Source organism: Xyrauchen texanus, chromosome 47 (assembly GCF_025860055.1).
Source record: "Xyrauchen texanus isolate HMW12.3.18 chromosome 47, RBS_HiC_50CHRs, whole genome shotgun sequence".
Classification (NCBI taxonomy): Eukaryota; Metazoa; Chordata; class Actinopteri; order Cypriniformes; family Catostomidae; genus Xyrauchen; species Xyrauchen texanus.
The window spans coordinates 15,945,374-16,233,731 of record NC_068322.1 but is presented as its reverse complement, the minus strand read 5'-3'; the positions used below and the strand labels follow the sequence as shown (position 1 = coordinate 16,233,731).

Sequence of the window (288,358 nt, the reverse complement as noted above, 5' to 3'; positions counted from 1 at the left end):
TCATTTGTTTGCTGTCAGATGCTACTTGACTTGATAGTTTGTTATTTGCTAATACAATTCAGTTAAGACATTATTAAGTATGATTTAAGTGTATAAAGATTTTTGGGGGCATTGTATGTTAGTGGTATTGGTGGAGTAATGTTTTACTTCTGTTTTGTTTCAGTTTTTTGGGTGCTGATATTTGTTTGTGCATGTGTGTGTTATGTATGTGTGTGTGCAATGACACAGCCACCAGTAATCAGTCTCTATCACATGGTATCCATACCACATTTAATACCATGGATCAATCTGCCCTGCTTGGAGCTGGCAACGAGAGAGGAAAGAAGTGAAATGGAAGATAGTGGTAATGGAGTGTGTGCTGTGTATGTGTGAGAGATGGAGAAAAATAGAGGGACAAATTTGCAAAACAAGTTTAGTATTAGTGGGGTATTTTTATAAAATATATATAAAAATCCTGCAATCCAGATTAACCAGGCACTATCTGGGAAATACCTAGTAATGTAAATACTAGCCACATTTAAATTAAGTCATTGTCATGCTTCCTTTATTTTAATTGATACTAACAGCATTATAAATTGCACCACAAAGTAGATGCTATTTGCCTGGCAATTGACGCAGCACTATTAAAAAATACATTTAATTTTAAATAGATGTTTATGTATATTTTCTAGTGATCATGGCAGTAGTAATTCAGCCCATGATGATCAAATGATGGAGAAGATTGTTATAGATGTATTTAATTTGATTATAATGTCGATTCAGGTGCCTGGATCACAGTGGAGTGATGTGTAATGTATTCAGGTTAATGTAATCATATTAAATAATAATCCAAATAATTTACATATAACCACATAAAGAAAATATTTTAGGTTACCTGCATTAGGATTTTGGATGTATTTGCAACGTTATTTGATTTACGTAATTCTTTTGTGAATTCTGTGCTGAAACCAGGCTGATCTTACTGTGAATTCGGCAACAGGAGGTCAAAGTTCTTCTCCTGAGATCAGTCTGTGCTTACTGAAATTTGAACCACTGCCCCAGTGGTTGACACTAGAAGTTTTGTTGAAATTATGGGCACTTGTAAGCTCCAGTTTACAGGGGAAATGTCCACAGAATGGCACCAAAAGAAAGTTGTATTTTTAGTTGTTTATGTATTACAGTCAACAGGAATGCATATTTGATTAACCCTACTCCTAAACCTAAACCCTTACTCTAAACATAACACTAGTGAAGTAAAAATGTAATTTTAGAGTGAAAATGCAACCTCTGAATCACGCTTACCATTGTTTATGTGAATGCAATTACTTCCTGGCATCCATGGGTGTGTGTAAGGAAGGGTCATGTGTGTTTCGAATCATAAATTCACTGTGGGAGACTGAAATAGATGCCACTATGTGCCCCCTGCTGCACCACCATCATCCGACCCCCATCTGAATGCCCTCATCATACTCACAAGAAAGTCTGAAGGTCAAAGTCAACCCTCACTGTGCATGACTGTGAGTGACAAGCCACCTTTTACACATACACACACTCCTGTCTCCTCTTGCTGATCTCATATCATGTGCTGGATTACAAGATGGAAACTGCTATATTTTGAGTGACATGGGAAATGAAACTGTGTCATTTCCACATGGCTTGATGAAGGATGGAGGCCATGTCAGCACTGCACAAGCTTGCTTCGAAAGAGTCGTGTGCTTTTCAAGAGGACCGTTGATTGAAACACAATAGGCAGAGGGAGGTAAAACACACATGCACAGAACAGGGACAATAGAGATGCAGTTTTATCCACGGCGTCCTTCAGACAGGGCTGGACTGGGAAGAGAAATCGGCTCGGGATTTTACATGGCAGCTGGCCCAACTGTTGAGTGGGGGGTGGGGGTGTTCGCTGTCCTTTTCAACATATCGCGGCACCGTTTTGTGGTCTGTTCTGCATAACGCGGCGGCTCATTGTTCATGGCGGGGGGTGGGGGGGTGGACTGTTTGGGTGGTTTACGAGGACATTTGTTTAGGTTACAATTAAAAAGATATTATGCTATAAATGTGGTTTATGAGGACAGAATGTTTTTTGTGAGGGTTAGCTTTAGGAGTAGGGTAAAGAGCAACTGAACATTGTTGTTCTTCACAATTTAAATACGTTTTTTTTTCTTCTTTATTATTATGTATGTTAATCTGTGATTTTTACTAAGGCACTATTTCTATTGGTCATACTTAGGATTAAAACCACCCCTAATCTTAAGTATTACACTTTGGTGCGTAACAATCCTTGTTGTAAAAAAAACTACTTATAAAGACATTTATTTGAATTCAGACTGACAATGCTAAAACCCTAGTGAGTAACGCTGGGATAACGAAATAAAGTGCAGCAGTTTTTATTGTTATTAGCATTTTGTGAGGTAGCTAAAATCAAAGTAGATATGTGCCTCTATCTCTTTATCCCCCTCTTATTGTCTCTGTTTGTCTCGCAACACAGATTCCATCTCTCTATCTCAGTCATCAACAGGGAGTATGTGGGAGTTGTAATTCTAGATTTGATCCATAAAGTGAGAGAAATCATTAAGGGGAGCAAAGGACAAGCTTCCTGTAATAACACAAATAGAAGCTTGTAAAGAAAGCACACGCCACAAGACTGAAGTTTGTCACGCTTTTCATATTTTAAACCTACAAGTATGGAATTAAAGCCCCAGATTGTAGCCAACTTGTAGAGCATGTCTATCGTCGATGCTATTCTAGTCGCAAAATTACTTTCATTGGTGTAACCTAATTTGTGTAATCAGTGCAAAAATGATCACACGCCCTCCTTCCATGTTGTTTTTCAAGAATCAACTCTTATCCAGTTATGTGCGTAAGTTTGAGTGTGAAAAATGTCTAAACTGTACGTATCTACAGTCTGGCAGGAGAATGATCTTATGAAAATTATGACCTTCTGTCTTGTATTGTATGCTTGGCATTTTTATGTATTTTTTGTCTTGTTTTCCATTAAAAATATGTAAACATTCTTGAAGCAAGGTACTGTGAATTTAACATTATATTTTGCCCTTTTTTCTGTGAAATAGAAAAAAATTTAGTAACATTTATGCTTATGACAATTACAAATTATATGCCAAATGGGTAAGAAGAAAAACTTGATTCAAAAGGGCACATAAACCATCAGATTTTTTTTTTCTCTGAAAACAAGGCTTAAAAGGATAGTTTACCCCAAAAAGATAATTCTCTCGTTATTTACTCAACCTAATGCCATCCCAGATTTGTATGACTTTCTTTGTTCTGCTGAACACAAATGAAGATTTTTAGAAGAATATTTCAGTTCTGTAGGTCCATACAATGCAAGTAAATTCAGAGTAAATAAAAAGCGAATAAATGTAGCCGGTGGGTTGCAACAAATCACACAGGATACAAAATTGTTTTGGGGGGTTTAATCTGATGGCTGTGAACAAAGAAAGAAAGAAAAAAAAAAAACAGCGATCGATAGGGCAGAATATATCTATATCTATATATATATATATATATATATATATATATATATATATATATATATATATATATATATATATATAAAGAATAAAGAAAATACATAGACTGGAATACGAAAAATTTTATATGGTACCACGAAATACGGAACTGAAATATGGCAGAGGCTAATGTCAAAAGGAAATACAAACAGGGTATAAGCCTACCCATATGCTTCAGCATATATCACCTTAATACATGCTTATATCATTCACAGCATTTAATGCATTTAACACATGCTTAAATCACTCAAAGCATTTCATGCATTTTTAACGAGGTCTGTATAACAGTTTAAAACAATAGAATTCTAATTACACATATTTTCACATATAACACATATAACACTTATTTATTAAACTTGAAAACACTCTGGGCTATAAATCATTAAATAAGATATGATTAATACAACATTTACATACGCCTTCCTTACTTGTGCACCAAAACGTGGTCAAACTCCACACATGCAACCATATGCATCCTTCTAAAATGATCCATAACAAACACTCTCTGAACATGCCACACAACTTCTTATTCAGTCACTTATCATAACTAGACTGGACTACTGTAACACTCTCATTGCAGGCCTTCCTGCATGTGCAATTAGACCCCTGCAAATGATCCAGAATGCAGCAGCACATCTGGTCTTTAATCAACCAAAGAGAGCACATGTTACACCACTCCTTGTCTCTCTTCACGTGCTGCCTGTTGATGCATGTATCAAGTTCAAGGCTCTGATGCTCTGATGCTGGCATACAGAACAGTCACTAGGTCTGCTCCAGCATACCTAAAATCATTTCTGCAGAGCTACATGCGTAAAATGGCTAGAAATAGCATTTAAAATCTGACAATTTACACAAGGTTTATTTCTATTTCATGTGATCCAAACTTACTTCAAACTTACTGCTCGTATGAATGTAACACATCATCAGAAAGTGTTTCTCTGCTGTTCAAATGCACTTTAGATCGCATCATTTATATGTATAATTGTTTTCATCTGAAAAGACTAAATATTAAATTAAACAAATGACAATAAAATGCAAAGTAATCTCTTCAGTAATCAAAATATTTTTGAATGTAACTGTATTCTAATTACCAATTATTTAATTGTAACCATAGTAGAATACAGTTACTTATATTTAGTTTTTTAAATATGTACTCCCATATATGTATACTGGAGTATTTATAGTAAAAAAAAAGCAATTAAATATAGCTCTAGTTCTCACCCACACCTATCATATCGCTTCAGAAGACACTAATTTAACAACTGGAGTCTTATGGATTACTTTTATGTGGCCTTTATGTGCTTTTTGAGTTTAAACATTTTTTTCACTCATTTAAAAAAGTCATAGTTTGTGTTCAGCAGAAGAAATCTTTCTTCTGCAGAAAATTTAAATTTTTGGGTGAACTATTCTTTAAATGTCTTATGGCATTCTGTTTCTCAGTTGTTTTTTTGCTTTAAGGATGTTTAGCAGATTTTTAAGGATTAAGGATTTTAAGGAGTTTGTTTGTTTTTTGCAGTGTTTGTTGACACAAGAAGAATAAAACTCGATTAAAAGATCATAAATGTTTTACCTGTACACAATACAACGCACACACTTTAGCCTATCTTGACATACCAACAGTGCACTTGTTTTTTTACTTCATTTTTCTCAAACATCAGTCAAAGCCATTCACAACAATATTCCCCTCTCAAAATCCAACCGAATGACTCTCTCACACACATCTGACTGCAATTGTCTTTCCAGAAAAAACGAGAGGAGTGAGAGGGGGATCTAAGCGAGTAAAATGTACCATCACTCTCCCCCAGGGCGCACAGACTGCAAAGCTTTCAACGCACTAAGTCATCCAATTAAGGCCTGGTCAGTGTGTGTGTTATTTGTGTTAGATGCTGAGAGTGTGTGTCTTAGAGCGAGAAATTAATTCACTGGTCTTTTTGGGCCACTGCCATTTTCAGTGTTAGGGTCATATTTCTTTTATGGACTATCTAAAAAAGTCAACCTCATAGAGCATCACGTTACTATACCAGCATTTTTGCAAAATTATTTTAAAAGGCTTGTTTTACGTATTGCTGCATTTTCCTGGTTAAACATACACTAGAACAAAGGAGCTAAAACTATGACTTGATTGATGAACAAATGACTGATTATCAGTCCATAAACACACATTTTTTCCTGTTCTTTACACAGTGCTATCGTATGAAATCTTAACACTGTAGCACATAACTTGTAAGGCGATACATTAACATTTGCAATAAATTAAAAGCTACATTTACAAGCTTGTTCAAGTGCAATCAAATTGTGCAGTATCTTAACTGATGAAGCATCGCACTTGTAATGCAAAGGACTGGGGTACAAATCTTATAGAATCTTTCAGAGTTGAAAGTGTCATAAAAGCTCTGCAAAATGATGTGGTTACTTCAGCAATTGCATTTTTCATCTCACATCTGCTTTTATAACAATATTCGTTAGGTTTAGGTTTAAGGTTTAGGGAGGTTGGTTTTGCTTATGCAAAATTTGTTTATTACATTTTCTGATCTGTTTTCCTCTCAGTATGCATAATGTAGCTTGTCAATAGCAACTCTACTCCACATGTCCTTGCCGAGATTATGACAGCAGAGCATGAAATATAACAAACAAGGCAAATAACTATCAGTGTGGATATAGCATTTGCAATATCTGACTGAATGATCTTTTTCTCGTCTTTAACACTGCTACAAAACCTCCCTCTAGGTCTGTCTCTTGCTATCTCTGCACCACTACATCTGTGTGGGTGAGGGAGAGCCAGGCGGACAAACACACACACACACATACACACACACACATATGTTGGTGCTAGGGTTGCAATGGTATGAGATTTTCACGGTATGATAACCATCTCAGAAAACATCACGGTTTCACGGTATCACGGTATACGGTATTGCACAATTACTATTATTAGTGAAAACAGAAGGGTTATTTATTTATTTATTTTTGAGCAAACACTTTATTATAATTGAAACTTTAAACCATTTTATTTATTGAAGTATGTGTAAAAAAAAAAGTCTCACTTTTGAAAATATAATAAATAGAAAAAATAAGAAAGCTAACAGAATTGTAATAATAAACCGAATTATAAACATGATAAAAAAATAGCATGTAACTATAACATGTTACATAACTAAAGCATGTTAGTTTACATGTTAGCATAGCCTGTTAAAATAACTACTAAATGAAAAATAACATCAGCTGCGTGAGCTTTTGGAGTAATGTATTATACTATTAACAGTTAACATATGCTGTAGGTGCACAACAGCACAGCCAGACTGATCCTGTCTGTACCTTTAACTCAATGCTTCTCAACTGGTTTTGCTTTAGGACAGATTTTACATTGGAAATCAAGTGTTGACCTGCCATAGATTAAACATAACCTGTATTTAATGTACCTGGGTTGCATTTCCTTTTATGTTGCATAGTTTTGTTCATGGTTTTCCATTACAAGGACATGCATCAAGTGACATTATTTTTGTTGTTGATGTCAAAATCTACAGGAAGTTTTCTCTCACCCCTTTAAAATTGAAGAGCATATTTACTTATATGGGCCCATTATTATCCCATTTGTTAACTAATATTACATATTTATACACATATTACACAGAAGGAAATGCTCCTCATTACCATAGTTAGGTCAGTGTGCTAGTCTTAAATAATAGTAATAATAATAATAAATTAATGCATTTATGAAAAATGTATTCCAGCTGAAACACATCTTGAAACTTTCAATACAACTGCCCCTGTTGATATAAAATGAGGTCTAATAGATTCTACCTTTAGATTATTTCATATGAAACTATAACATTTTGTCAAAATATAACAGTTATTTTTACTCATGTAAAATCCTGAAACAAATTTGTAAAGGTGATGTGTGTGAACTTATTAATATTTTTAACTATTTTGGTAAAGGGGCCACATCGGGCTTAAAGTAGTGCATAGGTGCCACATTGTATTACTTTTACTTTTGTATCTTTTAAGCCCAGAAATAGTTGTGTACTCAATTTTCTGAAGTGTATCTGTGACTAATGGGACTGTTCTGCAATTGTTTTAAGTATTGTATTGCTCTACAAAGATAGATCATTTATCAGGCATTAAAAAACTGAATAAAGGCGGAGATTATAAATTTATTTTGCCATCTCTACTTCCCTGTTTATTTATTATTCAATTTAACACTTTCTACATCAGGGGTCTGTTTTAATAAAAATAAAGAATGAAATTTATTGAACTTTTAATGTTTGTCGCAAAGCGGGCGAGTTTACTTTTTTTCTAAAACATTACACGTTTACATGCTAAAAGGGTCATGATGTGGGTCTCCTCGATGGTTTTTCAACACTCAACAGAATAACACAGGCTGCATGACTATGATAAATGATTACTGCAAGAGTTAGATTAACATACAGGTATGTATATGTATTTTTTACAAATAAAAAATACATATACATATAGATATTCATCTCTCTGGCTTGCTTTTGCTCACATGTCAATGATAACCCCTCCGTGTGTCAATGATGCCGAGATCTACTTTTATATTTATTTAATCACTGAGAAGGTTTACCTGCAAAGTAGCACCAAACATCACAAGCTGCCTCAAGAATGGACACAGAGTAGCCGTATAACACTTTTCCTTGAGCAGAATATTTCACTACAGAGACAAGTGAGACATGCATGGTTGCCAGATTGCACAAAATAAGTATAACATTAGACAGAATATTTCCAATTTGCGCAAGTGTAAAACTCAAACTGGGGGTGTTGCGTCTCTTATCTGGCAAACCTGAGCATGTTAAACGCTTGTGGAGATGCGTTAGGTCCCAATGCAAGTTAACTGAAATATCCAATGAAAAATTCCACATTAAACCATGTGGAGGGCCTGATCCAGCCCGCGGACCGTAAATTGAAATGTCTGCTTTAGCTGTTTGCCAGATTATCATTAAATCTGCCTCCGCAGTCCTAAATAGGTGATCACTTGGGCGGCCGCCAAAATATCTTCAATGGGAGAACCATGGCATTGTTCTTTCCCTGCTGTCCGTGACCCAGTCCGAATAGACCAGTTGAGAAACACTGCTTTAACTCACACACACACTTTTCTCCGCTGCATGTGTGTGTGTGTGTGTGTGTATGTGTCACAAGTTGAGGAGTCTGACAGGCAAACTAGGAGGAAAGGAGATGCGCACGCGCATATGAGATTCTCTATCCAGTTGCATTTTTTTCTCAATCCCGTAGATAAGCAATCCCAATGTAAATGGTATGATAACAGTCAATTTTCTAAACGTGGTATACCGTGAAACCGGTATACCGCTGCAACCCTAGTTGGTGCAGCTATCATTATTTGATTTGAATTATGGGGACACTAGAAATGTCCCCATAAACCACATTTATAGCATAATACCCTTGTAATTACCAGTTTGTAACAAAAGTCCTCGTAAACCACATAAATCTGTCCACACACACACACACACTCACACAACACGACATACTGGAAATAACCAACAAATAAACTCTGACCCTGAAAATTACATTATAATATCACCGTTATTTTTTTATAGTTTAGTTTTAACCTATACGTGATTAACAGGAAAGGATACTTTGGGTACCAGCAGCTTCACACACAGACTCACACTCGCTCTTCACACATACTGAAATGGCAACAGCGTAACCTCAGCTATGTTTTGTTACTGGGAGAAACTCAATTAATTTTTCATGAAAGAAAAGAGCTGAGAGAGGGTGAGAGAGCGAGGTTAGAGAAAAGTAGCAAAAATAAAAGCTATAATTAGACAGGTAGAACATTAGCAGGAGAGAAAGCAAGAAAAAAAATAAAATAAAAAAGAATTAAAGCCCAAATAAACAAAAGACCAAATGGAAAAAAAGCAAGATAGTCAGAAAGAAAGAAAGAAAGAAAGTGATGATATCTTTAGAACACTCACCAATGACAATTTTTGGCATAACTTTAGAATTTCTTTGAATAAGCTGTGCATGTTATGACAAAGAACAGACATCACACATCAGACACCTCCATGCTTCGTGAAATCGAGTAACACAAATGAGAATATGTTTTGAAATTGCTTTTCCCAGATTCTGACTAGTTTTCCCACTCCACACTATATGCTGAGCATGGCTTCTCCCTCCCTAACATTTGTTAACCATGTTTCAAATGTTATTTAGTATAATTAGTGGGTAATTAAAGTTGCAATATTTGTGCTTTAAGATGTTTATTGAAACGGCTTAACTGAACATGGGAAGTTATCTAAAGAAAAAACACAAGCACAAGGACAAAACAGTTTACTTTTGGGATTTAACACTGTATTTTAAACAGGTTTGACTCTCAAGTTATCCTGTCACAGCAGACAAGAGCAGATTTAATACTGTGTCTGTATGATCACATAACCAAAGTCAATTTCCTTCTCTAATTCCAGAATAATGCCTGTAACCATAGTGACAGATAAAGACTTTGTACTGGGTCTTTAAGCATTTATTTTTATTGTAAACTGTCTTTGGCTCTGGATAAAACAGCAAGACTCGTTTTTGTCCAATTTTCTTTTTTTTTTTAATGTTTTATATATATAATCCAAGCTATTGTATCTTTAAGATTTCTTATTATTTTTCCCATCATATTCCCTTTTTATTCAAACCATAAACAAGATTTCTGTCTCGCTGTCTGAATAAGGGCTAGCAACCATATTCTTTTGCTGTGTTAACATAACCAGGGTTGCACCTAAGCCGAGTCATCCCCAAATGTGACCTTAGACCTATGGGCCAGTTCAAATTAACTTTTTGGGTATCCTCTGTTTGATAGACTTTATGTGCCTTATCAGCAAGCTATGTTTTTTCTTATCTGTACTTGCTGGCCAGACGTTTAGAGCATATGTTCTGCTCCTTATATCCAATGTGGACACAAACATTAGAAATACACCCTCTCATGAAGCTACACTGACATATAAAACACACATTGAACATGTTTCCATGCGAATCTAACACTGATTATGTTTAATAACCCCAACAACATGTAAGACCACGTAATTGGAGAAATGTCACCCTTACAAAAAAATCTGAACTTGCTGTAAATTTGCCACTGATAATTTTCACATGCAAATGAGCTTGCGATTTGCTGTAAAATGTGTACCAGAAGTTTGCAGCCCTTTAGCGTTAGTGATGAACCTGCAGGAAACCTTTGGCGACAATAAAGAGTTTGCCGCAAAGGTCATTTCAAAGTGAAAATAATGACTGGCAAATTTGCAGCAAGTTGCAGAAAGTTTGCAAGAATGCTACATTTTTGTAAGGGCATGAACAGTAATAAATGACAAATAAAATGATCAGCACACCTTTTTGCATAAATTATCTGCAAACCTAAATTTCTTCCCATTGCCGTGATTTTGCGTTACATATAGCAGCATTCTGGCAGCTTCTTTAATGTGTGCATGTCTTGTGTGCATTCCTATTAGTTTTGACGTCAAAACTGTAGAAAAAACAGATAATTTTACACTTCATGTAAACATAGTCTTCATGCATTGTCAGTTTTTAGAATGAGCTGTTTTTTGATAGTTGTCAGCGTTTTGCTGTGAATAACAATGCACTCACTGACGGCAATTCACATTGACAAATCGAACAGAAAGTTGGCGATTTGAGGAGAAATAAGCGATGGAGACCTTTGTCGAACTACTGATACAGCAGTTGAGTAGGAATGCCTGCTAGCAATCACTTGTACAGCAACATGCTGACCTCTAGCCATTTGATTGCTTTCAATGTGAACACACTTTAAGTGATTGGAACCAGTGGGTGGAGTCAGATCAGACACATCACCTCCCTCCAAGGTTGTGGGCTGAGTCTGGGCAGGTATTACCTTGACAAATGAATTAGCTGGGAGGCACTGAGTTTCACCCACTCATTTGGTTTTCCAGAACACACACACACACACACACACACACACACACACACACACACACACACACACACACACACACACACACACACACACACACACACACACATGTTGTGTTTCCATGTTTTATGGGGACTTTCCATAGACATAATGGTTTTTATACTGTACAAACTTTATATTCTATCCCCTAAACCTAACCCTACCCCTAAACCTAACCCTCACAGAAAACTTTCTGCATTTTTACATTTTCAAAAAACATAATTTAGTATGATTTATAAGCTGTTTTCCTCATGGGGACCGACAAAATGTCCCCACAAGGTCAAACATTTCGGGTTTTACTATCCTTATGGGGACATTTGGTCCCCACAAAGTGATAAATACACGCTCACACACACACACACACACACACACACACACACACACACACACACACACACACACACACACACACACACACACACACACACTTTCATCCTTTAAAAGCCATTCAATGATAAATAAGCCCACATTTGTTTGCATTACTGGTTATGCTGCAAGTTCAGGAACATTTACTGTTCTAAAAGCTCTAGCCAGACATAAATAAAAGAGACAAAAAAGGGTCATCACAAGGTCAGCTGCTACAATCCAAGCAAACAAAACCTAATTGGTTGATATCAGATAAGTAATTCAACTGAATGTTGGAGTCAAAGGAGCACTGTCTGTCTCTTCCCTTTGAATGAAACTAAGAATGATTACCAGTGAGACTTGAGGACCTCAAAGCTTGGGCTAAAATTGAGACCCACAGTTTCGTGTGTTGGAACTAGAGGCCTGTTCTAGGTCAATTATTGGTCAACAGCTGTTCTGAGACACTTCACCAAGTGGGACTCACTCATCTAGCAACCAATCACAGCAGCCACAGGTGTACCATGGCCAATTAAACATGGGAGAGAGAGGGAGGGGGAGGAAAGGAGAGGGAGAGAAGATGAAAGGAGATGAAAAAGAAAGTGACATAGACATACAGGTGTAAAGATGGGCTGTGTGACATTCAAGAGAAGAAGCACTTAAATAGAAGACAGGAGTCACAAGGTAAGAAGGGGGGTAGGGGTGGGGAGAAAAAGCAACAGAAAGAAGGAGGAGAGCATGTGGCACACAGACAGAAGAGGAGAGAGAATGGGAACGCTCTTGAACCCAAGCTCCTTAGAGAGCAGCTAATGAACTCTGAGAGAGAGTGAGAGAGAGAGAGAGAGAGAGAGAGAGAGAGAGAGAGAGAGAGAGAGAGAGAGAGAGAGAGAGAGAGATGGCAAAACCTGAGATCTGCTTTCAGAGGAAACTTTCTGACACATACAACAGCATCAGAGAATATTTTTAGGTGGAAAAAGAGCCCAGTTGGAAGGCAAGCCTGAAGCTTCTCTCATGGAAAACAACGTTAAAGCTCAGACAATGAGCTATTTGACAGGGACTCTGTTTTGACCACTGTACTGACACCTTCGTGGGTGGAAGGACTCGTCTAATGGATTTCTGATGTTTTCCCTGTGACAGTTCTCTGCCAGTTTTGACTTAACGATAAATGCGTTTAAGGCTTCAGGTAAGCACTTTTGACTTTTGGCAAGTATAAAAATGTGCATATTGTTGGGTAATATTAGTTATCTAATCTGAGACAAATTAACAAAATAAGGTAAACATGAAAAGATTAGAAGGTTTTCAGTTAATATCAGATTTTACATCTACAGGTTTGCGCGAACCAGACAAATTAGCCTTTTAAATGATGTGAATGACAAACAAAATACCATGAATATGGATGAGCACATAATTATCTGCAGTTCACAGAATTGAGACAGAGCTCATGATGTATCAGTACAAAGCTTTTCTGCTTGAGTGAATTCTCCCTCTTTTATACCTGTTATGATACATTTGATTGCAATTAAACACACTAACAGTCATTAGCTGAAACCAAAACGCTCGGAAAAATGACAAGCAAATGATCTTGACATCCACTAGACTGAGTAAAGCTGCAATTTTGTTATAAAAAATAAAAATAAATAAAATAAAACTATTTATATGCCACCTTTAGAACAAAAGTGTATACAAAGTAATTAACAAAGGGCATACATGTAGCGATGTCCAAATGTCTGAGACCACATTGAAAATCAGTGATTGAAAATCTAATTTAAACTTTAAAATAAAAAATGAAAGTTTTAAGATTTTGACAAATTTAATACAAAGAAATGTTATGGTGTAAATTGAATAAGAAATAAGATAAGAATACAAATTTTCACCCAAATTTATTCACTCAAATGGACGATAATATAACTTGTCATCCAAATACAACAAAATTTGAGTCCAAAGGTTGTCTCTTCAGATGCATACATATGTACGGAGCTAGAAAGACAGTAAATTGGGCAAAGAAAAATTAAGGAAACAGAAAATCTAAACCAAGTAAAGATAGAATGAAACGATTGAGGAAAAGCATTCTGTGCCCTTTCCTAAAATTAAACCTCATCAGATATTATTCACATCCTTGAAACAATCATACAAACACCATCGTATGCTCCTACAGTATTATAAAATGACCATGAGTTTTGAAAACCATAGCAACTACTGTAATTCAATACACACACGGAGACATGCACATACTGTGTCCGACCATGGGTCCAGTGCCAGCTCAATCTTTCCTCTCTGCCCTCCTCTGCTGTCACACTGTTGCTGCTGTGCTTACAGCTGGTCAGAAAGCCACATCCAAACTGTTTTTCATTTATTGATGGACGTTCAGTGGAGCAAGTCCAACAGAACCAAGCAGATGCTGGCGAGACCAGACAGGTGGCAGTAATGGAGCCAGGGCTATTTAGCACCTGTTGTTCAGTATGCACGAGCAACTCCTAAAAAGCACTCTGACAACATGTCACCATACACAAAAAAAAACTGTGAATTGTACGCCTCTGCTCAGCATCTGCAGAACTGTAATTAAGTCTATTAATATCTCTCTGGTTAGGAGAGACTCCTGCACAGAATTTCATATCAGAGAAATCTACATAGATATTACGATTACCAGAAGTGTAAGAACTGAAATTAAAAGGTTTAAATAAAGTTAGATTGTACGCGAGATATCGCAAGCGTAGGAAAACAGAGACGGGGAAGAGAGTGGGAGGAAGAGGTGAGAAGGCACGAGGTAATCGGGTGGAACGAGGTGGAGTGAAGTTCGCAGAAATGGTGAAATAAACCCTGAGTTTTGAGCACAGAAGTCTTGGTCTGACTCCTCTATTCAGTGGCCATAACAACCAAGGAAAATAGCCAAGAACCCACGCATAATACTCAGTAAGCACGGATTCATCCAGACCTACAAACTCGAGTATTACAGAAGCATCATGCCCATTCATTTGTGCCCCCTCACTTAAAACTTAAAAGTATCTTTGATAATTAAAAAGTAGTTCACCCCAAATTTTGGCAGAGAGAGCACATTTAGTGCAAACATTTTTTTTTCAAAGTTCAATTTCATTTGTTCACTTTCAAAGTTCTCTCTTGAATACGTGAGCCACTGTGAACAAATTGTTCTTTCAACATTTACTCACAGTGAACTCAACATGTACTCATGAACGCACAATGGACGTCTAGATTTTCACTGTAAAATGATGTATATATTTTTTTTGGTCATGGCCAATCAAGGCTTATAATACGACATAATAAATCACATGAGATGATGAAAAAGTAAGAAACAGATAATAAAAGTAAATAAACCAATGATCGAAGTAACTAGATTTTTCCAGCATGATCTCATGAAATTTATGTGAAAGTGGCAACAATTTTGCAATTCAAAATGTATGTCCTGTATAACACGTTTGGCTGCAGTTTTCACGTGAAATGTCCAGCTTGGGGCGCCAAAGGTGAGTAAAGGTTTTAAGGTGAATTTTAGATGGATGTTTTTAAAAAATATCTCCCTAATCTAAAACCTTTGCCTGAACCTAACCAACAGTGTTTTAAAAATATAAATGAGATGTTAAAAAAGACATCCTTACCCAAACAACAAATAAACCTAACCATTAGTGTTTTAAAATGCATAAGCAAAATTAAATATCACATTTTCTGAAGCAACCACAACATTCCGTGCCGCTATGACTCTTTTGGATCACGTACCATGCAGTCCTCTGACTTTAAGTCCAATGTTCTATCAGGTGAGCTACTGTAACAATTGGAAAGAAGTCAAGAGAGCTGGATCTAGTTGCAGCTAAGGATTTTAATGAAATGATAAACAAAATCAAATAATGGGTAGACACAGGAACAAATGAAACATCCAAGATGGGAAACAATAACGTAAACAGGAGAAAACATCCACGAAGGGCACAGGCAAAACATGGTAGGTCTAAACACATTCAACAACTGACAACAAAAGAGCAAACAACAGGGCTTTAAATACACAAATGATAATGACTAAATGAAACACAGGTGAGGACAATGAAGGACAGCTGGCAGTGATGAGAACAGAGAATTATGGGAAGTGTAGTCTGGGAACAGATGACAGGGGAGAAACACAGGGCAGACAACAGTGAATCGTGTCATAGCCCCCCAAAAAAAGAAAAAACAAAAATTGTCCATGGGGTGTGGGGAAAAAAGGGAAAACAGGCAGTGCAAGGGGGCACAAGAGGCAAGGGGATGAGGGGAACAGGGCAAAGACAGGGAGGCAGGGCCAAGATGGAGCCGGAGACCAGGGAGACCAGAGCAGGTCAGGCGGACGGCTAGGAGACCAAGGTGATCAGAGCAGGTCAGGCGGATGGCCAGAAGACCAAGGTGACCAGAGCAGATCAGGCCACAGGGCCGAGACAGGATCAGGAGGCCCGGAAGGTGGCCGTAAGTTCGAGACAGTGTCAGGAGGCCAGGGAGGCAGCCACAGGACAGGGACAGGGTTAGACGGCAAAACCACTGGAGGCGGAGTTTCTGGGGGAGTGGCAGGTTGGTTGCTATTAGTGTTCATTTCACCTGTAAACTGCAGGGAATTGTACCTGGAGACACGTATAACAAGTTAGTCACGTTTTTTCTTTTTGCAGCTTTCCTTAGTGTAACCTCAAACCTAAACATAACTATGATTTTAATTGGAAAATCACTGTTGTGCAACACAGAAGAAAACATTGGGATGTGGAATGAGATGAGGGAAGCGTATTACAGGTTATTGACATACTTCAGTCATTTGTATTGGATAAATAACTAGATAGGTAAGGTTTGTGAAGACAAATGTTGAAGTTGGCTTGAAAAAGCCAGTCCTGAAAGTTAAAAAAAGTCTTAAGATAGATAGATAGATAGATAGATAGATAGATAGATAGATAGATAGATAGATAGATAGATAGATAGATAGATAGATAGATAGATCAGCCGTTTCAACATTCAATCAATGCAAGTTATGATTTTGCCATCTTGTATAAATTAGCTGTCATGAGACAATGTCATGTCTTATTCCAGCTAAGGCACCAAGTGCGCAAGGACTGCCACTGGTACCCCCTAAAAAACATAGTTGCGTTACTCCCCTGATGATTACATATGAAGTAAGCATTAAATGCTGTGACCCCCCTGAATATTGTTTGAGGAGACCTGTAGATTTTAATTACATCCTGATGCCTTTTCATGGCACCACTCTGAGCAACTACGGCTCTCCTCACACGATGGGTAAGAAACATGGACGATTAAATGCTTTATGACCATCTGGCGCTAAAATCCACAGGTTGGTTGCTATGGTATTGTGGACAGCAAGTGGGCAGTCTTTTTATTTATTGCCCACCCTACCTCCACGCTACCCCCACCTTCCATTGTTCAATGCAATACCCACAATTATGTTACATGTCTGAAGAATCCCTAGAGAAATGCAGGAAATAGATCATAATGCTGTTTCAGGCCTTCTGTGACGATTGTCAAATGCCTCTGCAGAATAGAATAGATTGCATCATTACCATATGCCTGACTTTGAGTGTGTGAAACAATGGTCACCAATTTCAGAAAGTAGCATTTAAACTAAAAGTAAAATTCAGCCATTGTGGAGAGACTATGGCTGAGGTCAAGAGCAAACAACCACAACCAACAAAGAACATGGACAGTGGCTGTGATTTTGCCAAGTAGGACTTGTTCCAAGATCAACATCTGTTGATCCTGAAACAACATGACTGTCAAACAAACATAGTTCAACACTGCTGAAAAGGCCAGCTGAGACCATAACGAAACCTTATTTGAGCTGCAGGTAAGCAAGAATACCTGCTGTTATTGTGACTTCATTTTCACATTGTTGCGTACCAGCACACTTCAAGCACTGATTGTTCCATTTCAGCTTAACTACCTCTGGGTGGAGAGTGAATAAATTCATCAGTTGGCAAATTAGCACAAACATGAGTGAGTAAATTTAATCCACATCTGGGTTTATCATCTGAATTTGATTAGAGTTAAAATTAATCTGAATCCAGATCTTGGTTAAAAGGGCATCTCCCGTTGTTGGATGCCAGGTCCTTAAATCCACTGAGCAGCTGAGATCGAGCAGGAAAAGGTCAATCACATCTTGTTCTTATAAGCCAATTCGCTCCGTCTGGCACAAAGATGGTAGGGACGTAAATACCTGGTGCTTGGATATGTTGAAGCCGGGGTTTTCGATAGCAAAGAGGGTCGTATGTGTGTGGCTGAGTGTGATAGGGCAACTCAATCATTCAAGATCCATTCAGGCAGATGGTACAAAGTTCGCAGCAGGCACACTCTCATAGCGTAAAATGGAAAGCTGGGGCCAAGATGAAGAGGAGGAAGGGAGAGGAAAAAAAGAAAAGATGGGTAAAATGAAAAAGAAAGATTTCAGGTAACCACTCCTCCTATGGACCTTAGGCCATGTCCACACTTATCCATTTATATTAGCATTAAAAAAACAATTACGCTTATGCTATGTTTATGCCTCTCATCCACACTTCAACTGCGTTTTCCCACACCAAAAATTTTGTGTTTTATAATTGCTTCCCATACTGCATACTTTGGGATACGATAACATTAGAAAGCTGAAAATAGAGTTTTAAAATGAAAACGGATTACTTTATTAGTGTGTATGTGGTAGAGTCAATATTTAATTTAATGCGAATGAAAACAATGCTGTGATTGATAGATATACAGTCCATTCAGTAGGATGAATTAGGGACTTTTTACAGAAAAAAAACCTGATGTCAATCTACACTGTTTTTTAATTGCTTTGCAATGTAAAAATGCACTAGACAGATGTCTTTGATCATTATGTCTCAGTGTTTTTCAGCTTGTCGTGCAATAGCATCATGTTTTTGATGCCGTGTCAAGTTAAAAGAACTTGAACTTAAATATGCATTTTGTGACAACTGCGTTCTGTTCCATGTTACACTGTGTCTAGATTTCTTTAGAGCTGAAACGCTTTCTGTCTGAGCAGCCTGTTAAGGTTGTAGGTTATGTCTAATTTCCCATAAAAACGAATGTTCCCTGTCTGTCGCTCACTTCGACGTTGTGTCGAAGTGAGTGACAGCGATGGCCCCCTGCAATCCACCACGCCAAGGCACTTGAAGATCTGCACTTGGGTAGTCCTGTTCCTGATGTGCTCCAGGAACTGCGCTCAACGACCGATCGCGCCCCCCAAGGCCACGAAGTTCACAGCGCCGGCACTCGGATGGGCGATGGCCACCCTCGTGGTCCAGGAGCGTCATCTATGGCTGGACCTGGTCAAGATACGGGAGGAAGATAAAGCACGCTTTCTGAAACGCCCCCGTCTCCCAGCTCGGTCTATTCGGCAACACCGTTGACAACTTCACCCAGCAGCTCTCAGCGGTGAAAATCAGCGTGGGCCTTGCTCCGTCTGCTCACTGAGGGCGTCCCCCTGTGGCTTCCAAATGTCAGGCTGCTCCACTTCAACCTGGGCCCAGCTCTCAGCCCCAGCGTCGAGCGCCCCGCAGGAAGCGCATGCCCCTCGTCTCCTGAATGTCCTCGAGGACCCGGTAGGTTCCCAAGCGTTCCTGAGATGGACGACCCAGGAAATGAGACGTTTGCTCTGGAGCTGGTAAGCAGACCCCTCCATCCTCCGGTGGAGGGCCAGGAGGAGAACCTTCAGTTAAAGGTATTTTCTTTGCCGCACCCCCTTCGGGCTGCGGTTCTCATATTCTCAATAATAGAGCAATTTCCTCTCTCCCTGGGTCACCTGGCCCACAAATGCTGTCCTCACAGCAACCCGGCGCCACACTTCAGCAGTCCCAGTACCCCGGATGCTGTTCCCGATCTTGGACTTCTGAGTTTTCAACCGGGCCTTGCACAAACTCCAGTTCAAAATGCTCACGCAAAGACACATCTTAACTTGCGTCCGGCATCAAGATTGGTTTGCAGCGGTAGACCAATCTACTCTCCCTACTTCCACATCTCTATCTTGCCTCGACACCGACCCTTTCTACGGTTCACGTTCGATGGCCAGGCATATCAGTACAAGGTCCTCCCCTTCAGCATGTCCCTGGTAGACCTGTTCGCCTCCCAAGAGACCTTACACTGCCCGCTCTGGTACTCCCGAACGGAGGCTCCCCTCGGGACAGACGCGCTGGCACACAACTGGCCCAGGGGGCTGCGCAAGTACGCATTTCCCCCAGCGAGCCTTCTTGCACAGGTGCTATGCAAGATCAGGGAGGACGAGGAACAAGTAATTCTGGTGGCCCCCTACTGCCCTCTCGGACTTGGTTCTCGGATTTCGTGCTCCTCGCGACAGCCCCTCCCTGGCGAATTCCCCAAAGGAAGGGCCTTCTTTCTCAGGGACGAGGCATCCTCTGGAATCCACGCCCAGACCTCTGGAAACTCCATGTCTGGCCCCTGACGTGATGCGGAAGATCTAATTGTCCTACCACCTGCTGTCATAGACACGATCAACCAAGCCAGAGATCCCTCTCCCAAAGCGCCGTTGTTTGCAAATTGGTGTTGAATCGGCCAATCCTGTTTCCCTCTTGGGTTCTCTCAGTGGTCCTCCCGGGCCTTCAGAGACCCCCACTCGAGCCGCTTGACTCAGTTGAGTTTGAGACCCTCTTATTGAAGATGGCCCGCCTGATCGCGCTCGCCTCCATCAAGAGGGTTGGGGACCTGCAAGCATTCTCTGTCAGCGACACTTGCCTGGAGTTCAGTCCAGCAGACACCCATGTCATCCTAAGACCGTGACCGGGCTACATGCCAGAGGTTCCTACGACCACTTCAGGGACCAAGTAGTGAACCTGCAAGCGAAGCTGCCCTGGGAGGAGGCACTATCAGCCTTTTTCGTCGCTGTGTCCGGTGTGCGCTTTGTGTAATTATGTAGACCACATGCAGAGCTTTAAATATTCTGAGCAGTTCTTGTCTGCTTTGGAGGACAGCGGAAAGGGAACGCTATCTCCAAACAGAGGCTTTCCCACTGGGTCGTTGAAGCCATCACACCCAGGCCGTGTCCACCCCTTTACGGGTTCGAGCACACTCGACAAGAAGTGTGGCATCCTCGTGGGCACTGGCCAACGGCACTTCCATAGCAGACAAATGCAGAGCAGCGGGCTGGGCAACACCCAATACCTCTACGAGATTTTACAATCTCAGGGCTGAGTCGGTCTCATCCCATGTTTTCACAGGTCCGAGCTGGTAGAACTTGGTAACGCAGAACAACTGACCGGGTGTACCGCTTGCACCTAACTCCCTTCCCCTCCACTGAGGTGATCACATGCGTTCTTATCCCAGGAGATCCCACTATCTCGGCTCCCTGGATGACTCCTCCCTAGCCCTCTGGTTCTCGATTTCAGTGGAGGAATTCCCCAACCAGACCCACTTTGAGTAGTCAAACTACTCTGTACTCGAATAGGTGCTCCACTGGTCGGGCCCCCATGTGGACTTATCCTTCTGTGTGTATTTTCCGCGGTCTCCTGTGTCTCCCTTGGGCACTCCCCGCTGCCCCCGGTCGCCGTGTTTGTAGCAACTCCTCCCTCTCAATAGGTAGGATCTACCACCGCGCGATTCTCCACATGTGGCCTGAAAACACATTTGATGTATTTTACCACTCTATACCTCCCCCAGCCGGAGCAGATGTGGTCTCCGTGGGGTCTTTTCCCCCTGAAAGAATAGGAATTGGAAAAGAATGCATTCCCCGATGCATGTGATAGCGTTAAGATGGCCCCAGCCACTTTGACTCTATGCGAGAAACATAGAGAGAGAAAATGTACGGCTGACGTGGCTTGCTCCCATGTTTGGCATGCCGCCTTGTTCCACCCATATCGAGGAACCAGCAGGTTATGATTTTATGGGGCATTGGGGAAGGGCACGTGCAGTCTGACATGGCCTGTCGCTTTGGCACACAACTCCCTGCCCGCACCTGCGTCAGCAGCGCACATCCACGGTTCAGTGCATGGCATGATTAAAAATTTACCCTAGTGTTGCTTCTTCAACACAACGTCTAAGTGAGCGACAGATGGGGAATGTCTAGGTTACTATTGTAACCTACGTTCCTTGATGGAGGGAACGAGATGTTGTGTCCTCCCGGCCACGTCGTTGAACCGAGCCACTGTTTCGGTCAAACCTCATTCTCGGCTCCTCAGGGCAAAATCCTGAATGGACAGATGCATTTCCCTCCCTTTATACCTGTATGTCCGGGGGGCAGGACATGAAAATTCTGTCTGCCAATTTTTCATTGGCCTTTTCTCAAGTTCAGAGATGCACGAGGCTCTCAAGAGAGACCCCTAGTGTCGCTTCTTCGACACAACGTCTCGTTCCTTCCATCAGGGAACGGAGGTCACAATAGTAACCTAGACGTTTTTTTTATATATTGGAACATTTAGTAAATTCGTATTCTTAATGTTTTGTCAGCTGATCAATCAATGTCAAGGTTCACAACAGAACAACCTACTGGACTGTAGTGTTACAGCTACTTATACGGCATTTAAATGATCAATTCTAATTATATTTTCTATCCACAAAATTCTACCCTTAAGTATAACGGAAACCTTTTTGCATTATTATAGTTGTATTTATTTATTTTTTAATATTGAATGGAATATTCCAGGTTTAATACAAGTTAAGCTAAATCGTCAGCATTTGTGACAAAATGTTTATCACCACAAACATTTTTTTTGACATTCCTCCTTTCCTTCAAAAAAGCGAAAATCAGTAAGTCAGTAAGGCATTTACGATGGAAGTGAATGTGGACAATTTTAATGTTATAAAAGTACTTATATTAATTGTTCTGTAAAACTTGTGTATTATTTGAGCTATTTTTATTTTATATTTTTACATTTAATTCAGGTTTGTTGACATTCCATCATCATGGTAATGAAGTTGTAAAATTTACTATAACTTTACACCGAAAAGGTTAGAAAGCGATTTTACAAAATCAAGTTTACATGCATATTGAAAAAGTGTACTGTAACCAACATTTTTGCTTTTTTTTTTTTTTTTTTACAAAAATGGGGCAGGTCAAAATAAATTTTTGTGGTAATCAATAATATGCTTCAAATGCTGTCAATTTAGATTAACTTGTATTGAACCCAGAATATTCCTTTAAGCCAATTTACTCTCCGCTGGCTAAAAAAAGAAAATCTAGAGTTGCACAAACTTGCCGCAGTCTCTTCACTGTCACCAAAGGTTTGTTGCAGGTTTACCATTACCAGTGAAAAGCTGCAAAATTCTGGCAAACATTTGTGGCAAATAACAAGATCATTTTCAAGTGAAAAAATATTTTTCTATATTTTTTGTAGGGATTTGGCATGGACTGTGCACCATCAAATTATTTCAAAACTGAAAGCACACACTCTCCCTCCCCTAATCAGTTTCTCTTACCTCACTCTATGTCTGATGCTATTTTTCGGACAAATTCCTGCCCATATCATATCTAATCTCATACTGCAATCAGTATAATGATCTAATTTAAAATTGGTTTGTCCCATCATTTCTTCTTTTTTTCTTTTTCTCCATCTCAGGGCCTCTAATTGGCAGTCTTAGGGTGCTACGTCTCATAGAGTGTGACCTCGCATTTATATCAGCTGTGCTGAGTCCACTGAACCGTTGAGTTTATTCAGAACACTTATGATATTTCACCACATCACTGTCAACTTCACTAAAATGTTCCTAATTGGTAGGGGGCTCCTGGTTTGCTTGTGCAAAACATAATATACCAATTATCTCCATAACATCACCCCCGTCACATAGGCTGCATAGAAAAACACTTTAGTACTTTATCTGAATTGGCCCTGTTCTTTTACAAATCTTGATGGTGTGTTGAATGCTAAAAGGCCACATGAGAGAGAAGGAGATTGTGTGAGCCTCTCTAGATAAGCCGCTGACTTAAAACATGAAATGGCCAAGATCTCACAGCAAGGAAATTTTCTTGAAGTCCTAATGGCAGATGTGAACAGTTTGACAGCCAGAATTCATATATCTGTTGCTCATCGCCGGAGCACCAGCCTGAAATTAATCAAAGCTGAAATCTTATCATGGTTTATGTATGGATGTTACAGAATTTTATTTAACAAAGCGAATGGCATTGACAGCTAAGCTTTTGTCAAGTACATCAGAAACATGTTTGGTTAACCCCTGACGCTGCACTGTGATCAGCTCATCACAGGGTTAACTCAGTTACTGCTAAAATCCCAGAAGTACACAGCATGTACATGCCATTATTTAAATTAGTGATAAACCATGTACTGTACAGGCACACATAATGCAATCCCACAGTGTTACAGACTTGCAGCTGGTTAGCACATAATAAAAAGCTATGGGAGCACTATCCCATTAAGGACAAAACTTTCCATTAAAACTTTATTTTAGTATGGAACTTTGTTCATTATGACATTGATCATTCTTCCACTAGAATGCATACTGCCTGACATACACAATAGCTAGGTTAAAAGGTGTTTTGCCTCATGGGTGTTGCTAAATTGTGTATTTCAGCTTGGCTGGAACTCTATAATAACCAATCAGCATTCAGGACCGAAATTATCAGTTTTATAAATCTCATTAAGGTCTGCCACCTAGTGACATGATCCTCTGTTTTTACCTTCCCTCATGTACGCACACACATAAACACACACTAATACACGATTGCCTCCCTTAACACAGATCAACTCTGGAGCTTTTATTGTCACTGTAAATGTCTCTCCATTCATCTCTGCTTGCCCCCTTAAATGTTTTTCTGTTGAGCCCCATGGCTATAAATCTTCAAAAAGACATTCAGCCACACAAAGGAAATGTCACAGTCCATCATCTGATCGACCATCTCTTAACACCTCTAATGAATCAAACCATTTAAGTGCAAAAAATACTTTCTGTCATGGTTTATCCAGAACCTTGACATAGAAAGATGAACAGCTCGAATAGTGAGCCGCTGACAGGCAAGATGCCTCAGTGTGGCTTATTGGCTGTGTCGTCTTTGTGCCTGGCATTCACTTTAGACTGTTCTGCAATTTTAAAGATGCTAGCAAAAGTCACCTTCATAATCTTCACTAATAAGGAAACTCTTAAGATACTACACAAAAATTTTACTCCATTATTGTTCTTAGATAAAATGATCACAAAGACAGTGCAGATGTTTTTGAACACCTCTGAAAAGACTGGCGAGCTTTGATTAGCTGAGTGGAAATAACTATTATAAATAGAGAGGAAAGGCAGTAATTATCTTGATCACTCTTCATTGTTCTCATAATGATAAAATGTAGCCGCTCTGAAATTCTTTGCCCATAATTAAAGTTGACTGCTAAAGTTGGTCAAGGGAACCTGGTTGAGCCAGTATCTCAACCCTGCAGAATAATACAGCTTAACACAGCCTCAGATGTTTTACAGATCTTAGCTGGTTTAAGATGGTCTAGCTGGTTTCCCAGCCAGGCCAAGCTGATCTTCCACTAGTTTATCTGGTCTGCCAGCTTGGCTTTTTTGGGGGGGATTTCCTTGTAGGTGAGACCAGTATAATCATGGTTTAAACACCAGCAATGCTTAAATAACAAGCTTTAATCAGCCTAACTTGGTTTACTAATCATAGCTGGTTTAAGTTGGTTTAGCTGGTCTCCCAGCCTGGCCAGAACTAGTCTTCAGCTGGTGTATCTGGTCTTCATCTTGTTGGTCTGCTAGCCTCACCAAGCTGGTGCTAAACTGGTTTAGATGTTCTAATTTAGCATATTCTTGGAGATTAAACTAGTATAAACCAGTATCAACCCTGCTTGCATGCTTAAATCTTCCAAAGGTCATTTGATGGTCTTAGCTGGTTTAAGATGGTCTACCAGCCTGGCTAGTGCCAGACTTCAGCTGGTTTACATGGTCTCCAGCTGGTTTAGCTGGTCTAAGAACCCTGCCAGGCTGATCTTTAGCCAATTTACCTGGCCTTCAGCTGGTTTAGCTGGTCTACCAGCCTGGCAAAGCTGTTGTTCAGCTGGTTTAGATGTTCCTCTTTTGGAGTTTCAGGTGAGAATAGTATAAACCAGTATCAACCTAGTTAAATAACAAGCTTAAACCAGCCTAAAATGGTTGGCTATACTTAGCTGGTTTAAGATGGTTTCCCAGCCTAGATATCTCTAGTCTTTAGTTGGATTGGCTGGTCTTTAGCTGGTCCAACTGGTCTGCTAGCCTGGCAAAGTTGGTACTAAACTGGTTAAGACATTCTTCTTTTGAATGTTCTTGAGGTGAGACCAGCATAAACCAGTATCAACCCTGCACTAATAACAAGATCAATCCAGTGTAAGATGGTTTGCTAGTCTTAGCTGGTTTAAGATGGTCTCACATCCTGACTGAGGTGGTTCTCGGCTGGTTTATCTGGTCGACCAGCTCATCAGGCTGGGTAAGTGTCAAAACCCCTCCAAAACCAGCTAAAACCAGTAATCCATTTTAGGCTTGTTTAAAATGCTTTTTTGAGCATTTCAGTAAATACAAAGGGTTATTTCTTAACTGCAAAACCGAGATCAGGAACTCCACAATGGCTCGACAACCAAGGAAAGAGAAATAAATGCAGCAGAGGTCTTTAGATGACAATATTAAAGCAGATACATATACACATGCTAACAGAGTAAATACACACACACAAACACACTTTGAGCAGGTTAAAGGACATGAGTCCCCAAAGGGGCACTTCTGCTAAAAGGATAAATTCTTAAATCATTCCACCTGTAATGAAATGACCTTTCTGCACGAAACTAAGCTCAATAAGGCATCTTGTTTTGGCCCCGGTAGGCTCATATCTGCTAAATTAAACACAGTTCATGCTTGAAGGTGCAGCATAATGAGATGCAACCTTCCAAGTCCTTCTGCTCTAGGGAAGAGGTCTATGTGACAATGGCATTTCAAACTTTCTAATGAGATTATTCCCTATGTCCTCTGACGTCAACAAGACGCGGAAGCTATTTGTGGTTTAACGAGTCTCGAAGAGGGACATTCAGAGTCAGGAGGGAGACGATTGTTGATGGCTGTTATCTGTGTGCCTCGTATAAACTTTGTGGTCTGATAAACTTACACCAGGGTGTGTTAGTGGGTTTTTTACTGGTCTTTTCCCTGAATTTACCATTATCCAGTAACGTTCTCCCTCAGGATGACATTTACAAGCAGAACACGTGGTACGAGTGCCATGGGGTTAGATTACCAAACTGAAAACTGCCAGAGACATGATGTGATTTTGTCTGTTTACCTTTGTACTTTGGGAGATTAAAAAGACATAGTGCACAGCTTTTTAGAGTTCTGTTAATACCCACACATTGACAGAGGAAATGATTCATGAAGCAAAGGAACTGTGATGAGAGAGTGTCAAAAACTGCTTTAAATTTGAAAATTTAAAGTACAATTGTTATATGTACAATTTGTACATATATACAGTGGGGTTCAAAAACCTGAATCAACTTAAAAAATCTGGAATTCAAAATATAATTTAAACCTGGAATTAAAAAATTATTTAAAAAAATAGGTTATGGCATAAAATGAGTAAGAAATATTTAAGATTCTGCATTTTTTCTCTATCACTAATCAAATAAGCAAATTGACATTGACCTTTGAACTCCTTTGAACAAAAGGTCACATTTTCCTGCATCCACTGAAGCACACAAGATGCTCTTTAGCACATTCTCAAATCATGCTTTGATAACATGGATCATTAGTTTCATCACAAATTTGTTGCGACCATGTCAACTCGAGTGCATGTGGTCAGAAAACTTTGTATCGTATCACACATTGTTTTTATACTGATAATATATAACGCATAATGAAAATAAAAACAGTTATTAAATTATAAATATTAAAAATAAACTAATTTCATAAGTGCACTTTTGGACCGCACAGTATATCATTTGTCAACTAAAATATCTTGTTTTTTTATTCTTACTATTGAAGCTCTAAGAGAACAAACTCTAGGGAAGAATAAATGCTAGCATCGACCAGACAGGAGATTTCTCTTATTGTGCGTTTTCTTTAGTTGTCAAAGGTTGATGTGAACTGGAACAGGTTTGATTGGGTTTTTTTATGTACATGCTTACAAGTGCCTCCATTCTTTATTGTGGTACACACACACACACACACACACACACACACACACACACACACACACACACACACACACTGGAGGTTGCCATGGCAAACTTCACCTGTTGTTGCGAGCGGGGAGAATTTCAAACAGTCCTTTTTCACAGAAGCTGAATGTCCTCTGATCCCATACTCCAATCCAGTGTCTCGCAGGGAATATAATGACACAGGGACTTGGGATAAGAGTGATGACAACCAATTTTGTGAATCCGGTCAAAAAGTCGATATCTCCAAATTGGACAACTCGATTTCAATTGACACAAAATGACTGATTTCTTAAGGAAATATTCTGTGATTTATTATAAGTGCTATCAATGCTATTACTATCAATGTTGCCAGGAGAAAAACTATATGACTTTACTCCACATCAATTACTAATTCCAGAATTACATAATGATAGCATTAATAGTAGGCTATTTAACTTACAGCTTACAGAACTAGAATTATGAGTTGAAGAAAAGGGGGATAAAAAAGGTTAATTTCCCTTCTTATTCTCAATTTATTGGTGATTTTCTGCACTACTAACCCCACCAACACAGAATTGCAAAAATTATGACTTTTCAAACAGGTTACCCGAACACTTCCCCCATCCGTCTCGGCCAGACAAACAGATAGCCCCGTTTCTAACTCATGCCACTTGTTGAGCCAATGATGCTATTCTGCTATTCTGGGCTAGTCTGGATGCTAAAACAAACAGTGTAACCTTTTTTAGTGAATCAACTAATGAGTTGCTTACTTACAGTGGCTCTGCATGTTCAGTTCAAATAGGATTTCTGAACAAGAATAAATAACCTTGTAACTTTTGAATGTTTGATTAATTGTTTCTCGCAATTGTGATTTCTAAATTTAATTTATGCGACCTCTGTGGAGCATCAAAATATGTGTAAACTCTTCTTTTTTATGGTACGTATTTCAGTTCTGATTCAGCTTTTGTGCCACCTTTGAGGTGGAAAGACAGCTTTACTGTGATGCACAACGACAAATGCTATTCAGTCCTAGCCACATTTGCTCATTGCTTAAGTGTGAAAACCAAGTGCACTCAACCTTAAGGCTAAAACATAAGGAGAATTTGAAGACTTTTTAAATCAAACTCACTTGAGAATGCATCTGCTCTTTTTTTAAAATGTGATTATCACATGTAAGTCATGTATTGCTAAAAAGCCTATTTAAAGCATACTGTAGAGAAAATTCAATTATCACCTCTCTTCTCTTTCTACAGCTATTTCAGATCATATAAATGAAGTGTTAAGTCTTCGAACATGGCCACCGTGTACCTTGACGGAGAGAATCAACTTTATCCCACACACTTTCAGAATGTGACTACAGCACAAACTGATGTCAGACAACACATACTCTACAAAATTCTACAAAACTCTCTGTTCTCGACATTTTCAAGGTAAGAACTTTCAGTTCATTATACCGGACATATGAACACATCTCCATCCAAAATGAGAACACTTTGTTCGCACAACAAACAAATAGGAGAAAGAAATGAAAGAGAGAGAGAGAGAGAGAGAGAGAGAGGAGAGAGAGAGAGAGAGAGAGAGAGAGACAACAAATGGAGAGACCGTCTGTTACTGTCAAACAAATGGGAAGAGATATGACAGCATTTCCAAATACTATGCATACAAATGACTTTCAAATGAGGTCTCTTGCTTATTTTCTGTCTCATCTTGTCAAAATTTTCTAGAAACATATGGGCAGTAACACAAATCCATATATTAGCATACATCACACATTGAAAGACCCATTGATCTCTACAAACAACCCACATTTTGTCAATCTTTGTCTCTATGTCCTCTACAGATGTTGAACCCGTGTTGGCAGCAGAACTTTGGGGCACAATGGTCAATGTGACGCCCAGTATAGACCCAGCGACGGCCCAAGAGGGGTACAACTACTTTGCCTTAATATGTGGTGTGCCTCTCATCCTCATCATCATCCTGGGCAACGTGCTGGTGTGCCTCAGCGTGCTGACAGAACGCTCCCTCAAAACTGCAACCAACTACTTCATCGTCAGTCTGGCTGTGGCCGACCTTTTGCTGGCTGTGCTAGTTCTCCCACTCTACGTCTACTCTGAGGTGAGCACTGGATTCTGAAAATGACATACACAAAAGTGAGGTCTTCATTAGCTACATGTACAAATTGATTAGATCCACTTGTATGATGCTTAAATTTTTGTGATATTTCAAGTGGAAAGCTCTAACTTGATATAAAGACAATCTTGTTCTCTCAGATTACAAATGTATTATTAAGCTCATGGTTTTATCTAAAGAGTCTTACAGACAGTACTTACATTTAGTGAATAGACATTCCCCTACGAGCAACCTGACGTTAAGTGCCTTCCTTAAGGGCACGATGGCAATAATTCATGAATCATATGTTGTAAGGTTGGAACCTACTTTTATAAATATTACATTAACAGACAATATTTTTTGTTGTCCAAATTAGGGGAAAGAATTTTGAATTATCCATCAATGATCTTATCGGGTGCAGCCCATCTATATCGGCAGGTAGGGCAGAGCCAAACCTAAATATTCTTCCATTTGAAAACAAAGATCCATATAAATTGCCAAAATGTAATTTGTTAATCCATAATGCATTCAAAATGCTGAAATATTCTAGCAGGCCATTTTTAAGTCGTAATTTAGCTGAAAGCTACATAACTATTTATTTGATATAGATCTAAGGCATTTGGGGCAAAGAATCGGCTGCCCTCTCGAACTCCACAGCGCCCCTAATTGTTCCAAAGGAAATCTATGGTCAAATATGGTACTGCAAAGAGCCCTCATTGAGATACATTGGAGAAATTATTTAAACTGCCCATAAACATAGAGCCAAAGCAAAAGTAACTTTAGTATTAGTGCGATATCAGTGTGACAGATTGCGAACATGGCGAGTGCTATTGTTGAATGTTTGTGTAACAGCGTGTCGTTTCAATTGCAAATTCAAGACAAATTGGTCATGAAACAACTTGTCTTGACAAGCCAGCCATATTGTACTAATAGTTTAGCAATCAAAAGACAAGGGTAGGTGGTAAGACATTGTATGTATTGTATGACGAAAAATTGTATGTCAAAAAGCCATGGCACTCTGTTGTGCTGAACTAAATACAATTTTATGTTTCCTATATGACATTTTTCGTTCTTATTTAGAAAGGGGACGGGGGGTGTATCATACAGTAGTGGAGGCCTATGCATTTTGAAACATTTATACTTATTTATAGCTTGAAACATACTGTGATTTAAAGCATTATTATTATTTTTATTATTATTGTTAAGCATGTATTTTATTAATTTTTTAGTTCTGTGAAAATGTGTAAATGGCATATCATTCTGATCATGTATGTTGATAGTAATATTCCATAGCTTTCACTTCGTCTCATCCCTGGGGTTCTTCATCAAAACTTACCATTATAAAACAACATTTCATTTATATTTTTAAACATGAACAAGTCAATATTCCAAGGTAAAGTGTTCTTAATTAAAGGGGTCATGACATAAGGAATCAAACTTTCCTTGATCTTTTGACATATAAGAGGTCATTATACTATAAATACAAACTGTAAGTTTCACAACTGAAAACATCCTCCTTAATCGAAAAATTGCACTTATATAAATCAGGCTCTAGTTTAGAATTTCTGGAACTTGTGACGTCATAAGGACCAAATATATCTGCATACGACTGCGTCTTCAGCAAGACATCATCGCCTAATGTTTTTCATTGCACCACTCGCCACTGTCCATTGGTGCTCAGTCAGTCACACAGGTGAAGTGGAGAGACATGAGCCTGTCAAAGGCGACTTATACAGATCACCAGGGTGTGGTTACTCCATAAGGGGGTTGGACCAACTCCAAAAGGGGGCCACACTTCCTCACACAGATAGGGTTAGGGAAAGGGTAAGGTTAGGGGCTCTGTATGTCTTTGCTGCCAGTTTGGAGCTCTCAGCCCTTTTTGGAGCTCGGCCTGCAGCTATATACTTCTCCCTTTTGCCACCAAATAGTGTAGTTACAGTAACTACCAGCAGGGGCTCATTTGGCAGTGCTAACAAGCCAACCATGAGCCCTTGCTGTGTATCCTGTTCTCTAATGCAATCTCTCTCTCTCTCTCTTCATTGTGTGTTAGTTCCTGGGAGGCATATGGACACTGAGTATGTACATCTGTGATGCCCTTATGACTATGGATGTGATGCTCTGCACAGCCTCCATCTTGAATCTATGTGCAATTAGTGTGGACAGGTGAGACGCATGCACCCACAGTCACACCTGCACACCCACGTCAACTACCATCTATTAAAACTAGCTCAAACATTCACTCAAAGTTTTGAGTTGAAAATATGATCCTGCATGTAAGCTTTATCAAATTCCAAAGATTTTATCAATAGAATAAACAGGGTCAGAAATCTCTTGCAGTGCCATCTCAGTTCAAACACAATCAAGTAAACATGGAAATTTGAGAGCTTTTGAAAAGTGCATGAGGATCATATTTAAGGCCCTAACTTGGAAGTATTAAATGTGTTTTGCCAAACAAAAAAAGAAAAGAAAAAGAATTCACCACAAGCAGGTTTTCTGGTCTTAGATGGTCTCCCAGTCTGGCCTGTTGGTTTGGTTTTATAGTGGTTTGTAAACCAGATGAGCCCCAGCTTGACCAGGGTGGGAGAATAGCTTAGACCAGCAAATCATCTTAGGCTGGTTTAAGCTTTTTTATGCAGGAATATACCATTTTTTAGCATAAAAATATGTGCATCCTGATAATATTCAGTTTTTTGTTGATAATTCAAGCATATGACCCCAAAAAGATTTTGAACAGTGATCCCTGAACATTCAGGTGAATTTTTAACACTCACTAGGTCTGTTCTGCACCCCATGGAGTGCTCACACAGTGAATCTTAATTCTGTGATTATGTTTGATTGGTTGTCCTGTGGGATGCTAATGAAACATAGCTCCCGTTTACGCTTCAGCACAACATGGAACTGAATTTTATTAATTGCATGGTGCTGCAAGCATCAAGTAAACAATACAAAACAACTTCAAGAGGTCCCAGACAGAGGGATAGCAGGGTCACTCCATCTTTTATGCATTCTAAAACAAAGAGAGCTCGTCTCTGAAGATGAAAACAAAGGTTTGTGTTTCAAAAGATGTAGCTGATTGAAAGGATGAATCAGACTAAATGCAGTCTCCTGCAATTTGATATGAATGCTCTGGAACCTTCTGTTATCTCATCATGTCACTGTGATTAAATATTAAATATGCATATAATTTTTTTTTAATTAGTTGTCAAACATGATTTTATTCATGAATACAAGCTTTTAGGAACAAACTGCAATATAACTGCAGCAAAAGCAACAATTAAACATACAAATCTAAAGTATGATTGAACGTTTCCTTGCTGAAATGACCAGCTTTTGAATTTCAATACTAGTCTTGGATGGTTTTTGTTAGTAATTGCTGGTCTGATTCTGGTCTAGCTTGCAGACCAACAAAGCTACAGTATGTTGTTTGCAGGTTGACCAGCATGGTCTTTCTGGTGAAGCTAGTATAGAAACTTTTTGGGGACACATGCACACCAGCATTCTATGTTAGTGACCAGTTCAGAACATTTCAGCCAGGTGCATCAAGCAACACCAGCAAATTGTTCTTTAGCAGGTTTGACTCACCTACCAGGAAACCTTCTCAACTTCTCTGTTGCAGGTACATAGCGGTGGTGGTCCCTTTGAAGTACAACCGTAACCAGTTTAGTGTCCGTCAGTTAGCCTTAATCACAGCCACGTGGGTGCTTTCCCTGGGTGTGGCAAGTCCTGTTATTTTTGGCTTGAACCAGGTGCCCAACAGGAACCCTCATGTTTGCAAGCTGGAGGACAACCAGTTTGTGATCTACTCTTCTATCTGCTCTTTCTTCGTACCCTGCCCTGTCATGCTTCTCCTATACTACTGGATGTTCAGGGGACTCAAACGATGGAGCTCTGGTCGTAGCCGGTCGCACCTCCGTCGAGCATCCAGGGGGCATAGAAGTCTATCTTTGCACCTGGAAGCAGCACTACAGAAGGAGAATGGAAGGGCGAGGGAGAAGGTGGTGTACCTCATGCCTGGAGGTCTCAGTCCTACGTCACTTTCCGCCACCCCGACTACTCCAGTCACCTCAACCAGCCCAGTTACCATTACCACAGTTGAGGTAGAAGGTCAGACGCCAGCTGCAGAGAGCGACCCCATGACCAACCAGATGGACAGTGTATCAGATGCAGAGAATCCTGACAGGCCTACGGAGGATGATAGTGGCCGAGAGAATGGGGTGGGGAAGAACCATCGTTCTCATGCAGGACGACGCCACAGCAAGAGCAACAGGGTGAGCGGACGGGAGCGGAAGGCAATGAAGGTGCTGCCAGTAGTCGTGGGTACGTATAGCAATTCAAGTTATAGTTGCACTGCATCTAACTTTTTTTTGGAGCAATGCTCTGAATGGCTTCTCAGATCTTTAGATATCATGGAAACATTTTCCATTTTCCTTAGGATGAACCAAGGCTCACCTCCTCAGACTGGTTCCTTTCAACAAAGTTTGTGTTCATGTTTCTGCACTGGCGAAACCTGATGAAAAGACCAGCTTAGACTAGCATGAATTAGTATGAATTTACATACTAGACCTGACTGGTTTATGTTGTTTAGTGGTGCTGTTTGACCAAGGGAGTCTTGCTGATTAAACTAGTGGAGATGCCAGCACCCCAATATCCAAAACACAATACAGTATATGCTAGTGACACACCCATGCTAGTGTTTTTACCAGGGGACACACACATTGTTTAATGTGCCTTGCTTAAGCCAAACATTTACATGTGAAACTAGGAATGTACATGCATGCTTAAATGGACATAATTGTGTATGTCTATGAATGTTTGTAGTAATTCACATGTTCAGTTATGTGAAAACATAAACCCAATGGCCAACCATGATGAAAAACTGTCATGCAAAACAATATACTATACTCTGTATGCATCAGTGTAACACCTGCTGCTCTCTGAATATATTAACCTGAGAATTGCTTTTTTAAGAGACGTCCTCTCAAGTATAAAGTGTTTCTGGCTGTTTCTAGGGCAATGAAAGCATGGTAATGGTGACCATATTGTCACCATTGTTTTCCATACCTTATACAGAGCAAAATCTTGCTGAGAGATAAGCATGATCCAATATAACAGCTTAAATAAAGTAATTCAAAAGCTTAATGGAATAGTAATAGACAATTAAATTGAGGTAACCAGAGATAACAAAATAGACACATTGGGCCGGAAACAGTTTGCTCTTTTACTTACAGAACTCTATTCAATCCACAATCTATGCACAGGAGATATCTGAATAAGAAAGATAAGAATTAGCAATGTAGATCAAGAAGAAGAATAAATGAACTCCTAACCTGACCTTCTCATCTACAGGTGTTTTTCTGGCTTGCTGGACTCCTTTCTTTGTAGTCCACGTGACTAAAGCGATGTGCCTGTCATGTGACATCGGGCCAACGCTAATCAGCGTGGTCACGTGGCTTGGCTATGTCAACAGTGCCATCAACCCAATCATCTACACTGCCTTCAATGTGGAGTTCAGGAATGTGTTTCACAAACTGCTCTTTTGTCGAACCTGAGACTGAGGCATCACTTGTAGGAATAGGCTAACCTTCTCACCATTCATGACAGTAAAACACAATTCCACTTACTGAAACATTATGGTTCAATACAAAGGTAAACTTCTACAAAAACCTGGATGATCTACAGCACACAATGGTCTCAAAGTAAATGAAGGGTTTAATTAAAAAGAGATGCAAACATAAAAATGTGACTTCTGGATGGCCAAATGGACAGTGCAGGAGAATGTACCACAGAGGAATACTTCTGAAGCCTTATTTAACTGAACTTTATTTATTTTGTTTCTTGTAAAATTGTAGCTTGAATACACTAGATAACAGAATACTTTTCAGTTCTCAGCCCAGAGGCATAAAATATGTGAAATCGTCCACTTTGAAGAGTCATCTGTGTTTGATATGTGATTGGTGACAGTGTTGATTTTACTATATTTTTTTAAATGTCCAAATGGAATTTCTCATCTTTTTTTAAAGGTGTTATTTGTTTTTAATAGATATGCAGAGTGGACAGGCAGCTTTTTGGATTGTACAGCAAGTTGACACATTTATTTGTGATCATTCAACTGACTACTTACGAGCTGAATGGCTATGTTTTGAATGAATCACAAGCATACTGCTAACTACATACTGCATATTACATACTGTATACTGCCTACTATTTTTAATAAGTATGTGAAACAGTATGCAATATGGAGTGAAATAATTTTGGAAATAAAAACAGTTCTTTAGCATTTATTAATCCAAGTTTTTGTAAACGTGCTGATTTAGGCAGTTTGGTCAAATAATGAGTCGAAAAAGAAACCGCATCTGATATTAATTCCAGTTGAAAATGAAATTTTGATTTGCAATGTGGAATATAATAATCCTCAATATAAACTGCATCATTTGTGCGAAGGTAGCTGGTCGTCCTGGCACTCTATTCATACAGAAAATGTGCGTAATAGTACATATCTGTACTATTTAGCAAAGATTTTACTTGTAGTATCTTATGCTATTCAGAACATAGCCATTTACTCTTAAAGGCGCACTTAAAGTGAGAATGTTTATTCCTAATTTCCCTGAAAAACCCTTTAAAACACTTGTAAAACTATATGTGTAAACTTTGTGTAGTCTGAAGCCTCAATTGTTTGGTAAAGAGAAAGTGCCTGATAAAAACAAAAATGAAATGGCCACATTAATTGTAATTTAGTGCCCAACAGAGATCAGTTTGTAAGATTTCTAAAGCATTTTCTTATCTCCATGTTGTACGTAACTTTAAACTCAGAACAAGAAGTTTAAAAAAAGTCCTGTGGCTTCATAAAATATGGGAAATGTGCCAACTGTTGGAAGTGTATAAACAGTTGCCAAATTAAATGGATGCCTTTCTCATGCCTTTCTTTTTAGTTTTGTTACAAGTGTGATTCACAAAACATGTAGATGTGCTCAGGCTGACTGATAATAAAACTGCATAATAGCATGGGGGATTATGGATATTATAAAGTCGATTGCAGTTATTATGCTTCTAATAATAGGTGTTGTAAAGAGACTCGTGGAATGAGTATTGCTGTTATTGTTCTGTATAGGATCATCAGTGCATATGTCACTTTCTGGAGTATGTTTTTTCCTTAAATTCTATACAGTGAATACTTAAAATATAAATATATTATATAAAATATTATATATATATTCTGTATATATTATTGATGATTAATAATAATTGTGAATATCATAAACCTGGATTTTAAGATTATATTGTAGACCGGGTGAGAAATTAAATTGTTTTGTTTAAAAAATGTTGTCTTATATTGAGAAAAAAAATTATGAATTGTTGGCATAATTAACTTTGAACGTTTTCAAAATCCATGGAAACAGCCAGACCGAAACTCTCTATCGCATATGTTTGTGATACCGATAACAATCACACAACATTTCCAAATGCACTTCACAATATTCAAACCTTTTGAGCTAAGCACCGATCCATACCTATGAATCATAAACAGGGTTGACATCCTGCAATGTAACATCATTTAGCCAGTTATGTACAAATCAGTTCTGCTGAGACACAGATATCTGATATACCCTAAAATAGTGGGTGTCAACTGGATTGCGAACCAGAAAGGGTTTGTTCTCATAAGGTTGCAGACATATATTTAAAATAATGATAAATCCAAACAAACAATGCTGACCAAAGGACAGTTCACCCAGAAACCGTTTATGCATCTGTCTTCGCCATTTTCAATTGTTTTTCTAACATGCACTATACATATGTCCAATCTCACTTTAAATCTCACAGGTTTTTCAGTTGTTATCTATTTGTTGGTTCTTTGTCTAGTTTTTTTAAAAGCATGCATTTTGTCTGAAAGACCCCTAATCATGAATAGTTAGGATATCAAAGAAACTATTTTTAAAAATCCTTTGCATTGCAAATGTTTATGCATTTAGAAAATAAATTGTCAGTTGTCTTCTGCTTGAATGTCATGCTTATTAATGTCATGCTGAGCATATGCAGTTAATTGTAAAATGTATACATTTCAATGTTGGATTTTGGGGACATTTTTGTTTACTTTTGTGTAATTAATGATTTTGGTGCTGTGTTGGGTCACCACCATGATGTCCAATGTAATATATGGGTACTGAAGCAAAACAAGTTGAGAACCACAGCTCTTAAAGAGATGTCAAAGGAGAGAATTAAATTTGTCTAGCTGGTGAGCATAAATGAATATGGCACTGTTCAAGAAGATATACCAGCAACCATGCGATTCCACCTCACGTATGATGCTTAAACCCTCCATTAGCAAACTGTCTCTTTCTGCCCTATAAACACAGCTGGCAAAGCCAGATGAGAACGCAATAAAGATGGACTAAATGAGGGAAATTTGTCTGCTGTAGAGTTACTATTCAGGAAATACTCATCAAAGAGCCTTAAAGACTTTGTGTTGTGCAGTGAATGTTTTCCATTGGCAATCTGATAGCTGGAACAAATACACAGCAGTCTTGTAGCATTAGCCCATTGGAAAAGATCTCAAGCTGACATGACGAGCTCCTCTAGATGTAAATAGTCAGCTGGTAGGCATTGTTTTGTTGTGGTTTTATTCACATTGATAAAGATCCAGCAGTGGAAATAAGCCACTCGCTGGTCTGCTTAACCAAGCCTGATGACTCCTACATGCTTCATAGGTGGGTGCCCACACTCTCAGCAGTACACAAAAATAGATTAAAAGGATTGTGTTAGCGCCGTATAGATCTAAATGTAACCACGGAAACGAGGCACAGTGAGGTGGAGCAGGGGCCACACTCCATCTGAAGGGCAAGTTTGGGATCTGAACGTTCCAGTAAAGCATTTGAATGCAGTTAATTCACAACGCGAATTAAATGTCAAATTTCAGTTAATGAGCATCGGTTAATAAGTGAGGAGTTTACCAATGACGCATATTCACCAGAGCTTCTGTGGACTGTGGGTATCATAGATCATTTGGATTCAAATGTACACCGCAAAATTACAGAGAACTGAATTTAACTATGTGAGTGTGTTAAGATCCACAGGGGGCTGCTAATGTTTTTAAAGCTGCTAATTTGTGACTATCCAACTTCAGATATCCAGACTGCAACAGAAAGAGTCACAAATGCAATAAAAAAGAACAATTTAAAGGTGTCATATTATACATTTTTGTTTTATAGAGTCAATTGTATATCTAGAGGCCAAGTACAGTGGCCTAGAAGTGCACAATACAACAAAATAAGCAAAGCTAATAAAATCTACAAAAACACAATGTAATAAAGCCACAGAACAATTTTATAATTTTATTTTATTTTAATATACTTTATTCAAGCACTTTACTTTAAGTTGTATGGTAGTCTGACTCAATGCATGAGAGATCATGAGGCTGCTCAGAAGATGCAGAGCACTGCTCGTCCCACTGCAAATCACTACAAGAGCCACTAAAAGTGTCAAAACAGGGATTGTAGTGTCAACTTGAAGTGAATGGGAACGAAAGGGAAACCAAGCCAAATATAACATTTATTACCCATTTGCTCCAACAGCAAAAGAATAAAAGCACTTCATGTTTCTTCATCTCACCAAATGAAGACAAATATAGAGAGTGATGGGAGACAGTCCGAAGAGAGAAAGTGGGAAATTTACTGTCACTCTCTCAGCAGCTATATTCGAAATCCCCATAGCATCTGTGGTAACTCATTTTTTTAAACTTATTCCAGGGTTTTTGTAATATAATACAAAGACAAAGTACAATGATTTAAAACTACACAATTTAATATAACAATTACAAATATAACATTTGTTTTCAAGATTTACGCATCTAAATAAGGCGAAAACGTGTCATGACATTCTGTGAAAATAGTCCATTATGAATTACTGTCTGTCAGCTGAGTGGTGAAATGTTTAAAACAGTGAGCTAACACTGCTAACACAGCCTGTTGAGTCTCACCTAGACTGGTGTGAATGTTGTACTTCTTTTGACCTTTGAGTCCTCACATTGTGCTCACTGCAACATGTCACTTGCTTTATATTTGCTTGGCTTGATAATTGCTACTTGCAGCTATATTTAAAATGTTGGATTTGTTCTTATATACCTGTGTATAATTATATTTATTCTAAACAGAAGCCCTGTGGGCTTACTTGACTGACTTCAATACTTGCTTTATATTCTTTACCAGTGCATAATACATACATACATATTTTTTTTTAAGTCAGAATCCTAAACATTAAAAAGCTCATACAGTAAGTACTGTATACGGCTGATGTAAACATCAATGGCAAAAACTATATCCATGCAGCCAGGGCCGTTTCTGAGCATAGGGGGCCCTAAGCAAAATGTTTTTACCAATGGTCTGGCTGCGTTTCTCTTGCTCTTCCTTTTCTTTTTTCACTCCTGACTTGTAGGTGTGCTTCATGATGACGAAAAACCCTTTGAGTGTGCGCAAATCTGTCACATCTAGCTATATCTATATCTATATCTATATCTATATATATATATATATATATATATATATATATATATATATATATGTATGTATATAAACACCTTGCTTTGCCGGGCCCCCTGGTGGCTCTGGAGCCCTAAGCATCCGCAAATACCGCTATAGCTAGAAATGGCATAGCTTTCTTTATATAGCTTCATGCAGCACTGGAAAATAAAATAAAGGAAATTTGCACCAAACAATGGATTGGTTTGATGACTTTTGCCTAAACTAAAGAAAAGAAACAGTAGAGCAACATACTTTAAAGGGGACCTATTATGCTAAATTCACTTTTACATGGTGTTTGTACATAAATGTGAGTCAGCAGTGTGTGTACACAACCACCCTACAATGTTAAAAATCCACCCACTCCTCTTTCTTATATTTCTATTAATCAAAACCAGTGTGTCAAAAAGAAGCTCATGACGTGATGTCATGTTAGAACAGGCCACACCCACGACTGGTGATGGACACCCACCTATTATCATAGATCCTCCCCTGAATGCTCTACATGAATTCTGCCATTGTTTTTCATTACATTAAAGAGACACACACGAAAAACAGCGTGCTTATGATTCCACCCAAAAAGAGGCATTTATAACATAGTATAATATATGATCCGTGGGGACACCTGAGACTTATATTACATCTTGTAAAAAGGGGCATTACAGGTCTCTTTTAATAAGGACCGACCACCAAGATGTCTTCCTTGGAGTGATTTAGGAAACGGGGACATGTGCCTATATCAACATCCTTTGTTGGGCGTGAAACATAATTCAAAGTCTTATTTTAAATGCACGTGAGCTTATTGATATAAGCACATACACACATACTGTATGATAGCTGTTAAAAGCAGGTAAATAATGGTGAATAAAGGATGATCTTGATATCTTATTGTCCTGACACAGCTCTACCCTATTATATAATACCCTATATAGAGTGCAACAGAAAAAGAAAAAAACATTCACAGGCTAGATTATTCACACCTCAATGGCATAATGCCTGACTTTACCAGTTTACACTTTAGAGCTTTCATTATTTGGTTCCATTTAAAGTAAGACACGAACAACCTGTTATCCTTATAGTTCTTTTTCTATTACTTTTTTCTGCTAACATAGAGATGGTACTGTGGCAGTTCAGTGATACAGTGACATTAGATGGTGATTTCATGGTACTTTGATATGTACCATAGTACTTCATGATTACCATTGTCAAATACTGCACCATGGTACTGTACATTGGTACAGTTCTTTAATTGCAATAACCATGGTACATGTCTAGAAAAACATGACTTTTATTTCATCATATTATTGATGAATACAGCGGAGTACAAAAGTCTAAGACCCCACTGAAAATTTAAAAGCAAATAAAGATACAATTCATATTTAAGATAATCATTAAAAACTTTTTTACAAAAGGTCAGATTTCCTTGATTCCATTAAATATTTGTAACATTTTCAAATCAAGCTGGATCATCAGGTTTTGCATTAACTTGTGGAGTCCATGTCATCTTCAATGCATTTAGTCATTACAACAAAAGGAGAACATATCAAATACTAAGAATTTCTGAAATTCATGTTCATTTTGAAATTCACATTTTTCACTCAAATTGTTATGCAATTTATATGCAATAATATTAATTATAATGGAATGCAAACTAGAAGCATTTTCACAATAGTGGTCTTAGACTTTTGGAGCCAATAGAAGTTTTCTCTGCACAGATGCCCAAGAGGGGAAATAACTTTGTCTATTTTCTCTCAGTAAAACAAATGACTATTTTCAGTTTACTTCTCGGGCATCATCTCAAAATAGAGGGTTGATTCTTACATTTTAATGCATCTGGCTTTCATTATCCAGTACAACAGAGAGGTGAGGAGCACAATGGAGGAGATATGATAGGAAGAGTGGAGACTAAAGGCGATTTAATAGATATATGAGGAGATGAGAGGTGGTCTGGGACTTTTTGTTCTCTATGAAATCAGACTGCAGTGAGAATCTCATTCAGAGTAAATGTTTCTGCACATGTCTAATCACACTTTTTTTACAATCTAAAAAAAATATTAATTAGATTCATATCATTCATTTAATCAAGCTCTCAGGTTTTGGACATAATATCTCAGGAAATCTAGTTATAAAACAGCTTTGTTTTTTTAAGTTTAATCTGAACTTTAACTTTTTTTTAACCAAAAATGCAGTGTTAACTACATTCCAATTTGATAATAACAAATTTATTAATTTATTTCGTCTCGCTATTAATGTTGCTGGAAGTATACCAGCATATCACACCATCTATTTTTAAATATACCATACTTATTAATTAACACCATGTCTGTTTAAATAAAATGGTTTTCTCATCAGTATGTGTGAGACTGTTTCCTACAAATTAGTTATTAAAATAACGAATAACGAAAAGCTACAGGCAAGTCGTACCTCGGTATTGATCTGGGGTCGCCCCCCCCCTTCATACTGTTATCAACCAATCTATATTTAGGCTACTAAAACACACTCTCAGATTTAATTTATTGTACACACACAGATTTCTGCAGGACAAGAATCATTCATTAATATTTTTAGGGACAAGAGACATCTTCTGGGGTGCACTATAGGTGCACTTTAAATTTTTTGTTTTAAAGGACTCCAAATCTCAATGGCTATTTTTCATTCTGAATGTAGAGGTGAAGATTTTATTTTCGGTTATCGCAAGGAGGATGTCTGACTGCCTCCTAAAAATGGATACATAGACACAAGCTTCCAGAAAGCAGGTTGTAAAGCAGGTTAAGGGAAAGGAGGAGGCGAGAACCGGCTTGGCAATATAAATAATTATTTATTGAACAACTGAACCATAAACACACAAACATAAACACAGAGCAGCTGCATGTCATTCTCGCTCTCTCTCGAACCATCGTCACCGGCCGCTTTTATCCCTCGCGCGCCCCCATCAGGCTGATTGGGGACCGGGCGTGCGTTGTTCCAGCCCAGCCCCGCCCTCCTCCGCTCTACACTCCTTCCGGCGTTGCCTCAGGCCGGGATACATCCCCCTCCTCTCCTTGCGCCCCATCTGCTGGCGGGTCATCCCGCCTTGCTCGACCTGGGAGGAGACAGGAGGGTAAAAACAACAACAAAACAAAATAGGAAAGGGATAAAGGCCAACACGGAGCAACAGAGAAAGGAAAAAAAAACAACTGATGCGCCGTCACGTCGTCCCTGATCACTCCTCCACCAATATAAGTAATATTTTAATGAGAATTTCTTATGGAAAACAAAAGACACAAACACACACGATGGACAGCTGCCCGTAAACGATCTCTCTCTCGCACCACCATCCGCAGTCGGCCTTTATCCCTCTCGGAGGCTTAATTAGCCTGATAAGGAACCGGGTGTGTACAATCACGACCCGGCCCCGCCCTCCATCCTGTCACAATATATATATGTATCCAACATTTTTACTTCTAAAATTTGAGAATGAAAAAGTATGAATCGCCTTAAAATTAGTTAGTATATGGGCATTACAAGAAATCCCTCTGTGAAATCTGAATGAAGTATGTATTGAATAGATTACATCTGTTTGTTGTGCGCATTGGTCAGTTAAAGCTGTACGTTGATGCTGAGCATGGGAGTCCTTAGCAGGAGCCGTGTTATGAATGGATTTGTTGTGAAAAAAAAACAATATTTGGTTGAGAGAAACAGTGAGACAACGGATGAGTTTTGAGGAGTTTTGTGGCTTTTAGTTTGTCCAAACAAATACTCCCTAGAATGAGAACATCCCGCCTCCTTATTTCAACTGCCACTGACCTACAATATTAAGCAATTAATGGGCTGTGTCCTGTTTTGAAGGCTGTGTAGTCCAGGGGTCTCATATGTCAGCCGAATATGTCATCGATATGTCTCATTTCAGAAAAGCAAGTAGGACATTGAAGTTTAGGACACACTGTGTACCGCTGCCTACAAAGACCTCGTCCTAACAAGCAGCAGCCTTCGAAATGAGATAACTATGGTCCGCAGCAGTGACACACACTAAAGGCTATTGGCTGCTTAAAAAATGGACAAGCCCTTTGTTATGTCCCACCCCAACAAAACTGTGTTCGACAAACAATTTCATGGATTAAGGTTACTGCTATAGGTGAGACCTCTCTACATTAAAATGCAATGTCTAAGACCCTGATTGCTATTACAATGTAATGTCTTGTCAGTTAAGGACAGTTTTGACATGTCTGCCACTCATAGGGATTGTTATTTATATTGTTGAGTTATTTGAGGACTAATAATCATGACATTTTTTTTTAGGTTGAAAAAGACAAATTGTGAAAAATCTTTGTTAAAATGTGTCAGGAACAGAAGAGTAAGAAATGTCAGCTGGGGGGAGGGTGTTATTGTTAAAGTGATTGTTGGCAATTTTGAAGTCAAATGAGAGAAGAAATATATTACAGTAATCAATACATAATTATACAAGCTCACACATATGCACACAGAATAACACACTCACACAGCAATACAGAGCAACACAAGCAGACTTGACAACTTTGAAAAACATCATAATAATTCATGACTGAAAAGTCAAATGGTGTATAATTGGGAATATTTTCATTTTGTGCTCACTCTAACTGATGACTATAGAAAATAATTGATGCCATTGAAATCTACAAAGAAACAATGCTACATGCGAAACACAGGTTAAATTGGAATAATCTGGGACATTATGTTGGCATTATGGGATTCTTGCTAGGTTATCATACAATAAAAGAAACATTGCATTTAGAAATGATTATCCCCATGCCCTGTTCTCTTCAAAGACTTTAGATAGGTGTAGGGCTCAGAAATAACACCCATTAAGAACACACTTATTAAGTAATTTTTACTGGAAATCCTATTGAAAACGATCCAACAGCATGCCTGCCATGATTGTACTCCCTTTAATTGAAGTCCCCTGCAAAGCATCATTTATGCTGTTTCTAACGAAGTGAAAGGCACATTTATTGGTCTGAAGTGTCAGGGTGACAATCACAGTAAATTGCAATAGTTGAAAGTACCACAAATGCCCCATATTACCTCAATTGGTTTATTTTTGTACCGGCTTGCGGAAATTGTGCTATGGTTAAAAGCAAATCTGTCATGATTACCTCTGTGCTTAAAAATGATGTATGTGGTTTCGCTTTTAAAGATTCAAATATTGAATGTCAGAATAAAAAGCATTCATACCTTGAAATGTAATTCACACAGCTACATGCCTACAGCATTCAAATGTGGTATGCTTTACACCTGCTCGATATTAAGCACTATATTGCTTATCTGAACGATGCTGTTGTTTGCATTGCATTTCAATTGAAACTGCAGAAATCATTCAACAACAAAATGCAATCACTATCTAATCACACAGCAACACAAGCCAAGCACATGAACTATCGACCCATATTTCACTAGTTATTTCATTCATGATGGCAGCAAAACAAAGATTTCTCCACACAGACTGGCACTGATAGCAAATTGAGTCATTAAAGCTATGTTGGGATGAGAATGTTGTATATAACATGGGCCTAGCTGAGTGGTAAATGAGACCAAATACGGACAAAGGGTTGACAGGTAAATGAGATATAGAAAAGATACTTTTGGCACAAGTGTTTATCGCAGTTTGGAGCACATAATACTCCAGCTGCCTTATAGGCTAATTCTATCCAAACTTCATACATTATCATGTCAGTCAAACAATCAAAAAAGTTCTTGTTATGTAAAGATGAACTTGTTGAAATTACATTAAATGGCTTTATTCTCTCATCTGAGGCACAAGTCCAGAATAAAATGATAATAGCTTTAGAAGTTCTGCTGAAGAAACAGAATGAAATCTTTTAGGATTTTAAAATGCTCATGTCACACTGGGGAAAAGCACTAAATGCCCTTAAGTTTTGATGGAGGGCATATTTCATGGAAATAACCAGATCTGTTGCAAGAGAAATACGTTTGATATGTGTGCCCACAGTCTTATTTAATTGCACTGCCAGCTCAAAAGGAAAGGTCAGTGGACCAGAACAATGGCAGAGCGACCACTAAACCAAATCAAACCAAGTGAAGAAATTGGCCTTTACTGAAACAAAAGACAGGGGATAGCATGAGACAGAAGAGAATTTAAGGAGAAAAGACAAATAACGAAAAATGGGAAAAGCAAAAAGGTTGAAAAACAAAGAAAGAGAGAGAGTCGGAGAATGAATGGTGAAAAAAGAGAATGGACTAAAATATATGATTAATCCTATTTTAACCTGTTTTAAAATTGCCAGATATGACATTGCCCTCTTGTGGTGACTATCAGGGACTGTGTTCACAAAACAAATCTTGAAACTATAAGTAGCTCAGAACATTTAGGATAACTCTTAAAAAATAAGGGCGTGCCACTCCTGAGGACTTCTAAATCCCTAAAGAGTAAATCACAAACAGTCCAATGCATAGCTGCTAATGTCAATCCATGTTAAAAACAATATATCTATATATTGTAAAGGAAGTGAATGGTACTAGATTTTTGAAGCTCCAAAAGCACATAAAGGCAGCATGCTTTTGGAGATTCAACATTTTGGTACCCATTCTCTTGCATTGTGATGACCTACCTGAGATATTCTTCCAAAAGAAAGAAAGTCATGCACATCTGGGATGGCATGAGGGTAAATAAATGATGAGAGAATTTACATTTTTGGGAGCACTATTCCTTTAAAGTCTGTTCTCTATCTGTCACTCACTCGACATTGTGTCGATGTAGTCACTAGGGGTCGCTCTTTGGAGCCCAAAAGACCTCTGATCTTTGAGAAAAGTGGAATAGGCGAGTGGAATTTGCATGCCACTCTCCCGGACATAAGGGTATAAAAGGAGCTGGCTCGCAACCACTCATTACGATGTTTTCTTCGGAGCCGAGCGGTTGATACACAGAGAGCTGAATTCCACTGCCGGTCCATTCACCTCACTAAGAAGCGTATGCTGTTGGATATGCGGTGCATTTCAGCGGCTTTCTCTCCCTCTGCTTGATTGATACAGAGTACGCCCTGGGCAGATCGACAGCTAAAAGCGTATATATTCTTGCAAATGAAAGAGTATATTTCCTCTGAAAGAGCATGCACTGATGTATAGCATGTTTTCAAAGATGTCTCTCCATCTGTGTGTAATTCGTGGTTGTGGTCACTATCTCTCCGCTTCTGAAAGCCACGATCGCTGGCTCACGTACCTGGGCTGTTATCACATTGAGGAAGCATTTGTGGATGGTTCATGTTCTCATTGCGAGAATGTTGTGGACATTGCAGTCGCGGCTTTCCTTTTTCCAGGGGTAAGCTACTCCAGCCGCTGACCGCAGAGTCGTCACAGTCACTTAACGGGCAAAGTCGCAGATGCAGCACTTTGCCATTAAGGGAAGTGAGCGTTCACATCAGCAACTACCACAACGATTGGCTGATTCTAGCTCACTCTCAAACATTTGTTGTGTGCGCACAGGGACCTAGTGCTCGAGCACCTCTTGGTGAGCAAGCTCACCCCAGTTCAGAACACCTCTTTTCTCGGAGTTAGACTCAGTCTCCATGATAGCGCATGAGTTCTGCGGTTCCATGGAAACAGTTTCAGAGGCTCCTGGGTGTATGACGTCCTCAGCGGCTGCTGCGCCACTCGGGTTGATACATATGAGTCCAGCACTGGATTCAAACTCAAGTCACGAGATGGGCATGGCGCTGTGGCACACATCGCGTGGCCATCACGCCGATCTGCCGCCACTTCTTCAGTCCTTGGACCCGTGCATTTTTATGGGCAGGGGTTCCCTTTCCAGGCACGTCGTGGTTACGACAGATGCTTCCAAGCTAGGCTGGGGCAATGTGTGCAATGGGCACGTAGCCACTGGCTCCTGGACAGGGCCACATCTATGTTGGCATATAAACTGCCTCATATTGTTGGCGGTACTTCTCGCCCTGCAGAGGCTTTTGCCATTGATCCAGGGCAAGCACGTGTTAGTCCGGATGGACAACACGTCGACGGTGGCGTATATAAACTGCCATGTCTGCTTACGTCTAAGTCGCATACCACAACTCGCCCGCCATCTCCTCTTCTGGAATCTGCGGCAACTCAGGTTGCTGCAGGCCACTAACATCCCAGGTGACCTCAACTGTGCAGTGGACGAGCTGTTGTGGCAGGTGATGCTCAGGGGATAGTGGAGACTCCACCCCCATGTGGTCCAGATGATTTGGAGTCGAGTTGGTGAAGCACAGGTAGACCTGTTTGCTTCCCGGTAATCTTCCCACTGCCCACTCTAGTATTCCCCGATGGGGAATCCCCTCAGTACAGACGTGTTGGCACACAACTGACTCCAATGGCTGAAAAATGTGCACTGCCCCAATAAGCCGACTTGCACAGATTTTTGCAAGGTCAGGGAGGACTGTAACGCTAGGAAGAAAGTTCCAGAGCTAGATCTATGTGCGGCATGGAGGTTAAAGAAAAATAAACAAATACAAAGAACTGGGAGACATGGGAACAAAGAAAACATCCACGATGGGAAAAAAAACATAAACAGGCAAAAACATCCAAGGACGAGGAACAAGTCACCCTCATGGTGCTGTACTGGCCCACTCAGACTAGGTTCTCGGATCTCACACTCCTCACGACAGCCCTTCCCTGGCAAGTTCCCCTGAGGCAGGACCTCCTCTCTCAGGGATGGGGCACTCTCTGGCATCCATGCCTAGATTTCTGGAATCTCCATATCTAGCCCCTGGACATGATGCGGTCAATCAGGCCAGGGCTCCCTCTACGAGGCAGCTATATGCCTTGAGGTGGCATTTGTTCACAAATTGGTATTCTTCCAGAGGAATTCTTTCTGACCCCCCGCAGTTGGGTCAGTGCTTTCCTTCCTGCAGGAGAGACTGGAGGGGCGGTTGTCCCCCTCCACCTTGAAGGTGAACATAGGTGCTATAGCAGCGCTCCACAATGGTAAGTATTTGGGGAAGCACAACCTGATTATCAGGTTCCTGAAAGGCACAAGGAGGCTGAATCCTCCTAGGCTACGCCTCTTTTCCTTACAGATTCTCTCCGTGGTCCTCCTGTGCCTACGAAGTGAAGCTGCCCGGGAGGAGTCAGACCCAGCCTTATCGTTGCTGTGTCCGATGCGTGCTTTGCACATCTATTTGGATCACACGCAGAGCTCTAGATGCTCTGAGCAGCTCTTTGTCTGCTTTAGCAGACAGCAGAAATGGAACACTGTCTCCAAACAGAGGCTTGCCCACTGGACCGTGGATGCCATTGCGTCAGAATTCCAGAACCAGGGCGAAGTGCCCGCCCCATTGTGATTAAGTGCATACTCTACTGAGTGTGGCATCCTCTTGGGCAATTGCCAATGGTACCTCTCTAGCAGACATTGCAGGGCAGTGGGATGGGCAACACCCAGTACCTTCACAAGATTTTATGATCTCCGGATTGAGCCGGTTTTGTTCTATGCATTTCAGGTACAAACAGGTATGTTTACAGGACAGCTGGCCGGGTATACCGCTTGCGTACAGTGCTTTTCCCCTCCGTGAGTCGAAGCTATTTCTTTTCCCATGCGAGTTGAAGAGTCAGTGGACCCTGGATGTCCTTCCTCCCAAGCCTTGCAGATAAAAATTATTCGTATTAATTTGCTATTGAATGACTATCAAATGCAATTATACACATGTGCATGGTGTAAATCCCTACATGCTAAATAGAACAACCAACAATCACAATAACCACAATAATAGTTGTCAGATGTATAGTCTTAGGCTAGATGGGGAACAATTCAATTTCCTCTTAATTTAGAGCAATGTATGTACAGGTAAGAATTCATCATTGTACACTACACAGTGCTGTAATCTCATTGTCTTTCAGTATTGACAAGTAAAACCTGTACATGCAGAATATGTTACACAATGTGGGATATGTGTAACTGTATGATTTACAATATCTACTGTAAATTATTTCCTAAATTGCTAAATTGTTTTTCCATCTTTTAAAGAGAGTGATGAGCTGGAGGCTGCTGAATCACCACACATTCTTGTGTATGTTGATGAGGCAGGAATCAACTTGACCAAAGTCAGAGGACATTGCCATACTATTACTGGCCACCAAGTCACTGTTGATGTGCCAGGCCTGCATGGAGGGAACATTAAAATGTGTGCTGCCATATGTGGAAATGGTGTACTAGGCCACATTCCCCTCATTGAACCCTATAACACACAACGTCTCCTCAAATTCATGGAAACTCTTTACAGGGATATCATTCCTGAGAATGAGAGGCGGTTGGTAAGAAATGACATACCAACATATGTTATAGTTTGGGACAATGTAAGTTTCCATCTTTCAAATGCAGTCAGGCAATGACTGTAGCTTTTTAGATACAGATTTCAACAGTAGGTAAAAGTTTACTGGGAAAAGTCAATACTGTACAATACTGTAGTACACAGAAAAAATATATGCACATATGTATGTATACAGTACATTTATTTTTGTAGCTATGTGTTACATGTAAACAGAAAATTCACATTTGCATGTCCATTTTTACACATTTCTTATGTGTAAAGTCATATAGAGTGAACAAAAATTTGCCACAAAATGGCATCCATGCAAAAAACCAAACAAATAAACAAACAAAAAAAAAATCCTGTTATAATGAAAAACATGCAGTAGTTCTGTTAAAAACAATAACTTGTACCTCTTCACAGTATGTAATGCTACAAGTTCCCATCTTCTTGGTAGACAAGTTCAAATATAGGACATGATGAGTGACTCCAGTCAGGCTTCCTATGCAACTAATTGGCCCGGTTGCTAGGGTGGGTAGAGTCACGTTGGGTTAACCTCCTCGTGGTCGCCATTATGTGGTTCTCGCTCTCGGTGGGGCCCGTGGTGAGTTGTGCATGGATGCCGTGGAGAATAGCGTGAAGCATCCACATGCATTAGGTCTCCACAGGAACGTGATCAACAAGCCACGTAATAAGATGCATGGACTGGCAGCCTCAAACGCGGAGGCAACTAAGATTCGTCCTCCACCACCTGGATTGAGGTGAGTCACTACGCCACGAGGACTTTTTTTATTAATCAAAAAAATGGAGTGGTGGTGGCGTAGTGGCTAAAGCACAGGGCTGTTAATCAGAAGGTTGTTGGTTCAAACCCCACGGCCACCACCACTGTGCCCTTGAGCAAGGCACTTAACTCCAGGTTGTTCCGGGGGGATTGTCCCTGTAATAATTGCACTGTAAGTTGCTTTGGATAAAAGCGTCTGCCAAATGCATAAATGTAAATGTAAAAACTGATAGTATACACTAATGCCAAGGTCTCTGGAAAGAGGTTTAGTAGTGATATTTACATTCTCCTTGATCAATTGATGAGTTTGGTGATAGTGACATCTTCCACTGGGGCTCAGGGCTAGGTTACATTGGGGAAGGAGCTGGATTCCATTTTGACAGCCTCGTACACGAAGGAGCTGAGCAATGCTGATCTTCTGGAAGCACAGGGAGGGTTCTTGCAATCTGTAACATGCAGATATACAGCCCTTATGTCAGTGCAAGATTCATCATCTGGAACATGCAGATGCACTTGAAGAGAAGTTTTGCACGCCAGAGCTAAACCTTGACGCTGTAGTTAAACTGGTGGCCAAATGTTTGGAATAATGTGCTGATTTTGCTCTTATGGAAAGAAATTGGTACTTTTATTCACCAAAGTGGCATTCAACTGATCACAATGTATAGTCAGGACATTAATAACATGAAATATTACTATTATAATTATTATTTTTTCTTTCTTCAGAACTACTTCAACGAGTTCTCATGAAAAAATCCTCCATGTGCAGCAATGACATCTTTGCAGATCCTTGGCATTCTAGCTATCTGTTTGACCAGATACTCATCAGTGACATTTTACCCCATACTTCATGTAGCACTTGCCATAGATGTGGCTGTCTTGTCAGGCACTTCTCACGCACCTTACAGTCTAGCTGATCCCACAAATGCTCAATGGGTTTAAAATCCATAACACTCTTTTCCAATTATCTGTTGTCCAATATCTGTGTTTCTTTACCCACGCTAACATTTTCTTTTTCTATTTTTTTTTCAAAAGTGGCTTTTTCTTTGCAATTCTTCCCATAACGCCTGCACCCCTGAGTCTTCTCTTTACTGTTGTACATGTAACTGGTGTTGAGCAGGTAGAATTCAATGAAGCTGTCAGCTGAGGACATGTGAGGCATCTATTTCTCAAACTAGAGGCTCTGATGTACTTATCCTCTTGCTTAGTTGTACATCTGACCTTCCACATCTCTTTCTGTCCTTATTAGAGCCAGTTGTCCTTTGTCTTTGAAGACTGTAGAGTACAACTTTGTATGAAATCTTCAGTTTGTTGGCAATTAGCATTGTATATGTAACCGGCAGAGTAACGGCCGTAGCAGGGTTGTCCTTCTGTGCTCGCCGTATTCCTCTTCCCCTCAGCCACGCCCTCTAGTTAGCTTGTAAGCAGCTAGTTATTCATTAGTGTCAATAGCACTTTGTATAAAACAAGCCCTTAGCTCCGCAAATCCATCGTCAGGCTGACTCCATTCCCCCTTCTCAGATGTCGGAAAACTAGCCCCCTCCAATGTGCAGAGCCACATGTTGGATGGGGGCAGTATGGGCTCTCAGGGTCAAACCCCGGCACACCATACCGTGTCATCTCTTATTGGACAGTGTCCCAAGGGAACGGTTAGGGTAGGGGGTAATTGTTAACTGTTTATTGGATACAGGGTCCATGGTGTCCACTATGGTGGAAAGTTTCTTTGTAGATAATTTCCAAGATCAGCTCCAGCATTGTCATTGGTTGCAGCTTCATGCTGCAAATGGTTTAGAAATACCCTACACAGGCTATGCAGAGTTAACCGTCGAGTTGCTGGGAAGGGTAATACCTCATCGTGGCTGGTTAGTAGTCAAGGACCCCCCAGGTAAGCCTTGCCCATCGGCAGTGCCCGGTGTGTTGGGAATGAATATAATTCGAGAATGTTATGATGAGTTATTTGGCCAGCATGGCCCCGCTCTGTTTGACCTCCCACCAGTGGTTCACGCTTCACCTCCATGGCAGAGAGCCCTGCAGGATTGCCACCTAGCCCAGTTAAATTTTCCTGGAACTAAGACAGGGGTTGTTAAAGTTCGGGGTCAGAGGCACAGTGGTTTCCATGTTGGATTTAGCTAGTGGCTATAACCAGGTACCAGTGACTGAGAAAGATCGCCCAAAGACCACCTTTTGCATGCCCTTTGGGCTATTTGAGTTTAATCGGATGCCTTTTGGGCTATGTAATGCTCCAGGCACCTTCCAGCGGTTAATGGAGAGGATGTTTGGAGCCCAAAACTGTCAGTCCCTCTTGTTGTACCTGGATGACATCATTGTGTTCTCGTCTAGCATGAATGACCACATGACCCGTCTAGACCTGGTTTTGAGCCGACTCCAGAAAGAGGGATTGAAGGCAAAACTGGAGAAATGTTGTTTCTTTAGGAAGGAGGTCCAGTATCTGGGCCAATTAATCTCCCATGAAGGTGTGTCTACAGATCCAGCCAAGGTGTCTGCCGTTGCCAACTGGCCACACCCTACCAATGTCTCTGAGTTGAGGTCCTTCCTTGGATTTGCAAGTTATTATAGGTGGTTTGTTGAGGGATTTTCAAAACTAGCAGCTCCACTCCATCATCTGGTAGCTGAACTGGCAGATACTAAGATGAAGAAGGGCCACGGACCACGGCTGGATGGGACCTGGACAGACTCCTCTGAACAGAGCTTCCAAGAGTTGAAGAGGAGGTTAATGAATTCACCTACCTTGGCTTTTGCTAACTTCACTCTCCCCTTTATCCTTGAGGTGGACGCCAGCCATATGGGTCTTGGAGCAGTGCTCTCGCAAGAACAGGATGGTTAAGTTCGCCCTATTGCCTATGCCAGCCTGTGTCTTAACCCTGCCGAAAAAAACTATAGTTCCATGAAGCTGGAATTCCTGGGAATGAAATGGGCAATGACAGAGAAGTTCTGGGAGTACTTGTGGGGTCAACAGTGTACAGTCTGGACCGATAACAACCCTTTGAGCTACCTGGATACAGCTAAGTTGGGCGCGACCAAGCAACGATGGGTAGCTGAGCTGTCGGCCTACAATTACACCATTCGCTACCGTGCTGGTCGCTCAAATAAGAATGCAGACTCTCTGTCCAGACAGCCCCCTGCAGAATGCTCCAACTCTGTTTTAGGGTCATCGGCTGCAGGAACTGCTCTACTTGTGCTCGTTCAACAAGCTGCATGACGAGAAGGGTGTCTGCAGGTGACCCAAGAGACCATGTCTGTCTTTCCTTCTCATACCGCTGAGGACCTAAAGGCTCTGCAAGAGGCGGATCCTACTATCAGTGCCTTTCTTCCATTCTGGCGGGTGCAGCAACCACCTAACTCTACAGCCCGGGACCGTCTGCCTGGACCAACTAAGGTACTATTTCGCCACTGGGATCGTATGGTGGAAACCGCTGGTCTATTGTACCACCGGATTCACCGGCCTGATGGGGGTGAGGAAGTCTATCAACTCCTGCTGCCAGTATGCCTAAAGGGTGAAGTGCTGAAGCAGCTCCACGGTAGCAGCACGGTCATCAGGGCATTGAACGCACATTCAAGTTAGTGTGGCAGAGGTGCTATTGGCCAGGGATGAGGGACGACATTAAACAGTGGTGCCTAGACTGTGTGAGATGTACCCTCGCTAAGTCCACCCGCCCCAAGCCCTATGCGCCCATGGGACACCTGCTAGCGTCTCGCCCCAACCAGATCCTAGCAGTGGACTTCACCTTCCTGGAACTGTTGCGGATGCTCTCGGCCGAGCAGAAGAGCCGCTGGCCTGAGTATCTACCTCAATTGGTGTTCAGTTATAACACCACTATCCATCAGTCAACGGGTGAGTCCCCACATTTTATAATGTTTGGTCAGGAGCCCCAACTACCTGTTGATTTCCTTTTGGGTAGAGTATTAGAACCAGATGGTGGCAGAGTGAGTGAGTGGGTGCAGGAACATCAGAGACGTCTAACCGTGGCCTTCCATGGTGCCAGGGAACGGTTGCAGGCGGCTGCCGCACGGAGGAAGGAACGGCATGACCAAGGAGCCCAGAATGTGCCATTGGAGGTAGGACAGTTCGTTTATCTCAGAGACCATGGAGTAAGAGGGCGCACCAAGATCCAGGATGCCTGGAGCCCAACCTTACATCAAGTTGTCCGCGCACCTTCTCCTGGAGGTGTGGTATACTCCGTAGCCCCCGTGCACGACCTCAACGTGAGTCGGTAAGTACACCGTGTGATGCTGAAGCTTGTCCGTCAAAATCACTGCCCGGAGCCTCCCGGTGTACCCTTGGAGCCTCTGACGTTAGTCGATCATGAGAATGAAGATGATCACGCCGGTCAGTGGGTCGTGGTGAGGACACCCGGGATCCAGACACAGCCTGCCCATCTTGACCCAGTTGGCTCTCTGTCTGAATCGTCTGGTCCAGACAGCCCCTTGGTACAGGTTGAACTGCCTGCTTCGGCCCCAGTGACTCCTACAGTAGCTAGTCCTGATTATGGTGTCCTAGCTCTACGTAGAACCTCCCGGACCACCGCCGGAAGACATGGGAACCTCCATAATCTCCCAGTGCCAGTGGTGAGTTGGGCAGACGGGGCTATGAACTCCCGGGTACCTGGCTCTAGTAATGGGGTGACGGCAGTCTTCCGACCTTGGTGTTAATAGAACACCATGTGTTTTTGTGGTCATACACTTGTGCGTTTATTTTCTTTTTTTTATCTGCGGGACGCCGATAAAGAATGGGGGGGGGGGTAGAATGTAACCGGCAGAGTAACGGCCGTAGCAGGGTTGTCCTTCTGTGCTCGCCGTATTCCTCTTCCCCTCAGCCACGCCCTCTAGTTAGTTTGTAAGCAGCTAGTTATTCATTAGTGTCAATAGCACTTTGTATAAAACCGGCACATCGGGTGGAAAACGAAGTAATCCCTTAGTTTGTACGTCCTCTTTACACTGTGTTCGCTGTGCTGTTGCCTATGAAGGATGTGTGACGGTGTACCAGACGCTTCCGGGTAGTACAGTGTTGATCTATCGAAGGTCTTGGCTGGAAGACGCTATGCACGCGCGTAATGTCACTGCCTATGGGAATGTGAGTTGAGGTAACATTGGCTGTATGGCTCACAGTAACAGCGTAATGTTCGCTAGGTAATTTGTTTGTATATGTATGTTTATAGTACAATGATATACTATAATATGACCATGTTTCACTGTAAACCCTTATGATGTGACTAACCAATAACTTTAATGTGTGATGGGCTATTTTGTATGTGAACTATGCTTGTGTGTGATTTCATGTAGGTTTGCAGGTGGGGGAGATAACCGGGGAGCCCCATTTCTGTTTATGTTGAGTGTTGTATCGCTGGAGGTAAGGGGAAATGTTGGTTATTGTACCTGTATTACCTATCATTGATTGATACTGGTTTAGGGTATATTTATTGTGCATAATGGATTTTAAATTGTGGTTGTTTCCCCCTTCAGAAAGATTGTCACTGCTGTTTTGCCTTTTGTGAATTTAATGTTATTGTAGCTTTTGCCTGATTTTGTTTTTTTCTTTATTTTTGTTACTTTTGTTTTCTGTCTGATCTGGCCTAAACATAGGCTTGGTTGGTTTTTGTTATTTTATTCTCCTTCCTCTATTTTGTTGTATGTCAGCAATAGGTGTGGTATTGGCTGCCCCATTAGTTTGCTGTGATAATGCTAACATCTAGCTCTGCTTATTCCTGATCCAACCAGAGTGTTGAAGCTGTTTGTGGAGTAGGTCGCCAGATTGGAGTCCTCCTCTTCACCCATCAGCACACAGTATTTGTAGTGGTAATGTGCACCTCACTATTTGCAGTGATCTTTTTTTATAGTATCTGTGCCTATGAGTGTGTGTGTGTGTGTGTGTGTGTGTGTGTGTGTGTGTGTGTGTGTGTGTGTGTGTGTGTGTGTGTGTGTGTGGGCGTGTTTGTGTGAATAGGTAACATAATCAGCAGCACGGGTGGTGTGTCGGTCTCACTCCTCTTCCATGACAGGTAACCCCCTTCCAAACAGCTGATCCCTTGAAGCCATTATTGTTTGTGTGGTAATATTCCTAGTGGCAGCCACTACCCCCTTTTTGCTGGCCTATGGGGCTTAATCTGTATTGCCTCACACTATGTTGAGAAAACAAACTCCAGGCTGTTTTTATTGAATTACTTGTTAATAAATATTGTTATATTTTTATATTGAAATATCATGTCTCTGTCATTACTTCATGAGCTGTGTGGGAGAGCCCTCTTGGTTAAATCTTGGTGTGAAAGGCCCCAGGTGGCGTAGTCGAGCACCCTAGAGTCCATAACTTTGTCCCATGACTCCTGTGTTTGGTCACATATAGCTTTCATTCTTCAAAACAATGATTGACTTACAAGTGTAACATTGACCTTAAGACATGCCAGTCTATTGCAGACTGTGGCAACTCAAAAACACAAAGACAATGTTAAGCTTCATTTAACGAACCAAATAGCTTTAAACTGTGTTTGATATAATGGCAAGTGATTTTCTAGTACCAAATTAGTAACTGAGCATGATTACTCAAGGATAAGGTGTTGGAGTGATTGCTGCTGAAAATGGAGTCTGTCTAGATTTGATCAAAAATGCTTTTTTCAAATAGTGATGGTGCTGTTTTTTACATCAGTAAATGTCCTAACTACACTTCGTGATCAGTTGAATGCCACATTGGTGAATTTAATTACTAATTTCCTTCTGAAACCTCAAAATCCATACATTATTCCAAACTTTTGTCCGCCAGTGTACATCCCTGGTATAGGGATTCCAAACTTGCCATTTAATAGTCTCTTGTAGTGAGACTTCTTCTATCTCTTGGATGGAAACTAAGAACGGTGGATGATATGTTATCCACTCTCTCATTTTACGTTGAGAGAATCCCTACGTTGGAGTATGTTGGTTGGTTTGTATTCTGTTACATCTCCAACCACTCATGCCAGAAATGTTCATTATTATTTAGTTATTGTAATCTCATAGAGTGAGCTCATAGACAACTGAAATGTACATAAACAGTTCAATGAACTAACATTTGTCTTGTGGCTTCGTTTCAGCCTTTTCTACCACATGGGGCGTAAATGCTGCCTCTGGAATTTCTATGACCATCTTAGCAAGGATGTGGGTTTCAGATTTTGAAAAATCAATCATGAACCAATGAGCTAGTGAGGCATGTCTGGCAGTTGTCTGAGCAGCTTATCTGATGGCTGTGCTTGATATTTGTTTGTGTTATTCCTGCCATGATCCAATCAAAATGGAGCAACTTTTCTTTGACTTGAAAGTTAGAGAGGGGCTCATAAACTGGAATGTCATCTGGTCCGATTGTTCACCACATTTCTGTCTGTCTGTCTCTCTGTCTGTCTGTCTGTCTGTCTGTCTATATTTATGTAAGATAACCTTCAATCATCAAAGATTTTTAAACTTTTGTTAAACTTTCTGAAAGTTTGGTAACATCAAAGTTTGTCTTGACAAACTTTTCTTATCTACTTTGGAATGTAATGCTGCATGTAAGTGTTTGAATACACGCACTAGCGTGTTTGCATGCAGGCTCATATACTATACGTGTGTTTACATGTGCATGTATGCTTAGCTCTCTCTTGTCATCAGGACAGGTACACCTGTCAAACCATGGCAGGGGCTCTAGAGGTGAGCTCAGTCTAAGATCCATCAACTCCAACTCAAACAGGAAAATCTCTAGTGGCCCCTGCCGCCCTGCAAATCATTACCAGATAACGTGCTTGAGAGGTGAGAAGCTGAAAGGGAAGGGCAAGGATCAGAGAGCTGTGATGAAGACTAATTAACTCCTCCACAAGCCTGCCGATCGATGCAAACATCCCCCTGATTGATTCTAAGTCTAGCAGCAGAGAACCTCAAGGGTTTTTCTTAGAATTTCCCCCAGCCCTCAAGCACCTTGAGTGTTGAGCATTACCTGCACCAAGCTATGGGAGGTGAATGTCAAAGAATTTAATCCGCGATGGTGCATATTCACAGCACTTGGGTCTAAGTCAATTATCTTCCCTCGCACTCTGTGTTAAGGAGTGGTTCCATTGAGAACAGATCAGCCTGGAAGCCCAACCAACTGTGATTTCAGATAGAAGAGAGCATGTATGATTGTTTATGATAATTGCCAGGAGACAGACAGACAGTTTCAAAGTCAGGGAGAAAGAGAAAAAGAAAGTGGCTAGGTAATCCATTGACAAAGGTAATTAAAGAAGTGTGCAGCTAGAGTCACCCTCTAAATAGAGAGGGATAGAGAGCAGTCTAGCATCACATCGAGTAGACATTTTTTTCACTCAAGCAAAAAGAAAAAAGCAGTGGACTTCAGTAGATTTCAATTATCAATTCAAACAGTTTTATTAAACAGCCATTGACTTACTTAATATATACAGCATCAATACACACAAGTGAATCTCACAAAACCTGCCAAGAAGATGTTCAGGTCAGATTTTACTGAAAAAAAAGAAAATGTAATATATCTAGGATAAAAACTGAATCCTATTTTTATGATTACATTTTTTTTTGCATTGTGTCACAACAATTAAGCACATTTCCCCACCAATTCTCTGTACCATAAAGAAAAAAAACCATACATTTTTCAATACTGTATTAAGAAAAAAAATAATGATATATTTTTTTAATTATAAAGTTTTTAAACTTCATAGTGGTAAACAACCCCATACTGCCGAATTATTGACAAGCGGCATCCCCATCAGAAATGTTTGCATCAATTGTAATGTGTTTACCTTTACCTGTGGTGCTACTGATATTGGTTCTGGTCTTGTGGATAACAGAAATTTGTGTTCACATTAACAATGCTTAGCCCAATTCGAAGGTTATATTTTCCCTTTAAAATAATTATTTAAATAATGTTTTATTCCACTGACAGTAAGGTTTAGGGTTTGGGGGAAGATTTGACAGTATTACATAATTATAACTAAAAATACTGATTTCAGATTTCACTTTCAAGATCCTGTCACCGAATTCATAGTGTGATCAGTCTAAATGAAACATTCTGATACATTCCAATGAGAATAAAGGGTGATTAAAATCTTTATGGTCTTAAAATTTTTATTTTTATTGTGGAAAATAGAATTTCTTTTTGTAAGGCCCCTCCTCAGTTAAACCACTGCAAAGCCGGCAGACCAGGTGGCATCCCAAGCTGCGTGCTCAAGGAATGTGCCCACCAACTAAAAGATGTTTTTATGGACATCTTCTACATCTCCTTTGAGCAGGCGGTTGTCCCTGTTTTCTTTAAATCTACCTCCATCACCCCAGTGCCAAAGAGGTCTACAGTGTCATGCCTCAATTTCTACCATCCTGTCGCACCCCCCTGTGATCATGAAGTCACAGCCACAAGGCTGTGTACTGAGTCCACTCTAATACACCCTTCTGACACATGAATGCAAAGCAAAACACCAAAGCAATAGCATCATAAAGTTTGCAGATGACACCATAGTTGTGGGGCTCATCAGCAACAATGAGACAGCATACAGGTACAAGGTGAACCAACTCTCAGCCTGGTGTGATTTCAACAATCTCTTCCTGAATGGTAACAAGGCAAAAGAGATTATTGTTGACTTAAGATGCACCAAAGCTCCTCATCAGCCATTATTCATCTATGGCACAGAAGTTGAAACAACGCACAACTTCAAATTTCTGGGCCTGCACATATCCAACGGCATCACATGATCTCTGAACACCTCCTCCTGAGTAGAAAGGCCCAACAGCACCTGTATTTTCTAAGGAGGCTGAAGAGAGCTGGCATCTTCTCACCACAAGTATACAGATTGGTTATATGAGTTACCGTAGACTTTTTCAGTTCAACCAGTCTGGCCATTCTCTGTTGACCTCCCTCCTCAACAAGGCATTTCCATCCCAAAACTAGAGTAAATTCTAAAGACTATTGTGCATAAAAATCCCAAGAGATTTTCTGTTACAGAAATACTTAAACCAGCCCACCTGGCACCAACAATCATGCCATGGCTCAAAGCACTGAGATCACATTTTTCCCCCATTCTGATAGTTGATATGAACCTTGACTGAAGCTCCTGACCTGATGAATTTATGTACTGCTGCCACTCGATTGGGTGATTAGACAATCGCATGGATGATTGTTGGTGCCAGATGGGCTGGTTTGAGTATTTCTGTAACTGTTGATCTCCTGGGATTTTCATACTCAACAGTCTCTAGAATTTACTCTGAATGGTGGCAAAAACAAAAAACATCCAGTTCTGCAGACGGAAACGCCTTGTTGATGAGAGAGGTCAACAGAGAATGGCCAGACTGGTTAGAACTGACAAAGTCTACTTTCAACTCAGATAACCGCTCTGTACAATTGTGGTGAGAAGAATTGCATCTCAGAATGGTTGGCGCTGTTTTCACTGCACGAGGGGTCCCTACGCAATATTAGGCAGGTGGTTTTAATGTTGTGGCTGAGCGATTGCATTTCCTAACTGTATTTGAATTGTTTAATTCTGTGTACTTGTTGTAGTATTATTGTCTGTATTTATTGTCTGTATTTTATTGTTGTCTGTATGTCTACTACATATAGCACTGTAGTTTCCAGAATGAAATGCCTTTAGTTTTTATCCATTGTCATGCTATGTGCTAAAAATTATAATAAAGCTGACTTTGACTTTGACTTGACTTTACCTTTCGACCCCACAGAGAGATACTATTTCTAAATGCAAAATACCCTTGAACCCTTGACCTGAGTTGTACACTATGAGGGAGGCAAAGCAAGTTTAATGAGAGACTAGCAGCAGTTTTGTACACATTGGACTGTATTAGCTCAGGCGCCATAGCTAAAGTTCTTAGTTTAACCTCCCTCCCAGCAGCCTGTTATCCTGTTCTGAAAATGCTCTCTAAGCTCTCGCTTGGCTGTGTGTGAGAGCTCTTAATTCTCTGCTGCTAAACACATTCTCTCTCTCTCTCTCTCTCTCTCTCTCTCTCTCTCTTGCTCACTCTAGCCCTCTCTCGCTCACTCTAGCCCTCTCTCAACAGCCCTGACTTAACTAGCCGGGAGTACTCTTGCGGTCTGCTACCCAGTATTCTGTGTGACACAGGTTTCAGGGCATCACACTGGCGAGACATGTTGTGTACAACAGGAACATCCACCACAGAAAATGACATGGGGATCCCATGAGCTGAAAAACAAAGGATAACCACCATTGAGGAACGGTGAGGACAATACTGAAAGCGTAGGTGTGTGTGTGTGTGTGTGTGTGTGTGTGTGTGTGTGTGTGTGTGTGTGTGTGTGTGTGTGTGTGTGTGTTCTAGTGTCTGACTATGTTTCTTACACTTCACAGAACATTGACAACTGTTGCTTTCTTCTTGTGCAAAAATGTATGACTGTACAGTAGCATTGCTCACTTTCCCAGCATGCCTTGTCTGCCCTTGTTTAGTATCTTTAAATCGTCCTGCTCAGATTTGCAAATTTGAGGGGTGGGTAGTATGACCAAAATATTATATCAGGGTATGAGTAATTTTATGAATTATATATATTTATTTATAATAGTTATACATTCCTATATGTTTAAATGTAGTCATGCACATGTATTTCAGTAATAGCTATTTTTTTTATAATACAGTGAATTACTTTACAAATAAACTGCAAATGTATAATTATGTATATTTATGTGTATTTATTTTTTATACTTATACAATTTTATATATTTGTATAGTTTTTTCTGCTACATATGTAACTAAAATATTTGTATATATTATATGAACATGTACTAATGGCTATTTCTTTTTTGACAATACAGTGAATAAAATACTATAAAAAAATATATATACATATATACATAAATAGTATGTTGTAAACATACACACAAATATAGTGCAAATATCCACTATTTTATAAAAAAAAACAAAAAGAAAACAGGAATTTCCCAATGGTAATGTAATATACAGTTTATAATTTGTTTTGGATGTGTATGTATATATATATATACAGTATATATATTATATTACATTACCATTGGCAATTCCTGTTTTATAATATAGTGAATGAATTACCTCACAAATAAGGCAGTTTTTCTCATTTGATTATTAATTTCTAATTTGAAACTTGATGGATTCACACTAAAAACTAAAACTAGACTAAACTGCTCCCATTATAACCAATGAAGGTGTCTGCAACACAATTTGCAGAGTTGACAATAGTTTCTAAAAAAATTGCACCATTCATATCCAGAACTGATATACCACCCAGACTTACAAACTCCCCTTTAATGGGGGTGTTTTTTTAGAGCTCTGGCCAGAAGTGGTGTAGTAGTGATAGATGTTCAGAGGCCTCTTTAGATCAGTCTCAAAGCAATCTGATTACTAAAGCATCTATTCAGCATATGGTAGCTTGGTCTTGATCTTATAAAACATGACAGAAAAAAATGGCATTGTGACTTCAACTAGAACAAATAATGAATCTTTATTCATTCTTTTAACCAAGCTAAGACAGATTGTTATACACAGACCTCACTCTAATTACCACACTATGGTTCAGTCAATTTCCAAAGCTGCACTAATGAGTCTGAAAGCCTCCTCTAAAGAGACAACTGGTGTCATTACGTTTCTAAACAAGCTTGACTTTGTTTGGCTTGCTGGTCTCTTTCTATTGTATTTCCAAGTTTATAGCCCCACTCATTTTAAATTTTTACATTTAAAGGGATAGTTCACACAAAATTGACAATTCTGTCAAAATGTATGCCCTTTAAGCAAGTAAACTTGTATACAAAATGTTTTTACACTCTTAAAGTGAAATGTCAATCAACATTGAGATTGATATTTACAGATACGTTGCTCTCAAGTGTGAGATAAGAACAATCAAATAAAACCAGCATAATAAATTAAAATTGTACCATCACAAGATTGGTGTATACTTAAAAAAATCATGAGAGCATTAATTTGGCAAAGTGGTTTAGATTTGCACTCACATACAGACTCTGACACAAGCAAACTTGCATATTAAATAGCAAGCTGCCGTGTGCAGCAAGAATATTAAACCATATTGCTCTGTAATCCCATAATCTTGGCTGTGGCAGAGACCTACTTCCTATTTTGTACTAATTACTCCATTTAATCCATAATCACAAGGAATCCACATACAGTCATCCTTACTGTGTACAAATATAATAACACACTCATTCATTATATCTTGGTGAAGATACACAACAGGGAGGATACTTTCAACTAGGCGTTAACATGACTGGCAAGACTTTTGTCTAGGTTGAGAGATGCTAACAATTTAATCATGATGTTACCCTGAAAATATAAATATTAAGACTTAAAACGGAAGCTATATAAACTTAAAAGCACTCGTGATCAACAAATTGATAGTGTTGTTTGGTATTTGAAAGCACTAAACCTAAATGGGGGAGTAACTCATCCTGCACCGTTTATGTGTATGGACATAAATGATACCTCAAATTGTGTGGCTTTAGAGAAGAGGTGTGCTTTTACTTTTCTGAAGTATGGAGTGGTGGTGGCGTAGTGGGCTAAGGCACATAACTGTTAACATAACTGTTACTCAGAAGGTCGCTGGTTCGATCCCCACAGCCACCACCATTGTGTCCTTGAGCAAGGCACTTAACTCCAGGTTGCTCCGGGGGGATTGTCCCTGTAATAAGTGCAGAGTAAGTCGCTTTGGATAAAAGCGTCTGCCAAATGCATAAATGTAAATGTAAACGTAAGTAATCGGACAAACATTTTTCATTTAGCGAACAATAAAACAGGTCAATCAATCCCATAGACTAACATTGAAGGATCTATATCTAGGGGCATAATAACATATATTCTGTTAATTTATTCTAGGCTTTTTTTACTTGGACCAGTATGCAACCACCTACCACCCACCCAGAACACCTAGCAATTAGCACCATAGCAACCCACTAAAAAACTCTAGACAAAACCCCTAACCCTAACCCTAACCCTAAAAACTGCATAGAAACACCCAGACAACTTGCCATAACACCATAGCATTGTGGCTGTGATTTTTTGCATGAGCAAGCACCACTTACAACTTCTTCAGGAAATTTTAAAATCTAGTTGGTAAATGCCCTTGCAAATGTCTTTGCTGAGATAACCGACTGCCAGTGAAATGTTTGTATTATACCACCTGTTTTGTGGCAATATGAAATTAAGCATCTAAAGAAATATTTAGACATTGTTTAATAGTTTCATCTTTTATCAATACTTTACATGCTGAATCAATATGACATGCCTTTATCGGTATGGAAACTATATGTCCTTGCACATGTCAGAGAGGGTCTATTGTAATGTTAAACCACTGTAAGCCAGCTCAGCAGTAAACTTGAACATAGTTAGCTATGTCTCCTCTATTTAGTTGAAAAGATAAAAATAAAATGACCCTGCATCTTACGGGCTTCACAAGGTGTGTTTTTGACTTAAAGGGCAACGTAAACTTTGCTTGTTCACATTGCTGATTGATGCACGCACAGTATGCGTGATGCAAATTTCGCCATCAGCACTGTCTGCGGGGACTTCATATTCGCTCGTGGTCAAAATAGTATACTCTGAGAGGCAACGTGGTCGGTCTGATGCTATCCGACACAGACGTAGAAAAGAAAATGATTCGCCTTATGTGCTAGAGGAACTAGCGCACAGCCATTTTGAAAATGTTATCTTCCGGTCTAGCGTATTCTTTATAGATATCTATGGTGCTTATGTCAACGTGTAATTAGCTAGTGAAGTAGATTTACAGGTTATAGAGTTGCCAAAACTCTTCATGAGTAGCCTATTTAAAAGTGTTCAATAGAAAGAAGAGGGGGAAAAGTTTCATTCATAAATCCTTCCTACTGATATGCCTTTGTGCTCATGAAACTCCAAGAGACAACACAAATTCATTAAAAATATCTGCATGAAACCTCTGACCATCTTCTCCTGTCATTTACCCGTCACAATATAGTTCAGGTGAGCAGATGTTTTTGAGTGCTATACCCGGATAGGGGAAGGGGTGCTGCTATATTTATATAAACACACACACACACACACACACACACACACACACACACACAAAAAGCGACATAAAGTGAGTCAGTGTTTTTATTAATTAGCACGACGTGATCGCCCGTATTACTGCTACATTACTAAAGCTAGGAAATAGCTTTAAACAAACAACTTCAGCATTAAGGCTCATCTGAGAGACACAACCGACTAATTAATTACACAAACTCAAGACACTTACCTCTTACCGGAGTTTCCACATTTTAGAGGACATACTGTTCAAAATGGCAGAGGAGATTGCAGTCTTTTCAGTGAATGACTCTTGCATACCAGCTACCGTGAAATAGTGAGGAATACCTTGTGGTTGACTGTGGCTCAGGTGGTAGAGCGGGTTTACCACTAATCGCAGGGTTGGCAACTGGTGGTTCAATTCCTGGCCCACATGACTCCAAATGCCGAAGTGTCCTTGGGCAAGACACTGAAACCCAAGTTGCTCTCAATGGCAGGCTAGCGCCTTGCATGGCAGCTCTGCCGTCATTGGTGTGTGAGTGTGTGGGTGAATGAGTCGCAGTGTAAAGTGCTTTGAAAACTGCTATGGTAAAAAAAAGTGCTATATAAGTGCAGACCATTTACCACCACTTGGACAGTTATTTTTCCACTGAGAAAATAAGATGAATTTGACCAAAATGACATTATCTTCAGAAAATTGACTAACACTCACTCACTCTCTCTCTCTCTATCTCTCTCTCTCTCACTCACACACACACACACCTACACACACACACACACACACACACACACATCCTTGTTTCTCCAATAACTTGTAATAAACAGCCCAAGCCATAATCCTAGTTCTAAAGTGACATTAGGCATATCATTTGGTTTGAACTAGCAATGGCAGATTCTGATCCATCACGTAAGAAAAGAAGTCCATGCACAAATGCATTTTTTTATAACCGTACTCATTTTTTCCCAATTTTTTAAATTAACTTGTTGATTGAACTGTTGTATATAAACAATATCATATTCGTTATTGTGCGATATGGCCCTAAATCAGCACTAGTGTAATTCGGCTGCGAGTGTGATATTGCTGCGATTAAGCAAGTAGTATTCAGCTGGCCATGTGATGCTAACATGGCTTGCCCCATGAGGAGCCCCTGTCAAATGTAGAATAAAAGAGCTTTTATAAGGTTACTGATATGACTGAACTCTTCATCTCACATAAGTTGTCATGATTTTATACATATGTTTAAAAATGACTATACATTTACTTAGAAGTAAAACTTTTTAAATGAGGAAAAAATTACTGAGTGAATCTTTAAGTACGATTGTCAGTTATTATCTTACCCAGGAAGGCTGTGAATTGATGATGATGGTGCCCACTAGCAGCCATGAGTTTCAAATCCAACTGAACAAATTTTATTTGACCAAGTCAGAAACACTCAATTAGGTTTGGCTTAAAAAAATCAGTGAAGTGGAAATTATGTCATCCTTATTCTCAAAGAAATTATGAAAGTTGTTTGGTTTCACCTGGTTGGTCCGCAAAACTTGGGAGGGAAAAAAACAGCTCTCAGGCAGCTTTGCTGGTATTATGAGGATTAGAAAAAGCTCTTATGTGGTGTGTTTGAGGTGGAAGGTGGCAGATCAAATGAGCAACCTGATGGTCACGTAACATACGTCACTGCCAGGTGGGTGGCTTTGCAGTGGCTAAAGACACCTTAATAGGTTTTAAGTACTAAACAAACATATGTGAGGAGAGAATGTGTGAGATTCTAGTATTTCTGTGTATTTAACTGTTTGATTAATCAAATTTGGTTAATCTCAATAGCTCAACTAATTGATATCAATCAGTTTACGGAAGCAGTCCTGGGACTGATCAGGAAACTGGTAGATGATATAGTCTGCAATAGTCTGCAATAGTGATAACTGCTGGAAACACGTTCACCATCACAGAGTGCGACGTGAGAAAGGCTTTCTAGAGAGTGAACATCAGGAAGGCAGCAGGACCAGATGGAATCTCAGGCCGGGTCCACAGAGCCTGCGCTGACCAGCTAGCACCGGTGTTCACAGAGATATTCAACCTCTCCCTGGAACAGTCAGTAATTCCAACCTGCTTTAAACAGTCCATTATTGTTCCTGCCCGAAGAAACCCCAGCCTTCCAGCCTTAATGACTATCGTCCTGTAGCACTGACCTCAATGTGCTTTGAAAGACTGGTCAGAGACTTCATCACCTCCTCACTACCTGACACCCTGGATCCCTTACAGTTCGCTTATCATCCAAATCACTCAACAGACGATGCCATCACACACCTCCTCCACACAGTCCTAGAACATCTGGACAAGAGGAAGGGAAATTATGTTAAAATGCTGTTTGTTGATTACAGTTCAGCTTTTAATACTATAATTCCCTCAAATCTCACCACCAAGTTGGAGGACCTAGGATTTAGCCTACCTCTGCATCAGACTGACAGACCTCAAGCAGTAAGGGTGGGCAGACATATATCTCAAAGTGCATCACCCTCCTCAAACTCCCTGACCTGCGGTCCATCTACAGCAAATGATGCTGGACCAAAGCCAGGAAAATCATGAAAGCCCTCAACCATCCTAATAATGGACTGTGGCTTGGGGGGCGTGGTCGTGTGTCAGTCTGCGGGAGAGAGAGAGAGCGGTAAGGCTTGTCACCTGGTTTGTAATTACCTCTAACACCTGTGTCTTGTTATAGTGATACAGAGAGAGACATTTAAGGAACGCCAAGTGTCGAGAGAGAGAGAGAGTGTCCAGAAAGCACGACAGTATTGAACATAGAGAGAGTGTTTTCCATTTAGAGTGCTTTCATATATTTAAAAGAATATTTATTTGTTATCGACGGTTACGTCGATTGTGTGTTTAAGGAGAATAATAAAAGGACTGACCTTGAACCTGCTTCGTTGTCTCCTGACTCCTCCATTGCTCAAACCATATCAGTTCACATGGACTCTTCTCTTTGTTGCGGTCAGGGAAACACTTCCGCTCCCTGCTGGCCAAAACTGAGAGAATGAGGTGGAGCTTCTTTCCCCAGGCCATCCATGTCCTGAACCAAGGACAACACCAGGACTAGGTTCACTATTCAACACCACACACTTGAAGCAATATTCTTCAGCAATATTCGGACCTGTTGCAGGTCTACATTACTACATACTAAATATTACTGCACAATTGCACTTTACTCTGCACAATATAGATATTGCCAGTCAAACTGTTGCTGCTACTCTACATATTTCACAATGCAATCTTTATCATAAACTGTGGGGAGAAAAACATTAAACTTGAAACTAAAGTTTGCATCATGGCAACAGCTGCTGGTGTGACTCAACAGTATTAATGATGGTTTGGAAATCTTTTGATTTCAATTGACCTATGACTGAATATGAAAGACTATTCTTTATGACAGGAAATAGGAGCACTTTAAATCCTTCAGAGTGATTCACTTTCAGGGTTTGGTCTTTTCTTCCACAGTTCGGACGAGGAGATCGCAGCCCAAGGGGAATATTAGCCATGTTGATGCCATGGAGACTGTTTCTCTGCCAGATGGCTCTAAACATATTCTATCACACTGCAAAAGGTAAACACCTCTCAGAAAATAGAATATGTTACAACAGAAACAAATCATCATGACTTTGAATCAGTGCTCTGTGATATTTTTGACTGTTAGTGAAATAACATACTGTATGATCAAGTGGCACTCCCACTTCCAGACTGGTCAAGGTGGGGCCAACAGCTACATAAACTGTGATTGTTTTAAATAATCACAACCCATCCTGACACTTGAGCACTGACTTTCTTCCCACAGTTGATGGCTGTAAATTCAGTGGTGTTCACAGTGAAAGCCAAAGATGCTGATGGAGACACGATCACTTATTTGACTGATAAATCCTCAGTGAGTGACACATCTGATAAGAACAAAATGACAAAGGAAAGACTGAATAAAAGCTGTGAAGCAGCCAAGAATCAATCTATCTGCACTTGGTATTGACCAATTGATCCTCACAGATCTTGACATTACAGCATCTTTAAAAGTATTTGGACATACAAACCACACGCAAAAATGTATGAATTTGTTTTGCATTAGCAAATATAATATAAGAGGCATCTGTAAAATATTTTTCTCAGAACTAGCAAACAAATTCTAGGCAATTTTCAAGATTTACGCATAGAAATTTCATAACAAATTTCCATTAAATTGAATCGTTTAATCTTATATTTTGTTAGTGTTATCTGTAAATGATTACAACTTAAAATGTAAATAAAAAATATATATTTTAATTTTTTTTACTTCTCCACTATGATTAATGCCACTTGATTTGATATTTTTGCAATGACATTTCCAGGCATGACTTAAGTATTCAAATAATTTGGGGCCAAGAACCTTTGCCCTTATGGTATGCATTCTCAATATATTCATGATATATGTGTGCTGTGACTCAATATATTAGCTGATTTTACCTTTAATTAATTTGACAGCACTGTCTCTCTGTCATTCAGCCTGATGCCAGCTATTTCAGAATAGATCTGCCCAACAGTGGGATGGTGATCCTGGACAAACCGTTAGACTTTGAGACCAAAACACAGCTGCTGGTGGTCATATATGCTGTGGTATGTGGAACATACTGTATATGAATCAATTAAATACAGTATCCACTGACCCTCCATCACAAGACATTCATGTTTTTGAAAAGAAGTTTGTTTACAGAACCGCAAAAGGTGTTACAGATTACATAGGTCCTGATGTTTTTTACATTTACCATCAGGAAATGAACACAAAAGAAAAGTACAGCACAACAGCTAAAGTCACAGTAAATGTTTTAGATGGTGATGACCAGTACCCACAGTTTCTGCCCTGCTCTCCTGTTTATGAAGACAGTGATCATGCCATCTGCACCAACCCTGTCTACACCGTCAACATCACAGAGACAGATGAGGTATGTAGTGTCATTTCATATCCACTTAAGTGCTTGAAGGGAATAATGTAATGTTTAACAGGTTCTGTGTGCAGGCGACTGGGTTGGCTGAAATTACTTTAAATCCAAATACAGTAATTGTATGCACATCCAACAGCCAAAGCCTCATTTTAGCCCATCTGCTCTTTATGTTATAGGACACTGTGCTATATTTCTCTCCGGGTCCCATTCATGCTGAGGATGGAGACAAAGACATCCAGACTCCTCTGGTCTACAGCATATTGTCTGGTGAGTAAAATATTACATATGAGTTCATGGGCTCTATTTTTGTGAGCGCGCAAAGCGCAGCGTTACATGTAACGACCATACGCCATGTCTTATCCAGTTTTCATGAGAGCGCTAATTCTAAGCAAGATTTTCATGCCAGCGCAAAGCGCAAGTGGGCATGAGTGGGAGCACTTGCGCTATTGTGGGTGTATGTGTAAATAAAGTGGCTATTTTCCTGAAAAATAGGTTGTTGCGTTAAGACGTTTGAAACCATGGACCCTATTTTAAGAGCACTAGCGTTAAGCACAGTAGTGTAAATGGGCTGTATGTAATTGAAAATTATGTTATTTTTTGGATTAAAATGCATCCTTGTTGATTGTCAGGCATATTTCTATGACAGGGACACGCTCCTTTTATACACATGGAAAATGTATGCTCCATATAACTACAGAGAATGTAGGTATTATTAATTATTTCTATGTTAATATTAATTAATTAATTAATTATATTTATGAAAATCATGGCTAGTGTTAACAGTGAATGTGTCAGCATGCACTATACTTCTACCAGTCGATTTTGATAAATTAAATTAATTTGTTGAAACACAATAAATATAAAACAAAAATATTTCTAAATTGAAATTATACTTCAAACAAAACTTAAACGAAAATAACGAAGTGGTGAAAAAAATCATTGCCTACCAATTCCATACATTTTACTCTCTCCAATTTCTTCCACCAGCCCATTTTACAGTGACTTAAAAATCACTCTGTGATAACAGGTGGAAAAATATCTTTAGACTTACAAATTAGACCATAAATACATGGTATTTGGTATTGACCAATGCATGGTCATTGAGCTTAGTTGTGCTTTGCGTTTTCATGAAAATAAAGCCCCAAGTCTTAACTTTGTGCAAAGTTTGAACTTAGTTTCTGCATTTGCAGTTTGGGGATTCCACCAGCAGGCGGTAATAAAGCTCATGTCCAAACTCTGAAAATAGAGTGGGATTAAATGATGTCCCTGACGATCAGAGTTGTAGCTGATTTTTTGACCACTTCGTTATTTTGACAGAATTTTAATTTCATTTCAAGTGTACTTTCAATTTTGAAATATTTTTGGTTTCATTTTGTAGTCTTTTGAAGTTAATTTTGTGAACAAACATACTGAATATGACCTCAAAGCTAGTAGACATGGACTAAAAGCTATTAAACTCAAATTCTAATATCATACATTCTTTAAATTTACACTCCAATGTTTATGAAAATGAATTGGCGCTTATTTTTTTCACAGGTGATGACAATGGCAGATTTACACTTGACCATGAAACTGGAGAGATCACTCTGCTTCAACGTGTGGAAAACAGACTCTTAACCCCTTCATTCAGGCTGCGCATAATGGTACGACTGCACGTTATATTTTATGAACAACTAGGTGATGCCTTACTGTATTTAACACACTGATCTGCATTTTGCAAAGACTTGCTGTAGCATTAACAGAGTCCTGTAAGACAATACAGAGCTGCTTCAACAACCATATGCAAACAATAGGTTACTCACGTAACCCCGGTTCTCTGAAACATCGAGTGGAGAGATCCACCTATGGGAAGGGCATCCGTACCTGACCTCTGCAGAAGCATCCAATTGCACCAAGTCTGGCTAGACAGACAGAAGCGCGTGTCCTATGCTCGGTAAGGTCCCGCCCCTTACCTAAGGGCATATAACAATCTGCACGCACTGCTGCTCCTCAGTAAGAATATTCGCTTCTCGTGCAGCAAGCGGGGCAAGCTAGTGGATCTCTCCACTCAATGTTTCAGAGAACCGGGTTACGTGAGTAACCTATTGTTCTCTTTCATCATCTCGTGTTCGAGATCCACCTATGGGAGACATGGACAGCTCCCCGATTGCCCAATACACTCACAGTGAGGTCCTGCAAGCCAGAAAAGGGAACGGTCAGCCCCAAGGAGGCGGTGCTTGACACGTCCCGTAATTACACACATGGCAACCCTGAAGCACACAAGTGAGAACTGTGTACTGGCAGAGCTGAAGAAACATGTTAGTGGCACAAACATAAATATCAGCCCAGCAGCACCCAGTAAAGACAACACCCAGCAGGAATGTTAATGCATGCTCGGTGACATGAATGTGTACAGCCAACCGGCCCATTACCCCTTTTTCCCTACTTCATATATGTATATATATATATATATATATAAAATATATTACATATATAAAGAAAAAAGGAACCAACAGGGGAGGGGCTATGAAGAACCCACCCCAGGACAGAATGAGCTACCGGGGTCCTGGTTACATCCAGTCGGTAGTAACGTACAAAAGTATGGGGAGAAGCCCAGCTGGCAGCAGAACAGATGTCCTGCAATGAAACTCCCCTGAACAGAGCCCAAGAGGCGGCCATGCCCCTCGTTGAGTGGGCTCTGATGCCTTCTGGAGGCAGCACTCCTGAAGATTCATAAGCCAAAATTATAGCTTCCACAAGCCAATGTGAGAGGCGTTGCTTAGAAATGGGATTCCCGAGTGAGGAGGAGCCCAAGAGATAAAGAGCTGATTGCTCTTCCGAAAAGCACTGGTCCTATCCAAGTAAGCCCGCGGGACACGGACCGGACACAGACCATTCAGCCTCTGATCCTCTTCAGATGAAAAAGGAGGAGGGTGAAAAGCGGAAAGCTCCATTACCTCACACGAGAATGCTGGGAAGCATTTAGGCATAAAGGCCGGGTTAGGCTTAAGAAAAACCTTATCTCCACTAAGAGAGAATTTAGTGCACGAGGAATGAACAGAGAGTGCATGTAGGTCACTGACACGTTTAGCTGATGCTAAGGCCAGGAGCAACGCTGTCTTAAAAGACAGAATTTTCAGGGAAACGCCTCCCAGGGGCTCAAAAGGTGGCTGACATAAAGCCTCCAGCACCATGGAGAGGTCCCATTCAGGGACAGTCCTTCTAGTAACTGGGAGAGAGCGGCGGGCACCCTTCATAAATCTACTGAATGAGGGGTGCTGCCCTGCCGTTAAGCCATCAAACCCAACATGACAAGCGGAAATAGCTGCCAGGTAGACCTTAATAGTGGAAAAAGTCCTGCCTTTATCCATAAGGTCTTGTAAAAAACATAAAATATCAGAGACTGAACACTGATATGATGTTGAACCGCGCTCATCACACCACCCTTCAAACACTTGCCACTTACAGTCATATAGGGACCTTGTGGAGGAAGCCCTAGCGTTCTGTATAGTTGCAACCACCCGTGGGGGGAGCCCCATCGAGCTTAAGTTTGTCCTCTCACGGGCCAAGCCCACAGAGCCACCCTGTCCGGGTGTGGGTGATATATTTCCCGTTCGCCTGAGACAGCAGGTCTGTGCGAAGAGGGAGGGGCCACGGTTGGGCATGCAGAAGAGGAATTATCTCTGCCAACCATGGTGCCTTGGGCCACCTGGGTGCTATCAAAATTAGGGACAGGCCCTGCTCTCTCACCCTGGCCAGGGTAGGAATTAACAGGCACAGGGGAAGCGCGTAGAGCAGCACTTTGGGCCACGGGTGGGCAAGTGCGTCCACGCCGGGGGCGTCCTCGTCCTTTAGCGAGAAGAACATAAGACAGTGGGAGTTTTGGCTGGCGAAGAGATCTACGTTAAGCCTTCGAATTTCTCCCACAACATGCCCACTATCTGGGGGTGGAGTCAGCCAGTCTCCGTGGAGCGGGTTCCCCTCGACAGAAGGTCCGCGCCCTGTTCAGGACACCTGGAACATGGGTTGCGCGTAGCGACAGGAAGTGCCGCCTGCTCCACACCAAAAGCCTGTGAGCTAGGGCATGAAGCTTGGGCGGCGCATGCCGCCCTGGCGATTGATGTGTGCCACTGCAGTGGTATTGTCGCAGTGAACGAGCACATGATGCCCCTGCAGGCGGGGAAGAAAATGATTCAGAGCTTTCCATACGGTCATGAGCTCCAGATAATTTATGTGGGCTGAGCGAAGTTCGCTTCGGCCACGAACCGTTCACCGTCCTGCCCTCCTGAGTGGCTCCCCAGCCTGTTAAGGGCGCGTCTGTCGTTACCACTTTTCGCAACATAACAGCCCGAGAGGGGTCCCATGTGCGTACATGTCTGCACTCCTCCAGTGGCGCCAAGGCTGCTGTGCACGGCGTCACTGTGACAGAGCGGCAGAGGTCGCGTAATGGGCTGAAGTGGAGGATAAAACCCACTTCATGAATGCCCTCATCACTAGAAGGCCCAAAGGCAAAACTTGAATAGCTGATGCCATAAGACCCTGTAATCTGAGACACTTGCGATATGGCACATTCGTCCCCTCCTTGAATTGTGATAGACAATTCATTAGAGAGCAGCAGCGTTCTTGTGAAAAGCGTAGCGCATTGAGATTGAATTCAGCTCCAGACCCAGGAATATAACACTCTGGGCAGGTGTGAAATTGCTCTTGCTCACATTCACTCTGAACCCGAGTGATGTGATGTGCGTGAGCACACGGCGAGTGTCTTGCACCACCTCTTCCCTGGAATTGGCTATGATTAACCAATCGTCTATGTATGTTAGGATCCTGAGACCCGTTATTCTCAGCGGCTAAGCCCGCTTCCGCACATAGACAGAACACCCTCGGACTCAGCGAGAGGCGAAAGGGAGGACTGTGAATTAAGTAGCATATGCCCTGATAGGCAAAGCGAAGAAATTTCCTGTCTTGAGCGTACATATTGATGTGGAAAAAGGCATCTTTCAGATCGACTGATGTGAACCAGTCGTTCTGATGAATTGAGCTGAGTGTGCCGTGTGTTAACATTCTGAAATTGTATTTCCTCAAATGTTTGTTTAACACTCTGAGATCCATAATAGGGCCGGAGAGAGCCGTCCTTCTTTGGAACTAGGAAATAGCGGGAGTAAAACCCCTGATTGCATTGATCTCGGGGTACTACTTGAATACGCCCCTTCACGAGGAGGGAGGAAATTTCTTCTTTCAGAATGTGTGCAGCTCTTTTCTGTGTGAGAAAAGATACGCCGCCCGAAAGGTGGAGGTCTCCTGGCAAACTGGAGCCTGTACCCTTTCGTTATGGTTCGAATCACCCACTCGGGAGCCGACACAGCCTGCCAAGCTGTTGTGTGGCTCGCAAGTGAAGCCCACCTGAGCCGGGGAAGCGCTTATTGCTGCGTTTATGCCCGAGTTGCTCATTTGAAATACAATGGCGCCATCTAGTGGACAACATAGGGGCGACATAAGGGGTTGTGGAGAGATGTTCTCTCTCTGTGCTGGATTTTTGTGATTTTTTGTGTTCTTTTTCTTTTTTGAAACACTTGGGCCGAAGCCTTTATTGAGTGTGTGGGAGAGATGTAATAGGGGCTGTGTGGTGACACTGCTCTCATACTGTTTCTCACTGTAAACACTTCCAGCACATGGAAGTTCCCTGATATGGGCTGAACAGGGGAACACACATGGTTCTGAACCGAACACACAGGGTGGGCACCCACTGGTAGGGGGCTGACCCCACCGAGTGAAACCCTCCTTTTCTTGAGAACTTGGAGGGTCAGAACAAGAGTCCGGGGGCTGGTGGCCCGAGCGTGGACTCAAAGCCCCTGAGGCCATGGATCAGGCCGGCCGCTTCCGTTTAGAATCGGAGGGGGTAGAGTGGGGGGTTTCTTGGCGCAGCAGCGTGAAAGACATTCTACCCCAAGGCTTAGCAGAAGGCGGGTTACCCTGCTGATGAGGTGGCTTATTCGAGGCTTTGCCTTACGGGGTAATGGAAAGGGCGCCCTGAAGCAGGAGGGTTGGGTGGTCGCGTGGTGGTGCCTGGCGCGGTGCAGCTCTCCTCGGGAGGCATAATTTTAGCGCTCGTCCTCCTTCCTCTTGTCGTCGCATACGCTGTTGCATTAAAGCGGCAGCAGGGCCAAATAGAGCCTGGCCAGGCTCTACAGGAGCACCCGCAATGCGCCGTTTCTCACTGTCAGGGAGGCCCGACAAGTTAAGCCAAAGAGCACGTTCTCCAGCCACTGAGAACGCCATAGAGCGCCCGCGAGGCTAGACGGCCTGGCGGGCATTACGGAGAACAAGGTCATTCACCGTAACAATCTCCTTCCACAGAGAGGGTGTGGGGTCCCTTTTTCCAATTGTTGCCCCATATCGACCAGGAGTTCAGCCTGGTATGCAGACAGAAGAGAGGAGACATTGAGGGCTCTGGCGGCCAAGGCCGAGGCTTTGTAAGAGGCCTGGTGTATAGAGGCAGAAAACCGGTCCATTTTGTTAGGAGAACAGGTTTGGGGGGCAAGTAGACCACCTTGAGATGGATTAAGGTGTCTGGCGACAGAGGGCTCGATGGCGGGGGTCACCCATCCCAAGGGCCGTCATGTCCTTACTTCAAGGCCAGCGAGACCGTGTTTTAGGTCCAGCGGGTCCCCCAAAAGTACCTCATATGCTTTAGCATGCAGGAAGGACAGGGAGAAGTTGTTTTCTCGAGCCTGGAGGAGGTCCCAGGAGTTTCCGTCATACCGTCCCTCTCTTGGTCAGTGGCACTTTGTAAAGCTGGCCATTCGATATTGAGGCGGCGGCGCTCGCTCACAAACCTCGATGAGGACAGACTGGGTGAGGGCTGCAGGAGCGTTAGCCTGAGTCACAGAAGGCGGGATGGCATCCTCGTCCTCCGAACCTTCAAGAAGGCCCGCATCGTCGTAGTCACCAGAACCAGCCGGCTCATTGGCGAGCGAGGGGTCCACTGAGAGAATCTCCTCAGGAAATTCGGGTTGTGTTGATCAGCCCAGCTGGCGAGGCAGCGCCCGGGAGGAAACCAGGGCAGCGTCGTCATCACCGTTACCCCCATCGAGTCGGAGAGTTCGAGGTCGGTGCACTGGGTAGCGGCGACCTTGAGCCTCGGCGCGGAGTTTTTAGGCAGCGCCAGGCAGTGGCTACAGTTTTCCGGAAACTCTAGAGCCTCCTCCGCATGTTTGAGACCCATGCACACAACACATAAAGGATGGGAATCCTTGGCTGCGATGAGGGCACCGCACGCGGCGGGCAGGCACGCGATAGGCTGCCCCAGAGGAGGCCGTGAGGCTTAGAAAATGCCATAAATGTTCGAAAACTCCGAAAAATCCTTAGCGTGGAGCAGGAGAGAGAAAAGCGGGCAGCCTGGTGGTAGTTTAGAGCGAGCTTGGGCGACTTGCAATAAACAATAAACAGCTAAGTTGGCTGAAAAAAGGTTAATCACGTCAGGCGGAGGCTGATCTGTGCGATGTATCCTCCTGTAGGCGGGTGAGTGAAAAACTCTAATTTCAACCGAGCTGAGTACAAAACAGAGGTCGCGAGAAGCGAATGTCAACTGAGGAGCAGCAGCGCGTGCAGATTGTTATATGCCCTTAGGTAAGGGGCGGGACCTTACCGAGCATAGGACACGCGCTTCTGTCTGTCTAGCCAGACTTGGTGCAATTGGATGCTTCTGCAGAGGTCAGGTACGGATGCCCTTCCCATAGGTGGATCTCGAACACGAGATGATGAAAGAGAACCATAACAGTAATGTCTGCACTTTTCAGCACATAATTTATATGGGAAAGGCAGTAAAAGGAATCTGCATTGAGAAATAAATGTACCATATTGAGTGATAATAAGTGCTGATGCCCATTGCTATCCACAACAGGCTGCGCAACTGAATGACCCCAAGAAATATTCTGTGGCAACAGCCCTAGTACATGTGATATCTGAAAACCGATTCGCTCCTTACTTCAACAAGACCGTCTACAAAGGGTTCCTCATTGAGAACGTCAGCCCTGCTACACTGGTCTCTACCTACGGGAACCAAGTCCTTGTCGTACAGGCCATTGACAGAGACTTCAAAGATGTACAGTGATTTTCTTTATTTTTACACACACACACACACACACACACACACACACACACACACACACACACACACACACACACACACACACACACACACACACACACATATATATTTAGATATATTTAGATATATATTGAAAAACACCTTCAAAATAGCATCAAGGTTTCTCTGAATTATTGATAAATTTATAGTCTTAAACCACAAATATGGTTTAACTGTCCCCAAACCTTTTTTTTAACCTATTTCAATTTTTATAATATACCATAAATTATCATTTCTTTTGCAGGAAATAAACCCAAAAGTCCACTACACACTGCACCCGATGATGGGCACCAATAAACTATATCACATCACCCAGGATGGAATTGTGATTGCAAAGACTGACCGCCTTAGAGCCTTTGATCGACACATCTTGGAGGTGACAATGGCTGTATAGAACTATAGAACTGTACATAGCCTTAAACATTTAATGTACAAACCAGCAAGAGTACGTATGCATATTGTATCTACTGAAATGATTACTCTTGTCATTAAATCACTGATGGTCACCTTTTATAACAGGTGATTGCAACAGATGAAGAGTCGGGCGAGACTGCCCGTGCTTCAGTAGACATAGAAGTTCTACAGAGGGGGCAACCAGGTCTGTAATAGTGTGAAAATATATCGAAACACAGAAATGGTTATAGATAACAAGGTTTAGTGCTGGTCTGGTACTGGTCTAGCTGGTTGACCAGCATAGTTTAGAAGCATGGTAAGGACACCTGTACACCAGCATCCATTGCAGCATTCAAAACACAACTTATTCTGGTCTTTACAATGGCAAATGCAAAAGTCACTGTGAGTGGTTTTTACTACACTAGGACATCACAACCTGTTTTCCAGTTCCCAGAAGTCCGTTTGAAGAGGAACGGTTGTTTGGAGACATGAATGCGGGTATGGCTGGTGTCATCGCTGCTCTTGTTCTTATTGTGGCCATGACAGCACTTTTTCTCCTCCTCTGGCTGGCAAAGATAAGGAGAGAGAGACGGGATCCAGCAGACAGGGGCTCTGTAGCCCTGGGAAAGCACCCTAATGTGGTAAGAGATGATGTACTATATCAAATACTACTGAGTTCTACCAAAGTACCTGAGAGAGCAATTTTGAGCTCCAGTCCTCAGAGCATGTGTGACCATGTCAAAATGTATGGAAAGAATTAATAACTACATATAAAAATGCAAGCTAAAATATAAAACAGTCTACTGAAAACTGGTACATACTATACAGGTAGCCTACATTTTATTATGCACATAGCTTTGGGATCAATCATAAACAGCTATGAATGGCCCCACTGCTTCGGTGTAGTTAACAACATATTCTCAAACTTCCTCTTTAATTCTTCTTATGTAGAGCTTAAGATGGTTCCGGCAGGTAAGTACTTGACATTAAGTAGCTAGACGTGTTCGGAAGTTCCACACAGTCCCTCGTGAAGGTGAGATGTGTTTTCTGGGAAAGTGAAAGCTGTGTACTCTTTATAAAGGCTGGTTTAAATTAGTTTGTCAATGTGGCGGCTTACCAAACACCTCTAAATGCGGTATACTATTTAAACCAGTCAGTATAAAGAGTATGATCCCCTTGTTTTATGAGCTGTCATGATATTTCACTGTATAATTGGTATTGTATATGTGTGTAAAGTGTATTGAGTTTCAAATGTAAGCTTACTGTAATAAAGTGTTTTGAAAGTGATGTTGTGCAATTGTTAACTAGAAAAGGAACATTTGTCCTGAAAAAACTTTGATGTTGGCTTGACAAAGCCTTGCCCACAAGTTTAAAATGATTTTATTAACATCTCAAATAAAACAATTTTGGAAGGTTGTATAGGCCAGACAGCCAACAAACGGTTTTTTGGCTTTGTCAAGCAAACGTAATTACATATGTTTATCAATTTATACAAGGGAATACAGACATACATAAGTGTTCTATAATCAGCACTGGACTGCAGCAGTGGAATTGCATGGTTATTCATGGAGACCTTACATGCCCTTTCTCCGTGGTCAACAGGTCAGTTCAGCACATCCCATACCACACATAGAGGATGCCTCCTACCACAATGAGGCATACTTGGACTATGAATCCCCAAGTTCTTGTGGTTTGGCTGGAAGATATGGGCTGTACACCAAAAGAAATGAAATGTCCCATCCATCAACCAGGGTTTATGGCTCTAGAGAATCTGATAGGCCCATGCCCCTCCATGACCTGCTACCCATCCTGGTGATTCCAGAAATAACCTCAAAAAACAACCCTTCTTCTACTTTGAGCAATGGAAAAGTAGCTGGAAAATCAGTCTCTTTTAAAGATGTGGAAGATCAGGAGATTTTGACCAGAAAAGTGAAGGGCAGGATTTGATCTTAGGTTGTCAAATGGAGAACAGAGTGGATATTTGGCAGGCTACTTTCATCACTAAAGCAATGGTGATAGAAAATACTGAAGAAAATTCTGAGAAAATCTCAGGTGACAACTGTTATCCAAATCCCTGTGTAGGATTCAGAGAAAACTATATAATTCAAGGCAATGCAAATTATGGAGATGACAATGATGATGATAATGATGGAAATCCATACAAGACCATGCTCTCTCTCATGTACAGCAGCGATGATGAAGACACACAGGATGATGAGTCAAATTAATTAAGGCTCTGTCAATAATATGGACAAAACCAGTTTACAATGGACCAAAATAAGGCCACAGGATTGGAAAAAGTGGATCCCACCAAGAAATTATTTGAAACAACTGAAACCAAATGATGAGCCAACAGATCAGATGAATCTCAAATCTGACTATTCACCCACAGGAATGTTGAGTTTTGTAGATGGCTTGGTTTATTTTTAATCTTTAAACATGTTGATTTTATGAAAAAGCCAAATCCTTCTAAATATAAAAATATGGAAAAGGATCCAAAGGAAAAAAAAAAAAAAACAGACTTCTAAAAAAAAAGTTAAGTATTCATGCATGTTAGGTTTTATAATTCTCCTATTTTTATGCTGAACTGGTAAAGGAATTTTGTGATTTTTGTGGTCTGCACATGATCAGCCTTAATTAAGCCCATGAACAAAGAAAAATGGTAAAATGCAGTTGTTGAATATGCAGTGTTTGAATATTTTATCCATCTCTTGAATGTATTTTAAATTAAGACATTCATACTGACATTACTGTCAAATCTGTAAGTAGATGGAGTACATAATCTTTTTTTTGGAATCTATTTTGTGACTAGTATTTTCTGATTATATTTGACTTGACATTGAGTTAATGAACAAAAACACACAAACAGATTGTAAAGGGATCAATGGAAAGGAGGAGGCGAGAACCGGCTTGACGATATAAATAATAGTTTAATGGTAAACTTAAAAGACAACATAAACACACACATGACGGACATGTCCGTAAACGATCTCTCTCTCCCGCACGAACCCCTGCAGTCAGCCTTTAACCCTCACGGAGGCATAATTAGCCTAATACGGGACCGGGCAGCAGTTCTCTCGCTCCAGGCGGTCGCCAGTGAGCCCCTCCCGCTTGCGGTCGGCGGTCTTAAATCCTGCCGCGTTTCAGCAGCCGGTAGGCGACTCTTGCGCCCCTGGCAGCGGCCCTGACCGTTCCAGGAGGTTGGCTAGGAGCCCCTTCTCCCCTCGCGGTTGGCGGCCATCGTCCTCGTTCAGGCGGCTGGGCTCCTCGTCCCCCGGCAGATGGCCGCGGCTGCTCCGTTGGGGTGGACGGTAGTGGCGAGAACTCTACTACGGCGTATCCCTCCTCCTTCCCGGGTTTCGGCACCAGTGTAAAGGGATCAATGGAAAGGAGGAGGCGAGAACCGGCTTGACGATATAAATAATAGTTTAATGGTAAACTTAAAAGACAACATAAACACACACATGACGGACATGTCCGTAAACGATCTCTCTCTCCCGCACGAACCCCTGCAGTCAGCCTTTAACCCTCACGGAGGCATAATTAGCCTAATACGGGACCGGGTGCGTAGGATCACGACCCGGCTCCCCTTCTCCGCCCTGCCACACTGATATGTTATAGATATTGTAGATTGATGGTTTAAGATGCCAAATGTTGCTATGGCCAAATTTGCAGATAAAAATAGATTGTACATTTTCCTAAAATAATAATTTGTAGCATTAGGAAAATAAATACTAAGACCTGCCTGAGAAGCTGACAAGAGAGTAAAATCCATGTTTGACCTACCAAAACTTGTAGAATATTCTGCAATGTGCTACAATTGTAGTTTGATTATACTGCATTGCATTCTTGTGCTTAGGGCTTTGTGCTCAGGGCTTTTGGAGATCTTGTGATAGGAAAAATGACAAGCTTAGAATGTCCACATAATCCTGGAACTAATGTGAATGCATTTTTCCAGGGCAGGATTTAATGCCTTAGCAATTTGATCAAAACCCTTGCATGTCTACAATAAAATTGAATATTAAGAAAATTAAAGGTTTCTTATGAAAGTGATGAATTTAAAGAAATACAGTATATACAGTATATTGAGATGTCAAAGGTGAAATCTCCACTCTACAAACCATCTGTTGTGTTTTATTTTTCTGTTTGTCTGCAGGAAGAATCATCACCCATCTCTCATCGCCACATTCAATGGGAATGAGATGAGCTGTATTTATAGACATAGATCTCAAAAGTCATCGGCAGGCATCTGTGCCAAGACATGTAGAGCAAAATAAAAGACTCTTTAAAAAACATGGAGCTGAAAAACAAAATGTTCTACATAATTTGCTAATACGACTCTTGGAAGGCAGCAGTTTTTGTAACACTTTGGATTACTCTGAGAATGTTTGGATTTTGTATGTGAGAGATACAGTGAGCTCTGATAATGGCAGCTTCAAAAAGAGTAATAAATAAGAGTAAAAATAAATGCTTTTCACAATTTGAAGTGATCAGTAATTCAACTGATTAAAATCTCAGTTCTCCTACAAATTAATGCACTGGAACTTCTTATATTCTTTTTATGTACCAACAGTACAATTCCACATCAAACCACATTATAAATCAGATTTCACTCTTTCATATACTGGTTGTTTTTGGCAAGATCTACAAGATGCAGTTGTAGAGACTTTGGCAAGTAGACTGACTCTGGAAAGATGTCACAAGGGTTATACAGTATCTTAGTAATAATATGGTTTTGACTCAAAATTCCATTTGCTCATATATTATTGTTTTCTCAAGCAGTGTTTTTGTTTGTTGGTTTCAAATACCTAGTTTAAACTTGTCTTAAATTAGTGTAATTTCTGTGTATTCCATGCTCCATTATTAAAATTCCAATTGGCTATTCTTTGCTATACAATAACTGTTAGGGTAAACAGGTTAAAATGATAAAACCACTCTGGCATATATTCAGGTAAGGGTCAGTTTTAAAGTGAAGGTAGATTATAGCCCAAAGGTTGAACTGTTCGCAGGACAAGGCTTTTTTTTTTTTAATTAATGCTGAGTCTGGATTTTTATTGGTGTGTTTTATATATTGTAATTCATATTATTATTATTATTATTATTTGATAATTTACCATTGCCATTTTTGTTGGCTCAAACAATGATTTGATTTTTGTTTTTCGAATGTTACTTTTTAAATTGTGTGCTGTTTCATGAATTATTCTGTTTCATCATTATTTTACCATTTAAACTTGGCTGAAAACCATTAGTATATAATTTGGTCTGACAACTTTTGTATTCCAAGGAATAAAGAAAGTCATGCAGGAACTTTAGTTTTTCTGCGGGACATAAATAGAGCATTCTGAAGAGTGTTGTTATCGCCCATTCCACATGTGCACTGTATTCCAAGTCTTCTGATGCCACAAGAATGCTTTGTGTGAAGAACAGACGGGAACACTATCCGTAAACATGATCTATGTAATATGCCAATCTCATTGAAATTTGGGTGCGAGCAGTTGTGGTTGTGCATGTCATGGAAGGAAAAACTGAAAACATAATATGTTCCTCCTTATGAAGTGACACTAATTTTCTTTTCTGGTGTCATTTCTACATTGCACTATATTTTATTTGTCACCATCATCAGTGTATTAATATATTGGATTTTTAATCATATCAGAAACTGGCAAACAGTTGTAAGTGTCATAAGAAATGTTCCAGAAAGCCAAGAGACACTAAAAAGATGTCTGCTACCCTCATGTGGCTGTGACAGGAATCAATTATTATGGGATCTGCTACAGGTGGTAAGGTAAATCATCTTGAAACTTGTTTCTTGTTTTACTTGAAAAATGTGATTAGATTTATTTAAAATAATTGCCACGTGCTTTGATATTTTGTTATCTAATGCAATGACATTCATAGATTTATTAAGTGTCCAAAATACTTTTTGGAGACATATGTATGTAGGTAGGTAGATAGATAGAGCTTTTAGGTAGTGTCTTATTTTCTTTAAATATTTTATATGAAATATAATAAAAAATATATATTGAATTTTCAATTTGAAAAACAAAAATGGCAACAAATCCAATTAATGATGAATTGTTTTCTTTATAAAATACAGCTCTGGAAAAATATAAGAGACCACTGCAAAATTATCAGTTTCTCTAGATTTACTATTTATAGGTATGTGTTTGAATAAAATGTTGATTTTGTTTATTCTATAAAGTACTTACAACATTTCTCCCAAATTCCAAATAAAAAATTGGGTAAAACATTACAATACAGGTGCATTAATAAGCATTAATTCATGCTTAGCTAATGCACAGATAATATTGAGTTAATGTATGACTCATGATTAACTAAGCCATTCATTAATAATGCCACATCAGCAACTAATAAAGATTCTGTCTGATTAATATATTAAGTCATATATTAATTGCTATTAATTAAATGTGTCATCAAGGATTAATTCCCTAACAACTTTTTATATGAACTTATAGGGTTAATTAATGTTTTAATTACCACAATGAACCAAAGACATGTAATTAAACATCCTCTCAATATGGGTACACTAATTTGCATTAATACATGCTTAATTACAGCATTATTACTGAAAATTCATGTGTTAATTACAACAATTACTTAATAATGTGTTAATAGTCATGTGCCTCAACAAGTAAAGTCATAACATAATATCTTTGCAAACCATTAGTTAATAATTAATTAAAACAATTGCTGAAAGTATTGCCAAAATCCTGCCCAAAAAGTCATGAATTGAGAACTCATTTATCATTAATGATCATCATTGGACTTTATAAAAGCTGTTTATTTAACATTGGTTTCCAAAAATATTGCCTCATTAAATAAAAAAAACTACAACAGAAGGATGCAGAGATAAAAAAAAGAGATCTACAAAATATCACATATAAATACGTATGTGATATTTTGTATATCTCTTTTTTTAGTTGTTGTATTTAACACATGTATTTGCAGTAATAATGCAGTAATTAAGCATGTATTAATGTATTTAAGTGCACCCGTATTGGGTGGAAATTCAAATACATGACCAGCTCATTGTGGTAATAAACACATTCATTAAAACTATTAGTTCATGTAATAAGTTGTTAGGGAATTAATCCATGATTACACATTTAATTAATAGCAATTCATATATGACTTAAACTTTACCAGGGAGGCTGAGAAGTGTGATACCCCTGTAGTTGGCACACACTCTCTGGTCCCCCTTTTTGAAGAGGGGAACCACCACCCCGTTCTGCCACTCCTTAGGCAATGTCCCAGACTTCCACGCAATGTTGAAGAGGAGTGTCATCCATGACACCCCCTCCACATCCAAAGCTTTCAGCATTTATGGTCGGATCTCATCAATCTCCGGGGCTTTGCCACTGCGGAGTTGTTTGACTACCTCAGTGACCTCCCCCAGGGAAATTTAATCTGATCCCCATCAGCCTCCGGCTCTGCCTCTAGCATAGAGGGCGTGTTGGGATTTAGAGTTCTTCAAAGTGTTCCTTCCACTGCCCAATAACCTCCTCGGTTGTGGTCAACAGCATCCCATCTTTGCTGTATACAGCTTGGATAGTTCCCCGTTTCCCCCTCCTAAGGTGGCGGACGGTTTTCCAGAAGCACTTTGGTGCGGACCAAAAGTCCTTCTCCATGGCTTCTCCAAAGTTTTCCCACACCCACTGCTTTGCTGCAGCCCTTCGGGCCTGTCGGTACCTTGCAACTGCCTCCGGAGACCTCCAGGAAAACATATCCCGTAAGGCCTCTTTCTTCAGTCAGACGGCTTCCCTGACCACCAGTGTCCACCACGGTGTTCAAGGGTTCCCAACCCTTGAGGCACCTAAGACCTTGAGGCCGCAGGTCTCCACCGTGGCTTCGGCAATGGAAGCTTTGAACATTGCCCACTCTGGTTCAAAGTCCCCAACCGCCGCAGTGATGCCTGAAAAGCTCTGCCGAAGGTGTGAGTTGAAGATCTCATGGACAGGGGCCTCCTCCAAAGGTTCCCAGTTCACCTGCACTACTCGTTGGGCTTCCCAGGACTGTCCGGTGTCTTTCCCCACCCCCTGACCCAACTCACCACCAGATGGTGATTGGATGACAGCTCTGCCCCCTCTTCACCTGAGTGTCCAAAAAATATGGCCTCAGATCCGACGACACGATTACAAAATCGATCATTGACCTAGGGTGCTCTGGTACCACATACACTTATGAGCATCCTTATGTTCGAACATGGTGTTTGTTATAGATAATCCATGACTAGCACAGAAGTCTAACAACAAATATCCACTTGGGTTCAGATCAGGGAGGCCGTTCCACCCAATCACGCCTCTCCAGGTGTCCCTGTCATTTCCCACGTGCACATTGAAATCACCCAGCATCATTATGAAGTCCCCTACTGGGGCCCTATTCAGGACTCCATTCAGGGTCTCCAAGAAGGCTGAATACTCTGAACTGCTGTTCGGTGCATATGCACAGACATCAGTCAGAATTTCCCCCCCACTACCCATAGGCATAGGGAGGCGACCCTCTCATTCACCGGGGTAAACTCCAATGTAGCGGCGCTCAACCAGGGACTCGTGAGTATCCCCACATCCACCCATCGCCTCGAATAGAGTCCATCCCCTATCTAGGATTACGGATCCAGAGCCAAGACTGTGCATCGAGGTAAGCCCCACCAGATCCAAATGGTAGTGCTGCACCTCCCTCACCAGTTCCGACACCTTCTCCCCCAGCAAGGTAGACTTTGCTGCCCGGGTCAGGTCCATCAAGACCCCCAGCCTTCACTACCACCCATATGGCAGCGCCTTGGGTGGTGGGCCCAAGGGATGTAGAGGGGGGTGTCACATCGCTTCTTCAGGCTGTGCCCTGGTAAAGTTGACTCCAAGGTGCTGGAGAGGAGGGTTCAGCCGATTGTCGAACCTCGGATTGAAGAAGAACCATGGGTTTCTGTTCTGGCATGGAACGACGGACCAGATCTTTATACTCCCAAGGATCCTGGAGGGGGCCTGGGAGTATGCTCATCTACATGTGTTTTGTGGATCTGGAGAAGGCATATGACCGGGTCCCCCGGGAGATACTGTGGGAGGTGCTGCGGGAGTACGGGGTGTGGGGGTCCCTTCTTAGGGCGATCCAATCACTTTACGTCCAAAGTGAGAGCTGTGTCCGGGACCTCGGCATGAAGTCGAGTTCGTTCCATGTGGGGGTTGGTCTCCTCCAGGGCTGTGCTTTGTCACCAATCCTGTTTGTGATATTCATGGACAGGATATCGAGGCGTAGATGGGGTGGGGAAGGGGTGCGGTTCGGTGGGCTGGGGATTTCATTGCTGCTTTTGACAGATGATGTGACCTTCAGCTCTCACTGGATCACTTGGCAGTTGAGTGTGAAGCAGCTGGGATGAGGATTAGCACCTCTAAATCTGAAGCCATGGTTCTCAGCAGGAAACTGATGGAGTGCGTACTCTGGGTAGGGAAGGAGGTATTGCCCCAAGTGAAGGAGTTCAAGTACCTCGGGTCTTGTTCACGAGTGAGGGGACAATGGAGTGGGAGGTTGGCTGGAGAATCGGGGCAGTGGGGGCGGTATTGCACTCGCTCAATCGCACAGTTGCCACAAAAAGAGAGCTGAGCCAGAAGGCAAAGCTCTCGATCTACCGGTCAATTTTCGTTCCTACCCTCACCTATGGTCATGAAGGCTGGGTCATGACCAAAAGAACTTGGTCGCGAGTACAAGCGGCCAAAATGGGTTTCCTCAGAAGGGTGGCGGGCTTCTCCCTTAGACATAGGGTGAGGAGCTCAGTCATCCATGAGGAGTTCGGAGTAGAGCCGCTGCTCCTTTGCATCGAAAGGAGCCAGTTGAGGAGATTTGGGCATCTGGGCGCCTCCCTAGGGACGTTTCAGGCACGTCCAGCTGGGAGGAGGCCTCGGGAAAGACCCAGGACTTGATGGAGATATTGCATCTCCACACTGGCCTGGGAACGCCTCAGGATTCCCCAGTCAGAGCTGGATAATGTGGCTTGGGATAGGGAAGTTTGGGGCTTCCAGCTGGAGCTGCTGTCCCCACGACCCGACTTCGGATAAGCGCTTGAAGATGGATGGATGGATATGACTTAATATATTAATAAGACAGAATCTTTATTAGTTGCTGATGTGGCAGTCATTAATTAATTACTTAGTTAATCATGAGTCATACATTAACTCAATATTATCTGTGCATTAGTTAAGCATGAATTAATGCATATTTATGCACCCTTATTGTAAAGCATTCCCAAAAATAGTTATTTAGAGCATTTATTTGCCGAAAATGAAACAGGTCAGAATAACAAAGGAGATGCAGTGTTTTCAGACCACAAATAATGTAAAGAAAACTAGTTCATATTCATTTTTAAACAACACAATACTAATGTTTTTAACCTTGGACGAGTTCAGAAATATTTGGTTGAATAACCCAGATTTTCAATCACAGCTTTCATGCGTCTTGGCATGCTCACACTCTTTCACATTGCTGTTGGGTGACTTTATGACATTGCTGGTGCAAAAATTTAAGCAGCTAGGCTTTGTTTGATGGCTTTTGGCCATCCATCTTCTTCTTGATCACATTCCAGAGGGGTTCAGGTCTGGAGATTGGGCTGGCCTTGAAAGGGTCTTGATCCTGTGGTTCTCCATTCACACCTTGATTGACCTGGCTGTGTAGCATGGAGCACTGTCCTGCTGGAAAAACCAATCCCTAGAGTTGGGGAACATTGTCAGTGCAAATGGAATTACATTTTCTTCCAGGACAGGGTCTTGATTCATGTATCCTTCCCAAAAATGAATCTGCCCGACTCCAGCCTTGTTGAAGCACCCCCAGATCATCACCGATCCTCTACCAAATTTCACAGTTGGGTGCAGGACACTGTGGCTTGAAGGCCTCTCCAGGTCTCTGTCTAACCATTAGACGACCAGGTGGAGGATCAGTGATGATCTGGGGGTGCTTCAGCTAGGCTGGAATCGGACAGATTCATCTTTGTGAAGGACACATGAATCAAGCCACGTACAAAGATATTCTGGAAGAAAACTTGCTTCCTTCTGCTCTGACATTGTTCCCCAACTCTGAGGATTGTTTTTTCCAGCAGGACAATGCACTTTTCAGCAAACATTAAAATAAGCTTTTTGAATCTATCATTACCAAATGTTTAATTTTACTGTTATTTAAACTCTTGATGTAGAGTATTAAATTGAGAACTACATTACCACTACATTTAAGTATGGTAAAAGAAACAATTATTAATTATACTCAGCCTTTATTCAGTTTTACTAACACATGATAGAAAAGTAGCACCAAAACATCTCCGGTTACTCTTGTAAATGGGATGAAGTGAAGGAGACCATTCTGAATGCTTTGGGAAATTCCTTTTCCATGACCTAGTTGAAGCCTTTGTATCATAATGCCAATCTTATGATTAGCAATGGTTTTTGAGTCCTGCCCCTTCAGGCACGCATGTACCCTATACAAGTGGGCACTTACAAACCATTTCTTCAGAATTTTCTGAATACAAGTATGCATCAATCACACCTGGAAACTCTGAAGTAGTAGTGTGGCCAAGTTTGGAATGTCTTGTTCCTTTCATCTAAGGGAACCGAGGTTACAAGTGTAACCGGAGATGTTCCCTATTGATTCAGTTCAAAAGACATTGCTGAACACTTTGGGAATGGAGTCCCATCATGCCATGCTATGTAACGTAATACCCTTGGATGCAACAGGGCATAAAACACCTAGAAGAATATGTATATACAGTCACAGGCCTGACTGGCAGTGACTTAGTGTAATATATCTTAGTGTGTATGAAAATGAATAACCCCACATGGTGAAAACCAGACGGGAAGTTAATCTTAGTCTGAGGATGTCTATGAGTCATATAATACACACAGTATAATTTAACCCCTTTGTACCAGAGGTAGGGAGGGAGGTTTTATTATTTGTATTGGAAGTGCTTGTGACTTCTTGTGGGAGTAATTGGATAGTGGCCTACACAGGTGACTGTATTACAATATAATAGGTAGCCCACCCATGATAAGGGGCTTGGGCTCACCTGCATGTTGGAATAGTAAGTTCTCTTGACAGAGAGGACTCGTGAAGTGATGGACGCCACGCCTTGGTTATAAAACCTCACGAAAGTGTTTTGCAAAGACTGTCCTGCTGCAAAGCATATATCCAGTAGGGATATAGGCGGAGTGACTTCTTAGCCAGAACACTGGAGGGGGAGGGTGATCCTCGCTGCAGGTGCTGAGAGTCAGGCGAATAACATACCGATGAGTCTGAAAGGTATCCTGTCTGCTGATGAGAGATGGTGCGTTGTCAAGATGATATGATGTCGGTCTTGAAGGAATACAATTCTGAAGAAATGGTGTGTGAGCACCCGCTTATATAGGGCAAATGCACATCTAAAAGGGGGGGGGGGGGGCTCAAACACCATTGCTAATCATAAGATTGGTGTTATGTTACAAAGGCTTCAACTAGGTAATGGAAAAGGAATTCCCCAAAGCATTCAGCAATGTCTTGTGAGCTGGTATGGATATGGAACTTCAAGCAATCGCAGGATGGTCCCATCTGTATACACTTCAGAAAATTGTACATCAGTCATTGAGTGCATGTGAGCACTACTACTTCTGGGCCTAAAAGATGCAATTATGCAGAACTTTTTATCTTCTCTCTTCCATGATCTGCTTAATGGCTGATGTGACCCCTGTATCATAATAACTGCACAAACCTGTTCAATTGAATATGTAAGACTAAAATAGTAAATTGGCAAGCAGATTTACTTTAATCCCAGCAAATACACAAAGTCCCTGAAGTTTGTGAAAACACAAAATGCTGCATCAAAACTTATAAATGTGTATGATTTTGCAAATCAGTTTTCCCTAATATGCAGGTGCAGCGTTTTGCTGTCTTTTTCAGTGACAGATCATGTGAGAAAAAAAAAGCAATAAATGTTTGAACATTAAAAAAACAACTTTCCTTTATGTTGTTTTAATAGCATTTAAACATGATTTAATCTAACAAAAATGTGTAATTACGAAACATCTCCACTTTATACAGAGCAACCTCTGATCTGGAACCGGGCCTGGATAAATAATTATGTTATAACGAGACGATGTGTCTCTGTGCTTACTGGAGCTGTGAACATCAAAAAGTCACTTCATAGTTTAGTTTCACACAGTAAAAATGACATTTTAACCTAAATAACATATTACTTGGTGGTATAACAAATTAAATGCAGCTGCTTGGCTGGTCTTAGTTGTTTAAAATGGTATTAGCTGGTTTAAGCTGGTCTCCCAACTTGGCAAAGCTTGCGCTAGCTAGTTTTCAGACTGACCTCAAACTGGGTGACCAGTTGTGACCAGCCAACTAGCGTAAGCTGGATTTAGCTGTTTAATCAGCAGGATAAAAAATTATTTGAGCTCCACCAGTACATAAAATTATGCTTTTTCAAAGTGAAAACCATATAATTAACAGTACAAAAAACAGGTAATCGACAGCCAATATCTATCTGCAGAATATAAAATTCAGCAAGACAATACATGTCCTTTTACAGTACAATATTGTAAAAAAAAAATGTAAGTTGAAAATATGATATGACATGTATTATTGGATAATTTATGCTGAAAAACAATGAAAATATGTTCCCATAAGTTGCTGTGTGTCATATCCAATTATATTGTTATAAAAATAGTCATGTTTCTTCTTCTTTTTTCACATCAGTGTACATTAATTTTATGTTGCATTTATGTTGTTTAGTTATGTTTATTGCACTATTTCAGTATCTGATGGTGTGTTGTCTATGAGTTTGTAACGCTGTGTTAATTAGCCTTTTTTCATGGGAAATGTCATTTTAATTAACTTAATTTTATCTTATTCTTATCTTGTTCTGGTCATCTGTATTATGATGTTTATCTGTATATTGTGAGCTACACAGCAGCTTATAGTAGTTCAGGTAGGTAGGTTGGTAAAATAGCATTATATAAATAACTGAAATATGTGGTTATGATCTGTAAAATATACAGACATCAAAATGCCATCCCATAATGCATGAAATGTTGTCATTGTTTCTTTTTCACATTGAATTCCTTGGCATCAATACCATTTTTAACCAATTTTAATTGAACAGGATTTTATATGAGGATCCACTAATATGAATATGCAATAGTAGTTATATAATTATTATATTTGTTTAAAACAAACATTTTCTTGATATTGCCCTCTTTGGATCAGATTTCTCCATAGCTGGTTCCAGGAATTTGATCTTCAGGACACTTCTCCTATGATATACATAAGATTATAGGTTTGTCAAAGGTTTCTACTTACTTTCTTATGTTTTTTTTTACTAACTGTCCGTAAATCTCTTTCTCGCACTGCCGTATGATTGGTATGGCGGTCTTAGCAGATGCTTCCACAAAGTAGTTTTTCACTCTTATCTTGATAAATTGGCCTCAGACATAGCAAAATGCGTTTGCCAGATGCTTGCAGCCTCTTTGTTATGGATGTGGGAAGCAGAAGGCAGACGGGTTTGGATCCAAAAGCGGTTTATTTAATAAATAACAAATAAGTAAACACAAAGAAAAGTCCACGATGGGAAAAACTAACTTTAACACAAAAGAACACACAGCTGGAAGAACAAACATGAAGGGCAGGAAACAAGGGCAAAGGCACGACAAGAAACCATACAACAAACGACAAAGGAAAAGGAAAACAACAGGGTTTAAATACACAGACACAATGAAGACTAAACAAGACACAGGTGAGAACAATGATGCAATGATGGTAGTGATGAGATCAGGGAATTGTGGGAAGTGTAGTTTTTAGACAGACAAGTGAAACACGGGGCAGACAACAAGGAAAACGTGACATGGAATGTGAACAGTGACGAGTGAAACAGAGAACACAGGGCAGACAACAAGGGATCATAACATAGCCCCCCCTTAAAAGAGGGGCTAGAAAAGGGGGAAAACAGACAGACCAAAGGGGGCACAAGGGACACAGAGACAGACCAAGGAGGCACAAGGGACACAGAGACAGATAAAGGAGGCACAAGGGACACAGAGACAGATAAAGGAGGCACAAGGGGCAATCAGGCAGTCCACGGAGGCACAAGGGACGGACAGGCAGACCAGGGAGACCGAGAGGGCCGACAGGCAGTCAATGGGGATATGAGACGGGGACTGGGTCAGGTGGCCTGGGGGGCGTCCACCGGGTAGGGACAGGTTTAGGAGGCCAGGGAGGCATCGACCGGGCAGGGACAGGTTTAGGTCGTCTGGGAGGCGGCCACAATCTGGGGACAGGTTTGGGTGGCTCGGGGGCTGGCCACAAGGCAAGGGCCGGTTCAGGGGGCCTGGGAGGTGGCCACAGGACAGAGGCCGGTTCAGGGGGCCTGGGAGGAGGAGTGGCCACTGGGGGAGCTGGCGGAGCCAAGGAAGACTTCTGAGGCGGAGCAGTTGAAGACTTGGGTGGCGGCGCCGAAGGAGGCGCAGGTAGGGCCACAGGAGACCCTGGGGGCTGAGCAGAGGCAGGCCTGGGTGGCCTGGGAGCTGGCCTCAGGGCAGGGGCCGGTACAGGAGACCTGGGATGTGGAGCCAAGGAGGACTTCGGAGGCGGAGCCATAGAAGACTTGTGAGGCGGCGCCGAAGGAGGCGTAGGCAGGGCCGTGGAAGGCTCTGGAGGTGGAGCCGAGGGAGGTGGCGCCGTAGGAGGTTTCAGAGGCGGAGCCCTAGAAGGCTCTGGAGTCTCTGGGAGCAGAGCCGTAGGAGGCTCAGGCGGCAGAGCAGAGGGAGGCTCGGGTGGAGGAGCCCTGGAAAGCTCGGGAGGCTCGAGAGGAGCAGCCATGGGAGGCTCGAGAGGCTTGAGAGGCGGAGCCCTGGGAGGCTCGAGAGGCTTGAGAAGCGGAGCCCTGGAAGGCTCGGGAGGAGGAGCCATGGAAGACTCGAGAGACTTGGGAGGCGGAGCCTTGGAAGGCTCGGGAGGAGGAGCCCTGGAAGACTCGAGAGACTTGAGAGGCGGAACCCTGGGAGGCTCGAGAGGAGGAGCCCTCGGAGGCTTGAGAGACTTGAGAGGTGGAGCCCTGGAAGGCTCGGGAGGCTCTGGAGGAGGAGCCCTGGAAGGCTCGAGAGGCTCGGGAGGAGGAGCCCTGGAAGGCTCGGGAGGCTCTGGAGGAGGAGTCCTGGAAGGCTCGGGAGGCTCGGGAGGCGGAGCCCTGGAAGGCTCGGGAGGAAGAGCCCTGGAAGACTTGAGAGACTTGAGAGGCAGAGCCCTGGAAGGCTCGAGGGGCGCTGGCTCTTGGACGGTCATGGATACTGGCGCTGGCTCTCTGATGTTTGAGGCTTCTGGCACTGGCTCACTGACATTTGAGGCTTCAGGCTCTGGCTGGTTAACCATGGTATGCATAAGCTTGGGTCCGCTGGACACTGAGGGCAGAGCCACGAGGGGTTCTGGGGACGGAGCTGCGGGAGGCGGAGGCTGGAGAGCAGAGGACTTTCCCCTTCTCCTCTTCCTCCGGATGGATGAGACTGGTGACGCTGGAACGCTGTGCGTGGTTGGCGTGGCGTCAGGCTCACTGACCGTGGCTGACATGGGCTCAGGCTCGCTGACGGTGGCTGACATGGGCTCAGGCTCGCTGTCCGTGGCTGATGTGGGCTCTGGCTCGCAGACCGGGGCAGGCGTGGGCTCTGGCTCGCAGACCGCGGCAGGCGTGGGCTCTGGCTCGCAGACCGGGGCAGGCGTTGGCTGGGAGGCGGAAGCCCTCCTTCTCTTCCTCCATCGAGCGGACGAAATTGGCCGTGCTGGCTCGTTGACAGTGACAGGTGTGGGGGTTTGCTCACTGACCGGAGGGGCTGGCGTGACAGGGAGCGCTAGGGACGACTGGAGAGTCACCGCTGTGGGTGGAGAGGTAGGGTCCCCCTCAATGATGCCCACGGTGAACGGTGAGCCGCAGACCAGCAACGTTGCCTCCAGGAAGTCGCGGAGAGTCCAGCCGCGCGTCGCCTGTGGCAACCGCTCCCTCAGTAAAGCGGGAAGTCTGAGATACTCGCCAGGTTCAGGAAGTCGTGGATGTGGTCTTCTATAGGGCGGTCTTCTTGCCTTAAGCAGAGCAGGTGGTAGTTAGCTTGCTGAACCGCTGGATCCATTGTTTGGTCGTTCGTTCTGTTATGGATGTGGGAAGCAGGAGAAGGCAGACGGGTGGTCTGGATCCAAAAGCGGTTCATTTTATAAATAACAAATAAGAAACACAAAGAAAAGTCTACGATGGGAAAAACTAACTTTAACACAAAAGAACACACAGCTGGAAGAACAAACACGAAGGGCAGGAAACAAGGGCAAAGGCACGACAAGAAACCATACAACGAACAACAAAGGAAAAGGAAAACAACAGGGTTTAAATACACAGACACAATGAAGACTAAACGAGACACAGGTGAGAACAATGATGCAATGATGGTAGTGATGAGATCAGGGAATTGTGGGAAGTGTAGTTTTTAGACAGACAAGTGAAACACAGGGCAGACAACAAGGAAAACGTGACATGGAATGTGAACAGTGACGAGTGAAACAGAGAACACGGGGCAGACAACAAGGGATCATAACACTCTTGATGCCATCTCAGAAAAATGCAGATATGTATCCACTTAGGCAGCTGGAACTAAACTGAATTGGTGGGCTTAAGGCCTCTGTATTTATACTACTATTTATATTACTGACAATTTCTAGGAGTTCTTGAAGTTACTCCAAGTTTACTCAGCATTGAATCTATCTCGAATGTTCTGGAAAATAGGTACATTTCAAAATATCACTGTCCTGGTCACAAAAGCAAAGTTTGTTGGGAATAATAGCCATTTTCTATACTTTTGAGGCATAAGCAATTAGGAAATAACACTTACTACCCAGGAACCAATAAAATAAATATGTTACATGGTGCAATCATCTGGGAGGGGAATAAAGACTAGCAGGTGGCGCCAGTTTGTGAGAGTGAGAGACACACGTGGCCGTTGTGTATCCGCGTCTATGTGTTTTATGTTATGTTCAGTTATTTTATGTCATTAAAGTTACATTGACTGTTCAGTTGGTTCCCGCCTCTTCCTTGCCCATCCTAAACCCATTACAGTTGCATAATAATTCTGTTTTCATTCTAAGTTCTAAAATTTAAAAATATGTCCTTTAAGAATGTTGCCTCCTTGTTGTGCATGTTATTTGTCTATTGGAAGAAATTGCAATATAAGGTTCCTATCGTGGCCACCCTAAAGGATCCTGTCAAGGCAAATGTATTGTCATCTCTTATGGCCGCCCTAGCCTGCTCTTTGTCCTTAAAGGTTCTTGTGATGGTCTCCCCATTCCCAGGGTTCTCTCTCATGGTCATAGGTTTCAAGGCTGTCCAGAGCTTCCTACTAAGGCCGCCCAAATGTTCCTTCCACTACTGCCACAGATGCTCCTATCATTATTGCCTAAAGGTTCCTGTCATAACTGCCCTGAAAGTTTTTGTAATTGTCACCCTAGTGGTTCCTATCAAGGCCACCTTAGAGGCTCCTGTCATGGCTACGCTAAAGGATCCTGTCATGGCAAAAAATCCTCTCTTTAATGGCTTCCCTGTTCCCCAGATTCCAAAAGCATCCTAGCATGGCTGCTGCAGAGGCTCCTGCCACAGATGGCCAAAGGTTCATGTCATGACTGCACTACAGGTTCTTTGACCTACTGCCCTAAAGGTTCCTTTTATGGCTGCCCCACAGGTTCTTGTCATAACTGCCCCAAAGGCTTCTGTCATAGCTGTCCCACAGATTTCTGTAATTGCTGTCTGAAGTTCCTTCCATGGCCACCTAGAGTTAGATGCGTCGCCGGGGGTATGAGGCCAGGATGCCCTTACCCTCACACGGCACAACCCCAGGGAAGACAGATCGCTTCAGAAGCCACCCCTATACCCCGGAATCTAGGAGGGGAGTGCGTGCAACCATGAGACCCACCAACATCCTGGATCATCCCTGGGGCACTCCCTACCTACACAAAGTCCCTGTCAAGATTATTATTTAAAATAAACTGACACCCCACGCCATACCCATTGTGTCTGTCTTTTGCAACAGACAGCCAAAAGTACGGGAGTTCATTCAGAAAATTTCTTTGGAGCCGATGGTCATGTCTGCAACTGCTGCGTGTACACACCGAGTTCCTGCTATCCCTCTGCTGCATGCTGTTGGATTCTATGGTGCACAACAGCGGCTTTCTCCTGTTTGCACGGCTGTGCATTCCTGCCCTTGGGCGCATCGACAGTGCAGATTAAAAAACTCTCACGAGTTTTTTCCCTAAAAGAGTGATTTTATTTAAAAGAGTAATTTCCTCTAAAAGAGCAAAACACAGCGGCGTTGAACGTCATTTTAACGACGCGTCTTTATAAAGATGCCTTTCCGCCCCTGTGTTGTTTCTGGATGCGGTAGAGTGCTCTCCGCTTCCGACGGCCACAGGCGCTGTATCGTGTGTCTGGGTAGCGATCACACCGAGGCTGCGTTTGTGGATGGTTCATGTTCTCACTGCGAGAACATGACCATGACAACGTTCGCGGTCGTGACTTGCTTACAACCGTGAGCAAGCCACTCCAGCCGCCCCCCGTGTCGCTCCTTCTTCCCACGGGATTGAGGACGATGCGGCTGGCGATGGAGGCGATTTGGGGATGGCAGCGGGTGCAGCTCCGCCGGGTACGCCCCCTCGGACCACCCGCACCCCAACACGCTCGTTGATTCCCGTCCGTGCTCGAGGCAGTGTTGACTCGCCTCACAGCCAGTCTGCCGACCCTCTTGCGATGGAAGCAGATGAGCTCGCCGCGGCATCGGAGGGCGTGTTATCTGATGCTGAGGACTCCCCTGGGCTGCCGCTTTCAGGCTTGCACGCCCAGGCTGAGGCTGACGCACAGATGACCGACATGCTTTCCCAGGCAGCCGACAGCGTGGGCTTGGATTGGAACCCTCCATCCTCCCCACAACCAACACGGCTGGACAACTGGTTCCTGGGGTCTGGGCGACGCTCACAGCCTCGCCCCCCCCGTTCCCGTTTTTCCCGGAAGTGCATTACGAGCTGACGTCTTCGTAGAGAGCACCCCTCTCCACTCGTCACATCGCCACAGGCTCGTCCGCCCTCGCCACCCTCGACGGCGGAGCACGCCATGGGTACGAGGCGATTCCCCAGGTGGATAGGGCGGTTGCGATCCATCTATGCCCCGGTACCCCTACCACCTGTCGAGGTCACCCCGTACTCCCTTCTCGGACCTGTAGAGCAACCTCCTCGCTGACAGCGAAGGCCTACAGCGCCACCGGACGCGGCGCTTCCGCCCTGCATGCCATGGCTCTCCTGCAGGTCCACCAAGCCAAGGCACTACGCGACATGCACAGGGGTGGCCCTGATCCCGACACGCTGCAGGAACTGCGCTCAGCGACCGACCTCACCCTGAGAGCGAGGCTGAACATGGTCGAGATGCGTGAAGCCGACAAGACTCGCTTCCTCAATGCCCCTGTCTCCCAGTTCGGCCTCTTCGGCGACACAGTCGAGGACTTTGCCCAGCAGTTCTCCACGGTGAAGAAGCAGACGGAGGCCATCTCTCACATCATGCCTCGCTGCAAGCCTGCCGCCACGGCCCATGCCCCGTCTGCTCGCCGAGGGCATCCTCCCGCGGCCAGAAGGCAAGCTCCTGCTCCGCCTCAACCCGGGCCCAGCTCTCAGCCCCAGCGTCGAGCAAACTGCGGGAAGCGCACGCCCCCTGTCTCACGGACCCCCTTGAGGACCCGGAAGGCTCCCAGGCGCTCCTGAGACAACGCACCCAGAGCCCAAGGCGTTAGCTCTGGAGGTGGTAAGACCGCTCCGTCCCCGGTGGAGGGCGGGAGAAGAATCCTTTGTTTTTTCATTTGCCGCACCCCCTAACACAGGCTGCGGTACCCAAATTCTCAATAAAAGAGCTATTTCCTTTGTTTCTGGGGCACATGGCCCGCAAATGCCGTTCTCACGGCACTCTGCTTTCAGGCCTCAACAGTCCCGGCTCCACGGACGCGGTGTCCCCGCCTTCAGCGCCACGACTGTTCCCCGGCCGGCCGGTTCAGATGAGTCCAGAGGACGCCAGCATCAGACCTCCTCCTCAGTCACGAACCCGCCCTCTGCCAGATGCGCGGAGCAAGGTAAGTGCTTTGAGTTCATTCTCAGCACCAGAGCATCGGGATGCCACGTTGCCTCCCGGCGCCACGTTACCTGTTCCGCACCGCTGCGAAGCCCCGCCGGGTACATCCAAAAAACCCGTCCCCTTGGTGCCCCTAGCACGGAGTTTAGAGGCGTGGCTTTCACTGCCCAACCCGTCACGCTGGCTGCACGGACCATTCCACTCGGTTACGCAATTCAGTTTGCCAGGTCTCCGCCCCCCTTCGTGGGCGTACATTTTTCCGCAGTACACGGCCAACATGCCCACTCCCTGCACGAAGAAATCGCCTCCCTTCTATTAAAGGACGCGATAGAGCCTGTCCCTCCAACCAAAACGAAGAGGGTTTTCTACAGCCCTTACTTCGTTGTACCCAAGAAAGGCGGTGGCTTACGACCGATCTTGGACCTGCAAGTTTTCAATCAGACCTTGTCCAAACTCCCGTTCAAAATGCTCACCCAAAAAAAAATTCTATCTGGCGTCCGGCATCTAGATTGGTTCGCAGCGGTAGACCTGAAGGACGCGTACTTCCACGTCTCAATTCGCCCTCGACATCAACCCTTCCTAAGGTTCGCGTTCGACGGCCAGGCGTATCAGTACAAAGTCCTCCCCTTCGGGCTGTCTCTGTCCCCTCGCGTCTTCACGAAAGTCGCAGAGTCAGCTCTTGCCCCGCTCCGAGAAGCCGGCATACGCATACTCAATTACCTCGACGACTGGCTCATACTGGCCCACTCCCGAGAGTTATTATGTGCACACAGAGACCAGGTGCTCAGCCACCTCAGCCGTTTGGGGTTTCAGGTCAACTGGGAAAAGAGAAAGCTCTCCCCGGTCCAGAGCATCTCTTTTCTCGGCCTGGAGTTAGACTCAGTCCCAATGACAACACGTCTCTCCAACGAGCGTGCTCAATCAGTGCTGAAATGCCTCGCTTCCTTCAAGCTAGGCACCATGGTCCCGCTAAAACGTTTCCAACAGCTCCTAGGGATTATGGCATCCTCCGCGGCGGCCGCACCGCTGGGGTTGATGCATATGAGACCACTTCAGCACTGGCCCCGGACTCGAGTCCCGAGATGAGCATGGTGCCGCGGCACGCACAACATAATAGTTACCTCTGCCTGCCGCCAAACCTTCAAACCCTGGACAGACCTCTGCTTTGTAAGGGCAGGAGTACCCTTGCGGCAGGTGTCCCGACGCGTTCTGGTCACAACCGACGCCTCCAAATTGGGTTGGGGCGCCGTATGCAACAGGCGCACAGCCGCAGGCCGGTAGAACCGAGGCCCGCTGCGCTGGCACATCAACTGCCTAGTGCTGCTGGCTGTTTTTCTGGCCCTGCAGAAGTTTCTCCCGTTAATTCGGAACAAACATGTCCTAGTCAGGACAGACAGCACCACGGTCGTAGCCTACATAAACTGCCAAGGCGGAGTACGCTCCCTCCACGTCACAGCTCGCCAGTCGTCTCCTCCTTTGGAGTCAGCAGCAACTCAAGTCACTGCGTGCCACTCACATCCCCGGCAACCTCAATGTGATAGTGGACGCGCTGTCAAGACAAAGCTTGCCTGGTGGAGAGTGGAGGCTCCACCCCCAGTCGGTCCAGCTGATTTGGGACCGGTTTGGCAAGGCGCAGGTAGACCTGTTTGCCTCCCAAGAAACCTCCCACTGCCCGCTCTGGTATGCCCGGACAGAGGCTCCCCTCGGGGCAGACGCGTTGGCACACAGCTGGCCGGCGGGGCTGCACAAGTACGCATTCCCCCCAGTGAGCCTTCTTGCACAGGTGCTATGCAAGGTCAGGTAGGACGAGGAGCAAGTCATTCTGGTAGCCCCTTACTGGCTCACCCGGACTTGGTTTTCGGACCTCACGCTCCTCACGACATCCCCTCCCTGGCGAATTCCCCTGAGGAAGGTCCTTCTTTCTCAGGGACGGGGCACGCTCTGGCACCCGCACCCAGACCTCTGGAACCTCCACGTCTGGCCCTTGGACGGGATGCGGAAGATCTATCCGGCCTACCACCGACCGTCATAGATACATTCAACCAAGCCAGAGCCCCCCCTACCAGGCATCTCTACGCTCTAAAGTGGCGTCTGTTCACGGACTGGTGTTCTTCCTGAGCCGAAGACCCGCAGAAGTGCGCAGTTAGGTCAGTGCTCATGTTTCTTCAGGAGAGGCTGGAGAGGAGGCTGTCCCCCTCCACCCTCAAGGTGTATGTCGCCGCGATCGCGGCCCACCACGACACGGTAGACAGCAAGTCTATTGGTAAGCACAACTTAATCGTCAGGTTCCTAAAAGGTGCCCGGAGGATAACTCCCTCCTGGCCTAACTTGTTCCCCTCCTGGGATCTCTCGGTCATCCTTACAGGACTCCAGAGACCCCCCTCGAGCCGCTTGACTCAGCTGGACTCAGGGCCCTCTCTCTCAAGACTGCCCTGCTGATCGCGCTCGCTTCCATCAAGAGGGTCGGGGACCTGCATGCGTTCTCTGTTAGCGACGCTTGCCTGGAGTTCGGTCCGGCAGATACTTTTGTGATCCTAAGACCGCGACCGGGCTATGTGCCCAAGGTTCCTACCACGCCCTTCAGGGATCAGGTGGTGAACCTGCAAGCTGCCCGGAGGAGGCAGACCCAGCCCTTTCACTGCTGTGTCCAGTACGTGCCTTACGTATTTATCTGGACCGCACACAGAGCACCAGACGCTCTGAGCAGCTCTTCGTCTGCTTTGGGGGACAGCAGAAAGGGAACGCTGTCTCCAAGCAGAGACTCGCCCACTGGGTTGTCGACGCCATTTCCTTATGGCTTATCACACCCAGGCCGTGCCCCCCCCTGCGGGTCCGAGCTCACCCCACCAGGAGTTTTGCGTCCTCATGGGCACTGGCTAGGGGCACTGCCCTAGCAGACATTTGTAGAGCAGCGGGCTGGGCAACACCTAACACTTTTGCGAGATTCTACAATCTCCGAGTTGAGTCAGTATCGTCCCGTGTTTTCTCAGGTACCGAGCCCATAGAACTCGGTAGCACGCCCACGATCTGACCGGGTGAATCGCTTGCACCTAGCGCCCTTCACCCTAACCAGGGGAAACAGCACGCCTTCATTCCCAGGAGATCTCAGGTTTGGGACACTGGTCGATTCCTCCCTAGCCCTCGTGGGTCACAGTTCAGCGGAGGAACTCGCTGACCCATGCCACTGCGGGTACCACAAGCTACCCTGTACTGGTATAGGTGCTCCACAGGTAAGTCCTCCTTCGGACTCCCCCTGTGTGTAATACCACGGTTCAGTCCCCTCTGGTGAGCTGACTCACGTGTTTCCCTTAGGCAGTCATGGCTGCCTCGGTTGCCGTGCTGTATGTTCCCCCCTCTATGAGGCTGGATCCACCACCGCACCAACTTTTCCACATAGGCCCTAAGTCAGGCTTCTGATGGTTTTGCCACTTAAACTTGCCTCCCCTCTTGGGTAGGCGTGGCCTCCGCAGGGTCTTCTCCGCCCTGAATAAGGGCTAAGACCCCCTTCCCTCAATGCGTGTAAGGGCCCCGGCCTTAGTTGCTCTATGCGAAAAACATAGAGAGAAAAGAGGCCCGGCCAGGCTTGGCCCGTTCCCAGGTTGGCGGCCAGAACCTTGTTCCCCGCTTCAGGGTAACGATAAAGAATCCTGATGGCTTAAATGGGGCATTGGGGAAGGGTACGTGCAGCCTGATACAGTTGGTTGTCCTGCACGTAAGAATACCTGCTCGCCCCTGTATCAGCAGTTCACGTACACGGCTCAGCGCATGGCACTTTTATAAGTGGACCCCTAGTGTCGCTTCTCTGACACAACGTGGAGAGAGCGACAGAAGGGGAACGTCTAGGTTACGTATGTAACCTCCGTTCCCCGATGGAGGGAACGAGATGTTGTGTCTCCCCTGCCACGTCGCTGAGCCAAGCCACTGCGGACCATTTCCGGCTCCTCAGAAAAATCCTGAATGAACTCCCGTATTTGCGCCGCTTAAATACCCGTATGTCCGGGGTCGGGACATGCAAATACTGGTTGCCAACTCTCATTGGCCTTTTTTCATAGTCCAGAGGTGAATATCGGCGCTCAAGAGAAACCCCTAGTGTCGCTTCTCTGACACAACGTCTCGTTCCCTCCATCGGGGAATGGAGGTTACATACGTAACCTAGACGTTCATTTACATGTCTGCCATGGTCCCCAGATGCCAAAGTACCCAGATGTTCCAGTCATGGCCACTGCAGAGGCTCCTGCCATGGCTGTCCGACAGGTTTCTGAAAATGTCTGTTGGAGAAGATCCTTTCATGGCTACCTTGAGGTTCCTGCTACTGGTCAAAAGTTCCTGCTAAGTAGTGTTAATCTCATCAACGAAATCTCTGACGATAACGTTCATTGATGAAGTTTGACGTCTTCATTGGCGCAACCAGCTGGGGGCTAGCTTGCCTAGTTGCCTTTGCCAAGAAACGGCCCTGTAAGTAGGCACAATAACATCAGAATACAACAATACCTTAATATTTTATATAGTTTCCTTAAGAATAAAATAAGTTTGATTAAGATAAGATAGAAAGTATACAATTAATTAAACCTATAAGTTGATTTAACATATAACAATAGCCTTTGCAGGAACCTAGTCAGTTGTACAAAAATACAATACTGGATATGTTACAATATTAAAAAAATTTCATGACATATAAGACATGCATAGAGAGAGAAATATTACTAAATTCCATTACTTTTCCAGTACTGGAAAAAAAATTGTATGCATTGGATTTTGATGTATAGCATTTTTTTTATACAAGTATAAGAATGTATAAAATATGTGCATGTGCTTTGAATGAATGGTGGATTAGCTCAGGGTAATCAGTGTTGATTACTCTAAAAAGTTAGTAATGAATTACTAACTACTAATTACATCTTCAACAGTGTATTTAGATTACTAATTACTCTGTCTGAAAAGAAATTGTATTACTTGTTACTAATTACTTTCTAAAACCCATATCATCCTCGACCAGATGAAAAATACAATGATAGACATGAAACTGTTCTTTTAATTCTTTCAAATATATCATATCATATCAAATCAAATACATTATTCATAAGAATTTAAGGGGGCAGCATTAGAAAATTAGAAAACATATATTTTAACATTAGACGTTAAATTTCAATTTTAAATCTACTATTGTTTTATATAGAATTGTTCTATAGTCTATACAGTATTTAACACAATTACATAAGAACTAATTCAATTATTGAAAAATTTAAATTGAAAAATTTATTTAATTACAGTAATTAATCACTCAGTAATGCATTACACCTAACACTGAGGGTAATATTATTAATAATAAATTAGTATATACATGAATGAACTATGAAAAAGAATGAACTATGAGGAACAAAATGGAAGTTATTTACTCTCAAATTATTAGTAAATGATGTAAATCAAATAAACATATCAATAACATCAAATTTCACCATTTTTTATTTTCTTTTTGACCAAATGACATGACACAAGAACCAAAGAGGTTCAATGTTAATGTGTCACCATGTTTGATTTACAGGGTTTATTATTGATTTGGTGATGATATGATTGATTTGTTAAAGTGAATTATGACCGGTGTGTTCATCAAACAAAGGGATCGTGTGCTTTCAGAAAATGTGCATAATCCACATTAAATAGTTTTTTTTTAAGCTTTAAAGGGAGACACTAGCCTTTTAAACATATCCTTTTGTGTTCCACAGAAGACAGAAATTAATATGGGATTGGAACGACATGAGGGTTGAAAACAATGACAAATTTCCCTTTTGATTGAATTATTCCTCAAAACGTTGATTAAACCTAGGGAGCTGAGTTTTATGTTTCATGAACTTTTTCCACAAGAGGGTGCCATTATATTGTCTTTTGTTACTGTACTGTAAGTCAGACATCAACTTCTGGAGCTGTGAAAGGCAAGTGTCATAAATTTATTTTTGTCAGAACTTAATTTGAAAGGAAACGGTCTAATACTTATATAGCTTCAACATCTCTGTGTATGTAATATGTAGAATTATTCTGCTACACGTAATTGCAATTTGTTTTTATAAGACATGCCCATGCTTACCACTCTAAGAGATGATATGTTCATCAAATTTTGAAATAATCCTAAAGCTGCGATACATGTTTTACACCCATTTGCTGTCTAAGGAAAACATTGAACAACTTTAACAGAGTGTAATCCAAGTCAATGTTAAACTGCTTAAGGTTTTAATATGAACAAATCTGTTCAGAGACTTAATGCATTGTGATGTGACTGTTGATGGGCAAATATGTTCACATCTTCACCTTTGAGGGTGTTTGTATTAATTTATTTACTATGTGACATATTGTGAGATTTTTTAAACAATTGTAAAATGACCACATTTATCACTAGAGGATGCAAGTAGAAAGTTATAAATTCTGTTGCGCTTTCAAACAGTGTATGGTACAATCAGGTGTTATGTAGTGCACATCATTTAAAAGAAGATGATCATTAGATACATACATTTTTATGTATTTCTGTGTCTATATCATTATGGTGTCTATGATAAGGAATCTGTTGGAGGGTCAGCATTGCCAGCTTTTTCTGCTCTGCTGATCATGACTAGACTGGATACACTCATGCACACATAAATGCACACGCCCACCTCTCTACTCACACACTTTACTTGTGGCACACAGTAAAATAACTCCCTTAATAAAGCCTCATCACTACAAGTATGACATTCAAGATTCTAAACAGAATGCTCTGAATATTGTCAAATATCAGATGTATTGAGGTCATTATAGTGACTGTGTGTTCTGATGTTAACATGTGTGATGTGCACGAGTGCATGAAACTGGAGAAATGATTTTGCTTGAGTAAATATGTACGTATTTTAATTCTCTCATGCACACAGACTTTAACAGATTGGAGAGAAATGCTGCCCATTGTGAGGGTGGACATGGATAGAACAGTCTGTGAATCACACACACACAGGACGTAGATCTGGCTTGAAAATGAGGGGGCATTTACATGTTTCCATTGATTATGGCATAAATAATGGGGGGGGATCTACGCCCGTGCAGACACACACACACACACACACACACACACACACACACACACACACACACACACACACACACACACACGTCAACACATCTTTGTACTTTTATAGCTTCTTTCTCGTAATGATGTATGTACACACACAAACTGTATAATTTAATCAGCTAATAGAGGTGAGTGGGACTGTATCAGTGGTGCTGAATTAATTTGGACATTTCCACAGCTGAGATCTTGTGGTCAATGTGGTCATTGCTCTTGGTTGTTATCATGTATATCCTGACTAAGTATCATAGCGTGCATGTGAATTGTGACAGTCTTCATACCAGTCTTCATACCAGCATGTTTAAGCCATGTTGTATTTTGGATGTTGGTGGCCATACCAGTCATCCTAACTATTGCAGCTTTTTAAGTATCTTAAGCCTCACATGTGATCAACCAGATCATGAGAAAGACCTTGGCTATGCTGATCCACCAGACTAGCTCCAAACCTGCATGAGCCAGCTTGGACCAGCGTTGAAATCCATGCAAGTGGAAGCGTCAAATATATTTTGAAATGTTTATGTTGTATGCTAAGTGAATATTTCTGAATTTGCATGTAAAAGGAATTTATTTATTTTACTTTGGATATGGATAATGGATAATGAATAATGTACTATATTTATCTGGTTTTGATGTGTTATACTGTTTTCAGAGAGAGAGAGAGAGAGAAAGAGAGAGTTCTGTTCAGGCGAGTTCAGTGGTGAACTTGAGAAAATAAAGATGGAGAAAATGATTGACAAAGAACTTGTCAGCATCCACAACATCATCCCAGGACAGAAGCCCCCAAATACCCACATACAACTATTACAAAAGTCATACAGATTTAGACGACATAAGGGCAGACCCGCACAAACTCCCAATCTAATGGGTTTCTATTTGTCGCAGGCAATCTCCGCCGGGCGTTCACAGAACGTCGCAGCACTATCTGGGGTATTGTTCTATCTCTCTTGGGCTTCCCTCAGTGGCTGCCCTTCCACCTTATGAGTGGCCCTATGCATAAGAGTAAACAAATGAAAAGAGAATTTTCATTTTTGTCAAAATATTACTGTTAAGCATTCATACACATGTAAATTGTGGGCAATTTAGATCATTTAAGCCAGCTAAAGCTTTTTTTGTTTTTTTGCTTCTACCAATTGAGGCAAAGGTTTCATAAGTTTTGTGGACAGGCGCCAGAGATTTCCTGCAACAGACAAACTGATGTTGGTTGGATCTCTAGGTCTGCTGGGTCCAGAAGATGCTGTGACATTCCCATACACTGACAAATGTATTCAAGTACCTCGGCAGGACATCAGACTGCCAGGTGGCCGTGATGGATCACACCTCTCTCCACCTGCTGCAGCACAGCAAGCTTTTCTTGTTTAAGTACTGCGTCTGCAGTTGGAGAGCTACACCACCAGTCACCATCAAAGTCTTTCATGATATGGGGAGCAATGTCTGAAATAGTTTAGTCCAAAGTAGGACTTAATAAAGTCTCTCAACTTAAAATGAGACTTAATTCTGTATAAAGATATAATAGAATGTGTTTTATCTCATTTTTGGCCAAGACTATGTTATTGCCTTAAGCACCACGAATCTCACGAAAATCGAGAGAGTATTTGTGTATGTGCGTTGTCTAGTTAGTATGTCTATGACACATACTCAAGAGAGCCAGAGGGAGATTGCTGCTTATGCAAGACTGTAATTCAGTTCCAAGCGAATCTTGTGTTATTCAGTGTTATATTCATCCATTGTAATGCAGAAAATGGGGATGTGCTGTATATCGATATCTGTATTGTGGTGTTAATCCTTCAATAAGACTCATTTGGGGATGGAAACATCCCATTATACACAACATTTATCTTAGAATAAGACACTGAGATCTTTATAGCATGCAATCTGTAATTCAAAACTTCCTTTGCTGGTGTCTGCCAGATGAGGCACATATGTTGTTGAGAGCTGAGATACAAACAGTCAGCCATATCATTTGTGTCCTTACAGCGGTAAGACTGGAGTCTTACAACAGTAATTTCTAAATGTCATAAAATGTCAAAGGGAAAAAGCTTAAAAGAAGAACTTTTAAGCTTTTAAGGCCCAACTACTTGCTTGACGTTTCTCTTTTATTAGGCCAAAAACATACCCTACACAGGTTTGCATACAGAGATGCGACTGCTTGGGCAACACATTGCCCCCCCTTGTGGAGCTGTTCATGCTTGCATTACTGTGGTGCTAAAAAAGCTTCAGAACTCAAGGGGGCGATATAGGACGAATGTCTATGGCTTTGAACCAGATGTATTTTTTAAGGTAGCTATATGAACTTGTAGACACTAGCTGGGTTTCCATCCAGATGTTTAGCATTTTTAAAAGTGTTTCTAAAAATATTAAATAAACAATTTGAATCATTGCACATTTCCATCCACGTTGACATGCACATTATCTTGAGGGAGCCCGCTTTGTAATGATGGAGCAGCTGAATGAACTTCTTGCTTTGGGGAGAGTTGTATTTGTGGGATTGGATCAATTGTACATCTTTGTGTTAAATGCTGACAGGATCTGACAGTTGTTGTAATAATAATAATATGGCCACCCAATTATGTAGTGGACCTCACACAAGACACTAAAGTATGTGGTCATTTTTGTTCACATCACACAAGGTGTTAGTGTATGTAAATGAATGACAGATAGCCCTTCTGTTTACCTCGAGGCAAAGACTTTATTTCTAGCTGAACAAATAACTCAAAGACTATTTGCTAGACGTTGTATAAACAAGTTATACAATCTAAAGAACATTAGATAATAATAAGCTGGTTGCAGTATAAACACGAATGCCAAGGTCTCTGGGAAGAAGTTTGGATAGTGATAATTACGATATGCTTGATCGAGCGATGAACTTGGTGAAGGCCGACGTCATCTACTGGTCGTGCCTGGGTGCATTGCAGTGGGAAAGGAGGTGGATTGTATTTCAACAGCCTCGAAAACAAAGCACAGAGGAATGCAGATGAGGGTCCTTACAATCTGGAACATGCAGATGAAGCCCTGATGTTGGTGCAGAAGTTCCTTAATCTGGATCACATAGAAGCAGGAAAAGAAAGAGAAGGTTTGCTAGCGAGAGCTTAACTCTGTCGCTGGTGTTTCTGTTGATGTCTCCCTGGAATGGGGGTTCCGAACATTGTTTTATCTGTGGTTTCTTGCCTATTGGAGCTAGAAACTTAGAACTTGGTCGATCTGTTACTGCCTCATACCTTGATGGAAATTGGAGTGTTACTGTTATTGTCTCTTTTCTCTAGTTACCGGAAACTCAGAATGTGGTGTGGTGTATTCTATTAGTGTCTCTCTGGACAGGAGACTCAGAACTTGGTCGATCTGTTACTGTCTCATATTACTGGCTGGAGACAGAATGGGGTTTGTCTGTTGGAAGGATACTTTTATCCCTTTCTCATTAGGAGGAGATTATAATTTTGGCGCCTTCCTATTTCAGTGTTCTGATTGGCTGTTGAAATCAAATCAGAGGTGGAATAGATTTTCTTAGTCTAAGTATTTATATGTTCCTCTATTCCATAGTAATGTAGGCTAATGCCTACTGTTGCATCCTTTGCATCAATACTGAGGCCACACCTACACTAATATATTTTTTGTTGAAAATTTGGTTGTCATTTTCCTGACTGAGGTAAATGCAGTTCATGTGTAGATGAAAAGTGTAAACAGCAAAATCTATGACTTTTCAAACAAAAATTAATTAGGCTAATGTGGACATGGTTTGAGAATGCAATGTTTAATTATATTGCATTATAAATTGCATTCTAACACATTCAAGAAAACATTGAGCTTTCGTGGTTAGAAATGTTTGTGTCCATGCACTTGCGTAGAATATGTTTTGGGCCTCTGTGCTGCTTTCTAATTCTCTTTTTCTTGAATGTGATTTCCGAGAGTGTTCTTGCTCTTGGGTTGTGACTCAATGAAGGACAGTAACCTCTTGATTTATTTTCATTTCAGTTAGGTAATATATTAGATTTATCAGAGATGGCAGGAGAGGTAAAAGAGGACAAAGGAGATTTGGTAGGTGTCCACTTTGATCAAGGGACACCTGTCTCTCTTCTCCTCTGTGTCTTTTTCATCAACATTGTATCTCTCTCTTCAAAGGTTTGTATCTGGACTTCTAAAGAGCTGTTTGTTTATCAAAGATCTGCACTGATGCTCTTCATTTTGGCTTTGATTAGTCAGACACACAAAACCTCACACATCTGACAATCAAAGGCTTGTTACTTTGTTGATGCCCCAAATTACAGTATTTTCCCACAGAATGGCACAAGCATTGGACAGAGATCAGCAGGTGTGAGATATACATGTAACCATCTTTGTCATTACATGAGGAATGTTCAAAACCTGATGTTACCATTAAGGCCTTCCTGCTGCCCAATATAATACCAATATGATTCACAACCCCAAAATAACTTGGCTTGCCACTCCCTTCCCTGCCTGTTTTCTCTACCTCTTTTTTGGTATGAGACGAGCAATATGAAGTGAGCCATCAGACATGGTAACACAATTACACCTCAGCTGCCTGGATAAACATCCTGCCCATCTGGGCTCTTATTGAATGAGCAGACCTTTACTGATGGGCTCAATACTTTGAGATAAACTCGGTCTTAAAGGTACAGTTGTCAGATACTAAGGGCTGTGCCTTTTTAAAACTAAAATATAATGTCAAACTGGAGAATATGCAGGTTTCTTGTGCAAAATAGTACAATTAAGTACTCTTAGAGTCACAACAAGCTGTTATGGTGTGCAGATCCTGTCCTTTTACATTAGCGCAGCCTGAGCATTAAAGTCATATGGCCACATATTGAAAGTAAAATCACAATTGAGATCTGTTTAACATATGAATTGGTTCTCTTAGACAGCAATTGAAATAAACAGATCAAATAAACACTTTTGCTCTACTGTTTCTCAGTTTCTTCCCCTGAGAGCAAGACCCCCCACCTTCAATACATGTGTATTTCTCCTATTTTTCTCCTAATGTGTTTCTATTTTTAATTTCCATTTTTTTATTTCCCCTAAAACTAAATTGATAATTAAATGAAACAACCGTAGCAACAAAAATTCGACTGCTTGTTTTAGTGGGCTACATGTCTTTGAACAAATTCAGACCTTCATTAACATTCACACTGCTGTTTGTGTCTTTACAATGTGTGACTCTCATGACGTTATATCTTCTGAAAACCATATTGTTACATGTCGACAAAACAGCAGTAATCACACCTGTTCAATATGTGCACCTGTCAAATAGTCACGCAATCTGCTTTAGATTAGCCATATGAGTCAGATAACAGAGCACCTTGTGGAATGAGATCACACAGAAGCTTCAGTCGCTGTTAATTTTGTGGTACAAGCCTATTTGTCTTTTAATAAGATAAATAGCATTGTGACTCTTGTCTTGCGGAATGTAATTTTGAGGGTATTTAAAAAAGAATACGGTAATGTGCTTTTAGCTAGAGTATGATTTTTTTTTTATTTTTTTTTTTCAGTGTATAGTAAATGGATCATTAGCAGAAGGGAATCAGCATAACATTAACCAGGAAAATGTCATTCTGCTTGCACAGTTAGAGCTCTGCCTCTTTCTCTGGTGACCTGGTTGCAGTCAGAGCTGTTTTATTGCAACCAGGCCACATCAACGAGGCCAGATTTCTCTCTGTTTTATTTTTCGGTGGCTATATCAGTATCCTCAGCCTCTGCACACAAATGCTGCTAATAATGGAAACCTCAATATGACTCCGCTGCCAAATTGTACAAGTTTCTTTGGCACATTGAATGCAATGCGTTTCAATGTTTTTATGCCTTGAAATGTATACACATTGAGATTTCTTAAGAAAATCTTAAAAAGAGAATTCGAATTTTACGGATTAAATTATGGTTTAAAGTGTACACAGGTGTCAGATGGACACTTTTAGAGTGTCTCACTTTGGTTGAGTCATAAACACGACATTTTTAGGTCACTTTGTCAAGTTAAACATAGTTTGAAGCTTGAGAAAACACGTCTTGAGATCCCTGCATTTGGAATTGTACCCTGTAAAGCTCAACGCAAGAATGCATAGTCAACTTGTGCTGTCGTTAGTGTCAAGCAAGACGAGTGTGGTTTGTTGTCAGTGCGTTGCCTAAACAGCTTAAGTTTATCTTACTGCCCTCTCCTGAAAACATGGTAGAAATATGCCTTTTTATGGTCCAGGGACATGATTAATTGCGTAAATGTTTTGGCCAAGTGTGCTCAAACACACAGAAAAACTACAACTTGACATGGAATATTCAGAACAACAAACATGTCAATCAACACTCAAAAACTCCTATATAAAAAACTCCTTATGGGACTCATGGGACTAAAATGTGGTTGTCCTCAGTTGCCTTGGAAACAATATTCCTGAGACGGATTAATTAATATATTACACTTGGCAAACCATGAGTAGAGGAAATGCATGATTTTTGCACATCATTCATTTAATATTCTTGTAGTTCAAACACTTGGGTGTTGGGTGCATTGCATTACTAAGTAATTAATTACTGTAATTAAATAACTTTTTCATTGTACATTTTTTAAGTAATTTACAGTTACTTCTGATGTAATTGTGTTAAATACCGTATAGACTATAGAACAATTCTATATAAAACAATAGTGAATTAAATATTGATATTTAACATCTAATGTTAAAATATATGTTTTTATTACATTTTACTGCTCTTGTTTTTAGATTCAGGTGAAAATAAAATCAAAACCAAACACTATGGTGTCCCAAAACACTGCCTTGATTATTTTATCATTCATTTTATCTAATAATCTGAATACTCCTCTGTGGTATTTTGCCAAATGGATGTACCCACACAGAAAGCACTAATCAAGGACATTTTTTAGGCCAGTATTAAATATTAACACACAGTCATTAGTTACTGGGACAGAGACAGAGCATAATGCTGCTCTGGCCTGCCAAATGACTGTTAAAAAATTCAAACACATCATTTCTAAATATATACTATACTTATTTTTATCATCACTGTAGGCTACAGGTTATCATTTCAGAGTGTAATTTTTTCAGTAAATATCACATGCAACTCTGACAAAGGAAGACTCATGATATGATAGCTATGGGGCAGATGCTATTCAAGATGGTGTAGGTGTTGTAATTATATCTGTCCAGGGGTGGAGTGGCCATCGGGAGAACCGGGACTCATGAAACGGTGCCGAATGGGCCGTGATAAGATGAAATGGGCCACCGGGTTATGCAAAACATATGCCGCGATATGCCGAAGGGACAGCTATATGCAGAATAGGACAGCGACAACCTACCCCATGTAAAATCCAGGGCCAATTTATCTTCCCTGTCCGCCCCTGTATCTGTCAATCCATTTTCTCTGGATTTGAAGAATACTTTTCCCATTTTCTCATTTGCTGGTTTTACGTACACTAGATTGTTTGTTTAATAGCCAAATATGGTGGACCAACACCAAAGAGAGCACATGGTAAGCACGCACAATACATTTATCTTTAGCCCTACAATAGTTTTTTGTGAGGACCAGGAATGCAAGTCATTGTTCACCAATGATCTTCCCTTCTTCCAAAGCACTGAAATTTCAGATTCAAAAATTGGCAAGGCAAGAATGATATAAAAATGCCACTGGTTATTTTGCTGTAACTAAACAAGCCAGTTTGAATATGCAGGGTGGAGAATGAGACATTTGCTGACTTCAAGTGCAAAAAGAGCTGTTAAGAGTCTCTAAAAATTCTCTATTTTTGCATGAAAGAAAGCATAAAAGCATATGGTTTGGAATGACATGAGCTTGAGTAAAGACAATTTAGAGATAGACAGATACTAGGCATTGCTAGGCAGTTACAAGGGTGTTCTGGGTTGTCGCTAGGGTTTTCTGGTTGGTCACTAAGGCAATATTAGGTGGTTGCTATGCAGTTGCTAGGGTGTTCTGGGTGGCCGCTATGTGGTTGCTATGGTTTTCCATCAGATGGATGGATGGATGGATGGATAGATAGATGATGTAAGGCAAATTTCTGTGTCTGTCTTCAAATGGCAAAAAGAAAAGAATAGCTGGAATGTTAATATAAATAGATTTGTAATAACTTTTGCAGGTTAGATGGCTTCCTATGCTAATGATTTCTGTGTTATGAAAGGATATGCAGTGTTTGCTGTCTGGATGCAACTGAGGGGAGGTGAGCTCACCGGAGCGATACATTTACTGAGCAAATAAGCAGCTAACTCTGATCTCAGCAAATATGAGGATTTACACTAGGACACATATGAGGGACTGAATATTTGAAGTGAACCAAAAGCAGAGGATCACAATAAATATGAAGCAACACATAAAGTAGATATAGAAAATATTACAAATGATACTAAAAAAATATAAAATATAGAGAGAGACAAGATTGTCAATCACATGAATTTATATTAACATATAAATATGCCACACTAATCTACATAGAAGTTTCTATTTGCTTCCATTTTCAGTAAAAGTTGTTTTTTTCTCCCACTGAAAAAAGCATAAAACCATAAAAGCATCTTCATGAATCCAGCAGCACCCTAATAACCTCATTTTAAGTGGATTACAGGGCTTTAGTTAGATAAGACGGTATTAGCAAGAAGCAACATCCAACACAAATGCAAGCAAAACAGCAGGGTCAATCAGTGACACTGAGAACAGTATTAGGAGTTATTAAAAAAGTTTGTCATTCAATTATTTATATATATATTGGTATTGGATTGGTGCAAATGCAATCTCGCCAGTGGTTTGTTTATGTGCTGCTAGGATGTTCTGGGTGGGTGGTAGGTGGTTACTTAACAGTGTTGGGTGTAATCTTATTACAAAGTAATTTGTTTCTGTATTCCAATTTTTCCAAAAGTAGTGTAATTCATTTCATTTTAAATTCTTGTAATCAGATTACAGTTGCTGAATTTCAATTAAGGTAATTAAGTAGTGCACTACTTGGGTAACACATATTTCTACATACTATACCAAGTCAAAAGAGCTCACTCCCTAGTCTCTACTATATCATGGTCCCTAGTAAAAAAATGTTTTAACTATTTATATCATCTGGCATGCAAAAATCACAAGTACACTTGCTTAAAAAATAATAGCTCACCTCTTTTCTCCAAGCCAAATGATTCAAGGTACCATTATGTCTGTAGAAACAGTGCAAGATGTGTTACATGTTTGTAACGTGCCTTCGAAAGTACCACTAAATAACTTATTTCAATATCACAATAAATTGCTATAAGAGATAAAAGTCCTTTTGGTGCCAAGAAAGATTTTTAAAGTGTCTTTCACTGTGCAGGCAAAGACCAGCATGCTTATTTTGGAGATGTGCATGGGGTCATCCAATGTTTAAAATGAGCCCCCCAGGATGTGAGTTACTGAGAAAGCACAGGTAGGACAAATGCTGTATACAGTATCCACAGATTAACTGATCTCAGTTGTCATCTAGCAACACAACACCATCACTTTACAGACACTTGCTCCAGTAAGCCAGACTGGCCAGAAGAGGACACAATTTTAAAGAGGAGATGAATGAAAGAAGGACAGAAATTTAAAAGAGCAAGAGAAGCAGAGAGAAAGAAGAGGAGGATGACTTAACAGGATGAGGATTGCCTCATTTTCTGTGTAGGTAGAGTGGATAAAAAGCCAATATGTCCTCTCAGTCTACTCGGGTTCCACTAACTAATCTCATTCAACCTGGCAGGCAATGCAGAGACAGCATGGTGCATTTACTCTGATATCAGGGTGTGTAGTGCTGTTATGGATATATGGTTGTCCAGGGGTGCACAACACAACAAAATTAGCTAAGCAAATAAAAGCTGAAAACACAATGGAAATACAAAGCACTTAAAATGAAAGCAATTAAAGGGACAGTTCACCCAAAAATTATCTTATCATTTACTCAGCCTCATGCCATCCCAGATGTGTATGACTTTCTTTCTTCAGCAGAACACACACACAAAATATTTTTAGAAAACTATCTCAGCTTTGTCGTGATTGGTGATCAGAGCTTTTTAGTTCCAAAAATCACAAAAAAGAAACATAAAAGTAATCCAATTGACACCAGTGTTTAAATCATCATCTTCAAAAGTGATATAATAGGTGATGAGAAACAGAACAATATTTAAGTACTTATTTTATACAATAAATCTCCACATTCACTTTCATTTTCATATGTGAAACTTAACCTAAACACACCACATTTGACTTTCAGATGAAATTTTGATCTGATCGCTTCTGGAGATATGGAGTCGTATGGATTACTTCAATATCCTTTTGGAGCTACAAAGTACTGATCACCATTCACTTGTGTTGTAAGGACATACAAAGGAAATAAACCACAGCACAAGGAAATTCAACAACAACACAGCTGAATTAAACCACAACACAGAACTAAGCCACAACAACTAAATGAAGCCACTACTCAACAAAATAAAATATAGTAATAACATGTATTTTCTGTTAATTCTGTTGTGTTGCAGGTTGCATTGTGTCTTCATTTATTGTGTTTTCATTTTGGGCGTTCTGTTGTGTTGTGTATTTCCATTGTGTTTTCAACTTTTGCCTGCACTGCTAATTTTGATATGTGCACCACTGTGCAACCGTATGGATCCCTCTGTTGGGTAATGCAGGTGAGGTTTATTGCCACTTGTGGATGGTATATAATATATGAAGATGGTAGGCTATACTAAAATATTTTGTCTCCCAGTTCTTTATCTGTTTATAAGACATAACAACCACACGTCAATTAAAGATACAACACTTTTGTGTTACTTTTATGTCATCAAAAACACACGCTCATTCATGCCTACCAGGGTATCGCTGTAGCCTACTGCTGAGAGGCGGGAGACTCGATCTCCTTGTATGGAGCGACACGCGTAATGATGATTGCGCGCAGATGGGGTGGGGACGTTTGGAAACTGATCCGCTACAGAGCGCACAGTCTGAAACAGACGCTTTTAACGTACAGAACAGCTGGAGAGACGCGGAAACGCCCCACAACTGTCACCACATATCTGTGTATGTGTGTGTGTGTGAGAGAGAGAAAAAATTAGCAGCAAAAATAAAGTAAACGCTGAAGTGGCTGGGAGGGACTAAAAGCATATGTTTGTGAAAGTGGCGCTGATGGCGGCTGGTTGGCTTCTTTAGGAGGGTCACTTCAGAGAATTAGTGGATTAGATTTTAGTGGGAGGATATTGCGTGTTGTTGGACGTCTTTCAGAATAATGGATGCGCTCAGATTGTCCGCCGCTCTTCTTCTAATTCTGCCTTTATTCAACTGTGGAACCACTATACAGTTCCCGGACTCTAAACTGTAAGTAGCTCAAAACTTACAATTATTGTTATGATTATTGCAGTTGTTGCAAATGTTGTTATTGCCAATTGTAGCTTATTACATTAGCAACTGGCTATTTTAAGTTTTCGCATTCTTTAAAGGCAGTCAAGCGATGTAGACTGGCTCCTTTTTTTAGCCACAAGTTGCGTCTGAGAGAGGGAGGCGTTCATAAAGCAACGTTCTTGCGTTCCGTCTGCGCGATCAGTTTTAATTTTAGGCCGGACGTCTTTGGAAAATGCGCCGCTAGCGTCACGTTTCTAAGACGGCGTGTTATGTTCAAAATAAATAACATTTTAAAAACGCGTCTCGAGACTCATGTGTTCAGTGCAAGGATACGTTCACACTGAACGCGTCCTTACGCAAAAACAGATAAACGCAGCGCCATGAATAGAGCAGAGCACCTGTGTCTCGAGACGCGTTTTAAAAACTTTTAATTTTCTTTTTAACTTAAAACGGTGTCCAAAACACAGCGCAATGGTCAAGAACGTCCATCTAGCGCATGTTTGCAAAGGAAAATAATTGTAAAACAGCGCTTGATTTGAACGCTGTTTTCAACAGCATTTTGAACGGGGTTTAAACGCCCCATAGTTTTTTAATGTCGAGACGCAAAGACAGTAGTTTACGTTTTAATAAGACCACAACAAGTCAGAATAAGATCTCCTTTATTCAGTGAAAGCAATGTTTTATTGCCTTAAAGTATAGAGGTGTGTGTTGTATAGGATCGACTCTTTTCTGGTGCGCAACGCAAGTCTTTCTGTCTAAAATAGACTTTTAGAATTCATTTTAACCAGTGGTTGCGCTCGCTTTGCGTCAAGACTCTTTGCGCTGTCATTTTCAAGCGCAAATTTGACGTGCAGCATAAGGCTCGTCGAAACCTTTAAACTACTGATACGAATTATATTACATTAACTTCGTTCTTACTGCATGCCCTCTGGGTTCTATAATAGCATCAAGGCTACTGGCTGCAGACTAGTATCCATAAAGAGCCGACGTGCCACCTGTGTCCATGGGTTATTTTTAGTGAGTCATGGTCCACTGTACATGTGACAATCCAGACGTTGTCTTTTTATTGCAAGTTATCATATATTCACAGTGGCATTTTTTTGTTTTATGTAAATGTTCTGCACTTATAGCACCTTTTTAACCTTAGCAGTATTCAAAGCACTTACACTGCAGCTCATTCACCCATCCACACACCAATGATGGCAGAGCTGCCATGCAAGGCGCTAGCCTGCCATTAGGAGCAACTTGGGGTTCAGTGTCTTGCCCAAGAACACTTCGGCATGTGGGCCAGGAATCGAACCGCCAATCGAACCTGCGTTTAGTGGTAACCCGCTCTACCACCTGAGCCACAGCTGCCCCTAGTGATGTTTGTTGCCTTTGTATTGGCACATTTATTGCCCTGCTTTAAAAACATCACAAGCAAATGATCTGAACAAATATGTGTGTATTCTGTCTCCAAAGCATGCTATTCTCTCGTGTTTCAACACCTTGCTATAACAAACACATTCAACTGGTTTCAAGTGAAGAAGTGTCTCATCAGCTGAAAGTGGCAACCAGGCTACCCATTTTTCCTCTGCCCACTTTGAGTTTCCTTCACAGATTATCTCTGCTCTCAATTAATAGCTCAGTCTCTTTTGCTGGCCTTAAACAGTTGTTAAATGTCTTGGTCTGGGTATGTTTCACCACATCTTCAATCTGACATAAGCACTCCCATGACAGAAACGACCCAAGAACAGCTCAAGGCTTAAAAACAATCAGCTGTCAAATTCAACGAATCAGACTCCACTCAGCTTGCGAATGTTTCCTTTTAGACAGAATTTGGTAAGATGTATATCACAGTCTTATGTCCTCAGGCCTATGTTTGATCTGTCTGCCACATAAGTGCATTGTTACATTTTTGGGATGCACCTGATAACCAGTAAAGTGAAATGTCTATTAGGATGTTTATTTTTTGCAGCTTGTTCAAATTTTAGCATTTGGTGCATTTTTCCATATTACGATTCTCTGTTCTTTGCATCCTCCCCTTTGCCTTTCTTTGCTTTTCTGAGCCCCTTTCCCTACATGTCACTGATCTGTGTGACTGCATCATTGTGCCAAAGCCCTAACCTCCTAATGTCAGAGCCTGTCTGCTTCAGATGTTCCATGACTGCACTCCACTATCTCCTCCCCAGTCACCCCACCCCTTCTTAGTGTCTTGTGGCTCTGTGATGAGAGGGAAATAATTAATGTCCTCTAGATCACTGACCATCAGATCTAAGTCTGATGTCACCCGTTCCGCACCTAAAAGCTTCTTGAGAGAACCACAAAGCAGGTTGTGCATCAGTGAATATTTGCCATTATTTAACTGAATTGTCATCTTTACCTTTTGTGATGATTTTGGACCTGTTATCCTCTTGAAACAGGGTTTCACTTACAGACTATAATATTAAAATTGCCATTGTTCAAAAGCAGCCCCCTGTTCTGGCAGCACATGGATATTCAATTGAGTCAGAACACTGTACTGCTGGTTGTGCAGATAGTCTGGGATTGTCTGTCCTTTTGACATCCTTAATATAGTGCTTAAAAGTTAATCAATGTTCCACATTTAGAAATACATTTGGAGGTAACTAGAATATTTGTATATTTAAAAAAAAAATCCTATATGTTTTATATTGGCTATCTGTCCACAGATGTCCTTTTTCCCTGTGCTTTTTGTTAATGCACAAACTTTTCACTACATAACATCTTGGACTTTGACGACATTTTGTTTCATAGCCCACATTCATATTGTGTCAATCGAGCTTGGTTGGCAGCTCCCTATCATTAGTCTCATGTCTCTGTGTTTCTTCCCATTATGGCTGGATCAGTTTGCCTATCCTCAGCTCAGAATCTCACATCTACACCATTCATGCCGTGTCCTCGCCATGTTCCACTTTGACTTCAAGCATAATCAAATTTCATGCTTAAGCAGTTCGATAGATGGGCCTTTCCCGTTACTAGCCTTATTCATCCCATCACAGAGTGTAGAGCGAGGGTTATTTGCCCTTTGGAAATCCGCAAGCTCATACCCTTTTTTGCATGGGTTTAACTTTAGACTCAAAGAGTTTTTGATCTTCTAAAGAAATAAAAGAGTTGCCTGTGTATTATGTTCCTCTGATGTGTGTATGTGTTTTGGGGACAGTTTTTAACACCTTAGTTCAGGAGGAAGCCTTTATGTAGGTATATTTCTTGAGCCTTTTGAAAACAGCTGGGAGTTATTTTTGTCCTGCCTCAAATACTAAGGCAAAGTTAAAGCTCAGTAATATTCAGGTTTAATGGCTATGATCCAGAATCTCCCAATGTGTCTTTACTATTAATTTTCTTATGCTGGAAAATTTCAAAATGTATTGTTTTTTTAATAAGTGTATACTGTACTCCCGTCACACATCCACAACGCACACATAGGTTTACTTAGGGGCCGTTCAGACAAAACGCATTCTTGCAAGAACAGAAAAAAATGCTAGACAGAGCACAACAAATATAACAGAACACGGATGTCTTGAGATATATTTTCAAAAGTTTAAGTTCTTTTTAACTTGACACATCATCTGCAGGGGTTCATTAAGGTACCTCAGTTCCCATGGGTCACAGGTCCTCTGGGCCCCTTACCAGTTGTCCGAAGAGTGGGGGTTGTGGAGGGGGGTTACGGACTGTTATTCTGGGAACATGCACTACATGGGCGCTATTTACATCACTATTTATATCAGTGTCTCCTGCTGAATGCGTTTAATGCGCTATATCCGCGATTGTCGTTGGTGGGAGAATAGGGTGGCGGATGATGTGAATGGGGCCCCCTAGGGGTTGTTGGCCTCTGCTTCAGCCCATGCATTAATGCACCACTGATCATCTGAAATCTGGCTTGAGACACTGAAAAATCAGCAAGATGTTATGCAACAGTCCAAGACATCTGTTAGCATATGTTTACATAGAAAAACAATTGAAAATCAGCATAGATGGACGCAAAAGCGTTTGAACGGACCCATGGCTGTCTAAATAAGGACATACCATAGGCTTCTATTGTTTTTACATAAAGCAAATTATAAATACTACTACTAACCCATGCCCACTTACATTGTATTTTCTCATTTTATTTTCTTGGTAATTTAACTCTCATGATTGTAATTTCAAAGAGTTGCCAAAGCACAAAACGTTGTTGAATCTGCTAATATTGATCTAATGCTTGCAGTTGTAATGATTTTAAGAGGGGCATACAAACTTTAAACGAATAGAAAAAGTGTATGCTCATGGACTAAAGCTCTTAGTTCCATCATAGGATTTCACGCTAAGCAACGTGGAGGAAGTTTCTAGAATAATTTAATTAATTCCTGTTTCCCCCAACAAGCTTGCAAGAAACTTTGTAAATTGCCTACAGCTTTTCTACTGAAAGCACATATGCTTTGTTTCCATTACTTATATTATAATGAATGTACTGTACAGTGCAGAACTCCACAGGTGGATAATGCCCAACTGTTTATATGCATTTACAGTTAGTTTACTGCTTCTAAGAGCACCAATGGAAACTTGGTCTGTGAGAACATATCCCAGAATCCTGGGAATGCTGATGAGAGAATCCATTATACTCATAATAACAGATCAATGGTCTCCTCAAGCTTTTTATGAGAGCTTTTGGCTTTAGAAGAGAGGAAGATATACAAGTATTGATGCCTTGCAGCTCATTAGTAGTGCATCAGAAATATCAGTGTTTATTCTCTTGTCTCTTGCTCTCACAAATGGTTGTCATGATGAAACAGCGGTAGGTACGAACATGGAGTTTCATTCAATGTTGACCACTTTGAAGTGGAGCGGGATTGTCCCACAGATATCTGTTTTATTAAACATGCTGATTTAGATTCTTCCCTTGAAATGTCTGTTTAGGACCAGGGCCCCTGTCCAGCTGGATTAAACTTGGTACTTGTTTGGGTGTTACCAGTAATCAGGGTTGTTTTTGGTGGTACACCACTCAAGAAATTTCAGGCCGATAACGATGACCGATATTTTAACACTGTGATTGGCCACAGATTTTTCTTTTAAAACTGCCCTTTGCAACACTTTTGCAAGTTATATGCTACAAAACGGCTCCAGTGAGAAATCATTAGTATCTATAACAGGGTTCCCCAATTAGTTTTCACCAAGGGCCAAATTCTGTCAACAATACAAAGTCAAGGGTTACTGTTCAATGTTATGACAAAGTGTAGTATACTCATGCTGCTGCTATTATTAATGTTATTATTATTACTATGGTTGTTTTAATTATTAAGAGTCATGCATAAATGTTCAGATTTTTTTCAAAGTTCTTTTTCTCAGTATTAGTAGCCTTGTTTCATTTTTTTGTAATGCAAATCACTAATTATTAAAGAACTGCATGAAGACACGGTGCCATTATTGAAGGTTTAACTGTTATTGCTGTTATTAGTGGTATTGTGACAAACATATATCCATATCCATATTATATATTTAAATTGGGGTTCTCACAGAATAGTCCTGGGGTGATGGACTGATGACAGTGCATATGTTTGACTGACATGTGTTGAAGGGAGTGAAACTGACAGCTAACATAATCATACACCGTCTGATTGTCGTGACTCACATTTGCATTTGTATTTGTTGTTTAATTCATTTTTACATCCATTTGCTGTGTCTATGTCCCATCTGTGTCTAACTATACAGGGAGTGTGAATTACTACCGTAATGACTCTTTACAATTCAAACACAATTTTTAAAACAAACTGGAATATTTATCTGAATTAAAGCATGTCTGAAAGTAAAAATTTGCAAATGCTTTGAATCTAGGCATGATTGGCTGATCACTAATCAAAACCTTTAAGATTAAGATCAGCCGATTAGATCAGTGGCCAACTGATCAGTTAATTTGACAGAGTGTGTTGGACAGAAAAGCTTCACATCAACCACCACATGGATATGTACAGCCTTCAGTCAGTGCTTTGCCAGTGTTCAGTCAGCATCTAGCTGGTGCCAAGTCTTTGCTCAACCAGTGTTCAGTCAGTGCTTAGCCTGTGCTCAGTCAGTGTTCAGTCAGTGCTTAGCCTGTGATCAGTCAGTATTCAGTCAGTGTTTAGCCAGTGTTCAGCTAATTTTCAGTCAGTGTTCAGTCAGTGTTCAGTCAGTGCTTAGCCAGAGTTCAGCTAGTTTTCAGTCAGTGTTTAGCCAGAGTTCAGCTAGTTTTCAGTCAGTGCTTAGCCAGAGTTCAGCTAGTTTTCAGTCAGTGGAAGCTTGCGTTTAGCCAGTGTTTAGCTAGTGTTCTGCCAGCATTCAGCTAATGTTCAGCCACCATTTAGCTAGTGTTCAGCTATTGTTCTGTCAGTGCTCAGCCAACATTCAGCTACTGTTAAACCAGGTTTCTGCTAGTGTTTATTAGTGGTGTAATGGTTCTCTGGGGAAAAAACAAACAAACTGTACAGTTCACCACACACAGTTCGGTAAGAATTGGCACAGCAGTTCACCTCAAATTTATTGACGCATCTGGAGCACAAGGTTTTGCTAAGAAAATAAAGCATCAAATTGACATGCACAGTTACAACCTCCGCTAATGCTCACCTGTAGATATATTCGCTCTACCTGTGTTTTACGTGGGTCAACTTGATAACATCACTGTTATGCAAGCGTTGTGTGTAGCTGAATATGGCAAGTAGAGCATTATTCAGGTCTCCTGTCTGGAAACATTTTCTTTTTGCAGTCAATTACAACAGCGATTGTCAAAACACTTTACAAAACAGGCACTGTTTAGCAGATATCGCACAACGTGTGTGCTGTACACTGGTAATACATTGAAATATGATAAAATATATTATACTATATATTGTAAACATGACAGTAACCATGTTGATTTTGTGGTAACTAAGTTTTTACTACAAACACTAGTTAAACTATGGTTACTGTAAAACCATGATTTGTATTTATTGCAAACCTGTTGAAGTGTTTGTTACCAAATAGAGTATTTTACTTTAGATTTGGAAGTAATGTTTTATTTTTTTCTGAACATTGCAAATACCGAACTGTACCGAAACCGTGACCCTAAAACCGACCTCGGCCGTAATTTAGCCAGTGCTCACACAGATTTCAGTTAGCATTCAGCCAGTGCTCAGCCAGTATTCAGACAGAGCTCAGCCTACACTCCGCTAGTGTTCAGATAGCGTTTAGCCATTCATCCAGAGTTCACTCAGTGCTCTAACGTTTAACCAGCTCTCAGTCAGTAAGCCTGGGCTTCCCTGCAGAAGTGGACAGATTGATATTTTTGGCACATTTTCCACACAAGGCCAATTTCACTATTTATAACACTGAAGCAGGAAAAACTGTAGAGTATCCACACAGAGTACAGGAGATGTGTCTGTGTAAATTTATCAATAAGAGGGATGAAGTGGTTGGAGAGGAAAGAGTTAAAAATAGATGGAGGATCAGAGCAGTTTGTCATGAATTTTGCATAAATCTTGAATTTTGCAGTAGTCAAAATATCCATTAAGATGATGGAAACTGTCACTATTCACAAAACTATGTGTTTTGACCCTGTTTTGCTCGTGTTTTGGGTGTGTGAAATGCTTGAAATGCATGTTTTGGAAAGCTTGAAATGACTGGCTCAATGAAAGGTCAGAATTCTTCGAACATAGCCCTTGACATATAGAAGTCTTTAACCCACAGATAGTCGTTAAAATGGGTCCTAACGATCCACCAGAACAAGTTTAAATGCAGCCGCTCCCAGATATACTGAGGCTGGCAGCATATTGGCATAGCAGACATTTTAGCCTTATTATGATATTACACTTGTTCTACAATGTCTTAAACAAAAACATATTTTAATACATTTAAATAAAAAAAAAATTATTTGCTTCAATACCGAAAATGAAACTCTACCTGAAGCAAGCAGGTCAATCAGCTGTTCACTCATGACAAGACGGGCTCCCTCAAGATAACTTGCATGCCATAGTGAATGGAATCGCACACTGATTCACATTTTCTTTAGAGTTTCTTTTTATGAATGCACTTAAATGCAAAACATTTGGATAAAAACACATCATATGTCACTCTGTGTGTTGCCATGGTTACAGTTTAGGGTGCAGTTAGTGTTAGATTTGGATTGAAGTTAGGGCTTTAAGAGTTGGGGCCAAGCTGTGTTTATGTTAACATTGAACTTGAGACATTCTGGTGCATTGTACAAAACAATCATGATGTGTATCTTAGATGTCTGTTTCTCAGACATGTGCTGGTGAGACAGACAGATGTACTGACTATGAGTGAAGGAAGGAGAAAAAGAGGGACAGAAAGGAGGAGAGATATATTTGTGGAGACAGCCAGGAATGCAAGAGGAGATTACTAATGTGTAAAGAAACCTTACACTCGTTTCTTGATGGACACACACACACACACACACACACACACACACACATTCCTTTTATGCTTTCACTTTTATGCCTCAGATTTTGCGATTTTAATACTTAAACAAATCAGTTTTAATCAAACTTTTCAATATCAGCACCTGAGGGAAGTTCAGTCAGAGGGGAAGAAAGAGACTATAGAAGGAGATTTTTGATGAACAGAAAAGCCACAGACAAAATATTAAAGTTCCTTTTTACCCCGGAACTAGGCTATAGGTGTTTTTTCTTTTTTCACCATTTTTATCACATTTACATGTTCTTCTGACCCCATATTATTTTCTTTCTACCTAGAAACACAAAATTAGATATTAGGAAGAATAGTCCAAGCTGCTTTTTTTAATACAATGAAAATGTTGTTTGAGCTTGTGACCCACACACACACACACACACAAGACGAGACAGTCACAATGAGAATCAAAACTGCTTTATTTGCAAAAAGCAGGCGAAGGTACAGTGGGGAAAATCCAGATGGAGAATGGTCGAGGATAGCGTAGGGTCGAGAGCCGGGGAATCAAGATATAAACAAGGGGGCAAATCCGGGAGAGAGAAGTCAAAGGGAGCGTGAGGTCGAAGCCGGGGAATCAATATACAAACAAGACAAGTGAGAGGAAAAGACAGGGGAACAAGGGGGGCTGGCAAGCTAAGGGGTAAACGAGAGGAGTACAAAACTAGACGAGACTAGCGGGGGCGAAGATGCGGGGTAAACTAGAACAATAACCAACAGGAGTGAGACGAACGGGTTGTGAAATATATAGGGGCGAGTGCAGGTGTAAACAATGATAGGTGATGAGACGAGTGCAGGTGAAACTAATGTGCAGGAGTGCAGATGACGCGAGTGCAGGTGGTCATAATGTTCTGGGGGATTGGAAACGCGTGAGAAACTCGAGGAAGGGAGATAACCTACGAGCATGTGAGCGAGTAGGAGCAAAGTGGGCGTGAGGGCTCGAGCGAGCAAAAAGAGTGTGCAAAGCTCGAGGGGGCGGAGCGAGGGAGTGAGGTCGAGGGAGTGAGTGTGTGTGCGACGAAGCGGGGATGGGGCAGAGGAGCGGGGTTCGTGACAGAGCTATGGCAGAAGGGAAAATTATCAGTGAATAATAAGCTATCATATATCTTTAGATTGAAAATAGTGCCTATGTTGTAGGGTTGCACGATAGGGAGTAAAAATGTGATAAGTAGTTAGATAATGCGATATTCGGTATTCGATGTGATAATCCTATGATGCCGTCATTGGAGCGTGCGGAACATTGAACCCACACCACCCAAATATACTGAAGTTTATGGGGAGGGGAAAAAAGGTCTTATATCCCAGAGATATCCCAGTTACTCGCCTCAGTCCGTTTGGCTGAGGATGGAACTCAGTTGCCTCTGCGATATCTTATCATGTGGCTTGCTAAGCGTGTTAACATGAAGATTTAGTGCACGTGGAGGTTCACGATATTCACCTTGCCGTCCACGCACAACTCACCACGAGCCCCACCGAGAGCAAGAACCACCATATTGAGATATTGAGTGAGGGCCAATTGGACCATTTGTCATGGACCTGGGCTTGAGGGTGGGGGGCAGAAAGGCTGTTCCATATTGTATAGCACATCTAAGCACGTTCAGCGGGAGACATGGATATAAACACGTAGACGGCGCGAAACATGAAAAAAGCCGCAGGGGTGCGCACGTTGATGGAAGAACTGCCCGCAACCCCAAGTCAGAAGTAGCTTTTGGAGAAACATTATTTTAGTCTCAGCTTTTGAATTGACAAATGTTATCACAATAAATTGTAATTTAACAATAAATGTTGTTTTGATGCTCTTTAATACTGTGTGTGACAGTTCGTGGTAGCTATCCATTAAAATGGAGTGGGGCGAAACACTCTCTCTCCCCAAATGATAGCATTAAAAAAGCATAAATGAAAATCAGAGAGTATGTTGAAATGTACATTTTAAGATGAACTGTTCCTTTAATTGCCATGAGAACTTAAATATACTTCTAGGCCTGCATGAAATGAGTGCACAAGAGCACGGCTATGCAGGTTGGCTCAGTTTTAAAAGTTTCTATTAATACAACAGACTGTATTATGAAAAAATCCCTGGTCATTCACAATGTCACAGTGACTTTGTCTGGCTCCTAGCCCCTCCCACTACAGCACAGCAGGAATGAGAGCTGTGTAAATCGCGGTGATGATACTGTGCTAAATATAGCAAAGAGAATTTTGGTTGCAGGTGGGTCACAGCACCCTACTGAACATTTCACAGCATTCTTTTATTTTGGGTGTCATAGTTACTAAGGCATGCAAACACAACCCACACTAACACACAGAGGTGTTCACATACAGTGTGGAATGGTTAAAAAGAGATTTAATGGAACTGAAAGTCTTTCAACATACAGTATTTGGAAGTCAGAGCTGCACTCATGCTGTGCACCTGTGACTTATTTTGTTTGACTAGTGTTAGAAAGTTTAAGCATTTCCCTTAAACTCAGTTGCTACAAGGACGGAGTTAGAATGAAATATTAATATGTGATGTTGATTCAATTCTAGAAAAATTTAATAATGCTAAATTATTCTCTGTCATAATTTTTTGGATGGTTTACCTGATTAACACGTAGTGCGATTGAATCTAATTTATTCAATCTCAGCTAACCTTATCAAGCAACAAGATGTAATCCCAATTGATTTAGCTAAATGATAATACAAAACTTAACTCATCACTGTAATAATACCACTCTGTAATATGTAATTGTTCTCTTCCTGAGTTCACCAAACAATGCAGTACTGCGTAGTCATCTGCCATATTTCTCTACTTACAAATTTTACACTTGAAATTTAGTGACAGCAGAGTGGGAGTGGCAGAAATGGAGCTGAGAACGTGCTAAACAGATGAAGTGTGAGAGACTGCAGAGGGAGGAGGCTAGTTTATGTCTGCTGTTTCAGGATGGTTACTGGTGTTCTGTTACCAGTTTTCCCCAGAGACACCATTAATTCCCACCCTTTTCCTCTCTGCTGTATACTTACCTATTTGAAAGACTGATTAGAGGCCTGAATGACATTTGATAGAAGAGATCTGACAGAGAGTTGGAGATGGAAAGACACAAAGAACTGAATTTTCTAAAGCCTTTATAGTCAAGCCTAGTTAAGACCAAATTCATTCTACTGCCTTAGTTTCACATTTTCACAGGTGTTGGGGGAAAAACTGTGAAAATATTTATATTTATATTTAAATTTATGTAAAATGTGTATTTCATAAATAATTGAAAATATGAATTTTTGTGTGTGTCTGGACATAGGTACATGTAGAAACAGTAACATAATAAGAAAATTCACAGAACTGGCAATACATAAACAAAAGTCACAAGTAGGGATGCATTACGTATCAGCTGTCAATATTTATTAGCCAGTTATTGACCAAATTAAAACCATCTGCATATTGGTTATAAGCATGAAAAGACCGATATGAAAAAAAAAAGAAACAATGGTGTCTTTATAATTAATTAGTAACGCACTTTGTAAAATCTCTGTGAATTTAAATGCACAATCCAGAAATAATATTAGCCACAATATGAAGAGTTGGCACTCGTAAGAACTATTTAATATTTTTTATATTTTTCTCGTTCTCATGTTAATGTGGAAAAACTGCCATCAATAGATGGACAGTTGTGAAAGCTGCACTTACCTATTTGCTACAAGGGAAATCACCCAAAACATATTGAAACCAGCAGACTTTGACTTCTGATACATCAGCATAATATCCATTAATGCTGCATGATTGATTGAAATAAGACTAAAATCACAAAATGGGCTTGCATGATTACTAAACCTTAAAAGGCTTTATTTTAAAATAAAGTCTGCATTCAACTGTGAGCCAGCGGCGCCCTGTAGCGGTATGGACGGAATTATCCATTATACCTATATTATATAGAATTTAAAAGGGGGTTTTGTTTCTTTGGTTAAATCTTTGATTTTTCCATGATGTGGTTGAAATTTTCATGGAATTTCATATGCATAGTATGAATTTGTAATGTTCTATCATATACAGTACATACACCGTTTTTACACCGGTATGTAATTTTTTTTAAGACAATGTGAGTGGTAGTTGCCTGTACAAAACTCACCACCACAATTTTAGGGTATTGTGGGGGGTTGCCAAGGCATTGCTTTGCAGTTACTAGATTGTTCTGGGTGGCTGTTGGGGTGTTGCTTGCATAGTTGCTGTTTTTGTTGCTCACGCCCAAGTCTCAATGACATCCTGGTTCCGATGCGGTTTGGGTCCGTCCTTCAATATAAATGTTTTATAACCCACCAAGTGAAAATATTATCTCTTAGAAAGTAATGGCACACCTCTCCTCAACAAGCCACATGATTTGAGGTATTTATCATGTTACTAACAAAAACTTTGCTGTGCAAAATTTAACTTGCAATAGTAATACTAATGCTTGCCATAGAGAGCACCACTAAATATTCACATTTCTGCATATTGAGGACTTCATCTATTCATCTGTTAAAACCCTTCAAACTATTTTTCATACCCCAGTGTTTCATAGCTCTATATAATACAACTTTAGTTAATCTATTCTCATAGTACCATAATGCAATCTTGTTTTGGGGTTGAATTGTACATGTTGATAAATAATGTATGTTATTGTGCTATGAATGTTACTTTTTATGCAGATTATGTGGCATTTTCCATAGTGTGGTTTGTCAGTTGTCCTTAACGAGGGAACAGCACACTGAACTGCATTAAGATAAAGAAAAGGGTACAGCGATCACTAGTGGGTGGCAATTTGTGTCTGTGCATGTGTGTTTTTGTAGGGGGGGGATTTAAGCCAGAGGTCAAGATTCAGCACTTTAAAACCTGACGAATGCGCTCTATTTTAGGGCTGCTTGATGTATCACTCTCCCTTACTGGCTGCATACCGTGTGAACTTTTTGCTGAGCCCCATCAATGGTTGTTAATGCGTCAAGCCTTATATGACAAGATGTTGACATTGTGTATTGTTGGTTCTCACTGTAAGGCTCCCTCTGATTGAATCTGGTTGTCTCTGACACCAGGGGTGGACTGGCCATCTGGAGAACCCTAAGCGCTGGACGCAATAAGCTGAAATGGGCCGCCGCGTTATGCAGAACGGGCCAAAAAATTATGCTGTGATATGCAATATTTTCAGGTGTTAGCTTAATTAACATAATCACCTGCCAGGTTGATTCATTCAAGTGGGAAACAAAATACAGAAGAAACCAAACTTAAATAAATACCCAATGAACAATGGCAAAAGCTCTTTATCTAGGTAGACCGATATGTTAGTTTTACCAATAAATCAGTGCCAATAGTTGCTTTTTGGAATTAATTATCTACAAAAATGTATGGTGATTTTTTTTCTTTTCATTTCAAAATAATTGTCCCTGGTGTGTTTCAGACTTGTTTATACTTAAAAGTCCCGCATTATGCATGAAATCTTTATTTTTTCTTATCATTTTTGGGATTTTAGAACAATATACTGCATCTGGGATTTTATTATTTTAGGATTCTCTGTCTGTGCCCATCATAGTAAGGAAAAAACAAGACATTTTTTGAAATTCTATAAATACATTTCAAAAACTTTCTGCCGATTTAAAAAATTATCAGCATTTTCTAACACCTTAATTATCGTTATTGACAAAATCCACCATCAGTTGACCTCTAGGATAAACCTGCACATTTATTCAAAACATATATGATTTATTAATGCATGGTATCTAACAAATTATTAATAAATTTGCTTAAAACAAACTCTGAAGGGTGGGTCATTAGTTGACTGTCATATATAACAAATACATTTTATTGAAATAAATTATAGAAGTTAAAATATTTTAGCAAAGTCATTGGTTTCCATCATCTTTCGCCCTTCCAACACACTCCTTCCAATGTTACATCTCGGCAACTTGGGTATCATCTAGGATTCCAAGTTTCCCATTCGTAAGAATGACTGTGCTTGATCGTTCATGTGCTCAAAACTCGTAATTGTGACTTGTAGGGCACTTCAGTGCCTCTCCGTGGGAGGTTGCAAATCACTTGACCGTCTTGACTTCCTGCTGAGTTAATGGTTCCAGCAACGGAAAGCACATCAAAACTTTTTAGTCTCTGAGGTGGGCTCTTGAGTTCTAATGAAGTGACCAATGAGCTTCCTTTACTGAAGAACTTATAAGACATGATCTGAAAGTTTTCATCACACTCAGCTGCATATCATCACAAACGTTCGTTGTAATCCATAGTGATTCACCAAAGGTTACTCCTGCGTTTTTTTCCTACACTAATATGACATCAGAAAGCAGAGCCACTACAGTCTGTTTATAATGCACTTTTTTACTCACTGAACAATCACGCACTTTCACAAGGTAAATTGACTCCATGAACCGCACTACCTGCGGCTGTGAAATGGAGAGAGAGCTCTGTAACTGTGAGAACTGATTTTTACATTATTGGTCAATTTTAAAACATAACCTTTTGAAAGCGAACCAGAACCATGAAGAAAATGCAACCTTGTAACGATTTCTTCCCCCTGTTTTGGAACAAATCAAGCAAACTACATGTCTGAAAACACCCTAAATCACTCTCTTATTATTGTGTCATACTGTACCTCTTACTAAAGAGAGCAAGATACAGCATACAGCCTGCATGTGTGACACCTTTGGCCAAATCAGTTGTTTGGAGTCTGCTAGTGTGGCGCTGGCTTAAGCAACCACATAGCCACTGAAAATACCCTAGCATTGTGGTGGCAAGTTTTGCACCATGCATGTTTTCAGAAAATTAAGAATTCTAGTTGCTAATTATTGCTCTTCTCAAAAATACAGGGGATATGTAGCTCTAGTGTGGCTCTAAACGTGGAAACAGCCCTGACGTCCTCAGAGGGAAGTTTAGAGAGAGAGAGAGCGCGAGCAAGAGAGCGAGAGTGTGGGTGCTTGTTTTATAGGGTACAGTCTCAACAGAATTAGTATGTTGTGTAACAGACTACAGGCCTGGACCATTTACAGTGAACCAACCACAGCTGGACATCCTGGTCTAATTTCTTCTCTAAATATACATCTATCTCTCGCTCTCTTTCTTGGTCCTTGCTATCTCAGAGAGAAAACCAGTCAACATCCTGCTTTCAAAAACTTCTGAAACAGCTTAAGGTATTTGCTGGTCTTAACTGGTCTTCCAGGCTGGTCTGTCGACTGTTTTTTTATTGCACTTTTCTGTTGGTCAGACTGGAAGACCAGCGTAAATCAGCCAATACCAGCTTAAACAAAATGAGATCACCAAACTATCTTAGGCTGGTTTAAGATGGTTTCTTTTCAGCAGGGCAATCATCACACAACTCTTTTCTCTACACTAAACTACTGTACATAAAGTTCCTCCACTGTCTACTTTTTGCTTGGCCCAGTTAAACCTGCTGAGCAGAGTTCATGGATAAGTTTTCTAATATAATTTACAAGTGGATCTTGTACTGACTGTGATTTCACAATTATGCAAGGAAATTAATTGTTCTCAGCTCAATTCTTAAATGAGTCGAGCCGTTTCCATGTTTTACAGAGCGCAGCTTTGCCCCTGCCCCCAGCTTCTCCCTCCAGAGGACTTGGAGGGGGGAGTGACCAAAGAGGATCTTAATCTGCTTTCCATGCACTGCTCCAAGTTTCCGTCTTCACATACATTTTTTTTTCCCACTACTTTACAATGATGTCTGTGCTATGCCTGTGTGATCTATTTTCTGGTCATTTTGGTAATAGTTATGATCATATGATACTACTTTTGGGTGTAAAATACTTTTACCATCTCAGAACAAAAATGGTTTCAATGGATGTTCATCGGCTAAACTAAAAGGAGTTGGAAGTCATTTCCTTTCTTTGTGTGTTTTTCAATGAGCAACGTTCTGCCACTCATGGTACATGACAATGATTAGTTTAATCACAACAGTGATTCAACAATTCAACACTGATTCATATCACCATAAGGAATCAAGAGTGACCAAGATAGGACTTTGTTTAGCTTAAAGCATATTTGGGTCACAATCTGTTTAATCTTTACTTTTTTCTGCATAAATGAATGCTTTCTCTGCAGATGTGATTTTTCATTATGAATTTGATTGCCAAAATAGACATTGATCTGTATGCCAAGCCTTAAAGGGATAGTTCACCCAAGAATGAAAATTCTCTCATGATTTACTCACCCTTGCGCTATCCCAGATGTGTATGACTTTAATTATTCTGCAGAACACAAATGAAGATTATTAAATAATATTTTTAGCTCTGTAGGTCCATACAATCCAAGTGAATGGGTGCCAACATTTTGAAGCTCCAAAATCCGGGAGCATAAAAGTAATCCAAAAAAGTAAAAGTTACTCCAGTGGTAAAATTCATGTGTTCAGACACGATATGATAGGTGTGGATGAGAAACAGATCAATATTTAAGTAATTTTTAGTCATATTTTCTACTCCCTGCCCAGTAGTGGGCGAAATGCATGAAGACTGTGAATCACCAAAAACAAAAGAAGTGAAAGAAAAAGGACTTAAAGTAATAGTTCACCCAAAAATGAAAATTCTCTCATTATTCACTTACTCTGATGCCATCCCAGATGTGCATGTTTGTCGTTCTTCAGCAGAACACAAATAAATATTTTTAGAAGAAGATAGAGCTCTTTCAGGTCCTTATAATTCAAATAAACGGGTGGCAGCACTTTGACGGTCCAAACGTTACATTTAGGCAGCATAAAAGTAATCCATGCAACTTGTCTCCTGAAGCAAATCAATAGGTTTATGTAAGAAACAAGTCGCTTCCATCCAGGGCTCTGATGCTGTTTGAAATTGCCGAACCTTCGCGTGTCGTTCATTCTTCTGTTGTAAATAAGCACAGCTTCCAAATTCTCACTTGAACTCGCCGACGCGCTTACGTTGTTAGAAGGATGAGACCAGAGATCCAAGTGCGGATTCAAAGTAACAGAATTTATTGAATATAAAACACAGCTGGCGAAGTGTAAGGGGGAACCCGGTGTAACAGGTAAAGGTTGGGCATGGAGGAGGCGGGAACCGGCTGAACAATCAACATAAACTTTTAATGCATAAATTAACTTAAACAAACATAAACAGACACACATGGAACACGGCTGCTCTTCCACTGATCAGCTGATTCTGCACCTGCCATGCTCCATCACAGCCCAGCCACGCCCTCCTCCTCATCACACCCGGCATTGACTGAAGGGTGGAGATTGTGTTCATAGGTTTGTGTGTGTCGTGGTATTGTGAAGAGCAGATCCACGAGGAATCCTCTGGAGGATAGTATGTTCGTTGGTTTGTGTGCATTGTGGTAGTGTGAAGAGCAGATCAGTGTAGACAGGTAACCGATGAGGAATACTTAGTTGAAGTGTCAAAGCAAGTGATGCGACTGACAGGATGGTAACCACAATCCAGGCACTATGGCAAAGACTGGCAACCAATATAGAAAACATGCAACAGGACCGACTAGGGCAGAGCAAGTGGTGAGTAACTAAACACACAACAACAATCTAGCAATGAAAACGAAACAGAGTGGGGTAAATATAGGCAGAAAACAAATCACGATTAGGTGCCGCTCATCTGTTGAAAGTTTGCATGATCAGCGTTCCCATGAAAACGATCAGGATTCCCATGGAAATGCTTATTTTGCCAGCCAGCGGCACCTGAAACACATGAAGAGAACATAAACACTAATGGAACAAACTGGCGGACTCATCGAGACCGTGATAGTACCCCCCTCCCTCAGGGACGCTGAGTTCCAGAATGTCTCAGCATCTCTCCTCAAGTCAATAACCCACCCAGACCACCGGTATTGAATCCCTCTGCCCCTGCTTCTGACATCGAGCAACCGCTTGACGGAATAAGGCGGAGTGCCCTTCACTAGGGGAGGCGGACTTGGGACATGTGTGGAGGAATGTAAATTAGACAGAATGACTGTTTAAATCTGGAGACATGAAACACTGTGTTGACGAGTCTCAGAAAGGGGGGTAATTTGAGATGGACCGCTAAGGACCTTCATGATGGGAACAGATCTGATGAATTTGGGCCCCAGCTTATGAGAGGGGAGTCAGAGTGGGATGTCCTTAGAAGACAACCAGGCCTTCTGCCCACAGACGTTAGCTGGGAGCTTAGACCAGTGACTGTCCGCCGACTTAACGCATGTGCCAGTCTGGAGGAGGGCTTCTCTGGCTATCCACCAGGTGCGACGGCACCATTGAATAAACATGTGCATGGATGGGACCTGGGCGTTGAGTTCTTAGGCAGGGAACAGAGGGGGTTGGTAACCTAGGCAACACTGGAAGGGTGATAGCACCGTAGATGACGACGGCAAGGAATTGTGGGCATAGTAGACCCAGACTAAATGAGAGCTCCAAGAAGACGGATTACGGGAGGCGATGCAACACAGGGTCTTTTAAAGCTCTTGATTTGCTCGCTCCACCTGCCCATTCTTCTGGGGATGGAACGCAGAAGACAGACTCACGGTAGCCCCCAGCTGCTGGAAGAATTCTGCCCAAAACCATGACACGAATTGGGGTCCCCTGTCAGAGACCACATTGACTGGGAGGTCATGAATGCTGAAGATGTGTTTAAAGACTTCAACCACTGTCTCCCTCACTGAAGGTAATTTGGGCAGGGTAATGAAATGAGCCGCCTTTGAGAACCGGTTGATGTCGACCTTGTTGCTATGGGATGGGGGAAACTGGTGACAAAATCCAAAGCTATGTTGGATCAGGGTCTCAAAGGGACTGACAGTGGTTGGAGGAGCCTGGTCAGAGGCTGACATTTTTGCTATATGTACAAACAGGGCAAGCGGACACAAACTGGCGAATGTCCTGCGCTAGCGAAGGGCACTAGAATTGCTGTCCAATGAATGTCTGGGTACAAGCAGCTCCAAGATGGCAGGCAACATTGGATCCATAACCCTATGGTGAGTGGCCCCACTGGAGGACGTGTGTCCGGACCAAACGTGGCGCAAATAACAGACCGGTTGTGCACTCAGCGGAGTGGACTTTAGCCTCCACGTCCCAGTACACCATGCCCACCACCCGAGAGGCAGGTAAGATGGTGTGTGGAGGGGCGGTGGAGGTCTCGATTTCAAAACATCGATACAGGGCATCGGGTTTAATAATTTTAGAGCCTGGACGATATGACAAGATGTCAAAGCATGTAACAAATACTGCCCAACTAGCCTGTCTGAAATTTAGAAGCTTTGCTTCGCGAATATATTCCCAATTTTTATGGTCAGTCCAGACCAAGAAAGGTACTCACAAACCCTCTAACCAGTGGTGCCATTCCCCCAAGGCCAATCTGACAGCCAACAATTCTATATTACCAATTTCATAATTCCATTCTGTTGGGGTGAGGCGGTACAAGAAAAAGGCACACAACCATGGATGGCCTAGCACCACCGGTGCAGATGGAGACTGGACCATGAGGAAGCACAGCTGTTCTGAATGGATACCGGAGAAAAGTGTGAGCTGTTTGGTGGAATTGATGACGAAGGCCAGGGGCTTTCCGCTGATGGAGTATGCTAAGATGGACTCATGACCACCGGAATCTGCCATCTGGAAGCCGTGGCAACATCCAGGATGTTCCTCTCTTCTTGGGAGTCCACCAAGACAGAGACAGAATGGCTGGTCAGTCTGTACAGTAGCCGGGCCAGGAGAAGAGTCTGTAGTATGGGGGTTTTGCTCAGTGGATTTGCTCTCGCCAGTAACCCCCTTCCTACCGACGAGTGTTGGCTTTTGCTGGGTAGTTTGCACAGACATAACCGGAGCCAGCACTGTAGAGACAGAGTCCCTTGGTGATGTGCTGCTACTTCTCTTCTGGTGACAGCCATGTCCTCCCAATCTGTATGGGTTCCACCTCGGACAGCAGTTCCCTTGACCCGGCAGCAGTAATGGGGTGGTGCTGACGGTCAGCCGGCCTGGGATGTGGAGAACAATGTTGGCTGCGTCAAAGCGTGAGTCGCTGGTCAACTTTAATGGCCATATCCACCAGGTCATCAAAATGGGTGAGCATGTCCAAGGTGTAGATTTCATCCTGGATGTATAGGATAACCCATGCAGGAACTGATCCCACTGCACACGATCATTCCATTCACAGGATGAAGCGAGGTTGTGGAACTAATGGCATAGTCCACGACTGACCAGTTACCCTGGACCAAACTGGCCAGAATCCTTGCCACTTCACGGCCATGGGCCAAAGAATCGAAAACTTGATGGAGCTTTGCCGAGAATTCCTGGAACGAGGAGCAGCAGGAGCGGCCATTGTCACAGCGGTTCCCCACTCACCGGCCCTCTTTGACAGTTATGACTGTTATGACAAAAGCCACCTTAGCTGTCTCTGAGGGGAATGTGGAGAACTGCAGTGACAAAAACAGTGAGGACCGAGAAAGGAATGTGTGGCTGATTTCGCCTCACCTGAGAATGGAGCAGGAGTGTTGAGACAGTGTCCGATGCTGGGGGGAACCGCTGGGGCCAGGATAGGGAGGCAGGCGAAGTTATTGGACCAGTGACGTTAGGTCTGCAATCTGGAACGCTATTATCTCAATGGCACGGTTGGAGGCGAAGATCTGGTCCTGCTTGCAACCAAACAAAACTCCCTGCTGAGCGAGCACAGACCGAAGATTAACGTCCTCTGCTGGATCCATTCTGGCTAGATTGTTAGACTGTCAGAAGGATAAGACCAGAGATCCAAGTGCGTAGCCATTATTCAATATTATAGGGCATTTATTCATAAATATATTTATTTTTAGGATTATACAGTTTCATCATTTATTACATGGCTCTCTAGATACTCGATTCTGATTGATCAGTGGTGCCATCCAGCAGTTATATTGCTCTGTAACAACCGCACATTCGGGGATTAAGACGTATCAGACCGCTCATCTGGATTCTGCAAGCCATCTATACTGATTCTCGAATCACTGTGCATTCTCTGCAAGTAAGCTATTAAAATTATATAAACTCAGCTCAATGTTTCATGTCCATTTTTTTTATTTATTTGGAAAGTAGTCTTGTAAATAGGCTGAATAATCAAAAGAGTCAGACGGTAATTTTTACATAGTAAACACCAACAGAACTCCGAAGGAAACCAGAGCTTGATTTCAGCTGTTCAGCGATTTATTGCTTCTCAGATAATTACACAATATCAGAGCAAATCAATGTTTCATTTCCATTCATTTATTTATTTGGCAAGTAGTCTTTTAATAGGCTGAATAATGAGCAGTCAGATGGTAATTATTACAAAATAAACACCAACAGAACTCCAAAGCAAACCAGAGGTTGATTCCAACTGATTTCTTCTCAAATTACATAATTTCAATGCAAATCAATATTTCATGCCCATGTATTTATTTTGGTTAGTAGCTGTGTAATCGCACAATCATTTTTCAATAATGTTTATTTACAAAATGTATGTGACAGTGCTAATGTCTGAAATCTTCATATGGCAAAAAAATATGCTTATACCAGTCTTGCTTGAAGCTGAGGCCTCTAGCAGTTGGTTTGCATGGCTAAATATACCACCACTCCACACGTGGTCTCTCTTCTCAGATTACACTGTATTTTAAATAAGAAAATGCTTCCACCAGAACCACTCGGGCAAACTCAGTTTTGTGCATATGTCGTGTGTGTTTTATGCTGTGGGTGATCTCACATGCATTCTACATGTGCCACTGTTGTGATTTTGAGTCACACTGATTCATAGCAGCGGTGACAGGGGAAGGACCTCGGTACGGATTAATTTACACGATGCCCATATCCCACCCTTAACATTTCTCTCTCCCCATGTTGCACTCTCTTGCCCTACTTTAAAGGGCTCATATAAGGCTATAGTGCCCTTGAATGGATGCATCATGGGTGCTGTCTGCTCTCCAGTTTTAGATTGATGTTGGGTATTTTAAACAGCAGGTGTTTAGTCAGCAGAGGGCTAATCTGAGATGCTCGGCATGGTCCAAAATTATGTTATGACTGATATAATGTACAAGAGATGGGCCTTATATGAAACTACCTTCATAAATCTTTGTTCATGTAAAGCTGGGAAATAATTTCAAAAACCTAACAGATGTACAAGAAGAGATGGTCGTCTATAATTGGGCAGAAGTTGTGGCGTCCATACTCAAGTTTCAAACCGAACCTGTCATACTCCTGTCATTCCTCTACACAGGGTTGGGGTGTAATGGAATACATGTAACAGGATTATGTATTTTAAATACAAATGGCAACTAACTGTTTACAATTTAAATCATTGGTATTTAGAATACAGTTACATTCGAAAAGTATTTTGATTACTGAAGAGATTACTTTGCATTTTATTTTCATTTGTTTCATTTAATATTTAGTCTTTTCAGATGGAAAACATTTATACATATAAATGATGTGATCCAAAGTGCATTTGAACAGCGGTGAAACACTTTCTTATGATGTGTTACATTCATATGAGCAGACAGAGAAGTAAGTTTGAAGTAAGTTTAGAGCAGAAGAAATAGAAATAAACCTTGTGTAAATTATCAGCTTTACACAAGATAAAATGCTATTTCTAGCCATTTTACATGCACATGTTACCAGGCACGATCATATTTTTCTTGATAATAATTTTAGCATCGTTTTCCTATATAAATATCTAAAAAGCCTTAAAACAAGATCAATTTGATTTATCTTGTTTTAGAAACAACACAAGTCAGTAAGGCAGAAAACAGAGCAAATCTTTTAGGCAGATCAATTTTCCATTTATGATCAGAGTCCGTATATAAATAACATCACTTTATTGCCAGGTTTGTCCATGGTTTGACTGACTGTCCCTGAATGTGCTAACCAGATAATTACCTATTCCTGCTACAATTCACACTGCACTGAGTGTGTGAAATCTTGCAAGAACATCAGAGATACTATATTTACACTCACACAAACACACACATAGATGGACATTTCTATGGCAGAGTGGAAGTTTATGAACAATTTTGCCCAATTACCAGTAAGTTTGTGTGCATTCCACTATCATTACCAAGAGTGATGTTGCAATGAAAATGTATTTAAACAGGACTTTTCAGAGTGGGGTTTTTAGTAGTTACTTTCTCTAAGTTTGTTTGCTTAATGGTCAACAATAGATTTTAGTTGCACTTTGAGACTATAAACATACATTACCTGGAAAATCTCACATTTTAGAGCCTAGAAACCAAAGGTTTGCAAGTGTTGATCATCCCAGATATTTTGTATAAAAGAACACAATCCAATTATAAAAATATATATGATTATGGTAGAAACACATACACATTTCCTATATATTGTTGGTATTACGTATTATTTCAAGCACTCAAAACCAATCTGAAACAAAACTATTATAATCATCCCAAATAAAACTAAATCTGATTGGTTCTCTGTTTACAGGACACGTAATTGGGCGGAGCAGATGCAGGAGGAGCTGGTGAATTTGATTGATGCTGAGAGTGGAATACAGAGTCTCAAAGATGTAAGATCACAGGACTACCTCTGATCAGTTGACTGTCTTTCAGCACACTAAGTATATTTTATTCACCTATGAATATTTTACACACTGCCATCACTGTTACAAATGCAGCAGCAAAAGTGAGTCACATTAGCTTGATTGCTATTAGCAGTATTCCTCAGATATAGAAGAGGTCAGAATAATAGCATTTGCTATCCATTGGTATATAATGTTTCAAAGCAGCATGAGGCAATTAATCACACCCATGTTGGAGACCAAACAGTGCTCTAATGCAAAACATGGACAAACAGTGCTGGAAAAGAGATACAGTGGTTGCAAGCTCATCAACAGAGACACCTGAAAAACTTTAAAAACAGCAGACCTGAGTCAGCACCTTTGTGACCAACTGTAGTCTCAACAAACTTTGAACCGTATATCATGAGCTTCATGAACCTGGAAAATGTGAGATTTGCATTCTGAATCTAGGCCAAAGACATTGTGTTCAGATGCGTTTACAATAAGAGAATGCAGGAATTCCAATGCCTTTTTCCAGCTTTTAAACTTGGTGGGGATCTGTAATGGTACAGGCTGTAATCTTACAGGAATGATTACCTGATACATATGCTATAAGTAAATACACTCTTACCAACCTTCCTCAATTTACATAATCAAGTCAAGATAATTACCTAGTATTTTTTCTTGCTTTACTGAAAAGGTCTGTTTATTTGTATAGTGTCACAATTACATTTTTATGACTATTTCTATTTACGTGTAATTTTTTATGAATGTTGTCTGGCTTTGAAATAAACACAATCTTTTCTTCCCTTCTACTGTTAAATGAAGATGACAAAATTAATCTAGTAAACTATTCCTGTGGTTTTAGACACTTAACCCTCTCTCTATCTCAGATTTTCTTGAAACTTCAGAGACACTACACTGTGAAACACAACAATGCTCAACAGCTGGTGGCAAATGCTGCGCATGAAATTGAGAATCTCCTTGCCAATCGCTCCAAAGCTCTGAAAGTAAGTACTGATCATTGATTTATAATGTTACATGGACTTAAAGGAATAGTTCACCCCCTTGGGATGGTATGCCATCCCAAATATGTATGACTTTCTTTCATCTGCTGAACTGAAATTTTTAGAAGAATTTCTCAGCTCTTTTGGTCCATACAAAGTGAATGGATGCTACAAATCAGCATAATAAGTCAGCATAAAAGTAATCCATGAGACTCCAGTAGTTACATCAATATCTTCAGAAGTGATAGGATAAGTGGGGGTTCGAAACAGATCACTTTCACATTCTTCATCAAAGCATCAACATTTTGGCACCCATTCACTTTCATTATATGCACTGAAAGAGATGAGATATTCTTCTTTATTTGTTCTGCAGAAAAAATAAATTCATACACATCAGGGATGGCATGAGGATGAGTGAATGGTAAAATAGTTAAAGGGTGAACTATCCCATTAAGCTAACTACCATATGTTTGAACATACCTACTGATACTTTGCTATAACTATTTCCCAGATTTTAGAATAATAGTGAAGTCATTAAATCTATGATACAACACAAATGGAAGCATGGGAATTATGTAATGACCAAAGATAACAAACCAATTCAACGCTATCTAATATTTTAGCTTCTTCAATGTAGTCGCTCTTTGTCTAGATTACAGCTCTGTACCCTCTCTAATTCTCTCAACCAACTTTATGAGGGCCCACCTCTTTATTAGATGGCTCAAAACAGTATTGATAGAGTTACCATGTATGCTAGGCACTTTTTGGCTGGTTTTTAAGATTATGAAAAACAAAGTGTCACACATTTGACTGGAAGTTTACATGTCACAGGTTATCCTCTTGTACATTTATCCAAAAAAGTGTTCAAGATGTGGCCACATTTCATATGAATGGAGGTTTTTGCCTTGAAGCAGTTTGGTTTGAAATCATACAAAACAATAGAAAGCATCGCTTTTAATATCACTGCCGCCTGTTGAGATGCATTCCGGGTGGCATTGTTTTCTTCTGCCTGGTCCATATGTTTCGTTGTTCGCAGAAATATGTAGCCTGGATCAATCTGGACTGAACTAGTTCTTATAAAACCTGGCCTGGAATGTTGGCGTGACTGCTTCAGCCTTGGAAGTGAATTAATTTGTCGATATACCCTGTCCTTTTAATTTTCTTACTCGATAAACTATATGTCCACATAACTGTATTTAAAAGAGTCTACTAATGCACAAATAGAAATGATTCGATTTGGTTTTTACTTATGAAGATGTTCAAAGGCCCATGTTTCTTGGCAGTAAAAATACAGCAGTACAGAAATAAACAGGGTCAGTCAACATTATAAATGTTTAACTCCCACCCCTGAAGTGAAGGTAATGTATATGCCAGCCTGCTTGGACCTGCTTTTATTAGTAACATTAAACACATCACTAACAGCTCTGCCTGATGACTAAATGAAAGTATTGACCTTTCACTCTCTCCCTCTCTTTCTCTGTCCCTTATTCTCCTGTTTCATCTGCTGGCTCGTCCCTGTCATATGTAATTGGTCTGAATTAAATGCTATTATTTTAATGGAGGTGGAGGCATCACAGGCCAAACGTGCTTCATATGACGGTGTGATGGAGAGCTGATGGAAACAACTGCTCTTGGGTCATTGGGTCTGTAATGGCTGCCTATTGTGCATGTGGACAGCTTGGCTCTTTGCTTCTCTGGCCATTTGTGTAAGTGTATTTTTGGCTGGCTGTCTTTACCTTCAGTCACAATGCCCGTGCTGGTCACTGTCCTCATGTCAACCAGTTTAAAATAGCTTTTGTCCAGCGTTTTCCTTCTGCCCTCCACATGCACACAAACACACAAGACACAATTTAGAAGAAATATACAGTATATATATATATATATATATATATATATATATATATATATATATATATATATATATATTAGGGCTGTTAATCGATTACAATTTTTAATCGAATTAATCACATGGTGTCCCGAATAATTAATCTTGATTAATCGCATATACAAATATTTGCTGAGAAAGCCCCTCATATAACAATAATTCAATGTATAATGATTATACATATTTATATCATTATATAATTATACATAGTTATCTTTAAATATTTAAAAATTATATATATATATATATATATATATATATATATATATATATATATATAAAATTTCAGATAATTAAAATGCATTACATTCTTGTAGCAGAAGAGTTCATCATTGATAAGACAATACAAAAAGCAGCTTTAGAATTGTCAGGATATACACACGGAGGCAGAGGTAAGTGAATCCAAACACAGCTTTATTTTAGGTGGCAAGAGTGAGGGTGAGTAATTTGGCAGTTCAAGTGCAGACACGGTGAAGATCACTCGATGCCGGACAGGCCGCAGGTAAGCACAACCACTTCGGGAATGTGGGAATCAAGTAATCACCGGACAGTGATGCAAATCCTCTCTTTTAAGAAGCAGATACTTGGAAACGGGATCAGAAGACTCACTGGCAGATCAGAGGGATACACGGGCACTGGCGATAGAAAATGTAACAGGAGTCCTGGAGACAACAGAATGTGGACATAGAAGTTAGAAGCATTCAGGTAAGTTTTAATGTTACTTGTCTGCAATCGGGAAGTTTCAATGGTTCAGAAGATCACGGTGAGGGTTTGTTCCTGTTGGAGGCTTGACGTTGAACTGGGGTTTCGGTGAGTGCTTTATAGTGCAAGTTGGTGAGTTTGTTAATTGTGAACAGGTGTGTGTGATTAGTAATCCGGTGAGAGTGATCGTTGAGTGGGGGGTGGAATCAAACCTGGTTGATCTCTCACAGTACCCCCCCTCCAGAGTCCGCGCCAGCGGACCTTGGACCCCGATGTCGTGGGGGCCTACCTCGAGGTCGTGGTGCCGGTCTCCCAGGGTGCTGAGCATGAAACTCAGTGAGTAGATTGGGGTCGAGGATATCATTACGGGGTACCCAGCATCTCTCTTCCTGTCCGTAATCTTCCCAATCCACCAGGTATTCGAGTCGGCCACCTCGACGTCGGGAGTCCAATATCTCCTTCACTGTGTAGATGGGCTCGGTTTCAATGGGCGGTATTGGGGAAATATCCTCAGGGACAGGGTCTGCAGAGGGAGCAAGTACAGGTGAGTGATGGGGTTTCAGGAGGGAGATGTGAAAAGTGGGGTGGATGCGGTACTGAGCAGGTAGGCGAAGTTGGTAGGTGACTGGGTTGACTTGTCTTTCAATGGGAAATGGACCAATGTATTTAGGGCTTAACTTACGGCAGGGTTGTTTCAGACGGATATCCCGTGTGGAAAGCCATACTAGTTGCCCGGGTTGGTAATTGGAAGCCTGACGGCGACGGGGATTGGCAAAGTGTTGCTGCCGATTAATAGCTTGCTGGAGATGATGGTGTGCCTGATTCCATACTCTCTCACTGTCTTGGAACCATGTGTTGACCGCGGGTACCTCGGAGGGCTCACCAGACCAGGGGAATAGTGGTGGCTGGTAACCCAGAACACACTGGAAAGGGGTTAAGTTTGTAGATGCCTCCCGGAGAGAGTTTTGGGCATACTCCGCCCAGATCAAATATCGGTTCCAAGTGTGCTGGTTGGAATGGCAGAGTGTACGGAGGAAACGGCTGACATCCTGGATCTTGCGTTCGGTTTGGCCATTAGACTGTGGGTGATAGCCTGATGTTAGGCTTACCGTCACGTTCAACAGGGTAAAGAACGCTCGCCACACCCTGGAGATGAACTGGGGCCCCCTGTCGGACACGATATCTTCTAGAATACCGAAGTTGCGAAAGACATGCTCTAGGAGTAACTCTGTGGTGTTAAAGGCTGTGGGCAGTTTCTTTAGGGGGATTAACTTGCAGGCTTTTGAGAATCGCTCTATGGCCACAAGGATGCAGGTATAGCCATCAGAGGCGGGAAGGTCTGTGACGTAATCTACCCCAATATGGGACCAGGGCCGGTGTGGGATGGGCAGTGGTAGCAATTTTCCAGTGGGTAGATGACGAGGAACCTTAGTCATGGCGCAGAGAGCGCATCCCTGAATAAACGTTGTAATGTCCCCTCGCATATTTGGCCACCAGTATTTGTGCTGGAGAGTCGAGTGAGTCTTACTGATACCTGGGTGACCTGTCCCAACAGACGAATGGGCAGAGGAGATGAGAGACTTGCGGAAATCTTCTGGCACATAGATCTTACCAGCGGGACATTCCGGGGGACTAGGGACGCGTAGTGACATTTCACGGAGTTGTTCGTCGAGATCCCACTGGATGGGTTGAACAAATAACTCTTCAGGCAGGATGGCTTCGGGCTCTTCCTGGGGTGCTTCGGGGGCATGGAGACACGACAAGGCGTCCGCTCGAATGTTTTTTGAGCCTGGACGATAGGATATGTGGAAGTGAAACCGAGTAAAGAACAGGGCCCATCTGGCTTGACGGGGGTTGAGTCTCTTGGCTTCCTTCAAATACTGAAAATTCTTGTGGTCAGTAAGGACGATGAACGGGTGCTTGGCCCCCTCCAACCAGTGTCTCCACTCTTCCAGGGCGAGTTTAATGGCCAGGAGTTCTCGGTTGCCGATGTCATAATTGCTCTCCGCAGTGGATAGTTTGCGTGAGAAAAATGCGCAGGGCATGGGTTTGGAAGCGTGTTCTGAGCACTGTGAGAGGATAGCTCCTACCCCGGTATCAGAGGCATCTACCTCGACGAGGAAGACCCTATCAGGATCTGGGTGACGGAGCAGGGGCGCACTGGTGAAGGCAATCTTGAGAGACTGAAAGGCGTGTTCGGCATCAGGGTTCCAAGAAAGGGTCTTTGGTTTTCCCTTTAGGAGGGAGGTTAGTGGAGCTGTTAACATGCTATAATTATTAATGAACCGGCGGTAGAAATTTGAGAACCCCAGGAATCTTTGCAGTTCCTTTACCGTCTGCGTGTGTGGGCCAGGAGGTGATGACCCTGGTCTTGTGGTCATCCATCTCAACTCCTCGCTCACTAAGGTGATAACCCAGGAATTCGACAGTGGACTGATGGAACAGGCACTTCTCTGCCTTCAAGAACAGGGAGAAATCTCGGAGCCTTTGGAGCACTAGGGAGACATGACGTTGGTGTTCAACTGGATTTTTCGAGTAGATTAGGATGTCGTCGATATAGACCAACACAAAGTGGTTCAGGAAATCTCGGAGAACTTTGTCCATAAAACTTTGAAACACAGAAGGGGCGTTTACCAGGCCATACGGCATCACCAAGTATTCATAGTGTCCTGCGGGGGTAATGAATGCTGTCTTCCACTCATCCCCCTCTCGTATCCTAATCAGGTTGTATGCACTTCTTAGGTCGAAGTTTGGTGAAGATCTTTGCCTCTCGAGGTTGTTCGAGGGCAGATGGGACAAGAGGGAGTGGGTAACTGAATTTGACGGTGATCTTATTGAGTTTTCTGTAATCTATGCATGGCCTTAACCCTCCATCTTTCTTGGGGACAAAGAAGAAACTGGCGGCAGCAGGTGAGGTGGATGGTCTGATATACCCCTGGTGTAGAGCTTCCTCGATGTATTTCTGCATAGCTGTTTGTTCAGGAATGGACAAGGCGTATACTCGACCCCTGGGAATGGGTTCTCCTGGAGTCAAGTCAATAGCGCAGTCCCATCGTCGGTGTGGCGGCAACCTGGAAGCTGCCACCGGATTGAACACATCAGCAAAAGAGGAGTACACTGGAGGAATAATCACAGATAGGTATTCTGTCGGGCTTTCGACGGAAGTTGAAGTCACTGAAATTGACTTAGGTGCTTCGATGGATGGGGATACGGGGGATGCAGGGTTAGTCGGTAGGCAGTCGCAACCCCAATTCAGAATCTTGCCAGATTTCCAATTAATGGTAGGTTGATGACGGATGAGCCATGGGCGCCCAAGGATTATGTCAGTTAGGCTATTTTCAAGAATGAGCGGTTCAAATGACTCTTGATGAGTGTTCTCAACACATAAAGTAATGGGGTTGATGCGAGATGTTACGTACCCTTTGTTGATGATTTCACCAGTCACGGCATGGATGGAGTATGGTTTGGCTGTGTTGGATCTCTGGAGTTTGAGTTTTTTGCAGAGACTTCCTGATATGAAATCGCCGGCCGACCCGGAGTCCACGATGGCCATGACTGAAGCGTGAAAATTTGGAGATTTCAGAGTTACTGATATGGTTAACGGTGTTGAGACTACAGGGTGGTGAAGAACTGAACTTACGAGTCGATGAGGGGGGCGTGATGGGCATGCATGGAGGAAATGACCCTCAGTCCCACAGTATGGGCATAATCTTAATTCTCGGCGGCGATTGCGTTCAGCTTGAGACAGTCGTTGGGTTTCCACTTGCATCTTTTCCAACCTCGGTTCTGAGTAGAATTCAGGTGAAGCTTGATGAAGTACGGGGGCTGGTGGTTGGATTTCGAGATAGCAGTTTTGAGATCTTTGATGCACTCGGAGAGTCTGCTGCATAAACTTTTCAAGTCCTAGAGAGTCGTTGTAAATGGCAAGCTGGAGACGCAGCGTGGGGTTCAGTCCTCTTCGAAAAACAGCAAGGAGAGCCTTTTCGTCCCACCCACTTGCTGATGCTAGAGTTCGGAATTCCAGAGAATACTCAGAGACGGATCTTTTACCTTGACGTAACCGTAACAGCTGCTCGCTGAGAGACTAATCTTCTGCCGGGCGCCCAAACACTTCCTTGAAGTGAGTGATGAAACTCTGCAGTGAAGAGGTTAACGAAGTCCCTTGCAACCATAAAGTCTCAGCCCACCTTAATGCTGACCTGGATAATTGCTGGATAATGAAGGAGATCTTTGATCTTTCTGTAGGATACAATTGAGGTTGTTGCTCAAGGGCGAGCGAGTACTGCAGCAAGAAACCGTTGCAATCCTCCGCCCGACCTGAGAAGGGCGCTGGTCGGGAGATGGAGTTGGCGACATACACCAGAGAAGAAGCGGGGTTTGTGGAAGTGCCCTCTTTGGGCTGTGTAGGATCCATGACGGTGTCGGCCAAGCCTTCTGTCAGGATATACACACGGAGGCAGAGGTAAGTGAATCCAAACACAGCTTTATTTTAGGTGGCAAGAGTGAGGGTGAGTAATTTGGCAGTTCAAGTGCAGACACGGTGAAGATCACTCGATGCCGGACAGGCCACAGGTAAGCACAACCACTTCGGGAATGTGGGAATCAAGTAATCACCGGACAGTGATGCAAATCCTCTCTTTTAAGAAGCAGATACTTGGAAACGGGATCAGAAGACTCACTGGCAGATCAGAGGGATACACGGGCACTGGCGATAGGAAATGTAACAGGAGTCCTGGAGACAACAGAATGTGGACATAGAAGTTAGAAGCATTCAGGTAAGTTTTAACGTTACTTGTCAGCAATCGGGAAGTTTCAAGGGTTCAGAAGATCACGGTGAGGGTTTGTTCCTGTTGGAGGCTTGACGTTGAACTGGGGTTTCGGTGAGTGCTTTATAGTGCAAGTTGGTGAGTTTGTTAATTGTGAACAGGTGTGTGTGATTAGTAATCCGGTGAGAGCAATCGTTGAGTGGGGGGTGGAATCAAACCTGGTTGATCTCTCACAAGAATACAATATATTGTTTACTACCATATTATTGATCATAAGTCAATCATTGGCACACAGTTCACAGCAATCCATGTTACAAGTGAATTTGTCAATCAGTTGGAGATTTATTATGAGGGCTTGTTTAAGGACCCGTCAATTTACACTTGCATCAGACATGCTTGTGTAGCTTCTCAGGTACGTTGCATCATAAATATCAGATGTTTAGGTCACTGTGTCAAGTTAAATATAGTTTAATACTCAATCTTTAAACACATCTTGAGATCCTTTAGTTCGCATTTGTGCTCCGAGTGTTTTTAATGCAAGAATGTCATGCATATTTGTGTTGTTCTGCCTACTGAAGTGTTTTCTTCACTGTATAAACTGTGCATTGCTCATACAGCTGAAATTTCACTTACTGCCCTCTGGAGTAAACAGGTGGTACTACAAGCTTGCATTTCTCAGGAATCTTCCTTATTATGGTCCGGGGGCATTGCGATTAATTATATACATTTTTTTAACGTGTTGTTTTTTGTAAAATTAATCACACTGAATTAACATGTTAAATCACGTTAAAGACAGCCCTAATATATATATATATATATATATATATATATATATATATATATATATATATATATATATATATATATATATATATATATTTGCAACTAGTCAGTAATTTTTGTGTTAGTCAGTTTACTTGCACATCTTTTACTATAATTAGAAGATTCCCAAATATGCCAAGTTTGGCATCTCCAGTGAATCAAATATCACATGTTTCACATTCTTCCATGTCATTTCACTAACTGTAGCTGAGCCAATTTTGTAGTTAACATGGAGGAGAACTGGGGGGCCTTGGTAGCTCAGCGAGTATCGACGCTGACTACCACCCCTGGAGATCGAATCCAGGGTGTGCTGAGTGATTCCAGCCAGTTCTCTAAGCAACCAAATTGGCCCGGTTGCTAGGGAGGGTAGAGTCACATGGGGTAACCTCCTTGTGGTCATGATTTGTGGTTCTCGCTCAGTAAGGTGTGCGTGGATTGTGGAGAGTAGCATGAGCCTCCACATGCTGTGAGTCTCCGCGGTGTCATGCACAGTGAGCCACGTGATAAGATGCGCGGATTGACTATCTCAGAAGCAGAGGCAACTGAGACTTGTCCTCCTCCACCCAGATTGAGGTGAGTAACCGTGCGACCATGAGAACCTAGTAAGTAGTGGGATTTGGGAATTCCAAACTGGGGAGGTACGGGGATAAAAAAAACGTAGAGGAGAAGTGTATCTGTGTCCAATGATTTAACGTCAATCCTGCAATGACTGTTAATGGAGACTCTGCTCTGTCCACACCGCTGCAAAGGTTTGTCGCTTTGCAAAGGTTTAATAATTTATTCCAGTAACTGATTAATTATAAAAGGCATTAGATGAAATAGCATCTCACTTAGTCAATTTATTATATTAGCAGTCGTTAAACCTTTAATTAGTACAGCTTCATTATACAGTTCATGTTTATGGTAGCTCACATCCCAATAAACAGCATAACAAGAAGTGACACTGTCCTTGCCAGGCGTGATGGGATAAAGTGACAAGTGATAAGTGTTAAAAGCTATACCTCCCATGTGAATCAGAATTTTTGTCCTAACCAGCCTCGATCATGATAAACAACAGCAACATTTTATTGGTCACCTTTCTTGTTCTGCTGCGTCGCGCAAGGTAGCCCTACCCAAGTGAAATTTTATTGTTCCAAATTCCCACTCTATATTTCCTAGGGATGGGAATTGTAAGGAAATTAATGGTTAAAGATACTTTTAGTACTTTTAACAAATAAATATTTAGAAATACAAAATGTAATACTTATTCAAATTACTGAATTCTTCAGGAATTGGACTACACTGTGTGTTTTGTGCTGTGGATTGAAAAGAACCTTCTCATGAGAGTAATTCGCTTTGGAATTGGAGGGCACTCGTTGGTTGTGTTTCACGCTGTAGATTTAAAGATCAGGCTCATGAGAGTCATTTGTTCGGTTATTGGACTACACTCATTAATTACCTAGACTGTGGCAGCCCGCCACATTGTGTTTTGCACCGTTGTTTTGGCAAACCATCTCTCACTCCCAGTCAGTCAGCATTGAGCATTTTTAAATATTTCAATAAGAGAGAGTGAAATCCACCACATGAGGAAGAAACAGATACAGAGGTAGCTAGCTAGGATATCTAGCATAGTTAGATAGAAACTCAATAGCCAAACAGATTATTCATAAGCTTTTGCCAAGAAATAAACTGGAGTAACTGTGGAATTTGAACGTTACTTGCTTCTTTGTAGCAGAAGAGACAGCTTTCTCCAGGTAGCAGAAGCAGCGTCTGCTGACTCTCATAAAGGGACAGACATTCAGAGAGGGGCAGCAGGGCAGAATCTTCCCATAGGGGCAGCAGGGGACACCCCTTTTGACAGCAGAGAAAGGGGTAGTAGGTCAGAGTAGTTTCATTTAAGTTTTTGAACTGCGTTAAACTCCTTTTTGTTTAGCATGCTTTGAGGGTATGACTTTTTTGCCATGCCATCATCATGCATATCTATACAAACAGGATGTTAAATTACTATCAGAGCATAAAATTGTTTACAAGAGCACAAAGATCTTCATAGATCTAACCTCTTAATTTTGCTCTCAAAGTGCACCAGATTGATGCATTTAACTTTCAAATGTTACATTTTTCAATTGGGGGACCATGTATCCGAGGTCTACTCACCACAGTCTCACAAAATCCTGTGGAAACAATGACACTGGTCACGCTGTGTGCTGTGTATTCAAAAGAACCTTCTCGTAATAGTCAATTGTTCAGGAATCAGACTACACTGATCGTGTTGCATGTACAGAACTTCTGTTTCAACAACTGGGTTTCATTGCAGCTGAATAGTAGTGCAGGAAACAATGCCAGGGTATTTAACTGCAATATCCCGTCTGCAACGACGGAATAATGCACTTTCATGAAAATCATTCGGTTTTCAGTTCAAATCCCAAGACCACATCCACACTCATCTGTTTAAGTTTGAAAACTCTGTTTTCAGTTTTCTAACATATGCAGTTATCGATAGTAATTACAAAGAATCTCCATTTTTGGTAGAGGAAAATGCTGTTCTAGTATGGATAAGAGTTGTAAACATAGCAAAGTGTTTTCAAATGAAAATGTATTAGTGTGGACGTAGTTTATTAAATGTCAAATATGTTCTGATTGCCTGTGATTTTGTTTCATCGCACAGCATTTTTTCTTTCAGCGTGGACAGGCAAATAACTTGTTGCATCATGCTTGGTTAGGACACAGTTGGTTGCTGTGGAGAGATCTGGACATGTTTGTCAGACAATCTAACTCCTTTCTTGCCAGTCAGTATACACAAATCTTTAAAACTGACTTCCAGCTTTCAGTTGTGCTTTCAGCTACACTTTTGTTTTTTTTCACATTGCTCACCCATATAGCTGCTCAAGTAGCCTGCTTTTCCTAACCCCTGTTTTTATTTTTACAAATTTCCAAACTAACCACTGGACTGCCATCAAAAGGCAGCCAATCAAAATAACACTTTTCCCAGAGAATGATGTATTGGGCTCTTATTCTACCACAGGAAGTAAGCTGTCACGGTGACGATCAGCATACATTCTCGATTCTGCGACGCTGATCACATTCCTGTTGTTTCTTCCTGAGCCACCACTCGGGCACAGAATGATTACAGATCATGTCTTATTCGAAACAATATTTGCACAGGCCTGCTGGATTGCACCTGACTGATCTGGAAGCTAAATGTGATTGTGGGATACTGAGATTAGGTAAGACTGATTGATTGATTGACTGGCAGCTCGGTTAAGTTGATCAGCAAGTGGCTTTAATTTGGAGTGATTCATCAGCAGCTGTCTGCTCAGTCGATGTGAGTTAACGGAGGTTGTTTGATGTGAGGTCATGAATAAGGATGCTGTGCAACAGGAAACTGAAGGTGCTGACTGCTGGCAGAGACAGTGTTTTCTTAAACACCAATTAAATCACGTAAAACACCAAAGAAAAGAAGTAACAGTCAGTATCTGGTGAGTCAGCTGCATTAATTACTGCAGTGCATCTCCTCCTCATGGACTGCAACAGATTTGCCAGTTCTTTCTGTGAGAAGTTACCAAACTCTTCCATCAAGGCACTTGCAAGTTCCCTGACATTTCTGGGGGGAATGGTCCTAGCCCAACAGGTCCCAAACGTGCTTAATGGGATTGAGATCTGGGCTCATGGCTGGCCATGGTAGAGCACTGACATTCCTGTCTTGCAGGCAAACACGCACAGAATGAGCAGTATGGCTCGTGGGGTCATGTCAGGATGGGCCTGCAGGAAGGGTACCACACGAGGGAGGAGGATTTCTTCTCTGTAAAGCACAGTGTGGAGATTGCCTGCAATGACAACAAGCTCAGTCCGATGATGCTGTGACACACCGCCCCAGACCATGACGGACCCTACACCTCCAAATCGATCCATGCTCATTCCTTCGATGATAAACGTGAGTTCGACCATCATCCCTGGTGAGACAAAACCACGACTCGTCAGTGAAGACCACATTTTGCCAGTTCTGTCTGGTCCAACAAAGATGGGTTTGTGCCCATAGGCGACGTTGTTGCTGATGTCTGGTAAAGACCCGCCTTACAACAGGCTTACAAGCCCTCAGTCCAGCCTCTCTTAGCTTGTTGCAGACAGTCTGAGCACTGTGGGGGATTGTGCTTTCCCGGTGTAACTCAGGCAGTTGTTGTTGCCGCCAACCTGTACCTGTCCCGCAGGTGTGATATTTGGATGTACCGATCCTGTGCAGGTGTGGTTACACCTGTCTGCCACTGCAAGGATGATCAGCTGTTCTTCCGGACTCCCTGTAGTGCTGTCTTAGGTGCCTCACAATATGGAACTGCAAAACATTGCAATTTTTTGCCCTGGTCCCCTCTGGAGTCCTCATGCCTACATGCAGCATGCTTAAGGCACATTCACGCAGATTAGCAGGGACCCTGGGCATCTTTCTTTTGGTGTTTTTCAGAGTCAGTAGAAAGGTCTCTAAGTTTTTATAACTGTGACCTTAATTGTCTACCGTCTGTTAGCTGTTAGTGGCTTAACGACCATTCCACAGGTAAATGGTAAATGGTCTGCACTTATATAGTGCCTTTTTAACCTTAACGGTATTCAAAGCGCTTTAAACTGTGACACATTCACCCATTCATACACACATTCATACACCAATGGTGACAGAGCTGCCATGCAAGACACTAGCCTAATCCAGTGAAAAAAGTACTTTACAAATGAAATACAATTAATCTAATTTTATGTAATCAAACTATAAGGTAAGATTAATTATAACAAATGAAATATTAGGGATAGGACTTTATCAGACCTGTGTGTGTTGTCAAATCAAAGTAATTCAGAGTATGAACTGCTTTTCTTTGTAGAAAGAATGGTACTTGTGATCTAAGAAACCACCTACTAACTGCTGTATCTAAAGGGAGAATTAAATAAAGACAGAGACGAGAGAGAGAGAGAGCACTACTTGCCTTTCATCCATCAAAAGGGAAAGACCAGATGGAAAGGGAGTGTTTGTTTGTGCTCTCTCTGTCTCTCACTATGTTGAAGCTCTTTGATATAGCATATGATACAGCAGCAGTCAGTTTAGTCAGTCTATGTGCTGATCCTTAGACAGCTAAATATCATAAGAGCATTTGGAAACTGGATTGGAGATTGCTGACTGCAATGAGCTGATACTGTTCATACACCAAATATATCTCTAGAAACCATTTCCCTCTCCTCTCCACACTTGCTTCCTATCCTAACAGTCTTTCTGTCTCTGTCTCTCTTTGATGTGCACTGAAAGGTTGCTATTACTATTACTATTGCTTATACTTGGGGTAAGGGATCTGAACAAATCTCTAACCAAACTTATTCAGCTTTGATGCATAACTTGCATTCTTTGAGATTTGGACATGAGAAATACCTCAAATTGCATGGGATGTTGAGGAGATGTGTGCTATTACTTTCATAAGTAATTGAACTTGTGAATTTAGTTTTATAGACTTACATTGATTGAGGGCTCATCATATGATCTCACCTCTCTTTAACTGCTCTGGGGGATGGTGTCTGACTTCGATATCACTGCCACAACCACACTGCTTATAAATAAATTATTCAGATTGTTGCTTTCTATTTCTCTCGAAATAGGGGAAGTGAAGACAAAGGCAAACTTTTCTTAACCGCTCCCACCGAAAAACCTAGACTATATATATATATATATATATATATATATATATATATATATATACACAAATACCTATAAATACATCACCTCTGAAACATGAGACATTTAGGCTCTGTTATGATGTCATACAGGTCATACTTTGATTGTGTCTTTTAGACCAACATTATTTGTGACATGAGTTTCATGAACATTTCCCACCTACCTCCTTCATAATATTTACAGGATATATTTGCAAATGATGAAGTTAGAATCTAATATTTTCTCCCAACACCAACAATGTTCCTAGTCTTACTCAATTTCAGAAAAATTCTAGACTGACTGATTAGATTATAGGAAGGAGAAGTGCACCTTGGGAAATGCAATGAATTAGTCACTCATTGTGATGGGATAGAGTGAGGACTTAAAGAATAGTGGAAGGGAGTGACCGAATGATTATCAGAGGACAAACGGAACTGTCACAGGTAATACATGTCAAACAGTTCAACTAATTGAGCAGCGTAAATGACAATGACTTCCGTTACACCACTCTGAAAAGGGGTGGAGCCCTTTTTTGTATTTGTCCTCATGATCTCATCAAGTAATGAGATTATTAATTTTACTGGCTGGGTTGTTGCATAAAGCCCAATTGACACATATTTCCAAAGTATTTGGAAGTCATTAATTTTAAGAGAGAGTTCATGATTTGATGCATCATGGGCAACAGCGATTTGATGGCAGTGTAATATGGGTGTGTCCAGCAATGCAGAAAAGTTGAGAAAAGATTAACCTTTTACAAATGAACAGCTATAGGATGTGATGACTAGGAGCGTTTCTTTTGTCTCAGCCTCAGATATGCTCAAATATCAGGAACTGCATGCTTTTAACACAAAGTACTTAAAAACATGATTTACAAAAAACACTTTTGTCCTTTATTTTGTTCCTCTTGTCTTTCTGTAATTCAAGTCTTTTTTCCTTTTAGCCTTTTATTGATTCGTCAGGTGCCTTAAGGTAGTTTACAAAAGTAGTTCTCAAATGGATTTGATTCGGGACCCAAATTTTACATTGGACATCAAGTGGCAAAAAACCGTAGCAAAAAACACTACCTGTAATAAATGTATCCTGGGTCGTATTTTCTTGGAGCTTGCATAGTTTTGTTCATGGTTTTCAAGTATAAATGCATGTATCAAGTGACATTATTTTAACGATACAGGAAGTTTAAGAGTTGAGCCCATTATATTTATTATCCCATTTGTTTCCTAATTTCAAACATCATTCAAACAGAACATATATTAAACTGGAATAAAACTTTCATTATTTGGCCACAAGTCTTGGAGGTCCAGAATTTAAAGCCCTTTATGTACTTGTGCTTATATTTAGAGAGCAATATACTGTACACACAGGTAAACCATAATGTGTTAATGGTTTAAATAGTATAGATTCTACCTAATAGATTTTTTAATATGAAACATTTATGTCAAAATATCACAGTGTTACTACTGTAAAATCGTGACACAGTTTTGTAAGAGTGATATGTAATAAAACAAAATAAAAATAAAAATATATATTTTTGAAATAGAAAATTCTCACTAGAATTCAAATGGCTGTTAATGTGCACACGCTCCAGACATACAGTAGATTAGTGCTGAGCAGATCAATGGCTCGAGTTGTTCCATTACACTCATGCAAAAAAACCTTTAATCGAATCTAAACAGAAGCCGTTTGCGTGTGTAAAGGGCTAATTGTGAGATTATTATTACATCTGTGTCCGCAGTCCTAAATTTTACTTGGGTGGCTACTGAAAAATTTCAGTGGAAGAACCAGGGCATTGTTTTTTCCTTGCTGTGTGCATGAGGACTACAGATGTGGCCAGGGCAATAAATTGCAATGTCCATACTGTGAGACGCCTAAGACAGCACTACAGGGAGACAGGAAGAACAGCTGATCGTCCTCGCAGTGGCAGACCACGTGTAACAACACTCGGTACATCCGAATATCACACCTGCGGGACAGGTACAGGATGCCAACAACAACAGCCTGAGTTTCACCAGGAAAGCACAGTCCCTCCATCAGTGCTCAGACTGTCTGCAATTGGCTAAGAGAGGCTGGACTGAGGGCTTGTAGGCCTGTTGTAAGGCAGGTCTTTACCAAACATCACCGGCAACAATGTCGACTATGGGCACAAACCCGCCTTCACTGGACCAGATAGGACTGGCAAAAAGTGCTCTTCGCTGACAAGTCATGGTTTTGTCTCACCAGGGGTGATGGTCTGACTCGCGTTTAACGTCAAAGGAATGAGCGTTACACCGAGGCCTGGACTCGATTTGGAGGTGGGGGGTCCATCGTGGTCTGGTGCGGTATGTCACAGCATCATCGGACTGAGCTTGTTGTCATTGCTGGCAATCTCAACGCTGTGCATTACAGGGAAGACATCCTCCTTCCTCATGTGGTACCCTTCCTGCAGGCTCATCCTGACATGACCGTCCAGCATGACAATGCCACCAGCCATACTGCTCATTCTGTGCATGATTTCCTGCAAGACAGGAATGTCAGTGTTCTACCATGGCCAGCCAAGAGCCCGGATCTCAGTCCCATTGCGCATGTCTGGAACCTGTTGGATCGGAGGGAGCGGGGGTAGGGCCATTCCCCCAGAACTTGCAAGTGCCTTGGGGGAAGAGTGGGGTAACTTCTCACAGCAAGAACTGCCAAATCTGGTGCAGTCCATGAGGAGGCGATGCACTGTAGTACTTGATGCGGCTGGTGGCCACACCAGATACTCACTGTTACTTTTGATTTTGACACATTATTCCATTTCTTTTAGTCACAAGTCTGTGAAACTTGTTCAGTTTATGTCTTAGTTGTTTAATTTTTTTATGTTCATACAAATATTTAATGTTAAGTTTGCTGAAAATAAAAGCAGTTGAAAGTGAGAGGACATTTCTTTTTTTGTTTATATATTTTAGAGTCAACATGTTACAGAGCACTGATACTTTTGACTTCACTACATGATGAATAAACATTCAGCCTTTACTGAAAACATTTGTGGCTTGAACCACAGTAACCCACCCCAGATGTCGACTACCAGTATCTGTGAACTTACATGCATGACCTTACTGTTTATCCTTAAGACGCCGACAATGTTTGTGGTAATATAAACACCAGCTTTCCTTTATTGGTGTAAAGGTCAAAAAATGGCATAAGAATAAACTGGTTGACAAGGGTAGATTTTTGCATAATTACCCAGATTTTGTGATGCATGTAAAACACCTTTATTGGTGTTCTTGCCTGCTTATCAAGTTTATGCAAGTGTTGTGCACATGTCTCTTCACGGTTTGACATCAAATGCAGAGAATCTTGATTATTTGAAATCTCAAGTAAACAAGGTTTTTTTGCTCAGATTTTTGGGAGTTATCAGTATATTGGTGTGAATGTAAACGTGCTCTATGAAGACATCTATTACCCATTTGTCTCATCAATGTTCACACCCCTTTAATAATTTATACAAATATAAGAGATAATTTTTTTTAATTTAGTACTGACCTTCAAAATCTACAAAAGCAGATATTTACATAAAGCATAGTATGCATATAGTAGTGTGTTTCCTTCTTGAGCATCAATTAATGTTTGCACCTTGTGTAATAGTTGTGTGTGAGTATCCTCAATTGTCAAAATGTGTCTATTTTGAAATGTCTGCGTTTCCAGTTGTGAGCTCACAGACAGGTGATTCGCTGAGAAAGTGACTCTGTTTCAGACAGATAACCTGAGCTCCTGAGTTCACAACCTCAGTTCTTTTCGGGTGTTTCATGAAAAAGACCCGGTTCAGAAGAGTAATTTGGTCACGACTCTCTCGCGCTGGGTTTGTTGTTGCATGCAGCGATCTCATCACAACAGAACGGGTGAAAAGGAGCACGAGACACACTGGTGCATGCTCTAAAGATAACGCTCTCAATAACTCACAAGATGATATCTGACGAAACCGCATATGAACGCACACAACCTGACTAGATTTTAAATGATTTTCGTAATCAATTATTTTTGGTCACATTTTTGACCATTTTAGTCGCAGTCTGGAGCCCTGTATATGGCAAAAGCAGCGCACCAATATCGTTAATGCATCCAGCAATAGGAACACACACTGACAATACCAGTAATGCATCCACTCAGCAAACTCCAGCTTTAAAATCACTGACGGTATAAAAGCCCATTTACAGTCATGTTACCAAAAGCATCATCACCAGTCTATGTAAACAGATCCTAGTGGCTGATGGTTGCCGTGATGCTTGGTTGCTACGGTATCTTAGCTCCTTACTTCGATGCTGCTAAACTTAGCTATAGCGCCTGTCTCCAAAGGACAGAAAGACACAAATGATAGAAGGTTCACACTAACGTTATGCTAACTCCCCAGCTTGATATCAGACATAATGAAGAGCTAGTGTGAGAGCTGGCAGTAGTTAAAGTCTCATCGAAAACAATGTTGAGCTGCATAATTACAGTGTTGTCCACCCACAGTGGGACTGTATCTGGAGATGTGTTCACTCCTGTTTAAACACCCTGTACTGTGTGCAAACTTTAATGGGACCTCAGGAACATGGGAATTTTACAAATGATTCACTGGTTTCTTAGGTCTTTCTTTAAAAAGGAAGGAAAGATGCAAATATATATAGGAGATTGATCTTTGAGTTTTGTCTATGTTGCACAATATCCAGAAGACATTTTTATGGCTAAAAGGTTGATCTTTGATTGCTAAGGGGACTTATTTGAGTTTTCGATTAGATCAGTATTAGATCTTTCTCCCAAATTTTTTGGAAGAACAAAAGAGACAATTTGTGACATACAGTAGTTACAGTATATAACTGTTTGTGGATGGTAAACCCCAGATAATTTAGTCTTCAAAGTATTTTGTGAGGAATGTTTGAACACTTCTTAAACTCTAAAAGTAAGTAATGTTTATTTATATAACACATTTATACACAGCTTACACTGACAGAAGTGCTGTACAGAAAAATTACAAACACATTATAAAGTGTATAATGCAATAAATCAACAATTAATAAACAAATGTAACAACAGGCAGGTAGCAAAAGCACATTCAACTTTATAATTCAATAAAATACTATTTAAAAAATATAATATCACCAATATCAATAATATCACCAAGCGAAAGCATGTACAAATTAAAAAGAACTGGCCCCAGAATGGAACCCTGAGGAACCCCACTGACGACAGAAGCAGAGGAAGGGGAGAACTGGCACATAGCTACTGAGAAAGTCCTATGTTTAAAATATAAACTAAATCAGAGTAATGCCGTATCCTTTATGCCAACCCAATGTTCAAGACGTGACTAGAGGATACTATGATCCACTGTATCAAAGGCGGCAGTACAGTCCAACTGAATCAATACTGTATTTTTCCTAGAGTCGACCGCAAGTAGCTGATAATTTGTCTTTTTCAACAGAGATGACTCAGTACTATGATAAGCTGTAAAACCTGATTGAAAGGGTTCATATATCCCAACCGAATTAAAAAATTAAAGCAGTTGGGACCAAATAACTTTCTTAAATATTTTAGACAAAAAAAGACGATTTAAAAATAGGCATATAATTATTTAAAAAAATGTAATCCAAGTTGTGTATTTTAAGCAAAGGCTGAACAACAATGTGCTTAAAACATTCAGGGGCGATACCAGAAACTACGGAAGAATTAATAACTGTTTGAATACTGGATCCATTTGTAAAGTAGCTTTTATAATATGGGAGGGAATAACATAATTTGTAGAGGTAGTAGATTTCATATGCTTAACTAAGTCACTCAACTGTGAGTGACTTAGTTAATGATATCTGGTGAAAACTATGAAAAGTAGCAGAGACAACAGAACAGTCAAAAAAATATCAGAAGTAGGATTGGTGACTGTAGATCGAATATTCTCAATTTTATCAATGAAAAACTTGTAGATAAAGTAGATGCTTCAGGATTATGGGAAAGACGAGGATTAATTATTGAATTTATAGTTGTAAACACAATTTTAGGTCTATGACAATGTTTGCTGATTAATTCTGAGATATACACTGCATGCCCAATTATTATGCAAATTGTATTCCTCAGGATTCATTTTATTGTTTAACAAACACAATGATCTCAGTCAATCCAAAATGTTATTGAACCTCAAACTTGAATGGTTAACCAAGAAAAAGTGAGTTTTGTCTTTTTCAGGGAAAAATATAAGTGTGCAGAATTATTAGGCATCTAAATTACAAAAATAATTTCTCCCAACTCATTTTCAATATGTAGAGTAGGTGCAACAAATAAGTAACACAAAATGACAATTAAATAACATTTTTGGCCTTTCAAAAATATTAAGTGACCAATATAGACACCCTTTTTTTCAGTAACTCCCATGAGCCTTCCATCCATGGAGTCTGTCAGTTTATTGATCTGTTCACGATTAACTTCATTGAAGCAGCAACCACAGCCTCACAAATGCTGTTGAAAGAGGTGCATTGTCTTCCCTCACTGTAAATCTCACATTTGAGAAGGTCCCACAAGTTCTCATTAGGATTTAAGTGTGCGAGGAAGGGGGCCAAGTTATTATTTGGGCATCTTTGAGGCCCTTGCTGTCTAGCCAAGCAGTGCAGTACTTGGATGCATGTGATGGAGCATTGTCCTGCATAAAGATCATGGCCTTCTTCAATATTGAAGACTTCTTCCTGTACCACTGCTTGAAGAAAGTACTTTCCAGATACTGGCAGTAGGTTTGAGAGTTTCAGTACATCTTCAACTTGAAAAGGTCCAACTACCTCATCCTTAATGATAGCAGCCCATTCCAGTAACCCTCCTCCACCTTGCTGGCACCTGACTTGAAATGGTGCCCTTTGTCCATTAGTGATCCAGCCACGGGCCAATCCATCTGGTCCATCAAGAGTAAATCTCATTTCATCTGTCCATAAAACCTTTGTATTTATTTGTCCAATCTTGACGCTTCAACTTGTGAATATATTCAGTGGTGGTCATGTTTCAGCCTTCTTGACCATGGCCGTGTCTCTGAGCACTTTACACCTTGTACTTCTGTACACTTCAGGTAGGTTACAGTTCTGGAATGTGGTAGTATTGGAGGATAATGGGTTCCTGGTAGGTTCTTTTAAAGGTAAGGACCTTTTAATTCTTCTCAGGTCTTTTGCAGTTAATTTGTGCCTTTTCTTCGCCATGTGTTTTTGCACCCTTGTTGACTGTTCACAATAAAATGCTTGATTGTCCGGTGGACAATTTTGGCCCATTTTACCTGAGGTAATGAAGCTGCCTAATAATTAAGCACACCTTGATATAAGGTGTTATTTACTTTTGCCACACCCTCCCTAATTACACAAATACATACCATCTGAAAATGATCAAATCCAATAAGAATTCAAGTTTATATGGTTTGGAGTTGGAAAATGTGCATGGAATTAATGATGAGATCAGAATACTCACTTGCCTAATAATTGGGCACGCAGTGTATTTAGCCCTGGCTTTCTTTGACGCATTCTGAAATTTCACCAGGCAATCTTTAAAAATCTCAAATGAGACAGTGAGGTGATCTTTCCTCCATCTCCGCTCAGCTTTGGATCTTTCCTCCATCTCCGCTCAGCTTTGCGGCAAGTCTGTCTTAGAGAACAAGTATGGTCGTCCAACCAATGTTGAGATTTAGTTTTAGGATGTCTGTATTTAAGAGGAGCAACAGAATATAAGATCGTTGAGCATGAAGAGTGAAAAAGATAAATTAATTAATGTGGGGTAGAAAGAAACTCAGCAGTGATTGAAATGTGGACACGTGTGAGATTATTATTTTGTGAGACATAAACTCAACATGAAACTGCATTTACAACCCAATTTACTTCCATAATGTGCAGGTGTGTGAAAAACAACCCCCCCAAAAAAAACAGCTGAATGTGTTAGATGAATATGTGTTAAGAAAGTTAATGGTCAATTTTGATTTCATGGTGACCTCAATGTAATCTCAATGATGCCTATGAGAATCAACTCTCATTGGTGATTTGTCTTTCCTACAGGATATCTTTAATATGTGCAAAACTGTTTTAGTGAGCATCATTAGTGTAAAACATTGCACTTACTGAGCTCAGGGTAGAAATGTCCGTTTAAAAGATCAATGGGTCCAGAATGGGCTAACAATATTTGCCTTTGTCATACTGATTCAAATAGAAAACTGTCAATAGTACATATATGCACACAGGTGCATACACAGATTCATCTGTTTGAACACATGTTGTGGTGGTGTGGAGCAGATCTCTTATCCTCAGACTGCCCTTCCATATGATGAAGAGTAGTTGTAGAAGCCAGTTTCTGTATGTTGGACTTGGCAGAGTGGCGAATGGTTTATCTCCACTACACATTGTGTGCCTTGAGCCAAAATTCCTCCTAATGGACTTCTCTTCCTGTCTGGCAAGCCGGCACAGTTTCCCTGCCTCCATGCTGTGCCAATATGCCAGGCTCAACATAATGAGCATTAAAGGGATCATAGTCTCTTATTTATAATCTGTAATTAGAGGTGTGAAAGCTACTTGATAATCATTTCGTACTTCAATTTGTTGCTTACAGCCAAAGTTTTTATTTCCTTTTGATTTAAGGGTAAAGAGTGCTGTTTTATAGTGCAGCATGGATGATTTCCTGTTACTTTTAACATACATAAAGCTGTTTTAATAATTGTTTTGCCTTCACTAGTTCATTTAAATTGAACTGCGTGTGACAAATGTATTTTTACTTCTAAAAGTGACTTAACAAAAAAGTATCATGGTATTACTATGGAGTGTTGAACATTTGCTTTGAAAAAAAAAAAAAAAACATGGCTTTTTTTTTAAATACCCTGGGGTACCATGTTAATACCATAGTATATAAATATGCCAATCATTCAGTACCGTTGGATATACCAAATGTCATGGTAAAACCAGAGGTGCATTAACCATTTTGTTGTGTTCTGGTCATTTTGACCCGGACAATGTTTTAAAATGTAATTTTTTTTCAAGGAATACAATTCCTTGACTTTGTTCACACTTTGTATCTAAAAACACACGCAACAATTTATTTTATTTTTTTTAGGTTTTATTGGTTTAATTTGACTTTTTTATACTTGTTTTCCCAGTTAAAAATGACCGGTCATTGGAAATGAATGATTTGACTACAAAATACAGTAATATTAAGTGTTCAGGAGCATCCCAATCCTTGAGCACATATATGGATGTGTATTTGCACATACAAAGTCCTTGGACAGACACATGTTGGTTCGGCTATCATAATGAGGACTCTCCATAGACTACATGATTTTTATACTGTACGAATTGTAGATTCTATCCCCTAAACCTAAACCCTACCCTCACAAAATGACTTTCTGCATATTTACATTTTCAAAAAACATTTAGTATGTGTTTAAAGCCTTTTGAATTACTGGGAAACTAGGGGTGTCCTCATAAACCACATTTATAAAATAATACCCCCATAATTACTAGCGTGTAACCTAAAGAAATGCCCTTGTAAACCACAAAAGCCAACTCACACACACACACATACAAATACACACAGTGTGTGTTGACCGCCTTCATGACCTGGCCCCGCCCTCTGCCCTGCCACAGTGACAAAAAAGACACTTTTGTTTATTATATTGATATGTGTCTGTGGGAATTTCATACACTATTGCTCACTACAGTTTGGACTCAACAAGATACAAGTTGTATCTTTGCATTCTACTAATTGAGACCTTTCTAATGATATATAACACATGGGTATCTCATCTTTTTAAGGCTTTACCAACTCTGAATATAATTGTTGTGATAAATTTGCAAATGATGAGAACAAAAATGTTCTTATTTGTCAGCAAATTAAAAAACATTATTTAAGAATTGGTAGGATCTGCTAGAAGCTTTAAAACGACACCTTTTTTTTTAGCAAGTGGTTATTAAATTATTACATAATTATTATTACTATTATTATCCTGCAGGGAGATCCCCCTACTGGGCTGGTACAAGCTCAGTTGAATTTATCCTTTTATCAATAAATACATATATATGCATGTATATGTATGTATATACATACATATACATGCATATATATGTATGTATATGTATGTATATACGTTTATTTATTTATTTATTTTTTGGGGCCCCCTTCACCCTATTCTCTCCCGTTGACATTTACGGGGATGAGTGCAGACATGCTGATACAAACACAGAGATGATGTGCAACAGTGAAAACTCTCCATGTAGCACATATTTGTAGAAAAGTAGTCAGCACCAACCTTACCATTAGATGGGTCTCGAGGTATTTTAAAGCACCCTGGGAAGATAGTTATATCCTGGGGTATAACCATCGGATACCATCACAGTACCATGGTTGCGCCACACTACTTTTTGCAGGGAGATGTATAATATGTACTGTACTGTATTTTGTTATAGACAGCAATTTTATATGTAGGGATTTTGTGTGTTCATTCTGTTTCCCAGCTGTCATGCTGGCTTTGCTTCTTTGTTCTGGTTTACAGAGTAGGATAAATACACACATGCTCATTTAACTTAAAATTTATTTTATGATTTACCTCTGTAGCATTCTAGCCAACAGCTGATGAAACGAAAATAATGATCAAAATTTAGACTCTTAAAAAAAAAAAAAACGTCAGGAAGAGATGATAAATCCAGCCTGCGGCATTCCACACCATTATCTCCACCTTCCTTCAACACTGTGGCAGGATTCAAAGACTAATTGGCTAACATATAGAGATCTTGTCAGTGCCCAACTAAACGTGTTTTAATGGCGGGATGTAGAGCTGTTGTTTCTCTGTCTCTCATTTTCATACAGAGACTCAAGCTGGGTAACTGCTGTAAATACATGGAAAATGAACGGACTGGATGTTTTGAATGGATTTCGACTTCTATAGCATCAGAATACTCTCATCAAAGGAGATCTACCATATATTATTTAATTATTGCTATAATTAGTCATTCGATTAGTAGAGCAACAGGGCACATATAAGCCTCAGTTTTTAGTCATGTGTGAGTGTGTGAATTTACATGTGATTTACTGGTCTATTTATTTATTTTCTTTCTTTGATGTCTTTTTTGTCTTTTTCTCTACGTATTCTGGGAACGACAGGGTAAATATACAATAGCAGCAGATGTTTGTGTTGTCAGCATGTACAGTGATGCCTTGCACATCAGGTGTTTGTACCTGAGAGCTGCTTTACAAGAGTGTCTAATTAGCTGCAAAGCATTACATGTGTATGCGTGTTTCTGACAAAATGGTATTAGATTTCGGTCTGTTATTTTCCTCTCCAACTGTCACTCACTGGCACTCACGTTAGCAGGACTGCCTGATGGGATGTGTCTTTATTTTCATATTTTTAGCCTACTTGGTATTCTGATACCTATCTGACATTTAAACTTGCACTGTGCTTTGAAGAGTTATGTATGTGGCAGGTGGCATGACTTTTGCCCCTTACAATGTGGCAAGAGACCAGAAGTGAGTGAACTCATGTGCTTGACAGATAAATCAACCAAGTATTCCATCTTAGGGGAGGAGTTTACATACATTTTACAAAAACTTAAAAAAAGTGCCTGGAGACTCCTTCATTCTGTTCCATCCAGTTGTGGTCTGTAGTTGTTTTTGAGCACAAGTACCTGTCCAGCGTGTACTCTATCTCCAGTATAGTATGAGCGGGTTGATGCCATGGACTGTAAGTCACTCCAAGCTTTGAATTGGATTTCCAGAAATGCTAAAAACAACAAACAGATTCTAAAAAATGCTGAACAATTAAGGTCCCTGTATGGCACGTTTACATATACTGAATAACTGCTGGATTTCAGTTGGTATGAAATGTTTTGAAGTTGAAGAGAAAAAAAGCTGTCTTGTCTGGGTTCCAAAATATAACATTTTTCCATGGTGACTTCATAAAATGTTTTATAAAAGAACTCTAAGCCATAAACCAAACTTACCAGCTCCGATGTGAATCACAACTTAAAAAATGTTGATTTGATGCAAAAAGTGGTGGTGGTGTAGTGGTCTAAGCACATAACTGGTAATCTGGTAATCAGAAGGACACTGGTTCGAACCCCACAGCCACCACCATTGTGTCCTTGAGCAAGGCACTTAACTCCAGGTTGCTCTGGGGGTATTGTCCCTGTAATAAGGGCTCTGTAAGTCGCTTTGGATAAAAGTGTCTGCCAAATGCATAAATGTAAAAAGTATTTGAAAATCGGGCAAAAAAAAAAGACAAAGTCACAAGACTTACCGTCTTTGATGAGGGAAGCATTGCGAAAGAAGTGATCAAAGTAAAAACGATGGAAAACTACTAAACAATTGATTTTAAAGTTGTCAATTGTAAGTATAGAATACAGTGTTAGTATTAGAAGTAACGCAGACTAATGGCACCTCCGAGTACTTGACAGACGAGATGAGATTAGATGTGTCCATGCTGAGGCAGGCTTGATGATGAAAATCATGGCTCTTGCCATGCAAAGACATTATAGTGACGTCTGAGAAACACAGATAACCCTCCCTCACTGGATCGTGTGCCAGCAGGGGCCTGCACTAAGACAAACACACACCCCAGTCCGCTCTAATGAAACCACACCACTGGGGTTGTTATGGCAACAGCTCATCAGAGTGTTTGGCTGAGTGCGTAAACCCTGGGGTCAATGGTTTATTATGGGATGTCTGAAGTGGGTGGAGAGGTTTCATCATCTAACCATGAGTTGCACTTGTTTGTTCATTTTTCCTGGAGGAACAGACAATTTTAAAGAAACTTTATTCTTAGTCTTATTGTAATAGGGAAACTCTGATCTCAGAGTACATATTTGAATCTTTAAGGGGCCAGTCTTTAATCTAGTAATTGTTAATTGTGACTAAAGGTCCACTACATTGTGTTACTACAACATGAAAAACCTACAAAGTGCTCTTAAGATTGTGCAAAAAGTGGTTATGTTGGCTTTAATTTGCTGCTGGCACATTAATTATGTTCCTCTGACATTATTTAAGCTGGGAGTGGTGATATCAGTGCAATGCTAAGCAAATTTGTAGCATCTTGTTAGGATCTTTTTGAATCAGCTCACAATTGTTGTTCTGGACAGAACCCTACAAAATCCTGAAGTTGAAATGCTCAGATATTTTATTATTCATGTTTCAGCCACAAAATTACCAATCACTGTTTATATTTTCAAAGTATAACCTCATTGCGTGTGGTCTGTGTTGCCAGGCATCAAATGAGAATTTCTTAATTTGCCTTTGGTCCCTTGGTTATCAAGATTAATTTGACACCACCAAACTCTAATCTTCATATCTCATTTCAAGACCAGTAAAAAAAAAGAAAATCTTCAGGACAAGTTTCGAGAACGAGATACGAAAGTTCCGGGGGGAAATTTGTCACACAGTGAGTTTCTAGTGCATGGCAGATTAAAGATGGTGCCATCATACTGTTATTAACCTAATCAGTTGAGGAGGCCTGGGCTAAACCTGAGCTGGTGTTTAAATTTAGTGTGCCATCACTGAGGGGTTTTCTCATAGGCAGAGAATCTAGAGTAATGGCTGAATGCATGTCACTCTGATAAAAATGTGCCTGTTTTGTGCCTTGACTCTGATTTAAATGATATTAAAGGGCAGATTTACCTGATATTTGATTCAAATGACCTGTTTGATAGACCAGCAGGTGCAATGGTCTGTTGTTGCTTCATAAAAGTGATTGATAATTTGTGTTCCTGTATTTCAAATATATGAGCATGGCACTAACAAGGCCAATGTAAGCTTAAGATTCAACTTTATTGTCACTGTGCAGAGTACAGGTACAGAGCAATTAAATGCAGTTGTTTTCACATATCCCAACTAAATTGGGGTCAGAGTGCAGGCTTGAACCCCCAACCCAGAGCCTTAACAGCTGAGCCACCACTAGCCCCCCAAAACAATGTAATAATGGGTTTAGTTTCAAGAAGGGGTATGCACATATTTAAAAAAAATATACTCCAAATACATGATTAAAAAGCATCTGCCAAATTAATGCATGTAAACATAATTTGAAATAGGCTTTGCCTTTATCTTTATCTTTATAATTGTTAGTTTGGTTGTAAAGTAACTGGAACACATTGAAATGATCCCAAATGTGCTTAGATTTGGTCAGAGGTGAGACAATTCGAGAAGTTCAATGAAGATAAACTAAACTGGATGATCAACTGATGTTAGCCTGGATCACAGTGTCTGTTTCTGGTTTGAGGTGATATGTGGAATGTACAGTAAGCTATCAAAGACCAATCACAAAATGGTCCTGAAGGTGTTTATTAGGACAAAAGCCAATTAGTAAGGGATAATGTACAATCAGCCGGTTGTTACCACACAATAAACCCCAACAGGGTGATCAGGATGTTGTATCATCCTGAAGGGGTTTATTTTGCGAAAACAAATGGCTGATTGTACATTATCCCACTGAATACATGGCTACTATCCAAATAAATGTGATGAAAAGTTGGATGACTCGCAGAAGCCGGATAAAAGTCTAACTCCCAGAATGTGCATTTGTTACAGAGAAAAATTTGACCGCTAGATGGCGTCATTGACCAATCAGAATCAAGTATTCCAGAGAGCCATGTAATAATACTGTTTAGCTGTCATAATGCCATTACTGACCATTCAGAATGAAGTATTCCATACAACTGTTTAATAATAGTTTGTTTATACATTCTGTAACGCTCTCTCATTGTTCCTTGTGTTGTAGGCACTGGTCGAGACTGCAGAAAAGCTCCAGAAGGAACACCAGTGGAAGGATGATATTGACGTAATGCCTCCCACATACATAATTTGTTTACAAATAGAAACACACACTGGCTGAAGATATTTAAGGGGTAGTTCACCTAAAAATCTAAATTGTGTATTTATTTACTCTTGTACAGGTGTCTCATATTTAAGTTAGTCTCAGTCACCATTAATATCCATTGCACATTTGTGGCGTTCTTATAATTCTATTCTTTATTAACTCATCAATCCATGATGGGATATCTGGAACATTTACACACACCTCACATTACCTCTATTAGAGATAATCAATGTCCATTCCATGTTCAATCAATGTTTCATCAGACATACTTTCTCTCAGATCTTGCATCTGTTGCATTGACACACTTCAAACGCCCATGAACTGAAATATCAATTCTAATTAGCAGATAAACAGATGCGTGGTGTCTGGATTGCTTCAGTGTTGTCTTATAGATTTGTCAGTCAGGCATTGTGTGAATAAGTCATTCAGATTTGTATAATAGCCATATTTAATTTCAAAACAGGATCAGATGTTGTGTGTCTATATTCACTTGCTTGCCTTTTTAAGTAGCCTATGAAAGTAGAGTGGTCTTTTCAGAGAGTGAACAAAGAGTAATATGGGGTATTACAAAGTGAGAGAGATTAACTTTCTGCTAAATGCAACAAGAGTGGATTAATGATGTCTGTGTACAAGGGAAAGAGAAAGATAGTACACCATGGTACTTTAATATATAGTATATTACACCATATATATCATGTACTCCAAGGTACATCTAAGTATACCATTGTACATGACAAAAAACATGGTATTACCATAGTACATGCCCACAGAATCTATGGTATTATCATGGTACTATGTTAAAAACATGATGGCACCATAATACCATTGATGCTGGGAAGCATAAAGGTCACAGCCTTTATCCATTTTAGGGTGGTCTGTGAACCAATGTATCGACAAATAGTGTATTATAACCTAAAAAAGTGTCAGGCACAATAGTGAATAGTAGCCTAGTAGGACAGGCGGTGCCAGTCAGTGATGATCCACTCTTATGTTTCCAAGGCAACCATATGTCATATAGTGAGCCCGGTCATTAACATGATATCGCTAGTCCTGACAGTGCCCTCACACTGCGAGGAGAATAAGCCCAGAAGAAAATACACACACACCTGAATCATTACTATTCACACACAAAATTAAAAATATTGTTTTTTGAGAGCACAGAGATGAGTTACAACTTCTACCTGTGTATACAAATCCACAACAGAGCTAGACAACACAACCAAACACACACGCAAACACACACAAACATGTTGGTGCTGCTGTCCTTATGAGGACTCTCCATAGACATAATGGTTTTTATACTGTACAAACTATAGATTCGCTCCCCTAACCCTAACCCTAAACCTAACCCTCACAAAAAACGTACTGCATTTTTACATTTTCAAAAAACATTGTTTAGTATATTTGTTTTTTTTTGTAAGTTTTTTCCCTTTTCTCCCCAATTTGGAATGCCCAATTCCCAATGCGCTCCAAATCCTTGTGGTGGCGCAGTCACTCTCCTCAATCCGGGTGGCGGAGGGCGAATCTCAGTTGCCTCCACATCTGAGACTATCAATCCACACATCTTATCACGTGGCTTGTTGAACTTGTTACTGCGGAGACGTAGCATGTGTGGAGGCTTTGCGCTATTCTCCGCGGCATCCATGCACAACACACCGAGAGCGAGAACCACATTATAGCGACCACGAGGAGGTTACCCCATGTGACTCTACCCTTTCTAGCAACCGGACCAATTTAGTTGCTTAGTAAACCTGGATTGAGTCACTCAGCACGCCCTGGATTCAACCTTGCGACTCAAGGGGTGGTAGTCAGCGTCAATACATGCTGAGCTACCCAGGCCCCTCGTTTAGTATGTTTATTTATGTTTTATTTTAAGCGATTTAAATTATGGGGACACTAGAAATGTCCTCATAAACCACATTTATAGCATAATACCCTTGTAATTATCAGTTTGTAACCTTAAAAAATTCCACACACACAAATAGCACTGCAAATAAATGCTTCTAAACAGTGTGATGTAAATACACACTGAGATGCACATTCATACTGTATAAAACACAGTATATGCATGGAAACCCCAAAATACATTAAAATACAATCATGGCCAAAAAGTAGGACAAAACAGGCAAATACAATGCTAAACTACACACACAGATACACAGCCCTAAACAACAACATATTTGCACATAGTATGCACAGTGCCACAAATTAACACAGAAGTACACAATGTGATCCTTTTGTCAGCTTTGCATATTCCCAATTAAACATGCCAAATAATTAAAAGCACTGACCTCTTCTCCATCCACTCTTTGTTGAACAGGTGAATGACACAATCTACTACAATGCCAAGGACAAGGTACGAGACTTTCTATTTGAAAAATACTCTCATGTATTTCATTTCTTAGGATGTAGCTAACCAGGTAGCCACGTGTAGCAGATGTAAATAGATGTAGTTTTTTGACTAGATGCATGTGTTTGGCTAATTTTTATGCCCCTAGTTCGACATTAATGACACAGAGGCACAGGTCCCCCAGAACCGGATCAGACTAGATTTTAAAGAGGATCCTGATTTCAAACGGCCTGTTTCATACAACACGACAGCAGTGCACATCCCAACTGACATCTACGAAGGCTGTGAGTACCAGTGTTGTAGTCAAGTCACTAGATCACGTGTCTGAGTCCTCACTGTTCAAGTCCGAGTCCAAGTCCAAGTCACCAATATTGTGTCCGAGTGGACACAAGTCTGAGTTACGAGTCCTTGCTATGTCATAAAATAAGCAAAAACATCACAACTCTGTTGCCATTTTAAGTTTATTGGTGCACACACATTGAGCCTTTTGAAGTGTGTTGTACAAGAAACCATATACACAATAACAAAACCATCTCTGTATTTTTTTTCTTAAGGCCAACATTCACGCATGTACACAAACGCAGACGCGAGTGCTTGGCCAAAGCATGGCCAACATGTGGTCCCGTTGTACATACATTACGTGTGCTCTTGCATTGCTATGGCGATTACAAACCTCAGACCAAGAGGGCAATAGATATTTTTAGGCATGACCATGAAACCGGTGCTACATCTGAAACCAGGAAAATGCTGCTTTCAGAGGCTGTATTCGGAGGCAAGATGAAAATAAGGTGCTTTTCAAACTGTTTGGAGACCAGTTTCCTTAAGAGTTCCATTAATTCAAAACAGCTGTCTGTTAAGCCATTAACTGATTACGCAGCAAGTCAGCTGCCTACGTTTTCGGATGCAGCCCGGATGTGGTAGATGAGTCGATAGTTGAGGAGTGGGAAGAGATATGGAGAAAAACCAAGTTTGTTTGAATGGACTGGGAGCAAATAGTCATATATATTTTTCGAAAAGATTAAACTCAAATTGCTGCATGAGTCCACCATGACATTCTAGATCGATTGATCTATCTATCTATCTATCTATCTATCTATCTATCTATCTATCTATCTATCTATCTATCTATCTATCTATCTATCTATCTATCTATCTATCTATCTATCTATCTATCTATCTATCTATCTATCTATCTATCATCACATTGTTGTTTGTAGGCCTATACAATAATCAAGGAAACAAAAAATGAGATGACAGAAAAATTACTTTCTACTGTAAACAACAGTGCCTTGTTGCCATTTATTTGAACTTAATTTTTTTATCAGTTGTACTCTAGTATTATATTATCAAAATTCATTATAATTCAGGTGTTTGAGCAGTTCACATGATTTTTCATGTATGGATGGATGTTTGTCCTTTTAACAACCGTTTTACTTCACATTTGTGATAAACTTGCATCACACGAGCCAGTCTCCATCTCTATGTAAAACTGCATCTGTCATAAACGCATGAACACACATCAACGTGATCTTATATTCCTGTTATAATTATAATTCATAATCATTATTTAATAATGATTAGTTCCACATATTTTCGAATTTTCTACATATGTGCCGCCACATAGATTCTGAAAAGTACTTGATGTGTTCTAGGCAAACTTGCAAGAGGTGAAAGTTTTGAGAGGACTTGAGTCGCAACATGTTCTTTGTTACTGGTTTCTGTATTTGATATGCTCATGTCTCTTACATTGTCAGTGAGCATCTGAATATCATTCTTACAGTATGACTTTAACCATGTATTATGCACTACAGACCAAATGGCGAGCTGATTCCTCAAACTCTGTTGTTCTCTTAAGCTATTCCACATCTACAGAGGAAGAATATTTGTATGAATAAACAGAGGCAGATTTATTTTGTGTTATTATAAATTTGCGAGTACACAAAGGGCTGGACTGGTAATCTGGCATACTGGGCATTTTCCCGGTGGGCAGACGCACTTTGGGGCCGATCAGGGGCGGAACGGACTACAAAACGGTGAAAAGGACAGCGAACAACCCCCCCTGCTCAACAACTTTTGGGCCAGTTGCTATGCGAAATCCTGTCTGATTTCTATTCCCAGTCCAGCCCTGAGTACACTTGACAGGTTTTGATTGACACACGCACTCTCTGAAAGAGAGCAGGGAGATTTGAGAGTATGCATCTAGTTTTGAGTGAAAGCAAAGGAAATCCGTGTGCTAGAGATTTGCGATCGTGCAACCGGTACATGACATGACATGTATGTGATCTCAAGCCATATAAGGGCAGAACGCAAAAGTTAACTGTTGTAACGAGTCCTCTCCTCCCAGTCGGAATGCACCCAATGCTCAAGTCCAAATCTGAGTCATTAATGTTCAAGTCCGAGATGAGTCATGAGTCATCAAAATCAAGCACAAACACAAACACAATGTATACAGGCAGCTCACTCATCCTCACATCTGCTCTAGTTTTGTGGCATTGCACAGGAACTAAAATATTAGTATATAAAATCAGTCTTTCAGCCACAGCTCAGCTAACTTTATTACTGTCAGGTGTGGACAGCCAAAGGCTTGAGGAAAAACCACAGACTCATTTTAAATAGCAGCCCAACTTAAAGTCAGCAAACCTGGCCCCTGAGTGACCCTACAAACCCTCCCGTTAAAGGGATAGAGATAGAGTAAATTAGAGTCAATTATGACAGAATTAGGGTGAAGAGAATCTCTCTCTCTCACTCTCTCTCTCTCTCTCTTCTTAAAAAGGGTAAGGGTTAGTGAGTGTTTCAATGTTATTATGAAGCAGTTGACATAAGTTAGCATGCTCTACTACCAAAAGAGCTCTCTTCCATCTATCAGAGCGAACATTCTCAAGGCTGTCTGCGTCAAACAGCTTTATTTAGCTCTCTCTGTGTGTGCTTGCTGCTTCTTATGTACACTCACACAATGTTTATTTAGTTCAGTCCCGACTCTTCAACCCAATGTGTCCTACTCTGAAAGCGTGGATGAGTTGAGTGAGTATAAAGCTGATCTCAGCCATGTGCGGCTCCACAGTCATCTATGATGTTTTCCTTTGTTGTAAAGTCACCAGCCTGCATGCTTTTCAAAATCACAGGATGCTGTAGCTCTAAATCCATGAGTAAGGAGAATTTAAAAGAGGTGAAAGAAGAAAAGGCAGGATTTAAAAGCAGAATGGTATGGTGAGAAAAACGGAGATGGAAAATCATGTCAGAGGGACATTGAGGGAAAAAGAGGGGGAAAGGTGTGAAGAAATGACTAAGATAGAGATACAGTCTTGAACAGAGACTGTATAAATACTAACAAAAGTAAAATCCAACAAATGAAAAGACAAGAAAATACGTCATCAACCAATTAGAACACACCATTTCCAATTTCACCAATAAAAGGCTAAAATAGGATAAAAGATTAAATAGGCCTATGTCCCAGAATGTGTTGCTTTAAATTATAATGCGTGTCACTCGATTTACATTTTTCAATTTTTCACTTCGCTATTCCCATGCACCTTGCTACATACAAATAACATTTATGAATATGTAATATGGTATGTTTAAATTACAGTACACTCAGTGTGAAATACTTCATTGCATGAAATATAACATGTAGTTTCATTATAGAGGCCCTATTATGCTTTTTGGATTTTACCTTTCCTTTAGTGTGTAATATACTGTAGCTGTTTGTGCACGTAAAAGGTCTGCAAAGTTAAAAAGCAAAATGTCTGCACCAAAGGGAGGTACTCTCTCCAACAGAAAACACTGCTCTTGAACTGCCTGAAATGCCTGGTTTGCAGTCCAGCCTCCATGACATAGCTACATCACTATGTAATACATTTGCATAATGCCCGCCTCAGGAATGAGCTGCTCAGGAAGCCTCTGGAGCTGAAACTCGGTTATGTAAGGGCCGTTATATTTCTGACTCACGCTCTAAGTGGTTGACCAATCAGAGCCGAATTCGGCTCTGTAAGAGGCGGGTCATGAATCATTCCACAAACGTGTCTTGCCTCCTTGCAGCATTCGAGCTGGCCTCGGCTGCTCCGATAACCATGTAGCAAGCGCTTCTACAAACTTCTACTTATCTCTAGACTATAACATGAACTTCTCTCCTCCAACCCAGGACAAACTTTTCACGCAGGTAAAATCAATCCATAAATGTAATTTTACAGATAGGTCTCCTCTACATTTGCCTGAATTATTGGATTACAAACTCTTACAAACTCGACCATAGAACATTATTGCTGCATGACTTTAAAAGTGTTCAACAATCTGTCATAACCTGCGCTCCACCCAAGTTTAAAGAAAAGAGTTGAAATCGACACTGGATGGTTTGGCTTTGCATTTTGCTTCATAACTCACAGTATTTACATTTTTCTGTGGAATTTATTACAGATTAACAATACAAATAATTTGTTTTATTCACCACACTACTGCAAATTATGCCCATATAGTATCTTTTAAGTCCAATTCTCAGGCACAAACTCCAAATGATTTTGTACATCCTCATCAAAGTGAGACGAGTCACCTGTGCCAATAATACATTCAGGCTAGGGCCCCTTCTACGAGACCCCTTTATGCCTTGAAGTGGTGTCTGTTCACTAAGTGGTGTTCTTCCCAACGTGAAGACCCCCAGAGAATGCACAGTCGGGTCGTAGCTTTCCTTCCTGCAGGAGAGGTTGGAGGGACGGCTGTTCCCTTCCACCTTGAAGGTGTGTGTAGCCGCTATAGCTGCACACCACGACACAGTGGGCGGTAAGTCCTTAGGAAAGCACGACCTGATCATCAGGTTCCTGAGAGGCGCCAGGAGGTTTAATTTCTCCAGACCGCACCTTGTTCCATCATGAGAAATCTCTGTAGTCCTTTGTGGTCTACGGGGAGCCCTCTTTGAGCAAATTGAGTCATCTGAGCTTAAGGCACTCTCTTTAAAGACTGCCCTCCTGACAGCACTCCCTTCTATCAAGAGGGTAGTTGACCTGCAAGCGTTCAACGCCGAACTACCTGCTGAAATGGCCGGGACCTTACTCTCGGCTCCTCAGCACAAAACCTGAATGAGCGGTATGCGTGCCAGCTCCTTTATATCTGTATGTTTGGGGTAGTGGCATGCAAAAACCACTTGCCAATTCCCAATGGCCTTTTATCAAAGATTTGAGGTGTATCGGGCTCCCAAGAGTGACCCCTAGTGTCACTTCATCGACACAACATCTCGTTCCCTCCGTCAGGGAATGGAGATTATGGAAGTAACCAGGACATTTTACATACTACTGTTTACATTATCCGTAAATGTTATATTATCTATAAACCCATCCTTCAAGGAAGTAGCAAGTAGTGGTAGTTCTGCTTCCATTGTTCCGTTTCCAACAATGTACACCCACTATCAGAGTGCTGGTCTAGGCCATTATCTCAGCAGAACGCAGATGCCTGCCCAACCTCGAGCCCTGGCTCTCCGCAATGATTAGCTGCTGACCAATGCGATCTATGTCCGACTTCTTCAGTTTCCTTCAGCCACATTCACTAACCGCTAATACCAACCCACCGCAGCCTAAGCATTTTACCATGCTTCCGCCAAAGCCGTGCTCTCAAACTTGGCAACACCGCAACCACTGCGCCCCTGCTTTTGGCTCAATACATCCCTAGATCCCTTTCAAGACCATCTGTGAACTCAGAGGTTTTAAACAAATGTATATATGCTTCTGTTGAAGCCACAAGTCAGTGTCAATAATACTATCCTCGTGGAGTACTACATTACCCACAATTCTGAAAAAGATCCACCAATCAGAGAACTTGCTGTAACGATTAAAATGGTAAATGCTGCAAAAGTGCTTTGAATTGACTACTCACTCCCATAAACCATTGTGAATAGTGCAAGCGATATATTTAAATTTTTAATACACATGTCTGATCTTACGGTGCATGATTCATTGTAGGGATGCACTGATCCGATGCCTGGATCGGTATTGGCTTCGATACTGATGTTTTTAAATGGATCGAGTATCGGTCTGACAAGCCCGATCCAAATTCGATACTGTATTTTAGTCATGTTCATTGCTGTCAAGCTCATAAATTCATAATGACATAAAAGAACCATAAAAACAAAATTTAAATTTGTTCATATTTTTAGTCTTCACGCGGTGAGCAATATTTGAGCGCTACTAATGAACCACATCTCAGATGTAGATGCTCAATAGTTTGGTTCACTTATAATATGCATTTAAAATGGCACTGGAGGTGCATTTTACCAGAATTTGAATAAGATGTGAATTAAACTACTGTGAACTTGCCTACAAACAGACACACAGTACGTCCTGTTTAGTTCAGAATGTCAAAATAAAAGCATGAGGGTTTAAAAGTTAAAGGTGCACGATTGAGAAATATTACTATTATAATATATTATTATTTGTTTACAAATGATAATAATATTTAAGTTGAATGATTTCCAAAATAATTACTGTGTGAATGAAAAGTGAGCTGATATATTACAAATAAATTGAACAAAAAGGAGATCTGAATCCTTTAAAGTCCAGGTACAAGTTGAAAAAATAAAAAATAAAAAAAAAACGTCTTGTTGTCCTGATGACTTATACTGGAGTTACTGTTAATTTTGCTTCTACATTATCCAGTATTTGTGTTTCTTTACATATTAAAGATCATACCCAATTAGTTCCATACAATAATGTAAAGATATTCTAAACTGATTATGCAAAAAACAATATGGGTATCAGATCGGTAACGGCCGATATGGAGATTTCCGATATTGGAATCGGATTGGAAGAGAAAAAGTGGTGTCGGTGCATCCGTAATTCATTTGTGCATGTTAGTTCAAAGAGAAAAGTTAGTTTTTTCATCTTTCTTGCTCCATCTCTTGTCACTGTGTGTCACGGTTTTGTGTCGCCCGCACCATGTTTCGTGTTGTCCGCACCATGTTTCGTGTCCTCTGCACCATGTTGCGTGTCGTCTGCACCGTGTTTTCGGTTTTGTCGATCTCGCTCCCTGTCATGTCTTCCTTGTTGTCCGCCCGTGTTTCACTCTCTTTGTGAAAACTACAATTCCCTTCTTCCTGTCGTTTCCGGCCCTGTCAGTGTGTTATTGTCCGCACCTGTCTGTAATTTTGTCATTACCGTGTCTCTTTATTTAAACCCCGCTGTTTTCCCTTCCCGTTGTCGTGCGTTGACGTTTCATGTTCGTTGCCTATGTCCATGTATGCTCTCATTGTTCATGTTCCCTGCAGTTGTCTGTTCGTTCGAGTATTACCCTTTCGAGCCTCCCACGGCTCCACCTCTCGGGCCTCCCATGGCTCCGCCTCTCGGGCCTCCCACGGCTCCGCCTCCCAGGCCCCCCCGCGGCTCCGCCTCCCAAGTCTCCCGCTGCACCGCCTCAAGAGCCTCCTAGGGCCCTGCCTCTAGAGGCCCTACGGCGCCACCTTCCTCGGCTCCGCCTTCGAAGCCTTCCAGCTCTCCACCTTCGAAGCCTTCCAGCTCACCGCCTGAAGAGCCTCCTACGGCGCCACCTCCCTCGGCTCTGCCGCTAGAGCCACCCTCGGCATCGCCACCTGAGCAACCCTTGGCGCCGCCTCACAAGTCTTCTACGGCTCCGCCTTCGAAGTCCTCCTTGGCCCCGCCTACCACGGCTCCGCCTCCTGAGCCACCCTCGGCTCCGCCTCCTGAGCCTCCCTCGGCTCCACTTCCTGGGCCTTCTACGCAATCGCCTCCCTCGGCTCCGCCTCCTGAGCCCCCCACGGCCTTGCCTACGCCTCCTTTGGCGCCGTCTCCCAAGTCTTCTACGGCTCCACCAGCCTCTGTCCTGCGGCCACCTCCCAGGTCTCCTGTACCGGCCCCTGCCCAGAGGCCAGCTCCTAGGCCACCCAAACCAGCTCCTGCCCCATGGCCCGCTCCCAGACCTCCTACTCTGGTGCTCGTCCCGTGGCCAGCTCCCGAGCCCCCCCAGGCCTATCCCCACATTGTGGCCACCTTCCAGGCCTCCTGAACCTGCCCCTGCCCGGTTGACGCCCCCCAGGCCACCGGACCCGGTCCCCTTCGCACACCCCCATAGACTGTTTGCCTGCCCTCTCGGCCTCCCTGGTCTGCCTGTCTACCCTCTCGACCTCCCTGGTCTGCCTGCCTCCCGTGGACTGCCTAATTGCCCCCTTGGCCTGTCTCAGCACCCCTTGCACCCCCGTGAACTGTCTTTGTGCCCCTTGTTCTCCCTCTGGTCTGTCTGTTTTCCCCCCAGTCTACCCCCTCTCTCCTGGGTTCTTCATTCCTTTTTATTGTTTCTTTTTTTTTTCTTTTTAAGACCATCTGGAATCCGGTCCTTTTGAGGGGGGATTATGTCACGGTTTTGTGTCGCCCGCACCCTGTCATGTCTACCTTGTTGTCTGCCCGTGTTTCTCTGTCTTTGTGAAAACTACACTTCCCTTCTTCCCGTCATTTCCGGCCCTGTCAGTGTGTTATTGTCCGCACCTGTCTGTAATTTTGTCATTACCGTGTCTGTTTATTTAAACCCCGCTGTTTTCCCTTCCTGTTGTCGTGCGTTGACGTTTCATGTTCGTTACCTATGTCCATGTATGCTCTCATTGTTCATGTTCCCTGCAGTTGTCTGTTCGTTCGAGTATTACCCTTCGTGGATGTTCAGTTAGAGATTTCCTTACCCTTCGTGGATGTTCCCTCACCCTGTGCACGCCTGGATGTCATTTCGTGTTTTAGTTTGATTTTCCCATTGTGGACTTTTCTTTGCTCCTGTGTTTCATTTTGTGTTTGAGTTTAGTTTTGCCCATCGTGGTCTCTTCCTTTGTTCCTGTGTTTTCCTGATTATTGTTTACAAATAAACCGCGCTTGGATCCTAAACACCCGTCTGCCTTCTCCTGCTTCACACAATTCATAACACTGTGTCAGCAGTGTGACATTGTCATTGTTTATTATGCTTTCTGTGTTTGGCAGAAATGTGATTGTCTTAGTGATGAGCTCACCGTTGTACTTGTCCAAGTGTTTCACGGCAAATATGATTGTGAAATTTGTGCTGTTGATGAGGACTGAAGCTGTCACAGTCATCATATGACTCATCTCTCTTTGTCTCTCTTTATCTACCTTTGCTCACTTCAAATTATTCTCTGTGCTTTCTGCATGATTTTCTCTTGATCTGGAAACATCAGTTACCCATTACCCCCTACTCTGCCCAAGCACACTGAGATATTTCGGAACAGCACTGTTCCCATTCCCATATTTAAAGGCACATTCAGTAAATGTTCTACTGTTAAAAAAGGAAATTCATATTTAATAAGAAAATTATGTACACACATGAGATTAGTGGCAGCTGATGGATTTCAAAAGAGGGAAAGCACAAATGTCGTTAAAAAAAAGTGTACTCCATATTTTTCTTTTTATGCTATAGTTTCATATTTCATCAGAAGCAATATATTATAGGTGTGGGTGAGAAACAGATTTAAATTGAAGTCTTTACTCTAAACCTTAATTTTCCCCTTTACTTTTACATCTGAATGTTACATGGGGTGCCTGTTTAGTTTCACTTTCAAACATACATGATGGTCAGCTGACCGTAAACAATCTCTTTCTCGTTGCACCACCTTCCGCAGTCTGCCTTTATCCCTCTCGGAGGCTTAATTAGCCTGATAAGGGACTGGGTGTGTATAATCACGACCCGGCCCGCCCTCCTCCCTGTCACAGCGATATTAAAAAAAACAGATCAACATTTAAGTCCTTAAAATAAATCTCCACTTTCACATCCACATTCTTCTACTTTTGTTTTTTGGTGATTCGCATTGTTCGTGTCTATCGCCACCTACTGGTCAAAGGTATATATTTATAGTAAAAAATGACTTACAGCAATCAATTACAACATTAAAACCACCTGCCTAATTTTGTGTAGGTCCCCCTCGTGCCACCAAAACAACGCCAACCCGCATCTCTGATTTGTTTTTACCTATTAATATATTTTAACCTGGATTTCACCATAAAAATAGTCATAGAAGCTGGCATGGCATTAAAAGAAACAAACAAACAAATTTGTGTGTAAATTACACTATAAATTGAGTACAATGATTCACAGCACATTTCTCACACACATTTCCACCAGAATAAATTTGATCTTTTTCCATACATAACTCTTACCGTTGTCATTGAGTGAGTGTTTGTAACTTGGATGGAGAGGCTGGAATGAGTGATGGAAATGGAAGAAGATGAACAGTGACAGCTGGATGTATCAAGAATAAAGTACAAGGTGGAAGAGACCGAGATAATTGAATTTGAAAATGCCCTTTATTACATTATACAAACAACCAAAATGCCAACTTACAAAATCAAATTAGATACTAACATAAACTTCTGATCTCAGAGATATGACAGACAATAAAATTATATACACATCATTATAATATACACCAAATTAAAAGTTTTGCTTCAATTGGCTTAGTTAAAATTCAGCAGCTGACAATCAAAAGACTTTCTCTGAACATATTTAAAATCCAATAGAAAAGAATCCATGTAAAATGTATCATTAATGGTGGTCTTAATGCTTAATTCGCTATTGCTCTTATATGATATAATAGGTGAGCTTGAGAAACAGATAAATATGTAAGTCCTTTCTTCCTCTGCTCACTTTGCTGTTTCCTATCCCACAGCGTTTCCTTCAAGTGATTTATCACTTTGAGTTGTTGCATGATGGGATCTGTAGTTCTGAGAGTTTTTTTTGGTGTTTGGCGAGGAATGGCAGTGATGTATTGCTGTTTGGGGATTTGAGTTTGTTTGAACTAAGCTCTCAGAAAACTTCTTGAGGCTCCCTTTGCTTAAGAACTGTAAATATGCTTCATATCAGTAAGCCACAATCATCAGACGACATCGACATATGCTGTTGCACGAATACATGCAGAAAATATATAGATGTGGCCTGACCCTGTATGTGCACGTGTTTGTTACAGCCACAATAATTCTGAATGAGCTCAACTGGACTGCAGCTCTGGATGAGGTCTTCAAGAAGAACAAAGAAGATGACCCATCCCTCCTCTGGCAGGTCTTCGGCAGTGCAACTGGCCTGGCCCGATACTTCCCAGGTAATGCACTGTAACAATCTGAAATACCACATTATCAAGTGCTTTCAATACTTACTGCATAGGCTTTATTATCTATATAATGTAAGTTTGACTCATTTTCCATTTTGCAAAAGTTTTTTCAACATCTCTCTGTGTGCCGCCATCTTTACATGACATCATACACCCGCATCTAAGGTATAAAAGTTTTTGACTGAGTTCCCAAGTAGGTCATTTGACTTATAATGTTATACTCCACTTTTCTAGATAGTAAGTTGGACATTTTTACGTTCCGAGTTCAATGGATTTCAACATAATGCCTTGAGGGGTCGTGAGCATTATGAATTGGCTGGAAACAGGAATAGGAAGCCTAAAACTAGTGATGGGTGCATTAGAAACACGGCTTCATGAAGCTTCTAAACCTTTACGAATCATTTGTTTCGAACCAATGCTTCGGAACGTGTATCAAAGTGACCATGTCAATTGATTTTAGCAAACAAGGCTTTGTTACGCCATACTGTTTTGAAACTTTTCTAAATGTTTCACGGTTGAACGCTATTGGGGCATTAATCCAATAGTGAAACCCTGAATCAGCGTTAAATGCAGGCTGTAACTGATCTCGAGTCATTTCAGCAGTAACTCAAGTCCGTAAAAGAAAATCAGACTGATTCAAACAAAAGTTGCTGATTTCAATTCAGTAGTTTTAAATTACCTGTTGATCACCTTGAATTGTGTTCCCACCGCAAAAAAAAAAATCGAAATGTTTTGTTTAAGAGAAAGAAATTTGAAAGAGATATTTTGTTATATTTAAAGAGATTTTTTTTACAAAAAGCAAACCCAATGTCGTGATATTACAAAAGCTGCATATTATAGTGGTTAACACACTCGACTATTAATCTAAAGCACTCCATATTTGAGTTTGAGTTCCATACTGACTGAGCGTAAATTAATACCATAACCATTTTATTTTCAAATGTTAATTGCACAATGCATAGAAGCATACATGTTTTTTACATTTGTTTATACAAAACAGAGTTAAGTGTTGTTTCAGAATAAAAATGTAATGTTTGGTATTTAAATTAATTACAAAACTGTAATCATAAAAAAAGCCAACTTACGGTATATACGAACTACAAATTCTGCAAAGACTCTGATCTGTTTATTCCAGGATATTGTAGATTACCATGAAAAATAAATGACATATACAATGCAGTATATGATTTCCAATGCATCGTGTCATTGTAGCTGCTGTTGGCTGGAGTTTTCCCACCAGCAGATGTCCTCATCGTGCTGTGTTTCGAGTGCTTCAAAATAGTAAATCATTTTCAGAAGCAATTGGTTAAGTTGATTTGAAATTTCAATTGAAGCTTTGTTTCTCCCATCACTACTAAAAAACAACAAGAGCACATAGCCGTGACCAAAAATGTAGTGGCCCCATGTGGCCAGTTGAGTAAGTCTTGGGGACTACACAACAAGCAAAAGACTATTAGCTAAACCAACAATAGTCAATAGATGACTTCTCTTTTGCTCAAGCCTTGTCTCAGATAGGTTGTATATTGTAAACAGCTCAGTGTCTGTTGCACTAATGCTTGCAGGCTGTTGGGCCCATTAATATTAATCACAATGTCTGCGTTCACCCGAACTGATTTGCTGAGACAAAACAGGGACTGATATGTGAGTGCTAGCCAATGGGATTCCGCCCACTGCCAAAGCAACCAGCTGGCAGAGGCTCCTGTTGTGTCTTAAAGTCTTTTGTTTTAGGTGAATGGCTGCACTTGCACCACAATTAAGCAAAATAAACATATTAAAATGTAATTCTTATTTCTCAAAAAGTGGTGTTGAAAATGGAGGGGGAAATGTCCCATTATAATGGTTATAAATGTTGCTACGCCCCTGGAGCTCACCAAGTAGGATGTGTTCCTTGCATGACATCCTTTGTTGGTCCTGGAACAACACTCCTATTAACCAATCCGAACTAGGGAAGATATTACAGGACCAACACAAGATGTTGATCCAGGAATGCATACTACTTGGCAAAATCAATGTGTGTCAGACACTTTTCAGTTTGCTACTGCTTATTCAGTCAGTGTACAAACACATACATACACAAGCACACATGCTGTAAATACTGAGTCATTGTGTTGAGCTGTCAGCTCTGTCACCAGCCCTCTGTTGCTCTTTAAATGTGTTCAAGGTCATGCAACCAAATATAAACACATAGGGACGCCATTATACGCAACCCAGAGAGATATTCACAGGTCCTTATAACCTCTATAAAACCTCTTCTGACAGTACTTACTTTAAAGAACAGATTGTTTAAATAACTTGTAATTATTGCATTTTCCTTTTTAAGAAGTGATTGTAGAAGTTAGGAAGGTAATAATTGGAGTATTTCATAATTCTCATATTATCTCAAAACTCTAGCTTCCCCTTGGGTGGACACAAGGAAAACACCAAAGAAGATTGACCTGTATGATGTGCGCAGGAGGCCCTGGTGAGCAAACCTCTGCTGTTTGTGTGTGTGTGTGTGTGTGTGTGTGTGAGAGAGAGAGAGTGAGAGAGAGAGAGAGAGAGAGAGAGAGAGAGAGAGAAAGATAGCAAGCAATTTGTCCTTATTTTCTGAGTCATTGTGTTCTGAGACTGATCTACCATGCCTGAGAGCTTGATGGTATTTGTGTGTGTGTGTGTGTGTGTGTGTGTGTGTGTGTCTGTCTGTCTGTCTACAGGTATATTCAGGGTGCAGCTTCACCAAAAGACATGTTGATCCTGGTGGATGCGTGAGTAAAGTCTCTGATATTTTACTGATTATATACAGTACTGAGCTAATTATATTTTCTGCCGTAAACACAACCCTCAAAGAAACCTCTCACAGTTTTTCAATAATGCATTATTTAGTATGTTTATTAAGCCATTTTGTCTCACTGGTCCTTACCCCACCCCTAAAAAAATTTATTTGTATTTTTATAATAATAATAATAAAAAAGTATTTACTTAATTAACAAATCATTTTTACCATTGAGAGCATACCTAAAGGGAGGTTTTGTCTGATTTAGCTAACTTCTGGGGAAAATTTTAAATATTGCTTCACATAATTTTATATATAATTGAGTATTATGAATGAATGATATTTATTAACATCTATAATAATAACTAATATCCGCTTTGCATCTGGTGGTTCGTTGCGTCCACGTTGTGCATTAAAATCATTACATTCACACACATTCACACATATTCATTAGAGTCATTTATCAGCGTTAGAGAGAGAGAGAGAGAGAGAGAGAGAGAGGTGTGTGTGTGTGTGGGAGGGACAGATGCTGATTATAGGCTGACACTGAGCCAAGGCAAGAGGGATAGAAATGAAAAATATGTTTTTTTCTTTTAACCTGGAACAGAATGAAGATCTTTGGCAGGCTGATAAATGCCGAAGTTGTTTGTCAAATGAAGCGGTTTATTAATATTAAACATATTTGATTTTTCTAAATAGATCTATAAGATATTATAAGCAGAAACGAGCTTGATGTTTCTGTCACACTGTTACTCCCAACTTAGTCATCATATTATATTTGATGTTAGATTATAATACTCAGTATTCTGCATTCAAAATAGACATGCAGCATAATAGTCATGCTTGCAATTACAATTCATTAATATGTGTTCTTTTAACACTAGATAAAAACTGCATTAGTAAATCATTATTTGATATACAGACTACTATTTTATCTTATTGTATTATAAATTATGGCTTTGATACATTTTGTTTCACACTGCTAAGCCATAATGATGGTGGTGCTGTCTGGTTCTGTCTGGGCATTGAGCCCTTTAGTGTAGTTCAGTTTGAGCCAATCAATGCAGTTTGGCTTAATGACTAAACGCTGAAGCCCACACACCTCTCAGTGGAATCACAAAATGATTATTAACCTATAAAAACTTGATTCAGAGAATGGTTCATTCTACCTCTGTTGCATTTTGTGTTCAGACTCTCCATAATCTGCTTGTCGGCATCAATCTGATTGCTTTGAAACAAAATGAGTGATTCAGCAGTATTTTTTCTATTTATATTTTGGATTATTTTAAAGGAATAGTTTACCCAAAAAAGTGAACTGCTCCAAATCCATATGACGGAATGTGACAGAATGATCTTGTGAGGAATACAGAAGGATGTGTTTTAATGGATATCTTGCGTTGTCTTTTCAATACAATAGCAGTGGATGGTGTGGTGCCTCATTTTAAGGCTTCAAAAAGGATACCAAATATCACTAAAGTAGTCCATGCAATTTGTGTGCCACATTTCAAGTCTTCTGAAGGCATGAGATATGTTTTTTTTTGAGAAACATCCCAGAGTAATTTTTCAGCTAAAACATCGATGTCCATTGTGCATTCATGAGCGCTATGAGAAAAGCTTGTTCATAATGGTTGTGTGTTCATGTGAGAACATGTGTTGTTTAGCACAAAAACAAAATTTTTGCTTCTTTTGGGTCTTTTTTAAGTTTTAAAACAAGCAACTATCCACTGCCATTGTATTGCAAAGACGCAGGGCAATCGGCATTAAAAAAAATTGGGTTTGGGTTTGGAAAAACATGAAGATGAACAAATTATGACAGATTTGTGTTTTTTCCTTTTACTATTGGTGAATTATTCATTTAACAATAAAGAAGTTCTCCTATCCACTTTTTTCCTGAATGCAGAAGCATTAGCCTGTTTTTAATTTCCGGTCTCCAGTGTTTGCTCGAGTCCAGATGACCATTTTTTAATTTTTAAAGACAGTGCCTCACCTGAGTGTGTAGATGACATGAAGCGATGGTCCGAGGTTAGTTACGCTGAAATCATGAATTATTCTGATGTCTTATAACAGCCAACAACTGCCTGAAATTCATTTTTACACCAAGCAACACTTAAATGGTTGTCGTTCTCCTATGGATCGCTTTTTTTGGCCATTTTTACTTCGCATCTCGAGACCAGAAATACAACACAGGCAATTAGAATCATCATGGCACCACCCAGTGGTTGCTCAGGAAAACTGTGGATACTGTAATAAAGATGATTTTAAATACTACAAAAATATCCCAATGTAGAGAGTGCTGCAAAATTGGGGTATAAAGGCTTTTTAATGAGTGCTATAGGTATTTTGCTTTTTTAAATAATTTTTAAACTTAAAACAGACAAAATATCCTTATAAAAATCTTAAAACACCCCAGCTGTTAAGTGTAACGGACTATCGTGTTTATACATGTGATATAAACACGTAATGAGCATGTTATAACTATGTAATTGCAGGAGTGGAAGTGTTTCAGGTCTGACTTTGAAGCTCATTCACACTTCAGTTAGTGAGATGCTGGAAACGCTCTCTGACGACGATTACGTCAACATCGTCTCTGTGAGTATGAAGCGAATTAACTCGCTATCTGATACATGTGCAGTGAAGTATCAATGTTGGGTGTGCGTGTTGGTGCAAGTGTTTGAATGATTAATTATGGCTCCTGAAAAATCTGGATTCCTGCTGAGTATCAATTAAAACTTAGAAGGCAACAGAAATATCAATAAGCATCATAGTTGGTTTTGCTCGGTTTCAGTAAGGCACCACAGAGATGGCAGGCCAAGAATTATAGATTTTTCCCATCATCCCCTGCTCTAAATGCTGTGCGATACATTTTTGAAATGCAGTGCTTATTTTCCTCTGTGATGCCATTGACTGGAAATAATATCACAGTCTCTATATACAGGTTTCAAGTAAATCAGTTATTTTCTGTATGTATTTGTGTTTCAATTAACTTTATTTTTCATTGCTTTAATTGGTTTTCGAGTGTATTTTATGGCCTGACTCCAGCTTGATGTTAGCTTGACATAAATACAATTAGCCAACAGTGCTGTAAGTGTATTGCTGGCAATGAGCCATGAGACTTTTCGAGGACCATATTGAAACCTTGTATCAAAATGATGTAAAATCATTTCATAACCAGCTTTAAGTATGTAGAGGACCGAGTGAGAGAGAGACTGATGATGAAAATGTATTAGATATTTCACTCATCCTGCACCTTCAAATGTATTTTATAGGTTTTTTATTGACAGTTAACTGACAACAATGCTCAAATGTGGTTTCAGTTTAACAATACGGCCAAAACAGTCGCCTGCTTTGAAAACCTGGTCCAGGCCAACGTCCGCAATAAGAAGATTCTGAGGGATGCAGTGCATAAGATCACAGCAAACGGCACCACGGACTACAAAATTGGTTTCAAGAAGGCTTTTGATCAGCTTTCCTCAGTAAGAGTATATTATTTAGCTGAATTAAATGGCCAAGAAACATTTATTGGACTTAAAGATAAAGTTACCTTATTATTTTTTTATTTTTTTAACCATTAATTAAAAGCATTATTTTCCACACAAAAATAAGATATTTACCTACCCATGATTCACATTCACTGAGCTAAGAATTTATTTAGTTGTACATCTAGATAAATGGATAAATAAATAATCACTCTGGTTCTGTTTCTTAAAAATTACACATTTAATAACAGCAAATAACGCATTTAATAATTGCTAAAGAAATAAGTTAAATATTGCAACTTCACTGATAAATAAGTGAGGTCCAGTGGCTAGAGAGACATATGTTGATTACAGTCCTATTTTGTGTAGCGCTGTAAGTCGAGCTGAGAATAATCATCTTTTAAATAACAAGTTGCTAAAACACAGCAGAGAGCTCAAGGGACCGTTAAGTATATTGCGCCCTCTTGTGGCCTCTAATAGGATTCTTCACAAACACATCTCTAATAGACTTTTCAGAGCATTTAGATTTTAAATTTAGCAGCAGTATCAAAAGATATTAGAGCAAGTGGACACAATGAAAAATACATTTTTTGCACATTATTCTGCTTTTATGGACAGTCATAGTACATACTGCAGTACTGAAAGATACAAAATGACTCGTCCATTTCGTAGATTAATGGGTCCAGAGCAAACTGCAACAAGATCATCATGCTGTTCACTGATGGAGGAGAGGAGAGAGCATCAGAGATCTTTGATCAGTACAACACTGATAGAAAGGTGAGCATGGACCATGCGCACACACACACACACACACACACACACACACACACACACACAAACACACAAGCACATACCTTGTCTGCTTTTGTGCTATAATCATGCCATTGTCCATTGTTGTCTCTCGTCTGTCAGGTTCGCATATTCACCTTTTCTGTGGGCCAGCATAACTATGATAAGGGGCCAATACAATGGATGGCCTGCAATAACAAAGGTATACTAAACTGAAATTAAACTTTAAAGTGATATGTCTAGACAGAAGATTGATTGTTTCTGTCCTGGAAACTGACAGACAGTGCAAAGCAACTGTAAAGCCCAACTATTTACCTTAGTTTACATGTCAGTGACTAGACTTGTGTCAGAAGCATGGAACTTACTGAATTTTCTTAAAGAGATAGTTCACCCAAATATTTAAATTATCTCATCATTTACTCACCCTCATGCCATCCCAGATGTGTATGACTTACTTTCTTCAGCAGAACACAAATGTAGATTTTTAGAAGACAATTTCAGCTCTGTAGGTTGACATCTCATAGGTTGGTGTACCAACCTACAGAGCTAAAATATTATATTCTAAAAATATACAAAAAATCATCATTTGGTTTCTGCAGAAGAAAGAAAGTCATACACATCTGAGATGGCATGAGGGGGAGTAAATGATGAGAATTCAAATTTTTGAACCATTCCTTAAAAAAATTATACTTTAATGCAAATCTGTGTCCTAATATTTCTTTATTATGGACAAGCTTTTTTATAAAAGCAAAAAGGCACTTGAGGACGTGCTATATTGTTATGCTGTGTTTCATGGCTAACCACACCCATAGCACAGCCTCTCATACCTTATTGATTAACATGTCAATGCATGAGGTAATGTAGGAATGTTTTATGTCATGTTTATTGCAGGTTATTATTATGAGATCCCCTCCATTGGTGCTATCAGGATCAACACTCAGGTATTCTTCAGTTTGGTCCACCCACAAACACATGAAAGAGCATTCTCAGCGTTTACTGCATGGCAATAATGTCCTCTCTTGCAGGAGTATCTAGATGTGTTGGGCAGACCCATGGTGAAAGCAGACAAGAAAGCCAAAAATGTGAAATGGACCAATGTTTATTTGGATGCCTTGGTATGTCTTTGTGCACTAGAAGATTTACACCTGATGCAACAACAGAACTGAATGGCTCTATTTCTGTATGTTGCAGGAGCTGGGCCTCGTGATTACAGGCACACTGCCAGTGTTCAACAAAACCAGCACCAGGAACAGTCGAGACAAGAATACGGTAATGAACCCTCTTCACAGATTTTTCTGAAAAAATCGAGAAAACTTTATAATATTCGGAAGTCTTTAGTGTATTGTTTTAACATTACATTTTGTGCTAAAAAATATAGATACCACTGCAGCAGTGAGGTTTCAAATAGAGCTGCTGAGGGAATGAAATTTTTAACATCTTTATTTTACATCGTTGTCTCTTCTGAGTGCTGTAATCCCTGTTTTGGAAAGTTGTGGAAATAAAAAAAAAATAAATAAAATAAAAAAATATATATATATATATATATATATATATATATATATTAGGGCTTTCAATTTAAAAAAATTTACGCAATTAATCGCAATGCTTTCCTGAGAAATGCAAGCTTGTAGTACCACCTGTTTACTCCAGAGGGCAGTAAGTGAAATTTCAGCTGTGTGAGCAACGCACAGTTTATTACAGTGAACAAAACATTAACAACTCTTCAGTGGACACACAACACAGACATGCGTTACGTTCTTGCCTTCAAAACACTTGAAGGAGCGCAAATGCGAACCAAGGGATCTTAAGATGTGTTTAAAGATTGAGTATTAAACTATATTTAACTTGACACAGTGACCTAAACATTTTACTTTTATGACGCAATACACCCGAGATGCGACTCAAGCATGTCTGATGCAGGTCATAACAAATATTTAATTAATAACAAGGTTAAGGAGCTGTCCTTTAAACTGTTACACAGTTTTTACCCTGTCAATCTTTATTTAAGAAACATGCTCCCTGAAATAGATCCACTTTGCTCCTGTAATGCTGTAGATGAATCTGCACCTCGCCTTTTTTGGGAATGTGTCCACGCTGTAGTATTTTGGAGAACATTTTGTTTGTTTGTACGTACCTCTATTTTAACTAGTTTTTCTTTGCTTTATAAAGACGTTTTATTTGGTTTTCACAGTTTTGATAACTTAAGTTAATATATTCTGATTAATCTGTTTATTTTTCTTGGCAAGTTTGTTTTATACATAAGTGTAAATTTATGTCTATAAAAGCCCCTATTTGCACTTTTTCGTAAAGACTTGAAATATTATTTAAATACACTTTGTACCTCCAACAACTCCAAATCATTGAAAACCATTACACTATGTAATGAATATAATGTCTTGGCATTATTGTAAAATATATCTGTAGTATTGTGTACTATGTATACCCCTGACTTGTTTCTAAAAAAACAATATTGAATATTTTTTTATTTTATATATATATATATATATATATATATATATATATATATATATATATATATATATATATATATATAATATACAGTGAGGGAAAAAAGTATTTGATCCCCTGCTGATTTTGTACGTTTGCCCACCAAATATTATTCAATTTATAACATTTTTGACATGCGTTTTTCTGGATTTTTTTGTTGTTATTCTGTCTCTCACTGTTCAAATTAACCTACCATTAAAATTATAGACTGATCATTTGTTTGTCAGTGGGCAAACTTACAATATCAGCAGGAGATCAAATACTTTTTTCCCTCACTGTATATATATATATATATTGTTGTTGGAGCAAATATAAATGTAATAATTACCCCACTATATTTTACTCCCACTTGAACCTAAAAATAGACACATCTACTTATATGTTCAGACTTTCAGACAATTAATTAGGAAATTTACAGAATTAAAATGCATGCTTCAAAAAGGCCTGTGCATGTTGTTTGATGTCTGCTGAATCTGACAACAGTGAAGTAATCTTGATCAGTACACAATGACTTATGTTAGTAATTTTGTTGTCCTTGTTATCAATTGAAGAGCCAGAACCAGTTGATTCTGGGGGTGATGGCCATAGACGTGTCTCTGGAAGACATCAAGGGACTGACGCCACGTTACACTGTAAGGCATGAGAGCTGTTCCTCTTTATTTACGACTGTTGGTTTGCAACATTGGAGAGCTTGCACAAGCGTTACATTGACCTGTAGCTGGACCTACAACTGGGTCATGTTATTCCTTCATACCACTGCTGGTGTTAAGCAAATCTTATTTTCTGTTTGTAATGGCAAAGTAATTTAAATGGAGTATGTCATGGAAAGCATGGTTTTCCTGTCTCTTTCAAAAAAATAAAAAAATAAATCAGTGTTCAATGTAGACACTTCAGAGATTCGTCACCAGTGCACTCAGACCATTTATGGAAACTAAACTGCAAAAAAACAGGTAATTTCGAAACAGGTGGGTTGCAACCCAAAAATGGATCACAGGTCTGTTCTGACAAGGTCACATAATTTACTCACCCTAATGTTGTTCCAAACATTCATTATTCCATTGAACACAAAAGAAGATGTTTCGCAGCATCTTAATCTGGTACACTGGGAAAATCCCGGAGTTTTATGTTAGAGGAACACCCCACTTTTGCAGCGCAATTCAGCTGCAGGACATGATAGAAAGTTAAGGAAACAAACACAGCAACAACTCTGGAATATCTGGAAATAAAGTGAAGAAAATAAAATGGCAAACTCTTCCTTGGATCCCATGTTTGTTATTTACAAAGAGAAAATGTAAAGAGAAAGCAGATAACATAGCTCGTGTAAACGCATACACAGATTTCGAGCCTTAAACAGCTTTCTGATTTCCATGTAAACATAGTCACTGTCATTGCATCTTTTTTTCATACATTGAAAATTAATGGTGACTAAGGCTTACATTCTGCCTACAAATCTCCATTTGTATTCCACAGAGGAAAACAAGCAACATTGGTTTGGAACAATGTCAGAGTAACATGAGAAGAAATGACAGAATTTTTAAATGAACGATTTCTTTAAAGATAAAAACAGTTGCAAAACAAGGTATAAAATGGTCATGTAACAATAAAATAACATTTTTAGTGCAAGAAATCTTAATAAAAAATGTAAATGGACTTTAGGGGGAAAATGCTACAAAAGTGCAACATATTTATCTCTCATGTCTTTTGTTCCATAAAGCTTGGCCCAAATGGATACTACTTTGCCATTGATCCTAACGGCTACGTACTGCTTCATCCCAATCTTCAGCCAGAGGTAACTTTCATTGTTTATTTTGGTGTTTTCTTTCTCTGTCTTTTTCTCTCTGCTTAGAAATGACTGCCCATGACCATGTGTGTATATAAAAGAACCTTCCCTACAGGTTCTGATGATAGAATTCGGGCCACCCACATCCCCATAGGTCATCTGTCCTGTGCAATAATAATCATTTGGGCAATCCAAATACAATCGTTCTGTTTAGTTTACAGATGAAATGACAAAGAAGGCATTCATTCAATACATATCATCACAGTTAATTTGTAAATGTTTAGTCAGTGATTAGTGGATGCTTTGTGTGGACAAAGTTGGAATACTGAGAAATGGTTCCTCCCTGGAATTCTTGGTCACCTTTTCAAGGAAAATTGAGTCACGAATAAATATTTTTAAACAAAAAATAAGGTGTGCTGTCCTGTATTGATGTATTGTACCTTGTAATCTGTTTTTGTACTTCAGGATCTGAAGTCTCAGGAACCTGTGACACTGGACTTCCTGGATGCAGAACTGGAGGATGACATGAAAGTGGAGGTAAGAACAAATTCAGTCAAAGATAAACAGCTTGAGGACATAAAGACACAGATGGAGTCTTAAGCTTGTGCGTTTGAAGGCAGTGATCAGATTTAATTTTGAGAGAAGCTATTTTAACCCTGGTGTCATTAATAGTAAACACTAATTGCATTTTGTCTTGTAACATGTACAATTACTGTACTATTAAAATATTGTATTATATAGTATTGCAGATATAGTGCAATGTAATGTGCATAGTATATAACATATTTATGCATTACCCTCTAGCCATGTCTGAAACACGAATATTTGTTGTAGTTTTGTCTGTCTCCTGCTATACAGGTGTAAATAGCTGTGCTGTGTGACCATTTACACCTTGGTGCAAATAGTCAATCTGTTAAATATTTCATCTGGTATAATTTGAGATATTAAATGGGAATTATTTCATCATTTACTCTCATGTTGCTCCAACTCATAGGACATATTTCATCTGTGGAAAACAAAAGGCAGAATGTTGAGGATTGACAGACTCCATTCACTTTCATTGCGTCTTCTTCTATCCAATGAAAGTGAATGGTGACCTGAGGCTGTCAGTCCCTAATATTCTGCTTTGAAAGAAATTCATACAGGTTTGAAACAACATGCATTACATTTTTCGATTAACTTTCTCTTTAATGTCGTTTTTGCCATGTTGTACAGCTGTTCACTTCAAAACAATACAATTATCGAAGCATCAAAAAACAGAAAGAACTTAATTCTCAGTTCTGTGTGATTTCATAAAAATATGTTGTATATGAAAATCTTAATTTCCTTGTGTCTGAACTTTTGACTGGTAGTGTACATCTACAACCTTAGTACAGGGCAGCAACACACCTGTCTGTCTCTCTATCTGTAGATCAGGAAAAGCATGATAGACAGTGAGACGGGCGATCGGACATTCCACACCCTTTTAAAGTCACAAGATGAGGTAATCGTGTTATTCTTTATCATTACTTAATTATTTATTTCAATAAATCAACCTGCTGAATGTAATGGATTATTAAACTGTGGCTTTTTTTTCTTCTCATTTTACTCTCATTGCAGCGCTACATAGACAGGGGTGTCAGGTCCTACACTTGGGGTCCAGTTCATAAAACAGACTACAGGTACAAGTCTTATTTGGTATATTATACACTGAAACCGAGACTACTCAATTAATTGAGCAAACTTGTTTCCTCAATTTAACTGAGTGATTGCATCTCCAAAACTTGTGTAATTAAGTTCTCTTAACTTGATGTTCATATTGAATGAACTTAACTATTTAAAATACTTTATCTAACCTTAATATGCAGAGATAACTGTTAGTAAGCCATTTTCTCCAAAACTGTAAGCACTGTGTCTCTGTGGCACTATGAAAATTCTGTGTTTGTTTTGACTGAACCATCTATACAAGCACAAAAACATTGAGGGGGGTGTTGATCATCCTAATGGTGACATCACACAAAAAACTATTTGCAACAAAACAACATATATTTAAAAAAATATATGTGTTTTACTTTTTAAGTAGGAGTGTTTCCTGAAAAGACACTGTACAGAAAAAGTAATTTTTATTAGTGTTCCAAAGCAACATACATCACTTGCACAAGGACACAGAAAAGATTGACGGAGTAATTGATGCAATAGGAAAGCTATCAGAGTAACTTTTTTTGTCCTTGAGATCACTTTTAATCAGGTTTAACTTCAAACTAAACTTTTGTACTATAGACAAAAGCAAGTAAGACACTTTTAAAAGAAATTAATTCAAGCCGTTTCCTTCTCAACCAATTTATGGCTGGGAAATATACAAGGACAAGCAATAACACAACCAAAGACAAACCATGATTTGTTACTATGTATTGCTAGTTGTAGGCAGGTGGTATTTAGTTTTGGAGGAGAGGATGTTCTCATTCTAGAGAGCACTTTATTATGCAAATATTTGTCATTAACATTTATGGTCCGCAATCTGCTAAACTTTTAGGAGTATACTTGCATACAGATGGCCTCAAAGCTAACTGACAAGGACTTAAAGCAACAAAAGTCCAAGTTTTTTTTCATGGGATGATCAATTTCTCATTATCTTCATTCTCGTGTCTTCTCTTTATAGCCTTGCTTTAGTCCTACCAGAGTACAGTCTCCACTATATCAAGGCCACAATAGGAGACACCATCACTCAGGCCATATGTAAGTAACCCACCAGACCATTACTCACCTTTATCAAACTCAAAGGAATGCCAGCCTCACTGCCGCCACTGAGAAGAGATGCCTTAGGGAGAGCTCCTGGTTTTTATCCAGCCCCCTTGGATCAACCCCTCAACCTCCATCCATTCCACATCTCTTTTTGACACCCTAACCTCCTCCAGAGCTGTAGCAGCTTGGTTCCTTAGTTGTGGTCTACCTCTGAGAGCGTTCACCAGACAAGACGCCTGGCAAAGGCGTCTCTCCCCGTGCATATTACCCCTTTTTTTCCTTCCAAACGCACCTCTGTGCCCATGTTTACCCTCTCCTCTCTTATGTGGCTTTTGGAGTGGAAAGTGAATCTCAAAGGCCCCCTCCCCTCAAGAGAGCCTTCACAGTTTCTATACAATATTCTTATTCAAAGCTTCTGGATGCAGAATAAAATATTGTGAAACCCCTTATGTTGTTTATTTTATTTTTCTTCCCCACACCCCTTTCATTCTCTCTCTTTTTCTATCCATCTCTCTCCCTCTTTTCCCTCTTTTGCCTGCCTGTCTATAGCTTGGAGGCCCTCCGTAGATTCCGGCAAGTATTTTCCTGCTGTTCTCTCACTCTTGTGTCTTCTCAGTGTCCTGTGATACTCACTAGAGATCCACCGATATTGGTTTATATGACCGATACTGATAGTTTTTACGTTTAAGTCATCAATCGACAGGCATAACTTAATTTTAATAAGTATTTTATTTCTTTTTCGAGACACAGTAACAATTAAATAATTTATCCAGGGTTTCCACGGATACTTAAAAGTCTTAAAATGTCTTCAATTCAGTTTTCCAAAATATAAGGTCATAAATAGTCTTAAATGATACAACAAAAGTCTTAATTTTTATTTAAAGAGGTCTTAAATTTTGGTGCGGAAAGACAGGAATCGTGATATGACCTAATGTTATCATCAAACTTAAAAAGAATACGATTTAATTAAATAAATGCATGTGCTGAGTCCTTCAAAGTGAAACCGCAGCACTGTTTTTTCTCCAAGCACGCTGGGGCTTGTGAGTGTTTTCAGCTGTTGCAGAGCAGTTCACAATCATTTGGCCATATCGGAAATTTATGACAAGCTATCACTAAAGATCAACCGTTGATGATGATGATGTAGTGTTGATGAAATAAGACAATGTTTACTTTTAATTGTTTATATTGTAATACATTGTAAATTATTGGAGGAGTACACATTTTATATCCCTTATATATTTGAATGAGCAGTTGGAATTAGTGAAGTGCAAACATTTCAAAATAAGAGTCCCCAGTGTATTTCAAAGTTGCATAAAGTGCATCTGGAATTTAATTCGATTTAGAATCTTGTAGCCTCTGTCTGGTCCTCCCCATCACAGGAAGGAAAGACTAAGAACATTTAATAAAGGCTACCAAGTTTAAAAACTATTGGCAGGCTAACTGGTATTCTTTCAACACATTATCAAATCAGCACAATCAAATATCGGTCAATCTATAGTTTATTTTTTTATTTATATAATGGTATATAAACCTATTTTAATTTGATACAGTATTTATGTGGAAAACATGTCTTGAGTATTTTAAACTTGCATATAGCCTATCCTGTTTTACTGATAAGCAATGTTAAGGCCATGTTGAATGTGTGCCCCTGCCAGTTTAAGTAAGAGTCTTTGATACATGATTTATTTTTACATTGTGTGGGTTTGTTTTTGTATGGGGGATATGGTAGAAACTGTATTTGTTCAGGTCTTAAAAAGTCTTAAGGTGCATTTTCAACAAAAAATGAATGTAATATGTTTCATATGCAATGTCCACGTGTCCAAGTCTCTTCACTTCAAGCCCCCATTACATCATTTATTTATTTATTTAATTTGCTTTTAGTCCATGTCTGTTAGCTTTAAAGCCACCTTTATGTCCTAAAAGCTGGCAACTTCTTATATCTAGTAGTAGTAGATAAATACCTATTTAAAATGTACAGTCTTTCTCTTGTGTGAAAATGAACAATATTTGCACAGTTTGTTCTATTATTTGAGTTTATCTTTGTTTTGCGCATTGTCTAACTCTATTATTAACCCTTATTAAAAAAAATAAAATAAAATAACCGATTAAGTGGAAAAGTGAAAATATCCATTGCAGATATCTATTAAACCAATTATCTGTCCTTCTCTAATACTTACAACTGCTCATTCCAGGCTGTGTGTAACTTGATCAGTAATCACAATTTTTAAAAACAAAAAACAATTAAGAGGAAAAGTTAAAATATCGGTTACAAATATCTGTTAAACCGATTATCTGTCTGGATTATCGGTCTATTTCTAATACTCACACTTACTCGATTAGGGCTATGTGTAACTCTATCAGTAATCCCAGTTTTTAAAAATGTGTAACAAATTAAGTGAATAAGTGAAAATATTGGTTACAAATATCAGTCATAAATGATTATCGGTCTCTCTCTAATACTCTAATACTCTCTAATATGCGTGAAACTATCTGTAACCCTAAATTTGAAAAAACAATTACCGATTAATTGGAAAAGTTAAAATGTTGGTTAAAAATATTGGTCAAACCGATTATCGGTTCATCTCTAAAACTCACACCTGCTTTACACCTGTTAAATTCTCCATAGTTACCATGGAAAATAATGTACATATTAACACACACTCACTCTGCTGTGGGTGTCTGTTCTGCATGTGTGTCTGTTTCCCAGCTGAACATTTTAAATTATATCTGTTATTTTCTCCTTGCAACTGGCAGCATCATTGTGTTTGTCAAAGGTATGAGAGTGGTTAGCATTTAATTTTAATCATATCATGTGGATATTGCATTTCCATGCTAGGACCCAGCTGTATTTATTTGAATATGTGTGTATGTGTGAGAGCATCAGGATACGTTTAGGGATAGATTCCTGGGATTTGGAAGGTGAAATCACAAAGGACATGAACGTGACTCCCTGTTTTCTTTTATCCCAAACCTCCTGCTCTTTGAATCATCTGGATGTTTTAAAAGCCTTGTAAAGGTCCAGTTTAACAACATACAGTCCTTGCTCTTCAGAAAGCATCTCCTCTATGTGTGTGTTGGAGACTGTGTGTGCTTTTCCAGGTGCAGATGTGGTGGTGTGTGTGTCCATTTTTAACTTTACAGCACATTGTAACTCTGAGGCTTTTAATGTTACTGTTCCGCAATAACAGTCTGTACTAATAACCCCTCTGCCACCAGATCTCTGCTTCTTTATGAGAGCACATCTGCCAAACTATATTTCCCCTTCTGTCACTCACTTGACGTTGTGTCGATTGTAGTGACACAAGGGGTCTCTTCTGAGAGCCTTGCATGCCTCTGAACTTAAGAAAAGGCCAATGTCAAATTGGCAGACAGAATTTGCATGTCCCGCCCCCGGACATACAGGTATAAAGGGGAGATTTCAGACAGATTTTTTCTTTGGAGCTGAGCGGTTGTGCAACAGCAAAGCTGAGTTCACCACTGTTCCACTCACCTCTACTGGTGATAATCACTGCTGTTGGATATACGGCGCATTCCAGCGGCTTTCTCCTCTCTGCACGCTGTGCAGTCCATGCCCCTAGGCACTTCGACAGTGCTTTCATTGCCTGAAAGAGTGTTTCTCCTCCTAAAAGAGTTTATTTTCTCTGAAAGAGTTTGAGTTTCCACTCATAAAAGAGCAATAACCAGCAGGCATTGAACGTCCTTTTCAGGATGCGTCTTTTTCAAGATGCCGTTCCGCCTCTGTGTAGTTCCTGGATGCGGTCCATTTCTCTCCACTTCTGATGGTCATAAAAGTGGCCTTGCGTGCCTGGGCTGCGATCACACGCAGGTAGCGTTTTCTGAATGTTCTTGTTCTAGCCATGGTAACATTGCGGTCGCGGCATTCTTTTCTCACAGAGAAAGCCACTTCAGCTGACCCCGCGTCGTTCATTCTTCCCAAGGGATTGAGGATGACCCGGCTGGCGATAAATGTGATTCAGGGATGCCGACGGGCTCAGTTTCTCTGGGTAAATCCTCACGATCCATCCGCCCCCTGGCAGCCAGCCGGCATTCTCCTTCGAGCCCCAGAATTGGATGAATATTTCGCCTGATGCTGATGACTTGTCTGGGCTGCCACCTTCGGGTCTGCTCGCCCAGTCTGAGCCTGAGGCACGGATGTCCGCTATGCTTTCCTGGGCCACTGTGTGCATGAGGCTTGACTGGAATCCTCCGCCCCCCCACAGCTACTCGATTGGTTCCTCGGGGCAGGGCACCGCTCATAGCCACGCTAGTTCTGAATGTGTCCCTACAGGACCTCCTCCTCAGTCTTTAACCTGCCCCCTGCCGGGTGCTTGGAGCAAGGTAAGTGCTTTGAGTTTTTCTCCGCAGCCAAGCCTGGGGACGCGCTTCTGACGCATTATTGATGCTGGCCAGGACCATCCGACTCGGCTACGCGATTCAGTTCACCGGGCTCCCGCCTCGTCTTTCCAAATTCTCTGGAATTCACTCCACTGCATGCGCAGCGGAAATGCGAGCACCATAAGTACAGAGGTTAAAACCCTGCGATAGAGCCTGTCCCTCCAGCCGAGATGGAGAAGGGTCTCTACAGCCCTTACTTCATCGTACCCATGGTGGGTTGCGGCCAATCTTGGACCTGCGAATTCTCAACCGGACTTTACACAAACTCCGGTTTAGAATGCTCACGCAGAAACAAATTATAACCTGCGTTTGCATTAGATTGGTTCGCAGCAGTAGACCTGAAGGACGTGTACTTCAGAGCATCTCTTTTCCCGGCTTGGAGTTAGACTCAGTATCAATGTCAGCGCGCCTCACAACTGAGCATGTCATGACATGTCTCGCTCAGCGGAGAGTGGAGACTCCACCCCCAGGTGGTCCAGCTGATCTGGGACTACTTCGGCAGGGCACAGATAGATCTCTTTGCCTCCCAAGACAACTCCCACTGCCCGCTCTGGTACTACCTAACGGAGGCCCCTCTCAGCACAGACGCTCTGGCACACAGCTGGCCCCGGGGCTGCAAGTACGCATTTCCCCCAGTGAGCCTTCTTTCACTGGTGCTGTGCAAGGTCAGGGAGGATGAGGAACAGGTCACCTTAGTGGCTCCTTACTGGCCCACTCTGACCTGGTTCTCGGATCTCATGCTCCTCGCGACAGCACCTCCCTGGCAAATTCCCCTGAGGAAGGACCTCCTTTCTCAGGGATGGGGCACCCTTTGGCACCACGCCCAGACCTCTGGAACCTCCATATCTGGCCCCTGGACAGGACGCGGAAGACTTAAGCGGTCTACCACCTGCAGTCGTAGACTCGATCAACCATTCCAGATCTTTACGCCCTCAAGTGGCATCTGTTCGCAAATTGGTGCTCTCCCAGATTTTCCGCGGTACGGTCCCCCTGCTGGCAGGACCCGCGTCTCCCTTGGGCAGTCCTCGCTGCCCCCCGGTCACCATGTCTGTAGCACTCCTCCCTTTTCAGGCAGGATCTACCACCGCACCATGTCCACGGGTGGCTTGACAACCCCCATGTGTATTAGGCACAAGTTACCTCCTCCCAGTCTGGGCAGGTTGTGGTCTCCGCAGGGCCTTTTCCTCCTGAAAGAATAGGAACGGAAACGAACGCCTTCCCCGACACATCAATAGCCGCCTTTTAACTCTATGACGTGAAACATGGAGCGAGAAAAGGCCGTGGCTGGCCAGCTGGCTCCCATGAAAGTAATGTCACCTGTTTCCTACGGGTACTGGGAAACTAAGAGCGGTATATGACACTTTTATTGGGGGCGTTGGGGAGGGTTATGTGCAGCCGACCCAGCTGCTTCTAGCACGCAACAGCTTGCTTGCACCTGGCTTAGCAGTCACGTAACACGGGTTAGTGCATGCCGTTTTGAAGTGGGACCCCTTGTGTCACTACAATCGACACAACGTCGAGTGAGGGACAGAAGGGGAACATCAAGGTTACTGTTGTAACCTCAGTTCCCCGATGGAAGGAATGAGACATTGTGTTCTCCTTGCCACATCAATATCCCTTCCACTGTAATGCGCCTTAACCTTATTCTCAATGAAAACCTGTCTGACAGACGCTTACCCGCTCCCCTTTATAACTGTATGTCCGGGGGTGGGACATGCAAATTCTGTCTGTTAATTTGACATTCGCCTTTTCTCAAGTTCAGAGGTATGCAAGGCTCTTAGAAGAGACCCCTTGTGTCACTACAATCGACACAACATCTCGTTCCTTCCATCGGGGAATGGAGGTTACAACACTAACCATGACGTGTGTGCCCCTCAAACCCTATTTTAACATTCTACCCTTCTTTTTTATACCTGATACCTCTGCAGAGATTGAATAACACAGTTTGCACTATAATGTCAATCACATGAAAATAAAGTGGCCCAATGAATTTGGACACTTAAGCACTTAAACATTTATGAAAAAAATCTAAATCTGCTATTTTTTTTTAAAAAGGAGGTAGCAGAAGTACACTTTTCAAGCCAAATATTTAACTTTAATACATAAAAATACTGTTAAAAATTAAGACTAAAAATTGTGATGATTAGACACTTGCTGGTGATCAAACGTTAGTGGAATATGTCCATCTGTATGTGATGAACTACTCCAGAGGTTACTCTGCTTGATCACCTGTGTGAACTCAAGGATAACTGACTTTTTACAGTAAATCCTCTAAAGATCACCTTGAGACCAGTTTCTTAAAGGTATTCACAAAAATGGCTTAGAAAAGTGTAGTTAGTTCTGAGAAAATGTCTTGCATCATTCGTGATCTGCTCCGTTATTCTGAGTATCTTTGACCCAGAAACACATTTTTAGTTTTATGCACTGAAGTTAAAAGGAAAGTCTCAGCCAACTTTTCAATGATAATATCTCGGCAACAGTTTGGTGTGAAACATAGTAACTATATCAGTAAAAAGCTGAGACTCCGTTTTTACTTTTGTGCATAAAACTCAAAATGTGTTTCTCTGGTGTTTCAAAGGGACTCAAAATGATGAAGCCGGTCACATTTTAATGCAGTTATATTTCATTGACTTAAAGGAATTGTTCCCCCAGAAATGAAAATTCTCTCATTTACTCACCGTCATGCCATCCCAGATGTGTATGACTTTCTTTCTTGTGCAGAACACAAACAAATATTTTTAAAGAATATTTCAGCTCTGCAGGTCTATACAATGCAAGTCAAAAGGCTCCAAAACTTTACAGCTTCCAAAAGAACATAAAGGCTGCATAAAAGTCATCCATATGACTCCAGTGGAGTTAAGATTTATAGTGAAATAATAGTTATAGTTTGGTCTGTTCTCATCTAAAATCAATTGGATCGTTTCAGAAGACATGAATCAAACCATATGTCGCATATGGATCACTTTTATGCTGTCTTATGTGCTTTTTAGAGCTTCAAAGTTCTGGCCAACATTCACTTGAATTGTATGGACCTACAGTGCTGAGATGTTTTTCTTAAAATCATCAAAGTCTTTAAAGAATGGCCTTATAAATTATAATACCATTGTTTTAATAACAAAGGCAAGTCATTTGATGAAGACAATACGTAATAACAAACTAATTTACAATCATTGAAATGGTTGCTAGTCCATATTTGGGTTCACACACAAAAATATTTGCAATGTGTAAACTATAATTATTTTCCACTTTGGTCGCATGAAGTTCTGCCCTCCTCTGTCTGGCTCATGTGAATGCATAATTCATTAACGATAAAATAACCATCATGAACAGACTTCAGTACCACATGTAAGACCCCACATAGTTTTTCCTTCAATTAGCATTGAGCAAAAAGCCTTGGACCAGAATGCAGTATTTTTATTCAAGACTTGTTCTGTGAATAAAATATTGGTGACCTTTAACCCCTGTGGTTTTACCCTGTTTCTCTCCCTCTCTTTCCCCTTCTCCTCGATCAATCGCTTCCTCTCTTTCCCTCATTGTGGCATTTGACCCTTCAGAAGATGGCAAGTACTGTTTTCTTTCCCTTTTGTCTTATCCATCTTGTATGAACCCTGACCTCGCCCATGTTTGAGTCTGTCATCTTGTCTCAAACACAAACAAGCACACTTAGTCAATTGGTAGAATATGCCACATTTGAAGGAGACATCTGTGCCTCATTAATGTTTTCTGCACTTAAATGTATCTTTTAGAGGAAACTCAACTATGAGAATGGGGGCTAAATTACATGATATAAGAAATTAGCATAATCTTTAAAAAGGCCATGGTAGTATTGATGACATATTAGTGTCTTCTATATTGATGGCATCATAATACAACATGGACAAGAGGCAAGTGAGACTCACATGCTTAACCAATGAGATAATGGATAAAGTAGCTCTGTGCTAACTAATTTAAAACTTCCTCTCATGTGGGGTTGTGTGCCTGAACAGCAGGGTGTCACAGCAGATAACTGTGTTACTAGACAGAAGCTAAGAGACAGATTTTTACAAGCTGTTGTGCAGCAGCCTGCTATCTGTAGAGTTTTGTTTAACTGTCTGGTCATTTTGATTTTCCTCTAGGTTTGTTTTGTTTTTATATTTTGCATTCAACTTCATTTTATTCATTTAATGCTTAGGAATGACAGAACTTACTGAAGTAAGCTTTGATCTTTGACTGATTTATGATCGTTTCACTTTTTATATTTCTTTCAGTTTCTGTAAGCCTGCAGGTGGACAAATTTGAAGAATATGGATATACTTTCATAGCGCCCAGGTCAGTTTTCTAAAGGAATAGTTCACCCAAAAAGAAAACTGTAGTCATTTACTCACCCTCAAGTTAGGCGGAACACAAAAGGAGAGGTTGTGTAGAATATATAAGAATATCCAGCTCCAAAAAGGACAAAAAGCACCATAAAAGGATCATAAAAGTGGTCTTTACGACTTGTGTGCCATACTTAATGGCTTGTAAAGCCATACGATATCTCTATATGAGAAAAACATAAAAATGGAAGTCATTATTTGCTGAAAATCTTGCTCTTTAATCATATTCAAATGTGGCACCCTATGACACATCACACCAGGTTTGCTGTTAATGGTGCACTGTGTAATTTTTTTCCGCATAACAAAAGTTTTACTCTTAAAGAAATTAATTGTAATTTTGGAACATGAATATCAAATCATGACCACTCACATGAGATGAAGACTCCAGTCATATCAGGAACCTTATAAAAGCTGTTTTATTCTACATGGGGCAGGGGCGCCTTTATGGGGGCAGCCATTTTAGAATCACATGACCAGCTGAATACTACTCCTTTAATCTCAGTAACTGTCTTGTTGTTGGACACTTTTACTTATGCATTAAATTAATCATGGCTGATTGTAAATAAATCATTTCTACAATGGCTTCTGTTACTGAAAACTATAGATTTTTTAATGATGCGGCATCCACACCACTAGGTGTCACTGTAAGTCCAAGATGACACACTCAAAAAGTTACTTTGTGCACCTTTAATTATGCTGAATCCCATTGGTTCTTGCATGTCTCATGATGAATCATGGCACACCATGTTTCAATGTGCATGGTGAGTAAATGATGACAGAATTAAATGTTTTGGTGAACCATTCTTTTAAGAAGTTTATTTCATAGATCATCCTAGATTACCTGAATAAATGCTCTGGATTGTTGTGCTGCTTTCTTACTTTATTCTGAAAAATGTTCTGACATGTTTAGAGAATACTGCACAGACCTGAAACCACAGAGTGACAACAACACTGAATTTCTCATCGACTTCATTGAATACATTGACAGGAAGACCCCCAACAACCCACTATGTGAGTATATTCTGGAACACTCTAAGCAGTTTTACAAGGACAGGGTCAGGGCTGTCAGTCAGTGATGCTGGTTCAAATCCAGAACTGAGCTGTAAGGTGCCTACATGCTAGAGTTTACACTAGAGAACAGAGAATGCTGCAAACTTATTTATTTATTCAGGGAATTGTGCATCAGAAGGACTTAACGAGTTTGCGAATGCAATGCCCTGTCATGCAGTCAGAAGTTGTGAACCTTTCAAATTTTACTGCATTGCACCTTGACATAGACATCCATTGTTCAATGAAAATCTCAGAGATGTGGGTTCAGTTGTGCTTTCAGAAATCCAATTTGCTCTATTCCTGCTTGATTTCAATCTGACTGGGCTCTTTCCACTCCCTCAAAGTAATCTTATGTATTCCTATACAGTACATCAGAGCTGTCCCTAGTTTGTAGGCGCCTTAACTTTGAGAGTGGTGGTCACCTGGAGGTCAGCAATATATACCATCAGTTTAAAGGTTCAGAGATCATTCTCTGGGCTGAAATGAACAATTTATAATGTTATAATCTTGATTAAAGCATGTAGCACTCACGTTCCAACTTTAATTAAACTTTACTTAAAGTGAAAATTCGCCCAAAATCGAAAATTCTCATGTTGCTCCAAACCTATTTGATGTAACCCTCAATGTAACACAAAATGAGATATTAAAAAGTATGTTAGTCTCCATACAATATAATGAAATTGAATGGTGACTGATGCTATCAGTGCTTAAAATTCTGCCTTTCATTTCCTTTTGTGTTCCACGATCCAGGGGAACACAAAAGGGAAACAATGTTATGGTGAGTAATTGATGGCATAATTTTTGGGTGAACTATCACTTTAATAGTCATAGCTATGCAACTTATTTTGTTTAATTTTATAAAAAAAAGAGAGATAGAGAAAAAGGCTTGATGCATCTGTTGAGTACTTGAACAAGTTACGTGAGTCAAACTACTGCTGGTGTGTGAAAACATGGGAAACCTCCTCTACGTCCAAAGTAGTTCTCATAGCATCGCTGTCTGAGGAGATGCAGGTATCTCCAAAAAGTTTCATTTTCAAGAGCATGGAAAAACTCGGATCTTCTGGAAACAATCATACAAAATGAATAAAAATAACATAATTATTAGCACCATAAATAGAATTACGTATATCATTACACATCTGTTAGTGAACTGTTCGAGATATTAATTGGACTTTTTATTAGTGAATGTGGACATACACGGTTTTCTTATCATGGTTTCAATGGCGCATGTTTGTGTTCCCAGAACTCATTTGGTAGGTAATCGATGGAGAGAATTTATTCTTTCACTTTCACTTACTATTTTAAATCAAAATAATTTTTATGACAAGGGTTTCTAGTCTGGTTGTTGAGTGGACAGTTCAGTTTTGAGACATGATTTCCAGATCCAACACATATATTGCCTCTGAGAATTACCTTTCACTCGTGGTTTCGCTAAGATGGAAATCTGGCAACCGTATATGGCTGGTATTTTTAAAGCCACCTGACATTGTGTGTTCATGAATGGCTTTGGTTGTCGGGGAAATCACTGAGCCAGCAAGATGTAGGTATCTCTTCACTACTCTTCAGCCAGAGAGCTGAGGTAAATTAGTTGACGCTCTTCTTTACACAGGTACACAGGTTTGATGGACACTTCTCAAGGCCAATGTTAAACACATAGCCTGATTAAATATAATTTAATTGTTCATTTCGATGCACAATTAAAGGGAAACTATTATGCAAAATTCACTTTTACATGGTGTTTGTACATAAATGTGAGTTGGCATTGTGTGTACACAACCACCTTACAATGCTAAACGTCCATACACTCCTCTTTCTTCTATTAATCAAAAACAGTGTGTCAAAATGAATGGTTTTCATTTCTGCTCTTAAGTGACGTCACGTTAGAGCAGGCCTCACCCACGAATAGTGACATACTCCACCCTATTATCATAGATCCTAAACTGAGTGATCTACATGCAGTCCGCCATTGTTTTCCGCTCTGGAGTTGATACAGTGAGAAGAATAATGTCTCTCATAAGTGTTCTATTGTTGTCTGTAAAAGTGAACATAAGAGTCTTCATGTACTCCTGGCATCAGAGCCACTGAAGACACAGTGGACAAGTTTTGTTTTTGAAGGAAATGTGCCCCAAAACTTACAAAAATGTGTGTATGACCGGACTGCATTGTGAATGAGTGTCAATATAAAACAGGATTTAAAATAAAAAAATTGACTAATTGTTCTTGTTCCAGCTTTATATCCTGAAGATGTAAGTATCGCACTTTATATTTTGTAAATGTTTGCAAATCGTCTTTCCAAATGTTCTTATTAGCTGATCCCATGGCTAATGCAGCTAAAGTTACCATTGTCTCTGATCATATTCCCGGAGACCAGAGCTTTGTTGGGGGCGGGGAGCAGAATGTAATTTACATTTCAAGACACACACATGCAAACAGCATGTTTTTGATTCTACTCAAAAAGAGGCATTTACAACATGGTATAATAAATTATCCGTTGGGTATTTTGAGCTGAAACTTCACAAACACATTCTGGGAACACCTGAGACTTATATTACATCTTGTAAAAAGGGGTATAATAGGTCTCCTTTAAAATAGTAGGAAGAGGTCATTCGGCGCATTCTGTTAATGACAAAAAGTCACAACGTGGGTGCCTGGGTAGCTAGTAAAGACACTGACTACCATCCCTGGAGTCGTGAGTTTGAATCCAGGGCATGCTGAGTGACTCCAGCCAGGTCTCCTAAGCAACCAAATTGGCCTGGTTGCTAGGGAGGGTAGAGTCACATGGGGTAACCTCCTTGTGGTCGCTATAATGTGGTTTGCTCTCGGTGGGGTGCATGGTGAGTTGTGCGTGGATGCCACTGAGAATAGCGTGAATCCTCCTATCCTCTAGTGAATCCTCTATGTCTCTGCGGTAACATGCTTAACGTGCCACGTGATAAGATGCGTGGATTGACGTCTAAGACGCGGGGACAACTGAGATTTGTCCTCTGCCACATGAATTGAGGCGAGTCACTATGCCACCACGAGGGCTTAGAGCACATTGGAAATTGGGCATGCCAAATTGGAAAGAAAAAGGGGAGGAGAAAAAAAAGTGTTTTTTATCGGACAGTGATGATAGACACTTTCTTGATTAAATTAAAGGGGTTGAAATACATGGTGGTGCCCTGAGAGCTCTACGATTGGCTTTTATTTTTCTGTTTTGATCTGATTTTATTTATTGTTCTCTTGTTGACCGTGTTAAAGCTGTGTAAACCAACACCAGACACAGGCACCCCCTCCTCACACACACACACACACACACACACACACACACCTTCCTTTCTGCAGGCCGCTTTGATCTCAGTAAAATCAGTTGGTGGTGCTGTAATCACTTGGATTGGTGCACATGTGTTGAATGTGTAGGTTTGGCTGTAATACTTCATACCTATGACCCCACCTCCATCCCCAATTCTGCACAAATTATCATGTGAGAGAGAGGAAAAGCAGGACATGTCACAGAGAACAGAAAGAGAGAGAAAAGATATGCAATGTTCTATTAGTATGGTCAAGGGAATTAAAAAATATAGCTGATCGCTATTTCAGACGTCCCGGAGTCCAACAGGCTGACAAGCCCAAAGAATAGAGTAAAAATGAACTAATTCGCCAACAAACAGACATTTTGTTTCATTCAGACATGTTGTTGTCCGCTTTCATTCAAAGAATAAAGATCATGTGTTTATTTTAGTAATTCCTTGTGATCATAGACTACAAAATGTTGTAATCAGCAAAACATTGCTCTGTAAACACTCATATTTGTGGCTGTTTGTCACTGAGGCCTGTATGGTCTTGGTTTTGAAGTCCATTATTTCCTCGTTGTCAAACTCTGGTGGATCGGTTGAGTTGTGTTCTCGAGCTGCTCTCAATCAGGTCCTAATGAAAAGCATGCAGTGCGCGGAGGAGGGACGAAATAAAGTTGTCCACCAGCTGCTCTGTCTGAAGTGTGTGTGTTTTGTCGTAAAGGTTTTGTGGTAATGAACTGCAGCGAAATGTCATAAAACATTCCAAGTGCTCTGAACATCCCCGCACTGAAAAAAAAGAAAAGAAAGCAGGCCTTTGAACACTTACTGCAGTTTCATAAAGCCGAAGAATACAACCTTGTTCCACATCTCCGAAAATTTATCTTTGTTACTTTCCAGACATGTCTTACTCCCTCATTTTTTCAGTCTCTCTCTCTCTCACTCTCTCTCTCACTCTCTCCCCCTCTCTCTCTCTCTCTTTATGGAGTTCTACTTCTTTATGACTTTGTGCATCAGTTGCCTCAAAGGTCAGAATGTGAAGCCTGTTCTTTCTCTTGACGAACAGGTGTTTATGTATTTATCTAATTAAGTCCAAGGTGAAGCTTATATTGACGTAAACCTTTGTTTTGTGCCTATTGATTCTTCCGTAGATTCTGCGCTAGATGTATTCTGTACAAATTTGGCGTGGTTGTGTCGTCTGAGAAACAATTTGGGAATTGCCATTCGTCGTTGGGCAAAATCGTCAGTCTTTGATTGCTTAGTGTGTCAAGCTCACCGGCGGCAATTAATTGCATTTGCGAAGAATTTTCCCAATTGTTTATACTGTAGTTACGACACATCTTGCTCCCTAGCTCCCTATGTCATGAATAATAACAACTTTCTTGGCTTTTACCCAAGATCTCACTGAGATCTTATCGTACAATCTGACAAGCAACAATCATAAAGGGCAGAAACATTCGGATAGTGTACAACGGACAGAACAAGATCAGTCACATAGAGTTATTTGAGTCTGTGCGGTGTATGTTTTCTCAGGCAATATGGACCTGACGAACAGATTGCTGCTGGATGCTGGCATCACTGCTGAACTGGCCAAACACTGGAGTGAACAGAGACCGTGAGTTCCACAGAAACACAAATCCACAATAAACAAGGACAACAACAAAAATGATTGCAACACGATCCAAGAAAGTTAGGAGAGTCAAGTGTTTATCACTGTGTAACATCACCATTTAAAAAAAACAAACACTTATTAAGCATTTGGGCAATGATGAAACAAGTTAAGTTTAGCTAGCAGAATGTTCCCCCATTCGTCCATTATGTAGGTCTTCAGCTGCACAGATGTACGGGGCCTTCGTTGCTGCCTTTTTGTGATTCATTATGTGCCTCACATTCTTAATTGGAGACAGGTCAGGACTTCAGGCAGGCCAATCTGACACCCACACTCTCTGCTTTCACAACCATGCACTTGTAGTCTGAAAGTATGGAGTTTGGCGTCGTCCTGCTGAAAAATGCAGGGATGTGTCTGAAAAAGACGGCACCTGGATGGCGGCATACATTATGTTGCTCCAAAAATGTTTGCATACGATACTGTTCAAAAGTCTTTGGCACATAAGGTGTTTCACAAAAGCATCCCAAAAAGACTCCCAAACCTTTGCAAATAAAAAAGATTAGAATAGAAGAACAGGGAGCCCTGCAGCAGATGTCATGGCCCCCACAAAGCCCCCCACTGAACAGTCTGAGATTACATAAAGAGACAGAAGCAGCTGAGTCACCCTAAATAGATAGAAGAACTGTGTCAAATTCTCCAATAAGCTTGAACATCCTATCTGCCAACCAAGAAAAACTGTGTCCAGGTGTACCTAGGAGAATTGGTGCTGTTTTGAAGGCAAAGATGGTCACACCGAATATTGGTTTAGGTTTTTATGTTTACTGGACTTTGTATGACATTAATTAATAACAAAAACTATTTATGTCATTATTTTTGAAGACATCCTCACTATGCAACATTTTTCACAAATGCCTAAAACTTTTGCACAATACTGGATATTTCTGCATTACTGATGCCATCGCAGATGTGAAAGTAACCCATGCCATGGACACTAACACACCCCGATGCCATACAGACAGTGGCTTTTGAACCTGATGCTGATAACAACTTGGATGGTCCTTTTCCTCTTTGGCCTGGAGAACACAAATGCTGTTTTTCCCAAAAACTATTTGAAATGTGGACTTGTTGACCACAAAACATGATTCCAATGTGCTACTTACCATCTGAGATGAGACTGAACTCAGAGAAGTTGATGGTGCATCTGGCCAGTGTTGATGTATGGCTTCTGCTTTGCTTGGTGAAGCCTTAACTTGCATCTGTGGATGCAGTATTGAAAAGTGTTGACTGACAAAGGTTTACAGAAGTATTCCCAAGCCCATGTCATGATATCCATACAGATGCATAAAGTTTAAGACAGTGACTTTTGAGAGATCAGAGATCATGGGCATTCAGATTTGGTCTTACAGCAGGACAACACCAAACCACATACTGCCGATTACAAGTGCATGGCTGTGTAAGCAGAGTGTTTGGGTGTCAGATTGGGCTACCTGTAACCCTGACCTGTCTCCATTTAAGAATGTGCGGTGCATTATGAAGCACGCCATATGTCAACGAAGACCCCATACAATTGCGCAGCTGAAGAACTGCATTATGTGAATGGGGGAAAACTTGCTAAACTTAACAAACTTGTGTCTTCAGTGCCCAAATGCTTAATAAGTGTTATTAGAAGAAATTATGACATTTCACAGTGTCCCAACACTCAACTGTCCCAACTTTTTTGGAGTATGTCTTTGATTGTATATTTTAAAGAAAAAACAACAAGCTTAAACATCTAATAATGTGTTGTTGTAGTGCTTTTAATATAGCACTGGGTGAATATTATTTATAAATCACTCTTTTTTTTGTTTTGATTAGAATTTTTCATACCGTCCCAACTTTTCCAGAACTGCAGTTGTAAATTCATCATTATTTACATTAATCACCCACATGTTGTTCCAAACCCATATGACTTTTTGTTCTGTGAAATGCAAAATAAGATGTTGGGCAGCATGTTATTTTCAGTCGCCATTTACATTTATTGCATTTTCTTTCCCACACAATGTAAGTGAATGGTGATTGAGGCTAACATTCTGACTAGCATTTCCTTTTGTGTTCCATTGAAGAAAGTCATACAGGTCAGAATTTACATTCTAATTCAGAATATTTCATTTATATTTACTGTAGATAATCACCAGTCCATTCGCCATATGCCTCCTAATTTATTTTGAGCACCTACGTCTACGACTTTTCATTTAAACACTTCATTTTGGCTGATTAGGTCTTTTTTCAAAATGTGTATGTTTGTTACTTTCAGGAATGACAGAATCAGGGCGAAGTTTGTGGCAACAGATGGCGGTGTCACAAGAGTTTATCCCGCAAGGTACAAGAATAATTTCAAAGTTTAGGAATACTTTAGGAACAGGCAGCCCTGTGGGATTTGGACTAAAATTGTGTGTGTTCTGCAGTGCTGGTCCAGAATGGACCGAACAGGCAGAAACATATGAGTCCAGTTTCTACAGGAGAAGCCTGGACAATGATATATACATGTTTACACCAACACCATACATGGCCAATGGTAAGTGTGTGTCTGTTTTTGTGTGATTTGTTATATAGGTGTGTCACAGTTATTATTTAATTTAATGGATATTTTCTATCCTCTTTTAATCAGAAACTCAAGAGTCTGTTTTAGTGAGCAGAGCGATGGACCTGAGAATTGATGAATTTAGGTTGAAGCCAGCCGGTGAGAATCGGCCATTGTAATTTCACTATTTATCATGAGAATATATTGTAGATAGGCACTTAGATGTTAAGAATGGATGTAGTGATCAGTGACAAACTGATATATTCATCAGGCCAATTAGCTTTATTGACATTGGCATTTTAGCATAAAGTGGCCATTTCCAAAATCTGCTAACAGCCTTGTTAGTAAAATATACGTTTTCAGTTTGAAATTTTGGGGGGATGAATAGATAAAAATAGCATATGATGCACATATATAATGTTAATTTAATTGCATCAACTTGTACGTTTGAATATATACTCATTTATTGTTTAGATCAGCATTATGATGGCCATCGACCCCCCCCCAGCTCTCTAGATGTTGGCATCGACAATGACCATTACTGATAGAGCAACACATATCAATCGGCCACATGTAGTGATCAGTGTTTGAATGAATCGATTTGCAATTTTGAGCCGTTTGCCTTGTTAAACCCTCATTTAAACTGTCCTGTTTCATAGTTTTCTGTTGTCTGTTTCAGTGGTCGGGGTAAAACTGGACGTACAGACCTGGATGGACAGCTTCATGAATGCTACAATATCATCAAAGGTTACTTTAGCTGACAAATTATTAAATTATAAATCATTATTATTATATAAATAAATTACTTTATTTTTATTAACCTCAATTAGAGGTCTGCACGGGCCTTAAATTGAAACCCGAACCCGACCAGTACCCCAGACCGTGTGACCCGACCCTACCCGACTCGAACGATACTGTTAGATTTAAAACCCAAACCCGAAATTGTTCAGTCTCTTTATAATTTCTTCTCACAAGTGTCTTGACATGTCACATGAGTGTCTAAATAATCACGAGACATGGTGCAACAGTTATAGATGTCTGTCCAGCAGGTTTACTTAGGAAAATAATGGAAAAACAGAGTAGACGTACGCTGTCTATAAGTGAGAGCATATCCGCAAAACAAGTTTTTCTTTTTTCATTAATTACAAACCCGAACCCGACCGGAACCCAAAGTCATACTCCAAAATCTAACCCAAACCCACCCCAAAATGTGGGTCGGGTTGCAGACCTCTAACCTCAAAATAATCCAGGTTATAAGAAAGCGTTGAGTTTTGTCAGTATGATTCCTAACCCAAATCATAGTAGTTCTGCACATGTATTCATCTGTCTGTATATTGTTACTGTATCTATTTCCTGTACAGTGTGATGGTGAAATCTGTGGCTGCCGGAAGAACGACATGGTAAGATCACATTTATGTGGATACTTCCAGATACGATCTAAAGAGAAGACACTATCTTGGCTCTCTTTTAAGGAAAATCTTCACTGATGATAAATATTTTTCTTTATTGCCAATGAGTACTGTAGCCTGATTACATTTAACCACTTAGTGCCATTATCTATCATTTCTTCATTGTAAACTCCTTTTCTAAGTAAGAAATTATTTTAAATTCCTTCTTTCAATTAATTGGATGAGCTGCGTTCTAAGCTGTTGTCAAATTACTATAAATACTCACTTGTAAACTCACTTTCTACATAAATGCGCCACATTACTATTTTGCTTGGCAACAGCCTACAGTAAAATAATTTACTAGATTACTTGATGGAAGAGTTGTTTATTCTGATTATTATCATACATTTTATTATATAAGCATATTGCTTTATCTCTGTCTCTCTCTTCCTCTCAAAGTTTCTTGACTGTGTTCTACTGGACGATGGAGGCTTCCTCGTCATGGCTAATCAGGACGAGTACATCAGTATGGTGGGTCTCTCTCTCAACCAATCAGAACCATTCCACATTCCCCTTCTCTGACCCCAATAGAGCACCCACCCAACACCATCTGCCCCCCACTGGAAGCCGCACTAGAGTAAATGTTTAAAGTTAAGCTCAGCGAGGGAATCCAATCAGAGCAGAGTGTGTGCAGGATAAATCACGGCAGCAGAGTTTGGCAGCAGGGCTGAAGCCGAGGGGTCCGATCCTGCCCTAAATCCCGTCTACCTCCCCTCTGTGTGGGCAGACTCCCCAGGGGTCGGCTGGGACCCGTCGGGCAGACGCACATTCATTACCACTGTTATTGCATGGCGTACGGCGGCCGCTCTATATACTCCAGGATTTATACTGCCTTTGGACTGACTTATAGTCTTGAACACACACACTCATATAGTCTTACTTCTATTACAAAGCTGGAAGCTAAGCTGTGTGTGTTCTTAACAGTAACCAGAGCTCTCCACACACACTCACAGTCAGTATCACACCTCTGAGGTTTTCTGGATTTGCAGACAACCCTCAAATCTAATGCAGTATGTTGTCCTAATAAGATTAGAACAGATCCTATTGGCCTCTACCAAGCATGGCTGGCTCCTCACGCTTTAAACACACAGCAAGTTCACAGTGTGAACTAACACTACAGTCGGTACTGGTGGAGAAAGCTCATCTCACAAGACATAGTCATAGTCTGAGTGTCACATGCCAGCTACAAATGTATATGTTGTGATTTTTTTTCTACAAGCCATAAGAATGTCCACATGGAATCTGTGCCCAGAACATTCCACAGAATTCTAACATGCGTCATTCACAAAGTACATTCACAATACTAACCCTTGTAGGCCACATACACACTAATATGTTTTCGTTTGAAAATGTGTTCATTTCACTACATTTACGGCTATCATTCCCACTAGAACACAGTTTTCCTCTGAGAACAGTGTACTAAAAATGCACTTCGTTACTGCATACTTTGTAAAACGATGCTGTTTTCAAACGAAAACGGATTTGTGTGGATGTTGTTACGACCACCTGGCTCAAGGCGATGTAACATAAAATAGGAGGCCACATGTGGAATACATTTTAACAAACAAGCATTTATTAAAGAGTAAATAAAAATAACAAGACAAAACAAATATATAACGAGACACAGCTTGCTTGTTTCCAATCTCTCCATCTCCCAAAGTCTCTCTCACTTTCATCCACAGCTCAATCACAGGTAACACTCCAGACCTGTTCTCAGCTCTCGCTCTGTAATTGGAGAACAATGTGCAGGGCCATCTGGTGGACAGAACAGAAAAACACTCCCTGGGCCGTAACAATGTGTTCTCAAATCTTGTTGACTTTCACTCATTCAAATTCACAATTTCCTCTTCTCTGCTGCCTTCTGCTTAGTGTCAGATAAGCTCACTGCATTGTTTTTCTATAAACAAAATTTGAATGGGTGAAGGAGAAGATTTTCAGTGAATTAAGACTTAAATTACTGTCTGTTCCTCACATTTATACCCTTTTTTTCCACAATTTGGAATGCCCAATTCCCACTACGTAGTAGGTCCTTGTGGTAGCGTGGTTATTCACCTCAATCCGGTTACTGGAGTACAAGTCTCAGTTGCTTCCGCTTCTTAGACAGTCTATCTGCGCATCTTATCATGTGGCTTGTTGTGCACGACACCGCGGAGATTCACAGCACGTGGAGGCTCATCCTACTCTCCGCGATCCACGCACAACTTACCACATTGATAACCCCCACTGGCATCATTAGATGTAAAAATTTGCGCATGGCTGATATGGACAACTTTTATTGTGCTTTTATGGATTTGGAGCTTTTGCAGTCACAATTACAATCATCCTTCAAGCTTGTGCTTCACAGATGTTTTTATATATTTAAGTTTCAGTTTTAGTAATTATAGTTTAGGAATTAACAGAACAATTAAGTGTTATTTAAATGTAAAAAACAAATGCTATTTGAACTATTGGTGTACTTTAATGTGCTTATCTATGTTTAGTATAGTGAAATTGTTTCCTATTATGAAATATGAATTAAAATGATTTAATATCTTGAGAGAAAAAAGGTTGACAACAACTGAGGTTAAAGATATAATATAATTACACATGATATAATTATGAGACAATTCAGTTAAGTTGGCCAGCAGCTGCAGTGAGCATCAAAAATTTGCACGGTGAAGTCAGTATTATTTTCACAAAGTGTAATAGTAAAATTTGTATTTAAATGCATAAATATGTTCACATTTAGCAGCAAAATAAATTAACAGCACACATTATGATGACTATTGCTGCTGGATGATTAGAATTTTACATTAGACGCTACAAATGTCCCACCTTTACTGAAACGGAAACTATGCAAATATCAAGCAAGTACTAAAGAATTTGCAAATACTAAATACCAAGCAAATATGTCATCCCAACCAAAAGGAATGTTTAGATTGGTTGTTCAGCTGAGTCAGACTGTATATCTTTCCCGTGCCTTCAGGTCAGCACTGGCCACATTTAAAGTTTAGAGCACATTGAAATTATAGTAATAAAAAAATAAACAAACCACTGAACGGTGCTGCGGCATTGCGACTCAGTAGATTGAAAAGTTATGGGGCAAAAGTCTTCTCAATGTTCTTGGCAGTAGACTACTTAATTCAAATGAATTGTTTTTGTAACACAAAGTATACAAAAATAACAGAACATTGTAAGCCTAGTGACAAAAAGTTTTTTTAAAGAGTCTAATTTTCGGTTATTCAGCGAAACAGTAAAAACTGAAAGAGCATGTGTAGTTTTCATTGAATTTTTTAAATAACACTCAATAACAAATTATTCATCAGAATATGCTTGACATGAAGCTGAAAGAAAATGCAGTTAATGTTTTTAATGTAAACAAAAAAACCGCCTAGGTTACGTATGTAACCTCCGTTCCCTGATGGAGGGAACTAGACGTTGTGTCGAAGAAGCAACACTAGGCGCTCAAGAGAGACCCCTAGTGTCGCTTCTTCGACACAACGTCGAAGTGAGCGACAGACGGGGAACTTGAAACATAATGACTATTATTATTATTATTATTATTGTATCAGATAATGAGAGGGTGCACAACCGTGTTGATAATTAGTAAAACAGCACTACTGCAAGTGTAATATTGCTTTTATACAACAGTTCTACGTTAATATTGGTAACTTGTGTTTTAGACCCAATTTGTTAGATTTTATATTCTATGCAGCCACCAAAAATAGTTCCAAAAGAAGCCAAAGCATGGAAATTTGCGAGTTCCAGAGCAATGTACAGACAAGCGGAGTGATACAGTGAAACAGTGAGGTGTCAGTGCCGTTATATGAAATATCAGCACTCCTGGAACACTGCTTGTCCAATCAGATTAAAGAACCAGAACTAACTGTTGTATAATTGTATTATGAAAGTGTTTTGAACACATTTCTTTCAGCTACCATTAAGATCCTTAAAATCCATTCTACAGAATTCAGCATGAAATTCCCACAATCAATGCAGAACATGTGAAAGTGCTCATTACATGTTAATCACCAATTCAAAGGAGAGTCATTCATATATCTTCAGCAACCTGTACTGTTTCCTGCAGGAAACTAATAGCTAATATAGTCCTTGAACTAAAAGCAAGAGCAAGAGTGGATAGGTTCACTCCTCAGAAGCAGATGTGTATTCAGGGCTTTATTCCTCATCTCGGGACATCTGTAGACCAAATGGCTAATAAACAAACATTTCATTGTGAGTTTAAATAATGTTAATTGAAAACAAGAATTGGCTTTGTAAATTGTATTGCTCACTGGTGAATCTTCAGTCTGTGCATGTGAAAAGTCACTTTAGAAAAACATTGGTTCATTATTGTCATTCTTTATAGTAATTGTTATTATATTTTGCAAAGATGCCAGACAAAGGCCATTTTGCTCTGTATTTTTATTTAATTTTTTTTGTGTGTATGTGATTATCTGTGTGTTTTTAGATCGGACAGTTTTTCGGAATGATCGACCCCGACATAATGAGAAATTTGCTGAACGAATCCCTGTTCTCCGTCAACAAAACCTACGACTATCAGGCCCTTTGTGAGCCCACCAGAGAAACTAAAGCTGCCGCTGGCCTCAGATCAGTCTATGTGGTGAGTTTCATTATCAGCAATTTAATCACAATACTTTATCATTAAAAAAAGAAAAATACTCTAACCGGTTATTTTTAATTTAAAGCAAATGTGGCATGCTGTCCATTACCATAGAAAATAATTCACCCCTCAGTTGTTAAAAACAAACAAAAAAGCTGTTAATGCTTGTAAAAGTTCAATTTAAGCCTGTTGTCGAGTCTTTAAAGACCTCATGAAATTGCTTGTTTTCTTTTCTGTGTTGACTTATTTCCTATTGAAACAGGAAGTTGGGGCGGGACACATTGAAGGGCTTTTTGTCTTTTTTGAAAAAGACAGTAGGCTTCTTGGTTCTTGCCATTGCTATTCATAAGAAAGTAGTGTTTGGGGAAAAGACACTCTCATGCAAATTTTGGTCCATTTTCAAAGAGAAAGGCTGTAATTTTCACATGCATGTGTCTTTTAAAAGTTCATTTTGTCAAACTGTAGTTATACACTTGCATATAGATGGATAGACATGGATTAAAAGACTTAAAACTCAAACATTACCACACAGTGTTTTTTGGCCAAGTTTTCACCTGTAAATAAAAATGAGCTTATGTAGCACACTTCCCTCGCATTGTAAAGATAAGTCAAGCAGAAAGAGAGAATGTTGTGGTGAACTTGTGTTATTGTTCTGTAACAAACTAATAAGTTACCCTCACGATACTCTCTCTGATCTGTTACTTCAAGGTTACTTCCCTGTCTAACATTATGACTAAATCCCTCAAAACACATAGAGTCAAGCATGAATCATCAGAAAGAGACACTTCCTCTCACATGCTAATCAAAGCAGCTTGTCCAGCAGCTAATTGTCCCCTGAGGTCTCTCTGCTAGCCCTGTTTGTAGATTTAGGCTTACATCTGGTGAGCTTTCACCTAATATCTCCCGTATTGTTTGGCACTGTATTTTTTTGTTGGGCTGGTTTGTTAAAAGGGCCTCTGGTGCTTCTCTGCTCCAGATATGTAACTTGCAAAGTTAGAGAAGAATGTTTGAGAGAATGAGTTGAACACTTTCACTCATTTCCAGCGACATGTAATATAGCTTTTCAATGGCTAATACGATAACTAGAGAGTGAGGTGGCTGATGGGCAATATAATGTTTGTGTCGGATAATCTAGGCAAATACAATTTAATGGAGGCATTTGAGATATACACTAGTATGCCAAAATGTAAAACATTTTTAACACAATATTTTTGATTTTAAATATATATAAGAAATTGTGCATTATCGATTGACAAGACTATTGGTAGATTTTGGAACTGACAGCAGCAATACTTCTGCTATTGAGTCTAGCGGGCATGGTAATCGGTGAATGCCAATAATAACAAAATAGCCAAATAAAGGCTTGGCCGATATATCGATCTATCACTTAACACAATTACAGTCAGTCAGAATATATTTGATGTTTATTATGGAGTAGGATTTTGGACCAATGAGACCAAAAGTACAAGATTTAATAGGACAAGATATCTTTGTTGTTGTTCTTCTTGGAGGTTTAACAAAATGTCGTTTATCCCTTTTAGCCCACAATAGCTGACATCCTGAACGTTGGTTGGTGGGCTTCAGCTGCTGCCTGGTGAGTGAAGAACTGATCTTCAAACTATGTAGGATTGAATTGGGCTAAAAGCCCATATTAAACACATACTGTAATTTTTCTGAAGTTGAGGGAATAGTTTTGTTATGTAGAATGTACTAAGTGGGCTGAAATGTGCATGAAATTATGCACCCTTTTCTAAAGTGGTTATTTTGAATAAACAATTTGTTACTCAAAAAAGCGTCTTGCTGTCTCAAAAGTATTTGCATAAGTTGATCAATTGTGCCCTATAACTATTGCCCCGGCATCTACATTATATCACTATAACTCCATGGAGACCTTGTGAGGGAGCCTTTTACCCCAGATATGGCAACACACTAGTAAAGGGCAGAACTTTGGCAGTTGGCAGTGTTATGACACACACAATGTTGCTTCCTTAATATTCAATAAGAAAACATGTATTTCTTGAATCTTGATACACTTTGTGACAGACCACAAACCTTAAGGTGTGCCTTTAGTCTGTTTAGCATGTTGCTGTACTCTTTGTTAATAGTCAATCTATGGTGTGATCTGTGAAATATCCATCTTTTTTGTTTTTATATATTCAGGTCAATATTGCAGCAGTTGTTTGTCAGCATCACATTTCCTAATTTCCTCGAGGCAGGTAAGATCCCAACATTAGTAATCAAACAAACATTAAGCTATTGCTGTGTGAATGACATTTATTTGTCTTATCGCTTGGCACACTGTCAAAATGAGTGCTAATGTTGAAATCATATGTGAAGCGTGACCACATATTCATTGGTCTCTTTCAAGAAGTCAGAAATAATAAATGTGATGGGAACAATGTGTGATTGTTGGCTACTTTCTGTATATTTTGGGAAGTTGTGATTTTGTATTTTTTTTATTATTGTTTTGGTTTATTGTTACATTGACTGTGCCAATAATTTAATTGTACTAGGCATTGAATCAAATATACTAAGTCAATTAAGCACTGAAAGAATTATAACTCTTGATAATGTGGTTTATATGGTTTATTCTGAACATGCAACATGGAATCGGGATTGTGTTTGTGTTTTGCACACAGCTGACCTAGACGACGATCTGTCCGAAATGCCATCTAAGGAGAGTTGCATTACAGAGCAGACTCAGTATTTCTTTGAAAACAACGAGACAAGCTTTAAAGGGACTGTTGAATGTCTGAACTGCTCCAGGTACAGCACATATTGAAACATGGGACAGTTTCAAGAGAAATAAATACATGAATTGTTGTAAATACTAGAGGTCAACCGATAGTGAATTTTACTGATACTGATAACTAAGGCACAGATGGAAAAGGCTAAAAACGGATTAATCGGCCGATAGTCATTAAAATGTATTTATAGAATGTAATTTTTTTTTTTAGTTGTTCCTTTCTGTGACGGCCACAGACCTAGAGGCTACAAGAGTGAATGAATAAAATCATATATGAATTTTATTGTGCACCCAATAATAACCAGAAAAAAAAAACTATTAAATGATTTGGTGCATAACCCAGGACTTTTAACTATTAACAAGCCCGGAATACACCTGGAATACATGATGTCTGTGCTTTCAGCTTAAACACATCCTTTAAGGGAAACAAAATATGCACTCTTACAATCATCTACTACGTATTACAATAGAAACACATTAATGACGGGGCACTTTTCCATTTTCAGTATACATGGCATTTTGGCAATATACATGGCATTTTTCTTGGCATTCCCTTTGCTTGAATTAAGAACACTTGATTATTTAATTTAACAAAATATATATTGAAGTGCGCATAAAAAATATAGATGAATGTTGTCAATAATGATAGATTTAGATAAAGCGATTGTCAGTGACTGTTTTTATTGAATCTCTAGAGACCATAGAACCAATCTGTTCTAACTGTGGAATTCAACCGAACACAAAGGAATACAAAATATATCAGCAATTATCAGCATTGCCGATCACCAAAATAGTTTGCTGATATTTCCAAAAAGTAACTACCGTCACAGATTAATCTGTAAAACCGATAAATCGGTCGACCTCTACTAAATACACCAGTTGTATCAAAAGTTAATGGTTTCTACTAAGAGGTCTGTGTATTTTTGTGTGTCTTTCAGACAGTTCATAGCTGAAAAGCTTCAGAAAACTAATCTGGTGCTTATAGTTGCTGACGCACATAAGAGCTGCCAAATGTGTGAAGAGCCACCATTCTCCCAGGAAGAGAAGCCTTGTATCCTTTAGATAAATACAAACACACTTAATGTTTAGTACTGGGATATACAGTGATGATAAAACAGTGCCACTCTCACTGTTGGGAAGGACCCATCTAAAAGTAGTTTTTCCAGCAACAAACTATTTGTGACGCTAGACTCTCTCCATATCAAATGCCAGTTCAATTTAGTGAATCAGTTCATTCAAATGGTTTAATTCTTTTTGGGTCATGATTTAGATATTTAGTTAAATACTGCTGTTTATCACCATAGTTTTATTAATAAAATTGCTATATATAATTTAAGTAACGCACTAATTTTATAATGAAAAACAGGCTACAATGACCCTTGAATAGTTTTAGTTTAGTTAGCTAGTTTTTGTCAGTAACTTGTAGTGTAGCTAACTTCTTTTTTCAGTATGGTAGCTTAACAGTAGCTTAACAAAATCATCTTCAACTGTTTCCTGAAACTGAAGGGTGGTGCGTTTTCATGTGATTGAGTAAAGAGATGCTCTTGATCAGTTTTCCTGAACTTGAGTGTACAGCTCAAGGTCCAGATCCCTGTAAAATAGCCCAGAACCCACGGTACCGGAAAGGTCCAACAGAGTGCTTTGACAACAACGCAAGTGTAAGTGACCCAAACGCTTTCAATCTTGGACGTCCTACAACAGATGCTGCACAAGCATTTTCAGGGATTAGCATGATGTGCCTGGATCTCATGTTCTGCTATTCTTCTAAAATTGCTTTTTGTCTGCTCTCATTTCAACCACTAACTGAAATCTACCACACTGAGACACAGCACAAGTATTTGTGATGCTTTCCAGTCGTGATCAATGTTAAAATAAACCCTTTTAGTTGATATTTATCTCTGTGTGATGGATGTAGGAGAGCTCGGCCTTGTTTGACATGTTCTAATTTTACACAAACATATCTCTGTCTACACACACGTTGACTGCATGGTCAGAAGTATGTGGAAACCCCAACACCACACCCATATGTGCTTGCTGAGCAATTCATTTGAAAACTATTAGCATTAATTATGAGTCATTGAATGCTGTAGCATTATTCATCTCTACTAGAATTAAGGCCTAGCCAAAGCCTATTAATTGAATGGGGATGCCAACATACTTTTGGCCATGTAATATACTTTCGTCTGTTTCAATACTCTCTTTTCTGGATTTCCTCTTCAACTTATTAACGCACTTCTTCACGTTTGACTTTAACCTCTGACTGCCGACTGTCAAACATTTTTCTGCATGACTCTTCCCCTCTCTCTCTCTCCCTCTCTCTCTCTCTCTCTCTCCCTCCCCTTCATCTCTCTCTCTTGCTCTCCTGCTGTGTATGTGGCTGTATAATGTATGTTAGGATGAGGCCATGTGTAGAAGAAATGCAGGCTCTCCAGTGCTCTCCTCTCTGCTCATGTTACTGCTGCCAGTGTTCATGTGCTGTCTCGGGTCAGTCCATCTCTATCCACTCTTTCTCTCTCTTTTCTTTTCTCCATTTATGTTTTCTGTCTCTTTCTTTCTTGCATATTAAAGAAGTAGTTCAACCGAAAATGGAAATTCTGTTGTAATTTATCATGTTGTTCCAATCTGATAACTGACAGAATATTCATATTTGTGTGAACTTTTTGTTGAAGTGTAGTTTTTAACTTCGTCTCGTTCTTGGCTCACTCATTTTTCGATTTCTTATTTCTTTCTCTCTAATGCAGATTAATCTCTCTGTCTTTTTATCTACTTCTCATGTGTTTAATTTAGCATGGTTCAAGCTAATAAGCTTAGCAGAGTGCTTCTTAAACTGCTCATGTAATTCTTGTGCTTAACTAAATCTACTGCTCAACTCTTCGCTCTATGTAATATGTGTCCATTTAGGTATTCAAGATATTTCGTAATAATACTGATTTCAGTAACCCCCCTCCTTTTATTCAAATCAAAAATATTATTTAACATCTGAATCAACCACAAGACATTTGGTTACACCAACAAAGATTAGGTAGAAATAGCTCCTGATAGCATGTCTGTTGAAAATGTGTTTTATGGTGCGTTCACATCATGTCGAAATTATCGTAATCATGAGATGAGTAGTTCATGTCCGCAGATTCAGAAGTTGTTTGTTTCTATCGTAGCACCTGTTTTCAGCAGGGGGCATTAAGCAAAACTCCAGCTTTATAGACAATGCAAAGCTGTATAGACAACAAATCACACTCAGGCTTGCTTTACATCTGCGACAGCACAAGATGAGAACACATTCTTGCTTTGAAGCACAGATTGATGGAGCGTAATTCCAGGGGATGCAGGGATCTCAAGGTTTTTTAAAGTTTGAAAATACATTCAACTTGACACAGTGACCTAAAAACCCTATGTTTATGATGAAAAGCAACCAAATCAAGACTCCGTCCGTCTTACTCATGTGTACATTGTCATGTCTTTGGAAAAGCCTTTATAATAAATCTTTTCTCAGACAGATTGCCAAATTCAAATGCAAAAATGGTGAACCGTAGGCCAGTGATAGGCTTATCTTCAATAAAATCTATAAACATTACGTTGCCTTTTAAAGCCACTTTTTGTATTATTATATTTATAATAGATATTTATAATTATTTAGATATAACTTTTTAGAAATATTTAATCATTATATGTTGAATCATTGTTTTTTTGAGGGGATTTCTCAGCAAATGTTTATATATGCAATTAAAAAATGTAATCGATTGACTGCCCTAGTTTTTATATGACATCACAATGGTCAAGGGGAAGAAATCGGGGCTTTCGTAAAATTAGCTGTTGCTAGTTTGCATGTTATTTTTATGTACTTGAGCCATGTTCTCACTAATACGTTTCTGTTTGAAAAACAAAACCTCTTATCCACACTAGACTGCCGGTTTCCTCTACTGAAAATGGAGATTTTCGAAAACGCTCTCCATAACCTATAATTTGGAAAACTATGATGTCAGGAAACTGAAAACCTACAGTAGATTTCAAACTTAAATGGATCAGTGTGGACGTCTCTAAATCCATCATTTCGATGTGACTTGAATGCATCATTAGTTCCCCAGCTTACTCATTGGCTTTCTCTTTCTCTTCGGCATGGCAACAGGAACTTAAAGCGGATTGTGGTGGGGCGTCAGGTCTGACTCCGCCTGTCGTGTCCCTGACCATCCTTCAGCTGCTGCTGCTCTGGCTTCTGATTGGACGAGGACATTGTCTATCGTGACCTCATCACAGAGAGGCCACACCCCTTGACATGCCAAAATATCTACCACATCCAGCCGTGCATTTGAACGTTCATCCGATCTCCCACGCCACAACCCAGAAAATAGAGGTAGAGACTCTGACCCAGGAAGTAAAAACCAATGCCGTAATCACTTGCAGCCCTTGAGGTCCGAACGTGTCAGAGATGATAAATGACCAACGACCTTTGACATTTGACCTCTGAGGTCAGACTCTCTCCACATGGGTGGCAGGGTGGGCAGTGTTACCAGGGTGGGCAGAGCTTGACACTTTGTCATCATTTTGCCATGAGGGATGTATCTCCCATAATGATCCAGTCACAACACTGCCAACTGCCAAAGTTCTGCCCTTTACCAGTGTGTTGCCTTTTTTTAACATTTTTGTCGTGTTTAAAGCAGCTAATTTTTCAGTATTACAAACTGTTTATATGTGACTTTTACGGCCAGCTCACATTTGTCCTGCTGAGATATTTTAATGGAACCCTCTGGTTGGGTCAAAATCTTTTATTTTGGTCTGCAGCCCATTACTAAAAAAAAGACAAATGAGTGACTGACCCAATGGCAAAAGTCTCTTGTTTTTCCCAGTGGTTTCCACCTCTGTGCCTCGGGAATATCGTTTTCATTTCCCACCATTGTTTGAGTGATTAATCCCTCCCTTGATCATGCAGTGATTTAAATTTGTCCATAGTGCATTAAAACAAAATGTGCACTGCTGCCAAACGTTACCCTGTTTGTGTGGTCTCGCTGTACTTTGCACTTGATGCCAAGCAGGTCGTTTGGCTGAACAGCCCTTCCATATGTATTTAGAGCTTTTTAAATGACGGCCAATTCGCACAGACCTAAAAGCTTGGAAAGTTTTACTGGTTATGTAAGTCATGGCTGCATTCATGCAAAAAGAAAAGCCACTGTTGCATGTGTGTGTTTTGTTTTTGATGCATTACCTGTTTATTTATGAATATTTATAGGGAAAGTTCACTCAAAAGTGACAATCTTGTCATCAGTTACTTACTTCATGTTTAACTTGAATGATATTTATTCTTCTTTGTAACACAAAAGTAGAACACAGAATGTTAGTCTCAGTCACCATTCACCTTCATATCTTCTTCCCCCCCAAACAATAAAAGTGAATGCTGACTGAGACTAACATTCTGTGTTCTACTTTTGTGTCCTGCAGAAGACTGATTACATGCAGTTTTGGAACGACATGGGGGTGAGTGAATGATGACAGCATTTTCAGTTTTGAGTGACTATCCTTAAACTATCCCTTTAAGTTATTGAAACTAGAGGTTTGTGTTTTCTGCTGTATGTTTAATGTTGAATTTTCTGTGCTATATATAATATGTGTGTGGATATGAAGATACTAAAGGGTGACAGGTGTTTTTTAGAGTACAGTTCATGATATAGTTGCACTTTGCCTCATTTCACCAAATACCATCTGAAAACTTGAGAAGTGGAAAGAAAATCAGGTAAAGTTTACAGATATTTTGGGGACAAATTACGTTTTCTAAGAAATGTTGTCCCTGGTTGTGCTCTCTTTCGAGTTTATTTATTTGGCAGTCTCTAATGTGTCATTTTTCACTTTAATGTCACAGTAAGAAGCTTTGGCAGCATTTCTTTCCTGTCAGTGTGCCTTGATGTAGGTGGATCTACGTTAAAAAAAAAATGGGAGGGACTATTACAATGACCTGATGACAAATGCAAAGCAATGACAAAATCCAACAAAATGAAACTCCCTTCATCTGGATCTGTGTGTCTCAATTAATTTTGGGCCAAAATCCAAAATATATAGAACAATCAAAAGGGAGCTTGAGAAATTTGACAAGAATAATAGCCATTCTTAAAATTTGGGAAATATTTAAAACAGGGTTGTAACCGCCATAGACATTGTTTTTTTAGAAAGCATTACTAATAAAGCACTGTTCCCACTGACAGTTATTTGCAGGGACAAAGCAACCAGAAATCTTTTATTTTACTTTGACAGCTGGTGATTTAAAGAAATATTCCGGGTTCAATACAAGTTAAGCTCAATATTTGTGGAGTTATTCAACATTTGTGGAATAATGTTGATTACAAAAAAATTATTTTGTCTCGCCCCTCCTTTTCTTTAAAAAAGGAAAAAAATAGAGTTACAGTGAGGCACTTAAAATGGAAGTGAATGGGGCCAATATTTGGAGGGTTTAAAGGCAGAAATTTGAAGCTACATTACTTCTTTTGTTATAACTTGTGTATTATTTGAGCTGTTTTTTTAAGTAGTAATTTTAGGGTTTTAGGGTTTGTTGACATTGCATCATCATGGCAGCAAATTTGTAAAATTAGCTATAACTTTACAAAGAAAAGGTTATTAAGTTATGTTAACACAATAAAATCATGTTTTCATGAATATTGTGTACGTCTTGTGGTTATATTTTTGATAAAGTGAGTATTTTAAAATAAATAAATGTGCCCTCATTCACCTCCATTGTAAGTGCCTCAGTGGAACCCAGATTTTTTCTTTTTTTAAAAAAAAGGTTAAGGAGGGGCAAGTTCAAATACATTTAGGTTGAAATCAATATTACAGGAGTGGTGGTGGTGTAGTGGTCTAAGCACATAACTGGTAATCTGGTAATCAGAAGGACACTGGTTTGAACCCCACTTAACTCCAGGTTGCTCCAGGGGCATTGTCCCTGTAATAAGTGCTCTGTAAGTCGCTTTGGATAAAAGCATCTGCCAAATGCATAAATGTAAATGTAAATATTATGCCACAAATGCTGTCGAATGAGCTCAACTTGTATCGAACCCGGAATATTTCTTTTAAGGTGTCAAGAGTAAAAGAGGCGACCGTTGGTGTTAGCAATGCAACACAGTTGAACAGATCTCAACTTTATGTAAATGCACAATGATGCAATGGAGATGCGTTGTGCTCCTAAGTGGGGCTCAAGTGATCCACCACCTGAGACAATTGGATTCAAAAGTCGAGAAGAAACGCCTACTAGCAACCAACAAATCAGCAATTAAGAGGAAGACATAGCACTTTACAATAAGGTTCCATTTGCTACCATAAATTATTGCATTAGGTATGGTACAATGAACAATATTTTGAAGCTAAATTTACTAATCTTGATTAATGTTAATTGATAAAACACAATTGTTCTTTGTCCATTCATGTTGGTTCATATTAACTGATGTAGTTAAACTAATGGAACCTTAAAGTGTTACTTCAAAGCTTTACAGCACTGTCAGTATGAACGGCCCTTTAAATGGATGTTTTACTCTGGCAAAATGGAAAAGACAAGCAATTCAATAGGATGTATGAAAGTTATAATTATTTCCATTTTAGCCTTTAGTACTTGGTCATTATTGTTGCTGCCTGATGCTTAGCCAATGCTCAATAAATTCAATATTTATTGATAATGGAACTGATATGAAATATGCAAAGATCTATCATTACTCGTTATTAATGAACACCAAACCTTATTGCATACTTTTTTAGTTTATAATTGTACAAAACTAAGCTCAATCTGCATCTCTGTCAAACTGATTTTAATGCAGTGTTTATTATTTTCATTGTACTCTTTATTTTTTTTGTTAGTTAGTTTAGTTTAGAAAAAAACAGGAAATTAAAAGAGATGAAAACATATAACATCAAACCTGGGATGGAGGCTGGAATCCAGCAGGCAACGTGACTACTACTTCACGCATCATTTCCTCTCTTTACAGGAAACGGTTTTGTTAATGCACCTTGGAGATGAAAACATCCCAAGTTCCAGATCGTTAACCGGAAGGCAGATTAGTTACATCACTTAATTTATAGCAAATTTAATGTCATCTTGTTTATTCTAAGTACAGTTAAATGTACTGAAACAGATGTTTTCACTTCCTCCACCTGTTGTCTACCTTTTCCAAAGTGCCATAGAATTCAGTTTTTCTGCATATTTGTCTAAACAAAAACACTGGGAACTGTCACTTCCAAAAACGTATTTTTCTTAAGGGCTGTTCATAATGAACGCGTTAATGGATCCATCTGTGCTGTTTCTCGGTTGTTTTTGAATTGCTTGATTGTTTTTTCAGGTCTCGCTTGAACTTTTATCTATTTTAATTAAGCTTCTTATAAACCTTTCTAGAGGTACCTGCGTTCTGCTCTATATGTTGCGCTGCATCAAGCAGTTTTAAGCGCAATAAGTGTTTGCTCTGAGCGGCCCCTAAAACAGTATTCTTGTCATTTTCCAGGAAATATATCTAAACATTCTTAAAACAAAAAACTTAAGAAAATTTGTGTAAGCTATTAAGATTAAGACTCCATTGAGCTAAATAAAAATAAATTAAAAAAAGACTTATCCCATCTTGTATTAAGTGTGTTTGGATATTTCACTAGAATAGAAATACACTGATTACGATTTTTATTTATTTATTTATTTGGCTGTGTTTTGACCTATGAGGATCCTCAAAACTGGTGGATAAAAAATGCAAATGCAAATAGAAGCATTTTAACTTGTGGTCTCAGACTTTTGGACCCCACTAGATAATTAGAAAATACATGAGATACAAATACATTTTTATTTCTACTTCCAGCTCTTCAAGTTCAGATGCTGTCACGTGTCACCTCAGGAACTGAATATTCACAAATTGTGATTCAAAGTGTTTCATGATGCAGATGTTTCTTGCTCTCTCTATCTCTGTCATCTCTCTCCTTTTTCTCACTGAACTGTATGGGTTTTGATCTCTTGAAATCTCAGATAGCATGAAGTGTGTTTTAAGTGGTCAGTCATGTTCTTGCTGCCTCCGCTTGCCTCTTGGCTGACCGTCAATCTGCCTTAGTTAGGGTTTTAGAGGACTTATCTGTGAGGTTATTTTATTCCTTAATTGTACTTTGATGCTGTGGTTCTCAACTGGTTTTGCTTCAGGACTCAGATTTTACAATGGACATCAAGTGGCCAACACTGTACCAAATATAAACGTATTTGATGTAGTCTAGCTCATATATTCTTTTTACTTTTTAAATGAAAGTGTTTTTTCCCCATTTGTCTCCATTGATTTTTCAAGGTTTTCAAAGATGACGGCCCATGTTGTCCATGTTTACATCAGCCTAATTTATCAAAATTGCACCTAAGTGACTACATTTGCATCAAAATACTGTAAAGTTGAATTGGGCACACAGCTGTAGTTCAACAAGAAAATATATGGGAAGTGTTTTCTCATAATTTTTATTGATATTCTAACCATGGATGATTATATTGTTGGTTGCATTGCATTATTCACATTTAGCAGTTTTAACTTAACATTTGACCAAACTGCAGCTCTAATGGGTGTCTAGGTGGTGGTCATTGCCCTCCAATGATGAAATAAGCATTTTCCCACCATAAAGATCAAAATGACCCCCCACCCAACAAAAAAAGTAATCGCCTCTGCCAGTGACCCTTTTTTGGTTCAGGAAAGACCAGTTGAGAACTACTGCTTTAAAGCATAACTCTCTTGTGAATATTGATACGCCTGAATCCAACCGTGTGTAAATTTGTACAAAAGTGTTCTTTAAAACACAAATTTTAAAGAAAGCCTACTGTTTACCATCTTAAAATTGTCTCAATTCATGTCCAAGTGTATTCAGAATAAAAAAGGTTTCTCATTATTTCGAATGGTGCTGTTTTTTGCCTTGACTCATTGACCAGATTGCTGTTTTTCTTCTCTTTGGAAATCACTTCTACTTGTATTTGTCCTGGTGCCAAACATTTTTCCCCATGTATGTCAGAGGGAAGTTGGAGTCTGCAGTTTCTACTCTCTCCAGTGACATGTTTCTGTCATCAGAGAGGACTCGTGCCGAGCCAACCACAACACGGTGTGCGAATCACAGAAAGCCATCGATATTTTCACACGATGTTATCTAACTGCCATCGCTATTCTATTGCTCCATCGGCATACTCACTTGGCCTCTCTGCTTTCTCTCTCAGATATGACATAGAAGGCCTCAGTAGCAGTTTCACCTTGAGCTTGAATGTGAAACCAGCTGCATGCTGATAGACTCGGGCCACTCATCCCCTGTTCATGACGCTGTTTATTGGCAATATTAAAAGGGCTCATTTTCAATATACAAGACCGTTAAAGAAATCGTATGGCACTTTGGTGCTTGGGGACATTTAAGATAAGTTCAATTACAATCCCTGCAGTGTTTTCGTTTAATGAAAGGGCCATTTATATTTGTGAAGCAGCTGGGGGAAGCACTAAAAAGACACGTACAATATCAAATTACATATTTTAAAGAGTAGCAGGGAGGAAATTGGCCATAATATTAACAGCCGAGGCATTATTAAAAGTCTTCTACTGCTGTCCGTTTAAACAGGGAGATGTAAAATATTTTGTGGACTGTAAAGCAATGCCGTAAATATTTGATTGTACATTAGAACTGGTGTGAAAAGTGCTGGAGGTACTGCTGGGTGTTAGCAGGTGTGACCAGTCCTGAGCGGTTTTGGCAGAGTTGGCACTCGTTCAGGTCTGAATCACTTCCCCTGAAAAAAAACTGATATTTAGCATCTTAGAAGTTACTTTGTACACAAACAACTCTGCTTAGCTTACACATGTGATTCATGTGTATATTTATTTGTATCACAAGATGCCATATTAAAGGGCAGATACATCAGAAAGAGGTTCCAGCTGTGGAAAAGTTTACCAAAAACTGAGAATTTTGTAATTATTTACTCACCATCATGTTCCAGATCCATATGGCTTTCTTTCTTCTGCATTAAGCAGCAAATAACCCTTTCAAATGGACAATGATTATTTTATGTAAAATTAAATCTGAATTCCATTTTGTCTGCAATAAAGAAAGCAAAGATCATGTGGACGTGAAGCAGAAAAGTGGCTTGATGGCTCTCTTTTCAACTCCTCCCCGACTGCAACTGGCAAATCTCACCCATCGGTAAATCGAGGTGCAGTTCAAGTTGAACACACCAAATGAGAGAGCAGGTCAGTCAAGAGCCAGTCATAATGGAGGGTGTTTACTCTAAAGTCTTAAAGGAGAAGCAGCTCCAAAACTGAGCGCTTCTGACAGAGGGTGAGAATGAAGATGGAAAATGATCATGTTTTACAAAGATATTACTGTTTTGTGCGCAAAACAAACTTTACTAATTTTATAAGTGAACCTCCAAGAACATATACAAATTATTTTAAAAAAGAAAGCATTTTATGACCCCTTGAAAGCTTAAAAAAGTGCCTAAATGAGGAGTTTGTGCAACTCATGCATAATATTCCAATTGTTCTGAAGCCATATGAATACTTTGAAGGACAGAACTAAACTTAAGTCATTTTTCTCTCTCAAATCAAACTGAATAATTAATCAACTCCAACTGAATAAAAAAATCAAATATGGCGACACAACAATAACATTAAACCTCATTGACTGACATCATGAGATGCTTTTAAGCGAGCCACAATCAACTGCCACTGTATTAAAAGGCACACAACATCTTTTAAATTATCTGCTTTTGTTTTCCTCAGAAGAAAGAAAGTCACATGGGTTTGAAATGTATAAAAGGTTCTTTAGGTGAACTATTTCTTTACGAAAAATGGGTTGCAACTGCTTTGTCATGTTGTCTTTAACCAAAACTTACAGTGAACACCCTCTTATCGTCCCAACATTTGTCATTTCTTGGATTGTAGGAAAGGTCTGTGTGAATATTGCTTTTTATAATAATTTTCCTAGGCCTGAGCTTGTCATTGCAGCTTTGGAGATTGAGAGATTTGAACTGGAATGTGATCAGAGCCGTCCTATCTTGATAAAACACCAGATTTTGCCAACCCAATCCTGATTCCAGCTTAGCTTCAATAATCTTTTGGTTTTCCGACAAATTTGTGTAGATGTACCATAATTCACATACTTTTACGGTATTTACAGTACAAGGCCTTGTTTCACAACTCACTAGAGACACGGTAGCTCTCGAATGGAATGTGTCCTTGTGTTTTCCTTCCCTTGTCATCACATCAACCCTGAACCCATAAAAAATAGTGGACAGTTCAGACTGAAAACTAAACATGCTCTCTATGCACATACAATATTTCATCTAGACATGTTTCACAAGTGCCATCTTGGGCCATCCTCTCCTTCCTGGGATTTTGACGACAACATGGTTAAGTTGTTTGTGTTCAAACAGTATATTTCCTCTCTAAACATTCTATCTGGTGCACATTCGATGCATTTTCAAGTAAGGATGCATTACAGAGTCCAAAATATCTTAGTGGTCACAGCCAAATCTGCCAAGCATGCAAGAGTAACGTCTAAGTTGAGGGCTTTGTTCCGGCAGAGATCTTAAATCTAAATATTTGTTGTGAAATTTGGTCTTTTGGTATTTTTGGGGACTCATGGAAATTCAGTGTTTCTGAGCTACACATAATAAAGTAGACAGGGATCAAACCTCTGTGATGAGGCTATTATTTTGAAGTTTTCCTAAAGGTATTTCTGACTTTGTGGTTGGATTGTGGGGGGTTTAAACTTTATTGCTAAACAATTTTATTTAAAGTAACTCCACTGTTTGTGTGTTGATCTCATCAGATTATTGGATGTGAGGCAACATTTTTCCCATTATAATAATAAAAAAAAATAATAATTTGTACTGTGATTAACTTCATGGAATAACAGTGGTTAAATTGTTTCATAGCACGTTTATATACATTTTAGCACTCCATATGCAGTGGTGGAAAAACTGTGTGCAAAAGCAATGCATAGGGCACAGAATCTGCCCCAATGAGTGGCTGTGCCCCTGTCAAAATGCCCTCTAAAAATGTCATTACTACAATAATATACTCTAAATTCTAGCTAAACTAATATTTCTAAGTGGTGCTTGCTAATGTTCATATAAGGCCAATATTCAAGCCGTAACTCATTCTAGGAATTGCTCATATTTTAAAAAAAAATTTAAGTTCCTATAAGAAACACAAAAGGTTTTACAGCTGTGATGTAAAATACCATAGGAGAACCTTTTTAACTTTGCATGATGTCATAAGAGAATCTTTTTGAGTTCCAATTATGCCATAAGATAACCTTTTTCACAATGATGCCATAGGAAAACCTTTGTAACTCTCTATGATTCCATGAGACAACCTTTGAGTTCTAATGCCATAGATGAACAATTTTTAGTTCCAATAATGCCATCAGAGAAACATGTTAACTTCTTATTGTTATGCTGGGTGTGGAAGCAGGACAAGACAGATGGAGGTGCGGATCCAAAAGCGGAGTTTATTGAAGATAAACAAATACAAAACAAAAGGTAAACACAAATGAAAGTCCACGAGGGGAAAACAGGAAACTGATGCACACGAAACAGATATAAACACGATGAAACAAACTCTGGGAGGGAACACGGACCAGGCTAAACAACATGCAAGAAACAAAAAACAATCGACAGAGACTACACAAAGAACCAGGGTTTAAATACTCAGACAAAGTGGAGACTGAACGAGACACAGGTGGAAACAATGATGAGTGCAGGCAGTGAGGGAGGCCGGGAATTGTGGGAAATGTAGTTTAACACACGGACAGTGAGACTCAGGGCGGACAACAGGGAAAACGTGACATGGACCGGGATCGGTGACGGGTGAGATGAAAAATACGGAGCGGACAACAAGGAAACGTGAAATAATCGTGATCGTGAAACCGAGAACAAAGGGCAGACAACACAGGAACGTAACATAACCCCCCCCTAAAAGGACCGGATTCCAGACGGTCCTACCGCAAACAGAAACCCCACAAAGAAGAACAAAAACAAAAGATCCAAGGAGTGAGGGGGTAGACCCGGGGGAACACAGACAGAGAAAGGGGAGCACAAGGGGCACAGAGACAGACCAAGAAGGCACAAGGGACACGGAGACAGACCAAGGGGACACAAGGAGCAATTAGGCAGTCCACGGGGGCACAAAGGGCAATGAGACAGTCCACGGGGGCACAAGGGGCAATTAGGCAGTCCATGGGGGCACAAGGGGCAATTAGGCAGTCTACGGGGGCACAAGGGGCAATTAGGCAGTCCAACAAACAAAACAAAGGGCACAAGGGGCAATTAGGCAGTCCATGGGGGCACAAGGGGACAGGTTTAGGAGGCCAGGGAGGTATCGACCGGGCAGGGACAGGTTTAGGTGGTCTGGGAGGTGTTGACCGGGCCTGGACAGGTTTAGATGGCCCGGGGGCTGGCCAGAAGGCAAGGGCCGGTTCAGGGGGCCTGGGAGATGGCCGTGGGCCAGGGGCCGGTTCAGGGGACCTGGGAGGTGGCCACAGGACAGAGGCCGGTTTTGGTGGCCTAGGAGATGGCCGTGGGGCAAGGGCCGGTTCAGGGGACCTGGGAGGTGGCCACAGGACAGAGGCCGGTTTTGGTGGCCTAGGAAATGGCCGTGGGGCAAGGACCGGTTCAGGGGACCTAGGAGGAGGAGTGGCCACTGGGGAGGCCGGCGGAACCGCGTGAAGCGGAGCCAAGGAGGACCTCTGAGGTGGAGCCGAGGGAGGCTCGGGAGGCGAAGCCGAGGGAGGTGATGGCTTAGAAGGCTCAGAAGGCGGAGCTGAGGGAGGCTCAGGAGGTGGAGCTGAAGGAGGCTCAGGAGGCGGAGCTGAGGTAGGCGGCGCCGTAGGAGGCTTTAGGAGCGGAGACCTGGAAGGTTCTGGAGTCTGTGGGGGCTGAGCCGTAGGAGGCTCGGGAGGCGGAGCCGTAGGAGGCTCGGGAGGCGGAGCCGTAGGAGGCTCGGGAGGCAGAGCCGTAGGAGGCTCGGGAGGCTCTGAGGGTGGAGCCGTCGGAGGCTCGGGTGGCTCGAGAGGTGGAGCAATAGGAGGCGAGGGAGGTGGCGCCGTAGAAGGTTTCAGAGGCGGAGACCTGGAAGGCTCTGGAGGCGGAGCTGAGGGAGGTGGCGCCGTAGGAGGTTTCAGAGGCGGAGGCCTGGAAGGCTCTGGAGGCAGAGCCAAGGGAGGCTCAGGGGGCGGAGCCGTAGGAGGAGGAGCCGTAGGAGGCTCGAGAGGCGGAGCCGTAGGAGGCTTGAGAGGCGGAGCCGTAGAAGGCTCGAGGGGCGGAGCTCTAGTAGGCTCTGGAGTATCTGGGAGCAGGGCCGTAGGAGGCTCTGGGGGCGGAGCCGTAGGAGGCTCTGGGGCGGAGCCGTAGGAGGCTCAGAAGGCGGGGCCGTAGGAGGCTCAGAAGGCGGGGCCGTAGGAGGCGTAGCAGGCTCGAGAGGTGGAGCCGTAGGATGCTCGAGAGGCGGAGCCGTAGAAGGCTCGAGGGGCGGAGCTCTAGTAGGCTCTGGAGTATCTGGGGCGGAGCCGTAGGAGGCTCTGGGGGCGGAGCCGTAGGAGGCTCGGGAGTCTCTGGGAGAGGAGCCGTAGCAGGCTCGAGAGGTGGAGCCGTAGGATGCTCGAGAGGTGGAGTTGTAGGAAGCTCTGGAGTCTCTGGGAGCAGAGCCATAGGAGGCTCGGGAGGTGGAGCCGTAGGAGGCTCTGGAGGGGGAGCCGTAGGAGACCTGGAAGGCTCAGGAGGCGGAGCCATAGGAGGCTCGGGAGGTGGAGCCGTGGAAGGCTCAAGAGACTTGAGAGGCGGGGCCCTGGAAGACTCGAGTGAATTGAGGGGCGGAGCCCTGGGAGGCTCGAGGGACTTGAGGGGCGGAGCCCTAGAAGGCTCGAGAGACTTGAGAGGCGGAGCTCTGGAAAGCTCGGAAGGCGGAGCTCTGGAAAGCTCGGGAATCTCGGAAGGCGGAGCTCTGGAAAGCTCGGGAATCTCGGAAGGCAGAGCTCTGGAAGGCTCGGAAGGCGGAGCTCTGGAAAGCTCGGATGGCGGAGCTCTGGAAAGCTCGGGAACCTCGGAAGGCAGAGCTCTGGTAAGCTCGGGGTGCTGGCTCGGACGTCGTGGCTACTGCGCTGGCTCTGGACGTCACGGCTACTGGCGCTGGCTCTTGGACGGTCACGGCTACTGGCGCTGGCTCTTGGAGCTGGTCCAGCGCAGCTACTGGCGCTGGCTCTTGGAGCTGGTCCACGGGCTACTGGCGCTGGCTCTTGGACGGTCATGGCTACTGGCTGGTACGTCAAGACCACAGGCTGGCTCAGGGACGTCGAGGCTGCAAGCACTGGCTCATGGACGTGGCTACAGAGGCTAGCTCAGGCACTGGCTGCAGGGACGGTAGAGGCTACAGGTGCTGGCTCACGGACATCTGAGGCTACAGGCACTGGCTCAGGGACGTAGAGGCTACAGGCTGGCTCATGGACATCTGAGGCTACAGGCACAGGCTGGCGATTGAGGCTACAGGCGCTGGCTCGGGACGGTCGAGGGCTCAGGCTCCCTCACAATGACATGCATGGGCTCTGGCTCGCGCATCGTGGGCTGACGAGGACTCAGGCTCGCTCAAAGTGACATGCGTGGGCTTGGGCTCGCTGACCGTGGCTGACGTGGGCACAGGCTCGCTCACCGGGCAGGCGTGGGCTCTGGCTCGCAGACCGGGCAGGCGTGTGCCGAAGGCGAAGCCCGTCTTCTCACCCTCCTCGGGCTGACGAAGTGGGCGCGCTGGCTCGTGGAAGGTGACTGGCGTGAGGGTCGGTTCGCTGACAGGTGGGGCTGGTGTTACTGGGGCGCCGGAGGTGGTTGAAGGACTCCACTGTGGATGGCGAGGTAGGGTCCTTTTCGGCAACACCCACGGTTAACGGTGAGCCGCAGACCCGCAAAGTCATCTCCACGAGGCTGCAGAGAGTGTACTCATGCGTTGCCGGTGGCAACCGTTCCCTCAACGAGGCGTTCAGGTTGCCCCTGAAGTAGACCACCAGGGCGGAGTCCGGGAAGTCTGAGACGCAAGCCAGCTTGAGGAAGTCGCCTATGTGGTTCAACGCCGGTCGGTCCCCTTGCTTGAGACAAAGTAGCCGATAGTTGGCCTGTTGGACCGCTGGATCCATTCTTTGGTCGATTGTTCTGTTATGCTGGGTGTGGAAGCAGGACAAGACAGACGGAGGTGCGGATCCAAAAGCGGAGTTTATTGAAGATAAACAAATACGAAACAAAAGCTAAACACAAATGAAAGTCCACGAGGGGAAAACAGGAAACTGATGCACATGAAACAGATATAAACACGATGAAACAAACTCTGAACTCGGGGAGGGAACACGGACCAGGCTAAACAACATGCAAGAAACAAAAAACAATCGACAGAGACTACACAAAGAACCGGGGTTTAAATACACAGACAAAGTGGAGACTGAACGAGACACAGGTGGAAACAATGATGAGTGCAGGCAGTGAGGGAGGCCGGGAATTGTGGGAAATGTAGTTTAACACACGGACAGTGAGACTCAGGGCGGACAACAGGGAAAACGTGACATGGACCGGGATCGGTGACGGGTGAGATGAAAAATACTGAGCGGACAACAAGGAAACGTGAAATAATCGTGATCGTGAAACCGAGAACAAAGGGCAGACAACACAGGAACGTAACACTTATGATGTCATACGTGAACCTTTTAAATTCCTATAATTCCATAGGATAACCTTTTAAATTGTATGATGTCATAAGACTCTTTGAGATTCAATGATGACATAGGAGGGGAAAAATTATGACATAAAAGAACCATTTTAACTTCCAATGATGCAATATGAGAACCTTTTTTAACAATGATGCTTGGAGAATATTTTTTTAACTTTCAATGAATTCATAAAACAAAATTTTTTAGTCCCAATAATACAATCAGAGAACCTTGTTAACTTCCTATGATGTCAGAAGAGAACATTTCAAATTCCTATTGGCTGTTTCCCACTGCAGGAACTAGCCCATTTCAGGAACTTATACACGGAACTAGTACTATCTGTCGTTTTCACACATGAGGAGTTATAGTTTCTCTTAGCTGTTAAGAGAGACTTTAGACCGGGTAGGTACTTCTACTCTAAAGAGAGGGACTGTTGAAGGTGCTGCAGCTTTCATCTCATCTGTACTCTGTGACTATACAGAAAATAAAGTGATTTCTGGATTACTACTTTTTTTCCAGGGATGACGGGCATAAATACTAAGAGGTTTACAGTGGGTGAATTAAATATATTATAAACTTAACCATCATGAAGTCTAATTTACATGAGGAAAGTGATCTGTGCCTGTATTTGTGTGGTTAAATTGCATTAAGATGTATTTTTTAAGTCAATGTGTGAGTAGTTTAGTACAGTATTTATACAGTATATATGTCACCAAAGAACTTGGTTAACGTCCTATAATGTCATAAGAGTACTTTCTTAGATACAATGATGCCATAAGACAATATTTTAACTACCTATAATATCACAAAACAATCATTCTTACTTACTGTGATGTCAGAAGAAAATCTTTTTGAATTCCAATGAAGCCATAGAACTTAAAAGAAGGTTGTTTGCCGAGCCTACAGTGTTACAAAGAACCACTGAACAACCTTTATTTTTAAGAGTGAATTTAGAGTTATGGTTTTGAATGAACCACTTAAGTATTAAACTTCAGCAGGTAACAACATCCAGCACTATTTGTGCTACAGACATAAATCATATATGAAACATACAAGTTTTGCCATTAGCCTTGGACAATAATATGAGTGAAATTACAAACAGACTAACATTAAAATAGGTACCCAAGCCATAGGGACCAACATTTCTTTGGTAGTTTTCATACCTGGCACATTGGCTGTGATCAAAATCTGAGTGCCATTTACATTATCTTTAGACAATGCAAAAATCCAGTTGAATTTACTTGTGTGCTTGCATTTGTTCTTATAAGCTCTCAGATACAGATGCTCAACCAGGAATTTAGAGGAAGTTCCAGGTGCTGAGAACAGTGTCTTTGCTTTGTAGCCATCACATGAGAAAAAACACTATAATCAGACATTTTTAGATGCCAAGTCTTTCTTCTGGGTTTGGATCACTGCAAATTAAAGGAATGCTTTATTTTTATGCATGGCCCCCCACACACATACACTCTAAATACACATACATATGCAGAACCTGCCCCAGTCACTGTTAACTCCACAGACTCACTGAAATGTGTGGTTGTACATAGTGACTCACCTGTGACTCATTTTTGACACACGTTCTGACAGCAGGAGTCTGGTAGCGCTCTTGCTTTTCATGTCCTTTCATGTCCAGCTGTCTGTTGTGAAAGTGATTTGGCCGCCGCACGCAGCATAGCTAAAGACGGTAAGTTCTCACAGATGTGTGTAATGTCCAGCTAAACCCAATCACAAAGCCAACTGAAGAGAAGTTTTCAACCAACCATGGAACTAGACAGACAATGTAATGGTGTCTTAAAACATAGCGAGCTAGCATGCTGTCTAATGGCTATGTGGGCAACTCTCTCCGTAAATAGCATCTTGAACAAAATGGAACTTCATAAATAACTGATGTTTTTTATAGGCAGCAACTTAACGACCACTCACCTGCACGTGCACAATGCTATTCACATGAACCGCATGAGAAACTCAACCAACAGTCCTCACAGTATCTTCACAGATTCAGACATTAACTTGTAGCTAAGCTAATGTTAAGCACAAAACGTGGAACACGCAAACACTGGGTGAAATAATACAGGAAATTGTTATGCATCAGTTCCATCATTTTGATGGAACTATTTTCTATTGATAATTATTGATAGTCAGTGCTCATTTAAAATATATATTCAAAATTAAGGCTGGGTATCGATACAGATTTCCCCACTTGATTTCATTCCAATTCACAAGCTCGCTATTCAATCCTGTTCTGAATTCAATACGATTTTTTCTGTTCTGATTCATTTGGGAATATTTCAGTTAGAATGTCCATTTTGTTTACATATAAGGAATTCTCTCTCAGCTGTATATTATACACAAGACCTTCTAACTTTGCACATTACAAAAATATTAACAAAAGTTAACTATGCAGTGAAATTTCACTTTATTTAACATTATGTATATAACCTAAAGTAGAGCAGAGGTGGGCGGGGCCGGGCTGGAAAGACACATGCCCAGTCCCCAATCAGCCTGATGGGGCACGCGAGGGATTAAGGGCGGCCGGTGATGACAGTTCGAGAGAGAGTATTACGGGCAGCTGCCCTGTCTCTGTTTGTGTATGTCTTTTTATTTAATTAAATATTATTTATATTGTTAAGCCGGTTCTCGCCGCCTCCTTTCCCTTTAACCCCCATACACCTAATAATCAACACAACCAATACTGAAATAAACTTTAAAGAAAAATCTCAATATTTTGAACCTTTCAAATGAACATTGCGATTAATTAGGAAATCCATGTTTTTAATAAGCCCTAATCATAATCATTATTTCTGTCTCCTGAACTCTGTCTTCTATCCCTACAAAAAGTACTTTGGTGGTGCCATGGTACATTAATACCATCAAATACTAATTATTGTGAATTGAATACTATTTAAAGTAAGCATAATATTCCTGGAGACGTAAAAACTTCCTGAATATTTAATTTGCCAGTTTCTCAGTTTCCACTCTCAAGATTTTTGAAGATATTTAGTGTAGTAGAGGACATACAGTACAAAATTGCTGACAAGGTAGAAAACTGACTAGGTTTTGATACACAGCACATGGATGGATGGATGGATGGATGGATGGATGGGTGATGGATGGATGGATGGATGGATGGATGGATGGATGGGTGATGGATGGATGGATGGTGGATGGATGGATGGATGGATGGATGGATGGATGGATGGGTGGATGGATGATAAATGGATGGATGGATGGATGGATGGATGTACATACAGTATATGATTCTGGGTGATATATAGAGTGCCATATAGACAAAGTGTATGAGTGTATGGCCTCAGTCCGTGTCTGGGTCAGCATGAACGTGTGTTTGAAGCCGTTCTCAAGCTATCTGCAGGTGTGGGATGGAGACAGCATTTCTAAGCACAGTCTCTTGACTCACAATAAGACAATGTGTTTTGTAGCAAGCAGCAGTGATTGTGATAATGATCTTGTGACAGGATAAAGCTATTAAAAAAGCAGCTGCTCTATGTTTTATGTTTCAGCCGTATAGTCACTCTACCTTAGGGCTGTTTACTTCTGAATATGTGCACTTTGGCTCTTTTATCCTTGTTCAAGTTCTGCATCAAGTGGCATCTTCTTTTGGTGTTCAATCAACTAGCTTTGGCCTGCATGTGGCAAAACCGAAAACACACAAAGAGGCTCTGAACACTGAGATAGTCCAGTGAGTTCCAGACTTCAGATGGCTAGTTTCTATTTTCCAAGGTTCACTTCCCAAGGCATTAACACTAATCCATTGGTCTTCATCATCCATAAGTTGACCCTAGCAAGTCCAACTACTGTTTGCAGTAGTGGAAGTGGATGTGCTTTAGAGCTCACACGGTTTTGGATCACACAGCAAATCGATAGGTTGCTTAGTCCTCTGAAATTGACCCCATTCAGCAGAATTACCAGCAAGAGTCATCCTTCATTAGACATTTTTGTATCAATTCAAGTGTTAACACATGTCCCTTTAGCACTACTGATAGCACGTTGTACAAATTCACGTGTTCTGGTCCCAAGGGAATCCTGGAAATATTCACAAAATGGTGAACGTGATTCTGAGTTTGCATTTTCACTCTAAAATTAAATGGTGGTTAGGTTTAGGGTTGGGCTAGGGGTTGGGAGAGGAGTAAAAAAAAACATGCATTCCTAAATGCAATACATCTAAAAATACAACTTGCTTTTAGTGCTCTTTGTGGACATTTCACCTGAAAATTGGTGCAAACACATGCCTATACGTTCAACAACACTTCCAGATTCGGCCACTGGGGGCAGTGGTTTGAATTTTGAATTTTGAATTCCTGCTCAACATAACTGTGTATTAAACATCAAATAAGTTCTGTTTGGTTTGTTATTGTGCCATGTTGACAGCATTGTACCTTTCTATGTGGATGGACAGTTACTCCTGTGTAACAGTGCATTCCATCTTGTTTAGATTTTTTGCAATGGCACCACACAAATTTGTATATGCCATTCACATTGTTCAGTAATAATCAGCTGCGCTTCATGTGGTTAGTGGCAAACAGGGTCACAATTGAAGTTGTTCAAATTAATAGTTCACCCAACAATGAGAATTCTGTCATCATATTCAGTGATACCGAAAGCCGATTGGATTCCTCTGATAATGATTGGTTATTTATGTGGAAAAAGGCTAATTTCATTTAGCATTTTATTGCATCATTTGAATATCCATTTTGATTAGTTAGTCTAATGCACGGAGCCTTGATGCTGCCAGCCACCTATGCAACTTATTCAGTGATTAAAACTCGCTTGACGCTGTAGCTTGAATCTCAATAGAATTCAACACATTGGAGAATGTTGACCTAAAACATGTGAAACATGCCCTTAAAGTCCTTTTCTGTCAACATTTGCCCATGTTTGTATGTGTCTTACAGTGGATGTGTGTGAACTTTATGGTAACTTTCCAATCGTTTGGTGGTGGGGTCAAAAGCAAGGGGGTCAAACTGTGGTCCAAGTAATTTTCTGCCTGTGAAACCAAAGATCATCACCCAGACCTGCATGAGAGGCTTTTCAAAGCTGTAGGACACCTATTAACACCTGTCTTTTTCTTCTCTCGCTTACACTCTCTCTCTCCATCCTCTCTTCCTTGCTAATTACTCCATTTAAGCACCTCAGTCATTCCCAGTTCATTCTTGAGTGGTCTCAGCAGGGTGCAGGGGTGGCCGTGTGGATGAGAGTCTGGAAGGGTAAAACTATTTATTTGAGCTTGTTCCCTCACACGTGGAGCCACTTAGTAAGCAATGAGGTGCCAGACAACCTCACAGCTGCAATAGCACCAGGGCTCCAGCCCTCCACCCTTTCTCAGGCCAGGGATCTATCTTTTTCTATGGGCTCTATTTCAACATTGTAAAACAGGGACTGGAAGACAACCAGTAAGCAAAAAAGACCAAGCAAATCCACTCTATTGTGGTTTTGTATTGTTTTTAAAGGGATAGTGAATATTCTCTCATCATTTACTCACCCTCATGCCATCCCAGATGTGTATGACTTCTTTTCTTCAGCAGAACACAAACAAATATTTTTAGAAGAATATCTCAGCTTTGTAGGTCCTCACAATGCAAGTGAATGGGTGCCAGCATTTTAAAGTTCCAAAATCCACATAAGGGCAACATAAAGTACTCCAGACAACTCTGTTAAATCCATATCTTCTGAAGTGATATGTTAGGTGTGGGTGAGAATCAGGTCAATATTTAAGTCCTTTTTCCTTTACTTTCTCCTTCTGTTTTTGGTGATTTACATTCTTCATGAATATCACCTCCTGTTGGACAGGGAGGAGAATTTATGACAAAAAATGTCTTAAATATTGATCTGTTTCTCACCCACATCTATCATATTCATTTTGACCCATTTAAAAGCAAACAAAAAACAAATGTATACAATGGAGTCAAGATCCCGCAAAGGTTTTCCACAAAGTGCGCCATATGACCACAAAACCTCCTTGAGTGCCACAAATTGGAAGCTAATTGCCTTCTTAATGTTGCTTAGTTTAGCATAAGAAGTTATTTTTGCTATTGTGAAAAACATTCATCTCTGTCCAGACTGACATCAAGCTACAAAAGTCTGGTCTGCTCACTCCTCTTTGTTTCCGTAACATTGTTATCTGGGAAACTGAGTGAGCCTTATACCAATCTTAGATGTGGCCTGTCGCATGCGTCAGGGTTAAGAAACCTGCTTGTTTGTAATTGGATTTATGTGCAGGAATGTTTTTCCAAGGTGCGACTTGTGAAATAGCACACCATCTGCTCCCTATTAAAGTGGAAGACCAATACTCGCTATACAACAAGCAAGGAAAGCCCCGACGTGCAGATCGATTGTGATGGAGGGCTGCTTTATTACCGCACAAGGGAGAAGTGTGGATTTAGTGCCATAAGACTTCTTTCTCTGTTCATTTCTGTCCTTCTACTTGATTCTTTTCAGTATAGATTTATTCTCACAGAACTCACTGAACATCTTGAGTTTTCAACTTGATCATTAGTGTTACCTGCTAAGGTAAGCATCTATTGCTTATAGTTAGGGTTAGGTCAACCAATGAGTGACCATCCAGAACAACCCAGTGACATGCTTAACAACACTCCGAACACCTTAGCAACCATAACAGAAATACAAATTATTGCTCGCAATATATTTTTGAATATCACATTCCAAGCTTTCCAACTCTCTTTTTAATCCTCTTACATTCAGAATTTGTACATGAGAGGGAGGGGGAGAAAGAGAAACAGAGAAAGAGAGAAAGAGAGAAGGCAGATACAGCTCTTTTTTTAATTGGTATGAGAGAGTGAGGGCTAGAGGGCTGTTACTTTGACAAGCTGTGGTCAAAGGTTACAGAAGGGAGATCACTCTAGCGATAAGGCCACTCTGTATGAATTAAAGCTTCAGTCCCACTAGGAAAGGGTACCGGTACTTGTGTGAGTGAATAGCACAATGACAGGCCCCGGCCATGGAGACTAAGTGCTCCCCTTTAGCCTGTGGTGTGGGGACCCACCCTTCCCTCTGACCTTTTCATCCTTCTGGTGGTTTGTGTGTTCCTTGTCTTTCTTTTCAGGATACCTAATATATATACTGTATATATATACACTGATCAGCCACAACATTAAAACCACTGACAGGTGAAGATGAATGGCATTAATTATCTCATTACAATGGCAGCTTTCAAGGGGTGGGATATATTAGGCAGCATGTGAACAGTCAGTTCTTGAATTTCATGTGTTGGAAGCAGGAAAAATGGGCAAGCGTAAGGATCTGAGCAACTTTGACAAGGGCCAAATTCATGCTGACCCCTGTCCACCACCAAAAGCGATGGACACGTGAGCATCAGAACTGGACCATGGAGCAATGTAAGAAGGTGGCGCAGTCTGATGAATCACGTTTCCTTTTAGAGCATGTGGACAGCCGGCTGCGTGTGTGTCGTTTACCTGGGGAAGAGATGGCAGTAGGATGCACCATGGGAAGAAGGCAGGTTGGCAGAGGCATTGTGATGCTCAGGGTAATGTTCTGCTGGGAAACCTTGGGTCCTAGAATTCATTTGAATGCCATTTTGACATGTACCACCTACCAAAAGATTGTTGCAGAACACGTACACCCCTTCATGTCAACGGTATTCCCTGATGACAGTGATCTCTTTGAGGAGGATAATGCGCCCTGTCACACTGCAAAAATTGTTCAGGAATGGTTTGAGGAACATGACAAAGAGTTCAAGGTGTTGACTTGGCCTCCAAATTTCCCAGCTCTCAATCCAGTTGAGCATCTATGGGATGTGCTGGACCAACAAGCCTGTCCGATCCATGGAGGCCCCACCTAGCAACTTACAGGAATTAAAGGATCTGCTGCTAATGCCCTGCTAATGCCTTTTTGTGCAACGTCGGTCCAAACTCCTGTGCTTCATTGGGGTCACTCGTTCAGGTTGGTCTGACACCCGGGGGTGAGAAGGACGTTGGCTATCATCTGCAGCATTTTGGTGGACGGACATGTGGTCAGTTTGTGGCCACCTGCTCAGTCTGTGCCCAGAATAAGGGCTCAAATAAACCTCCTGTTGTCTCGTTGTTCCCTGAACCCCACCCTGGTTTCCCCCCATCCCCCCTTGTTGATGGCTCCCCTGTCTTCACTGTTAGAGGCTGCTTAAAGCCAGGCACTGAGGGGAGGGGTTACCAGTATATAGTGGACTGGGAGGGGTATGGCCTGGAGGAGAGATGCTGGGTCCCAGCCCGGAAGATCCTGGGCCATTCCCTTATTGATGATTACAACCTTTGGCAGGGCTCTCACTTCGTCTGAAGCACATGGGGCTGTCCTGGAAAGGTACTGTCAGGACTCTGGATTAGAGATTGGTTAGTTTTGTTTTGCCTTCCCATGTCCTTAGTCCTAGTCTTAGGCCTCCACTGTTGTGTCTACTGTATCCGGACAGCTTGCCGGTGTTATTGACCCTGCCTGTCTACCCAGTTGAGATTGTTTTTCTTTTCCCCTGGGACTGTTTGCCTTGATCTCCATGGCCTCCTGCCAACCCAGGGCTGGTCAGCCCTGTCTGAGAAGCATCATGTTCCTGAGTTTCCCTTATCAAGTTTCTTGAGTTTTTGCCTTGAGATCAAAAAAGCATGACTCTAACTGTTCTCCACACTTGGGTCTTCTGTCAGTTTGTGTTGTGACCAATCTTGGAGACCAGCTAAGACCAGAAAACCTTCTTAGGCTGGTTCAAGCACTATTTTTATCAGGTTATGGCATTTTTTGTCAAGACTATGCTGATTTAAAGCTGACCTGCTGGTTTCCAGTCAGACCAAGCTGTTTCTAATCTTTTTTTAGCTGGTTTTCCACCTAGAACAGCTGACAAGTGCCCAAAACCATCTAAACCCAGCAAACTAGAACTGCCTAACCAGCCTAGGAGACCAGCTAAAACCAGCAAACCATCTTCGGCTGGTTTAAGCATTTTTGTTGTTTGTTTTATTGTCTGCCAAGACTGCAAATGTTAAGATGGTTTGCTGTCTTAGCTGGTTTAAGGTAGTCTAGCTGGTCTCCCAATAAGGCAAATCTGGGTTTCAGATTGTTTTGATGGTTGCACACCTAGACCAGCTGACAAGTGCCCAAAACCCTCCAAAATCAGCATACCACCTGACCAGGCTTGGAGACCAGCTGATCACTTAGAAAAGTAATAGCACACCTCTCCTCCACAAGCCTCATGATTTGAGGTATCATTCGTGTCCGAAGACCACACAGTGCTGAACAAGTTAATACCTAGGAGACTGTTAAAATCCCTTGCCCTAAGCATGAGCAATAATATTCCTTTATTTAGCAAGTACAACTAATGTGTGCTCTTTTTCTAGAGATATAAATACTGGAACTTGCAGGTCCTGTCCTCAGCAGACCTGTCCTAAACCACAGCTGTCATTCTGTAGAGTGATACACGACATGAACAGATGTTCAGACAAATGGGACTGTGTCATTGCAGTCAGTTGCTCCGTACTCGTTCATCTCATTGTAAAATTCTCTTTACTCTAAAACCCGCTGTGTATAAGAATTAGTTTGGACTGTGCTATTTTGCAGCTTTATAATGGACTTCACTAGGTCGGTCCGCTCATGGGGATCGGGTGGTGGTCAGAGTCCAACCTGATGTATTTAAGTAAAGCCATTTAATCTGGCCACATTCTCCCCACACACAGCCCCACCAGGCACAGCACTCTCCCTGTGACTGACGTGGCACTCTGACACCTGGGTTCCACCACTGCCGGCAGGCGTACGGCTTGGGCACACCTGCTCACCACACACATGCATATATATACACACATAATACAATGCAAACATTTCAACAGTTAGCCCAACATTACTAGCTCCACGCGACTTAATGAGAAAGAATCTGAGGTCTACGTTTCACCTCAGATCTTTCCGTCTCTTTCTCTCTCTCAAGAGGGCATTTAGAGCTGCCCATTAACGGCCAAAGTGTGGATTTTCTTGTGAAATAACGATTGTGCCCTCCACATGGTTCATGTCTAAATACTCAAGAACACTTAGTTAAACATGAAGCCAGTGTATGGCAATCGAAGTGGGATTGCTTCCAGCTGTGTCAGACCGAGTGCCACTCCAACCAACATCCAGAGTGAGAGATATTCATCTGAACTATTTCTTTATTGATGGTGTGGCTTATATTGCCTATATTGGCATTTGTGCAAAGTGGTCAGCCCTTCACATTCCTCTTGTGGATGCATGATCTCACTCTGTTCTTTCAGATTGCCATCTAACCACTCTGTGCCATGGAGGTGACCTGGCAGATGACTGCTTTAATGTCTCCGATAGTTTATTTTTACAGTGGAGGAGTTTGAGCTGTAACTCTTCAGAAGTCCACATTCTCCTCAAGATTGGCTTGGATCTAGTTCTGTGTCTTTCTGCCACAGATGAATGTGTCCTATTGATACAGTTTATTGAAACAGACAGAACTAACACTGTGAGCCACAGGGTAGCTCTTTGAGCCTCATGTTCTAGGAACTATTACTTCTTCTAATTAACTAAAACATATGAATATGTGCTGTGAAATTCAATAACCAAAAATTATGTGATCAGCAGAAGCTCTCAGTGTTTTATAATATGCAGGTCCCTGAACACTACAGAATAGATGAATGGAAAGAGTAATTTAGTTGACCAAGTTGTTCCTAGAATTGATTTAAACCTTGAAATTAATGTTTTAATGGCAACTCGTTCTTCTTTCAGTACTTCTGGATCTTCTGGGCATTCGGTGACACTTACTGTATGTAGGAATCCCAGAACAAAATTCAAGTGTCTCTCCAAGCTGTATTTCTGTTGTTTTATTTTATTGTATTGTATTTTTTTTTTCCATGCATATTTACACACTCTCCACATACATTGCATACTTTAAAGATGAATTGCTGTGGATACATCTCGATGGGTGTATGTGGCACACACTACATTATGTATTGATTAATCTGTGTTTAAACTGTTTGTGTTGAGCATAAAGATGTATTGTTGTGGATAGATCTTGAAAGTGTTCCTTTATTTATTTATTTTATCTGTTTGTTTTGCATTGGATAATTGTTTGTATGTTTATTTTTTTATTGTATTTTGTAAAGGTCAATGTAAACTGTCACACTGCATTTATTTATAAATTAGGCTAATCTGTGTTTATTTATTTATTGTGAGCATACTTTTAAGATGTGGTGTTGTGGGTAGATCATTAAAGTTTATTTATTTATGTATTTATTTATTTATTATAAATGTATTTGTTTTGCATTGGACATGACAGTTTGTTTGTTTGTTTGTATTATATTTTTTAATAAAACAATTATTTTGTAAAGCATATTGCAATGTGCCAAAGTGCCTTTTTTATTCATTAATCTGTGTTAAATATTTTTGTTGAGCAGATTTCAAAGGGTAAATTCCCATATCCCATAAGTAGACCCCAGGCATCAAGTACATGTTTCTCATTAGTATTACTCAGCACTTGTTACATAAATACACAGTAAGCACATTTTCATGATCAACATATGCAGGCTCTAATGTGGTTATCAGTCAAAGCAATAGGAAATGACACGTCCACTGATCAATACCCCTAGAACCCCCCAAACAAACATGTCGCGTGAGTGTGTGCTTTAATTACCGGGGAGGGGAAACAATGTGATGAAGCTTCTCTCCAGTAACGGGGTGCAGAGAGAGAGAGAGAGAGAGAGAGAGAGAGAGAGAGAGAGAGAGAGAGAGAGAGAGAGCGCTCTGGATGTGCTGAAACTGTTCATCACTCACACTCAACAGTTTATCACACACACACACACACACACACACACACACACACACACACACACACACACACACACACACACACACACACACAGCAGAACAAGCTCGGACCTTATAAAACGTCCATCCCAAATCCTGGAATAATGAAATCAGACATCATGTGGATTTATCAAGCTCTTCTGTGTGTCTTACTGTCCGTGGAAATTGGTAAGTGCTCAATGCGTAATGCAAGTTTAAATTGCGCTTTATTCGTTCACTTTGCTGTTCATGCTTTAAATCATTTGGAATAGGGAATAACTGAAGGGATAAAATGCAGACACGTTAGATTGCATAGATTAATGAGGGAAAAGTTACATTTGCTGACTTTTTGGAACGTTGTTTTGCGCGAATCAATAAATCGCATTTTAGTTTCCAAACTAAATATTGAGGATCTTGCTATTTCATGGAAAGTAAGTGATACTGTTGCTGCAAGGTAGTAGGTGGCCAAATTGTGCTCAATGGACATTATTTTCTGTCTTTGATCTGAGTCTGGTTAAACTGCTGATCTCTTTTACCCTCACTAAAAATGTACCATGGTAACCACTATATTCCGCAACTACTGTTATTGCTACTACTATTACTACATAATAATAATAATAATAATAATAATAATAATAATAATAATAAAAAGAGAACGTGTTAGTAGTAGCCTCCACAGTGCTCCAATAACTAATTAATTAATTACTTATAAAGCAATACAATAAATGTACAAATATACTTCATGTATATTTTTTTTAAGTAGATTCCATCAATTTCTGATTTTACAGTAGAAATGTGGTAACTAAGTTATTTAGGATACTATGGTTACCATGGTCAATTTTCATAACAGCTAGGTCAGTTAGCTCAGGCATATTTTATGTTGCTGATGAAACTGAGCTCATCTTTTTTCTCCTCCTTATATACTTTCAAGCATTTGCTCTATATGATCTCCTTCTGTATACAGTTTACCTACAGGAGGGTTCATTTGAGTTTATATCAAGTATTATTAGAAATCTAATAATCTCACTTGCCATATTAAGAGGTAAAACACCCAACTTTGGGGTAGAAAACTAAAAATGCAATGCAGAGAAAAATATTGGGGTCTTTAATTTACATTCAGGGGACCATAGTCTTCAAACTGTCCTCATTGACACAACTGTATATTTGGTTTGGAGTTGATTCCATTGATTCTCAATCATGTTTCAGTCTCATAAACTAAAGCCTGGAATCATTAAAACCATCACCTAGCCCTGAAGTTTTTAAGTGGTCAAGGAGCTGGGATGCTAACTGTAATGTTGTAGGTTCAAACCCAGTGCTGTAATTACCTGACTTTGAGGTTCATTATTTCATAAAGTGGTCAATCAATATAGGCTTTTTCAATGATGGTTTCTTAATTTTTTGCATTTCGTCTCTCCGATCTTGAATATTTTGTTACATTCTGGGTTAAATCCCACAAAATGAATTAACTTAAGAAGTGTATTGGATAAAAGTAAGCACCAGCTAAATTAGTTATTTGTAATCAAGTCCTGTTCCAATGGAAAAATGTATGCATCTCCAATGCACTATGAAAGCATTACCAGAAAACAACCAGAAAAGATACACATCACAGAGCGAGAGAGAGCCCTGAATGGACTCTCTGAAGTGGGCGTTATCAATGTTCTGTGCAACATCTGGACAGTCCCGTATCTCCCATATTTCACCATTGCACCGGACCAGATATGCTGTGTAAACAGAATGAGAAGTTCTTCAAACTTGCGCCGAAACAAAGGAAAGGAAATAAGTGAGTCAGCTTGAAACCATTAATGCTGATGTTTCACCGATGCCCGTCATCATTGCTACCATTTCACCATTATCCGCAGCAGTTTCCCTCATCATTTAAGGAAGACATTTAGCCAAATCTAATAAGCAGGATGGGAGATAAAGATGCCCCGGTCAGGCCAGGGAGAGGAATTTAAAGAAGTCTAATTGGAGCGCTGAAGGAAAAGATCAGTGTTTGAAAAGCAGCCTGATGCAAGCCAGATGTGTTCCGATGCGGCCCAAACATTAATAATGTGTTCTCACCAAAACCACCTCAGCCACAGGAGTTCGGCAGGAGACAGGCAGCTGTGCACCACTGTGCACGTCTGAATCAAACTGAGGGTTGTTAGCTTACACTGCTGATATTCAACAGTTGCAACAGCAAGAAATCACTTGATTATAAGGGCACAAGGCCCAGCACTACTGTGCAGAGCTAATGGGAGATGTATGGAGTGTCTTAACTTGTTTAAGTTCAACTCTCTGCCATTTAAAGTCAACATTTAAAGAAATAGTTTACCAAAAATTGAAAAATATCCCCCATCCACACTCAAACCACTTTCTTTCTTCTCAGGGACCACAAAAGGAGAAATTCTGAAGACTGTGATGTCCGTTCTTTTCCGTGCTATTTCAGTGAATGGAGGATGACACTTTAAAGCTGCAAATGCCACCAAAGTACCATGAAGTTGTCATAAAAGTGGGCCATTTGACTTGTGCCTTAAATGTAAAGATTTTATCGCTGTTTCTCACAAACATCTAGCATATGGCTTCTGATGTCTTGGAATAGAATGCATGAGTCATACTGATCGCTTTTATGATACTTTTATGATGCTGTGCGTCCTTTTTAGAAGCTTGAAAGCTGCAGTGTCAATTCAGTGTAATTGTGTGGAAAAAGTGAAATAGTCTTCAGAACTTCCCCTTTCGTGTTCAATAGAAGAAAGTAAGTTATATAGATTTGGAATGACATGAGGGTGAGTAAACGATGACAGAATTTTCCATTTTGGTTTAACTATTCCTTTCAGAGCCCGTGCTTGAGATTTACAATCATACTCAAGACAAGGGAAATGTTGAAGCTCATATCATGTCCTCCACCAGAGAGATTATGGATATGTTTTTGAGTGGGAGTAACATGTGCGCTTTACACATGTATGTAAGCTGACTTTGGGAGTGTCCTTAGACCACCGGAGCACAGTGAATTATGATACACACATGTGTTTGTACATGTGTGTGTAAGAGCGGGGCCCCTGTCTTTGGCCTCTCATTCATTTCTGCAAAAGAGACATTCATAAGGGGAGACAGCAAACCTGATTTCACTAATGCTATAAAAGGAACATTATTGCTGATGGCCCCACTGAAAAGACCAGAATTGCTTATCACCAGCATAAGAACCCTGCACACTCACGACAATGTGCTTCTTCATTCTCTGCTGAAAACCTAAAAGAAGTTTAAAACGGCTGAGCAACGGCATACTGTTTGTGAACATTCAGACACCCGTTCTGCAATTGCGGGAGGCATTTGGAAGTACATGTCAATATGAGGATGCTTAAGACTACATGTAATACATCAACTAATATGACATTAAAATGCGTTATGAATGACTTCATGCCTCATTGAATGAGTAGAACTCGAGAACCTGAGATCAGTAAAAGAAGTGCTTTTAACCACTCGATGATGATTTAAAGCAGTATATATATGCTGTAGACTAGATAATGTGTAATTTGTCATGTTTACCTTTGGCATTCATGGAGCTAATGCTCTAACATGCTACACTGCAGATTACATTTTGTTATTTAATTTATTTCTAACTTATGATGACACTAATACTACTGCAAAGATGGGTGTGTAAAAGAGGGTTAATTGGTAGAATACAGACAAAAGAATGATGATTAGAGAGGCATACCTTACTATAGGAAGATAAATGTAAGTTCAGTGTAAATGGCTTTTAGCTACAGATGGCACACAACTGAAACAGCATATCAAACAGAGTGAATGGGCACTAAAGAGTATTTTAGTATATTTGATTCCTTTTGTAGACTAATGAAACAAAAATTTGCATGACATGTTTTTGAAAAATGTCTTTATGCAAATGTTCATTCAGATGTAGGTAAGTTTGCACCAGTTCGCAAATAATTCTGCACACCGATGTGTTCATGTTGACTAATCTTACCTGACTAAACATGAATTAGCTGTCAGCCTCAAAGTAGGTGGAGCTCCAGGTCACACCTATCGGTTACATGAACCAATGTCAGTAAGAAGGTGTTAAGCACCACGGTAAGAAGTTTTCCTATAAGTTTGCCCTTGAAGGCCGCTACGAACCATCAAAATAAACTCAAAAACACCTTCTTTTTGGCCATGTTTTGTTTTAAACGTTGCACCAGTTCATTCTTCGATTTCTGTTGTGTTGTAGGTGCTGGTACTCCAGCATGGGATTACTTTTCTGTTAATGTATGGCCGTTCTCACATTATGCATGTGTATGTATGTACAGTATGTATTAGGCAGGTGTTTAATGTCTGTGCATCTTTTGTTCAGAGTGCAGGAAACAGACGTTGCAGAGGTATCAGAAAAGTGAAAACACCAGGCTGCTGTGTACAGACTGTACAGACTCTCCACGAATCAGAAACCTGTCGTTGGATGACTGTGCACACAAATGCAATAAGAACAAGAAGTCCTGCAGGTGATAAGCATCTTAAAGACATCAGCATGCAATGCATGAGAGCCCTTCATGTGATCCTCTTGCATCTCTGTCGACTCACTGTTGTCTCTGTGCTTTCTCTGCTTGTCTCCTCACAGGGCATTCTACTTGGACCACATAAACAGGAAATGCCACATGCTTCCCTTCGACCGTTTCTCTGAAGGTGCGCAGAGAGAACGAAAAACCAATTGCGACCTTTACGAGAAGAAAGGTAAATATTTCCCTTTGAAAAAGTTGATTCTCATTGGCATTTTACTTTTTCACATCTGATATTTACTGGAAATGTTAAGCTGTAAATTCAAGCAAATGGTGGTGATGTTTGTTTAGAGCGCTGACCTGAAGTGTAAAAGTGCTCCCTAGTGTTTCTGGTATGTATACATTTAACTACTGTCAATGTAAACATGACATTCTGCAGAGATGCCATCAGCAAACTGAAAAAAAAAAACGGCTTAGGCCTGCATGTTTTTCCATGCTTTTTTATGCTGGTTTGGTCCTGGTCTAGCTGGTGGACCAGCATAGCAGTGTTAATCACCATCAAAAATAAATACTGCTTGACCTGCATAGTTACAGTAAGTGTTCCTGGTTAAGCTAGTTAAGAAGTCTGGTGGGGACACCGGCATCCAAAACACAACAGATGCTTGTGACCAGTAATGCTGCTCTTTTTACTGGGGGAGAATAAACATCAGATAGACATTTGTTGACGTTAACAAGAAGGCGTATGTTTATGTTTCCAGCAAGAGTTGGTCTTGAAAAATTTTTAATTATGCAGTAATCATCTGTAAAAATCTTGTTTGGAGAATTAAATCACCTCTGGATGTCAGAAAGATGTGTAATCAGTAAACAACATTTACGGTCTGAGATAATCTGAATAGTTGTGTGCCGTATGTTTTCCACAGACTATGTGAGGGAATGCATCATTGGGTCAGGTGTCAACTATAAGGGGAGACGATCGTTCACGAAGACTGGAATTACCTGTCAAGCCTGGAATATGTCCGTCCCACATGAGCACAAGTAAAAACTTTTTGCTTTCTCTCTCTTTGACTCTTTCTTTCTGTGTCTCAAACTACCCAACCCTCTATAAAGCCTAGCACACACACCACATGACAGAAGCGAGCTGCTCTTTTGTGTTTTAAGTCTGACTAGTCAATGACTAAAATCCCAGATTGTAGCCAACTAGCAACACATACCCATAACCAACACTCGTTGTGGGTAATTCACAAAGAATGAATTCAAACAAAAGCACCATTTGTTTGCACATGCTGTATGTGCTAATTTAGTGGCAAGTTCACTAAAGGAATTATGCAGATCAGGAAACTCAGCAAAATCTGTGCTGAACGCTGCACTGCGCAATTGCGATCAAATTGGAGGTCTGTTTCTCTTTCCGTATCTTTAACCTAATGAAAGTCTGCTTGACAACACCATGCATCTGGATATATGCCAGGTCAAATGCTATTTTCCATCATTATTTGATGAATTACTGATGCCATGATCAGTATAGATAAAATTTAATTTACACTGCTCGGTATAGTGCATTTACTTGCAGGGTAATAGCACAAATAGGTTTGAATAAGTCTGCAATGAATCTATTTACATTGCAGGCATGGCAATAATAAAGCAACTAAATTATAGAAAGTTTTCATTGATAGAGATACATTACTATTATCAGTGAAAACAGAAAGGTTCTTTTCTTTTTCTTTTTTTTAGCAAACACTTTATTATAATTGAAACATTAAGCCATTTTATTTATTGAAGTATGTGTAAAAAAAGTCTCCCTTTTGAAAATATAATAAATAGAAAAAATAAGAAAGCTTACTGAATTGTAATAATAAACCGAATTATAAACATGATAAAAAAAATAGCATGTAACTATAACATGTTACATAACTAAAGCATAGTTTACTATGCACAGTGTTTTCCATCTCAGTGCTGTTTGGCATGTCAGGGCTGCTACTGTTTGAGAAGTTTGACTTGACTTCATCTGTAACGCTTTAAACTAGAACATTGTCACTAGAATTGAAATCGGTCACATCAGTTTTGATGTCTGCACTCCGCTATATCAAGGGAAGCCCAGTCATTGCACGCGCGCGCGCCAGAGAGAAGAGTAGATCATGATTGTGAGCTTGTTACACTCACACGAAAGTGCAGATGAGAAGCCTCTAGCCGTTTGTGAGATAATCATTAAATCGGCCTCAGCAGTCCTAAATAGGTGATCACTTGGGCGTCCGCCGAAATATCTTCATGGGAGAAGTTACCATGGCATTGTTCTTTCCCTGCTGTCCGTGACCCAGTCCGAATAGACCAGTTGAGAAACACTGCTTTAACTCACACACACACACTCACTTATGTCAGACCCCCTCAACTCGCTTCTCTCTGACATTTTCTCCGCTGCACGTGTGTGTGTGTGTGTGTGTGTGTGTGTGTGTGAGATGCAAGTTGACGAGTCTGACAGGCAAACAAGGAGGAAAGGAGATGTGCATGCGCATGTGAGATTCTCGGTCCAGTTGCATTTTTTCTCAATATCTTAAATAATCAAATGTACATGGTATGATAACCATCAAATTCAAACCGTGGTATACCGTGAAACCGATATACCGCTGCAACCCTACTCAAGATATAGTGCTATTTCAGCATTGATTTCACCTGTTTGCTGGTGGTTAATGAATACGACAATACCACAAGCAAAATTGGCTGTATTTCTGTATTTTGAGTAGACACAGATATTATAATAAGTTTCAAGCTTGTTTGAATACTGGCTGACCTGCCTTGTCTTTGTCAAGCAGGCAAGAAACAATGAGCAACAGCTATTGAAATTGCAAGAGGAAGGTAAAAAAACAAAAACCTGTAAAATATTATGAAAAATACCAATATTTTGTCTTTTTTAGTAATGCAAAACGGTTCAAAAATGGCTGCCATGGAGTCCTTCCTCCATGTTGTTGTGAAGTCAACTCTTGCATACTGTAGCTATGTGCATAAGTTTGTGTTTGAATGGAATTTCAGAATCATAGCAACACTCCGGGAAAATCTGAGAAAGATCTTGTAACTGACGCGCCTAGACTGCAAAGTGTGCAACATAATGCCACCATCACAACCAAAAAACAAGACAATTTGAGTATTTAAATGTGCGTAGGGTGACGCGCTTCTGTCTTGTAGTGTGTGCAAAACTTACCTCATCATCTCAATAAGCTTCTCATTTGCAGTTTTCATATGGTCTTCGACAGCTCACAGTTTGCGCAATAATCCTCACTGTTCCTTCGAATCCTCTTTGTTAGTCATTAATCACTTCTAGCGTATTGTCTGCAATCAATCGTTTCAGGCAAGATCATTTGACATGTCAACATTTGGAACAACAACAGAAGTTAAGTGGTATTTCACGGAGTGATGCCTTGACTGCGCAAACATGAGCCAGGATGGTTATTACAGTCAAATATTGCCAGTTAGCCACATTGTTATTAGCTCTACGAGCTGTGCTGCTTACAAGCTGTATACAGATATTAGAGGTGAGCGAGTAAGAGAAAGATTCCAAAGAAAGAGAGAACGAGGATTTATGGACTGAAGTCATGTTTTGTCTGCCCTCCAGCTGAGCTTACAAAGCCGCAGACACATTAAAATACGAGCAACATTTGAGACTTGAACACAGATGCTAATCCAGACCCTCTCATCCCTACGGATAGCTGTACTCGCAACAGCTCCAACTTCGATCCTGCTTCGAACCCGTCTCCTTTTCTTGTTCTCTTTCTTTTCATGTGATAAGATCTCTTTCTTTTCTCTCAGACTGCGACTCACATTTCTTTGGAAGTTTCACTCTTATCCACAATCTCGTCTCCACCTGTCCCATCAATTCAGCCAAGCCAATTTGGGGGCAGCCTTGCTGAAACAAAAATATACAGCTTAAACCAGTCTAGGCTGGTTTACTGGTCTCCCAGTCTGGTCATGCTGGTCTCTTGCTGGTATTAAGGGGGTTTGAGTACTTGTTAGCTGTTAAGTGTGGGACCAAAACAGAAATCTGATATTTGGCCATAAATGACCATATGTAAAATTATATATACAGCATTTGAGCATGTATGCATATTCAAATTCCACTATTATTTGTTTAAAATGTATGTTACTTATGTAAAAACTGACATTTCTGTAGTATTATGAAATATATGTTACATGTACAAGTATGTGACTTTTTATATCAGTAAAAACCATACATTAGCTAAACTATCTGAGCACAGACTTGACCAGCCTGGGAGACCAGCTAGACCAGCTTAAACCAGTTTTAAGCTGGTTTAGATGCGAGAAAATGACTTTGGATGTGGAAGTATCTTCTCAAATCTAAGAGTAACACTTGTAAACAAAGTCTGGGATGTGCTATGTGGGCAGATTATTTGGTAACGCAGTAAGCTACGTCATTGTTCAGTGGAAACATTGGGAAGCCCAGTGTAAGCAAAAGTAGCGCGACTATATCTATAAATCACCATAGCCCAACTGCTGCCAGGAATTTTTGCTAACCTTCATATGTAGGTTTCCAAAAACACAAACAAAATAGATGATTTCCAATAAGTGACCCATTTCCGACCCATTTGACTTCCTGGTGTCGAAACAAAATATCAAACTTGTGCATGTGACTGGAATTAAAGGTTGAAAGTTTCCGTTCGGACTGCGGAAAGTGCAAGAGCGTCTGTTTGCAGCCTGAGAGCAATAGCTGGCTAACATCTGTTAGCACAATATCATTAGCTGTAGAGATTGCAGGCCTCATGTGGAAGCAACACAAGAACCAGATGCAGAGACACAGTGTAGTTCAGCACTACAGGTCTTTCGAAACCCGTTTGTTTAATCAAGGAGTTAATCTCTCTTGTTTTTGTTTATATGAAATCCTTCGCTCCTGGTCTGGTGCCATTTTTACAGTTTATTTTTGTGTTTTTATCGAGATAATATTGATAGTAGACTCAGTTGGGGCACAATGAGGGTGATGTGATCCCCCTGCTAGAAAATCCAGCTAAAACTGGTTTTTCATGGTGGCTGAGTTTACATGGTCTGCAGAAGGTTGAAGCGGGTCAATTGTGATCTTTAGCTGGTCTAGGTGGTTGACTATTAGTTGTTGGGACCATGGACAATTTTGTAGACTATCTTGGCCTAAACTGGTGGGGATCTGGTTGAGCTTGAAATGGTTGACTGGCTTGACCACCTTAAAGACCCCATTAAATCAAAAGTTTTGTGACTTTTATTCAATTTATGTCAGCTTTTAGGACATCTATTTGCTAGCATACTCATAAAATACATAATATACAATATAACAAGTATATGCACAATTAGTCAAAGAAAATTCTGTTACCTGTATGCTTTTTTTTTTGGTGGTGTTAGTAGATAACAAAGACTATATAAAGCACTTTCATTGCATCTTTTTTTTTATGTGACCTAACTTTTTATGTGTAAATGTTGACTGAGACTGAACATTCTGCCTAGCTCTCCTTTGTGTTCCACAGACGAAAGACTGAAAGGGTTGGGACAACATAAGTATGAGTAAATGGCAGAATTTTCAGTTTCTGTAGCTTAAAGGATATTTGTTTAAGCTGGTATGGCATCAGTTTTCCAACATCCCACCTAATTCTCTCAGTGCTCAAAATACAGTGTCATTCTGAATTGACTGAATTGCCAGAGCACATAAGATAAAATCTTTGTGAGTTGTCAACACTGTTACTCTCTCTCTCTCTCTCTCTCTCTCTCTCTCTCTCTCGCTCGCTCGCTCGCTCTCTCTCTCCCTGTCTTTCTGACTATATTTATCAATCAGTTTCAAGCCTGCTAGACACAAAAGGTTTGACCTGCGTCAGAATTTCTGCAGAAACCCGGATAATGATCCGAGTGGTCCCTGGTGCTTCACTGAACTCACTGAAACTCGCCATCAGGAATGTGGGCTGCCCCAGTGTTCAGAAGGTTAGACATTACCCCATCAATATAGCTTTAATGCTGTGGGGATATGTTTCTCATTAATTCACAGATGTGTGTTTGCTTGCATGTTTTTGATCTGAGAGTACAGTATGTCAGTGTATTTTATTTGTGCTTTTATACACTGTAAACTATTTTGTCAAAGGAATCAAAAATATACACTGGCGGCCAAAAGTTTGGAATAATGTACAGATTCACAATGTATAGTCAGGACAGTAATAACGTGAAAAATTACTATTTCAATTTGAAAACAAATTTCAGATCTACTTCAAAGTGTTCTCATAAAAAAATCCTCCACGTGCAGCAATGACAGCTTTGCTGCTCCTTGGTATTCTAGCTGTCAGTTTTTGTAGATACTCAGGTGACATTTCACCCCACACTTCCTGTAGCACTTAGATGTGACCATAGATGTGACTGTCCTGTCGGGCACTCCTCACACACCTTACAGTCTAGCTGATCCCACAAAACTCAATGGGGTTAAGATCCATAACACTCTTTTCCAATTATCTGTTGTCCAATATCTGTGTTTCTTTGTCCACTCTAACATTTTCTTTTTGCATTTCTGTTTCAAAAGTGTTTTATTCTTTGCAATCCTCCTCTTTACTGTTGTACATGAAACTGGTGTTGAGCAGGTAGAATTCAATGAAGCTGTCAGCTGAGGACATGTGAGGCATCTATTTCTCAAACTAGAGGCTTTGATGTACTTATCCTCCTTGTTTAGTTGTACATCTGGGCCTTTCACCTCTCTTTGTTAGAGCCAGTGAAGACGTTTGTGTACACCTTTGTATAAAATCGTTATTTTTGGGGGGCAATTCCAAGCATTGTGTAGCCTTCATTCCTCAAAAATAAAACAAATATTGACTGACAATTTTCTAGAGAAAGTTTAAAGATTTTCTTTTTTACCATTTTTGACCTAATATTGACCTTAAGATATGCCAGACTATTGCATACTGTGGCACCTCAAAAACAAACACAAAGACAATGTTAAGCTTCATTTAATGAACCAAATAGCTTTCAACTGTGTTTGATATAATGGCAAGTGATTTTCTAGTACCAAATTATCAATTTAGCATGATTACTCAAGGATAAGGTGTTGGGGGGGAGAGTGACTCCATCCAGGTCTCCTAAGCAACCAAATTGGCCGGTTGCTAGGGAGGGTAGTCACATGAGGTAACCTCCTCGTGGTCGCTATAATGTGTGGTTCTCGCTCTCGGTGGGGTGCGTGATGAGTTGTGTGTGGATGTCGTGGAGAATAGTGAGATCCTCCACCTGTGCTACGTCTCCGCGGTAACACACTCAACAAGCCACATGATTGACAGTCTCAGACACGGAAGCAACTGAGATTCATCTTCTGCCACCCGGATTGAGGCGAGTCACTACGACACCATGAGGACTTAAAGCGTTTTGGGATTTGGGCATTCCAAATTGGGGAGAAAAGCGTAGAGAGAGAAAAAAAAAGGATATGGTGTTGGAGTGATGGCTGCTGGAAATGGGGCCTGTCTAGACTTTTTTGAAATAGTGATGGTGCTGTTTTTTACATCAGTAATGTCCTGACTTCACTTTGTGATCAGTTGAATGCCACTTTGGTGAAACAAAGTACCAATTTCCACCTGAAACAGCAAAATCTGTACATTATTCCAAACTTTTGGCCACCTGTGTACCTCAAGTGGTAACATCAAAATGATATGATTTTATTCAAGTTTTCAATTCATCTTACTCCAATGAGGGTAATCTTTTAGAGTCAGATCAGCTTTGCTTCACATTTTCACCTTTTAGAGTGTAAATTGGCACTTATTGTACTGTTTGATATTGCCATGCGTGTGTTTGGTGTTTGTAATACCTGTGTATGTATATGTGTGTGTGTGTGTGTGTGTGTGTGTGTGTGTGTGTGTGTGTGTGTGTGTGTGTGTGTGTGTGTGTGTGTGTGTGTGTATAGTGGTGTGTATGAGGTGTAACGGAGAAACATACAGAGGACCCGTGGATCACACAGAGAGTGGAAAAGAGTGCCAGAGATGGGACTCACAGAAACCTCATAAACACACCTACCAGCCTCACAGGTACACACACACACACTTGTGCACAAACACACAACAAGCATCACTGATGTGCACAGATCGGGGGCCCCTGCCCCTTTCATTCACAAATCTAAAGTTGCCCTTTTGGTCGAGGGGAGATTTAAATTGAGGTGTCTTTAAGAGCACATGCTACAGCAGCATCCCCTGCTGACAGTCCTTCAGCCCCCGTCCCTGCTAAGGTCTGTGCACATCACTGACAAGCATACACACACATCACTGATTTGCAATTCTGTCTTCTTTATGTGTATTTACAGGCATATTGATAAAGGCCTGGATGACAACTACTGCCGTAATCCCAATAATGACATACGTCCGTGGTGTTATACGATGGACAAAAACACTCCTTGGGAGTACTGTAACATCAGTGTGTGTGGTCAGTTCACAAGGCCTTTTGGCTCTGTTTTGTTGCTTATAATGTTTGCATGATGTTATAATATGGATTCATGTTTCAGGTTGTATCTCAGCTAACAAACTTATGTTCTTAAATGTTTTCCAAATGTTACCCTGTGGTTGTGGGAATGTAAAAATGTCTTAACATGAGTAGAATGTTATTTAAAGGCTAGAATCCCTGAAAATGTCTTGTGAAAATGTCCAGAAAACTTAATTTGCCAGCTTCTTTATTAGTTTTCATTGTGGGAATTTGTTTTTAAAGAAATGTAGTTTAAAGGACATACAAACAATATTATACTAAGAAAGTTATTATACTAATAACAGCATAAAACTCTTCCATTACTGTTATTTTAACATTTGTTTCTAACCTTTACATAGCATTAGCCAAAAATTCCCTGGTTCGTCTAGGTTCATCCAATAGGAAGCTGCCACCTCATGGTATAATATCCAAGCATGTATGTTTTAGCTCGAGAGGAGAAGGAGAACTGAAGGGAAACAGAGCAGCAGGAGATGAGAAGAAAAAGGGAGGAGGGTTGTGGAAAGCTGGAGATGATATATAGATATATGTAGAAATATACATTATTTGTGGCATAATTATTATGCAATAATTCCAGAATGTTTTCGATGATTAAGTCATTAATGGCTTTATAATTAAAGGACTTTTTGCATCACTGAACAGTAATGTAAACCAGTTGTATTAGCAATGAGAGAATTTTGGCATTTGTTTATTTTACTGTCATCTGAATTTGAATTAAATTAAAATCAAGACCATTAGCACTATTACATAGTTTTTTTTAATGACTGTAAAGATGTACTCAAATTGACCTGTGAAAACGTACCTCATTCCTCACGTCTCTGCACAAATACTCCGTTTTGTGTGTGCTTTGCTTTGATTGAATATACTGTGTATATGCATGCATACATATAGGGAAGATTATATACAAGTTTAAATCAAACTTATAGTATCTAATGCATTTGGAAGAAAGTGGTATTTAGATTAGCTCAGAAATTGTATACAGGTGCACTGACTTGCTATAAATCTTACTGTTCATGTTTAACTTCTATGGCAATCTTTCCATGGAAAATACTGATGCTTGAAATGCTTGGCATTCTCTATATCTCTCTTTTTCTCTCACAGACTCAGATAATGACATAGAAGTGGATGTTACCACCTCTTGTTTTCGGGGTCAGGGAGAGGGGTACAGGGGTACATTCAATTTGACCCCTGCAGGTGTGACCTGTCAGCGCTGGGATGCCCTGTTTCCCCATAATCATTCTTACACTCCGCACAACTATAAATGCAAGTGAGTCTCACTTCACCACTATTTTATCAGAACAGTATCATCAGAAGTGGATTTTTACATTTTCTGAAGACAACTCGCCTCCATAATGCTAGGGTGTTGTGGGTGGTTGCCAGGATGTTGCTATGAAATTGCTAAAGTGCTCCAAGTGTTTTTTTATTGAGTTGCGATGCAGTTATCTGCATATTCTGCAATGTTTTTAGTGGGTAGCTATGCAGTCGTTAGCGTGTTCTGGGTTGTTTTTAGTGTGTTGCTATGCTGTTCTGCATTGTTTTTAGTGGGTTGCTACGCAGTCGCTAGTATGTTCAGCACTGTTTTTAGTGGGTTGCTACGCAGTCGCTAGTATTTTCTGCATTGTTTTTAGTGGGTTGCTACGCAGTCGCTAGTATGTTTTGCATTGTTTTTAGTGGGTTGCTATGCAGTCGCTAGTATGTTCTGCATTGTTTTTAGTGGGTTGCTATGCAGTCTCTAGTATGTTCTGCATTGTTTTTAGTGGGTTGCTACGCAGTCGCTAGTATGTTCTGCATGGTTTTTAGTGGGTTGCTACACAGTCGCTAGTATGTTGCATGGTTTTTAGTAGGTTGCTATGCAGTCGCTAGTATGTTCTGCATTGTTTTTAGTGGGTTGCTACGCAGTCGCTAGTATGTTCAGCACTGTTTTTAGTGGGTTGCTACGCAGTCGCTGGTATGTTCTGCATTGTTTTTAGTGGGTTGCTATGCAGTCGCTAGTATGTTCTGCATGGTTTTTGGGGGTTGCTACGCAGTCGCTAGTATGTTCTGCATGGTTTTTAGTGGGTTGCTATGCAGTCACTAGGATGTTCTGCATGGTTTTTAGTGGGTTGCTACGCAGTCGCTAGTATGTTTTGCATTGTTTTTAATGGGTTGCTATGCAGTCACTAGTATGTTCTGCATTGTTTTTAGTGGGTTGCTACGCAGTCGCTAGTATGTTTTGCATTGTTTTTAGTGGGTTGCTATGCAGTCGCTAGTATGTTCTGCATTGTTTTTAGTGGGTTGCTATGCAGTCTCTAGTATGTTCTGCATGGTTTTTAGTGGGTTGCTACGCAGTCGCTAGTATGTTTTGCATTGTTTTTAGTGGGTTGCTACGCAGTCACTAGGATGTTCTGCATGGTTTTTAGTGGGTTGCTATGCAGTCGCTAGTATGTTTTGTATTGTTTTTAGTGGGTTGCTATGCAGTCGCTAGTATGTTCTGCATTGTTTTTATTGGGTTGCTATGCAGTCGCTAGTATGTTTTGCATTGTTTTTAGTGGGTTGCTACGCAGTCGCTAGTATGTTCTGCATTGTTTTTAGTGGGTTGCTATGCAGTCTCTAGTATGTTCTGCATTGTTTTTAGTGGGTTGCTATGCAGTCTCTAGTATGTTCAGCACTGTTTTTAGTGGGTTGCTACACAGTCTCTAGTATGTTTTGCATTGTTTTTAGTGGGTTGCTATGCAGTCGCTAGTATGTTCTGCATTGTTTTTAGTGGGTTGCTATGCAGTCTCTAGTATGTTCTGCATTGTTTTTAGTGGGTTGCTATGCAGTTTCTACTGTACCGTGTTCTGGGTGTTTTTTTGTGTATTAACATGCAGTTGATACTGTAGCTTGTTCTGGGTGTTTTTTAGTGTGTTTGCTACGCAGTCGCTTGCATGTTCTGGGTGGTTTTTAGTAAGTTGCTATGCAGTTACAAATGTTGCGTGTTCTGGGTGGTTTTTATGGGGTTTCTATGCTGGTGCTTGGGTGTTCTTGAGTGGTTTTCATTGCGTTGCATGTGATTGCTAAGGTGATTGTTTATAAGTAAAAAGATCCCACCCTCAAGTCTCTATGAAATTCTGGTCCTTCGATATGATTCGGGTCACTCCATCAATGTAAGTCTAGCAATGTATTCATCCATTTTATCTACCAATAGGCAAAAAAAATTAACACACCTGTCCTCAAAAATCATCAGGATTGAGTATCCGTTATGTCTGTAGCACAAACGGTGTGGGATGATTAACACAACAAACCTTCACGCTTAGGATTACACGTTTTTTTTTTTTCAAATCCCCAACCTTATTTTTGAGCTATAGCAATAGTTAATAATTACTAAATTCATTCATATCAGGATTAACACCCCTCACAATTGACTGATCCCAAATCAGCCCTGCCACTCTGAAAACGAAAATACACACAAAAATGATTTTACAAAATGTTTTGTGTGTCACTCAGGGATCTAAGGGAAAACTTTTGCAGAAACCCAGATGACTCTGAAATTCCCTGGTGCTTCACCACAGACCCAAAAGTACGCAAAGCTTTCTGTACTAACATCCCCAGGTGTGAGTCAGAAATCTCTGACAGCACAGGTGAGATCATATAGACTTCAAATACACAATCACAAAATCTCAAATCTGTCTTATATGGCTAAGCAGCACAAACCACATTGAGCCACAAAATGAAGTTTGTTGTTCCAACACTCTTCCAGCTCATAATCATTTAAAGAATTGTAATGTTGAAAAAGAAGGAAAGATGTTTTGGCATCATGTACATATTGAGCCTGCCTGTAAAGATCTGGCACACCGCTCAAGTGTGATTTTGTTCTAGGTACCCTCACATTCCCCTTCATCTGTGTCACACAAATCACGTGGATTTAACTGATGGTAAATGCATGTATGTTTGCATGTGTTTGGGAGTGTAATCTGTGTAGGCAGGTGAACACCAGGATAGAAACTAACCTGAATATTATTAATATTAATTTCATGTCTGTTTCATTTGTGTCCTAGAGTGTTATGAAGACAACGGCGAGAGTTATCGTGGTAATTTATCAAAAACGAGATCTAGTATTCAATGTGGACTGTGGTCTGACCACACTTTCAGGTAAACAGCTGTTTCAATTAAATCACTAAAGCCATTCAAAGGTGCATGTGTAAGTTTTAAAATACTGTATCCTATCCCAGCTTTATGTGTTGAGATTTGTAATTTCACTTTGAGTTTAAATCCCCTGAATGTTAACACTTTGGCTATGTGCGGCTTTTGCAGTAACATTCCTCTGTTTTTGAGCCGCCCGAAATATGTTAAACATTGTTTCAACCAAAGTAAGTAGGTGGTTTTGGTGGGAGCATTTTGAAAACCTTTAAAAAACATTATTTTGCATAAAAAAAATCATTACACTACAGCTTTAAAGTAAAGGATTGTCTTTTGGCTGTATCAAATTATGGCTGGGTTTCCCAAAGTCCTAAGTAGAATGTTAGTTGCACAAAGGTCTCTTAATCTCTATGGCACGTCCCAAAAGCATCGATATCTATGTAGTGAGTCAAACATTTGTAAATTAACAAGAGCATTGTACCACTCTTACATTAAGTCCATTAAGTGCAACTTAAATGTATCTTTCAGAGTTCATAGTTTATCAGAGACAAAGGGTATGTACTATATAATAAATTATATTAATATATTTTGATCATTGGAAAGCCATTGTACACTGTTTCAGAGGATAAAAAAAGTGTTGAAAAATAAATCAGCAGGCAAACTGAAAATCCGTAGGCATTCTCTGCAGTCTGCACATGCGAGTTGATACAATTAGGTCTAAATTAACATGACACATAATACAGTATAATGTTTTATTGGCCTTCTTTGATAATAATTACTATAATGGCAATAGAAAGATTATATTTTCATAATAAACAGATTTTTAAGAAGACATATTTAAGTGTGTAAATATAACCCTGCAGTTTAAAACTTAAATAAATAGTTCTAAATAAATCACTTGAACTTGCCTTGATTTGTAACCAGCTGATTCATATTTAGATACATCTATGATTAGTTCAGTACTGATGTCCGTCTTCAATCCTGTTCTGTGTGCATCAGATTCCAGCCAAAGATTCATCACTTCAGGCTAAGTTAGAGCCCCACGTTATGATTCACATTGCGTACATTCACGTTACATGCATATCTTGCATCACTTTCATTCATTTCATTAAGAATTGAGCATTAATACATCTGAAACCCCATCTTGCCAAAGCCATCATTATTTCTTTATTTAAATTCTGAAATAGTTCATACATTTCGGCTCCTCAATAAGGTTACAGACAACATCTATATGGTCCACATTATTTTCATGTTGAGAAGACAAACTCCTGAACATACTGGCCAAAAATAATCAGCACCTTTGGACCAGACATTTGGACTGTAACAAGGCACTTAAGTTCTACATACTTTTTAACGTGCTGGTTTGGGAAACTGGTGTTACACAATCATAAAATAACGAGCGATGTTAGTTAAAATGATTGTAAAAGCTTAAGTTGCAATGTTATCAGGAGACCCAGCATGTGTTTCTTTCTCAATAATTGACAAAGCTATGAAATGTCTATGAAACAAATGGTCAATTAGCTTTCACCCATACAACTTTTTACAGATTCTAAAAGTGTTATTTTAGTGAGTATAAAAGAGCTCTAGTACAGTGTTTAGCGCATGTGCTGTAGAAATGTTGAGCCTTGGCGCTCATGTTGGGGGTGCAGGTTTAAGTCTGACCTGTGAATACCCTACACTGTGTCCAATAAAAGATGCAAAAGCCCCTCAAAAACAACCTTTTCTTGGTTTAAAGCTACATCAGAAACCTGATTTTGCATTTTGAGGAGGTCCAGAACCACTATAAGCATACTCCAATTTCAAGCGTAGTAGTCAATCAATATGGTGTTTAAAGTTTAAGTGTGTAAATGCTTTGGCACTGGCGACAACAAATGGATCTGCAAAAATAATTGTCTTCAAACAGGTTTCCTAAACCCTCCCCATAAACCGTTTAATGCTTAAACTTCACTTCATGTCTGAACTTTTACATTCAGTTCACCCTTCAAGAATGAATAATTGGTTACTTTCACATTTTGCACTTTTTGTGCACTTTGCTCTTTCAATCAGGATCTGACAACTATTTTTGAACCAGAAGTCATACATTAAACATTACATACAACTCTGATGTTGAGTTTGTTTTGAGAAGCGATTACCAGGCGGTATTACAACATTGAAAGAGGTCTAAGGCGGTGATAACAAACAGAAGGGGGAGCCGGGCAGGTCATATTCATCACTGACACTCTGAGGACCGAAAATACCACACACTGTTTCCACAGAGACAAATGCCCCATAAAACAGCTTGCTCAGTGTCCTCTAGCCCCTCCGCTCTGGCTAAGCTGTTAACATAACTTAATTTACAGGAATTTTAAAAGCCAAAATGGCACAGATAGATGGACATGTTTCAGAAGTGACCTCTGACTCCAGGAAGTACTGTCCTCTGCTCTCAAAGCACGGATAGATCAAAGCCAATCAGCTTCTTCAAATGTTGGCCAACCAGTGAGTCTGCCTCGTATGGGTCGAAAGGTTGTTTCTGAGAACTCAATGCTGGCTTGTTCAAAAGACACAGGGGATGAGAAATTACCTCTCCACTCTATCACTCTCTACTTCCTAGACATTTTTCATTCTGGATTTTGTGCCCCTCCAATTGCTGGACTGTCCGTCTTACGCTACAATTTATTTTCTTAGTAAGCCAACTCTGTCGAAGTTGCTTTGTGTGTAGGTTGGAGCTGGCTCATGTGTAGAGTTGGACTGGAGATGTAATGCACAGAGCCTTTGACTTCTCAGAGTTCATACCATCAAACTTTTATGGGTGCTGGAGGGAAAGGATGAAAACGATTCCTTTTTTGATGGTCTTTTACAGATTGTCACAGTCACATACAAGTCAACTTCCATACAAGTTTAATTTCCATTCCTCCTGTCTTGGCCTGTTCTTCTCAACAGAAATTCATATTTCCTGTTTGGTGTGTGTGTGTGTGTGTGTGTGTGTGTGTGTGTGTAGGAGAGACACGCGGTCAGCGGAGGCCAGTGCAGGCTTAGAGTTGAACTTGTGCAGAAATCCTGACCGAGATAAGCATGGGCCATGGTGCTACACATCTAACTCCTCCATTCCCTGGGACTATTGTGGACTAGAGCGCTGTGAGTTTCTTTTCACTATAGTAGACCAAATCATGTTTTAATAAATTCATGCAAATTATGTGCTGGTCTAGCTCATGCAGTATATATATATATATATATATATATATATATATATATATATATATATATATATATATATATATATATATATATATAACTTATTCTAAATACTTTGGATTACTTCTTCAGCACTGGTAGATTTGTTTAACTTGTTTTAACTATAAAATCTTTGCCTGTACAGTAAGACAAAATACATATGCTAAAAACACATTCTGTGAAAAACCAAAATATCTTATGCAGTGTTGTTTCTAAAACAAGATCAATCTAATTTATCTTGTTTTAAGGTTTGAAATATATTTTTACAGGAAAACAATACAAAAATGATTATCAAGAATATGATTTTTGGCATAATATCAAAGGTCTTACTAGAAAAAAATTAATTATGATCCAACGGGAATTTTCATGATAAACAAATAGGATCATGTCTGGTAACATGCATGTAAAATGGCTAGAAATAGCATTTTAGCTTAGCGTAAAGATGATAATTTACGCAAGGTATATTTATATTTCTTGTGCTCCAAACTTACTTCAAACGTACTTCTCTGTCTGCTCGTATGAATGTAACACATCATAAGAAAGTGTTTCACCGCCGTTCAAATGCACTTTGGATCACATCATTTATATGTATAAATGTTTTCCATCTGAAAGGACTAAATATTAAATTAAACAAATGACAATAAAATGCAAAGTAATCTCTTCAGTAATCAAAAATACTTTTTGAATGTAACTGTATTCTAATTACCAAATATTTAAATTGTAACTGTAGTGGAATACAGTTACTAATATTTTGTATTTTATATACTTTTATATTTTACATGTATTTAATTACTCCACAACCCTGGATATATATATATATATAGTGAGCTGTTGCTGAGATAAAAGGGGATGAGACGGAGGAGAATTGTGCTTGAACCACCTGTGTGTGTGTGTGTGTGGGGGGGGGTTATCCTGTAATTAAAGAACTGTTAATTGGAATGCAGTACGCATCTCCCGCTTCCTCCTTCCCTGGAGCTAAGGGATTTGTTACAACCACGTACATCCCTTCATGGCATCGGTATTCCATGATGACAGTGGCCTCTTGGCACACTGCAAAAATTGTTCAGGTATGGTTTGAGGAACATGACAGAGAGTTCAAGATGTTGACTTGGCCACCAAATTCCTCAGATCTCAATCCGATTGAGCATCTATGGAACGTGCTGGACAAACAAGTCCGATCCATGGAGACCACACCTCGCAACTTACATGACTTAAAGCATCTGCTGCTAACGTCTTAGTGCCAGATAGCACAGGACACCTTCAGAGGTCTTGCGGAGTCCATGCCTCGAAGGGTCAGAGCTGTTTTGGTGGCATGAGGGGGACCTACATGATATTAGGCAGGTGGTTTTAATGTTGTGGCTGATCGGTGTAAATTATGTAGCCTTTCTTGAACCCCGCAATCAGCACGACTTTGTCTGTGTTTGATGATGATACAGCGTATTCCAATTGAACAAATTTTATCAGGAGAAGTGAACTTAAACAGATATACTGTGCTTGTGAGTTGGGAGCAGAATACTGCATAGGGACCCTGCAGGACAGGAACACAGCTTGGGTGTTGCTATCATGTTGGTTGTAGTTTCTAGCATTTTTTTAAATGTAGCTATAAGCATTGCTAGCATGTTGCTAGGTGATGCTAGCATGCTATAGCATGTTGCTAGCCATGCTAGCAAGTTGATAGGCATTGCCAACAAGTTATAACATGCTGCTAGTGTTGCTAGCATATTTTAGCAGATGGTTGGATTGATGGATGGATGGATGGATGGATGGATGGACGGATGGACGGACGGATGGATGAACGGATGGATGAACGGATGGATGGATGGATGGATGGATTTCACCTGTACCCATGATAATCAAGTCACTGTACAAATTTCCCATACACAGTCATTATGAATTCAGATAGGATCCCTGAACTACATGCCACACGGGTGCCTTGTCCTCATTTGTAGCTTGAAAAGCTTTTCAAATGTTATGTAAAAATAGTTTTGTTTGTGGTTCTTGTCATTCTCCTCAAGCAAGCCGTCACACTAATGCCAGACAGATGTAGTCCTGTTCATCTCTGTGCCCATACAGCTGTGCCACTTCAGCTGAATGTTTTAATAGTATTGTATTCAGGCACAACTGTGATGGTCTGCTTGTGCACATTGATGAAGAGCAGGCTTATTGTGTATGCTCAATATTTATCATCTTAAATGGAAACATGGTCTTGGGATTATTCAATGATTATATTTTGTTTATCATTATATTTGTATAATTATTCAATACAAATCCGATTTTTTGGTTTGTCTCCCTGATATCATAATTTCTGCCGATCAAATCTCATTTATTGAAATTGGTTCGTCTGACAGTTATTTGAAGAGGTAGATATTAACATAGAACTTTTCATATCTGAAGAGCATTCAAGAGTTTATGTCATATATTTTATTGCAGTTTTTGAAAGTGAACCATAATTCTATCATTCTTTCATGTATTATTCAGGTAAATCGACGTCCTTTGATGACCATCAGAAGAGTAAGTGAGTTTATGTCTTTATGTTGTAAAGATCTTTCATATTTGCACATGCATTTGTTATAGGACTGTGTCCTAACAGTTCAAGGATAGGCAAGGAGGAGTTGGGAACTGGCTGAACAGTAAACATAAAGTTTTAATGTCAAACTTATTTAAAAAAAAAACATAATAAACACAGATACACATGCAACCCAGCCGCGTGTGTCTCTCTCTCTCCCTCGAGCTGGTTCCTCCGGCTCCCCTTTATCACCATCACGGCCCGGCCATGCCTTCCTTGTTGTCACACTCCTCCCCTGCCTGATTCAGGCCGGGTGCCACCAGTCTCACTAAATCCCCCTCCCCATCTCTAGAGGGGAGACCCTGCCCTTCCGGCCTATCTGTCAGCCGGTGGCCCACCCCGCCTCCTGTGAACCTGGGGGAGAGATGAGGAGAGGCACGGGGAGAGGGAAAGGGTGAGCGGAGACACACAGTATTTTAATGTCAAACTTAACTTAAAGCACAATTTGTCTATTTGTGCATATATTTAACACAAGTAACAACAGAACAGAAACTATGATTGAATTGCCAATAAATGAAGAGTAATTCCTTGAATAATGTCATAGCAGGAAAATGTAACATATTCAAATTATTGTTATGCGTCACACCCAGAACTGCTTGTGCTTTGAAGTGACTGAATGGACGTCAAAAAATAAAAAACGCAAATTCCAAGTGCATTGAAAGAAAACAAGTTCTTACCCAGTATAATATTTGCTTTCTTTACTGCATGGTCAGAAATGAACTTTTCCATAAAAGCGCCAATAATTGCCCTATGGAAATAATTTTCAGGGGAATTTTATGTTTATAAGGGCCTTTTTTCTAAACATATAAAAATGTACTGTCATTCTTTTATTCAAAACATATTTTATGTGATAGTGTGTAATGCTACTCTTAAAGTAGAATTTTAAGAACTATATCGGAAGGTATAAATGAAATAAAAACCAGGGCACATTTTGAATTTTAGGGCATTTTTTACATTTACATTTATGCATTTGGCAGACGCTTTTATCCAAAGCGATTTACAACAACTTGGAGTTAAGTGCCTTGCTCAAGGGCACAATGGTGGTGGCCGTGGGGATCGAACCAAGGATCTTCTGATTAACAGCCCTGTGCTTTAGCCACTACGCCATTTTTTGTTTCACTTTTGTGGGCATTTCTGTTATGTGCCCCCTTAATTTATGACCATGCACTGTTACTAGCATTCTTCGTGGGAGAAATATCTTTATTAACAAATTGTTTTATTAAAGCTTTCATAATATTTAGCATACCATATAAAGATAACGCAATAGTGGCATCTAGTTTTTTATTATTATTATTATTATTTTTATTATTACAATGGTGCGGTCCACGGCACCTTATTTCTTTTTCATCTGGCGCCCAGTAGAAAAAGTTTGGACACCCCTGGGTTATGGTATATACATGTGGCAAGTAGGAGGGCGGGGCCGGGCCGTGATGATGCATGCCCGGACCCTAATCAGGCTAATCAAGCCGACAAGAGGTCTAAAGGCTGCTGGAGGCGGCAGTTCGGGAAATAGAGAGCTACAGGCAGCTGCCCAGTTAGCATGTTTGTTTAATTAAAGGGGTCATGACATGGGTTTTTTTATTGTATTATTATGTTCCCTTAGGTGCAATTATAGTATTAATATATTTTTTTTTAAGAAAAACTTTTAAAATCTAGTGATTTATGACCTTTTCCCACCCTGTTTCTCATCCTCTGATTCAAACAGTCTGTTTTGGGGGCGTTTTCCATTTAAGACTTCAGTGTTAACGCCCACTGTTATGATTGGCTAACGTCAGTGCCTATGTATCAATTATTGACGCCCCAGCCAGAACAATATACAAGTAAACTAAGTAAAAACACTGTGATTATTCATAATGAATGAAATTGCGCTTTAAAAAGTAGTTTAAAGTTTAAAATAGATTACTTACAGTTTGCGTCGTCGTTGTTCCCAGAATAGTCGGCACGGACTTATCTTTGAGCAACAGTTTTCTGGCAAATCCAGCATCATATTGAGATTTGTTCTCAAAACAGTCATCCTTAAAATGTACAGAACAAACGCTTAAGTTAACACTTGCTGTGACTGGGACGTCCGCAAAAAATAAACTGCATCCATTTTTCCCTGACGTCTGGATCTTTCGGCAGCTTATTCAGAGGTTTTGTTTGACCACAGCTAGGAACAGCACATCTGTGTGGCATCGTAATTTTCCTGTGCACAAGTAGTCTCTGTCAGAGCTCGCTGTCCATCGACTGAACACTTGTGAGGCGACGGCGATACTGAAATGAGCGTAGTTGTCTTGGCGCTTAAAGCGTAGTTATCTTGTGCTGGAGGCGGTCATATGCAAACGCTGGTACGTCACTTCTAACCGTCACGTCACTTCTAACCATGAATCCAGAACGAGCTGTATTTTGAGCTTGATTAAATAAATGATTCGTTTAGAATGGGGAGGACGTCTTAAAATATTAAACTTGCAGGACGTTTTAATGATACAAAGACCTCTTATATACCAAAAGATCAAGGCAAATTTGGTTTCTCATGTCATGACCCCTTTAAATATTATTTTGATGCATTAAAAAAAAGAGAAAAAAAAAAGACTTTCTCTGATGCGCCTTAGCCTGGTCCTCGGTCACCCTTCAACCCTCTAGGGGATGACAGCCGCTCCTCCTCGGGTGGATTGGAGGCAGTCCTCCAGCCCCTGGCAGACGGAATGCCCCACCACATTTTGGTGGATGGTAGGGGTCACCTCCTCCCCTGGCAGCGGTTCTCCCGCTCCAGGCGGTCGGCAGTGAGCCCCTCCTCCCCTCACAGTCGGTGGTCATTGCTCTGCTTTCAGGCGGCCGGGCTCCACCTTCCCCGGCAGAGGACCACAGCTGCTCCTTTGGCGTGGATGGTAGTGGCGAGGACTCTACTATGGCTCATCCCTCCTCCTTCCCAGGTATCGGCACCAATGTAAGGAGGTAAATGGGAAAGGAAGATCTGAGAACCGGACGAAGCATCAAAGTAATATTTATTTAAACAAAAATACTGAAACATAAACGCATACAGGGCAGCTGCCTGTAGCTCTCTCTCTCTCTCCCCCGAACTTTATCCCTCTTGTCAGCTTGATTAGCCTGATTACGGCCCGGCCCCGCCCTCCTCCTTGCCACAATACACTATGTCTGCAAAAAGATAGCATTTTACTTAATTTGAATCATTTCAGATTTGAAGATTATCAGTTGTTGTCTTGTCTCATAACGTCCTCTATGTAAGTTACTATACCTCTTACCATCTCAGCAGGTGGAGGACCAAAACCATCCTGTTTCGTACACAAAACCACGCGGATTGTTGGAGGGATGCGGGTACAGCGGGCGGAGGATGGGAGCTGGGTCGTCAGCATTCAAAAAGGGTATGATCATGAATTAGCTTTACAAGACCCTTTTACACCCTCTCTAAAATATTATTGGGTTTCTAATTTCAGAGTAAGATGTTTTTGAGGCTTGGGTTCTATAAATGGTCTTTTTGCATTTATTTTATCAAACTCTTATGAAGGAAATTTAGATTCTTCTTTATTTCACCCCTTTAATGGGAATTGTAATTTTGCATGTGCATTGTATAATTTGACACCTAGCCCTAATGGTGTGTTCTGATTCATTCTCCTCCTCCAGGAACAGTCACTGGTGTGGTGGCTCTCTTATCCGTGAGGAATGGGTTCTTACTGATCAACAGTGCTTCTCCACCTGGTAATCTCTCTATCCCAAACCATCTCACATCCACCATTCACTACATATACTCACAGATGTGTCAAAACAGACCACACTTTAATTTGTTTTAATCTTGGGTGTGCATGATTCCGTATGGACACAAGCATGTCCTGGCCTTGTGTTTCCATCTGTCAGTTGATGTTTGCTGTGAGCCGTGTGGATCCAGAATTTCCGGTTTAAGAGAGTGCAGTTAGAGGCCTGTTGAGCTGTGACTGATGGTTTTCTGCACTTTCAGTGGTGCATCTGTTTTACCTCTGCGTTTGGTTGCGTGATATATGCCAGTGGATGTGCTTCAGTGACACTAGAGTGAAGGCCTGCTGTCTCTGTTTAGTTTGAGGGGAGATCAGAAGGACAGAGATAGAGAGAGGGGGAAAGAAAGGGGAACGAAAGAGAGCGTGTCTGGGTTTTAGATCATCTCTACGTTTCCCAGATCCTCTCCCTGGTGGGTTTAGCTATCTTGTGCTTCTCATGAAGATACAGACCTGGCTGGAGTCAGGCTGCAGTGCTTGAACTGACCTCTGCACCTTGAATAGAACTGGAGATGACTTTACCAGGGTTTCTCCCCAAGTTACATCTCATGCATGTAGAGAGGCTACTCTGCACTGTCTGCAAACCACATTAGCTTGTATAGTTTCAGAAGGCTGAATGACTTATCACTGTAATACTCTGATACTCATGCAGTCCTGTCGTGAATGGGTCAGTACTGACATGTATGTTCTTTGTTTGACTGATATGCTTGTACTATATATAGTGTATAATGGGACTTTGGTGTGTTCCTTAGTGTTCCTGACCTCTCGGAGTACACCGTGCAGGTGGGACTTCTCCATCTCAATGCCTCCACCAGCACACAGGGTCTCCGGATCGCACATGTGGTATGTGGACCCGAGGGATCAAACTTGGCCCTACTCAAACTAACAACGTAAGTCCATTATCTGCATGTTCATTCATTAATGTATTAATTCATTTATTAATTCATTCATTCATTCATTCATGTGGGTCTTGTGCCCAGGCCTGCCCCTCTCTCTGAGCATGTGCGAACTGTGCAGCTTCCTGTGGCAGGGTGTGCTGTTGCTGAAGGCACCTACTGCCTCATGTACGGCTGGGGAGACACTAAAGGTACTACTCTATTATGTTGTATTCTATTTTATTCTATTCTAGTGTGGTCTATACTATTCAGTTTTCTTCAGTTCTGTTTTACTGTGGTCGGTTCTTATCTATTCTGTTCTTTTCTGCTCTCTTCTGCTGTGGTGTATACCATTCTATTCCAATCTGTTATGTTCGGTTCATTTTGTCTGCCCTGTTCTGCTGTGATTTATTCTATTCTATTTTATTCTGATCTATTCTGTGTTCTGTTCTGTTCTGTTCTAGTTTGTTCTGTTCTGCTGTGTTCTATTTTAATATGTTATTTTATGTTCTACTGTGATCTAATCTATTTCGTTCTGTTCAGTTGTACTGTGGTCTATTCTATTATCTGTTACTGTTGTCTTTTCTATTCTATTCTATTCTATTCTGTTCTAAAGTGGTGTAATACATTTTCTATCTATTGTTTCTGTTCAACTTTTTTCTATTCTATTTTATTATTTTCTAGTGTTATCAATTCTGTTGTATTCTATTATATTCTATTTTATTATTTTCTAGTGTTACCTATTCTGTTCTATTCTGTTCTGTTCTGTTCTATTCTGTTTTACTTTGGTTTATTCTAATCTATTCAATTCAGTTATGTTTTCTTCTGCTCTGTTCTTCTGTTCTATTCTGTTCTGTTCTGTTCTGTTCTATTTGGACTTTGGTGAATTCTAATCTATTCAATTATGTTATGTTTTGTTCTGCTCTGTTCTGCTGTGGTCTAGTCTATTCTATTTTGTTCTATTCTATTCTATTGCGTTCTGTTCTCTTCTGCTGTGGTCTGTTCTATTCTAATTTGTTCTTATCTCTTCTTGTCTACTGTGATCTATTATATTCTAGTGTAATTTGTTCTATTCTGTTCTCTTCTGTTCTGCTCTACTGTGATCTGTTCTATTCTATTTTGTTCTGGTCAACTGTGGTCAGTTCTTTTCTTTTCTATTCTATTCTGTTCTACTGTGATCTGTTTTGTTCTGGTCAACTGTGGTCTATTATTTTCTTTTCTGTTCTATTCTGTTCTACTGTGATCTGTTCTATTCTATTTTGTTCTGGTCAACTGTGGTCAGTTCTTTTCTTTTCTATTCTATTCTGTTCTACTGTGATCTGTTTTGTTCTGGTCAACTGTGGTCTATTATTTTCTTTTCTATTCTATTCTGTTCTACTGTGATCTGTTTTGTTCTGGTCAACTGTGGTCTATTATTTTCTTTTCTGTTCTATTCTGTTCTACTGTGATCTGTTCTATTCTGTTTTGTTCTGGTCAACTGTGGTCAGTTCTTTTCTTTTCTATTCTATTCTGTTCTACTGTGATCTGTTTTGTTCTGGTCAACTGTGGTCTATTATTTTCTTTTCTATTCTATTCTGTTCTACTGTGATCTGTTCTATTCTGTTTTGTTCTGGTCAACTGTGGTCAGTTCTTTTCTTTTCTATTCTATTCTGTTCTACTGTGATCTGTTCTATTCTGTTTTGTTCTGGTCAACTGTGGTCTATTATTTTCTTTTCTGTTCTGTTCTAGTGTGGTCTATTCTATTTTGTTTTGTTCTACTGCATTCTGTTCTGTTGTGTTCTGTTCTACTGCGGTTTGTTCTATTATGTTCTGTTCAGCTGCTGTCAGTTCTGTTCTACTATGGTCTATTTTATTTAGTTTTCTGTTCTACTGTGTTCTGTTCTAATCTATTGTATTCTGTTTTACGGTTTTCTTTTCTATTTCATTTTGTTCTGTTTTACTGTGGTGTAATTTGTTATTTTGATTTTGTTCTGTTCTACTGTGGTCTACTGGATTATATTCTTTTTACTGTGGTATATTCTATTACTTTCTTTTCTGGTCTGTTCTACTTCAGCCTATTCAATTCTACTGTGGTCTATTCCAATTTATTCTATTCTTTACCTCTACTTTGATATATTTTTGCTTCAGATTGTTCAACACACATTCAAAGGGTGTTTGGTAATTTTCTGTGACTGCACATTTATGAAAGTAAATTCCAGGTTTGTTGACTGCAGTGCATTACAGATGCACACATCACTTCACCACATTTATTTTAACTCTCTTTAAGGCACTGGTCACGAGGGCAGCCTAAAGATGGTGGGACTTCCAATTGTCAGTAACAAGAGGTGTTCTCTAAGCCACAAGGGCTTTCTGCCAATCTCTGAGACTAAAATATGTGCTGGAGGCAAGAGAGACCACGGTGTTTGTGAAGTATGTGTCAGAACTTTATTAACAGCAGTAATCACCAGAAAATACATTTCTATGGCGTTCCGTGGTTCCAATCTTTTGTCCTTTTGGTTTACCTCATACAGAAAGACTACGGCGGCCCGTTGGTGTGCCAGGAAAGAGAGAGCAAGGTCATTGTGGGGGTCAGCATCAACGGCCGTGGGTGTGCCGTAGCCAGACGCCCTGCCGTATTTGTCAATGTGGCCTTCTACTCCGAATGGATCCACAAAGTCTTTAAATACTATTCAGACATGGAGATAAATTACTAGAACCTTCCTGACTGTTCCTCACCTATGATGTGAATAGAACTCACGGCACATGATGTTGTTTTTGTACGATTTGTATACAAACGGCACAAACGACTCTGAGGCCAAATTTGTGTTTTTCTTCAGATTAAATTAAAACCACTGGTACGGAAAAGGTGCAAGACATAAATAACTGAGGTCCTCAACTGGAAAGACAGGTCAGACATCAGACATGTATTTTTTTAAACCAATAAGTGGCTAGTGAGTACTTAATAATCCCAGACAGATGGATAAATGAAATAAAATACAAGAAAATCATTTAGGAGAAACTGTGGCGTTCGTCCATATGAAGATATTTGTCTCAGACCAGAGCAGATGTGTTCTAGATGTCACTCCCTGGATGACGATGACCTGAAGTTTTCCAACAGGATGGAGCCTTGGTTTTTACTCTGAGAGTTTTCAGATCACTGGGGTGAAGACAGAGATATTTTTTATTAATTTTTACTTGTTCAGAGTTGAGTTGAACCTGCATCTTGTCTTCCTCAGAGTACATCATTCTGAAATGTGAATTATGCTTTCCAAAACACCATTTTCAACATCAGCCACTTCACAAATCAGATTTGGAACTGTGACCTGCACCGTGGTTAGCATACATGACAAAACAGAATGTTATCACAGCGGCTTGAATGCATTTCCAAGGATTCCATAACATTCTAATGTTTCGCGCCTTGCCTTATTCCAGTTTGGAGCGTTTGGTGGCCCCTTTGGGGCTGTGTTTGTTTTTAAAGGACCTGTTTTTACTACACTCCAAAGAGTGTGCTAATATCACTCTGTATGTCTGTAGGTCTTATAGATCTGAAATTACAAGCATCTGAAGGTCTTTCTCTTCTCATGGTGTAATATATCTGTTGAAATTTTACAAGCAGTTCGCCAAGTATTTATTTATAACTTTTATAGAGCGACCAAAGTCACGGCATTTCATCTTCCCAAAGTGTTTTTTGTGTTTAATCTGGCATGTGGCTTTTAAACATAACATTTGTTAAAAAAACAAAAGGACTATATGTCTTTTAAGGAAAATATTGTTTATGTGCCATAACAGAGTGTTCTGACTACAAGATGGCTCCCCAAAGGTCTATAAGCAGCACATGTGTGTAGTCCAAGTGGACGGTCTTTAGCCTCATGGATCTAAGAGTGTAAAGTCACTTAATCAAACTGCAGTACTAAATAGAGTAAAGCAGTCAAGATCAGCTTTCAGTAGGCAGGGAATATTATCACTAATGTTTATGACCTTTTAAGTGCGTTTTCTAGATGATAATGTATTATATTGTAAATATTATGTTCGCTATGTATATAAGGTGCCTCTGTTTCATACCAAGTGACATTTTGTATTTCAATTTGATACTTTATAGTTTGTCCTTTTAAATGAATGTTCTCTTTGCGCTGCTGCTATCAATTGTCTTTATTTTAAATATGTAGGCTGCTGTTTTTTATTAAAAAAAAACAACAACAACAAATTATGACTGTTTTGTATTTGTATTCGAACCTTCAGTAAATATACTTGCTACCTTTTTAAAAAATATATTATTATTTTTTGGAAATAATTACATATTTTCTATATGTTTACCACTAATATTGCAGTCCCTATTCAATTAAATATGGCTTATCAGGAGTATTATGATAGATCCTGGTTTGTTGTTACTTTCTGTATTAGTCTGAGACCCATGGTTAGCATTCATCTAGGTCTGATGTTTCACCCTGACATGTGTGTCAGTTTACTTTCAACAGGTTGTGTGTTCAGCATAGCTGATGAATTCAACTCTTATGAGCAATGAGCATGAACATGTGAGAAAAATGGCAAAAACAACCCCAATAGTTTCCCGTTTCCTTTAGGGCGCTTAAATCATCACAGGTCAAAGGTGAGAGTTCAAACTGTTGAAAAGGGAACTGGATTTAGAAACCTGTTAGTGTAGAGTTACTTCTGTTAAACAGGAGCAAGTGGGATGGAGAAACAATCATAGATGAGAGTAATGCTTTTTTAAAGACACAGTTCTCATGTGTAAGCTGTTTCAGCTCCAGCTCTATATAGATTTTTGTTGCAATGTGAGCTTAAACTAATACACCTGATTCAATTAATCCAACATCAGTTGATTATTGTTGAATCAGATGTGTTAGTTCAAGGCTGGAACAAATTATGCTATCATAGTCTCCCTCAGGACAAGAGTTGAAAACCACTGGAACAGACATGGTGTGCTTCCAGCGTTAGACGTCTGATCTTCTATAGGAC

General features: G+C 40.5%; 4 protein-coding genes across 8 annotated transcripts; all 4 read left to right on the top strand.

The window, feature by feature from the left end:
- Nucleotides 1–12,890: 12,890 nt before the first annotated feature.
- Nucleotides 12,891–35,506, top strand: LOC127639172 (D(4) dopamine receptor-like). The gene is made up of 6 exons (XM_052121053.1): nt 12,891–12,973; nt 29,102–29,278; nt 29,689–29,963; nt 32,008–32,120; nt 33,574–34,274; nt 35,304–35,506. Exons 2-6 carry the CDS (start codon nt 29,218–29,220, stop codon nt 35,504–35,506), a joined length of 1,353 nt encoding a protein of 450 aa, XP_051977013.1. The 5' UTR covers nt 12,891–12,973; nt 29,102–29,217.
- Nucleotides 35,507–62,550: 27,044 nt separating this feature from the next.
- Nucleotides 62,551–85,283, top strand: LOC127639211 (protocadherin-15-like). Of its 5 annotated transcripts, none has more exons than XM_052121115.1 (12): nt 62,551–62,695; nt 69,975–70,080; nt 70,309–70,395; nt 71,001–71,111; nt 71,267–71,437; nt 71,614–71,704; nt 72,974–73,080; nt 79,317–79,517; nt 79,807–79,938; nt 80,082–80,160; nt 80,403–80,596; nt 84,112–85,283. In XM_052121115.1, the coding sequence occupies exons 3-12, from the start codon at nt 70,312–70,314 to the stop codon at nt 84,154–84,156; spliced, it is 1,215 nt and encodes a 404-aa protein (XP_051977075.1). In that variant the 5' UTR covers nt 62,551–62,695; nt 69,975–70,080; nt 70,309–70,311; the 3' UTR covers nt 84,157–85,283. The 5 variants fall into 5 exon arrangements, with proteins under 5 accessions (XP_051977075.1, XP_051977077.1, XP_051977080.1 ...); XM_052121117.1 differs by lacking the exon at nt 84,112–85,283 and adding an exon at nt 80,907–81,123; XM_052121120.1 differs by lacking the exon at nt 84,112–85,283 and having other exon boundaries at nt 80,095–80,160; nt 80,403–80,530.
- Nucleotides 85,284–119,174: 33,891 nt separating this feature from the next.
- On the top strand, nt 119,175–236,379 carry LOC127639000 (voltage-dependent calcium channel subunit alpha-2/delta-1-like). The gene is made up of 38 exons (XM_052120797.1): nt 119,175–119,518; nt 143,329–143,410; nt 144,295–144,411; nt 172,932–172,991; nt 175,351–175,386; nt 175,529–175,664; nt 186,326–186,457; nt 188,858–188,927; nt 189,160–189,210; nt 191,708–191,807; nt 192,533–192,691; nt 193,367–193,471; nt 193,607–193,685; nt 194,375–194,424; nt 194,509–194,598; nt 194,675–194,752; nt 196,543–196,623; nt 197,706–197,780; nt 198,237–198,308; nt 199,183–199,254; nt 199,371–199,432; nt 200,410–200,486; nt 209,135–209,195; nt 210,153–210,253; nt 215,098–215,179; nt 217,467–217,532; nt 217,618–217,727; nt 217,821–217,892; nt 218,413–218,480; nt 219,095–219,133; nt 219,581–219,652; nt 223,629–223,781; nt 225,323–225,375; nt 225,942–225,997; nt 226,421–226,547; nt 227,466–227,578; nt 228,103–228,185; nt 230,651–236,379. Exons 1-38 carry the CDS (start codon nt 119,430–119,432, stop codon nt 230,765–230,767), a joined length of 3,246 nt encoding a protein of 1,081 aa, XP_051976757.1. The 5' UTR covers nt 119,175–119,429; the 3' UTR covers nt 230,768–236,379.
- Nucleotides 236,380–256,075: 19,696 nt separating this feature from the next.
- On the top strand, nt 256,076–287,511 carry LOC127639153 (hepatocyte growth factor-like). The gene is made up of 18 exons (XM_052121028.1): nt 256,076–256,182; nt 260,318–260,462; nt 260,579–260,691; nt 261,377–261,491; nt 266,254–266,396; nt 268,345–268,465; nt 268,738–268,856; nt 270,012–270,177; nt 272,376–272,509; nt 272,927–273,020; nt 275,986–276,122; nt 278,697–278,729; nt 282,035–282,146; nt 282,406–282,480; nt 283,283–283,420; nt 283,511–283,617; nt 285,672–285,814; nt 285,916–287,511. The coding sequence occupies exons 1-18, from the start codon at nt 256,119–256,121 to the stop codon at nt 286,096–286,098; spliced, it is 2,142 nt and encodes a 713-aa protein (XP_051976988.1). The 5' UTR covers nt 256,076–256,118; the 3' UTR covers nt 286,099–287,511.
- Nucleotides 287,512–288,358: the final 847 nt, after the last annotated feature.

Coding starts and splice junctions, on each gene's coding strand:
- LOC127639172 (XM_052121053.1), top strand. CDS start 29,218: ATGTCAGACAACACATACTCTACAAAATTCTACAAAACTCTCTGTTCT. Junction 29,964..32,007: donor CACTCTACGTCTACTCTGAG/GTGAGCACTGGA, acceptor ATTGTGTGTTAG/TTCCTGGGAGGCATATGGAC. Junction 34,275..35,303: donor GGTGCTGCCAGTAGTCGTGG/GTACGTATAGCA, acceptor TCTCATCTACAG/GTGTTTTTCTGGCTTGCTGG.
- LOC127639211 (XM_052121115.1), top strand. CDS start 70,312: ATGGCTGTAAATTCAGTGGTGTTCACAGTGAAAGCCAAAGATGCTGAT. Junction 70,396..71,000: donor ATTTGACTGATAAATCCTCA/GTGAGTGACACA, acceptor TCTGTCATTCAG/CCTGATGCCAGCTATTTCAG. Junction 79,939..80,081: donor TTGATCGACACATCTTGGAG/GTGACAATGGCT, acceptor CTTTTATAACAG/GTGATTGCAACAGATGAAGA.
- LOC127639000 (XM_052120797.1), top strand. CDS start 119,430: ATGGATGCGCTCAGATTGTCCGCCGCTCTTCTTCTAATTCTGCCTTTA. Junction 209,196..210,152: donor TATACTTTCATAGCGCCCAG/GTCAGTTTTCTA, acceptor TGACATGTTTAG/AGAATACTGCACAGACCTGA. Junction 225,998..226,420: donor TCCTAATTTCCTCGAGGCAG/GTAAGATCCCAA, acceptor TTTTGCACACAG/CTGACCTAGACGACGATCTG.
- LOC127639153 (XM_052121028.1), top strand. CDS start 256,119: ATGAAATCAGACATCATGTGGATTTATCAAGCTCTTCTGTGTGTCTTA. Junction 268,466..268,737: donor CACACCTACCAGCCTCACAG/GTACACACACAC, acceptor GTGTATTTACAG/GCATATTGATAAAGGCCTGG. Junction 270,178..272,375: donor CCGCACAACTATAAATGCAA/GTGAGTCTCACT, acceptor TGTGTCACTCAG/GGATCTAAGGGAAAACTTTT.